Here is a 227,546-nt window from a genome sequence, read left to right on the forward strand (position 1 = left end):
CTTAATAGACAAGAGACCAAAGCCTTAGAAGGATCAGAAATAGAAATGTTTACATAACCTGCTACTTGAATCATCAGAAAGCAAATGCTATATCTTATTAGAAAAGCACAAACAAGCTTTTCTTGTCAATGGCTTTTAATTGCTTGTCCTAAACCCTTATCAATTAATAACAACAATAATTACAAACAAAAATGACAATAAAACAAAGAAAGAAATAAAACAAGTAAAAGCCAAGCTGACTGAACTAATTTGTACCATCTTGGCAAAATCTGGCAAAAGGCTGACATGTAATTTTAGTTAATGTTATAATTTAATTGAATGCCTCTAGAACTGCAGTTATATTAATTCAATTTACAGCAATTTACAAATAAATTTACAGTGTAGGCCAGGGGTCCTCAAACTTTTTAAACAGGGGGCCAGCGTGTGGATGAAGTGGCAGGCAGCCATCTGCGGCTGCTTGGTTTCCCCTCCCAAAACCCTGGCGGGGTGTGTGTGTGTGTGTGTGTGTGTCTGTAAATACTGGGGGCCGGATTGAGGACCCTGGGGGGCCGTATCTGGCCCGCGGGCCATAGTTTGAGGACCCCTGGCCCTAGTCTTTAAACTGGATGGAGGGAAACCAGTAATAGCATCACAATCCCTTGTATTTTTTGAAAAGTAAGGTATTATGTGAATTATTCAAAAAATAATATGCTGTAAATTCTCATACCAGATTGACAATTCTGAAACTTACCATCAGAGCGGATAAAAACACATGACTTCAGGAGCATGAGGATGGCCTCTTAAATACAGCAGCATGAACAATGCACTTTTAACTACTCTGCTAAAAGAAAGATACCCTATAAATATGTTCCCTGTGGTCAGATTATTATACTGTTTGGGTTGAATGAATTCAACTTTGGAAAGTCAGTTGCTGGATGAGCATAAAATGAAATATTTACTTTTTTTCCTGGGGACTGACATTTCAGGCACCCTTGGCACCTCTGCACACTTCTTCAAAGTTTCACTTGTAGTAAACAATTGCACTTTGGTCTTTCTCAGTCATGCTTGAAAGCATTAGTAAGTCCCAAACCCAACAACACATGGCTAATGTACCTGGACAGAATGCAAGAGAACTTTTACAGGTTGGAGACAAGAGAACTCTTCCAGACACGTTACTAGATAGCAGAATCATTTGGGTGGAATTCATCTAAGCCAAAGGCTGCAATGTAGATGTCATGATCTCAGCTAGCCTAAGTTCCCTTTATAGTCAGTGAGAAAAATAAGCCCTTGTGTGATTCATCTGCTTTGTTTTCAACATCCCCTTGAGAAAGCAAAGACTGATGTTCTAAAAGTGCCTGTTCCTCTTCACTAATTACCAGAGGATGGTCAGATGAATCACATCCAGGTTGGAAAGATCTAGGAATCCATATGCTTACAAACTGACCCTTGAGGTGACAGTTATGGTTGCAGACATGGTAGGAGTTCTTCATCACAAGTAACAGAGAGCTGGTATTCTCCACTCATCTGGGTCCCATGTCGTTCTGGTCAGCTTATTCACAAGTAGGGGTAAACAAGGGCTGAAACTGCACGCATGGAGTGTTTGCAGGGAACCAGCCCCATCCGGAAAATGTTATTCTGCATGGTCATTTCTGCCCAAAATTCTTCTGGCCCTGGTTTTCTTTAAAGGGGAGGGAGAAAAGTAAGTTAGCTGGACAGAACACGTCTTCAAACCTTTCCTTGTGATGTCTTTGAGAATCTTCCAGGAAGAATCCAGTGAAGCCATACTACTGGTTTTCCATCTTCGTTTCTTCTCAGACTTACCGAGATTAACTGCTATAATGGAGAGCAACATAGCTTAACAACATAGTTTAACAGTATTCTATATAAGCTTAGGGACTCCTTTTGAAGCTGTACCTTTTAGTTATATTACAGGAAACAAGGAAAATACAATGCTTTTATTAGCCTCAAGGCTACAACAACAAGGTAAATAAAAACAAGTAAAATTTTCAGCAGAGTATTTTGGGCAGGAATTAATACACTTTTATCAAGCTTTCGCTCCTTAAGGCCTTTGTTCCCACTTATATTTTCACAAACACCATAGCTCTTCTCTTCTACATTCTCAGGTAATCTCCCTTCATGTCCACATCCAGAAGCTGCTGAACCAGCCTGTCTTACTAAATGACATTCTCCAACGGCAAACTCCACACAGAACCCCATCTGAAATGGATTTTTTTTTAAAGCACTTGACAAAATTACAACAAAAAACTAAAAAAACATCCATATACACTTACAAACCAATCTGCAGGCTCTTTCCTGGACTCACTAGCAACTCCTGGATAAGAACAACTTGATCTGGGTTTCTAAATATGTGTCCAGGACTCTTGAACGTATGACCTGTTTGGAAAGACTGAAAACAACTGGCCAGGGATGAACTGATCAGCTTTGCCTGGAATGTGACTGAGCTCCCCTTTGTAAATACATGGAAATATACTCTGAGGAATTTCTAGCATTTCTGGTTATATCCTAGTTTCCACTATTTTAATTGAAGTCTGCTTGAAAAGTTGGATTTGTTTTTCGGCTTGTTCCAGCCACTGCTCTACTGCTCCAATCTGGCTGTGTATATTGTTCCGTTTAGAACAGGTTTCACATTTTCCATTTAGAACTCCAGTGATTCCTGGAATATATGTGACTTACAGGGAAGAGCCTCCACACATTATTTCAGCCTGACAAGTGTGACTGAAGAAATGGGGAAAGCAACATGGATAGAAAATCCAGTAAAGCCCGCCCTTCACAGAGGACAGACAGACACTGGGAAATGCTTGAGTTTTTTTGTCCCTTGATTAATATATGTCATAAATTTTCATTATATATTCTCTGAAATGCTACTCGAGACACATCATAAGTTCACAAACAAGCTCTTGTCTGAATTAAATAAGGTGCCAGAATGCCTATCATTGCAAATGTAAGCCTGTGCTTTAACTGCTCTTCATGATTTCCCATTGCATTCCATCAGCAAGCCGTCAGCCTATATCAGAAGGATCATATCTTAATGGGAAAAAAAGATGTTTTTCACATTGTCAACTCAAACGGTGTCATCTTTGCTAAAGTTAATGTACCTGCCAAAATGTTAATTTGGTTGTTTACCCAACCAGGGAATACACTAAAACTCAAAATGTATTCTAGGGATGCTATCAAATATAACACGTGTAACCTGAAATGTGTGTGCAAAAATTATATTGTATGTATACTGAATCATCTTGTGCCATGGTTGAATTAGTTCTCCAGAGAGGCACTACATCATCATAGTAGTACTCTACAATATTACCTTTGTATTAGACCTTTATTAGATTCTTCGGGTCAGAATCTATTAGCATGGAAATAAAAGCAATTATATACTGGTCCACACCAAGAGACAATTTGAGAAGAGTGGCTTTATCTCCTACCATGGCTAGAAGTGGATGTTTAGAGCAAACATAAAAATAGGCCAGTACGGAATGGTGCTTCCCTTAGCAGACTCTCTTGCTGTCAGTACTGAGAGGTTAAGACAGCTATAACAGATCATGTATGCACCATCCTTTTTAGCAGTTCTTCTGTTCTAATTCATGGACCATAACATTGACTGATCATATTTTAATACATGTATAATTCTGTAGGAAGTAATTTTTATTGTTAAATTATGGATTGTTTTCAGAAGTACTTCTTGCTTAATTTAAGTCTGTCATTTTATCATTTCATCAGGTGCCTTCTGGTTCTTATGTTACTTAGAAGGAATGAACAACCATGCCTGTGTTCTTACAGAAAACTCTGTGCTATACTCTGTTCTTCAGCAACACCCTAAGAGTTACAGCCCATGTAAGCCTTTTCCTACAGAAATCTCTGCATATTTCTAATCATTTACAGTGATTTTTATCTCTACCTTGAAATGCAAAGAACAAAAATGTATGCACCTGTGATTTAGTAATTTTCCCTTATATGTGATTATTAACCTCAAATTTATGCTCACCATTATATGAATGTACTAAAAAAATAGCTTTTTCACAGATAAAAGTTACTAACCACATATTTAAACTATTATTGCAGAAAAAATCAGAAAGATGGATAAGTACATGAAAGATTAATCAGCCAGCTATACTAGCCAAGGTAAACAAAAACTTTCTGTTCGTGATATTTTCTTTCATTTTAAAAGGGAGTGAAACTTAAAATACAGATCTTTTGGGGGATTCAGCAAAAGCTGTGCGTGTATTCATGCTCAGATGCTGTATACAGAGCAACAATACTTTACACTTCCTCAAATAGCGGATGTGCACCCCAAAAAATGAACAATACAAAAATAATTTCTTGGAACAGTAGGTACAAGAAGCACGCAATCATAGCTTTCTCTGTGACCACAAACATTGTGTTACTTGAATTTTTAATATTATACCTTGTGTAGACAGTGATAGATTCAAAATTAAAACGCTCACAGTACTGAGATTGTGCCCCACTTGCTTAGTGGTCTCTTTAAATTCAGACTGTCCATTTGTCATTGAATCTATTCCTTTTTCTTTACACACAAATAACAAAATCCCTTAAGACATAGAGTACATTCTAGTAAATACTTAAATATCTGTCCTAGAATAGGCAGAATTAATTTGATAGTAATTACAATGCCAGGGATTGAAATGAGTGTGCTACAGGGTGGTAATCCTGTTCATTTTAAATAACATAACTTTTATCAGTAAAGCAACAGAATTCAGAAGCAACGGTATGTGATATTTCTCATGGGTATTACAACACCTAATAGCTATACAACTCCTTTGTCTACAGTTTTGGACAAATCACCACAAAACAACCAAAAAGACAAGGGGAACTGATGAGCAAGTAACTAAGCAGATCAAGGTCATACAAGGACTTAGTGGAGGGTTATGGTACTAAACTGTCATGTCATCAGTTTCAATATCCAAATTCATAACCATCAGACAAAGCCTTCTTAACCACTAATCCATACTCTCCCTTCATCAGTACCCATTTTCAATGCATTATGAAGAATTCTAACTAGTAAATCTTCTAAATGCCTTCTTAAGAAATCAACTATTTTCTATACACTTGTTAGAAAAGATGAAGAAGCTAGTGGTTCTGTCTTGCAGAGAGATCCAGTAAGGGACACCAAAGCTGAGCAGCCCAGTGGGATGCTGAGAGGTTTATATAGACACACATGGTAAACTGTATTTTCAACAATATGCTGTGAGGAGAACCTCATTGCCTATCTGCATCTTGAACTGCTGAAACCGTGTACAGGCACTGAAAGAATACTGCTGATCTTTTCACCTTAATTTGCATAGGTGATTCTGGCAAATCTTCTAATAAATTTGGTTCTTAACAAAAGATTATTTGTTGGGAGTACTCTTTATCACAGGACCAGATCACTGCATTTATCCCAGCATCCATCATGGCCTACAGTGCATAGCTGTTAACTTAGAAAGATCCCAAAGGAGAACTGAGAGAAGAAATGTCTTCTCTGTCCATTTCAAGTGAGACTTTCTGACTACCCATAGCCTTTGCATACAAAGTCTCAATGTCACGAGCCAAATCTCCCTTCAGCACGTTTTCCTTATGTGATCTCTATGGATACAAGAGACCATGCCTGTACTGCAGAGCGATTATGCTTTCCTAAGCCTTTGCCTCCACCACCTCCGTTTGTGACTAGCAAATAATTTTCATCTTTGTCTCTGAAAAATAAACGTACTACAGCAAAGGATGTGGTTGCAATATGCATATAACTACCTTGGATCCCATTAGTTTGGACAGTAATACATGAAAAGATGACACAGCAAGCCACAGTGTGCATTGTAAAGTTTACCAGGGAGTCTGGTTGCCCAGGTTACCATATCTTTACTCTCTCACAAACAAGCTCCATAAAACACTGCTGGAGTCTTTATTTCTATGCTTAAGCAGAACTATGCAGAAAAGGCTTTGCATTATACTATCTAGTGTAATATTACACGCCACAGACTGTGGAACCGCTATTAATATAGTCTATCATCTCATGTGGTTTCTGAAAGCAGGGGCACAGAAAGTCATTCTGTTTTGTTCCTGAAGAGTTTAGAGTAATTCTGGACTACACAAGCATGTACGCAGTTGAAATACTTGCTACCAAAAAAAAGCATTGCTTACCATTTGTCAGTGTTGGGTTCCCATGTTATTCAAATACTGCTATTCATTCCTTAGGGTCTGATAAAGCCTCCTGGAGGCTCCATGTACCTTTAGTTATTTTTGAAGCTGTGTTTTAAAGTCACCTAAGCAATAGAGGATGAGCTTAAAGTTACATTACATGACAGGGTAAAAAAAATAACAAGCCTGCTCACCAGCATGTCCCTCTCAGCTATGTGTTAAGACCCTAAAAACCTAGACATTTTCCCCCCCTGTTGTACTAAGTAATTTATGCTCCAAAAATTTGGACTACAAAGAGTATTTCATTAAGAATTTCAGATGGCATTTTTGCTGTGAAACCAAGTTTCTTAAAGATTTTAGGAAGAAAAGAGAATGCTTGGTTAGCCTAGAGACAGAATTTCATCTTCAAGAAGCCTAACAGTGACTGACCAACAACATGGATTTTGGAGATTTCAACATCTTTAATACATCTCCATACACACAAATATAATTGAAAGACCCCCAAACAAATTTCAGTGCCTACACAGAGCCTTCAGTCAGACCCCACAGGATACTGCAGTCTCTCTCTTTAATACTTATTTCTGCATTAGGACCCAAATCTGTGCCTTGCTATAGGCATGCTGAGTATCAGGAGATTGAAAGCTGAAGTCAGGAAAAGATTTTCTGCTTGTTTAAAAACTCCTTATTTCCAGGTAACCCTATTTATGCTATGTGGTCAAGGTGCAATGTAGTCTTTTCAAACTTAGATTAAAATTGGGAATGCATGCAGCTGGACCTGGAGAGATGAAGCTGCAACAGCCTCACCTCTGTCAGGCTCCCAGATTTAGCAGCTGAACACAACGGACAAGGCTAATTCACAATCCAACCTCTGGCTGCTATTTCCCTACATGCTAAAAAAAGATGGACTTTAAACAAAGAGTACTGTATTATGTTCACAGTAAAAAGCTTGTAAGAGGAACTTTAAAGGATGAAAGATTGATTTGAGCATTAAGTTTCCTAAAAATCACAGTAACATTTTAAATAAAATGCTTTTATACTTATGACTTTTCGTTTCATATCTTTACAACTAATATACCTACAGAAAGACTCAGCAAATTTCTTAGACTGTGCTTCAAGCAAAAAAAGATTCTGTAGAGAAATGGAAGTAGCACGAGTTCAGCACCAATGCCACAGAAGTACCTAGGGCCAAACTGTCCACCGTAATTTACAGATAGTTTGTAGTTTTTAACCAAGAGGGTGGATGAGGAAAAAAAAGTATCTGGCATACTTTGCAATCAATTTCATTCATAGAAAATTAGATAGGTAATAGCTAATGAATATAAGCACCTAGTAACCATTACTATGAGGACATGCTCATGTAAGAACAGCCACTAACTACATTGTTAAATGCAAGGATCCAGGGCTCTTGGTATGAATTATGAGGGAACTAATTATTACCTAACAGCAACCTAGAGATCCATACATCCTCACTGTATGGCTCCAGAAACACTACTGGTAACACAAGGGAAGGGTGAACACATGCCTGGAACCAGAAAAATACAAGGCCTACCCTTTCAGCAACAGCACAGGTTTAGATCAACCTTAACTGGTCATAAGAATTCATTTCAGGCACAGTGATAAAAGCAATGTATTAACTGAAGATGAATAAGCAGTAATTTTTACTTGAATGACTGTAGCCAGATACTACAGCTGTAAAAATTAACTATTTATAATGATAGAAACTTCACTGGAGAAAACACCAACTGCAGTGTTAGAGCAGAAATTATACACATTGGGTAATTCTAGAGATCACCGACATGTAAATCCTGGGTAACAAATACACTGATGACCTTGAAAAGTCTAATCCCTTTCATAGTGTAAGTAACCTAAATCTGGGATACTTCAAAAAGATAAATATTATGAGCCAGAAACTGTGGATGAGGCATTGAGATTAAGTACAACATTTCCCTCAGGTATCAGTGTCTCTCTGTTAGACCACCACCACATTTGTAAATTACTTGTCTAACACGTGTAAACCTTAGAAACCAGATAATTCAGTTGTTAATGCTACATAATTAGCATTTCATTGACAAAATCATACTTCCAACACATCTGCATATCCCCGATCTACAAACTGTTCTAAATATTGCACTTGGCCCTGTCTGCAGTAATATGTAACAGGTCTCCTTCCCTCCCCAAACACATGTAGCCTTTCACATAATATTTAGGGGAAAACTGTTTTTTCACTTACCATGTCATCATATGGTCATACCACAGAAAAAATCCAATAATGGTTACAATACCAAATAACCAAGATACATGTTCACAGAATCTACTATCTAAATGAAAAACCAAAACAAACAAAGAAAACCCAAACAAACAGAAGAACCCCAAACACTGGCAATTCTAGCCTTGAGTCATTAAATTTTGAAAGCAGAACTCACAGAGAAAGGGCAAGATGCAAATGAGAAAGGAGAATAATTTGAAGAAATAACAACTGGCTGGAAAGATGATATAGACAGTATACAATATTGTTTTCAACCAGCATTTGACTGTGATTTTTCAATACAGCTACATTGTTCACACCAAAGACAGCGGGCTGTTCAGTATTATCTTTCTAATACACTCTACTTTCTTCCGCAGACAAAGCCAGTGAAGTGGCTGAGATCAATCGCACCCGTATAAGTAGAAACGGGCGAATGAGTCCACCCAGAGTTAATCCATGCTGCCATCTTGTGGTTCCCCACATCAGAAACACTGACTTTTGCATGCCTGCGTTTTAAATACTATCGTATAAAATTAAGAAACGTCAGGAATGTTCTTTGAATAGCTAATGACACAGACAGAAGGTGTTCCTTCTTTTACGGAATATTACTGTTGTCTTTTCAGAAATAATAAACCAAGTTGCCAGTTTCATTTTCAGATTTTCAGAGTGGTATGAGCGCAAAACTGAAGTGGTACAGTGTATGTTTATTTCATGTATAGGCTGGCAGAGCTACAAACAAACGTATTATATGCATGATATATAACATAACGTGTATGTATAGCTTTTATAATTCTTTGTAAAGGCATAAAGAACAGAATGTTCAGCTATAATTATATGAATTTTGACAAATTCATAAGCAGAAAATGGTAACAAGCATTTGTTGCTATTGTTCACTTATTTATTAAATGGAGCTGAAGTTGAAATATAAGCAAGGATGAGCTGTCTTTCCACCGAAGAGCCAATTAGGCCTAATCAGGCTTCTAATCAAAGAGCTAGTTAGGCTACTGTTAAGACTATCCTTTACACTGCAGCTTTAAAATTGCATTCAGACCTTTAACAAGGCAATCATTCCTACCGTTCCCTTTCTTTGCTACATCCGCAACAGGTCTGCCATCACTCATCCTATATTTTACCCCTCAGCCAATATTCACTATGTTCTTAAGTAATGTTAAGGATAGATAAAGACAAAATTTTGGGTACACAAGCCTTTGAAATAGAGGAGGCGATTTCCAAAGCTAAATACAAATTGAGAAAACTCCTGAGATTTTAACTTCATTGCAAAATCTGATAGGAGAATCTGAGAGAAAGGACAACTTATATTTACAGAACAGAAGCGGGTTTATCTTCTATGGGACAGGGTTCATTTGTTGTCTCTCAGCCCTGTCCTTTACAGTATTTTGTAGGACTTCTTTGCAGGTTGTTTCAAAAAAAAAACCCACTACTGGTTATGGGAAGTTAGACTGCATGTACAAGTTTACCCTGGTACTGATTTTTAGTCTCACAGTGTTTCCTACAAAGTGTCCATAGGCCAAACCACGCCAAATGGAACCAGACTGGGCACAAAGCACAACTGTAAAATTTGACAACACATCTCCACAAGGATTTTATACACAGTCAAGTCTAATCAGGTCCTGGTGAACAAGGGCTCCTAGGGGAAATTATTTACAAGCTGGATCAGTTTGCGGAAAACTTCTGGAAAGTTCTGCCCCTCACAAACAAATCACATTCCAGTATAGCCAAAGGAAACTAATGGAAGCTTGCTAGATTTGGGAGGTTTAACAAAACACAGGCGAGGGCCTAGCTCCACAGAATTTTCTAATTTTTAAGCTTTACTGCTCCTTTCTTCATGCTTTCATTCCCATTACTCCTGAAATTCTCTTTGTGCCCTTCCAAAAGACAAAACTAATCTTCCCCATTGCCTCTTTTCTCAAGTCACTGTTTGCCTTGGCCACACTGCTGAAGTACTCCCTACCACGGAAACCTAGAGCTTGTGTGGCCTTTCAAACTCTGCCTCCTTACCTAAGTCAGAACCCCAGCCTAGCACGCACAGATACTTAAGACATTCAAAATGAAAGGTGTGGGGTAGAACCTAGTTTTACTACATGAACCGGGCAAAAATACAAACTAGCTAGGTTTTGGTAGGAAACTGGCCTCTTGGAAACCTGGGGCCTAGGTCATTATTTGGCAAGTGCAAAAAGCAAAAGTTGCAGGGGAAAATCAGTGTACTTTTAATTTAAAAGTCAATTTCTTTTGCTAGAGGTAATTTAAACAGAAATCTGGAGAGCATCACGCTACATCTGTGACAGACAAAACAGGAATAATAAAACACTACAAAAAAAAATCTCTTACTTGTCATGCAAATAATGAGAAAGCGTGTAGGATAGCTACTCCAAAGCATGGACTTGATGGTTTCTAGCCCAGGAAACGCCTTGTTTTCAAGGAAGGGACTCTGGCCTCCCGGCAGATGCGAAGAGGGATGAGGCTCGGTAGCCCCCGCGGCGCCGCAGGCCGCCAACCCGGTGGCGAAAGCCGCCCTGGCCGGCCGCAGCAACCACCGCCCTCCCCCTCCCGCCTCGCCGTGATTGGCTGCGATCGGAACGAGGCCCGGCGGGGCGCTCGCTGATTGGGGTAGCTCTTCTGGCGCGCAGTGGGCGCCACGAGGCTTTCTTCGTCCTTCTTTCAAGGTGAGGGGAGTCGCGTCTTGTTCCCGGCCGTCTCGGTGTGTACCCGCTCCAGCCTCTTCACCATCGGCCTTTGTCACCTGCAGCGGCAGTGGTGCTCTGGGTGTCTGGGAGGAAAGAGCACCTCTCCCTTCGGGGGCGTGGGGAGGGGAGGGGGGCGTGGGGAGTGGGAGGGTCAAGGATGCAAATGGCCAGATAGCAGGCCTTAAGGAAAGGAGTGGGGGTCAGTATACGTGGCGGATCGTGGGCGAGGTGTGAACCTACGGTATTGAGATGCTGTAGAAACGGGAAATAATCGTCTTCTGCTGTGTCTGATAAGGTTAGGGGTGGAGTAGCTGTACAGTGCAAAGCAGGGCAGCATTTTGTTGCATTTAAAATATTTGTTTTTTAAGGAAAAAACAGGTGTATGTTTTCAATTAATTTTCTGTCTTATCTTTTTCATTTTGCTCTTTGCCCAGTGCTGCAAGTAATCTGTAGTGTTGGCTCAAGTGATAAAACGTGTATGTTGTAGAGAATTAGCCACGTTTTTACTTTAAAGTGTGAGACCATCGTATACCGTCATGAGTAGAAAGATTGAGTTCTTGGTACATAACAGTAGTGAAGAACGTGACAGTAGGGAAGAATATAGAAGACTAAAAAAATATCTATGGTACGTGAATTTTGAGATTACTGTAGTGGCTTTAGTATTTTTAAGTTCTGATGTAATTATCAGGAAATCATATTGAGGAAATTAGAAAATAATGTTTGTACTCTGCGGTGTTGCAATTGAGTCCATTTTTATGCTATTTATGTGTTAAACATGCAGTTTGTGGGAAGTTCTAATGTGTGGAGTGGGTTCAGGGGAAAAAAATGTAAATGCATCTTGGGTTGTAAAATACCTAGTTATTAGGCTATTAATATCTCATATTGATCTGAATGTGTATTCTGCAAGTAAATAAATTATTGTTGGTCTAGTCAATATATTTTCAGTTAAATTTCTAATTAATGTGATTAAAATCGATTATATAACAATTGATTAATGCTGGTTCTAGTTACCATAAATGCTGCATATCTAAAAGCTCTAGTACTCCTTTTATGATCAGTTCAGTATCATGGAGGTGAGTTGCGCCCCCTCCAGTTAGAAGAAGTAACAACATTTTTGTGTGCGTGGTGTGTATTTCATTAACTGCACCTTCTCAATAATGTCATTTGGTAAAAGTGGGCAAGCTTAGCTCTAAGAGAGCTGGTGGTCAGAATTTGTGTTTGGTTGGTAATCTCTAATTACCTTCAACCTATACTTCTACTTGTGAAGGCAATGTTTTGAGGTACTGGAAGAGATTTTTGCAGAACCAAATCAGAGAAACAGTGAATTATGTCGTATGTCAAGAGCTATGAGTGTAGAAGGTAAGGCTTTTGGATCTTGACCTTTATTTCCAGCAGTTTTGTGGTGTGCAGTATTCAGTGTTAATTTATGTTACATGGTCTGTTAAAGCCAATAGATGGACTGCCAGATTCGATTAATGCATTGTTTGTTTACTACATTTGTAGTACTTGGCAAGAATGATCAATATCTTTCTCTTCCCTTCCTGCTGTTAATTCTTGACAGTTACTGAAGAGTTTGCTTTAAAGGAAACCTCATTTTCCTAGGATTTTTTGGTTGAGTATTTTTTTTTCCCAATTGCAGAATTGTGTACTTACTGTGTTGTGTATGGATGCTCTATGAAAATTTTTTTTCCTGTACTATAGGTACATGTTTTGAATGTGTGTTTTCTTTTGCGTTTTTGGCTTCCCTTTTGTGTGTTTATCCTGTCTTGAATGTAGTAGCAATGTAATACAGCTAACTGTGCAGAAAATACCTTAATCATTAAATGCAAGTAAATTGTGTTTAAATTTTGGGGTTTTGGGGTGTGTGTGTGTTTGTATAATTCCCAATTAACTTCCATATCTATTTGTCTGGATTTCTATTTCTAGCTTTCAAATTCTGTCATTACAAGTCAGTGTCCAAATTCCTGTTTGCTTTATGAATACTATCTAGAAGACTGCTCTAGTGATCATATATTCCTGTTTGTCTAATTGATTGAGACACCTTACAGTTAACAACATTAGCAGTCAAGTGTTTTCTGTGCTTGCTTTTACAGCCTTGTGTGATGATGTGAAGGATGAGAACACTGATTTCTTTGGTTTCTCTTCTACAGAAGTAAGTTGAAGGTTTCTGTTTAGTAGTCACTGTGGTGGTCTGAAATAGTGATACTACAGGACCTTTTGCAGTTGCATTGAAAGTGATTAAAGCAAGCTTTACATCTCCTCTGGTATAATATAACCACCTGTTCTCCAGCAAGTCTTAACTACCATTTCTTGTTGTGCAGTGTAGCTATGCAGTATGCATCTGATGTCCAGAGTCGGGTTTTAGGTTTATTTTTACAGTTCTCCTTAGTGCCCCGTGTTGCCACCTCTGTTCCACCCTCTCGTCTGCACAGAATGTGCCAGAAACCAACTATGTAGGTTTTTTAAAAAAACTAAATAAAAAACCACTTTTTCCCTGTCAATTCACAAATAAAAGGACTTCAAAGATTTTTTGATACTTTTTTAAAACCATTTCAGTTTGCCTGCCAATGCGTAATTTCTGAATATATTTCTGTTTCTGTACTTAAAAAAATGCTCTGCTTGTGAATCATCTCTGTGTTCTAACCTGCTAGTGCCATTTGTTTTACAGAAATCTGTAATTTGGATAAACATTAAGTGCCTTTTTTTTTTGTTTTAATTTATGCAAAACGTAGTGTGTGGCCGTTCTGTTTTTTCTGTTATGAAATTGAGATTTAGTCTTTATTGCAAAATACAGAGAAGTCAAATCTCTGGAGTTAAGCCCTGTCATTATATTTTATTGAAAAAAAAACTTGTAATCAGGTTCAGTAATGCAATATATTAGAAGTTATGCATAGTAGTGGGAAAAGTACTAAAAGGAAACAGGAAGTTAACATTCCTTTTACTAGGAACACTTTTCACTTACCAAAAAGGTACACTGATGGCTAGAGAGCTTCAGCCTGGAAGCTGTTTTCTTATACCTTTCCTTGCACTTGCTTTAAAGCTTAGTGTCATTGAAATTTGGGTGGGGGGGTGGTATTGAAGGTGAAAACAGGCTTATAGAACATTTTTGTACTGGGGCTTGGATTTAACCCTGTATTTGAACTTACTTTACTTTTTCCCTCTGAATTTAGACCATACCTGATTTTAAACTTGGGCTGTGCAGCTACAACTCACAAAGGCTAGAAAGGTAAACCTTTAACTCAAGTGGGTTTTGTGCTTAGATGCCAGACTGGGGGAGGACTTGACTGAGCAAGCATTTCCAGCCATTTTTCTTGGGCTGATTTTTTTTTCATTTTTAATGTATTCCCATTATGAGTGTCTCTACTGTGGGGGCACAACTTGCTTGACACTTGAGTACAAAAAAAACTTTCATTGAAAGACAGTGAGAAGCAAATGGGTTTGGCTTGAAAACGTTTGGAACTGAAAGTTTGAAGTGTGGTAACACCCTGATAAAGGTTGAGAGAGAGAGAACTGCTGAAATGCCAGGCTGTGATAGGAAGGACTGTATCACTGAAGTGCCTTCTTCCCTCCCAACCCCCTGCTGCTCTCATTGCACCTTCTGCATATCTAAGTCACGCATTCGCTTGCTTATTAGTTGTCTAGCCTACGTGAACTTGAAGGAAGCCTTAAAGTGGGTGTCTTTCTCCCTGCTGCCATTACTGTGGAGATTTGTGTTGATACAAATGAGAATAGGCCCAGATAATTCTTACAGATCTGTTAGATTCATATAAAACAGTTCCTTTATTTATTTATTCTTTAAGGGAGGTATATGTTGCGAAATAGCAGTGCACATTGCACACACCAAACCTTGCCCAAAGTAAAATAGAAACTCAAGATTTCACATATGGCTGTCAGCATCTGCAGCAGTGTTCTCCAAGCCCTCTCACAACCCATCCGAAGCAACAGTCTGAGCACAGGAAAAACACTATGCTTCCCTCCTGTTGTTGGGCTGGTTTATGCAGACTGTTTTTTGAGAGCCTTGACAGATGTTTAGATCCATTTGTACTTTGCAAAAGAGCAGATATAGGTGACTGTAACAACAGAATTTAAGAGCTTTCTAAACAGGTTGTCAGTAGATCGTTTTAGTATAATCTGTCATGTATTCAAAAGATTTTAACAGCCAAATCAATATCTGATGGGATGTCTGAAGGAAAACATTTGGTCAACAAATGACAAATTAATCCTGGAATGCTAATAGTAATGCATTTTACTCTTACTGAGGATAAAAATGACTGCAACCTACTAAGATTTTGTTCAGCCTTACCAAAATTGTCAGATGAAATTCAGTTACTAATGATGAATTTTAAGATGATGCTAGTAGAAAGGAAACTTTTTGAAAAGTGAGGTATCTGTAGTATATCACAGTGAATTCTACTCTTTAAAAAGTAGGTGTGTGTATGCATTTAAAGACAGATTTTGTAATACTCAAATTGTCTCTGTTTCTGGGAAGTTTGATATTTTAGTTGAAATGTGTAGGTTTTTTCCTTAAAGTTTTGTTTTGCAGGCCCTTCAGTCACAAAACCAAAGAGGAAAATGTTCAGTACCAAGTTTCTTCAAATGGTGGGCTAAGGGAGAAAAAAAGTTTACCTCCATCAGCAGACATGGTGAGTTAATATGGAATTTCCTTATATTCTCTCTCATTACTTTCGTATGTGCGTAGTTAATACCATACTTTCTAAAACACAAAAACCTGCAACCTTAATAGTTACGTTCTATTAGTCTGTCTTAGCATAGACTTGAAGTGCAGCTACAATGTTAATAAAATAACTTGACAAAATCAATCAGCTCAAACCCAACCAGGTCATAATTGAGGACGGCTAGTTTATTCAGCTAACTGTGAAACTAAGTATTTTGAATTTCGCGTTTCTTAAAAGACACCTGAGGCTTCACAGTGTTTGGGTTTGAGGCTTTTTTATTTCTTTTGCAATTTGAGGCAGCTGCAAGGTTCATGCAACACATCCTTGAAGCAGTCATTCAGCACAACAAGGTTGTTGGGTAAATGAATCTCTTTTAGAATCAAAGAATCATTTAGGTTGGGTAGGACCTCTAAAATCGTCAAGTCCAACCAGTAACCCAGGGATGCCAAGTCCACCAATAAATCATGGTCCCTAAGCACTACATCTAAGTGTTTTTTAAACGCTTCAGGGATGCTGATTCCACCACCTTCCTGGGTAGCCTGTTCAAATGCTACCCACCTTTTCAGTCAAGAAGTTTTTCCTAATATGCAATCTGAACCTCCCCTGGCACAACTTGAGGCCATTTCCTCTTGTCCTGTCCCTTGTTACCTGGGAGAAGAGACTTGACTCCCACCTGCCTACAGCCTCCCTTCAGGGAGCTTTAGAGAGTGATAAGGTCTCCCCTCAGCCTCCTTTTCTCCAGGCTAAGCAACCCCACTTCCCTCAGATGCTCCTCATAAGACTTGTTCTCTAGACTCTTCACTAGCTTTGCTGCCCTTCGGACATGCTGCAGCACCTCTGTGTCCCTCTTGCAGTGAGGGGCCCAAAACTCAAATACTGTATTTTTGGTGCAGCCTCACCAGTGCTGAGTAAGGGGGATGATCACTGCTCTTGTCCTGCTGGCCACACTGTTTTGGATACAAGCCAGGATGCTGCTGGTGTTCTTGGCCACCTGGGCACACGGCTGGCTCATGTTCAGCCAGCTGGCAGCTGGCACCCCCAGGTGTTTTTCTGCCAGGCAGTTTTCCAGCCACTCTTCCCCAGGCCTGTAGTGCTGCGTGGGGTTGTTGTGACCCACGGACAGGACCCAGTGCTTCTCCTTGTTGAACCTCATGCTGTTGATTTTGGCCCGTTGATCCAGCCTGTCAGATCCCTCTGTAGAGCCTTCCTACCCTCGCGCAGATAATACTCCCCTGCGACTTGGTGTTGCCTGCAGACTTCTACTCTTTGCCCTGCATAACCTCATGACATCCTTCAAGTCCTTCAGAGTTGCCTGTGCCTTCTTCCAAAGGTCATAAACACTCCTTTTCTCCCCAAGTTCCAGCCAAAGCTCTCTGTTTAGGCAGGCCAGTTTTCTCCCGTGCTGGCTCATCTTTTGGTATATGGGGACAGCCTGCTTCTGTGCCTTTAAGACTTCCTTCTTGAAGAATGTCCAGCCTTCCTAGACTGCTTTGCCCTTCGAGACTACCTCCCAAGGAAATCTGTCTCCTAAACAGGCTAAAGTCTGCCCTCTGAAAGGCTAAGGTAGCAATTCTGCAGACCCCCTTCCTTCTCCCAGAATCAAAACCTCTCATCTTGTGACAGCTGTGTTGTAAGATGTCCTCCACCCACCGCATCACCCACCAGTCCTCTGTAAATAGCAGGTCCAGTGGGCTATGTCCCCTGGTTGGTTCACTGATGAGCTGTGTCCGGAAGTTATCTTCCGTGTGCTCCAGGAACCTCCTAGAGTGTGTTCTCTCACTGTTACATTTCCAGTGGACATCTGGTAAGTTGAAGTGCCCCATGAGACCAAGGGCTAGTGATTGTGAGACACCTCCTCTTGAAACATTCTATGAAGTTTTCTAACATGATCTTTCTGAATGAAGTTTATGAAGTTTTTTCCAGGCTCCTTTATTTTTTGATTGGTGATTACTAGATCTTTGGCAGTATCATTTCTTACATCACTGAATAAGTATATCCGTGTCTTTGAGTTTTAGAAGGATTTTTATTACTGTATCATTGATCATAATGGGAACCACGAAGCAGAGAGGCAGCAATGTAATTCCATGAGCTTTTTACCTATTATGTCTCCTTGTGCCTGCTCAAAATAGTGGGAACAGTTGTCACAGGGAAGTATTCCAGGTAATGTTCAAGTCATAATAGGAGAAGAGCTTTCTTCCCTTTTTCTGCTCCTAGGAAGGCGATAAAATCCGTCTGAGATGTTCAGGTACATTAATTGGAAAGATCTAGAGCTGAAGGTAACAGACACCTTTAGTAAAGTCCAAAATGATGTGTGTGATTAACAGGTCTCTCCCAGATTGCAGGTAGCACTTCCTTTCATTTATGCTGGTGTCTGATCAGAGACAGAACTCTTTCAGGTTTTTGAACTCTAAGCTTTTATTTCTCTCTAGCTTGTGTTTGTTCTGCTTAACACCAGTGAGGAACACTTTAAAAGTTGGAGATGTTTCCACACTAGTTAACTTGCCTTTTGGCAAGGTGATCTGGTTGCCTAAAAGCTTACACCATACCATCCCTGGCGTTTTGGGGCATCCCCATCTGATGATGATCTCATTTTGCTTTTAGCAAAATACCAGCACTCTAACCAGTACTCTTTAACATTAGCTTTAGTAGTGCCAGTGAGAAAATAAGACATTTCTGTATGTAAGTTTGGTTCTGTGCGGAGTCATATGCAAGTATTTTATTGTCTCTTCTTGGATCAGCATAACACTAGGAGCTTATTACCTTTTTTTTGTTGATTTCCCCCAGATGATATTCCTAAATATTTTACCTTTTTCTAGGCTGCAATGTTCCCATTCTTCAGTCTTGCATTTTTTTTTCCTCTGTATCGGTAACTGTATTTTGATTTTCCTTCATGTACTATGTTTTAATTTGGTTTTTGTGTGTGTGTGTGAATGAATTGTAGTGTATTCTGAATTTTTTTGACTGTTATAAACATACAATGTAAATGTTCTTATTGTAATTCAGGTTAGGTAAGTATTTGGGGCCTGTTTTCAGCTATAGAGCTGTGCAGAGCACAGATTCAGTCACGCACATCAAGTGCCTCTCATGTCAAAATGGCAAATGAATTTAGGCTATCTTGTCTTCTAGTCACACAGGCAACTTTATATTCATTGACAAATCTTTCCCCCAGGACATCAAAACTATGGAAGATCTTGATGAAGCTTTGTGCATAGCTACTTGTAATCTCAGCCACTTAAATGATGCAGAAAAGGTGGGTGAAAATAAGTTAAATAAATCACAAAACATAAAATCCTATCCTTGATTGAAGCATTCTTTCGGGAGTAGTCACACAGTAGCATGCTATTTAAACATGTTATCACTGCCTTCATTTTGACATCTCTTTTGTCCTTTAGCTGTTCGGGACGTTTCTGTGAATATATGGCTTTAAATGCTAGGCTGTAGTCTGAAAGGTACCGACTGCAGGATCATCTGTAAAGAAGTGTATGAGCTTATGCATAATTCATAGTTAATAGGTCAATCCATATATAGCAGAACCATATGTAAGCCAGTCTTTTAAGTACTAAACTTTTGTTTCCTTGAATCATGGTAGAATTCAACCTTTGTTTTTGCTCTGGCAACTATGCTGACTTTCTCATTTTCATGTGTCTTGTTCTGGATTTAAAGGTGGAAAAGAAATTACATGGGCAACAGAAGTAATGATTTTAACAGACACAATATGCAAAATATGTAAATCAAGTAATGCCTTTTTATGCACAGAATAAATCCTAAAATTTTATGCACAGAAAGAATCCTAAAATACTGGATAATGCTGGTAATAGGTTTTACTGAGTAACCTGTGAACTTCATTAATGATAATGACTTTATTTAAACTTTAACTCTTATTAAATACACTGTGGGAGAGTTTTCAGTTCTGTATTTGACATTTATTTACATTTTACATATATTCTAAGTTACACCCAGGCATAGAAGTGTTTAATGATCCAAAAACTTAAAGCAAATTCATTCTAGTAAGTGTGGTATGAAGCATCCCTAAAACTTGTTATCCATTCCCTTTCTAACTTGCTTTGTTATAGTGGCCAATCTGTGAGTTAAGCAAAGTTACATTGAATATGTAATTTGTATACTAAGAGCATCTTGTAAAAACCTGCCATTTCAGCAGCTCTAATACAGTAACTCATGCATACAACTGTGGTCTTCCTACAGCTTTTCAACAGACTGATTGTTGCTAAAGCAGTGTTGCGTTGCTGAGATATTTTTCCATGTCTTTTCATTAAATGTAACTATAGCGACAAAATTAATGCTTAGCCAGGGAAAGAATCTTTATTTCTTTCATTTCTGCTCAGACTGAGTTTAAAAAAACGGGAAACTTGGTGTGCTACTTAGCTGGGTATGGTGCTATATGACTATGTCAAGTAAGGAAAGTGAGGCGGTGGCACATAGATCTATATGTTTCTTGCCTCATGGATCTGAAGATTTCAGTTGACATGAGGATCACAAGCCAGTGCAAGCTGACTAGAAGCTAGAGAAAACAAAGGGATTAATGAGCTATAGCTGGTTTAAGTATTGCTCTTACATGGTTTAGTGTCACTCTTCCTGCTAAGTATTGATCATTGTCTTAATTTTCATTGCTTCTGTTCTGAATTAAAAAAGAAAGAGTTGATGTGACACTAATGAAATAATAATAATGGATAGTGAAATAATTAATGCATGTTTATTGAACACTGAATGAAATAGATGCTGGAATATTTGGAATGGAGAATGAAGCAGGAAGGAGACAAAGTTGCAGAAACTGCTGATAAAGCATTTGATGAACTTGCTACTTCTCTCCTCTCAAGGTAGTAATCTATTTTGCAGAGTGGTGGGCGTGAGTTATTTTTTCAAGAAGTTGTTTCTAATTCAGATAAAAGAATTCTATATAAAATTTCGGTCTTCCTTTCAGCAGTATTTCATAATACCTGTCTCTAATTTTTGTGCAGTATTTTTTCTCTTTTCATAGTGGCATCTTAGAGCTCGTTTTCAGGGCTGGAAAACACTAGCTTATGTTGCCTCTGCTCTTTAAAAAAAGAAAAAACTTAGTCTTAATGACACTATTTTTCTTAAATAGCTCAATTTTGACGTTTTTTTAATATTGATACTAGATGAGTTTAACATCAAGAATAACTTTTTTTAAAATTCACTTTCTGCAAATTTTCAAGCTGATAAAACCCTTCATTTCTTGATGTCTTCAAGAACTCTTCATTTCTTCATTTTCAAAAATATTTTTATCTTCAGATTTAAAGGGGGAAGGGGTGTCAAAACTTGGGATTCCAGAATAGCCTCTGCGAGGGGTATCTGATACCTTAATAGACTGAATTGTAAAATCCAACTGTTTAGTTTTCAGTTGGATGTGTATGGAAGAGTGCTTTAAACATTTAATAAAAAACTTTCTCCAAATGAAGTGGCTTTTTAGTGTGAACTCTTAACTTTTGTGGTTCCTCCAATTAAGCGGGTTTTCCATGCTTTCCACTTTTCACTGTTTGAAGAAAATGATATTTCTGTGTGATATGTATCCACTTTGTGTTGTGGTATAACTGGTAATTGTGTGTTATAGTTGAAGTTTGAATCTGTATGGCTGAGTGCTTATTAAACTCTGAAAAGTAGTATTTTTTAATACAGGAAAAAAAGATTGCATGCAGAATTAGTGAAGACCATCAGCTCCTACAGCACTGATATTGCAAAAGCTAAGGAAGTAATTGAAAAGAAGAAAAAGTGCCTGACTGGTGCGATCAGGGTTGCAAAGGAATTAGAACTTACACGTTCTGTAAGAACCTGTTATGATCTTGCACAGGTAGTTACATTCTTGCACTGTGAAATAATTCATTTTTAATGAATATATTCCAATTTGGGTTAAAAGTTTTTTGATCTGTCTTTGGGATTTTTGCAGTAATTTAGTCTTACTGTGTGTGCGCACACACACACACAGAGGCATAGTCTTGGTCATAGAAACCCACAGCGTAGCAGATAGTGTGGGTTTCTATCAGACCAAAGGTCCATCCTGTGAAGTCTCCCGTCTGACTACAGAAAGGAAAAGATGCTTGGAAGGAAGAATTGAAGAACCTGGGCATTTAGTGTGTTAGGAAGTTGAACGTTAAGGATTTTATAATCCGTGGGATACATCAGGGTCAGTACACATTACCTCATTCTATCATAAGCTTTTGAACACTTCCTTGAATGTCTTTGCAATGCTTGTGGCAGTGTGTATATGAGTGTACATATGTACATTATATGTATGTATTCATACGTAGTGGCAGTGAGTTCTCATTTTAATACTTAAAATGAGGTGTATATAAAATAGCTTCCTTTGTTCTAAATGTGCTACCCAGTTACTCAATTTGGAGCCTTTGTGGTCCTTGTGTTGAGAAAAACAATGAATACCTGGTCTTGTCATTCTTGAAAGTAGTGTAATTTTTAGACTGTCATGTTCCCTGCTTCCAGTTGTCACTTTCTGTATGAAGAAACTTGGTCTTTCTCATCTGACCCAGAAAAGAAGCCTGATCACTTGTTTTTTTCTGTCATTTGCTTCCATCTTGTCCAGTGTGGCTTTTGGGAGCTGGCACTCATCACAGTCCTCCTATAGGTTTACCTTCTTACTTAAGTCACCTTCTCGGTAGTTGTTCATATAAAAGGAAAATCTGACTCCTGCTTCTGTTTACAGGCTAACATTACAAAATCCCCAACCATTAGGTCTTCTCAATTATGTCTTCTTACATTGCTAGTTGGCTGTTGGCTGTTAATGAGTAAACTCTTGGGGGTTTTCTGTAAAATTAGAGATGTTATACTCTTGGCTTTGTCATGTTGTAGATAATAGGTATCTGTATAATCTGCTTTTTTGTATAATGGAAGCTAAGAATTTACTTCTTAATTTCAGGTTATTTGTAATTTAAAGTTGCCAGTTGAGGCTGAGCTTTCAAGAGTGAATAGTTGGAAGGAAAAAATTCCTCCAAGGTAAATGACTGGAGTGGGAGGTATATTGGGAGGTAAATGGTTGCACTGGGTATCTTAATTACAAAAACGGTTCTTACAGCAGTTAAATAGCAGAAGTTGAGCTGCTTTACTTGCATTTTAGTGAAAAACTGCTAGTTCAGATGTATGCAAACCCATCGCTAACTGCAGAGTAGCCTTCACCTGAGGAAGAAATTCTTGACAGACTTCTGCCACTTTTACTGTCCTTCCAAGTAGAAATAAATTGGGGAATAGTGGCTTAATTACTTACTAAAAAATGAACCTGTTTCTCACCTTCAGGAAAGACTTAAATGCTTTTTGGGGCAGTGATGTTTAAGAAGTAATTTGTGGAAAATCACAGTTACCATGTTGCCCTCATTGAAAGTGACAAATAAGCTTTCTGTACCAGAAATAAGCAAGAAAATATTGTGGCTGTGGTACAGCTGACCCTATATGCAGCTTGATCATAAGGCTGGTCAGCATGCTGTAATCCTAGTGTATAGAAGCCAAATTCAGGAATGGTGGAGTGACAGAACAAAGATGGTGTTAGGCTGGAACATCTTGGAGATCCCATTATATTTTAGAACACGTCACCACCCTGGGGGATAGAGTGGTTTGTGCCAGTCAGAATCTGATGACACACGAGGAATGAAGCTCAGAGTTGATTACTTCCATGCGAAGTGTGAAAAATTATCATGAAGTCATAGAATCATTTAGCTTGGAAAAGATGTGGAAGATCATGGAGCCCAACCACCAACCTAATGCTACCACGTCCACCACGAAATCGTGTCCCTAAGCACCATCTTTACAAGTCCTTTAAATTACAGAATCACAGAACTGTTTCAATTGGAAGGGATTTTTAAAGGTCATCTAGTCCAACCCTCCTGCAATAAGCAGGGACAGTTGCTACTAGATCAGGTTGCTCAGAGGCCCATGCAACCTGACCCTGAATGTTTCCAGGGATGGGACATCCACCACCTCTCTGGGCAATGTGTTCCAGTCTTTTTCCCACTCTCATCATAACTGTTTTTTTCCTTGTATTCATGTGAACCTGTCCTCTTAGTTTAAAACCATTACCCCTTGTCCTACTGCAGCAGGCCCTATTATGTCTGTTTCCATCCTGTAACACCCCCCACTTCAAGTACTAAAAGACTACAGTAAGGCCCCAACTATCTTGGCCAGATGCCTTCAGGGATGGTGATTCAATCACTTCCCTGGGCAGCCTGTTCCAATACTTGACAAAAACTACAATTCCTCCTGTCATCTGTTAGTTGAGTCATTAGAATATGGATAAAGGAATCTTTAAAATCATCATTTACAGAACTTGGTGACTAGCTAGGTAGGGCCTATTTTGAAGATAGTATAAGTAGTGAATGAACATTTCAGAGAAGCCAATTGAAATGCACAATGCCAAACTCTCCTAACCCAGAAGAAAGCTAAAACATGACAAAATCAAATTTGTTTACTTTGGGAGACCTTTTAAGAACTTGAACAAAAGATGGCAGGGGAAGGAGATCTGGTGAAGGATGAGCATAAAGGTGCTGGTACCACTCCAGAATAACAGCAAAGGTGAAAAAAAAATCCCATCTAGGAGGCGCATAGTAGTTGAGGCACATTCTGTAGATGTAAAATAGAATAGAAAGGAGAGTAGATATGTCCTTGAAGGGGCAGGGGGAAGAAGGGAAGAATGAAAGATGGGCTGTTTAATACTGCTTACACTTCAGTTTTCACAAATTGTTCATTATAACTGGCAGCAAAGCGAAGAATTTGATTGCATGAAGTTATGTTTACTGTTAAGCCTAGATGTAGAAGTACTTAAAAGATTTTGCTGGCTTTCATTGGTAAAAGAAACAGGTGCTTATTAGTGTAACAATAAGCGGAACAAAAAAAATACGCGTTTTGGACTTCAGTTAAGGTTTTCTCTTCAGGAGCGTTGGAGAATTCTTTTTCTCTGTGCAGAATAATTTAGTGAAGTAAACTGGGTATAGGTGTGAAAATTTGGTAACCGAATTTGGAGTATTTAATCCGTGCATGAGGAAGCAAAAGGCAAGAGAGTTCTTAAGTATGAGTGTGAAGATAACTGAGCAACCAAATCTGTTAACAGGAGTGGAAGACTGAAACTGGGGTAAGATAATCTCGTATTTGGCCCCTCCATGAAAACTTGTGCTGAAAAATATCATACATCGTAAACTGTCAAGAATGATTTCAGTATTTGTGTCATTTTCTGTCATGTTTTTTCATTTCTCTTGAGATTATTCCTAAACATGGATGAAATTACATCTTTACTAAAAAATTTGGGCAAGATTGAATGGGGAGCAACAGGGCAGTAAGTATATTATTTTATAAAGATAGATACGGTAAGTTACCTGTTCTTCTAATGGCTAAATATTCATTGGAGATCAAAAAACTTAAAAAAAAAACTTAAAAAAAAAACTTAATGTGCTTATAGGTTTCTAAGAGTATAGTGAAAGAAAACAAAACTTCAGATCCTGGTATTTCAGTCAGCATTCCAGTTATTCCAGTTAGTGTTTCAGTTCTAACATTTCAGTTTTAGTTGTATTTCACTGTATCACCTAAGTAATTAAGATTTTTTTATACTGTGTACTTTTCAGCTTTGACTGGCATATAATGTTATAGTCATGGAATCATAGAATTATTTAGGTTGGAAAAGGCCTTTAAGATCATCAAGTCCAACCATAAACCTAACACTGCCAAATCCACTGCTAAACTATATCCCTAAGGACCACATCTGCATATTCATAGTACACTTAATAGAGATGTTTATCATAATAGTATATGAAAATTGTATCATGTCAGTGTAAATAAATCTTTAAAATCAATAGCAAATACTGAAATTTATAGTATTTCCACTTTACAGTCGTAAGTACTGATTGCGTCAAATGCTGAAAAATTACTTAAAATTAACTTGAACCAGGAAAAAATTACTATTTTTAAAATTACAATTGCTTTTATTTTATTAGTCCCCCTTAATTATTTTTCCCTGCAGTCTTTGACAAAAACTTGAGAAAATGGAATGGAGTTGCTGTTAGCCCCTTTAAAGTTAGCACTGGTTATGTTTAAAAAGGCATATTGCATACTGTAATATTTTAAAATCCTGCAGGTTACAGGGGAGAGTAACTGTTAGTGCAAAAGCATCTGACATGCCTTTTGATTTTAACATGAACTATCTGTGGCATTATTAACAGGTTTTTTTCAAATACTTTGTATTTACCTGTGGTCTGTTTGCTCATTTAAGCAGCGGTAGCTCTTGTACCGAGTTGTGTCCAAGAATGTATGCCATGTCTATGCTAGTCTTTTTTTAGGTTTCAGAAATCATGTTAATGTTTTTGTTGTTATGGTATTCAAAAACTTAACATATTTTTTTTAACCAGCTGTTAGGAGGTGTTTTCTTTACATAGTGGTATGTTCTTAATTAAACCTGTGCTTTGAATTGTGCTTTTCTGAGAACAGACTGGATTATATTAATGTCTCCAAATAAATGTTTTCCTAAATACAGTGAAGATACTGGACAATGCACTCTTATCCTTGATGGCAAAGAAGAAATGCCAAGCTGTGATACTCAGTCATCAGTAGAGAATATGTTTCCAGCACTTAGCAGAGAAAGTAAAATAAAGTCTCTTGCATATAAACTTGATGCTCACAAAGAAATGAAAAATGTTCAAGTACAAGAAACGTGTCCTATGATAAGTCATCAGAGTATTCCTGCTCTACCCAAGTCTCCATCCAGTCCTGATGTCATAATAGAAGAAATATATGACGACGACGTGGCATGTAAGTTTCTAATATCTGATGATTTCAATGTTCCATTGTCAAGCCTGATGTTATTTGTGTTTTGTATTAATGTTGTGTGTTTGTAGTTCTGCTCAGCTCATATGACTTCTTTTTGCCTTACCTTCATTTGAGCTAGCATTGTTTCTTTTTTCCCCTCCTTCAGCTTAGCTTAGTGAAAATTTTCTCAAAAGTTCTCTCGAAGGGTCCTGAGTTCCTCTGTCTGCCTGGATGATTCTTTTTGGCTCTTAGTTATTACAGTCCCTTTCAGAGTTTCTGATATTGGCTCCTGGAGAATGCTTTTCTGGCAGTTCAGTGGGCTTCCTGAATCTGTCTCCCTACTGACAGTAGCAGTTAGCTTCCTCAGCTTTGCAGGTTTTCCCTGGATTGTATTAGTAAGAGTGTAGCTAACAGTCCAGGAAGTGATCCTTCCCCTCTGTTAGGCTCTTGTGAGACTGAAGCTGGAGTACTGCATCCAGTGTTGGACCCTGCAGTACTGAAAGTCACTACCCTACTGGAGCGAGTCCAGCAGGGCCTACCAAGCTGCTGTCCAAGAGGTGCTCAAGGACAGGGCTGAAGGCATTAGGAGCAAGTTGGAACATGGAAAATCCAGTTAGATAATAGGGGGGAAATAGACAGATGCTTCCCACAGTATAATTCAGAGTGTCTGTGTGCACAACATACCTAGAAAATGCATATGATTAGTAATGCTTGGGGAGGATGAGGGACAGAGTAGGGGGTGATATGTGAGTCTGGCTCCATCCTCTTGACACTTGCCCTTAAGATATTTGTAGACATTGATGAGATCCCCTCTCAGTCTTCTCTTCTCTAGGCTAAACAGGCCCAGCACACTCTCAGTCTTTCCTCACAAGGGAGATGCTCCAGTCCCCTCATCAGCTTTGTAGCCCTCTGCCAGACCCTCTCTGGTAGTTCCTTGTCTTTCTTGAACTGGCAAGCCCAGAATCGGACACAGCACTCTAGATGCAGCCTCACCAGGGCAGAGTAGAGGGGAGGATCACCTACCTCCGCCTGCTGGCCGCACTTCTGCTGAGGCACCCCAGGATCCCATTGGCCTTCTTGGCCACAAGGGCACACTGCTGGTTCATGGGCAGCTTACTGTCCACCAGAACTCCCTGGTCCTTTTCCACAGAGTTGCCTTCTAGCAGGTCAACCCCTTGCCTGTCCTGGTGCATGGGGTTGTTCCCCCCGAGGCACAGGACCCTACACTTGCCTTTGTTGAACTCCATGAGGTTCCTCCCCGCCCAGCTCTTCAGCCTGTCCAGGTCTCACTGAATGGCAGCGGAACCTTCTGGTGCATCAGCCACTCCTCCCAGTTTTGTATCATCAGCAACCTTGCTGAGGGTGCACTGTCCCTTCATCCAGGTCACTGACGTATAGGTTGAACAAGACTGGACCCAGTACTAACCCCTGGGGAACACCGCTGGCTACAGGCCTCCAGCGAGACTCTGTGCTGTTGTTCACAACTCTCTGAGCTCTGCCATTCAGCCAGTTCACAATCCACCTCACTGTCCACTCACCTAAGCCACACTTCCTGAGCTTACCTATGAGGATGTTACAGGAGACTTGTCAAAAGCCTTGCTGAGGTCAAGATAGGCAGTGTCCACTGCTCTTCCCTTGTGAACCCAGCCAGTCATTCCATCATAGAAGGCTACCGGGTTAGTCAGGCATGATTTTGCCTTGATGAATCCATGATGGCTACTTCTGATAACCTTTTCTGCCACATGCTTCGAGATCACCTACAGGATGAGCGGTTCCACGACCTTTCCAGAGATGGTAGCAAGTCTGACGGGCCTGTAGTTTCCTGAGTCATCCTTCTTGCCCTTTTTGAAGACTGGAGTAACTTTGGCTTTTCTCCAGACCTTGGGCACCTCTCCTGTTCTCCATGACCTTTCAAAAATGATGGAGAGTGGCTTGGCAGTAAGATCTGCCAGCCCCTCAGCACTTGGGGGGTGCATCCCATCAGGGCCCATGGATTTGTGGCTGTTAGGTTTGCTTAAGTGGTCTCTAACATGATCCTCCTTGACCTAGGGAAAGTCTTCCTTTTTCCAGATTTGCTCTCTTGCCTTCAGGGTCTGGGAAACCTGAGGGCCATCCTTGGCAGTAAAGACTGAACTATAGAAGACGTTCAGTAATTTTGCCTTCTCTGTCATTCATCACCAGGGCACCCACCTCGTTCAGCAGTGGGCCCACATTTTCTCTAGTTATCCTTTTCCTACTGGTGTACTTGAAGAAGCTCTTCTTGTTGTCCTTGACGTCCCTCACTAGGTATAATTCCAGATGGACTTCAGCCTTCCTTATTGCCTCTCTGCATGTTCTGACAACATCCCTATATTCTCCCAAGTGGTCTGGCCCTTTTTCCACATCCCATAAACTTCCTTCTTTTTGTTTTTTGCCAGAATCTCCCTGCTCATCTGTGCAGGCTTCCTGCCCCCTTTGCATGATTTCTTACTCATAGGGATGCATCTATCCTGAGCTTGGAGGAAGTGATGCTTAAGTATTAACCAGTTGTCTTGGACACCCCCCTACATTCTAGAGCCCTGACCCATGGGATTCCTCCCAAGTAGTTCTTTAAAGAGGCCAAAGTTAGCTGTCAAATCCAGGGTTACAATTCTACTTGGTGCCCTGCCTCCTCCATACAGGATCCTGAACTCCACCATCTCATCATCACTGCAGCCAAGGCTGCCCCCAGCTTTCCCTTCTCCAACCAGTCCTTCTTTGTGAGTACAAGATCTAGGAGCACAACTCACTTTGTTGGCTTCTCCACTATCTGTGTCAAAAAGTTATCATCAATGCTCTGTGGAAGCCGCCTGTCCAAGAGTGATCTTGCATTTGTTCTGGGCACTGTATTTCCTAAACTTCCAAGCGCAGTCCTGTGTGCATGCTCAGAATGTTTCAAATGCCAGATTCTTTGTACTGTCTTTTGCCTCTGGTCGGTTGTAGAGATGGACACAGAGATGGCTGTGCCTCCAGTATGCTGCCAATCTGTCAGTCTGCTGTGACCTGATCAGTCACATAGGTGGCATTGGTCTAGATGATGCTGTCCACTCCTTGCAGGGAGTTCTGTGGTATGAAATACTTGTGTAGGAATTGACTTGCTGGGCTTCTAAAACCTTCTGACCCATCCACCATCTTTGGCGAGTAGCTTCAGGAAGAGCAACTTGCATTTTGGATCCCAAATCAAGGGAGGTGCCTGCAGTACAAAGGATTTGGATGCTTAGGAAGTACTTGTCTTATAAAGGGTTATCTCTAGGCTGGCTTTAGGCTGTTCCTTGATCTTCATGCATTAACACTGAATAACTATACAAAAGTGCTTAGCATACCTGTTCTTAAAGATATAATTTGCTTTCTAGAAGCTTCCCATTTCTCTGTTAAATAGAGGGAATACAAACTGAATTACCTACTTAAATTCAGGCTACCGCTTTGTAAGCAGTGAGACAGCCTTTTATTTTGCAGGGTAGCATAAGGGAAGTAATTCAAAAGTGTGGATTTAATCAGAAAGCAAACATGGTAACTAGTTTGAACCAAGTGTGAACAGACTTGTCAGGTTAAAAGCTATCTGAGGTAACGTTATCATGATTAATGTAACACAAACGTAACTGCGTCTCTAATAGTATCTGTTGGAATCACTTGGAGAGTGTTTGATAATCTGTTTTATGTCTTACTCAGGTTCAACAGAAGCAGTGTTTGTAAGCCATGTCATAAATCCATGCCACTTCTATGTTCAGAAATACTCACAGAAGAATGAAGCAAGGATTTTGGAGAAGAAATTGAAAAGATTCTGTTGTAATAAGAGTTCCTATCTCTTGCCTTCAGACGTTTTGGAACTAGGTAAATCATTAACTTTTAAAGGTCTACATTAGCTTAAAATACTATCTTGCAATACGTCTTCCTCAATATAGTATTCTCCCCCCTGCCACACACATAATAAAACAGTCCTTTGTTCTGGAATATACAATTAATCCATTTTGGGAAACATGTACCCATTGATTAGTAAAGTAGACCTATTAAATTATAAACAGAAATAGTAAAAGTAAAAAAGACTCTGCAGTTCTCAACCTCAACAGATGGAGCACTTAGAGTAATCAACAGTTGAAACACCTGGCTGTAAATGTAATGTTTTCCAGAATTAGGTGGTCATTGTTAACTGGTAGTTTTTTCAGTATGCTGATTTTAATGACTAGCCTAGTTCATTCATTACTTCAGTAAATCAGATTTCTCTCATGCAAGAAACATTCCCTTTGAGTGGATAATTATTTTTTTAAAGTTCACTAACTGAGTAGAAACCATTCTGGGAGTAAAAATGAAATACAATAATACATTGCTAAATCATTAACATCCATTTCTAGCTCACATATCGACAATGTTACTCACTTCTAGAAGGTGTTTAGAAAACTGATAAAAAGTATGCAATAGCCCTAAACTTCAGTACATTTTTTTGGCACTTTATTAGGAGGTATAGAAAGTTTGCCAGAAATGACTTCTTAATACAAGCCAAAAACCTCTTAGCCTTACAGACGTTGTGTAAATGATTGTGGGGAGAAAACTTCTGGTGGCTGTCAAGACAAGTTCTTTAATGTCTTTGTTAATTTATTGTAATGGTAGCACTTTTACTACCTGTGTGGAAGATAGGCAACAATGGAACATTATGCAGAAATGTGATAATACTTCCAGTGTAAAATATCTACAAATACTGAATTTAGTCTTACTGGGTTTTTATTTGCTTCCGTATAGGTGCTAGAATTTTTATTAAGAGTAAGGAAACTGGAATGTGGTGTCGTGGGACTATCACAGAACTAATTCCCCAAAAAAATAAAAATCAGAGGAAGCCTTGTGGTCCAGTAAGATACAACGTTTGTGATATTGCACTGCTGGAAGTATTCCTGATTGATTTTGGGAACTCTATAGTTCTGATTTTCTCAGGGTATGTTTACGGAGAGAGGTTTCTGTCTGCAGCTGTTGTCCTTGACTGTTGCTATTCTGCTAAGAAACAAGTCCTCCATTAGCTTCACACAAGCAGACAACCAGATACCCAAATGACGCTAATAACTCAGTATGTATGTATTTCCCACAGGAAAAGTGGCAATGTATGTAAGTACACAAGTGTACAAGCCTTCACATGTTAAAATGCTTAGTTTGGATTTGCATTGCAAAAGAGAATGTGTGAGTCCACAATGTTTTGTTTTTTTTTAAAAAGAAATGCATTTCATTGAGACTTTCTAGTTTTGTTTCAGAGACATGACATTATGCCAATTATTGCAAGAATTACCTTTTTTTTAGGTCTGGGGTTTGGTTTGGGGTTTTTTTTGGTGTTGGGTTATTTTTGCCTTTCTTCTAAGCTAGTACTGCTTTTACTCCCATTGACAGCGATGTTCCTGCTGAAAGGCCTGAACCTGCTACTCTGCAAACTATTAAAACAGGTGACGTAAGTTTTTTCGTACGGAAGCTTGATCAGCATATTGAGGCAGAACTTGCAGCTGTTCCTCCTTTAGCAGTACGGTGTTCATTGAAGGATGTTGTTCCCAAAAATGCAGTAAGTAAAAGCTGTTTGTACTATTTGAGGAGATTTTTTTCTTCCTAAGACATATATTAAATAACTTAAATACATAATTTAACAATGATCTTACTCTAGTATAAACAGAAGGAAACTCGAGAGGAGTACAGGGTATATTTTATTTCTAAGAAAAAGGTAAGTCATCTCTTATAAAAAGATGGGTTGCATTGCTTTCATTGGAAAGGGGAAAAGAGCTTATAGCGTCTGTCTTAAAAAGTGGCTGCATTTACAAATACATATTTCAGGCTTAAATTTCACTACTCTTACTCTAGACATGTTCTTTGTCCAATTTAAAACCAAATTACAGGACTAATACTTCATGGCTGTCTCATAACTTTATGCAAGTAGTAACTTTCAAAAATCATCCAAACAGAGAAGAAATGGATTGAGAATTTTTAAGAGAAACTTCTCAGGGATTGTCCTTTGTTACTTAAAAAATTTCGCCATGTACTGGAAAGTGTTACTTGTTCTCTTTCTGTATGACAACAAATACCTGAATTCCCTTAGGAGGAGGACGTATATGTCAGTGTTACTTTTTTCAGTATTCACTTACTTATTCATTGGCTTGCTTTATTTTTGCCACATTCACGTGGGAATGTACTGTGTCTAATGCAGCTGTGCATTTCTGACAGTATAACTCATGGCTGGTTTGGGATTTTTTTTTTTACCAGTCTGATGTTGTCTGAAATACCTTTAAATAGGAAAGATCTGGAACAATTATTGCAGGTGTGGGTAAAATGCGTTCCTTATACATGCTTTGATTTTTTTCACACCTAAGAGGCACAGATTTGCAGTATCAAATGAGGAATGCATCAACTTGATTGAAGAGAAATAAATTCAGACAGGCTTTTTCAAGAAAGACAAAATGTCAAGAAGAATATTGTGGAGAGGAGGAATGCATAAATTGACAAAAACAAGTTGTACATTTGTATAAAGGCACAAAAAGATAAGAATAAACTTGGAAATTAATTGGAAGAGCAGAAATGTGAGTCATGAGATGAAACATCATATGACAATTTTGGTTTATCTGTCAGAACAATCAGAGGGAATGAAATCTCAAATCTTTAACAGGAACGTGGTGGGAACTGCAGCCCTTAGATCTGACTCAGTTTTATACAGTTAAAAACACTTTAAAATCCATCATAGAATACTGTTCAGAGCTGTCCTGGCTATGGACTAGACAGTCAGTGTGTTCAGTATTTCACCTGATGTGTCTGTGCTCACTTCCTTGCCTTTTTTAATTACTGTTTGTAGTTTTTGTTTTAATATTCTTTGATGTCTTCAGTAACTTTTTCTTTCTTCTTAACAGGGTGAAGGTTGGGGAGAGGAAGCAAAGGCAAAATTTTTAGGAATGGTAAATAATAAAATTGTTTTAATGACCATATTTAGAGAAGAGGATGATGTTCTCATTGTGGATTTGAAAAGAAGTCCATTTGATAAAATGGAGAGTAACATGCCAGTGTCTCTCAAGGATGCATTAGTTTCTTTAGACTTGGCAAGGTATGCGTTTTCCTTTAGTTTATGTTCTTATGCCATAAATGATAACAGCATAATACTTATAAAGTGAAGTTTAGCAAGCACGTTAGTTTTGCAGTGTTTAATACATTGTGTGGGATGTATTCATCTCCAGCAGTATCTGTTGATTCCCTTTTTTCACCTTCACTAACAAGCACTGTGGTATACCCACTTGCACTAGTCAGAGCTTTATTTAGATAATGAACTTTATTTTTATAAAATGGCAAAAATACAAATTTCTGTACAAGTTTGAATAATAAAGGGTTGAAAGTTCTTTTTGCTGCACACAGAGAAAGGTCTTTGTTTATATTTGAGTGTTAACTAGTTACGCTCAGCATCTGTACCGCTCAGGTAATTGCTTTTTCTCATAAGTGAGGAAAAGGAAGTCTAAAAGAAAGTGGTTTTGTCAATGTAGTGGATTCTAGCCTTTTTGGCTTCTTTTTAAGAATTTAAAAGTATGCTACTGCATCCCAAATAACAAAATCTTTTTAGGAGCCAGCTGCCATGTATCATAGAATCATAGAATGGTTTCTATGGGTCGGAAGGGACCTTAAAGATTATCTGGTTCCAACCCTCCTGCCATGAGCAGGGACACCTTCCACCAGACCAGGTCACTCAAAGCCACATCCTCATTCTTCATATGTTACATTTGTGGTGGGAGAAACATGAAAGAGAATTGACTGTACCAACTGCAAAAATGAAGGTTCAAGCTATTCATACAAACATAAATCAAGTTATTTTCATAAGACCATTTTGCATTTTTCATGGGAAATGACATTTGAATATAAAAGGGTTCCTTCTAAGTTAATTTTGACAGAATTTATGAAAAATTTTGTTTTATTTACTTTAGGTTTAGTTCACAGCTTCTCAGTCAGTTAGAAAATAATACCGTCTTGCAGTATAGTCCACCTAAGATTCCACAAGAAAGAGAAGTCTCTGTTGTAGTTTGTCACATTAATAGTCCAAGTGATTTCTATCTCCAGTTGGTAAGTTTAGAAATAAGGTCTATTCAAATAAAACTGAACAGACGTGTTAATGTTGAGGTACTTGTAGTCCATATTAAATAAGCTATAATTTCCATTCACTTCTGTTACTTGTTGAGATTTTTAGGATTCTTAGAATTAATAGATTAATTCCTACAGTCCTAGATTAATTCTAGGAATTCATAGAATTCCAGAAGGTTAACATTTTTTGTCCGTTTTGTTGCATGGTTAATTCCTGTGTTGAGTATGTAGTGTTTTACTGTTTAGAGTGGTGATTAAACAGGACAGTGCTCAACAGTTGTTAGGCTCTTTAATTCACTTTTATGTATTCATAACCATCGTTTAATTTTGGCGGGAAGACTAGGAAGTACAGTACTAGAAAAAATGTCTCTTAAAAGAGAAAAAATGCCATTTAAAAAAAAAAAGAACATCTGGTGGGTGTGTATGTTTTGGTTTTCTTTTTTCAGACAGAGAGTCTGGATTCTTCAGATCTTCCGAAGAAAATTCAGGAGGTATATAAATATGTCTCTGGAAAAAACTTGGAAATTGCCTACCCAGTTGAAGGCCAGGCTTGTATTGCAAAACAGGAAGATGGGAATTGGTACAGAGCACAGATTATAGGTGAAGTATCGATTCTTTCACTCTAATGATAGGTTGCAAAATCAGATGGGGCACCAGATCAGAGCCACACCCTGGATACACATAGTAACAAACAGCTGTTGTTTCTACCAGGCATTCTTATACTAACAGGTTCATGAAGTCAGTGGTACTAATTCATTTTACATTCTTTTGCTATTAATGGAGTGGTTTAGAAACAAAGGGAAGCAGTGTACTTAATTTTCTGTAAGTCACTGAAATACTATTATTTAATTATTTTAAATAATGTTTCATTTGCTATTACAGTTTGAACTACAGACTTGTCTGTTTTAGCCAACCTCAGAATATAACCAGTGTGGTTTAATAGTTCTCCATGGTAATTCTGAAGGGGATGGGGGTGTACTTGTGCTGACCTCTGTGTTACCAGTATGGGTAGTTTAGCATGCCTCTCTGCTTACACATCTACTTGGCAGGTATTTAATATGCCAGTGCCCCATAAGGTGATTAGATGGAAAGGGACCAAAATGCTAACTCCTGTCATTTCAGGAACCTGAAAGAGCTGGTTCTTAAAGAATATAGGTTTTGGATTGAGTTATAGAACATTTGAAAATGTGGCATTTTGTGATTAGACGGTATAAATGTTTATTTTGCTCTGGAATTCTGGTGCATTAACCTGTATCAGATACTCATTTTTTGTTTTAATAACTTGGGTTGTTTTTCTTGAAGGGCTGCCAAGTCGTCAGGAAGTTATGGTAAAATATGTTGACTTTGGCAATGTTGCTAACTTAACTCTTAAAGACATACGCAGAGTGAAAAAGGAGTTTCTGAGCTTTCCAGAAAAGGTAAATCAGTGCTTGCTTGGATTAAATAATCAAAATCAATAGATTGTCTGTAGGTGGAAGGGAAAAGAGAGTTGTTGATGTTCTGAAGTAAATAAAATGTTAAGCAAGTTCCTTTTCACATGCGTTTATGATGTGACTTACTCAGTATATTTTGGGTACACATTGAAAACTCTTTCAGGTTTTTTTTACATCATTCAGTTTTAAATGGAATCAAATGTTACCTTGTAGTGAGGAGGTGTATATACATTGTGGGTGTATGTGTTTAATTCAAATACCTTCTTTTACTCCTTATTAAGCTGAATTAATGTTTACATTCTTTCATTTTCAAATGATAATCTAATAATGATCTTTAAAAAAAATATTTTTTTTTTATGTTATGGTATTTAAGGTTTGCTGTTTTCCTAATTTTAGGTATGGTAGGATTTTCCCCCTTTTTACAAGAAGAAAAACTGAGTGGGAAAGGAAATGGCAAAGTATTTCTGTCAAATAAAAAACGCACAGAAGTAGAAAATAATTCTTTTTCTGAATTCAGCTGTTTATTCAATAGTTCTGGTTGCCAAACAATTATGCTAAACTTTAAAACTTCATATGTTGATAGGAGTGTTTTAACCAGTTGTAGGCACCAGAAGTAGTGATTGTTGTAACTAAGAATGGCCAGCATCTTTTACTAAAAACAGGATTTAATTGTTTATGTTTTGAGCATATATTTCTGGGGAAAGTTTCAGCCAAAATAATCAAGCCTCTTTTGACAGCAAGGGAGAAGGAGGCATTCTGAAAATGGTAAAATGTTCTTGCAGTTCAGTTCACAGTGGCTAATGAATCAGGGTGGTGGGATTCTTGATGTATTTTATCCCATCGTTCCAACTGATTGCTTGTCATTGACCAAATATAAATCCTCAGAAAAATCTATTAAGGGTTTGTCATCTCTTGAGCGCATGCTACTAGGCCCCCTCACTTCGAACATAAAGGAGGAGGGGCTAAAGAGTTACAGATGCCAGTGGGTATATGACCACTCAAGAGTGGTTTAAAAAAATGTGAACCCATAGGTTACACTCCAGTTTCCGAATTCTTATGCCATATATAGGCTACAGTGAAACACTCTGGCAAGGTGTTTGCACTTGAAGTTTCGGTATGAAATAACAAATTCCTGTTGCTGTTAGTTTTAATGCAGGTAATGAAAAGATCAACAGACTTCAGTCTGCTTATGTGTTGCTACAGTTTCAAATCTTCTCTTTTTAAAAAAAATAAGATTTAAGAATTTAAAATTCTTTGAAACGTGAATGAACACAAGATTGCAAAATCAGGTATTCAGAGGGCAAGAGTATCAGAAATTAGGTTGCTTGTGCAGCTTTCTTCTGTTGCATGAAAGCATTGATAAGTGTTCACACATCATCATGTATTGGACTGCCTCAAATGTAAGTTAGTTTTTTAAAAGATTTGAATTAGGCTGTTACAAGAGAAGTTGGACTTTTTTCATCCTGTTAATATAGTTTGCAAGCATTTCAGTGGATTTGGGTGGTGCAGAGATCTTGGCCAAGACTGGAATAAGCAGTGCTTAATGTAGTGTTGGTTTTGTCATCCACAACCCTTTCTTTTAATGGTTATGTAACCTGTCAGTCAGTCTTATTTTCATATTCCCGATGGCCTGTTTCCTAAGAATGTCTGCACAAAACATCGTTTTTTCTATTGCCTTTATTTCCTTTCTCTCCCTTTTCCCTCACCTGTGTTACTCTTTTTTTTTTTTTTTTTTTCAGTGCAATAAATGAGGGGGACATTCACAGTTGATTTAAACTTGAGCCATTAGTGTAGCCACCAAAATTTGCAATAGAGATGATAAAAATTCTTCTAATCAAAGTACTTTATCTTGTCTGATTGCCTGTGTGTGCCTCTTTTCATCTCTCCTAATTAATACATTTCAAAAATCTGGGAGGTATCGTCTGACATGGGTACTGTGGTGTCTCTGTGTTTAGCCCTTCAGACTGCTACAGTGGTATAGTCCTGTTAATCTTAGATGCTTTGAATCTGGGTTATTATATCATAAGCAAAACCGGATGAAGGCTTGCTTTCATTATCACTTCTCTGCAGGAATCTTTCCTGAACTGTGCACCAATCTTATGCCTAACCATGAAGGGAGGCAAGGAGAAGTAAGCTCTATTTTGGCAAGAATGTATCTGAATTTGAGGTTCATGTTCAGCTGCTGGGGGCAGGGATCATCTTAAATTAAATCAAATAATGGTAATGTGGAACCAGAAGCCAAGGTCATGCTGTCCTGCATGAGTGTAAAGCAAAGGCTGTGATTTGGCTGAATTAGATGGTCTTGATATGTGATGGTGGATATGTAATTTGAGTTATTGTTTAGGCCATCAGGTGCAGGCTGGCTTGCATTGAGCCTTATGAAGGGGCAAGTGAGTGGAACAGAGAAGCCAAGGAAAGATTTGAAGAAATGACTGAAGATAAACGTATGCTGTGTTCAATTGTTGGTATGTTACCAGGAGTGTATTAATGTGTATTTAAGTATTATTGACTCAAACTTAGAAGCATGCACTTTCATATTTTAAATTGTATTTCTTTGAAATGCTTCTGTTCATACTTGCCACAGGTAGCCTGGGGTGAGAATATCTAAACATGAACTAATTGGGGGAGACATAACAGATAAAACTTAGGACAGAAGCTCTGTTTATGTCTTTTCCTACAGACCACACCAGCATTAAGTGAGAAAAGTATCCTCGTTCATTCAGATGGGCTTGTTTCCAAAAGTACTAGCTATCCTTGACTCTTCCTGACTTCATTGGTAGCTGAGAGTGTGATCGCTGTTGCTCAGAAACATCACCACCCCCCAAAAAAAATAATTCATATAACACATATATGCCTTAATAGGATTTTTATCAATACCGTTTATTGTTAATATGCAGTTACTGTTCAGCATTGATGGTTGGAACCCACTAATAAATGAAATTAAATTTAGCAGTTGGTTTTTTTGTATAAAAATATTTTGTAATGATTGGTGGGTTTTAAGTTAATTTTAGAGATAAGTGCAAAGCTAAGCATCTATGTATTGTTGATGTTCAGAATTAATTGTTATATAAATCAAATTTAATTTTACCAAATTCTGTCTTTTCATATCATTTCCCGTGCCTGCAAAACCTTAAGTAGTTTTTATACTGTCACTGACTGGCACTAATTATGCTTATATTATTTATTCACAGATAATTTAGATAACATCTTATCTGTTGAGCTCTTTGACGACTGTGCTGTTCATGGAAGAAGTTTTAGTATTAACTGCCATCTAGTTGAAGAAAACCTGGCATCCTACATACCTGGGTGAATACACTGTGCATAACTTAAAGTATTTGGAAATACTGAATCTGTGTAAGAAAATTACTGGCTTTAGTGTGTCACCACCAGTGGCTGGAATTTATCACATTTGTGACAAATCATTACAAATCACATTCATAACTGACATAAGTCGCAGAGTGTAACTACACTTTGCCATAGTTGAATGATGAAAATGACTAAATCTTGAGTAACATAATGTACTGAAATTATAAGGGATTCAAAAGTTGGAGATGAAATGTTTATACCATACTTGTAGTGTGCTTAAGTGCCGAATCTTCCCAAACTGGTTATCATTCCCATTCCCTTGTCGTAAGAAAAGAAGTATCACTTCTGTTTGTTTAACCTGCATCTGAGGTAAGTCATCTCTGTGGAAGCTCTGTTACTAGAAAACAAATACTCAAATAACACAGTGTGACAGGCAGTAGAAGACTTGGGAGGCCTGCTGGGGAAAATGAGGCTGATCGGAAGGTAACACTGCTGCATTCAATTTGTTGGCTTTTTAAAAAGATAATCCATAGGCTGTATTCATTAAAATCAATAATTACTCTTGCATTAATAATTTTTACATACTGATGAGAATAAAAATGTTGTTGAATAGAAAGTTTCTATTCCAAAAGGGAATTCCTGAATTTGCTTTTTTGAGGAGGAAGCAAGCGAGTGGGTTTTCATCTATTAGCTCAGAAATATAACTAAATCCTAGTAAACCTTTGTTTGTACTGGCCACAATTTTTAGTAAGATTTTTGTGAAGTTAGGCAGCTTAATTTAAACCTGAACAACTGAATTGTTTTGTCACTGTCACTAGGGTATTTTGTTGCATTGCAGTGATACTTAGGTGCCTGCTTCTGGCCTGCAAACAAGTGGGTATATTACTTTAATAAACATTCCTACCTAACACTGATAACTTTAACTAATGGGGATTTTTTGGTAACTCTTGCTCCCCCTTCCTTAGTCAGAGTGGGGAAAACAGAAAGGGGAGCAAGAAAACTCATGGGTCAAAACAATGACAGTGAAATTGATTACAAAGTACTGTTGTGAGCAAAACAGACTTAAATTAACTTAACTTATTACTAATTAGCATAAATATTTAATTACTGATTCAGACACTGGGACACAAAAGACAAACTATAGCACCTACCCTCCCCTTTTCCCAGGCTCAGGTTTACTCCAAGCACCTCTGCTTTCCCTTGTACACTCAGATGATAGTCCTTTCAGTGAGGCAGTGAGCAGTGCAGGGGCTTTGGGTCAGGACAGAGCAATTTCTGCCTTTTGCGCCCTCTGTGCTTTTCCTGTGCTCCAGCATGGGCCCTCTACAGGCTTCAGTCCATTCAAGATCATGCCTCTTCTCCCACAAAATACCTTCCTTTCTGATCTTGATGTTCCCTGTATTATTTTTCTTCTGTTCTCTTCTCTCTCCCCCTAGCTTTTTCTGCCCTTAAATTAAAACAGAGATGCCACCAGCTTCACAGAACAGCTCAGCCATGTCCTGTGGACTATCTGTTGCAGAGATGGCTAAAAACAGGCTGTGCCTGCCAGAGGGCAACACCTGGCCTCTTAGAAGTCACCCATGCAGCCCCTCTCCCTGGCTGGCAAGACCTTGCCATTTACACCCAGTGCAACATGTCTTTTAGTTGCAATTATGTTTCCATTGCAGCGGAGGGGTAGTGAGTTGTTTTGAGAGGTCCTGGGGGGTTTGGGGCTCTCTTTGTTTCCAGTGCACATAGGTGTCTAGGTCTTCAGAGCTCGTTTGTCATGCTTTCTTGATTAATTTCCCATTTCTGAATATGGATGTCTGCAAAAGTCAAGAGACTGGTGAGTAATTTAAACCTGCTTTATGTCATTTAGAATCACATTTGAGATGTGATAACTTCTCCATGTTTAATGCTGGTGAGGGATACTAGGCCAGCCCTAAACTAATACAAGACAGTGTAAGCAGGAGAGTACAGTGGTCCATTGAAGCTGGCTTGCTGATGAGCAAACATCAGTAACCTTATTCTTGTGTTGGGACAAGAAGTAGCCCATACAGAATTCCAGGAAGAAATCTCAAAGTCTGAAGTTCATTCCAAATTGATCGTTTTTTCTGGTGGATCTGCAGTGATAATGCTATACTGGAGTTAATAGGAAGGGGGTTGTAAGTCATGTAATAGTATTTATTTCACTTGGAAAAACTCTTCATGGCAGATTGCGTCTGCATTTCATAGTTCAGACTAGTTGTATGTCTAGTAGTAGTTTCATGTCATTCAACAAGTCAGTTGTTTACCGAGCAGTTTCCAAATACCTGCATCAGGAAGGTTTGCATAAATAGTTGTGTGTCTGCATGTAGCGGATGATTCAATACTTAAACACTGTGGAATCTGCTCTCCAACAGAGCAGATTTTTCCTTCACAGGAAGGAAACAGATAGTAGATCTCTGAAAACAGAAGAGAGTTTCTTCGTGGAGGCCCAGAAATGGCCAGCAGTTAAACTGGGGCTTGCTATCTCCTTTAGTCAGTTATGTTTACAAGAAACTGGTTCTTTTGAATTGATCTGTTTTTTCAAGCTGCCATCTCTTAACATCTCTAGCTGGCATGCTTCATGCAGACTTGCACTAAGCTGGGCTGTGGCTCAAAATACATACCAGCCCACTTTTGATTGCTGTTGGGGTTTATTCTATCCAGTCCACACAATTAAAACCAGGTTTTCATCAGGGTATTGCCATGACTATACTTCATTCAGTCCTGTACGTAGGCTCCTAAGTGCCAGCAACAGTTGTGTTGCATTCATGTCCTCAGGGAATGCTAGAAAGGTAAATGTTACTTTACTTCTGAAAGGAGTATTTACACATCATAGAAACTGAATGTTGCAGCTTTTACTCTGAGGTAACATTGCTTTCCAGAAGCATGATGTTAGTAATTTGATGTCTTTTAAGCCAGATAGAGACATTAAGGTTCAGCAGCCCATATGTGTCAGGCTTGCTTTTTTCTGCTGGCAGCCTATATTGCAAAGTGCTTTCATCTGACAGTAGAATGTGCCAAGGATACCTTCTGAAGGAGGATAAAAATATTACTATTGTGACTATTTCAGAAGTAACATTTAGTTTTGTCTTTTGTTGTGGTTTTTTTCTGCTTTTCTTAGTTACTCACTCTTCTTCAGGTTGAATGGTTCCTGTCAAGGTGAACGGAGCTCTATTTCACTTTGTTTAAAATGTGTTTAAACTTTTCGTTCTAATTATGTTTTGTTCTTTACAGGTACACTGAAAGTACTGCTGTAAGGCCCATTGAAATATGGGATGTTCCTCCAGAAATTATTGAAACCTCAGAAGATGATGATCCTATAGAGATGGAACCTGTGTATGAAGGAGATTTCAGACCACTTTGTAAAAAAGAGCTACAAGTGAGAATTAGTCATGTTGTGTCTCCTAGTAAAATTTTCATACAACGGCTGTCATCGGGAAGTATACTGAAAAGGTACTAAAATTCAAAAAACTTTTCTCAAGTTAAGACATTTTTATTACCAGTTGGTGAGGTATGGTTAGAACAGTCTCTGATTAGGGTTGCATTTGGCACTGGGTACTTTTCTGAATGCTTGCTTTGTTGAGGAAAGTATAGGAACAAAAGACAGATTTGCACTGTGTTGTCATTTATTAAATATTTGTGATTCCAAGCTAAGTACATGGTCTAACTCCTATTTCAAATCAGTTTTGATGTAGTAAGTATTGGGGCCTCATAAATGCAACACTGTCCAAAAAGATTAAATCTCTCTGCTTTTTCTTTTCTCCTCCCCATTGCTTCATTAGAAATGTTGTTAAATAATGCCGGTTTTCCAAGTCATAGAACTTCAGTCAAGTTAACTTCTTTCAACAGGATTCTGATATGCTGTTAGGAAAGTTTGAAGGCAATTTCTAGACATAGTGTATCAGCCTACCTTTGGTAGATGTTTAGGTAACATTTAGGTAATAGTGCTGGCTATTTGAAGACAGTTAAATGGAAATGTCATTGCTTAGTGCAGGTTGCTTATTTTCTGCCTCTTCTTCCTTTCATCTTTTTACCTTCCTGCACCTAGCTACCTTGAGTCCTGTTGAATTAGTCATGACCCTAAATGAGTACCATGTTCTGAAGTTGTTGAGAGAAAATAGTGCATCTTTCAAGTAGTGCTATGCAAAACAGTCAGGATCACTCAGATTAATTCCTTTGTTTAAGAAAACATGGTAATTTTACAGAATTTTAATCAGATTGCATGTGTTTTGAAGCTCCATGTCAGTCATGTATTTCTAATATACAATGAAGAAAAATGACAGTGTGTGTTAAACAGTTACTACATCTTTACTGTATACTAGTTAAGCAGTGGTAAACTAAATAAGTTGTGTATTCACTGTATAAAATTTTACCACTTGGAAAGTTTTTTTGAATGTTAGTTTACAGGAGAAGATGGCTACCATCTACAAAGAATCCCAGCCACAGTCTGTGAAGTGGGAGAGTAGTATGCACTGTGCTGTTTATGTACATGATTTGAAACAGTGGCAAAGAGGTCAAATAAGCAGGATTGTCTCTGAAACAAAAGCAAAGGTAAATTGCTTATCATAACAGAGTTCATACTTCTATTTCTTAAGTCTGTAAGCATTAATTTATGAAAATAACATAAAAACTTTGCTTCTTCTGTGTTAATATTTTCTCATACAGTCTTTTGCTTTTGTTGAGAGTTTAAGTGATGTTGTACATTGCTGCAAACTACTGTCTCATCAAAGCTCAGATGCCTTTAGCAGGGAACCTGGTAGTTGAGGAAGGCTCATGAGGTTGACTTTGCATATGTTTACACAACACTGGCACAGATTCCCAAGCTATAGCCTACCAGTTTAGCTTAGATTCCAGAAGCTGTGTTGACCTGTGGGTCACATTAATTCAAACTTAACAGTCCTTGCTAAAAGATGGTGGAGCCAGTTGAACTGGCTACAACACCACCACAGGAATGCATGTAGTCATGCTGTTGCTTGAACCCTAAACTGATGATAATGCACTGTGCCATGTAGATGTAGCATTTTCCATAGTAACTTCTCACACAGTGCTGCTTTAAACCTGCGTTTTGTTACACTCATTTGTAAAGAATAAGGAGCGTCAGAAGAGGCATTTCATGAATAGATAACTACTTGCCTCAAAAGTAAGAGCGTCTTTTTAATATACAGATAATCCAGAACTGGATTACTATTGGTTCTCTCCACTGTCATCAGATTATGCCTGTGGGTCTTGTTAGTAGGAAGTAGGAGTGGAACTTCCTATACTTCTGGTTTGCATCATCTGCTTTCTAAGGCTAAGAGCCCTCAAGCAGCTATTTAACCGTGTCAGAATAGAAAGCAAGGGTTGGAGGGGGGCTCTTTCAGTGTTTCTGGTAAACACACCATCATAACTGAAGCACAGGAAAAAAAAATCTTACTCAAGTAACTGCCTCTGTAAAGCCTCTGTAAAATCCTTAAAGTTCAACCACCTTTGCACATGTTTTTGTCCTCTCACTGCACTGCGGTGGGTGTTTGCATTGTGGGGTGAAGTACTTCAGTGCAGAGGCCATTTGTTGAATCCTGGTAGTGTTTGTTTGAATTTTGTTTACCTAATCAGGCATACTTTGAATTATCATTCCTTACACATAGCACTAAGAGAGGGACTTTTTTTCTATTTCATTATGTTGCTTCTCTGTAACAGGTAATACTTTATGATTCTGGAGCTGAAAGAACAGTGGATATCAGGTGTCTAAGAAAACTTGATGAAGAGATGAAGGCAATTGGGACATTAGCAATAGAATGTTCCTTGACAGATATAAGGTAGCCTTTCCCTTATACTCAGGAGAAGTATTAGAAACTAACAATGACATAACACTGTTAGTACTGATTATCTAAGATTTGGAAGAGGGTTGCTTTTTGGATATAGAAGAAATGGGATGGCAACTGTGATTTATTTTGTAAAGGGTTTTTATTCTGAGGGTTATGCTACATACCTGTAAAGCAGAAACCGTGCTATATAAAGGAGTATTTCTAGGCTGAATTGTAAAATCTGGTGATAAAGGTTTCTCTTATTTCACTGAATGATTTTTTTCGTGGCTCAGAATTGAAGATTAATCAGATCTAGTGAAAATGTACAGGAGGTCTGTCTTCCCTAGACTAGAAAAGAGAGAAAACCAAGGTTTTCTCCCATGCATTTGTTTGTGTGCTGTCTATATTGTGAAGAAAAAAATAATCATGTTTTTAAAACCTATTCCCTGAATGAATGTAAAAAGTCTAATTTGCGGGTGAAGTATGGGTTTTCCTTCATTCTGTTAAGACAGGTGTCATACTTCTGGAACTCTTGATCCTCCTCATTTTGAAGTTTCGGGGTTGATTTTTGAATTCTTCCTGACATACAGATCCAGGCACAAATAACCATTTTTTTTTCTGTTGACTGTAAAGATTGTCTTTTTCTCTGACAGTTCTGGCAGTTTCAAAAAGAAGGTCAAAACTTCAGTTAGAGGAAGGGCTTGTGGCTAAGCTCAGGAGATGGCAACTTCTCTTGTACTAACAGAGGTTATGATTTGTTCCATGTTAGACCAACAGGTGGAAGCATGGAGTGGACAGCAACAGCCTGTGAATGTTTATCATATTACCTAACGGGGGCACAAGTAAAAATACTCATACAGGTTTGTAGACAAAACCAGCAGTATTTGTAAAATTTCTTCCACATTTTATGTTAATTTAATTTTTTTCTTAGTATTTTCACTCTTCAGAAAAGTCCTGAGTGAAGCTTGCTTGGATTGCTGTTTGCTGTAGGGGAAAAGATGCTTTTTCTCTTTTCTGCTTTGCTTTTGTTATTCACTGGAGCATTAGAGCAGTTTGGCTACCCAGTGTGGAAAGAATGCAGTCTTAGATATATTTAGTTACTGAAGAAAAATATTTACATCTTTGGGTTCACTGGATGCTGACAGCTTTTATGGACAGATGAGAAAGATGCTCATATTCTTGATGAGAATGATTTCAGCAGCTACTATGTTTTCAAGCCTAAGAAACTGAAAGAACAAGTCCGGTGTATGAACATCATTAGTAAAAAACCCATCACTGGTAAAACCCCTGGAATTATTATGAGGGTTCAATTTGGCTAGCATCTGTTGGCACCTGCCAGTGAAGTTTTACTGTGTGTCTGGAAATAAAAGCACTAATGAGCAAAATTATTGATGAGTGTATTCAAAACTCCTGCTGGAGGAAAACAAGTGGTTTAGCAGTTCATTCTGATAAAACAGCTAAGGGAAGAAGCAAGGTTTTAGTCTGTTACTTTTTATTAATGTCATGTTTAGAACAGTTAGTAAAATGATGACACGACATGGATTAAATAAATTTTGTGTCTTCTGATGTGGGCATCAGTTGTTCAACAACATCTGATTTGCAGTCAGTATCAATAAAATGAAAAATATGTCTGTAGTTTAGAGGAAGTGCGTACTGTAATATGTTGTCCACCTCTCTCATTTTTTCCAGGAAAGTGATGTGGCCTGTGCATTGCCTGTGAAAATTCTTTGCAAAGATGAAACAGGAGAATTGATTGATATTTCAGAGCACCTTGTTAAAAAGGGTTTGGCTTTTAGGAGCAAAAGGTTTGGATATTTTTCGTTTACATTCTTTCAGACTTTCATATTCACATCATGATAAGCTAATAAGTAAAACACAAATTCGGATTGTCCTCTACAGCTTATGCAGGATCAGAACTCCATCTTCAGTGACCTTACTTGAGTGTAACATTAATTGTATCCGTTGCACTTTTCAGTTCTCTTAAGTTGGTAAATTAGATGCTTGAAAGTACTTTAACAAGTATTTGCCGTGTTTATGTGTGGTTTTTTCACTTGTATTCTATTCTTCTGCACTTTTCAAGTTGTCAGTTAATATGTCGATATGATTTGATTGATTCTGCTAGAACCGATAAAGCTGATGTGGCTTGCTCAGTCTCCAAGGAACATCTTAAAGTATATTTAGAGGAAGAGGACACAAAACTGGATGGTTGTAATTCCAAAACTGCATGTGCAAGAAACAGTGCTGCTCCAGAGGAAGGCGTCGCTGTTTCAGAGAGTGAACAGAAATCACACAAAAACTTCCAATCACCGTGTCATTCAGGAATGAATGAAATATATAAACCTCCTCTTATACCTGAAGTGAAAATTTTTCGAGCTGTAGTAACTTGTGTTGGACATGATGGAACTATTTATATACTACCAAAATCATGTGGTAAGATTACATAGAGGAAAATATGTTTATGTCTGAATCTAATAGCTTTGGTATATCAGAATATACCAAATAAGTGTCCTAGTATACATGTTCTGTATCAGAACACAGTTCTGGAAGATTCCTGTCAGGAGGATTGCTGTCAGGAGGTGATGAGGCCTTTGGCAGGGAGGGTGGAGGACAAGGGGCAGGTGCCGGTGCACACCTTGCTCTGCAGCAGTGGGAGGGGGCTGGCAGCTCTCCAGCAGAGAAAGCCCACCTCCCCAGGAGGAGGCACCCTCCTGAAACCCACCAGAATCCACTCTCCTGTCCCTCCACCTCCCAAGACATCTTAACAACCCCAAGTGCTTGGATGGGCCAGTTACTTGCCTCTTCTTCTCTAGGCAGTGTTGGGTAAAGCAGCACGTGCCTTGTTTTATAACGTTGAGTTAGGTACATTTTACTAATAATGAAGGTACAGTCCTAAAGGTTCTTGGAAGTTAGCCTAGTTCTCAAATATTTCTGGATTTTTTTCCTTTGGAGTGAGCTCAGCACCCTGTTTCCTTGGGCTCTTTATTTGTACTGTCGTAGATTCTGTATCTCTTAGTATTTTATGTTTGTGCTGTTTGAAAGAGGCACATGTTCACCTGACAGATGCAGTGTCAGTCTTCAGTATCATGATAATATATTGTGCTTTAGAGAAATGTTTCCATATAAGAATATTAGTCAATTATTTTTACTCTACGAATACATTTAACTATTAGATCATATCATAAAACTTAAAAATCCAAAGTACAGTAAGGCCACTTGCCCAAGACTATATTCTTCTTGCAGTTGTTGCTGTAGACCCATAGCAGAAGAGGCACTTCTTGACACCTGTTTTGTGTTGTTTCATGGTGTCCTACCACTGTCTCTGGGAATCCGTTGTCTTGTTCATGGAGGGGCTCTTGTATTAGTGTTGCCAAGGTGTCGGTTGCAAAATTTGTAGACCCTTCTTCTCTGAGATGAGAATCCAGAGTTACTAATGGCTTCACAATTGGAAACGCAGTTTGCTTTTTCATTTAAGTAATAACTTGTTTGCGTGTACTAGACATTGAATATACATATTCTGTCAGTGTTGGAAAATACTTTTCAGAGCAGCACATGTATTTCCTGTTTGTACATGTCTTCATCTGAATCTCATAGTTTTTAGTGATTGAAATAATTTGCCCCAATACGTTATAGACTACTCTCATATTATTTCTTTTACCACCCCACCCCAGAAATGGAACTAAACAAATTGATGACTGAAATACAAAGTAGCTTCAAATGCCTTGGTCTTCCGGAACCCTACTGCTGGAAAAAGGGAGAAGCTTGTGTTGTAAGAGGATCAGATACCATGTGGTATCGAGGCAAAGTTTTAGAACTTGGTGGTACTGCTCTCCAGGTAAGTTTGATTATATGGGGAATATGTGTGTGTGTGTGTGTTTGCATGAACACATGCATATGTAAGTTTAAAAAAAAAAGGGGGGGGGGGGTTGCAGCAATTAATCTAGTCCTCTAAAATAAATTTATGATCACACCTTTTTTTCTGTTCAGCTGACCTGACTATTCAGATGCTCATTCTGCTTAAAGCGTGATAATTTTTTTGTGATTTTTACATTTATTTTAAAGATTAATTCTATCTGCCTATTTCAGTTGTCATGATTTTTCCCATAGTTTTCCTGATGATGATAAATGTTCTTAAGTAAAAAGTTACCCTTGATCACCTGTAAGTGATCTTCTAGGTTTTTTCTTCTTTTCTTGTTGCTGTTTACCATATGAGGAATGCTTTGAAAATACTTAGGCTTAGCATCACCCCACTCTGTCCCCACCCAAAAAGTAGTGGCTGGCTGTTTTGAATTCTTTCTGCTTCACAGGTATAGAGCTACTTTTTCTAATTAGCAGTTAATCTTACCTGAACACTTCAGTCTACTCATGCTTCTCAAATGTGGATTTGCAAGTCTAATACTAGTTCAGAATTTTTTTCTTTCTTTCAATTTTAAACTGCTGTAGGTTATTTATACAAAAGGTGGGATCTCTTGCAAGGCAAGTTTGGAAACGGAACTTCTAATCTGCCATGCCAGTTTTTTAATCCTTTTCTTCCTTTCTAATTAGTCACATCACCAACTTAACAGCAAACCATTATTTTTTCCTTTGGAAAAGTGGATGCTGTAAATGAACACTCTCACTTACTAAACTTGACTTAAAAAACAGGAATTATTTCAGGAAAGCTTTTCTTTTCATGTAGGTACAATATATAGACTGTGGTTTCATAGAGAGCATTCTTCAGTGTCATCTGTATCCAACTACATCGTACACTGGTATTCCTCCATTTTGCATACCATGTCAGCTCTACAAGATAGTACCGGTAAGTAATGGTAAATTTGAAGACATTTTATTAGGTGGTTGCTCAAATCGATGTACTGTTTAGTCATACAAAGGTTGAGACCAGTTGGTGGTATGTTTTTTCTTGCCTATGAGGATTCAGAGAATAGCTGATGAGGATCGTTTCAGCAAGACAGCCTTTTATCAGGAACTGCTAGATTGCATTATGAAGTGACCATGCTTCAAAAGCAGCTGCCATTGGAATTGAATCTTTGTGACACTGCTGTAGTTGGCAGGACGGTACTCTGAAGCAGTAGTTCATTATGCAGTAGCAGCAACAAGAAATAATTCTGGATTTCTTAATGTAAAATGGCCAGAAGATTGTAAATCTTGAAGTCCTGCAGAAGTGTTTCTGTCATTCTCAACTTAGCTGTGCAGGAAGCAATCTGTTATGCTAAACTAATGCAATTGAATTGTTTTAGAGGGGTTTGTTAGTAAGTGTTTGATGTGTAAATAACATCTTCACATACCGTCACATCTTACTCACATTTGAATGGTGAGTTTAGTAAATGTGAATGAATTACAGAAATTACTTGCAAACTTTTATTTAAAGAAAACCTTCTCATTGCTGTAAGCAGTTCAATTGATAGATTAAGACAGACAGGCTTACAAGGCTGTGGGTTGGGCGGCAAACAGGTACTGCAAGGAATGAAAGAAGTATTTAAAGGATCCCGTGTTTTCTATTGACTGTTAAGTCATCTTCAAGTGTAATTCTGTATCTTTTGGTTATACTTCAGGTAATTGCATACACATACATTATTATGTATATAGTAAAGGTTAGACTTGGCAAGCATCATCTCTTTCTAAGCCACTTAAAGACCTGAAAATTTCTGGTTGGCTTTGTCACATAAGAAGATTTAGTGTAACAAGTAGCAGGTAATGAAGTGTTGTAGACAAATCAAACTAATGATGTGAATTTTTCAATTAAATTTTTCAATGATAGTCACATATTCTCATTTTACTATGTTAAGAACAGTAAGAGTATTACTTGTCAGCATCTTAATGTGGGGAGGTTTCTTGCTTTTCATTAAATAGATTGGAAATTCTTGGCAGCTGGATGCCATAGATCGTCTTCAAGAACTACTTGCAAACGAAGAGGTTGAAATACATGTTCAGGTAGCTTAATTTATTCATAGATATGGAATGAGGCTTACTTTTTGTTCTGGGATTTTATTTCTTCTTTTAACTTGCATTAAGAATAATAGATAAAGGAGTATAGCAGTGAATGTATTTCTTAGACAAAACAAAATCCATACCTGAAGTTATTTCTCCTATGACTTTACATTTATTATAGTTTTCAAGCCTTAAATGTGTCCTTTAGAGGTATTAATATTTTTTGATCCTGTTTGTATTGTGTTGTCATTCTGACAAGCATAAATTCTTCTAAATTCAATTTTAAGTGATCAAAATTTGGCATAATTAAGTATGGACGTGTTTAAATGACTGTATTAACATTATAGGGAAACATAATCTGTGTTGTCTGAAAACCTGCAATTTCAGATAGTTTGATTTCTGATGATAAATTGTGAAAGAGAAAGGTTTGTTGCCGAGTGCACAAACATGGGATAACATTTCAGTGTTAGACTGAGTAGTTGGTGCTGCCGTTCCATAGATAGATGCACATTTCCATTTGTGTCGTAACTGGTGTTAATAGGCATCCTTACTGGTTTTGCATCTTTGATGAGTGAGTATGGTGCATATAGGAATCATGAGATTGAATTTCCTGGGCACTACTTATAAAACCTCAGTCACACTATTGCTGTTCTAATCTTACTTTATCTTGCGTAAGTAGGAATTGCCAGATAACCCATGGGGCAAATTGTCTGTCAACCTGTATTTTGGTGGAATGTCACTTTCTTCCTTCATGGTATACCAGCAGTACTGTGTTGCTGAAGATGGTCAGGACATACCAAAGCTGGTGAGATTTTTGTGCATGTGTGTGTGTTTTGCTGTTGTTATTCTGACATTAAAAAGATTACTCAGTTGCTTGTTGTGACCTTTGATGGTTTTTTTACTACTTTTTATATTTTTATACAGCTTTGTGGTGTAAACAGCAGTAGGACCAAGTACAGAACTCTGTAGCGTAACAGGTTTAGGTATGATGTGTTTATAAGATTGTATGGAATAGTGAATTGCCAAGAGTTTGTGCTTGGACTCCTTACTGAAAAGAGAGCTTTGTATTTCTGTTTACAGTCAGATTAGTTTTTATGCTCCTCTAAAACGTAAACCAATAGGAATAGGGTAATATTTTTATCACTTGAAAGGATTAGTTAATTATAGAAATATATCCGAGGCTGGAGATACTCAAAATGAAATCAAATCGAGTATTTCAACATAAACCTAGTGTTCTAAGAGTTACCCAGGTTCTTCATTCCAAGTATCTGAGATATCAATCTGGTGTTCTTTAGAGGAGGATTGAAATTTTCACCAAACCTCATTGTCTTAACACAAAAAAAATAGGTAAGTTATTTCTCTGGGGGTTGGGGTTTTTCCTTGAAATCTGAAGATCAAGTTTGTTTAAATTACTGTGGCTTTGTTGCTGTGTTTTTCTCTTTAATTTTGTTTAAGCCTGCATACATATTTTTCTTTCCAACATGAGTCTCTGCTTCAGAAAATAATTTTACGATACAGAGTACGCTGCTGTCACTGCTGATGTAAGTCTTGGCATGTATGTCAGTGGGCTTGTGATGCAGTTAGAACAATCTCTCAGTGTGTATTAAAACTGAGTAATCACGGAAAACCTAACTGTAAATCAGTCTCTTGTTGAATTTTCATAAAGTCAGCATGACACAAAACATTCGGCAAACTAAATATGGATCTTGAAATGAGATTTTACCCTTTAAACAAAAATTAAATGTGGAAAACAAAAACAAAGCTGTGTAAGAAGGCTGTAAGCAAGAAGCATTCAGAAAGCCTGGAATGATTTCTGCAAGGAATGTAGCATTAAGCAGATCCATTCCAGGAATAAATGCTTCAGAACAACGTGTAAGAAAATGAGTATCGGAGGTGTTCAGTTGTAGACCAGAAAAGGAGCAAGGCATCTCCAGAGTTTGAGCTGGTTCCAGGAGCGGAACCTCAGGAATAGCAGAAATGGGAAGCATGCAGCACTGAGAGCATTTAAACGTAATCAGCTCTGGGTTTAGCTGTAGACACAAAGCAGCCAACTGATAAACTGCATGGACTAAAGGATACTATTGTATGAAGTATAGCCATTATATATATTATTTTTTAGTTTTATAACTTCATTTCGTTGCTTCAAATCTGTGTTTTCAGGTAAGTAGTCTGTTAAGGACTGTATTCTGTTCTGTGAGTGTTGTAATTCTGTTAGTGGTAATAAGCTGCTTAGGCAGAGCCCACTACACCTGTGGCTTGCTGCAGAATGTCTTACTGTCTTTGGGATGCAGTTCTGTTGAGCTGCACAGGTGGGTTTAGGAGCTGGGCTGGGTTACCCTATAACAATCCTGAGTCATTAGCCAGAAAATCCTCGAATAGGCAGTATGATATTGGAGAGTGGATCAGAACCCCAAGTGCAGTGAGCTTACAGCAGTGAATATCATTCCAGGTGTGTGTATACATATATGTGTGTGTGTGCGTATAGGTACTTGCATACTTACCTATATATACAAGACCATTACACTGTGGTATTTTTTTATTTGGCTTTTTGGGAAATGGGGTTTGTTGTTTTGATTTTGTTTGTTTCTCTACCACTGTGAGTCAGAACCAAGCAGCCAAGTGTTGTCTTGTGTTCATATATTCTGGCATGGAGGACCCTTGATTCATTTGGCAGACAGGCTTTTAATGTCTTCATTCTGAGCTCAGGCTTAATTAACAATAGTTTTTAGAATTAGTTTTTCTACAGCAGTTAACTACAAACAATTTCCATGCATCTGAAACAAAGTCAGTTCAAAATTCTTTATACAGACTGTTCTTGTTTTTAACTGCATTGCATATCAGCCCCTTTACAGTGAGGTACTTGAAGTCTGCAGATTTTAAGCCCGTAGTCTGAGCAAACACTTGGACAAACTGTTCCATCTTAATCCACCCTTGGAAATGCCAATGCTGGTTTTCTTGGAAGAGTCTCACTAGTCTAGGTCAAAGGAGAGATACTATTGGCATACTAGCCATATTCATTCAGTTAGCACCTGCCTTCTGATTGATAGCAAAGATAATGCTGAACATGCAAAGCCATTTTTTATTTTACTAACTTGTAGTCATCTGAACACTGTCGGTATCACCAGGAGCTCTTCAGCCTGCCAGCAGTTCTAGACAGAGGATCGGCATCTTTTCAGGCAGAGAGGGGAATCTTAAGGCAGAAGCAGCAGCACACAAAGGACTGATTCCTCCTCTTCTGATTCTGCGTGGACTTCAGGACAGATGAGAGCAGATAACTGCAGTTGGTGTTGCAGTACTGCATGCATAATTACAAATTCTAGCACTGAGATTGCTATGTAGTTTGACACTCAACTTGCAGGAAGGCTTAATCTTTCTGTCCTTATTCCTTCCTTTTAAATAGGGAGTTAACTTCCTCTGAACCCAGTGAGCTGTGTGACTAAAAGTCCTACCAGATACCCTAAGCTGTTGTTTCCTTGTTAGGTATTTATCGGGACAAGCCTGGGATGAAGGACAGAGGTGTCAAATGGCTGTGGGCTTATGTTGAAGGCCAGCCATGTGGGTCATAAATCCCACCATCTCTTGACACCAAGAAGACCTGTTCTGTTACTGATGTTTGCAGCAAGACTAGCGGAAAAGCATTCTGCAAACATCTAGATAGGAAGCCCTTTCTGCTTTTCTTTTGCTGCAGTGAGAGTAAAGTCTAAGACACCCTGTCCGTTTCAGGGAAATAATAAATCTGAGACTTGCCAGACTGTACTTTGGTCTTCGTCATCCTAAAGATGTCTTCAGTGCCTCTCAGTACTGGGTGGGCTCATATAGGCTGTTCATAAAAAAAGCTTTGCATGTGGTAGAGAAGGAAGTACAACAGAACACACTGCACTGCCACCTACCATTTACTTAGTTTGGATTAAATTCCTCATGCTGAAAAGCACTCTTGATGCCTTATTAAGTATACAGTATTATGTGGTATGTAAATTATATATTAAAAATACATCATTTCTGCTATGGTTTTGCAGAAGTGATAGGAATGTAAGCCATTTTTAGGTTTTTCAGGAGTGGACACAAAGGCAGAAAGGATGAGGGACAACTGTCTGAAACACATAATGCCTAAAGATGTCTTGGTAGGACACCATTTTAGTATCAGCACTTACAACTGGACTGTCTGTGTGGTAGATCTAGCAGTAACCAGTCTACTGACAATTAAGAGCAGTCTGTTAACAGCAAAAATATAAATGCAGTTTTTCTTTCAAAGATACACACAAGAGCTGACAGAGGGTAGACTTCAGCCACCTGAGCTAAGTGCAGTGCTCTGTTGGGAATGAGTTGGACTTTAAGTGGAATCTTTAGAGCCAGGTGTAGTCAGGTGGCCAGTCACAGTGTTCCTGATTCTTTTGCAGAAATCGGGCATTTAGCATTTATGTATCTATGACATAGTTAGACATCCTTTCTTTACTAGAAAGAGACTTTTTTTATTCTTAGGAATACATACTTTCAATGGAAAAGCTGCGTTTTTTCCTAGTTAAGTCTGAGGAACGTAATGGGGTTTTGTACTGTATCCTATGTATAGACTATGCAGGGGGGAAGAAAGGGTCAGTTATTGTTTTATTTTACAGATAGATGGTTGCTTCCACTTTTATTCTGGGCATAATGAAAACTGTTGTCAAGTAGATGTGTAAAAATACAATGTATTTTAGAGAAATTTTATCTTTCATTATGTATCATATAAAGTACAAGAGAGTATAGGAACTGTATTCATGATGTATGATCCAGCTGAGCTATGTGCTATACATCCTTACAAAGGCATAATGTAATGCACCAAGGTTTATTTTGTCATGAAACAAATGAGTTAATGATATGTAGAACTAGGACTGTAAAATACATGGTTGTAGAAGAAGACACACTACAGCATGCTATGCTACTGAGACAATATGTGTCTGTACTTTGCAAGATCTGTTGTCTTTTTGAAGGAGTGATAATTCTGGTGGCTAAGGAGTAAAGTTATGCTTTGCCTTTCTCTTCAGGAGTGATTTACTCTGGAAGACTGCAGTAGCATTGGGCATGGCATTCAGGTTAACCTGTGCCAGTTAATTGCTATTATTTTAGGATTTTTCCCTAAATATTCTCTCTTCAAAAGTAATTCCATATTTAATGCATTTTTTAATTAACAGCAATTAAGTTAGCAAATCAGTATATTAGGACCATTTTAGAGGTACATTCTTAATATTTGGAAGTGTTCATTAACTAGTTCTGTGTGGTGATCTTTCAGCTACAACTGTTTTAAAAACCTACTAAGTATTGAAAGGAAAAGTTGATTAATATGTTTTTCATCAAGGACACACTGTTTACATTATTACATAACTCCTTTGAACCAGAAATCATACCAAAGCTAGTTTCCATATTGTTACTAAATAAGATTCTTGACTGAAGTCTGTCTTGGTCTAGGAACTACTTGAAGGAGACATTCCTGTTTTGCCTTCATACATGTCACCATCACTACCCATTCCAGGAGATACCTTTCCTGTCAGAGTTACCCATTTGGTGTCCCCTAAGGAGGTAAGTTTTGTAGACATCTCATATGTGTTGCAGTCCCATCATGCTGGTGAAAAGGAAATCATGGCTAACAATTTTAGATAATATAAAAATGTATTAGTGAGGTTGCAAAATGCTACTGGATTATTGTTGCAGATGGTTGTGCAGTGCAACTATCTGAATGAACTCTTACTTGAAATACCCTCTTAGGTGGGGGCAGAGAAATAAACTGGCCATTTCCCTAGAAAATGAATTCTCAGAATTAAAGTATGCCACTCTGGTACTTATCTTGTATAATAAGAAAATAGGTCACTGGATTTTAACTTGGCAAAACAATAATGGTTTATCTCTTCTTTAGTCTCTAAAAACTAAATTATTGGAACATTGTAATGTAAACATTTTCTGGCTGTTACAGTAGTATTTTACTATATTTGGTTGATGGCTGATTATTGATTTTTTGTGTAAACCGACACAGCTTCTAGTAGTCTCCCAGGCAGAAGGCAGAATGTAATGTTCCTTGATCAAATAAAAGGTGCTTATGTGGACTTTGAATGTTGAATGATGAAAACAGGAGAACAGGAAGCAGTGAGAAGCTGATTGTGTTACAAAATCTGACATCTTGTAAGTGGATTGATTTATGTGGAAGTGCTTGTATTTGTTGTTTTCGGTAAATCTGTAAACCAGATAACAGGTTTTATAGTATTGAAGTGATTGCTTTAAATTTAGCATAACGGTCTAATATAAATTAGCCCCACTAATTCACTTGAGTATACATATCTTAAAAAAAAATGTATAGTGTACATATCATTAGTATTTTGTATAGCGTACATTATCCATTATTGATTTTTCAGGTAGGCAACAATGAAGCTACAACAAGTCCAAGGGCAATCAGGAGAGATTTCAGGGCCTTGGGTTGACTGTTAAGGGATCAGGAGCACAAGTAGTGTTCTCCTCTATGCTTCCAGTTGCAGGGAATGATGAGGAATGAAACAGGAACAACCAGCAGATCAATATCTGGCTCTGAGCCTGGTGCCACTGGCAGAATTTTGGGGGTTTTGGTCATGGGTCAGTCTACACAACACCAGGCCTGCTGGCAACAGAAGGGTACACCTGTCTGAAAGGGGGAAAGGATCTTTGCACAAGAGTTACCAGGGCTCATGTAAAGAGTTTTAAAGTACTTTTGAAGGGAGAAAGGACTAAAACCAGGCTCATAAGGGATAAGACGGGGGCAGCATGCCAGTGTTTGAGAGATGTTACGCTAGCAAGGTCCTTCAGTCTGCTCTCTCAGTGGAGGTAGGGGATGGAGATCCATGTGGCAGCAAAGACACAAGGGTTGTTGATGTGTTAGAAACAATGAAAGCACCTGAGAACAGTCACATAGGAATTGGAGCTTCTCCCCCCAAAAAGGTCTCAGGATCAATAGCCCAACTGAAGTGCATCTACGCCAGGGGTCCTCAAACTTTTTAAACAGGGGGCCGGCACGTGGATGAAGTGGCAGGCAGTCATCTGCGGCTGCTTGGTTTTCCCCCCCAAACCCCAGCAGTGTGTGTGTGTGTGTGTCTGTAAATACCGAGGGCCAGATTGAGGACCCTGGAGGGCTGTATCCGGGCCGCAGGCCGTAGTTTGAGGACCCCTGCTCTACACCAGTGCACGCAGCACGGGCAACAAACAGGAGGAGCTGGAAGCCGTTGTGCAGCTGAAAAACTATTATATAGTTGCAATCATAGAAGCATGGTAGGATGACTTACACAACTGGAGTGCTGCGATGGCTGACTACAAGCTCTTCAGAAGGGTCTGGCAAGGAAGGAGAGAGGCGGTGGGGTAGCCCTGTATGTTAGGGAGTGTTTTGACCGTCTAGCGCTTGATGGTGAAAATAAGGTTGAGTGTTTATCGGTAAGAATCAGGGAGGGCCAACGAGGCAGATAATTATGCTGGGGAGTCTGGTATAGGCCACTCAACCAGGATGAAGAGGCAGATGAAATATTCTATAAGTAGCTGGTAGAAGGAAGTCTCAAAATTGCTAGCCCTTGCTCTCATGGGGGACTTCAACTTACCAGATGTTCACTAGAAATCAAGTACAATGGAAACAGTCTAGAAGGTTCCTGACACAGCTGGTCAGTGAGTCAACCAGGGGACATGGCCCACTGGACCTGGTGTTTACAGAGAAGGACTGGTGGGTGATGTCATGGTCAGAGGACATCTTACAACACAACTGTCACAAGATGAGAGAGTTCCTGATTCTTGGAGGAGGGGGGTCAGCAGAATTGCTACCTTAGCGTTTTGGCAGACTTTGGACTGTTTAGGAGGCTGTTCAAGATTTCTTTGGAAGGCAGTCCTGAAGGGCAAAGCAGTCCAGGAATACTGGACATTCTTCAAGAAGAAAATCTTAAGGCGCAGGAGCAGTGTCCCCCCATATGCTGAAAGACAAGCTGGCAGGGAAGATGACAGTTCTGCCTGAACAGAGAGCTTTGGCTGGAACTTAGGGAGAAAAGGAGTGTTTATGACCTTTGGAAGAAGGGGCAGGCAACTCAGGAGGACTATGAGGATGTTGTCAGGTTATGCAGGGAGAAAATGAGAAGGGCCAAAGCCCAGCTAGAACTCAGGCTGGCCACTGCCATAGAAGACAATAAAAAATGTTTCTATAAATACATTAGCAGCAAAAGGAGGGCTAAGAGTAATCCCCATCCTTTCTTTACTGGACACAGAGGGGAACATGGTGCCACAAAGGATGAGGAGAAGTCTGAGATACTTAATGCTTTTCTTGCTTCGGTGTTCAATAGCAAGACCAGTTACCCTCAGGGTACTCAGTCAGGGACAAAGAGCAGAATGAAGTCCCTGTAGTCCAGGAGGAAATGATTAGCGACCTTCTGCTCTGCTTAGACATGCAGGAGTCTATGGAGCCAGATGGGATCCACCTGGGGGTACTGAGGGACCTGGTGGAAGTGCTCACCAGCCACTTCCCATCATTTATCAGCTGTCCTGGTTAACTGGGGAGGTCCCAGAAGACTGGAGGTTGTCCAATGTGACACCCATCTACAAGAGGCCGGGAAAGAGGATCCAAAGAATTACAGACCGTCAGTCTGACCTCTGCATTTAGGAAGGTATGGAGCAGATCATCCTGAGTGCTATCACATGACATGTACAGGACAACCGGGTGATCAGGCAAATTCAGCATGGGTTTGTGAAAGGCAGGTCCTGCTTGACAAACTTGATCGCCTTCTATGACAAAGTGACCTATCTAGTGGATGAGGGAAAGGCTGTGGATGTTCTTAACCTAGACTGTAGTAAAGCCTTTGACACGGTTTCCCAGAGCAGTCTGCTGGAGAAACTGGCTGCTCATGGCTTGGACAGATGCACTCTACACTGGGTAAAAAGCTGGCTGGCAGCCAAGCCCAAAGAGTGGTGGTGAATGGAGTTACATCCAGCTGGTGGCCAGTCACAAGTGGTGTTCCCCAGGGCTCGGTATTGGGGCCAGACCTGTTCAGTATCTTTATCAATGATCTGGACGAGGCGAACTGCCCGGTGGGAAAGGGCCTGGGGGTGCTGGCTGACAGCCGGCTGGGCATGAGCCCCCCGTGTGCCCAGGTGGCCAAGGGGCCAGCAGCGTCCTGGCTGGTGTCAGAAACAGTGTGGCCAGCAGGGCCAGGGCAGTGACCGCCCCTGTACTGGGCACTGGTGGGGCCGCACCTCGAACCCTGGGGTCAGTGTCGGGCCCCTCGCTGCAGGAGGGACGTCGAGGGGCTGGAGCGTGTCCAGGGAAGGGCAGCGGGGCTGGGGAAGGGGCTGGGGCACAAGTCCTGTGAGGAGCAGCTGGGGGAGCTGGGGGTGTTCAGCCTGGAGAGGAGGAGGCTGAGGGGAGACCTTATCGCTCTCTACAGCTGCCTGAAAGGGGGGTGTACGTAGCTGGGAGCTGATCTTTTCTCCCAGATAACAAGGGACAGGACAAGAGGAAATGGCCTGAAGTTGTACCAGGGGAGGTTTGAATTGGATATAAGGAAAAATTTCTCCACCGAAAGGTTGTCAAGCGTTGGAACAGGCTGCCCAGGGAGGTGGTTGAGTCACCATCCCTGGAGGCATTTAGAAGACATGGAGATGTGGTGCTTAGGGACATGGTTTAGTGGTGAACTTGGCAGTGCTGGGTTAATGGTTGGACTTGATCTTAAAAGGTCTTTTCCAGCCTAAACAATGCTGTGATTCTGTGATCCTATAATACGCAACTGCTTTGACTAAATACAGGATGGAAGTGTTTGGGTATCTTAGATAAGGTCTTTTCCTTAACCATGTGCTCCGCTTCCTCTCTTGGAGGAGAAACATTATAATGAATATTTTTTTTTGGTTGTTTTTGTGCAAATTATTTGAACTCTTGCTTTTGATCACAGTATATAATTGTAGACACTAGGTCCTGCTCTGGACTCCTATAGATCTAAGTAGCAGCTGCATGATGGAGCTACAGCTTGATTATATTGCGTACAAATTAAAAAAGGAAAATTAATTTCTTCTCAGGCTAATGAATTATGCTGCGTTTAGAAAAAGTAGTAATCTATTTATTAATTTCTGTGGGCTGCTAGTGGAATATCATAATGTTCTGAAATGGCTGTCAGGTTTTTTTAATGAAAAAAGGCATTTCAGTTAGAAGCTGTAATGGAGATTTTAAGTTTGCCTATACATGTTGTTTCAACTTCCCTTTCCTTGACCCATAGCATTATAGTGATGACCCCAGTTATAAATTAGATTAATGGAACGTCTTTGCATAGCAAACAAAACATAATTTCGAAAGTTCTTTTGTTAATATTAATTGATCTTTGGTTTAATACTAGGAAGTGAGATTGTTTGCCAAGTAGGTGGAGGGAGGAATCCTAATAACACAGCTGTGAAATCTTATATGAGTATATTCTTTAGTATGTACATTCCTGTCATTCATTATGTTCAACATTGAAATGTGTTAATAAATCATTACTGTGTTCTGCTTTTGGAAAAAGAGTTTGTGTAAATATGAAATTACTCATAAGTTGAGGAAAGGGGGAGAAAGGATGTGCTGAACCTTTCGAAGATGGGCACAAGTAATCTTCTAATAATCCTTGATCACTGATGGATTTGAAAGTTCTAAGTCATCTGCAAAAATTGTAATGAGACCTTTTCTTTGAGCAGGTATATATTTGCCTTGATCCTTCTAAGAACCTTATAAAGCAATCTGCCACAGAGGGAGATGCCAGTTGCGACTCAGAGTTGGAAGGCCTTGATGAAGCCCTGAAGTGGTGTAATAAATGTGTGGAAAATTTTCCTCTTCTAACACACTTCCAAACAGGTATATTAGTGTGTTTATTTTCCCTGTTGTTTCATGTGAATGTGCAACAAAACTGAAATACTTTTTGAAGAATAGGAATAATTGTATTTCTGTGTATTTTTAAATCAAACTTCAGGAGAGTAAGGAGTAACACTACACTAATTATATGATACACTTCAAATCATATGTTTTTACTTCCCATGAAATTGAGTTTTCTGTGTGATTCTGTTCCCCTGGAAAATGATGGAAAGAACTCAGACTTCTGATGCCCGTTAAAGTTGATGAACTGAGTTTAGATTGCATATGGCAGTAATAAAACTTTTCCTTTAAGGGGATGTCATTGAAGCTGTAACTGAAAATCTTGCTATTAAATGTTCAAAAGACGCAAGTTTTTGTGTACAGTGTACAGAAAATCCTGTTACTAAGAGTTTGAAATGATGTAAACCCCCAAAGAGCATCAATTCTAAATTTCCATTTAGGCAAAAGATAGGCTTTAATTCTCTTGTCCAGAGCTGTTGGGCCTAAAATACTGTAAAGCATGTGGGTCTAAAACTTTGTGGAGAAACCAGTTATTGCTTGTATTTGGTTCTACCAACTAGTAAAATTCTGGTTGGGGTTTTAGGCAGCATCTGCCTTGTGTCCTCCCGACTGTTGTCTGTTCTCTTCCCAATTGATACATTTACTGAGATGTGCCAGTGAGTCAAAGTTGAAGTTTTAACATTAAACAGTTTGGATCACAATCTTTACCAAGCAATTTTCTGTTAATCACCGTGTGAAGTAGAAAAACTACTGAAATCGCGTACTATGATTGTGAATTGGCCTTCAGAGAGAACTGAAGGATGCATACAACAAAATAGTAGCATGAATTCGAGAAGGAACAAAAAACTTAATTTCACTTATAAAGTAAAATGGACTTTTAAGTTCATTTAGTTTGTACTGCACTGTGGGTCTAGTGGGTGTTTTGGGATGTTTCATAGTGGTTTGGGTTTTTTTTCTTTTTACAGAAATACCTTGCCTTGTAGAATACTGGGATGGTTTGTGGTATAGAGCAAAGCTCCTCAGTGTTGAAGAAGATGAACCTCTTACGATCCTGGTTCAGTGTGTTGACTATGGTAGTTTTGCAGTTGTCCCAAGAAGCAGGTAAATGCATAAGACAGAAAAGCATGTACATTGTCGTGTGTGTGTATGTACACACTTATATTGTAAAATATGTACTTAGAAGAAGTTGTACAGATTTTTACACTTTTATATAAACTATAGACATTTATAATAATTTAGCATGAGGCTTCAGTTGGAGAGAAAGTTGGTTGACCAGCTAAATTTCTGTCGGCAGGGTATGGGTTTGTGCACCTGCTTCTCTTTCTCAAGTTGTTCTGAGAAGTCCATTATTATAATCAGATTTCTCCATCATCTTCAGGTTATTTAATCTGTGAGGTAATAGGCTCAGGCTTGTAATCTGCTTTTGCTGCACCCAAGAAGTTTAGGCAAAATAGGGACTGAGCCCTCCAGGTGTACAAACAAACTCTCTGATCGTGTACAGCTGCAGTCTCACAGAAGACAGCTGGGGAATAAGATAAGGGAGTGTCTGAGTGGGACACACCCTGCTCTCTCTGCTTGTGTGCAGAATGGAAGTTCAAATCCCTGTTGTGCCTAGTGCTGAGCCACTCTAGGAGCTGTTCCTGTGCAGACACAGCTAAGCATCTCAAACACCCCAGGCTTTTAGGATACCTTAAGCTTGTCTGAATTTTCTTTCTTGAAATACATTCACTTTATAGCTATATACTGCTCTAATCACATTGACTTGCTCTTGAGTTTATTAGGGAATCTACAGGTCCTTGCTGAAGACAAGGTAAAATAGAGATTGGGGCAGATTTCCTGCTTCATGGACTATGAAGGTCATGGGAAAGAGTGTGTGTTATTTCAGTGTTGCACTTCCTTTTCTGCTTCCCTATTCCCTTGCCACTGGAATGGAAAGATAGAAGAATCGAGACATGATAATATAAAACTAAGGTACTGATTTCCAGTAGTATGTCTGGAGCACATCTGGGTGTAAAGCACTTCGGACCACAAAGGTGGTATCATTTTCCAGTTTTGGAGCCTGCATTGTGAAGACTTGTACTTGCCTTCCTGTACTCAGATCTGTGTTGGGCACTTGCAGCTCCTCCCCAAGCACTAATGGGGACCCAGCGTTCCTGGCAGGCTGAGGGGTCTGCATGACAGTGGCCTGCTTTTTGGTAAGTGCCATGTTGAAGTCCTTCAGAGGGCCTAGCCCTACCTGATGAATTGTTCAGTCTGATATCAGCATGTTATTGTAGAGCAGGGACCAATAGATCTACTACTACATGAACCACTAAGCTGTCCTTATGTCCATACTGACAGTTTAGCTTGATGGGTGGATTGTTGCAGGCAAACATTATTCATTTCTCTTTTAGATTGCGCCGCATACCTTATCATCTGCTGAAGTATCCTGCTCGGGCAATACAAGCTGTGCTGGCTGGATTTAAACCTGCTTCATGTGACAAAAATGCAGAAAGAATTCCTTATGCCCCAGAATGGAGCATGGCAGCATTGTGGGCTATGGTGGACTGTGTTCAAGGGAAACAGCTTTTTGCTTCCATACTTGTGAGAAACACTTTTTTTCCCTCCTGGTTCTTGCTCGGCCTAAAATTCGTAGTAGGACTCAGAGTATTCTGAGTATTTGTTTTACTGTGACACACACCCCCCACTCCACCCCCAGTTTAAAATTTAACATGAAGGAATGCTGATGAAGAGAGAAAATCATGAGGCACTTTTCTTAATCACGTAATCACAATGTTTCTGAGGATTCCTTGCATTAAAACCAGTTTCCTTTACGTAAAAACAGAAATAAGCTTTGTATATTCACTATTCCATTTAGGCAGTGAGTTTAACCAGTAAAGTAACTTTTTTCTGTTGGTTAGCTTGAGATTTAAATCTGTTACTCTGTCAACTTCTGGTTTTCAGACTCTTTCACCAGAGGTCACCATTTCTTTGTATGAAGAGGACAACAGTCTAGTTCATATGAAACTGATAGAGATGGGACTTGCAGATTTGGCTGAGTGACATGTAAGTCCAGTGAGTAGTAACTGAAGAAGATAACTTGCAGATGTGTGGCAGTGTACTCTGTCCAAACAATCAAAATTAATTGTTTTTCTTCATTTTCAGCATTTGATCTCAATATCCAGTGTCAGTGGTTCTCAGATAGATCTGTGGTAAAAATACTCCATGTTTGACTAGATGTATGGATATCCATATGTTAATGAAAAGCTTTACAGTATGTGTTGTCTACAGAGAATACTGGAGACTTGGATTTTTGAATTTGTTGGCTAACTGTTAAGTAGTCCTTTTCCTTCCCATTTATTAAGCACTTTTCTAATTGATGTTACAAGACTATAGTTTCACTATTTCAAGATTCCAGAGTGTTGGGAACATTTTCATTTATCAATCTCTTTTGCCCTTAGAGTGTTAAGTATTGTTCTGTGATATCCTCTTTCATAAAAGTAGATGGAACTAATGTATAGTGGTAAAGAAATAGATGAAAAGCTCATGCTTGGCCCATGTGTTCTAATACCTTGTTAGAAGACTTGGAGGGAAGAAGATAGTTTTATTACTATGATGTAACTCTTGTTTGTTTCAGGCATATTTGGTGACAGACTTTTCCTGTACTAGAGTTTGGGATGGGGAATGAACAATTGGGGGGGGAGTGTTACTATCTTTGTTCTGGAACATGTTTGCATTGCTGCTGTGTTTTCTGTCATGATGGCAATAGATAGGGTTTTGGGTGTCCTTGCACCTCCTTCCTACTCCTGGAGCTGCAGTGTTCATTTGAAAGTGTTGGAATAAACAGGAGCTTGTGCAGCATGCATCTGAAGTCTTGTTTTCCTTAACTGCTATAGTATGTAAGGTTTTTTTGGATGTCTCTTTATTGTACTAGTGTAGTATATCCTTTACATTTAAAGCTCAGTCACCTCTAGGTTATCAAGCAAGAAATATGGACAGGGAAGACTCCACAACCTCTCTGGGCAACCAGTTCCAGTGCTCAGTCACCCTCACAGTAAAAAAGTTTTCTTGATGTTTGGAGGAAAGCCCCTGTGTGTGTTTGTGCCCATACACACATAGCGTTAGGCATGTCTCTTCCCTTAAGATCACCTGAAAGCAGGTGTACCAGACTTACCTCAGTAGTGTTGCGCAGGCATGCTGCAAGGGTAGCTTGCCTGTCTGTACTAGTAGTGGACTTCTAGTACATACTCAGATACTAATCAGACATGTGCTTTATGCTCTCGCAAATACCCTATAGAACTGTTGTGTGCTCATCTTCAAAACATGGTTGGTTGGTTTGTTTAAGAAACAAGTTTTCTTATCAACCATCTTCAAAGGGACTTGACTCCAAATTACCCAAGAGGTGCTATTCAAGATTGCCAGAAAGACCAGGACCTGCCTATCCAGCCACCCAAGCTACTTCTCGCTGTGAGTGAGCATAGAGTAAAAAAGGGCACAGGCACAGTAACTACAGAGCTTGCTTTCACTGAGGAGAAAGGGGAGGAGTAGAGGGGACCAAGGGGAAGAATGGGACTATTTTCAGCTGCGCAAGAGAATGAAACGTTTTCCAGCATCCACTAGAACGGAGAGTTAGAGCAGACTCTCTAGCAGTACCACTTAACTTACAGGTAACTGCAGAGTTTTAAAAGACAGGTCAGCTTCAAAACGTGTTAGGTGCAAGAATTAGATGAGATGACCTGTGGTGGTTTCTGGTGTTTCTTACCACATTTCCAAGTGGAAACTTTTGATGTTCCAAGACTGTCCACCAGTCTCACCAGTCCTAGCCTTATGAATATAGAAGAGCAGTTTAGCAGGCCCCCGAAGTCTGTTCTGTAATGCTGTTGCCTCCTAATAGCAAGATGAAGGAAAAATAGCCTAAGGCTGACTGAAAAGGAATGCTGCCATTCCTTGACTCTCAAGTCAAGATAAGTAAACAGACACCCAGACTCCACAGCCGCCTGCTGCGTTTCACCACAAGAGGTGTTTTCAGCAGCACAGCTTTTTACCTTGAATTGAGGAATCTTCTCTCTGATGTCTAAAAGTACTCTGCAGCTTTTTGATGAATTTTCACTGACAGCCGATGTAAAAACCACCTTTTAATCCACACATGACAGAACACTGAATCAATAAACTACTCAAACACAGAAATAAGAGAAAAATTTTAAAAAAGTCTCTGATGCAGTAACACCCACTGAAAAATAAATTTCAAGAAAACTTATAAACAATATATACACAGCAAGCTTACAGGAATGTACATTATTTTTGCTGATGTGCTAACACTTCAACAGTTTTGACATTACCTACACCTTAGTGTCCATGATAATATTACCATCCTTGTCCTTTACTCTTATTCTGCCAGAGGTGTACTTTGTTTCTTGCTGTCCATTCATGTACACAGTCTTGACAGTACCATCTGGATACTCCCGTCTCTTGAACTGTGATGTGTGTAGTTCTCTCTGGCCATTAGTGAATTCTATCGTTTTGCTTCCATCTCTGCATTAAATAGATGTATGTAAGTATTAAAAAAAAAAAACAAACCACCAAACCAACATTGTAAGGACCATACATAGGCTTAAGCTTAATCTCAAGACATTAAATATGCAAGGATTAAATGAAGGAAGAATAAAAAAAATACACTATTTATGAAAAGGCTGTTTTGTTAAAAATCAGCCCAGCTGGCTGGTACTCAAAAACCTGTTCAAGCAAAACTGACATGACTTCTTTATACTTGAGAGACTCTACTGCACTTTCTCTGCACTGTCTATTGCTGCAACAGGCCCAAGACAAGTTTAAAACAGTGTTTTGAGCACTCCCAGTTATCAGCTGTTGGTCAGACCTGCTTGCCACACCACCTAGGTTCTCACATCTTGTCTAGAATTACATCTAAATCAGTGAAAGCTCTCAGGTTAGGGTATAAGAAAATACGGGCATTCAAGTCTTTATGTCCACAAAAAAATATATCAAAATTTCAAACAGTAAATGCACATTCACAGTACAGCACAGTCAACTGTAAACTTAGAGGAACAGACCTCTATAGTATATAGTGACCATATACTGCCTCTGTCACTGAGCGCTAACTGCTCCTTCCCCACCAACAGGCTAGGGTACCTGGAAAGCCAAGGCTTACCGCTGAATACGAACAATAGTACCATCTGGAAAGATACTTTCTTCTTGCCCATCCGTAAATAAATTTTTAATTGTTTGATCAGGGAAGGTAATTTCTTTCTTGCCATCAGGATAATGCTTCTCTGAAATGTATTTTGAGACAGCATGCTTATTACATAAATACAGGTACATACATATGGGCAGCAGTTTTGAGGGTTGGTTGGGTTGGATGATTACCTATTTGTCCATTTGAGAACTGCAAGACCTCTAACCCATCAGAGTACGTAGTATGTGTAGTCTTAGCATCAGCATAATAATAAATCTGCAGAAAAAGGTTCAGATTTAATGTAACACAAGAAATTTTATATGTGTGTGTACACGTGCATATAAATTAAGTATTTATGGGAAAATGCAAAAGATACAGGATACATACCACTGTTTGATCAGGCATAACTTGCTTCACATCCCCATTGAAGAAGGTTATAGTTACGGTCTTCCCATCAGAACCCACTTTTTTCCATGTCCCATTGGGGAAAAATATGAGGTGACAGCCATTTTTCAAAACCTTTTCAACCTAAAGAACACATTATAGAGAGGTCAGTATTAAGCCATCACACTCACATCCTCATTCATCTTTCTCAACAGCTGTCTTCTGGAACTGCAGGGTGCTGAGCTCTCATTTTACCTTTCCATCAGGATAAGCAGTTTCTCTCTGTATCTCTTCACTGTCTGTATAGGCAGGTCCAGATGGCAGTGACACACAGGCTTCGTTAGGAGAGGTGTCCTGAAATGACAGTAATCTAAGCATAAACCCAAATGAAGCTTTGTCTTTATACCTTTTTTTTTTTTTCCCCCCTTAGGCTGACAGGTATTTTAGGAAATTAAAGAGTATCAGGGAAGGAACACAAGTATAGGAAGGCACAAACACAATCTGGGGTTTATGCATCTCCTATTATAATTCAACTGGTAAGACAGACTGCAGTAATTGTTCATCTGTGGTCAGCTGCAGTCTGGACTAAAGTGGAATTCACTGATGTGTTGTGGCATAGTGCTCAACTGCCTTAAATCATCCACATCAAAGTATGAAACAGTGGATGAAGTTTCATGAAGTCTGAATGCTACCTACAGCAATTAATGTAAGAATTAATTCAGCTGTTTACAAGATTCTTGCACGGTTGCCCTACATGGAGCATATAAACATCAGTCTTCTTTTCCTCTCTCAAAAGGTAAAAACATTTTGCAAATTTCAAGGGAGCAGGAGGTTATTATTTTCTTTCCTCAGACAAAGAATGTTGCAACTACTAGACACAGGTAAAACACCCTGCACTGACTACTACTACATAGCTGTTCTCTGGTATGAAAATAAAATTGCAGTTTAAGAACATAAAGTGAGTCAACAGCTTCACCAGTCACCCCCCAGATATTAATTCAAGTACAAGTAACTATTGTCTTATTTTAGGCTTTTTCCTTCCCCTTAAAAAACAGATTGGGATACCACACTTACTACCATAAAAGTCCTAGAAGAATCCTCTACTGGTGTCGTCTCAGAGTTGCTTCTGTCACTAGCAGGTCCTGATGCAGGTGTTCTAGAAAGCTTTCCTACTCAGATACATGTAATACAGTTAATTTGGACAGTGAAACTAAAGTAGGCAGGTGTTATATATGAGGTCAAGCTGTACAGCAAAGCATCTACATCTCTTAAGTGCACTAGAAACTGAAAGCAGTACATCTGTGAAAAGCTGGCGTAAACCAGCTGCCTTAGGTATGTCATTGCTTCATGTGTCTGCAAGAAGCTACAGCTGAAGATTCATTGCAACAGGCCTAACACTTGCACTTGCTCTCCTATTTCATCTCTGGATTTACAAAGGATTCCCACAGCTCCCCTGCCCCAGGATCTAGACAGTATTATTAGTTATGCCTTATAACTAATACAACCTGTTAACAGGAACTGACTGGCAAACCTTTCACATGTCTCTCCTAGCGTGCCAGAAAGATTAGCAAACCAGCACGGGCTTCGATTCTGGAACATACTCCTCTAACAGATAACACGATGGTTGCCTGAGCTGTCAGAGGTGTCAAAAAAGTACCCTCCAGTTACTTTCCATATGTGGTTATTCATTAGAAAGAGGTACAGCTGTCAACAGGATTTGCTCCTAGCTGTGAACAAGGAATGCCTGCTCCGGCATTGCCCATAGGATTACAGATCCTGGTAACAGAAGGTTCCAAAAAGACACAGCAGTTCCAGTGCTATCAACATAGTCATCTAATCAGCGCCTGCAGCTTGGAGAGCATCAATGATGAATGCCATTGGGGATTACAGAACTCAGCTTCCGGTACACTCCCGACCACCAAACATGACTGGAAGCATTTTTGCTCTGAGAATGGTCTCATCACAGCTTTCTCCAGAATCTTAACCCTGCAAGGTATTTATCCATATGCTTAAGTCCATTACAACTATTCTCTATCCCCTTTCAAGGTGGTGATGCACTCTTTTTAATACAAGAAAAAATGCACATTAAGAATTAGCTGATTGGACAAACATACCTTTCGCCTGTGAACAGCTTTTGCCATTTATCTTGCTGCACTTCTGTACTGGAAGAAGTGGAGGTATGGTTTGACTTTTTGGACCTCTGTTTGGTAGATACTAGAAGAAAGGAAGTTATTTGTGGTTTACGGGGCATTTATTCATAACTGTTCATACAGCAGCAGCAAAATTTATAAGCCATGTGACATGAAATTTACTGGAAGCTTTCCTCACAAACTACATTTTTGAGATTTAGCAGAAGGGCCTGTGTGACATTAGCCCAAGCTGTACTTTGGAATTCTTCCCCTGTCTGCTGCCTCGCTACCAACAACTGCAGAATGTTGATTTGGTACCAGCAATCCAATATAATAGTTAACAGTTTCAAAACTAAGTATGACTGCTTTAGCCAATGATACACTGCCTGGTTTGCCTGGCTGATCCTTACGGTGCAGAGGTTCACAGGTTAAATCCCACCTATGATTTTTCTCTTACAATTGTATTATTTTGAATTTCTAAGATGATTTCCTCAACAAAATGAATGCTGCCTGTTGTGAGCACTCATAGTTGGAGGGAATGTGACATTAACACAATTCTGCATCTGTCACCACTAGTGGAAACCCAAGAGCAGCAAATTAAACATTTAAGTTGTAGCTATCTGATTCCAAGTTTATGATCCAAAACTCAAAGAGTATTCACACAGAAGAATTTAAAACACCAAGATTAATAACGTACAGATTCTGCTCTTTTTAGAGTCGGCCCAGAATTTTCTGTTTTCCTCCTGCTTCCAGCAGATTCCACTTTCTTCCAGGCTTCTAGACGAAACCTCTCCATAATTTTGATTTCCTCTTTTAAGTCCGTATTCTCATTTACTAAAGCTTCTATTCGATCTTTCAGGCGTCGATGTGTGGTTGACCATTTTACCTCTTTTTGTTTTAAATCTTCCTGTAACTCTGCAATCTGCTGTTTTAAAGCCTTAGAAAAATACACATTTATAAATTAAAGAGGTTTCATTTTTAAATATATTAAAAAACATTAATATTCTAATAGAAATACAAGTACACAAAAAAACGTACAAGAGTGGGAAAAGATCAGCTTGATGGGGCAGAGGGTCAAAGGTAAAAGTAGTTTTCTTCCCTGAAATAGATATTATTTACTTCAGACTACCAACTTTATAAGCTCAGCTTCAATCACAGGAAGTATCTTTACTGACTTCTTGACATCCTTTACACTTAATACATTGGCCAGTACAAATCCACCCGAGACAGAAACATAAATCTTTAAGGCTACCCTTGAGAGGTTCCTTCAAAATAGAAAAACTGGGAGGACACAATCACATAACACACATGTAAATCTGCCTAGCTAGTTATAGCAAATGTTCCTTCAGCCTGCTGAAAGAGGGAAAATTGTAGGGAATAGGGAGGAAAATCCATGCATGATGTTTATATGACTTGTCTGTACATCTCATATACCATACATCCCAACAATGAAGGAACAACCGGATCTTCTTTCTTACATGTCTGATAGCTAAACACCTACAAGTAATAACAAAACGTAACTCTGAAAACTAATCACTACATTTAATGTACAACAGTTATAGACAGAATAAAACACAAGTACAGTTCTACTTTGCATTTTGATCCACTATCATGAATAAAAACTTACAACTTAGTATGAATGACAGTAATTTTGTATCAAAGTTGAAGATCATTCTACCATACTCATGAGCAGTTTCTATTATAGAAACATGACAAAAGTATTTGCTCAAGGGGGTTTGCCTTAAAACCATCAAACAACATCTGGAAGACTGTAGTTCCTCCCTCCATTAGTTCCCTAGTAACAGTTCCCACCCTGAAATCACTTGCAACCCTTCAATCAAATTAGAATTCCGTTCTTGACTGCCTTTAAATGAATTTATGTGTTCCCGTGTGGACTAGAATAATATATTTTTATACCTGAATTTCATCACGTTCTTTTTTATCTGGAATTGCTCTAGCTTCTGTGGTATATTTTTCAAAAACTTTACGCTCCTTTTGCAGTTTTTTAATTTCCTTTTTTTTATATTCTTCTATTTCAGCCAGTTCTTGGGCTTTCTGCTGTTGAAAGTCCACAATTTCTTTCCTATAATTATGAAACAAAGTTGTAGTTTTAGCCCAAAATTACTTACAATCTGGATTTTAAGGAAGAAAATAAAGAGTCTGAATTTTGTGGTCATTTATTCCAAACCAGCATGTTACCCTCAAGAAGACTTAACCATAAATAGTATTAGTTATTTAAGGAGTAAGAATTGTCACACAGTTAAGTGTTTGAAGTCCAGCAATTTCCATTTTTAGATCATCTAGTCACAAAAGTTATCCTGAATTTAACAAAGCTTTTGTTAAAATCTTCCAACATTCTTCAAAGCAGTAGAACACCACTGCCCCAAAAGTACCAGGGAAAAGAATCTGCTGACAGCAGGAGACGACAAATCAAAACATCATCCAGTGACATGATGCTGTTTCCAAAAAAACCAAAACAGACTTTGGTAGCAATAGGTATGCCACATTTTAGTCACCAGAGATAATTATTCTGCTCTATATGTCACTTACAAGTCCCCCAGTTCAAATAAAAATATTCTTAGTTTGTACACACCAACATCCGATCCAAAGGAAAAGCATCAATCATGTTAGCATAAAGATCAGTTCTGAAAGACGAATTTAGGGCTGTGTTATCACTCAGAACAGAAGTATACAAATTCTCCAAGTATAGCCTTTAAGGATATCATATTAAACTAGTAGGGGTTCTTAATATTGTAATTTGTGTGTGAGTAATAATTACAGTTTAATATATACATAGAGCAACAACCAGTTCTGGACCTATGTCTCCACTGTAACCGAAATACGTCAATAATTTACCTGTGCTGTTGGTAACTGGACATTACAATAGTCTGCAACATACTATGTAAGTGAATGCACCAAAACATTTTAACTGAAAATTACCTGATACTTGCCAAGGCATGTTCTCTTTCTTCACGGAGTTTAGTTAGAGTTGCGTTTTCAGCTCTGAATCTCTCTATTTCAGTTTCCAGTTCAGTGAGTCTCTCTCTCAGTACCTGGGATGGAACAGTCTTTCCTGTCAAAGAACAGCCAGATGCAAGTTATCGTAAGTGCCATCTGTAAGACTGAAGTAAACAATTATCATGCACCAGTTAAATAAATAAATCAAGTTATACTATTTTAGATATAGCAATAGTATTGCAAAAATTTCTACTATTCAAATCACACAGAAGTGACACTGTAAAGCACTCTGCACCGTTTAGTGAAGTACCTCAAATATTGAGTACATTATCATCTTTGTAGAACTAAATATGTATTAGGAATTGGAATGTGAAGGGCTTCATGTCAAGCTAGAGAAATTAAATGAAGGTATAAGGGCCAAGCATCAAACAGGACAGTTTATGGTTCTAGGTTTTTTTAAGTTTTATTCAACACCAAAGCCTGCTCACAGCCATCACTAATCTGAAATCTATTGCAGAAGCTGATAATGGGATTCGTGGCCTTTTTTTTCCATCCGTTTCCTGTTCAGTCACTACTTAACACTCCCAGAATTTTAATAGTCTGCTTCTGAGTATGCAACAGAAGAGCCTAAATACTGATACTGCAGTGTAGGTAGTTGCCTCATTCACCCTTAAATGCTGTGAGATTCAATAAAAAACCAGCACCCTAGCCCTCTTCCTGCAAACATCATCTAGCAGGCACGTCTAGACAACCCTACAAAATCAATTCTGCACAAAACAATAAGCAGAAGTAGCTGCTTTCATGTGAACTTCTCATAAAAACCTAAGCAAAATCCTGAACATTCACTGGAGCAGAGTTTGAAACCAAGTGCTCACCACCTAAGAGAGAAAAGATTTCAGTCCTAGGCCACGCCACCATGCTCTCACTGAACAACTGCATTTTTCATGATCTCACATAAACGCATAAAAGCTTCAACAGGAGCTTTAGAGGAGTCCTTCCTGGCTATGACTACATGGTCAAAATCAGCTTGGGCAAAGCAGAAAAGTGAATTCATGTTTCCCATATTGCACATGAATTCTCTAAATACTGTACTACTGTTGGAAAATACGGACAGGGCTGCTGCCTCCTTATATTTTATAAGAGGAAGAAGCTAACCTAACAGTGCACGGCATTACCCTGCTCTGGTACAAACGTAGCGGAAAGGGAGGTACCGCTTCATTTTTGGCATGCCTTTGGTACTTCCCTTCATTTAGAAACAGTGACCCAGAAGCTCCAGATCAAGTTAGTCCAATGAGCTGGCCTGACAGAAAACTAGCCTCCAGGAAAGAAAAAAATTAGAAAAATAAAATAAATGAAACTTTCACTGATTGTACTCATCCTGCAAGCTACATAATTGTTAGATCAGACATCAGACATGCAACCAGGAGAGGAGATGAAAGGTGAGAAGAGAGCCATTTCCTGCAGCAGAAGTCTGTACTTACACCCTTTGGTGTAATGTCAGGTTGCAGCTTAGGTGTTAGAAGGAAAGACTTGTAATATGTCTTCATTTCCTACCAGTTGCTGTTCTCTCACCTCCTGGCTCCTGTTCCACATTTGATTTGATTTCACGCTCTGAATGACAGCCCGCCTTCTGTTTCGGTTTCAGTGAAAGGAACAGCTTCATCATCAAGTTTGATGCGGGAGGTCCATTTGAATCAGTGTCCACTGCAGACTCTTCGGATATTTCATCTCCTCTCTTTGAAGCAACTTTCCTCTTTATTACCTTATCTGGGACAGTTGTGTCATTCTTACTGGAAAAGTCCATCTGTAAAGGTTTTTTAGTATATTTTTCAGGTAAATCACTGTTAACATCAGTTTCATCCAGGTCACTCCATGTTCTTTCATCATCAAACTCAAACTTATTCCTACTTATACAAGACATGTTTTTCTGATGGTCTGAAGCTTTTAGAATCTTTTGCTTTAACAGTGCACTGCAATCTTTGTCTGACAAGCCAAGGTCACCATCTCCATTTTTGCTTTCTTTGCTGATGTCTGTAACAGAACCTCCATAATCAAAAAATTCTGGATCATTTTCCCTATGGCTTATAACGGATGTCCTTGCATCTTCATTTTCATGCTTTAATGTGGTCTCAAATTCACTCTCAGAATCTGTAGTAGTATCACCGCTGCCTTCACCCTTATCTTCATTTACAATCCACTGATTACTTTTTAAAGCAGGAGCTGCTGTCATAGAAGAAGCTGAAAATATTACACTGTCTGTTTTATTCAATGGATCCTTCATTCTAAAAGCTGTTCCTGAATTTGAGACTGTATGCATGACTGCTCTATCATTTATATTTCCCTGTATCATACAGTCTGCTTTTCTATTTTCCTTATTTGTAAGTTCAGCAGCCAGTGCCTTTACTTGCTGCTGTTTTACCTTGATAGGGGTAGAAGACATTCTACGGCCTTTTAAAGTCTGCTGATCTTGAGCTAAGATCCTTTGCACAAATGAAGAATTACTTGAGAAAGATATTTCATCTGCAGCTTGTTCTAGAAACAAAAATTCATCTAATTCTAGATTCTCTTTTTCTTTTTCTTTTTCCCAGTTTTCCAGCTTATTCTGAAATGAAACTTCAAAAGACAGTTCTGAATCTTTTACAGGGTTACCTACAGGACATTTAGAATTAGAAAAGGCACTGGCCAGCTCACAAGGCAGCTGAGGTTTTTCTGTGCCAGGTAATTTTTTTCCGATTTTGCTGGTGTTAAACTTAACAAATCCTACTAAGTTCTCTTTATTTTCTACTCTGTTGTTAATTTCTGATGGGAAAGAATCTTTCATCTGTCCATCATGATTTTTTCCTGGTTGCATTCTTGTTTCTATATTTTTTCCATTGTGATTCCTGAGTACCAGGGTCTTCTGAATAGGACAATGTTTTGCTTTATCAGCATGGTTATATTTTTTACACTGTGCTAAAGGGTTCTCAGGAACCAGTTCTTTGCCAGGAGGCAGGGTTTTCTTCTGTATTTGTGATCCATCTACTTTAATAACATTTCTGTCATCTGAAGCCTTTTGTTGAAGTTTTGGGGTGTTTCTTCCAGGTTTTGTAATATTAGATTTGGCATTAGTGAATCTTGTTAAGCCTTCTCCTCTTTTCAGGAAGGGTCGCTTGATCACTGGTTTTTGAACAGCTGATCCATTTGTCCTCTGAAAAGGGGTAAGGAAAAAGTCAAACATAAAATGTTACACTGTTTCAAGATTTCTTCAAATAAACCCCACATATGACTAGGAGTTTATACACTACATTTCTACTGGATTTCTAAAGACATCTTAAACAAGTGAAGTATTTGAGGCTTACTGTTTCATTTTAAGAACGTGAATATTGCATTCAGTGGTAGCTGTTGATGTTAGAATCTTCCTTGTACATTTTTAAAGCACCTATCACATCTTGGAACAACACATAAAGAACAATAAAGTTAAAAATACAAATAACCTGTAACTTCTGGGTTTGCTCCCGACGCTGCTCTTCTAGTTTTATCTGTTCTTCCAGGAATTCTTCAAATGTCTGTTTCTTTTCCTGAATCGCAGCTTTAATAGGTCTAGTATAATTTAAAAAAAAAAGGAAAAGATCAGATCTTACATTTCTATATAAAATAACTGTGTTTAACATCACTGCTATTCAAAAACCTAAGGTGCAGTTACATAGAAGATGACAAATTATGAGGTACTTCTATCATTAAGTGTCAAAGTTAATCTAATAAATGCATTGTGACACTAGCTGTTTATCCTTTGAGAAATGGTTTAATCAAATCCTTGCTATAGTTAATATACGTATCTAAAAAGATACTGTATGCAGGTTTTGGCTGTTTCTTCTTTCATTGGTTTTCTCAAGGACCCTTTCTTCTGCTCAGGTCACCAAACTTTCACTTGTATTTTAGGCAAACTGCCCATTTCTACAGCACCACCTTCCCACTCTGTAACGCTACTGAGATTGTGTTCCTTATCTCCCCTTTCACACTACTCCTCCTTTACAGGAGTACTGGGTCTGGCTGGGATGGAGTGAGCTTTCTTCAGAGCTGTTCATATGGTACTGTGTTTTGGAGATGTGACTACAATGGTGTTGATAACACACCAATGTTTTAAGCTATAGCGTCAAGCTTTCTTTGGTTTTTCATCCTACTCCCCATCCCCAGGCAGTAGCTGGGGGTGGGCAAGATGCTGAGAGGGGACACAGCCAGAACAGTTGACCTGAATTGACCAAAGGGCTATTCCATGCTGTATGACACCATGTTCAGCAGTAAAAACCAAGGACTTGGTCTTCCAAAAGTAGCTGTTGGTCAGAGACCAAGCGGGCAGCCATCTGCTTGCAGGAGGTGGATGGTGACTGCCTGTGCATCACCTGGGTTTCCCCCACCCCACCCCCTTTCCTTTACTTACTAAACTGTTTTTATCTCAACCCACACATTTTTTCAAGTTTGCTCCTCTGATACCCTCTCCCATTCCATTCTGGTGGACAGAGTGAGCAAGCAACCAGGTGGGTGCTTAGCTGCTGGCTGGGCTCAACCCACAGCCTGGAATGAGGATTTCTCAGATTTCTGATGACCTGGCAGACAAGGCAGAGCTTTAAAACAATGCCAACCACTACTAATTCTATCAACTCCATAAACAAAGCCTTTACCACACTCAAGAAAGCTTCTGCCACAAACACTATTATTACTTCTTAGCCATATACAGACATTTAAACAAACATAACTTCTGGTAGTAAAAAGTCACAGCCTTACACTCCTCCTTCACGGTACTACTTTCACCACCTAACAACGGATAAGTTGTAATAAATCAAATTGGGAACAGCAATTATAACTGCTTATATCCTAATCTATACTAAAACAGGCTTCTAAATTATCATTACCCCCAGGCTGCACACACCTTTTCAGCCAATACACATCACATCTTTCATGGCCATAAGCAATTTCAAGTCAGAGCCTCTCTTACTACAGGTCTCCATAGTACCTAGCAAAATGGAATCCTTGGTTGAGAAAGCTACACAAATTGAGAATATCAGACTCTTTCAATCAGGACTCAGAATTGAGCCAAACTTGTGTTATTTGACAAAAATTGCATAATAATGGTCTGAATTACCTTTCCTCTGTATCAGTCCACAAATGTTTTCCTCTGCTGGAATTCTCAGAGAGATCTGCATTTTTCACACATAAAGGATCAATGTGATCATCATCACTCTCCATTAATATTTCCATCTTTTGTTCTGGACACCACATGTTTTTTCCTATGAAATTAATAAAATGTTTTTTTTTCCTCCCCAACAACAAGTCAGTCTTCAGCTCATACTTCAAGCAGCATTCAGGTCCGATTAAAACAAGAAGGGAGCTTCATGGTAATGTAGTCTGGATTCCTGCATAAAATAGTCCTAGGATTTCCCCAAATTAATCCTTACTTGAATTTGAGCTTTGTTTTTAAAAGAACATCCAATTATGCATTAAAAATCTTCCACAGACCTTAAATAACTTATTCTGATTGTTCATCTTCTTTGCTACTGTTAATTTATGGCATAAAAATAAAATAAAATAACTGAACAAATTTGGGTGCCTGTTGTACTGAAGAGCTCTCCTACCAAGCTTCTGTCTCCCACACATATACATATAAATTAAGATCAATTTATCCTGTCACATTCTCTTAAACCAAACTGATTAAAAACTTTCAAGCTGGCATGAAGTATGACGAAATGCAATTTCATACCTTTTCCCTGAAACCCCTTCAGGTTAATAAGGTTTAACTTTACTAAATTGCTAGATTCAAACCAAAACCACTATTCCAGTCATAGCAGCAGAGTAGTCATGCTGGTGCCAATGGTAAAAGTGGGAAGAGGTGGAAAGATGAAGAATTTCAGTGCATTGCTTCTGATGTACAAGTAATTTTTAGTCATATGGTGCACCCTTGTCAGCCCGTCTTGATTCCTAATTCCAGGTCAGGTACTAAGCCTCACAACAGGGCTGGTCTGAAGACATTCTGTATCCCTGAACAGATTGTTATTCTCCATTTGCCATGTGAAAACGTGGCTACACCTCAGTCCAAACAATTCAGCTATCCAATACCTGTAGTTATTTGCTATTTTCCCAGTCTTCATCACATATATAAGCTTTCGCAGTCATTATATTTTTTTCCTAAAATAGACAAGCATTTCACATAAGACAGAAGAACTTGATTTGTGTCTCATGCTGCTTTTAACAGAACTCAAGTGGACATCAACAGGAACACTCTTGAGGTCTGTAAGCTGTCAGTAAACCAACCAACAAATCAAGTAAACCAACACTTGTATAAAATCTTCACAGTAAGTAGTAGAAAATTATGCTCACTAACTACAAGCGGAAAAAAACCCATCACACACCATGTTATCTAACCAGTAATGTATTTGTCACCCTTGTTTTTCAAACAATTCTACATTTTCAGAGACACACTCAGACCTTGTTTCTCACAGGCAGACATTCCTGAGAGACTGTTCTTCAAAGATGAGGTGTGTTCTTTGTTGTCTAACTTTTGTAAAAAATCACTGTCTTGTGTATGTGGAGAAACAATTGAAGTGTAAGTTCTGCCTTCAAGGACATTCTGATACCCAGATGATGGTAATCGGCGTAAAGTTGTTAAGCCCGCCGAATGCCCGGGTCTTAGCTGTTGACTTTCAGCCACTACAGTATACCCTTGAAGGAAAAGAAAAAAAAAAGGCTGTGTCATTGTGTTTGTATTACCACACCACTGTTCCACAGGAGAACAAAAATGGCACTGAAGGGCAAGACTGATCACCCAGCCTCCATCCTTATGTTACGTATCAAAAATAAGTGATTAGGCAATCTGGATTTTGTTCTCCTAAACTAAGCCCTAAATTCCTTTTCTTAGGCAGAATGAAAGAAAGATAATAATTTAAGTCAGGTTGGACTAATGCTGCCAACAGGAGAAAATACCCCTGCTCAGCTCTCAAAGCTTTTTCCAGCCCAGCACTGTCCCCTCCCTTTGCACACAGCAAACAAGACTGGAAAACTGTTACAAGCATTTGTTTTTACATACAAATCATCTCCTTAGTCCAGTTCATCACCTGAATAAATCTGCACTGCATGAGCACAAACATGGAGGGACCACTGCATTTGGATATGTGAGAAACAGCTAATCGGAAAGGAAAGCAACTGTTTGTTTTACACTGTCTTTTATATGTAAAATATGTTCTTCAAAATGAGGGTTCCCATCATGGTGCACATCAAGTTACAATTGCAGTTGTCAGTTTAGAAAAACAAGACAGTATTCCTTCTACAGCAGTACTCAATTTCCATCACTGAAGTGATGCAGCATTTTGACTAATCAAGTAGTCTTAGATGAAGAACACTGAATACACCATCAGATTTTAACTGGAAAATGAGATCAAATTCTTCAGTTTACTCAAAGCATGTCCTACGCTTTCTTTCTCAACTTACCAAGAACTGCTGTCTGGCCAGATACCATACTAAGCAGCTTCTGCTGCTCTTCCATTAGCCTCTGAAGTTGCTCCATCTGTTGTTTCTTTAACTGTTCCTGCTTCTGTTGTTGCAATTCCTTCAGCTTTCCAAACAAAAAAATACATGTATTACAGAGGCTAGGTTTACTTAGAATGTAACCACAGGATTAGTGTTGTCAAGACAAAAGGTATTTCTTATTTTAAAGATGTTCCATTGTGTAAGTGTTGCATGAAGGAAATTAAGAATTTTTCTACCTATGAATACACATGCTATTTCCAGTTTGCCCTATTAACAGTTCCACTAGTCTTTAATTATGAGGCTATCTGATAATGATAGCCTCATAAAATCTACAAACAGTAGGAATCAGAACACTCAGTTCTACTGCATGGGAAAAACACTCAAATTCTGCTCTTTTAATGTGAACTTCTATTATGCTGTGTTTTTATTAAAATGTGAAATACTTCAAATTAAAGCTTTAGAGACAGGGAGGTGGGGGAGTGTCTCTTGCTCCCAGATCTCAGTTACAGTGAACACTACTGATAAAAAGTACCAAGAAAAAAAGAGCATCAAATAATATTAAGGCTCATGAAGCTGCCTGAAAAAAAAGAAAAAAAAAAAAACTATTAAATTCAGTCACGCAGTCCTCGTTTTCTTGTGTAGCAGGAGTCCCTGGCCCTGTCTCAAGACCAGCCTCAAGGGCCATATGGAGGCAGGGCATTGCTGTGGTTTGGTTGGGTGCAGAACGGGTGGTAGGCCTCTGTGCCCATCTCTGTATCTTCAACACACACATATGTGCTAGTTCCAGCTCTTCCAAAGGAAAGACAGGAGGCCTGATTAAATCCTTCCACAGAATAACAATTGGACCACACCTGTCATCCAACAGGTAAGAAAAAAATTCTCTTGAATTTCCCTTGTAGTCCCTTAACATTCCAATGAAAACAGAAGACACTATGCAAGTAGAAGCTGTCAGCTAACGATCAAGATCCAAAGATCATCTAAAGTCTCATCTCCAAAACCCCTTCACTTATTAAAGAAATCATGCTTCTACTGGTTCTGATAATGATAGCCTCATAAAAACAAACTGAAAAAAAATCTCGTACTTCCAAAACTATGTTCACCACTACAAGCATCAGTTTTATTTTATTAGAACACATTAGACTGTCAATAACTTTTGAAGACAGGAGACAATAATCCCTCTTAAGATAGAGTTAAACCAGCTACTATCTGTAGTTTAGCCACTGTTTGATACTGCTGACAATACTGAAGGAGTGAATAAATATTTTCCTATCCTGTAAAATACAGGAAAAAACTTACAGCACCACATAAGTTGTGGAAACCTACTCAAGATTTCTCCCTCTATCCACTGGAGTGAACAGACATAAGGATAGGTGCTAGCAAAATAGACAAGGAGGTGAGCAACTTCATCCATAACAGCAAGATCTACTGAAGTGCTGCTGAACAATTCCAGCTAAGGCAATTTGTGTCTAGTAATTGGGAAGAGCTACAAGCAAAGGTATAGCCAGTTACACTGGATTAACTGACATGCATTGGGGAAAAAAACAGTAACATCACAGCATTGTAATTCCAGGCCTTTTTGTCCCACTGTCTTGGATATTTCCTCACTCACATTCAGCACTACCATCTCTCTTCATCTAAACAGAGTCAGGTATATGGGTGTACACACCTCCTTTGAGAACTAACTGAAGGTGTTACTATAGATACAAGAGCATACAACTTCACCATGTTGTGAACATCTGCGGTGGAAGTACTACCACCATAATGACTGGCACCCCATTTCTGCAGCTTCCAGTGAAGAAACAAAGCAACATTGTAAAACTGTGTGCACCTTTCCCGGTAAAAAGATTTTGAGAACAAGTACACTGCCACCAAATGCAATTTCATTTTAAACTGGAACCTGTGCCAGCTGGAAACATCAGAAGTTAGACTCAGTAACTGCACATCATGAGGAGGCCATCAACTTTTACTCACACCTAACTATGACTTAGGACTTGCTCTTTAAGCTTTCTGTGTTCTATATATTGCAAAGAGTCTGTTTCCTTCCAGGTATGACAAATCACATGCAGGAACAACAACAAAAAACCCTTAATGCATCTATGTCAACAAATTCCAAGATTTTTACCTGTTCAAGCTTTTGTAAGAGTGGATCGCTGTGAGCGGATTTATTCTGACCATCCACTTCACCATGGACAAAGTCTGTTTTAGAGGTTTCTAAGTTACATGCTGCTGCTGCTGGAAAAGATGTTTCAGTAGTACACTGCTGAAGCATGTGAGAGCTGCCAGACTCTTCACACAAGGAGTCATCGCTTACAGAACAACTGTCTGAAAGATGCAACACTTCAGCAGGGAAATCTGTGATGTTGTCAGGTCCAGATAACAAGTCTTCTGTGTTGATTTTCAAACCAGTAAAACTAGGATCTAATAAGACTCCAGCACGGGAACTATCGGACATCCAATGTGCAACGAAGTTTTGTTCACTACCCAGATCTTCAACAGCGGGCATCTTTACATTGTATTCCTTTGTTTGCTGGTGTAGCATTAACATAACAATACTGTGTTGTGTAGGGTTAGGACAGCATAACTTTCAAAGTTCCAAGTATTTTGGTATGGAATTATTACCTACTTTTAGCACCTAGAAATTAAGCAAATAAACAAAATAAGAAATCTACAAGAACAGATTTTAGTAAAAGAGTGCTCTGATAATCAACCTAGTGTATTTATAAAAAAAAGTCACAATCTACTTCTCCCTTGGCAATAGAAGCAACTTGGACAACAAATAAATGCTTTCTGTGCAGGAAATCAACATAATCCAACTTTTAATCTTAATATTTGAGTGTGGCTAATATTATCCCAAATATTATGAAGCTGTGTATAATATTCTCCTTAGGGGTACAGTGAGAGATTGAGAATTTTTGTTTTAAGTGCCTGCAACCGAAGAAGAGAGGTGATCTGAGGAGCGGAAAGAGAGATTTCCCACACAGAACCTTCATATTAATGCAAAGTTTCAAATATGTCCACCTAAATACAAACATTTTACTGCACATATTTCAATGCAGCACTTGTAATTTCCATGTCTTCCTTAGTTTCTCACGTAGCAACTCTACAACCACGCTGCCTGTTAGCTTCTTTCTCCCAACCAGCCTCTTTTAAAATCCATCCGAAGTTTTAAGACTGCAAAAGTTCCAGTGATAACCAAATTCCTACATAAGCATCACAAAACATGAATGCGTTGTGGCAGGTAGGAGACCCAAAGCAACTCCCTTACTTAGGAAGAAAAAGTGCCAGCGCTGATGATGATGGTGATGACGACGATGTGGCAGCAAGAGCCTGACCCCTCCGCCTTGCCACCTCCAACTAGTCCCAGGGCAACCAACCTCGGCCTGTGCACACGGGAATACCGAGGAAAGAAGGGGCTGGGGACGAAGGAGTGGCAGCCACAGCGGCCCAGGCTCAGCAGTCCCGTCTATCAGGAAATAACTCCTAAAAGCTTCCTCCTTCCCAGGCGGACAGCTCACGCCAGCTCTGCGTTCACTCTCCCGCTGTAAAAAGGCTTACAGTTTCAAACGCCGGTTGAAGGCGCAGCCAGGAGGAACAGCAAAATTCCCGTAGATGAATGTTCTTCACCGGCCCTCTGTTCTGAGGCGCCACTGGAAGGTCCCCAGGGCGCCACGCGCAGACCCCCGCGCCGCCCAGCCCGAGCCCCCAGGGCTCACGCGCCGTTTCCCCCGCCGCCTGCCGGGAAGCCGCGCGAGGCAGCCTGCCGGGGCGAGGCGTCCCCGACAGCCCACGGGCAGCAGCACCTCCCTCCGCGCCGACCCAAGGGGCTGTCAGGGCTGACACTGACCCGTCCCGGGAAGGCGAGGAGGGACGAAGGGATCCCCGGGAAGGTGGCCGGTGGGGCGAGGAGCACAGCCGCGCTCCTCAGGCGGGCCGAGAGGCCAAGCCCGGCGCCTGCCTCCCCCCCGCGGACGCGGACACGGACACGGACACCGGCCCAGCCGGCAGCACCGCGACGCCCTCACAGCGGCCGCCCTCACGGCCCCGCAGCACCCGCGCCGCGACCCCCCGCAGGTACCGGGGCGGCAGCACCGGCACGGCTCCTCAGGCCGCTTCCGCAGCAACGCTCCGCTCTGACCGCTACCCCTCTGCTTCTATTACAAACCTGCCGCCATCGCACAGCCTCCCGGCGCCACAGGCTGCGCCCCGCCCCGGCGCCGAGCATGCCGAGGGGTGTAGTCCCAAGCCGCCGCCTTCCTCTCCCAGTTGCGAGGCGGTTCTGCGGAGCTCGAACTACAGCTCCCAGGCGCCTCAGCGGCGAAACGGCCGTTAACGGGCACCGACAGCGCCGCGAAGAAGGGCGGCTGCAGCCACTGCTGCCCTGACTCCCGCCCGGGGCTGCCAGCGGGCGGGAAGCGGCGGCGGGGATCCCTCCGGGCAGCCGGGCTTGCCCCTCGCCCCTGAGGGCGGCCAGCAGGTGGAGGCGGCTCCCGGGTCCTCCGCACGTCGCCGCCGGTGGCCCTTTAGGGAGCCGGGTTTCTCCTGGGGCAGCGCCGTTGCCGAAGGGCCGTTCCCGCGCAGCGCGCCCCGGCGGCGGCGGCCCCAGCGCGGTGGTGAGGCGATGCCGCCCCGCTCGGCCGCGCCAGCCGCTCGCTGTGTGGCGTTCCGTGCAGGAGTGAGGCTCCGGGCTTGTGCGTTTTTTATTGCGGCTGCTTGTACCCTTTTAATCTTTAAATAGCGGCAGTAAGGGCGGAAGGGAAAGATAAATGGGCCAAACCTCCTCCCCTGGCTTTCTGGCGCTTTGTGCTGCAGGCCGCTCTGCGTTAGGGAGCGACGCTCGCGTTTCCCTCCGCCCCGGCGAGCGGCAGGGCACCGCGCCCGGGCACCGGCGGCACGCCGCGGGCCGAAAGCTGTTTCTGCAGCTCTTGGCGGCAGGTACAGACCCGAGCCTCAGCCTGTATAACCCAGGGCAGCCCCCTCAGTTGCCTACCGCTAGTTTTACTTTCTGCTGTCACTTTTTGAAGTTCCACAGGGTTCTTTCTGTTAGACGTCCCACCATCTTCCCTGTGCTCTGGTTTTGCCAGGTATGTTGTCTGTGCAGCTGTCCTCTGGCTAGATTCTTTGTTAATAGTGTTAAGCTACTGTGCTAGAAAATACAAGGGTTTGTACTCGTGCTTTATTTAAAGCGCAGCATTGCGTTCAGTCCCTTTAGTAGGACAATACAGTAGAGGTTTGTTTTCAGTTTACCTGCATGCTGAAGGCCTTGCAGGACTGCAGATTGTTCATGGTCTGTTGCTGGATGATAAAAAATTTATTTTTTGCTCTTTCTCTGTGCTAAAAATAGAATTCTTTGCTAACAACGGTGTTGAATTTGTTTAATCATGAAGTACAAGCTTGTGTGCTTGTATGGAATCCTTCTGAGGCTATTCAGGTCTTCAGGATCTCCACCAACGTAAATGGCAATTGTAAGAGTTAAACCAGTGGTAATTGTCATCAGTTCCACTTTGTATAGTTTCCTTATATGGTGCTGCAACAACACAGTATTCCACTTATAAAAGTATTTATCAGTAGTTAATTAATTCTCAACACACAGATTAAATACAATAGCTTTCTATACAGATTGTGAATTTTGGAAATCCTGCCATTCAAAAACAGTAAAGCCAAACACTGCTAAAATTCCTTGAGAGGTTTGGTTCTCTAGGGAAATGGTAGAAGGCTACTACTCAATGGTAGCATTCGTCAACAATGACAGAGAATAAAATCTTCACACAAGGGAGAGAAAAGCTGCTGGGGTCAAGACTTTGAACAGGTTTTAACTAAATTTCCTGTTCTCTGTCAAGTATCCCAAAGTTCACTTGTGCTTTAGCAGTGACAATTTCCTCCTCCTCCCAAGTGCGGCGAGGGTTACTGCCCCTTACTGTGCAGTACACTGTGCTTTGCTTGGCTTATTTGACTGGGTTGCTGTGCCTTTGGGTGCTTTACAGGGGTGTACGAGTGTGTATAGCCCTTCCTACCTATGACACCCAGGCTCTCCTGCTGTTGGGGAAGCAGGAAGATCCTTTAGGGAGGGCAGCTGCCTGAGCAGATGAGTGTAAATGATTTGGCATGCTCAAAATCTGAAGAGAGAAGTGGGACCAGGGGTCATTTATTACCTCTCGTGCTGGGAATAGAGAAGGAAGGGGTGTCTTTGCAGAGAGATTTGGAGCAAATGAATCCCTCAAGTTTACGCATTCCTTTCTGCTTACTAGCTGACCTATGGTTTATTTACAGATCAGTTCTCTCTATTCTTTTCTTGGTTCTTAGCAGCGTGACAGCCCTAAGAAAATGTAATATAAAATACTTTTGTGGAGTTTTGCACTTCATGTAGCTACCGATTTCAGTTGCTTTTGGTGTTTTCCAGATGTGATGTGGATATATAGACAGGGCCAATGCTTGCATTTTATTGTCTGTTTCATTGCCTTCTAATAAATTTTTTGTTTTGGCTGTGCAAATAGAGTTCATTATTTCCTGAGTAGACAACTTCTGGTGATGCTTTAGCAGTATCCAGAATCTGCTTTAGGGAATATATTGTGAAAACTAGTGCACACAGAGCTCTAGTGAAGAGGGAGGCAGTGTCCAGATCTATGTTACGATTGGGAAAGTGATGACAAAACAGCACAGCGACCAATTTTGTCTTCAAGCAGCAAAGGTATTTATTTCGTGCAGTGTTGGGGAGCTAGCCGATTTGCACTGGACAAAATAGCTGCAACGTTTTCAGTGAAAAGTTAGGTATTTTATACAGTTTTCATGAGAGGTTACACAACATCTTTACATAGTACTCATTTGATTTTGACACCTAATCATTCCATTCACAATAGGTGGGATCTGGGTGGAGTAGACCTTTCAATTTTCTTTGTTCAACGATTTCCTGACTTGATGGTCTCCTTATCTCCTTAAGGTGCCCACCTTATCTTTTCTAATTAGAGTACAACACAGAGCATCACCCAGAGCATTGTACCAAACTCATCCTGACTAATCTTTATTTTAAGACCTTGTTCTGTTTCAAAAGGAAGCCTTTGGCAGTGGCACATTTGTCTTTATATATGCCTCAAATTATCTTGTTTGTAACAAGATTCAAAATGAAGTTGATAAAGCAGCTTCAAGTATGACTTTATACTACAAACTAGGGCTTTTTAAAGGTACAGTTTCCCACAGAGTCAAGTTATAACAAGGCTGCGTCCTACAAGATCTTTCAATCACCTCCTAAGTATCTTGTGAAAACCTCTTAGGTAAAATATGGAGATCTGGGGGCTTTTTGTGTGAGCAGAGAGTACTTTTATGCCAAAAGCACTGCTAATGCCATAAGAAACAAAAACAAGAGCCACAAAATACAGGTATATCATGACTTCATGTGCCCTTTGATCTGCTGTCTGCCCAACCTAAAAGTATGTATTACTGTTAAGGAGTTGCCAGTTCCATCAGGTGTATAGTGCAGTAGATAATTTGAGCCCTCCCTATGGATTACCTTCCTGAGATAAAATTAAACAGACGTGTATAAAATTGTGTCTGCTAATGTTGATTTTCTAGGTTTTCAGGAAAACCCAGATTCAAATGAATTCTGTTGCTTTCTCTCCTTGACTAACAGCTGCTTATCTTTTTAGCTAATAATGTAAGTTATTCCACAGTAATTGGCCAAATGATTCCTTTTTTACTGTACCAAAGAACAACTTTACTTGCATACATTTAGCATCAAATAGGCCATGGAGTAAGAAAATAAACACATTCCTTAAAGGTATTATGGGTAACTCAAAATCTCACTCTAAAATTACCTCAGGCTAATGTGGTTTTGGTTTGGTTGTTTATCCGAAACCTTATCCTAGTCATCTTCTCTAGGCTTCAGTCATTGATATATTAATCAATAATATCGTATAAGGTTGTGAAGTGTTGTTGCCAGTGCCATTTAAACATTTCCTCTGCATTGTTACTGTCTCTTCATTTATTGTCTCTCTCCACACTACAGTGGAATCTTTCTGCAGGGTTGACATAAAGGCTTTGTTGACCTGGTAAAGGCTTTGGTGAAATTTGACCAATACTAATTTTTAAGCCAGAAAAATCTACTGGGTAATGATTTTCTTTGGTTTTTGTCCTAAGAAACTAGTAAAGAAATGGCTCTAATACAGTGTTTCTTGATTTGCACATACCTAGTGCAGAAAAATGTGAACACAAGTAGTTCAAACAGCATCTGTTTTCCTATTTGTGGTCTTTAATGTAGGCGGTGTTTCTTTATAGAAGTAGGAGGATAGAAGCTTAATCAGAATTTGCAGTCTATGTGGGAGTTCTCACTAAGTTGGAGAAAGGCCATTTTTGCTCCTAATGGCCTCCCCAAGAGCAAGGGCACTTAATATCAGACATCTTTGGCTAACACAAGAACTGCTTTCCTTTCACATTATCTTGACTTTCAAACAAGCAATTTCTTATTTGTTTTGCCTCATCTTGTGAGTCCAGGGTAAATTTGGGGAGGCCAAGTACTCTAGAGTGTCAGTTTTATTCAGTTATCTCACAAGTAAATTTATTTGGCCTTAAGTCACTGTGGAAAATTTACATCATCAAGTAGCTTTTCCAGAAATACAAATAGAGTAAAACCAAATGCTTTACCAGTGACACTGATACTAACCCTCTGGATGAGATATGGACATGGTGTACTGGGATCCAAAGAGTCATTGGTAAAAAGAATTTATGACCTGAATGTTCTGTTTTACAAGCGTATGTTCTATGCATGCTAGTTACTGTTAGCAGTGTGTCTGCATTAGCCGTTTGGCTTGGAGCAGTGATGCAATTTTAAGCCAAATCTTTTGTTTGTCAAGAGCTGCCTTTTAAGTTCTCAAAGTGGTTTTGAGGTGTACCTTCTGAATGCCTTTCAGGGAAAACTAAACTGGGCACCATGCTTGAAATAAGCTCAGTGGGGGCATTGGTTTTGGCTTCTGTCTGAACCCACCCAGCTGTAAGGCCCTCTAGCTCGCATGTAACGCTCATTTACCATTGATAGGGTTTGAAACTCTATAAAGCCCATGACATGCTGAGGAGCTCATGCTATATAAAAAGCTCAGTGCCCTGTATAATGTTCTCATTTACACTGTAATTGTCATTCTCATCAGTTTTTAAAATAACTTTACACTCATAGGCATCTAAGAAAAAAAATACACATTGATGATACATTTTAAACACTTAAACCAGATGCTGCCTGTATATTTTGTTGTTATAAATTTTACTCCTGTTTAAATAAAACTTTCCCAGCCCCTCATATCTTAGCATAGTTTGTCACAAATGACACACAGCCGATTTTAATTGAGGTTGTTTTACAGACAAGTTAGGTTGATGATGCTGAGAAAGAAGCAATCCCCCTACTTCTGTCTCTCCCTTACCTCTCCATTGCTTCCACTGCTACACTACTCCTTTTTGTAAATATTTGCCATGGGCCAGGGGGTGAAATCAATCAGAAAACAGATCTGGATTAAAATTAGCCTCTTGTATTTGGGGGTTGTGGTGGTGGTGGTGGTGCCAGGGGGGCATTGCTATGTTGGGTTTAATCTGGATCAATTTTCCAAAGTTCTTTTTAAATGTTGTGGATGGTGTTGTTTATAATCTATTTTATATATATATATATATATAAAAATCAGTGAATGGAAACATGAAAAGCAGTTTACGTTCTTGAAAGAGAGAGTTATTTTTTAATGGTATGGTGTGAAAGGGGAACTGAAAGCAAGGTTGTTCCAGTCTAAGTTAAGATAATTCCGCATTACTAGAAGTGGGTATTAGCAGCAAGAGATCAAGACAAGAGTTTGTCACTTTGTTCAAGCCATGACTTTATTGCAAACGTAGGTCACGCTAGATTTTCCACATAATTAAAACAAAACAAAACAAAACTGATTAAGAGATGTTCTGGGTGGATTTGATTACCATGCTAATAAAATGGGATTTGTTTTGGAACTTCCTAGAGTTGCAAAGAATATGTCTGATAAGAGACTACCTAGGTGGATAATGGGAATGAAAGTTTTCTCAGCCAAAATGGAAAAAAAAAAATTATTTCCCCTTTTAACAGAAGGGCAATGTCAGTCTTTGCAAACTGTGTGTACTTTAATGAAGTAAAACACCTACTGGTTCAGGAGAGGAGCAGGCTGAAAGTGTCCATAAAATAAAATGGTGGAGTAGTTAATTTTGTGCTTAATCACAAAAAATGACAAGTTCCAGATTTATTTCTGGGATCTCAGTAGGAAAATATGAAGTGGTGCAAGTGTTGTAGTGTTAATCTTGCTTCATGTAGAGAAATAAGAACTGTAGAGATTATGTCTCTGTTCAATATTTAAATGAAAATACTGGCTGTGTAGTACTGAAACATCACATAAAAATTAAGAGTAATATTCTGCCTTCACAAAAGAGCCAGGTATTTGTTTGGGTTTTTTCCTGGATAAATTGCCATGGTGTTTTTCTTATCATCAGAGAGGGGAAGCTCTGAATAAAGAGGTGCATCTTTGAACTGAGTTTTGGTTATATTATTGTTAATGCAAACATTTGATTACAGAGTGAGGAAGAGATGGTTGTAGAGTTAGAAGTCTGTGATATTGCGGTTTTTAATTTAAATACAGCTTTTTATTTTAAATATGTTGAACACGCAGCATGGATAAATCAAGGATATGCACAGCAGTGAAATCAGTGGGCTGCATCTATACTGGTACATTACATGCCTAGGAACGCTTGCAGGGATTGTGGCCAGCAGGTGTGGCTTGGCCCACAGCTGGACTAATGAATCCTCTTAAGAGATCCTCAAGACTGGGTGTTCATATCCAAACTGCCTAACGGGAATGGTCGTGGTGATGTTGTGTCTCCCAAACTGTGCCTGGAAACTGGGTGGATGCAAGCTGGCAGAAGCTTGAAGGAACATGATAATGCCTTAAAATATAAGTATTTGCATGACAGTGACAGGGAATTATGTACCATTATCTAACTTAATAGTGAAGGCATAGTACCTTATTACTTCTTCCATTTGAAAGTGACATTTATTTCCTTCTTTCCATAGCTAGCAATTACGCTGAGCTCATAAAAGTTGTCATATTAGAGTGCTTACTTCTAATCCACCCTGGGGAGAAGGTAATGCATTGTGTTATGATTTCAGGTTTTTGGTTTCTCCATATACAGTTTTTTTAGTTTTAAGGAGAGTATGTGTCATGGTTTAACCTCAGCCAGCAGCCAAGCAGCACACAGCTGCTGGTTCACTCCCCCTCAGTGGGGTGCGGGAGAGAATTGGAAGGGTAAAAGTGAGAAAACTTGGGCATTGAGATAAGGACAGTTTAATAGGTAAAGCAAAAGCCATGCACACAAGCAAAGCAAAACGGGGCAAGGAATCCATTCACCACTTCTCATTGGCAGGCAGGTGTTCAGCTGTCTCCAGGAAAGCAGGGCTCCATCACACCTAACAGTCACTTGGGAAGACAAACACCATCACTCCAAACGTCCCCCGGACTTCCTCCTTCTTTCCCCAGTTTATATACTCGGTATGACATCATATGGTGTGGAATATCCCTTTGGCTAGTTTGGGTCAGCTGTCCTGCTGTGTCCCCTCTTGTGGTGGGTTTGCATGGCAAGCTTTTGGTAGCGGGGGCTACAGGGGTGGCTTCTGTAAGAAGATGCCAGAAGCTTCCTCCATGTCCAATAGAGCCGATGCCAGCCGGCTGCAATACAGACCCACTATTGGCCAAGATCAAGCCCATCTGTAATGGTGGCAGCACTTCTGTGATAGTGTATTTAAGAGGGGGGAGGGGGGGATAATTGGCACCAGCAAGAGAGAGGAGTAAGACTGTGTGAGGGCAACAGCTCTGCAGACACCCACCCAGATCAGTGTAGAAGGAGGGGCGGGGGGGCTCCAGGTGCTGCAGCAGAGATTCCCCAGCAGCCTGCGGCTAAGACCATGGTGAGGCAGGCTGTGCCCTGCAGTCCATGGAGATTAACAGCAGAGCAGATATCCACCTGCAGCCTGTGGAGGACCCCGTGCCAAAGCAGGTGGATACCTGAAGGAGGCTGTGACCCTGGGGAAGCTTGCGCTGAAGCAGGTTTGCTGGCAGGACTTGTGGACCTCTGGAAAGAAGAGCCCAGACTGGAGAAGGTTTGCTGGCAGGACCTGTGACCCCACAGAAAATCCATGCTGAGCAGTCTGCTCCTGGAGGACTGCACCCTATGGGAAGGACCCACGCTGGGGCAGTGTATGAAGAACTGCAGCCTGTGGGGAGCACTCATGTTGGAGAAGTTCATAGAGAACTGTCTCCTGTGGGAAGCACACCGTGCTGGCGCAGGGGAAGAGTATGAGGAGGAAGGAGCAGCAGAAATAATGTATGGTGAACTGACCGTAACCCTCATTCCCTGTCCCCCTGCACCGCTTGAGGGAATGGCATAGAGAAATCGGGAACTAAGTTAACCCTGGGAAGAAGGGGTGGGGAGGAAGGTGTTTTTTTTAATTTGAGTAGTAATAAAATTATTTCCCCAAGTTGAGTCTGTTTTGCCTGTGACAGTAATTGCTGTATGATCTCCCTGTCTTTATCTTGACCCAGGAGCCTTTTGTTGTATTTTCTCTCCCCTGTCTGGTTGAGGAGGGGAGTGATGGAGTGGCTTTGGTGGGCACTGGGCATCCAGCCAGGGTCAACCTACCACACCTCTCAATTTCTTGTGCCCCTCCAGCCGCCTTGCTGGCAGGGCCTGAGAAGCTGAAAAGTCCCTGACTTAGTATAAACATTACCTAGCATCAACTGAAAACATCAGTGTGTTATCAACGTTCTTAAACTAAATCCAAAACACAGCGTTATACCAGCTACCAGGAAGAAAATTATCCCAGCTGAAACCAGGACAGTATGACTGAGCTAATTTCTCCCTCTCGCTTTTGTGTAACATTTCCTAATAGAACATTTTGTGAGTTACTTGAAATCCTCCCATTATGCATAGCTCCCACAGGTGATTGTCATTTTACAAACAGCAAATATGGTATATGTCATCCTCAAGAGTCTGTAGTTTAAATTGTGTATAACATAACATGTTGACATTGAAGGGAAAAGAAAGGAATGTGTGAAGAAAAGGAATATTGTAGGCACATAATTGTCTTGTTCAGAGCCCAGTGGTTTCCTGCTAACTCTGACAATGCACATCTGTTCAGGAGAGAAAATAAAAAATTGATGAATAACATATCGAGGTCTAGCAAGAGTGTTCCAAAGATGTGACATATTTCTTTGTGCTGTAAATTCAGGATCTTCCAAGATGCGTTGACACATAAACTGCTGATCTCCAGATGTGATTTGTGGGAAAAAATTCAAGGAAATTACCTCATTAAAAACAAGCTTCAAAAAAAGCTTTGCTAAAAAATTTAATTATTGAAAACAGCAAATGAACTAAGAGGTAATGCAGTACAATGGTATTAACTGAAATCTTTATTTTGGATCATTTTTATAAATACAGTGAGAAGAGAGAGATTTTAATACCTAAATTTTGTGAGCTTTCGGATGCTGAGAACAGCTAACAAGTGGCCAGCCTGTCCAGGGTAAATCTCACCCAAGCTTCAGAAGTTAATGTTGTGATTAAAAAGTGTCTTGTCTGTCTCTAAATGGGAACCTCAGAACAGATCGGGGCTTGGTGCTGCTGTATCAGGTAAGAGCTCTTGGTTTTAAAAGCTATACTTCTGTCATATGTGACAAAAAGTACATGCATTTATCATCTTATTTCCAAGTAAATGATATCTGATTTCATTCTGATGTAATATTTAATTTACCTGTGCCCATCAGTTCTTGCATACTTAATGTTAGCTGTTAGAGGTGCAAAATCCACTGCCTCTAACTTAATGACCATTTGATTTGAGTACTCTAAATGTCTTTATTTTGTCCTAACTATGCTGAAGGTTTCAATTTTCAGTATATATATATGATTCCAATAAAACAATGTGTGACTTTATAAGGCTACCAAAGCACATATTCTGATTACTTAGCATTCTGCCCAGCTTTTTTTTTTTTCAACACTTATACCCAAATAGCTTTGGGGTTGTACCATGTTGGCCACAACAGAACTTGGCCTGTTATTGGACCTCCTATGTGCTACTAAAAGCTCTGCAGAACATTGGGCACCTGGTCACCTTCATATCTTCATAGTTTCTGTGGAAAAGTGGACACACTCTGAAGATATCCCTGTATTAGTTGAGCTGAACTGTCACCTGAGTTCTGCTCTCTGCTGTCTATGGATGAAGTGCACAGGTCCCATGTTTCTAGATTAGATGTTTCAATTAAAATAGGGTCCAAAAAATTGTTTTAATGTTTTGTTTGGACTCTAGGATTGTACCAGTATGAATTGCAAATAAACAGGGTTTGGATTAATATTATAGTTATGTGCATAGAAACTGCAATTGTAACCTGTATTTCAGAATACATACGTTCTTGTGGGTACTGTTGATGTCCTCAGCTGTCATGATGTAAAAAATACTCAGAAGTAAAACGAGGAGTTAAGAGACATATGCATGCCTGCAGGGCTGTAATCTTACTGGCATCACAGAGACATGGTGGGATGGCTCCTGTGACTGGAGTGTTGGAATGGAAGGGTACAGGTTCTTTTGGAAGGACAGGCAGGGGGGACGAGGAAGGGGTGTCACCCTCTATGTCAGTGACCAGCTGGAGTGCAGGGAGCTCTGCCTGGGGATGGATGAGGAGCTGATGAGAGCTTATGGGTCAGGATTAAAGGGAGGGCAGGGACAGGTGACATTATAGTGGGGATCTACTAAAGGGCGCCCAAGCAGGGAGACTGAGTGGATGAGGCCCTTGATAGACAGATGTTCACAAGCTCTGAACCTCGTGGGGGGCTTCAACCACCCCAGTATCTGTGGGAGGGACCACACAGCAGGGCATAAGCAATCTAGGAGGTTTCTGGAGTGCGTGGATGATGACTTCTTTCTCCAAGCGATAGAGGAGCCAACAAGGAGAGATGCTATGCTGGGCCTTGTTCTCACCAACAAGGAGGGCCTGGTGGGGAACGTGAAGCTCAAGAGCAGCCTTGGCTGCAGTGACCATGAAACAGTGGAATTGAAGATCCTTAGGGCAGTGAGGAGGACGCACAGCAAGCTCACTACCCTGGGCTTCAGGAGAGCACACTTTGGCCTCTTCAGGGATCTGCTTGGTGAAGTACCATGGGATAAAGCCCTGTAGGTAAGAGGGGCCCAAGCAAGCTGGTTGATACTCAAGGATCACCTCCTCCAAGCTCGGGAGCGAGGCATCCCCACAAAGAGCAAGTCAGGCAAAAACACCAGGAGGCCTGCATGGATGAACTCAAACACAAAAAGGAACAGGTAGCCTGGGAGGAATACAGAGAAATTGTCTGAGCAGCCAGGGATCAGGTAAGGAAAGCTAAATCCCTGGTAGAGTTAAATCTGGCCAGGAACATCAATGGCAAGAAGAAAAGCTTCTGTAGGTACGTTGGTGGTAAAAGGATGACTACGGGAAATGCAGGCGGTCTCCAGAAGGAAATGGGAGAGCTGGGATATGGAGAGGGCTGAGGTACTTTACTGATTTTACCTTTTTCCATCCCTGTGTACACCTACAGTCCAGCTCCTTAACACATGCAAAGCTTCTACCAACTCAGCAGGCATTAGTATGGCTCAAGTTTTATGATTTTCTAGTTGGAGCTCTGTTTATCATCACAGGTTTTTTCTTTTCTTGCTTCACACGGGTTTTTGCAATCCAGTCCAATTCATTGATTTTGGAAGTGCTGAGCATCTCTTTCTCCTGTGAAAATTCTTGGGAGAGCTGAAACACCAAGGTGACTAAGACTGCTCTTGGTTGACAGGGAAGCAATATTGTTAGAACTGTTTCTAATTACTAAGTTAAAGGAACAAAAACAGCTCCAACACTCTTAAAGCTATTAAACAAATGCAGCTTTCACTTTTAGAGACTGCTGTTCAGTCATAGGGCAAGTATTTAGTTACTCTGTGGGAAGGTACTAGAAGCTACACTTGGTTTAAAAGTCCTGATGCTGAAGGGTATGACTGCACATACGTGTCTTAATGTGAAAGTCAGGAATAAGGGAGGAATTATCCAGGGAAGGAATAGACCAAGCTATTAAAAAATTAACATGCAACCAAGCAATGAAAATACATTTATTGTGTTGCTTCCATAGTTTTTCTAAAGAATGAAGTTTGAAATCCAGTCTTCAGGTTCATACTAGACATTCTGGCCTGTTAATGCAGGAGCTTGTCCGGGTGGGATTTCATTTCTCAAAAAAAAAATTGTTATTTTGCTGCTGAAAAATAGATCTATCTTCTTATATTAGTTCTTACTTTAGTATGATGTTGGACACTATTACAGTACATTTATTTACTGGGCATATGTGATTTTAATTACTCTGATTCCATTCCTGATTTTACAGTCAAAATGGTCAAGATACTAATTTTTTTCCCCTCAAGATTTTGGAGTTGCAAAATACAGTGTCCTTGAAAAACTAAGCCTTTCTGTAATGGTGAGAGAATATAGGAGGATCAGTAGATGAATAAGAGGTTTGCAGTTTTATACACATCAACAGTAACTTACATGTTATCGTGTACTGCAATGCAGAGAGGAATATTGAAAAGTACTTTAATGTTTTCTTCTTTCAATGCAGCCTAAGTCTACGCAGATAAAACTTCTCTATTATCACTGTAATTTTCTCACCGAAGTATTGCAGTAGAATAATATGTTTGCTTCTGACAGATGTATGTTGTCTGTTATGTGTTACATCTAATTTAAACCTTAAACTTTCTGATTAAAAATCTTTCAAAACACAAAAATGATGGAAATGTACAGCAATCAGTACAGTGAAGCCCTGAAAGGAGCTTCTGCTTGTTACTATGATACAAATAATGAATAATTCTGCTGCTTTTCAGTGAGTCATAGTGTATGGTTCTAAATGGGGTGAAAAACTTAAGTAGGACATGGGGAAGTACTTGGTACAATATCATGTGAATTAAGCAATAAATTGGGGATCAGAGGGCTTTATTGATCTCTCCATTTACTGTACCTCCGAGGAAAGCAAATATTTTGTACTTGCTGAATGACTATGTTCCCAAGAGCAATGAGTTTCCATTTAGATTATGTAGTTCACGCTTAAGATTTAACCAGTGTGTAACATGTAGAAGGTAGAAACGTATATAAATGTAAAAGAATCACTACTAAATCAACATCTTGCTTGCATCAAGCTACGTCGCTTCTCTTCATTCGCCGCACCTCAAGGCCACACACATTGACCTCTGTCTGCAAACTGGGAGGTGATTCCATGACTTCGTATGGTATCTTGTATTGTATGATTGCATCTATCAAATCGCTTTTTAATGTCATTACAGAAATAAACTAAACAGCAAAGACTGGAAGTTAAAGCTGAATATGTAAAAAAGATAGGCAGATTTAGCAGTCAGGCTTGGAACAGTTTGCCAGGGAAAATGATGAACTCGCCTTCTCTGAAATCAAGTTTGGTTGTCTGTTATGAAGCTTTGCTTTAAAAATAAAACAGTAGCTTAAATGAAGACATAATTGGGTAAAATATCATGTAATGTGTTATAGAGGAAATCATGTCAAATGACCTCTTGATCCCTTCTAACCTTTTAAACTATGAATATTCATAGTGAATCAGCATGGGGTATCCTAGGGATAGAAACTTGTCTAACTAGTTCAGTATCATCCACTTTCATCTAAAGAGTTCAAAAGGATGGGAAACATAGCGCCTTCTCATGTAGATGTCATAGCATGCAGATTAAACATCATCTTCCCTGGAGTGCCATTCAGGTAGGGTTTTCTTTTCTGTTTATTTAGTGGATTTTCTGTGGATATGTCTACTAAGATGCCATCAAGTATTGAATACATACATAGTTGGACACAGAAAAAAAATAAAGGTAAATTAATCTCACTGTAACTATGCCTCTGCCTTGGCAGTTCTGCTGTGTATTTAAAATGAAACTTTAATCCTAGAAAATGCTTGTGCCAGATCTGTATGGCTTTATGCATTGTTCATTCTGCAAACAGCTTTGTCCTCTGTTTTTCACAGATGAAGATTTCTGCTGTGCTTGTAACCTTTCTGGTTTAGTTGTCTTGTCTAAAATACATTCAGGGAAGTGAATGGTATTTTAAAGAATGTAACGTGTAAATAGAAACTATCCCTTATAAACTTTCTGTAACCTTTTTGGCAAAAACATTTGGGACTACCCATATTAAATCTGCTGTTGTCATTCCCTGTCCTCACAAAGTAAACAATATTAACTGTATTGTTATTAAATAATTATTTAAATGCCTATTTTCTCCCTCTTCTGGCAAACAAACTGCAAGACTAATTAAGACTGTGGAGAACAGCTCCTTAGACATTAGTGGCTGTGTTATAGGTATATGGATTTCTCAAGTCTACCTACCTCAAATTTGAGTAGAGAAGCATCCCAACAAAATGAGTGAGGTACTGCATAACTTGTACTGTTCATAAGGTAACACTGAATATGCTAAAACATAATAAACAGGAACAGTTTAGTTTTGATGGGTAAAAGATGAAGAACAGTTTCACACCATAGACAGTGATACGTTTGATCAGGTTTATTATTAAATTATTAATTTAATTATAAATTACTTTATAATTTTATATTTCTATTTTATAATTAACAAATTAATAATTTGATGATTAAATATTAAGCTGAGCGTTCTCCAGAAATTAGTTTTCTTCAGTTGCACAGAATGCTATTACTTTTGGTTTATGCTTTGCCTTCTGAGAGTGTTTCAGCAGTGTCCAGTCATTTCTGTTAAAACACTTTTTTTCTTAACTGTTGTGCTGCTGTTTGTATTTCATAGAAATGTGACTACAGTGTTTGATACAGATATTGCATTTGCAGCAATAGAAGGGAACAAAGAATTCACAGCTGAGGCTGGAACCAAGTAGCTTCAGAGTCATGCAATCACTATACTGATTAAAAATAAACAAAATTTTAAACCATTAAATTTGTAGGACTGTATTTACAACATACACACAAATATTTATAGAATCTCTTAGTGTTTTATTTGATGGTATCTGGTCTTTCTACAAGATTTTGCATTCTGTTGTTACTGCTGCAGTGATTATTCTCAAAGGCATTTAAATATTTTCTTTTTTCACTAATAAGTGAAAAAGACCTAACTAGCACTTCTAGCACTCTGGATCACCTTGAAGCAGAATCCAGCTGTGGCTGTGTCACAGAAAAGCTCATCATCACCACTGGAAAACATTAATAAAACATTAAATTGGAAAGGATCAGTTCAGCCCATTTTACTTTCACCCACAGTAACTCCTTGCCTGAGAAATACATTTAAAACTTTAAAATGTATCTTAAAATATGTGGTTCCAGGTTGTTAGGAGTTGTTTCATTCTCCTATATTTTTTCTGAAGCTCTTGGCACTTTTAGTTATTTTCAGCTCCTTTTAATATTTTTATATTTTCTTAAATAAGATAAAATGCTGCAGAGGTGAAATGTAAAGCCCTGGTGTTAACCAATCTGTCAGTCTGATGTTGAAATTGATTAAAATAAGTAAAATGACTGATAAGACTGGGTTTTTTCCAACAATTTCGTTTTTTATTTTTCATACTTTTAATCGGAGTTGCTTAGTTTAAATGTATTAGTTTAGGGATTTCTTTCTGATTGCTGCAATAATGCTGATAATTCCCCCAAGGAAAGGAGAAGGAAAGAGATTCCTATTTGAGTTTTCAAACTGCAAACCTTTCCTTCCCTATTGGAAACACATCTTCTTTGTTCCACTTTTGAAAGGCTTTGTTTTTTATAGCATCTCTGTTCATAGCAAGGACAGTATGCACTTCTGATTTATGTATTTTTTTAATTCTAGTACTTCTCACAAACTGATAGTGGCAGTGACAGTTGTAAAAGGTGATATCTGTGATTTTTTTTTTTTTTTTTTTTTTTACCTTGTAGTAGAGAATCCATCCAGTGCTGTTTTGCAGAAGAGTGAATCAGGTAAGAACATAAAACCACAATATTCCTTTCTCAGGTTTTCACGTGAGACCTGGGATATAGGTAAAGGAAATGGAAGTTGCACTTTTCAGGCATTAAGAGTAAACCACATATATTGCTTAAAACTTTAAAATACAGCTATATTCTGCTGTCATTCCATAATAAGAAAAATGAAGATACATGGGTACATTTCTAATGAAATAGCACTTGTCCACTGGGCTGATGATTTTGTTTCTCTTTCTATAGGCTTGTATGCTTGTATTCCAACCAGAGTTTGAAACGGCATTTGAAGAAGAGCATCTGTCCAGTGAAATTATTATTTTATTAGATTGCTGGAATTCTATGGCTGGTTCAGCTCTACAGCAAGCAAAGCAGATTGATTTATGTGTTTTGAAACTATGTGGTTTCAGACAAAGAGTGAATGTAGTCAAATTTGTCACACGTGAGTTTCCCTATTTCCTTTTTACTTGAGCGCCACCTTTTACCTTCTTGTCATGGCTTAATTTTATGCACATCGTTATTATCAAACCAAAACAAAAACAACTGCAACCAGGAACATGTAGTAGCATGGAATACTTCTGTGATATTCCAGTCATAAAATTTAAACTTGTGTTTCCATATTGTTGCTACATAATATTTTGATGCTTTATATATCAATCTTTTATCACAGATTTCACAGAATTTTCTTCTTTTTCAATGAACATAATAAATTTATTTGGTATCACTGAAGGAGTTTATTACACTAAGTAGATCAGTTTGGTTGTATTCTAAAAAATGCTTCTTTGTAGGGGATGCTTATCATTGCAAAACTGTTATGCTTCTCTTTTTTTTTTTTTTTAATTTCATTCCTTTAGGCCATCTTCTAGGATTTTCCTGTAATTTAGTCTATTTGAAGTCTATTCTTCCCAGTAACAAGCACAGCCACATCTGAATATTAATTCCAGTTTGGCTTTAAGCGATTGCTTAAGTTGTTATTTTGAAGCCAAGTAGCTGTCAGTGTTAGGACATTTTTCAGTATTTCTCCCTAAATTTATCTTTCAGAGTCGCATACTTCTCATTGCCTGCTCACAGCAGAAAGAGATGAAATTACTGATTTCCTTCTGGAAATGTATAATTTGTAAATGAAGGCACACTTTGCCCAAAGGACTTCCAGTGAAAAGGAAAATGCTTTTGACACCAGAAGATCAGACAGACTACTTAGGATGGCAGATTTTGGTTAGTACCGTACATTGTCAGTGCTGGAAGTAGGCTTCTTATCTGTAACTGAAGCTCCTTGATGCTAGCATACTGCATAACATGCTAATATAATGGGTGTTTTGAAAATGGGATGATAAGATGCAAATGATCAGTGCAGAGTAGCACAAAGGGAAAAACAACACTGTATACCTGTACAGTGTTGGGCTTCACCCAGAAAAAAGATGCTGGAGCCATTGTGAGTAGTCTTTTTGAAATGGTAGCCCAGTGTTCAGCAGCAGTCAAGGTAAACACTTGGGTAGCTGTATAAATCTGTATTGCTTATGGCATCTTGAATACTGTAGGCACTTATGGTCACTCCATCTCAAAGAGAAGAGCTAGAGAGACAGAAAGCGAAGATGGCCAGATATATGGAAGAACTGCTGTACAAGGAGAGGATTTGTCCTGATATATTTTTTTTTTAGCCTCTGTTGAATCCTTACACAGTAATCTCTTTTCCAGGATAAACAGAAGAACAGTGGAATACACATGGTTAGCTGCTCTTTCTCACCTCTTAAGGATAACAGTACACCCAGCAAAATAATCAGTCAGCAGATTTAAAACAAAAACCAAACAATCCTTTTCATGCATAATAAATAGTGGAACTTCTTGCTGTGCTTGATTTTGAGGCTAAACTGTAATTCAATTCAGAAAGTGGGTTAGGCAAATTAAAACGTAACTAGCTTCTAAATGTAGTAGTCTGGATGAAAACTCCAGTTCAAGATGTTCCCAAACCACTGATTACTGAAAGCTCTGAAAATTATGTTGGAGTAAAATTTACCATTTTCCTTACCTATTTTGCCTGTGCCTTTTGCCTAAGCCTGAGAAGATACAGCACTAGATGGATCTTAAGCTGTATCTTTGATAGTAATTATAGAAGAGCAAGAACCAAAATAATCTAGGAATTAACTATTTATAGTTAGAAACCAGGAGTAGTAGATAATGAAATAAAGATTAAATTATACATTATATGTTATTTTAGGAAAAAATAAATTAAATTCAAACTAAAATTGTAATACTTTTCAGTCTGCTACTGCAACATTGGGAAACATTTATGGAAGATCTTACGTTACTTAAGTCTGCTATTTCCTTCTGAAGGACAGCATAACATTCTTCCTAAATCGGATGTACACATTCAGAATGAGAGTGTGACCTTCCAGACCATGAAAGATGATGTCCAACATACAAGTTTGTTTACATGTGGTGTTGGGTAAGTACAAAGTTAGCTTGCAATTATATTTTGTTTAAAATCCATGCTAATTTATTTGAAATGAGAGGTTAATAAACGGAGAACTGTCAAGTGCCCAAGCGTACTGTCTTAAATATATATTTATGTTTAAATAAAATGTAGAAATGTTTGTGTACCTTCAATAATGGAATGGAAAATATGTAAGGAATTTCAAAGGTCAGATGCCTACAATAACATTAACTGCATGTCCAGATAATTTTACCTATTTATATCTTTCTTCATTACAACAACTTTACTATTTAAGCATATAATTGGAAAATACAATAATTAACACTTTAAAGCTTTGCATTTCATGTTTTAGTATAGTCTCATTTTATGAGTGCATTTTCAATGTATAATTTTGTTACTTAATTTAAATTTGTTTTGTAAGGTAATTACTTAAAGACAAAACAAGCACTAGACTTCTCAGCCATCAGAGGAACAGGCAAAATCTCACAGAAATTCATTGTAATGTAGTTTGACTGTTTTCAGTAACAACAAACTGGAAAGATATGTACACAACTAATGTGTTTTTTTTAATTTTATTTTTAATATATATTTTAATATATATATAATATATATTAAAAATATAATTTAAAAAAAGAACAACGGGGTTACAGTTACAAATTTCAAGTTGCAAGGCATAAATGGGAAACTGTCAGGTTCTTACCATATCCTGGGAGGGTTGGCAAGGATATGTCAAAATAAAGACCAGTGGTGAGGGCATGTTCTTCTAGGACTGTTTTTTTTAAATGACACCTTCACCATAGCTCCTTCAACATTCCCGACATCTCACGGCTGTGGGCAAGCACACCCTTCAGGCCACATACCAGACACCCCAGCGGTCTTCCAGAGTAATCATATGGCGATAATAGAATTTGCATCAACACACAGTAACGAACAGGTGGTATGTGTCCAATAGCAGCATGCAGGCACCACTTTCAACATATTTACACACCTGTTAAGTTCATGTTCAGCATATTTACATTCATTGATTATTGGCTATTGATATGATGGAACTAGGCCTGGCAATGGATTAGGTCAGTGCTGGCAGTCTGAGAGGGTATAGCTTTTAATAATGGTTCCTCTAGACCACTAATATTAATGTGCTCAACGTGCAACAATCTGCTTTCAGTAGGCAGGATCTGTATTTAATGGGTTACATTAGTAGAGTGTAGAGAGCTTTATGGCCAGTGCTGGAGGCCACGATGCCTGTGAAGGACCTTGAAGGCTAAAGAAGAGAGAAAGTAAGATCAGGTTGGCTGAACTCCTGGAGGAAAAAGGGGATATGAAGCGAGGCCGGAGTGGATGCGCGATGCCATGTCTCGGCAGCTGGCTGAGAACATGAAACTCACAGAGATAAGAAAGAAGAGAGAAAAAAAAATGCAAGAAGTTCAGTACGTTTGTAGCTTAGTAATTAACCAATTATATGTAGTCAAGAACAGTGTGAACAGTATTGATTAACCAATGATATTTTAGTATGTTGCGCATGAACAGTGAACAAGGATATGTAAGTGTGGGTTTTGGACTAATAAAAGGTCTTCTGGTCGGATTCAGAAGTCCGTGTCTTCATCTCCTCAGTAGAGTAATAATGGTGAAGAGCTCTAAAAGAGAAGTTTGCTCCAGTTCATACTCTTGTGTAGACAAAGAGAGCGTTTTCTAGAAGGCTGAATTAATAAAGAAGACTACATCCGTTTTAACTGTGATAATTCTCTGTGGGTAAATGAAAAAAAGTATTTTTAAATAGTGCAAGATTTGTACTTTACAGAGTTGTACAAGGCAGCAAAATCTATAAAAACACTTTTTAAAGAATGGTAAACTTTAAACCCAAGATGTTGTGCATTCTTAGCATAGATACAATTGTACTATTTCATTTTGCCTTGAAGGGTTTTGGTGAGGATTCACTAGGTCACTAAGCCAGTGGTATGGTCCTGTTGAGGAACCAATCTACTTTCTGTCTGCAAAGATTCAAGAAGTACTGTGCTGTTTCTCACCCAAAAGAATTCTTTTCTGCTTAATTGTTCTCCTTTAATCCTCTACAAAGCTCTCATTTGTGTATATACCTATGGAATAGCTTTAATCAGACTGTTGGTGAGCAGAGCCTGCTGTTCTAGTGTTTACTAGTTACTAGCACTGCCAGGCTAGTTAAGTGTTATACTGGTTATATCCATGTTGTTCAGATAGTAACATTCCCTAGCTGATACTGGACTTAGCTGTAAGTTAACTTTGTCCATGCTAAATAACTGCTGAGACTGAGGTTAATTAGTTCAAGATTAGGATCATTTTGATGCAGCATTATTGGTGTTTTAACCTAAGTTAATTTCTCTGCAGAGCTCTGCACTGCAGCATGTAAAAACTCATGTGCCATGTAATGTCCTCAGATGTTTTTAGGAGATATCTAATACAGCAGCACACTCATTGCATCAGTTGCTTTCAGTTGGCCTGTCCAAGGGTAGAATTTTAAAAATTCCAATTGAAAAAGCTTGCAGTACTGATTAAAACCAAAATATTTAGATTTTGAAAATTTTGGGGACAGTTTTTTTCTTCCCCATTACAAGAATGTCCTCTATTGGCATGTGTGTGCATGTTTTTCATAATCTTAACCCTGCCATTGTAGGCCATTGGTGATTTTTCTTTTCCTGAGACATATAACCTTTTAGTTTTATGAAGATCAGTATGTATTAGTCCAGTGAAAGTCCATAGCTTTTATATAGGACATGGTGGAAGATAATGACCTGTTTTACAGATAGACTTTGATCTGATGATCTATTAAAAATCAGCTCTTATCTAGTTAAAAATGTACCATATTTCCGTGTTGGTTTATTTGAGACTTTAGACTAATTCTTCTTATGAAGTACAGCTTCTTCTTACACTGGAAGGATAGAAACAAAGGAAGTCCGAAATAGAGGAAATGCATATCCCTGCCCGAAGTTGAGTGAGGGAGTAGAGAAGGTTAGAAGAGTGTAGACAGTTAGGCAGGCCAGTATATTCACATGAGCTCTTCCATTTACATGTTCCTATTTAGAGTGTGAAAGTATGTTTGTTAGGTGTATGTTCAATTTTGACAGCAATGTTTCTTTTAGCTGATCATATTTTTTCTACCTGTTTCATATGTTAATACTTAACAATCTAGATGAAGAAACAAATCTTGAAAAACATGATTATTTACCTCAGCTTGGAAAACCTAACTATAAGTCAGTTTACAGGCTTTGTTGTGGTTGAGAATAGGGTGTTTTCTATATATCTTGTTCCCACTAGTTTCTTTGTCAAAAGACTAAATTCTGTAACCTTGTACATATCAAAACCAGTCTTTAGCTGAACAATGATTATCCTTTTACAACAGAGCTAAAACTATTATTTTTGATGTTATTTTGGTTTCTGCTGCAATATAGCAAGTTATTTTCCTTTTCTTTCTCTTATATTGCTTGTCCTTACTTTACAATCAAAGTTTGTCAATCTGTATGTTCCTGTTGCGATTTGCTACAAGCGTTTGTAATTCCTGATAGTGCTGTGGGAGTCAGACAGGTCAAAGGACAAGGCCAGATGAAGAGTACTCTTCAATCCTTTGTGCATAAACCACAAAACCATTTCTTATAAAAAATAAGGATGCCAAACCATAGCAAACTGGCCACTCTAGCCATGGATTGCTGATGTCATGCATTTTATATTGGCAAAAGTCATTCTAGGGGAGTCTATGTCAGGTGGAAGTCACAAGGAAAGCAAAACTTGAAAAATCTCTCTTTAGTATTGCAGTAAACTATGGAACTTTCTAATTTGTTTTCAGTATTAGAACAGTGGTAGGAGACACAAAAGCTTTGCAGCAAATGGAAAGAAATAAATATAAATGACAACCTTGAAATTCAAAGGTCAGTAAGAAGAGTTGTCAAGTGGAAAGCTGTATCATGATAAGCAAGATTATATCAGTTGGATTAAGTATTAGATGGGGCACAGAATGGGAATTCATCTGACCAAATACATGTGTGTACATTTAGCAATAAATCAGTCACGTCTGCCTTTCTCTCACGGTGAATAAAGATATGTATAGAGCTTGATTCATCTCATCCTAAAGTTAAATACTTAAAAACAGTTCAGATTAATTTTCTTAAGAGGCCTTTTTCTCAGCACTGATCCACAGGGATCACTTCGTCCAAGCTCAAGTGCAGTCTATCCCAATGAACAGGAAGTCAGGCAAAAATGCCAGGAGGCCCAGCATGAACATGGATGAACAAGGAACTCCTGGAAAAACTCAGACATAAAAAGGAAGTATACTGACAGTAGAAGCAGGGACAGGTAACTTGGAAGGAATATAGAGACACAGTAAGGTGGATTGAAAACCAGCTAAATGGTCAGGCCCAGAGGGTGGTGATCAGTGGCAGAAAGTCTAGTTGCAGGCCAGTGACTACCATTGTATCCCAGGGGCCAACAGTGAGGCCTGTCCTGTTCAAAATCTTCATTAATGTTCTGGATGATGGGACAGACTTGCACCTTCAACAAGTTTGCTGGTGATACGAAACTGGGAAGAGTGGCTGATATATGACAGGGTCATGCTGCCATCCACAAGGACCTTGATAGGCTGGAGAAATTGGCTGAGAGAAACCTCACGAAGTTCAAAGAGCAGAACTTTTTACAGTGTCCAAAACAGTTCTATCATCGTTATAATTTATTTTATGTGGTATATTAATATAAGTAAAAGTAGGCCTGAATGAAAAATTCAGTGGAGGTTTTTTCTTTTTCTTATTTTTACTGTTTTGTCTTGATGTCTACATTATTATGAAAAAAACAATACCAGTACCTTATGTACATTATAAAAGTTAGATTTTTCTGGAAATACTGCTTTCCTGAGTAACAACTCCAACATTTGCAATTAAGGATCGAAAAACAGACATGCATTCCAAAAACCGTCTGATTAAAAAACAACTGTAAAATGCGATGCCATGAAGTTATTAGAAAATTCCTGTTTTTCGAGGCAATAGAAAAGAAGCATTGCCATGGTCAAGATGAAAGAAAAAGGCACTAAGTCAGTGTGATGTTATGGCTCCTGACGAAGGATTTACAGAGAAGTTTAAGGTTGCGGTAAGTCTTCCACCACTAGTCTTTTACATATAGGATGCTATATGTTGAAATCAAATCCAGTAAGTCTTCCAGGTGCCCCAGCTTCATATTCTTTTGTGCAGCAGAGTCCGCCTAGCATTTGCATCCTCATGACTCTTTCTTGCTATTTATTTTAAAATATTGCTTCATTCTGGGCATAATATTTTATGTATGAAGTTTGTATGTGAAAGTTGTAAAGTATAGCCAACCTCAGCATTAAGAAGAGATAAATATTTTTGCTATATTTTTGTCAGACACTTTTATCAAATTATTTCTAAACATTCAACCATTACCATACGCCACATGGATACAGTGGGAACTGGAGTAGTAAAGTTGTGATTGACTCTTGTGGGAATTAACTCCCGAAGTGCGGTTCAAGTTTTCTTCTTCTTCAGCAGAATTGCCAATTGTTGAATTTAAAAAATAAGTTTCTCAATTTTTTTATACTAATTAAACTTAATATTTGACAGATTTTGTTTTTACATAATTTAGATTATTACTATCTAAAAATTAATTTTAAATCATATATTATCTTCTAAAGTGCCTTAAACAAATGGTTATAAATTTGTGTCTACAGTGAGAGTTTTCTAAGACATAAAGCTGCAAGGATGAGTAGAATTTCAAAAGTATTTAATATGGAAGAATAAGTACTTCAATATCCTGTTGAAAGCCTGTCTGACCTGGGGTTAGTAAACCATTTGACAGATAATTTTCATCATGGGAGTTGTCTAATTTTTGGCAGGGAAAAATCAGATAAAATGGGATTGATTTTGTAAATACTGTGTTTAACAACATACATAGTAAACAATTTTGTAGAGACTTTGCATTCTTGGCAGAGGAGAGGGATCCTTTCTTTGTTTTGAGTAAGAGGAATGCTTGTTTTTAGCACCTTTAACAATAATTTTCAGAAGGAATTTTGTTGAAATAAGTTAGAAGAGGCTAGTGTTGTCATTGTGCATACTTTATACAGGAGTGATTGCAAAATGACTTTGTTCTTACTGTTTAAGGGTTTTTTACAAAGTAGGCTAACTACAACATTCCAGCGCAGTTACAGACATTTGACGGTATATCAAAGGTTGTTGAAGTTTAATATTTGAATCACCTAAATTAATTATGTGGATTTCAGGTTTTGTATTTGTGTAAGCTTTTTATAAAATAAAGTAATTCTCTTATGTTTGTTTTGTTCCTGCCAAATACATACTCAGTGTCCTGAATCTTTGGCTTATCCCTATCTTTGTTTCCATAGGATGGCTCTTGGGATCTCAGTCCACAGTTGGGAAAAATCTTGAAATTTTATGTTGATCATTTAATTAACAATCTCCTTATTAGACAAGACATTCAGTCATTTGATAAATACCCTTCTGTCATTAAAAAACAGTACATTGTGTTCTATTTCCTAACTGTCTCATTACTCTGTCTAGTGGAGCTCTCAGTAAGATACGCTTACAGTTTAGATGGATCTCTTAAAAGAAGTGCCTGATGTCAGTAATACAGTTCCTTCTCAGCTTCTCTCAATATATAGTGTCCTGATTGCTAAGTGAGCCTATGGAAATATGTGGAGGATGTGAGATGGAGCAGCAATACAGGTTCTTTTATCTCAGTTACTGTATCTGCTATATTATCACCTACTAACGAAAAAAGTGAAGAAAAGTGTCTCCTAGGAGAGAGAGAGAGATCACTTCTGCTTTTCACATTTCAAGTAATATAAATAATACAAATAGTACTTTTCTAATTCTTACACACACACAGGCATCTGCAGCATTCAGTATGCACTTTGCCTATACACCCTTTGCTGTCTGATTCTGTCAGCTGGTGCTCTTTGCTGGCAGCAGACCAGAAACCCTGGGGGGAAAAAGGCAATTCCTTCTTCCTGAATTGTTAGAGGGTGCAGTGGTTCATCAAAGGACAAAACTCTTACAAGTTTCCCATTATTGCATGGGTTAAAATCAAAGTAGATTAGAAACTCAAGCAAACACAAACTGCAGAAATCCCAACAAAGCATTACCAAGTTGAAATTTGAAATCTGGGAGCATGTTTGTCAAATCATTACTGTGAATACTCTTGATAGTAGTGATTGTATGGCGAAACAATTAAATAGCATTAGGACAATTGATACTGTGATATTAAAGTGATATGGAGTGATTTATAGAAAGTCCCTTTTCTGTTGTCAAGAAATTATTTAAATAGCAATACTGCTTCCCTTTTCTTCTTCCTTAGGCTCAAATGGAAAATAAAAGCTACTGCAGTTAATTGCTATTCTTCTGCTACAGTTCGTACGCTGCACAAAGGAATTGAAAGGGAGAGTTTTCAAAACACTGATGAAATTGCATGATTCATCTAACTCAAGGTGTGCTTTTAAATAAAATCTTATCATTTAATATAGTAATATAAATCTCAACCTACAGAAGTTCAATTTCATCCTGGAGAGTCAATGACTATACGACAGGATATGGCTGTAGAATGGAATGGAACATACTAATCATATTGGTGGCACATGGGCATGTGATTTCTTTTAAGAGGATGGATGGAGGAAGGAATACTTTGCAAAATATGATACAAAATTTGAGAAGTATAGAAAGTAGTAGAAGATATTTGTACATCTTATTGGAATCATTGAATAATTCAGGTTGGATACAACCTCTGGAAGTCATCTCTTCCTTAAAGCAAGGTCAAGTCAGATGTTAGATAAGTTGTTCAGGATCTTGCCCAGCTGAGTTCTAAACATCTTTAAGGATGGAGATTCATCAACCTCAATTTTTTTAAGGGAAACCTTTTCCAGTGTTTGATACCACTTACTTTAGAAATTAGGGAAAAAATTGTTGACCTTCATGTAACTTGTGCCTGTTGGCCTGCACCCTTTTTTAGGATTATACTTACGGCTTGGTGTTCTTCACAGGTGTACAACATAAAACATTCTGGACGAGACTTTTGAAATTATTAGAGCAGATGATTCTTCACAGCAAAACTTCTGCCCTTTGCTTTAGTTGTGGGGAATGTTGGTGCTGGCTCATTCTGAATCCCTCCCCCCTCACTTCTGTTAAGTCCCAGTGCTCTATTCTCTTCTGAATATAGGGTTCCTGCATCTGGAAATTCCCTTTATTTGGAAGTGAAGTGGACAATCATCAGCTGGCAAGGTTTTTTTGTTGTAGAGGAAGAACAAAGGTCTTAAAAAAAGCATGAAGGAATAGGCCTCTAGTGAATTTGAATTGCCCCTGACACAGCTTCCTTGTGCCAAAATGGGAAGCTTTACACACTTCATACTTTACAGGGCATGTAGGAACAAGATAAAGAAACAGTCAGGAAAGCCCTGGAAATCTTCCTCTTTAGTAACTCCTTGACAGAGGGGAAAAGTCTATGATTTTGGCTACTTTAGTCAGGAATGCAAATAAAATTGCATTGACTGCTGGATGGAAGCAATTCTAATAGACGTGAATGTGCAAAGGAGGACTCTTAAGCTTGCCTTTATGAAATGCATGGTACTCCACTGCAGTGACTGCAGTAGTGCAAATAAATGCAAGTAATGATTATAAGTCTACATACTTCCCATGTGGAAGATTCTAAAAAGATAGGGTGGCTCAGATGATGATGTTTTTAGCATCAGACAGTATTTTATACAGGCCAGATCATTGTACTATAGAAAATTTTCTCTTTCAAGTAGTTATCATTAGAATAAATTATTTTCTTCTTGTCCCTTTGGTGGATTTACAAGTTTTTATTATAATAAAACTTCATTTCTACACACAGTGGTGTTCACTGGGCTTTTGAGTTGATCAAGAAAGCAATAGAGTGAGTAAGAAGAGTTGAGAGGTGATTTCCATCCTTTTGCTATCAACTTGAACTTGGGAAAGACTGGGATTCTGCTGCCAAGAAGATATTTGGTCTCCAGTTTTATCTAATGTCCGTTCTCTTTCTACATAAAACACATAATCACAGAGTTCGTTAAGATAATAGCAGAGTTAGCTTTCCTTGCAGTTTTACATGAAATGCTTAAATTGAGAACATTTGGTCTTACATTATTACTGAATAATAATTCTCATAGTCACAGACTTAAAGGTGTGGAAATAAAGGATCTCACAGTTAGTAAGTCTTGATTTTACATATATGTAGAATTTTACTTGTAACTGCTAAAAAACACCTTAATATTTCCCTTTTTTACATTAATTTATTTGGTTCATTGCATATTACAAAGTACTTTTATAATATCTTTGGTTTGATCTCTCCTAAAATCTTATGTACTTCTTTAGTGGCACAGTAAAGAAAGTTTAATTCAGTTAAATATGGCAGATGTTTTCACAGATACAAGAATGTGATAAATAAACATCTTTATAATGTATCAGTGTTTTCAATTGGATGTTTTTGCAATTCCTACAGTGTGCCTTGAAATGCAAAAGCAGAACAGTTATTTTTCTCCTGCAATGCTTTTCTTATTTGTCATAGGTCCACTTGTGAATACATATATCAGTTCTGTTAGGAGGAAGGAGTTCTCTTTTTTTTCCCCTGCAGTTACGCTGTATTCTTACTTTATTCTGATGATAAACTAACTGATTAGTTTTATTTTATACCTGACCAAACACTGAAGCCTAGTAACAAAACCAGGCTAGAGTGATCTAACTTACTGTGCTTTTCACAAGTGTTTGAATGAACACATTCTCTCTTCTAAATGAAGGAACTGCACAGAATCACACTTGTGTACTTTGTGACCTGAGGAAACATAGTTAACAGACTTAGGACAATTGTTTCCACTGAGGCAGGATCAAGTGTGGACAGAACATCCTCTGTGTTTGTTTGTCCAACCACTGAAAATACTCCGCAGCAGGAGATTGCACAGCCACCAGAAGTAATGTGTTACACAGCCCTAGCAGAGAGTGCTCCCCAGCAGTAATAGAAAAGTGTTGTAAGAGGTTGCTAAAGAGAACTGTGGAATCCCTTTCATAGATGTTTTCATGAGAATTTAAGCAAACTGCTGAGGATGGAGTAGTGAATAGTGAATGCTGTACCGCTTATCTAAAGGATGACGCACCTATGTTTAGTTAAAAGTCGGGAAATGTCCAAGGACCCTTATTGCCACATGATGGATGTACAGACTGCTAAGTCCTTGGGTTGGTTATCTTTAGAAGGGACATTTTGTCTTAGATTCCTGTTGTACATGCAACGTGGCGAAGATGGAGACTTTAAACATGGCCGCTAAGGAATAGAGTCTGCGTTGAGACAACTCCTCAAGGACACTGCGCAGGCAAGAGATATGTAAATGAATTCTCAGAGTTGTAATGAATATGTAAACAATTTCTTGGGAAACTAGTGACTAGGTATGAGTAGCTTGTATAAAGGGGGGGACTGAAAAGTCGCCTCGGTGTGCATGACTTTGGTGGAGCGATCCCCCATGCACCCAGCGCTGCCGAATAAAGATAACCTCCGCTCGCCTGCATATTGCTGACTGATTCTTCAGATCAGTAGATACACTTGGTCCTGTAGAGGAGGTTGCTAAGAGGGATATCCTGAGGTCCTTCTGTTTCTAAGGTGCTCTGAATCCTTGTTTTGATGTAAGATAGTGGCTCTCTTTAGTAAAAATACAAAGGAAAGATTTGTACCACACTTTCTATTTGAGAGGAGCTAGGAGTTTGTTCAGAACTAGAAAGACTCTCTAGTGCAGACAACAGTAAACCAGCTTATAAATCTGCTGTGAAGTCTTTGTATGGTCAGTTGCTGCATTACTAGAGTTACCTCAGAAGGTAGGTGCTGATGTGTGGAACTGAACTCTACAACTTGAGGAGAGTTACAAAGCAGGTATGTTTATGGAGGCGCCGGGTGCAAGAGGGATTGCTCCTCCTAACTTGCACACCGTTTCAACAAGCAGTCCGATATTTATTATACAAAGTCATGCATATACATAACCAAACATTCAGAATCTCCTCCCTCTGGTGCCTCTTCAAGATGTACTTTTCATCTTCTTGGGCAGTTACCTAAAGTTCTTCTTTATCTTCCCATACATACATTACCAGTCTTTGTTATTTAGTTTCTGTTATCTTAAAACATCTGCTAGCTAATGAAGAGTCCTTCCTTATTGTCCACTCTAAACATGTCAAGCTAATACCAGGCTGTTTTTAACCTATATCAGCATGATCCCCGGGTGGGGGAATCCACCTTCTTTGGGGTGGGGGCCGTTTGTGTAGGTACGGTCCCTTCTCGAAGGGCTAAGTGCTAAGCTCCTGCCCTTGCTTCTTTCTCAGGTGTTAACGTTTCTGTTATCAATGCAGTTTCTGTCCCCAGCAGAGTTTTAGGGTTTTTTCACTATATCAGTGCTGGCAAAAATATGAATGAATCTACTATTCAAATAGGTTGGCATTTTCACTGTTGCAACAAGCACATCCCACACAGGTCTGTATGGAAAGTGTATATTCACAGTAAAGCTGGAGTTGGGTTCCAGCCATGTGTGCTCTTTTAAGGAGCCGTTGCTGCGCCACATTAGCCCAGTGGCTCTAGCAAAGGCAGCTGAGTAAGCGAACAGGGTGTGGTTTATTTGCTTTTTCTTGCAAGAGTGGCTTTTTTTCTCCCGCGCATTACATAAAAAAAGCCATGCTTGCCTACAGGCGATTATTTTTTTTTTAACAGGCAAAATACCACCACATTTAAAAGGATCCATTTTGCCGGTGAGAAGCTCCATTCCCCGGAGGTACCCGGGGGCATCTTGTGCGTTTCCCCGAAACCTGAGAGCAAACACCTTCGCTCGGGGGCCTGGGCCCGCTCGGCCTCGCTCTGTGGGTGAGCCGGACCCACCCGGGGCGCCCCGGCCCTGGCGGAAAAGTGAGCGCCGCGAAAGGCGCCTTTGGGCCCTGGGTGCCGCCGGGCTGCCGCCAGCGGCGGGACATCGTGGGGGGCCCCTCGGCCTCGCTTTCGGGAGAGGGGCCGCCGCACGCAGACAGGCAGCTCCGGCCGTCGCTCGGCCGCCGGACCCGCCGCTCCCGCCGGCAGGCAGCCCGCCCCGGCAGGCAGCCCGCCCCTGGCGAGCCCCGCCCCCGCCTGCGGGGCGCGAAAGATCCGGCGGGAGCCCGCGGTCCACGGGCGAGCGGCCGCCCCCCACGCCAGCCCCACCGGGGCCTCCCGCCGGCCCTGCCCATTGGCTGCCGCGGGCCACCGCGCTGAGGGCCCGAAGGCCTCCGGGCTCGGGGCCCCGCCCCTGTGCGTCACGGGCTGGCGGGACGCCGATTGGCCGGGCCGCCGCCTCGCTGCCTCCTCGCCCGGCGGTGGATGTCGCAGCCGCTTTTCACCGTTGTCGTTTGAAATTCGGCCCAAAATGGCGGCGGCGGCGGCCGGGAGCGGGGCTGAGGCGGCGGCGGCGGCCAGGCTGGAGGGGGCGGAGGAAGAGGAGGAGACGGCGGCCGCGGCGGGGGATGGGGAGGGAGACAGTAGCGAGGCTGGTAAGGCGGCGGGCGCGCTGGCGGCAGCCGGCGGCGAGAGCGAGGAGGAGGAGGACGAGGAGGAGGAGGACGAGGACGTGTTCGAGGTGGAGAAGATCCTTGACGTGAAGACCGAGGGGGTGAGGACGCGCTGGCAGGCGGCGGCGACCCGGGCCGCCCTCCCGGGGCGGCGGCGGGGTCCCCCGGGCGATGTGGCGGCGGCAGGGCCTGCGGGGAGGCTGCCGGCCGTGCGGCGGCGGGGCTGGCGGGCAGCCCTGCTGGGGCCGGCGGCGGCTGCCGGGGCTCGGGTTTCGCCCCGCTCGCTGCGGAGGTGCGCGGCGGGCCCGGGCCGGGCGCTGGCGGCGGGGCGGGCCCGGGCCGGGCCGTTCCCTCGCAGCCTGGGCGCGCAGGCGGCGCGGGCAGCGCGGGCAGAACCTCCTCCGCCGTCTGTCGCACCGGGGCGAGAACCCTGCGGATACAGGTCCGTTGTAACCGTAATTTAAAATACGTTGCGGGCAGCTTTGAACGGGAACTCTTGGATCTTAAGAGTTTCGACTAAAGAGACTTAATCTGGAATATCTTTGCTAAGTTGGTGTTTGGGGTTTTTTGTCTGCATTGTTAAACCACTCTGCTGTTAGGGCTGACCTGCAGTAGTGTTTTGATGTAAAGTGTTTGCAGAAATGGGCAGGATTGACTGTAATGGGGAACATGGAGGTAGTTTCAAGTGAATTATGTTTACTGGCATATAAAATGTGTGAATAAGACCTCTTAGAATAAAAGGAACTTTTTCAGTTAACATAACTAGCAGTAGTGATCTTTGTTTAGACACAAATCTCATACCTTCTTTCTTTGAAAGCAGCCTAGACTGGTTGAAGTTCTTCTAGAATTTCCTAAACCTCAAATGCAGCGCATAAGTAATGCACTGCTTTTTTTTTTTAATGATTTTGTGTCAGAAAGTTGTTTTAACTAATTTGTGGGGTTTATTTGAGGTTTCAGTGAGGTACATGATAGTGTAGAAATAGCGTAAAACATCAGAATTTTGAAACCCTTGGGTTGGACAACCTTCAGATGAAGAATTTCTTAGATATTTGTGTTACTATCATGATTAGGTTGTACCTTGGCTGAAATATCTTGATGGTTGAAGAATATTACACTTTCAAGGTAACACAGTATTTATAGCTTTACCAGTATGCGGGGTTGGTCAAAATAATAAGTGAGGCTTGAAAACAAGAGGGCTGATTTTGTCCCCTCACCCCCGTGATGGAACCTAAAATAACCTGTATAGTGGTGGAGCAGAGGGAGTCATACCATTCCACAGACTTGTAAAGAGTACCGGAATACGTCAAGTACCGTCTCTTACAAAGGTGTGTTAAGCACCCTCCTCCAAGCAGCCTGCCCTGCAGCAGTTGTGCTTGATGTTTCCAGGCTGGGTCAGTGCAGTTAGCTTCAGCGTATGCATGTGCCTTACCCGCTGTGTGTTGGTTGTAGCTTTGTAACGAGGAGTCCACTTGCACCCAGACACCTTTCCGTGGCTCTTCAGTGGGGCCATGCTCCTGTGCTTCAGAAATAGGCAAGCCAGGTACTTGCACCCAATCTTAAATTCTGAAATGGCTGGGAAAAGTGGTATGTTATATTCAGAGGAGTGTATTTTATGTAATCTGCTTCACACTAGCTGTTCCCAGCTTGCAGATTCCCAAGTCTGATACAAAGTCGAAGCAGATACATCAAGTCTGCCACTGTCCAGCTGTCTTGGTTTAACCCCAACTGGTAGCTAAGTACCACACAGCTGCTCGCTCGCTCACTCACTGAGCATGACATCCTGTGGTTGGGAATACCTCTTTGGCTAGTTAGGGTCAGTTGTCCTGGCTGTGTCCCAGTTTTTTGTGGCATTCCAGCCCTCTCCCGGCAAGGCTGGAGAAGCTGAAAGGTCCTTGACTTAGTATAAACATTACCTAGCAACAACTACAAACATCAGTGTGTTATCAACCTTGTTCTCACAAAAAAACCCCACAGTACTGCATTAGCAGCTACTGAAAAGAAAATGAACTCTATCCAGTTGACATCAGAACACCAGCACATCATAAGGCCAGTCAGTGTGTTCCTGTGTCACAGCTGCAGAAGCAGAACTGGAAAGCACCACACAGAGAAGCTCTTTTGATTTGCAGTCGTGATGTTGCTGGAGCTGCTAGTAGTGGTAGCATGAGAGACAGCATTCCTAGGATGGGATTGGGCTGGGAAGCTAAGAGCTGCTGATACATGAAACGTTAAAATGTCCTATTTAAGAGAACAAGCAATAAAAGTTTGGAAATGTTTCCTCTCAGTGTATCTAGAAAGCCTTTCATGCTGTACCACAGTTATACTACAACAGCAGGCTCCAGTGCAATCGTGACATTCCCCAGTGGAAATGAGTAACCTTAATTCTGTTCTTTAATGACATGGGCAGTGTTCTTTAATGACAAATCATTTCCACAGGAATTGGTTCTAGCCATCACTAGTTCTTGTAGAAGCTACAGCAGTATAAAAATGCTTGGAAGTTTGCTATTATTTGTAAGTGATACAGAGGAAAGAAACAACAATGTTGAGTAAAAGTGTAAGGTGTGTATTTATCTTTAGTATGGTGATCAGCCTTCACTTAAGCTGCATTTTTGTATCACTTGGCATACTGCATGTAGAATCATTCAGCAGCCAAATAGTCTTACATTTGCATACATTTTTTTATCCAGCTTTCTCAATTAATTAAAAAAGGACTTCTAATTTGGTTTGTACCTGAGTTACAAGGGTGTAACAAGTCGCTCTGCAGCTAACTGGAGTCCTGTATCTCAACTGACATAAAACTGTGCCACCAGAAAGGTGAGAGGCTCGTTGGGAGGAAGGAGTCTTGTGGGAAAGGAGCTTGGAGTCCCCACAGGCAAGCAAGTTGAACATGAGTCAGCACTTCTTACAGTAAAGAAGGCTAGCAAGCATCCACGGATGTAGCCAGCAGATAGAGGGAGATGCTTCTCCGTACTGCTGAGATGCATCTGGAGTACTGCATCAAGTTCTGAGCTCCCCAGGACAGAGGAGAAGTGGACGTACTGGAGTTCACTAGGTTATGGAAGCACTTTAAGGAGCTGGAGCACAGGAGACTGAGTGAGCTGGGTTTACTCTGCCTTAAGAAGAGAAGGATCGGGGGCGATCATAGTGGCAGCTATATCTACTTAATGGGAGGGTGTAGAGAGGACAGTCAGGTTCTTCTCAGAGGTGCACAGTGAAAGGATGAGTGAGGCAGCAGACACAAGCTGGAATGCAGGGCAGTCTGAATAGATACACTTAACTGGGCAGTAGCCCAGCACATCTAAGCAGCCTGATCTATTTGGACCTGCTTTAAGCAGGGCATTTTACCGACTAATTGCGGAGGTCCCTTACATAAATTATTCTGTGACTGTAATAGGAAAGTTACTTGTCATTTATTTAATGAGTAGTCCCGTTAGGTGAACAGAATTTTGAAAACTTAATTCCTAAATCAAGAGTGTATGGTTAAGCTAAATTATAAGAGAAGTATTATATTAATGGATCTGAATATAAGCTATTTGCTTTTATGTCTGTGAAGCAAAATATAGAAGATTGTCAGTGGAGTTGATTGCTAAAGTTTAATGGTGTATATATATATACACTTGGCCAAAGGTTAATGGTGCTCAGGCAAAAGTGTAAATTTAGAGATATAAATACATTTAATAGTAAGTGTCAAATGGCATCTGTTTTGAAGCTTTCCTTCAGGCCTGGTTAGCAGTGTAAGATGCTATTATTTTACCTCTCCAAAGGAACATGCTTTTCTTAATACATTTGCTAATACTTTTTTTTTTTTTTTTTTTTAGTAGAAGTTCAGGGATGGCTACATTGCTTCATATTCATTATTAGCTTTTTTATCTGGATAGTGGATTTTCTTAGGTTTGATGCTAACTTTTGTCATACATCTATTTAAAGACACCATGGATTTAACAGATAAAAGTAGCTGCATTGATTTCATAGGACATGTCTCTTTTTCAGTCAAGCTTGGTCCAGGAGGCCCTGAGTTGCCACTTGTCTGGCTCTAACAGCAACATGCTGCGTCCAAGCTAATAAGCCTTGCCTCTCAGCAAGAAAAGGAGTCTTATCTTGAGAAACATAAGGATTCAGAGTACTTAATTTGCTTAGGAGAAAGGCAAGAGATAATTTGGTGGAAAGGTTGTTTGTTTTGTAGTTTTAATGGTAAGAAACTAATCTAGTGAAAAAAAGCTAGAGACTAAAAGGTGTAATTTCTTCCTGTGGTGAAGTTAAATACCGTTGACATGATTGTTCTAAGGCTTTCATACATAATCTGTTAACAACATCTTTGCAACTAACTCACTGAGACACACACACTCAGATTTTATCCAGGCTTAATTTGATCCGATTGATGGTTTGGTGTTGTTTTTTTTTTTCCTAATTGTTAGTATTTCAGTTTATCAAAAATGGCCTTGATTACAAATCTAACATAAGTTTTGAATTCCAATATGAAACTAGGGGAATGGTGTTAATGCATTAAATCTTAAGGTTTTATGTGAACTTCTTCAGCAAATAGAAGCAATTCAAGCTTGACGTTTTGGTAGAGGAAATATTATAACTTTACCAAGAAAATTTTCATAACTGTCAGAAAATCCATTTCAGTAAAATGACTGAGAATTTATGATTTGTACATTGTAACTGTGGTTCTGAACAAATTTTAGATATTACAAATATTTTGGATAAAACCACTCCAACTACTGAAACATTTTACAAGCAACTTTAGTTGAGTATGTGATGCAGATGGAAATAATTGTGGGAATTCTTAGGTCAACATTGGATTGAACTCCAATTATATTCATTTATATATACACAAAAGGATATATCCACTGAGATCCCAAGAATTGAGTAGATGATGCAATACTGTGCTGTATTATGTTGAATGTTGGGTTTTTTCTTACAGGGTAAAATTCTCTACAAAGTACGGTGGAAAGGATATACCTCTGATGATGATACATGGGAACCAGAGGTTCATTTGGAAGACTGCAAAGAAGTGCTGCTCGAATTTAGAAAAAAAATAGTGGACAATAAGCCTAAACCTATTAAAAAAGACGTACAGGTGTGTTTCACTTTCCAGTGTCTGACACTGAAGACATACTCCCTGTCTAGGCTTTGCTAATGGGTGGAGGGAGAAGGGAAGACATTTTGGATATGGAATTAAGAAAACTTAAAAGAATCTCTGATCTGAAAATGTTTTTTGTTTCATAAGAAACTGAATAGTGTTGCTGCTCTCTGGTTAGGGATTTTTTTGTTAATTGACAAGTTTGCTTGTAGACTCTGAATCCATGTAAACTTTCTTTCAGCTTTTTAATGATGTTATAGACATTACATAAATTATGTGCAGTCATTTTTGCCTTTGGCAACGTAAACAACGCCCTTTCCCTGCCCACATGCATACTGTCTTGTCAGTGAAGTTGTGTACTGCTTAACTTTTCACCCTCCTGCTTTGTGTAGCAGATGAGTGAATTTTTGCATGTTAACCATTAAACATGGGAGTACAGAAAAATTAATTGCAGGAAGGCAGCATATGGCTTTTAATCTTCTTTATTAACTGCTCAGTCATTTTGAAAATGAAGCATAAGAATGTTTTTTGAAAACTGGTGCTCTGCTTCTGGGAAACCTATAGGTAAACTTTACCAAATCAGGTTAATTGTTTTTGATGTGAAATAGTGCAGATTTAGTTCTGTTCTGTAATCTGGTTGTTGGATGTCTCAGTGGTTTAAATGACTTGTCTATGTATCGATTCTCGTCCAAGCAGTTAGTAATGTAATTTAGGTAAGTGAGCTAGAATTGCATTTACAAATTGTACGATTTGGCAATGAGGAATGACGTTTGCAGTGATTAAAAGATTATGAAGTGTTTAAAAATTTACTTTTCCCAAGCACCACCACTACTGTTTTTGTATAGTTTACACCAAAGTAATACAGCGTAACGGGGAAAGATATCTTATTTTTTTTCCCCCCTGCCTTTTAGAAACTATCTCTAAATGATGATGTATTTGAAGCAGAGTCTGACAGTGACTGGCAAAGCGAAACAAAAGGTGATGTTTCACCAAAGAAGAAAAAGAAGTCAAAAGATGGAGAGGATAGAAGTCCAGATGATCTGAAGAAGAAGAAGTCTAAGTCTGCAAAACTCAAAGACAAACCCAGAACAGAATGTGAGAATTCCTCAGATACTTTGGGTTTAGATTCAAAACCAAAAAAAAGGACTTTAGAAACCAAGGAGGATTCAAAGGAGCCAAAGAAGCAAAGGAAGGAAGATACTAAAGAAATCAAGAAGAAGAAGGGAGAAGTTAAAGATTTAAAAATTAAATCTGAAGAAGATTATAAAGAAAACAAAAAATCACGGAAGGAGAAGCATGGAGATGTTCAGTTTGACTCAGAATCCAGTACTCTAGATGATGTATTTTTTCAAGGAACTGATAATGAAAGTTCAGACTTAAATTTCGAAAATAAAGATGAGAAGCAGAAGGTAGTAAGTGGAGAAGAGAGACTGGAACAAGAAATTGCTGAAAAAAATTCCATTGCTGACAGACATCTTGATGGATCAGCAAGTAATGAAGATGATAGTATTGATGCTAAGGTTAAAAGAAAAAAGAAAAAAACTGAGAAAGTTGAAGATTATAAAGAGGAAGGTAGAAAAGTGGAAACTCAAGATAACTACTTAGAGAAGAAAAGCCTGCACAAAAAGCAGAAAGGTCAAGAAAAAGTAAAAACGGTACCGGGAGAGTTGGAGAAAGTGTCACCTGCTCCTTCACCAGTACTGAAGCGTTTGAAATTGACCGCTGATGAAAGAGGGCACAAGTCTGCCGATTCAGCTGGGGAGGTGAGCAATGTTAAGGTGTTGGGGTGAGGGCTGGGGATTAAATCAAATATCTTTGAGGTACAGATATCTCAAAAGGCTACTGTTCATGATGGTAAAGAGGAAAACTCTAATTGGGAAGTAATTGAGCTGGATGAAGCTAAGGAAAGGCCCAGTGCACAATATATGGGAGAGACTGAAAATCTTCTGGATTCGGAATGCCTTAGGAGAGAAGGGTGTCTTTAAATGTGAAAGTATGGATTTCTCCTGTTTGTTATATATACTTACTTAGAATGAAATTTATTGTTCTTGTTAAGCACACTGTCATTTTTAGCTTTGTTTTTCTACCTTTAACAGTTGCCTCAATTTGACACTTTTCTAGTTGTGTAATAAGGCATTCAGTCTTGAGCAACTTTCCATCCCACACTGCACAATGAAGTGCACTTTTGAGCTAAAACACACACTTGATGTCTCAAAAGCCAGAGACTCCGTTATACCTTATGTGCATTAGCACCTACCTGAGAATTGGAATGCTGAAATGGCTTCTGAACACAAGTCTTCCAGATAACTGGGCAGCTGGCTTGTCTTGTTAGAGTTTCTGGGATGCTTACAGAAAATGCTTAGTTTTATGGACATGTTTTTATATTAATTACAGATGCTGTACATGTTCTAAGAAATGGGCTAAGCAAATACTGAAATATTTATTTTTACTTATTTAAAGTAGTAGTGTTTTAAGAAAAGCAAGATGGTAAAGGTAAAATTAAAAAAAGGCAAAATAAAACAATATTCTTGAAATGTTTCTGAGAATATAATTTCTTTCAGCTGCTTCAGACTGTTCTAATACAGTTTGCAGTTCATAAAACTTTGGCTGCTCAGAGAACCCCCTTTCTGATTTGTAACAGGATTACAGCCAAAACACCTTGATACTTACTGGATTATATCCCACTTTTTTTGAGGCTGTAAGTCCATGGTGAGAAGTTTCCTTGGTGGGTTTAAGTGGGGTCCTCTGCTTAAGATTGTTGTATATAGAGAGTATGCCAACTTAAACATAAGGAAGTTGATTTTGGGGTAGACAATTACATGGCATAATCTGAGCAGAGCTACATGAAATGGTGTTTTTGCAGGAGCTTGGTGGTGAAAACTCTAGGAAATGAGGTTAAGCAGTTACTCTGCATAGCCCAGTTTCAAAACGTTATTTAACTGAAATGATGTGGCACATTACTACTCAAGTGTTTTCTCACAGTTTGAGGCTGTAACATTCCTAAGAGAGAGACATCAGTGGTGATAATCAGATAAAATTTTTGGAATTCTGGTCTTTACCAGCAGTATAAAAATCCTGTCACCTGAAACGTGAGGAAATCAACAGCAGGTGAAAGTTGGTTTGCTTATGGCTGTTCAGCCAGCACTCTCAATAAGTTATCTGCATGCCTTTCTCATGGAAGATTGTGTGCCAAGGAAGGCATTCTGCTCTTTTGTTTTTTTAGTCTAGGAGGCTTAAACAGTGTTTTATGTAACTGGTTAGTTACTCTCTGGAGCAGCTGTGGACTTACTATATGAGTGGGCTTGGTGTGGAGAGCTCTGGAGCTTTTTTGGCTTCACTGAATTGTTGGCCCAAACAGATGTTTCTTTTCAAATAAAATCATTGTGTATGTTTCAGCTACTTATATTTCCTTGTGTAGCTCTGATTACCAAACACTGTCATGTCATTTAATGCAGTATTCTCTTTTTTTAGTCAGTTTGCATACTGAGCCATTCTTTCACAGAATCACAAGAATGGTTGGGGTTGGAAGGGATCTCTGCAGATCATCTAGTCCAGCCCCTCTGCTAAAGCAGGGTCACCTGGAGCTGGTTGCACAGTTGTGTCCAGGTGGGTTTTAGGTGTCACCAGAGAAGGAGACTCCACAAACCTGTCTGGGCATGTTCCAGTGCTTTGTCACCCTCAAGGTAAAGAAGTTCTTCCTCATATTCAGGTGGAACTTCTTGTGTTACAGTTTTGCCCATTGTCCCTTGTCCTGTCACTGGGCACTACTGAGAAGAGCCTGGTCCCATCCTCTTGACACTTGCCCTTAAGATATTTGTGTGCGTGGGTAAGATCCCCTCTCGGTCTTCCCCAGGCTAACCAGGCCCAGCTCCCTCAGCCTTTCCCCATAAGGGAGATGCTCCAGTCCCCTCATCAGCTTTGCAGCCCTCCGCTGGGCCCTCTCCAGTAGTTCCCTGTCTCCCTTGAACTGGGGAGCCCAGCACTGGACACAGCACTCCAGTACTTCATTTGATTTACCTCCAAAACCAAATGTGCAGTGTATGTTGTGCATCTGATCAGTATTCAGGAGTACTGATTTCAACAGCCTCTCTGCGTAGCAAGTTATCTGGTAATCCCTTTAGTAAGTTACAGTCTCCTCCTAAATAGTGGGCTTCTGCCAGGATTAACAGCTGTCTGTGCTACTAGTTCATCATGTCAGTGATCAAAAGCTGAGGTTTTGGCTGGAGGGAGGAGTGGGTGAGAAAGATTAAATGTTTCCACTCTGCTAACAATTGATAAACTTCAATTAAAATGGATTCATTTGGTGTTTCTGATGTCAAAAGAAACAGTAGCATTTAATGATAAATCCAGTCTGTAGTTCTTGTAGGGATTTCTTTTAGGGCAGTTTTTCAGAAAGCCAGTGTTAGTCCATGTACCAGGGTAGTGTTGGGGACTGATACAAAGCCACGCCAAGGAGCCCTGTCCCACCTAACTCTGGAGTTTTGAATTTGCAGGCTGAATGGAGAGAGGGTTACAGGAGGAGAAAGGCAACCTTTGGTGGAGGCAGCTGAATTCTATTTTGGTGAATTTGATCATGTGGCTACATCTACCATAAATTTCTTCTGTGATATTGCTAAGCTCAAGTCTTCTCTGTAGGTTTGGGTAGATTTTTCTGAGCATGTTTTTCACAAGTGACTGTTGCCATAATGTTCTGTATGTGTGAGTCAGAAAACTTGGAACTTTCTGTATACAAATGCTTAGTTTTCTCAGTTAAGGTTCAAGTCAGTGCTATAATAACTGCTTTGAATATCGTGCTACAAAGGTGTTAAATACTTTGAAATAATTACATTCTGTTCAGGTTCAATATTTGGAAGGAAGGAAAAGTTCATAATTTTGAATTTCCTTCAAAATGCTCATTTTGGCATAACTGCACCTCATAACTTAAAGCACCTTGCGTGGCTGGGATGCAGTAAAAATCTGAAGTTGTTTTATTTTGGAAAGAGTATCTCTTTTCTGTGAAGGCTTCTTCCATACTTAACTCCTGACTCACCTGTTTAATTCTTTTCTTAAGAATGTCCACAAGTTTGTTGTATACAGGTTTCAGTAGTAATGATTTTAAATACTTTTTATCGTTAGAGTGGTGAAAGGAGTTTATTTTCCGTTTTTTTTTCTGTACCACTTGAATTTGATCTTTGTTTTCAGAATCAAGAGAAAGAAGTAAAGAAAACTGAAACAAAAGAAAAATCTCAAAAAAAAGAGTCTGAAAAAGAAGAAAAGAGCAGAAAAGAACAGAAGGGCCTAAAAAGTAAGTGTTAACTCTTAAAGGAGGGAAGGGAAAGACCCTTCAGGACATTGTCCTCTTACTTCTACAAGAGCGGTGTTGTATAGTTTTGTAACACATACCAGAAACAAAAATTTTTGCTCTTTTTTACGAAGCAAAACTACTGTTTATACGGCTTTGTTAATTTATGCTTCATGACAATGCTGTAAGTAGTTTCGTGTATGAAGCATGGAAGGGATGTATCTAATGTTTTTGTAGACAAGTCAAGGTCTTGCCCTTTTTCATTTAATATTGCCAGCTATGCTTCTGTGGCATGTTTACAGTAACCTTTAGAGGAATTCATCCAACTACTGGCTATTTCCAGAAGTGTTCTGATGATACTATGAATATGTGTTTTAAAAAAAACCAGTAGAGGTTCCCATCAGACAAGCTTCTTGCTTTAGCCACGATGATGACTTATATTCTACGACCCTTAAAATACCACCAGAACTGGATGATTTGATACGTGAAGAAAATGTCTAGGTTGTATTTCTGTTTGTAATAATATAATGGAGTATTAATGTTGCCACTTTTGATCTCAGTAAAATTCCAGATGATTTTAATCAGAATAAATTCCCGCACTACTATGATGAGGATGAACTGAGGAGAACTAGGTAACTCCACCTTTGATAATCATGAACGGTTATAGGAGGAGCTGTGAAGCTTCAAACAGCTGTTGCTGGAGAAACATCTTTCGCTTAAAGTACCGTAGATACTTACAGTGCATAAGAAAATTAGTAACAGGATGCTTAATTATCCTTTACACAACATGTATCCTTTGTTCATCACAGATACTGCACCATATTTTCAAAGTAGTAATTTATGCATAATTCTGAACTGTCTTTCTTAAGAAGAAGAATGTACCGTGTTGAAGGCAGTTAGAACTCAGACTTGACAGGGTGGCTGGAGGTGAACTAACTCTCCCCGAGTTTTCACTTACGTTGTTAAGGTTGCTCCTACATGTCAGCAATGATTAACTTATGGAAAGAGAACAGACCTTTTCTGAGTGGACCCTGGTCACTCAGACTTAGTTATGTAATAGTCTTTAGTGGCTCAGGTAGTCACTCTTGATAACTGTCTTAATGTTCTAGGCTTTAAAGACATCAAAAGTGCATTTGACTTGTAACGTGGTTTCAGAAGAAAAAAGTGAATATTCTGAGAATAACTGCAGAAGAGAAGAATCTTTGCTAGAGTATAAATTCATAGAAGAATTAAAATAAAAAGACAGCAAGCTGTACAAGGGAAGGAGGAACATAAGAGGCTAAACAGGCACATGGACTTACATTGATACAGAAGGTGATCAAGAAGTAGTGAATGTGTGTCAAAGGGAGAACTCCGGTGAGCAGCGATGCAGGGGAGAGTTGAGCACTGGCAGTTAGCATTTTCTCCATTCCTGCTTGTGTCTTTTAGTGCTCCAGTTCTTGTCTCCGCAGGAGGTTGAAAATGTTTTCTTTTGAAACTGACGATTTTTCAGTGTGTTTCCAGTGTGTTTCTGCTATTACAGTAATGGAGTGTTCACCATCTCTTACCACTTCAGCCTAATTTATTACAACAAATAAGCAGTTTGTTTCAAGTAAACATTTTATGTGTGTTTGTAATGTAGCCTTCATTATTTGGAACCGTTCCACACTGGCTTCCAGAGTAATGAATGAGAAGTAGTATCTTAAGCTACTGATCATTGAAGCGATGGCAAGCAATAAATGGTTTGGGAATTTGTAACTTATTTCATGTTTTTTTTTCTTCCATGAAATCCAATACATGATAGATGGCAAGCAACAAGTCTTGAGTTTGGGTATGGACATGCAGTTAGAATGGCTGACGCTAGAGGACTTTCAGAAGCATCTTGATGGAGAAGATGAGAATCATGTGTTAACAGAACCGATATCAAGTAGTGAGTAGTTGCTGGGAGGAAGGGACATTTCTTAGCTGGTGTTTCAAAATGAAATATTCTGTAACTGCATTGAATTTATTTTCTAGCTCTCCTGAGGGATGCTGTTAAAAGTGGAGATTACATGACAGTAAAGATGGCACTTTCCTCAAAGGAGGAATATAATCTGGATCAAGAGGTAATTCTTCTGCAATAGAAGTACTGGAGGGGGGCAGGAGGGAAGAGTACAAATTTGGATTGTTAGAAAAGTTTTTCTGTCTGGCTAGTAGCAGATTTCTGTCTCGCCATGCGGAAAAAAGCACAGGGTAAGAAAAGCGAGTATAGAATTTGAGGCTTTGGTATTTGTCACCCAGTTTCTTCCAAAGGAAAAATCAAGTCTGTATGAAGCATCCCAGTAGCTGGATTTGCAACAGGTTTGCCCACTGGATTTAACTGAATATTAAATGTAGAACTTGAGGAATGATTATACCCGTCAGGCCAAGCGGCTGAACTTTGTAAAACACCTGTACATGGAAAAAAAAAAATATTTGAATGTTGTGTTTGACAGACTGGGACCATGTCTCTCTGTGATCAATATTTTCTGCCAGTTCTTCATCAGCTGTGTTCTTACTGTTTTTTCTTTCGAGGTTCTATTTTCCTGTTAAATAGTACTGTAGTTCATTTTTGAGGATTACAGTCTGATATCAGTGTTTCACTGGTTACCTTGTGTAGTTGTATTATATAGCATTTTGAGAACTATGTATTAATGCCAAGACTTCTGTAGTGTAGCAGAAAAGATGCCATATCAACTCCTGAGGCAGGCATGTGTTTTTTGAATTGTAGTGTCTGCTGGAAAACGCAGGAATGAATGAGGAGACAGACCACTCACAGAAGTCTCTTCATACTTTGATAAAACTTAAAAGCAGTGTTGTAGCAACTAATTTGAACTGTTGTGGTTTTCTTCCAGTGGCTGCTGATGTCTTTTTCCACTGCCTTGCTGTCTTCCTCATACTCAGATAGCTTGCTGCCTTTCTTTCTGGCTCATTCTGTTTTTCATGCTTCTTGTTTTGGTCCTTGGAGTGTTATAGATTTTGCAGATTATGGAGTTAGAGGGTGGGTCCTGTGGACAGAAGTGGGAGGCAATAGTTTATTGGTGTCTGGCAGCCGTATACGTGTGAATTTTGTTGGAGGGGGGGAATCTTTATGAAACCTGTAGACTCATTTGCGATTTTTGTCTTGCGGCTTTGGTTTATCTTGAAGTATTTGATTTTTTTAAAAATTATTTATTTTGATTTTTTTTTTAATAGCAATGATTCTTGTTGCAGGACTCCAGTGGCATGACCCTAGTAATGCTTGCTGCTGCCGGTGGGCATGATGACCTTCTCCGTGTCCTAATCAGGAAAGGAGCTAAAGTTAATGGTAGACAGAAAAATGGAACAACTGCATTGATACATGCAGCTGAAAAGGTTGGCTTGGTTATTGTCATGTTTGTGGTTCTTGGTTGTCTTACTCATGTTTAAGAGTGGTACACAATTTCGTTCCTTTGGATGATGCCTAAAAAGTAGTTAGCAAATTTAGCAGGGTGACCTTATCTGCCTAATGTCAGCAGCTGTGGTTACTGTGTTGTAGATAAATTCTGATCACAAACCCTGCCCTGAGTAGACAATATCATAGAGCTGCTGCCGAGAGGGAAAGTGGAGACAAAGGATGTCTCTGAATTTGTCTGTCATAGGGGCTAAGGTTTCCTGTGTTAGAATTGCTTAGGATCTCTGGCTACACAGGATGCAAACATGGGAGACTTAGAGAGCAAATCTCTGATTAAGCATGGTTTACTATTTGAGAGTTGGGAGATGGAGACGGTGCAAGCCCTTCTCAAACTAAGACCAACTAGACTAGCAAGTTAGAGGATGTTTCATGGGTGCAGTCTTCTGTTCAAGTTGGTTTATTTGTTTTCCCATGTACAGTAGATATAAGGCCAAAAGGGAGCTTGGTTCTAGTTTGTTGATTAATGCAAACATAGTTTTCTTCTTGTGGTATTCACTACTGCAAGATTTAGGAAAAAGTAAGACTTGTAAAGACTCGTGGCTATCTACTTGCCTGAGTCTGAATTGCTCTTCATGAGCCATGGGAGAGCGCAGTGTTGTGTCATGCCTCATGCTTTCGATTTTACTGATGGATTTTAAGTAAACATCACTTTAGGTTCTGAAACAAAACCAGAATATTTTCTATTTACTTGTCTTGTGGTTTTGTGTTGGTTTGATTTTTTTTTTTTTTTTTTTTTTTTTTTTTCCCCAGAACTTTCTAACAACAGTAGCTATTCTCCTGGAAGCTGGGGCGTATGTGAACATGCAGCAGAGCAGTGGTGAAACTGCTTTAATGAAGGTAAATTCAATGTTTGTCCTGACATGGTTTAATAGTGAATACTTTTGGCAAACTAGTAAAACGTAAAAGCATATTTGTAAAGTCGATTTAGGGAACATGTACTATATTTGAAATAAAAATGCTACTCTTTATTCTAGGCAGTGTTTTAATCCATTTCTTAAATGTAGTGTTATATCTAAACGATAAATGCAGAGGCATCAGCATGCAGTGCTAAATGTGGCTTATCGTTCTCTTCCATTTTTTGGCTTAAAGAAATGCAGATGTGGTCTTAAAACTGAGATAACTGGTTGTCAGCAGGAAGAGAAAAATTCCAGAAAATAGTATCTTTCACTTGGCTGATTGTCTTGCTAGATCTTCACTTGCTGTGATTGACTTCTGCTGTTTCATGGCAGGCCAGAAATTAAATAACTGGTTTGCAGTCTCCTTCCCACTGCCTGTTGTGTACTTCTTCTACCTCCCCCCACCCTCAGGTTATTTTTATATTATTATTATTAATTTTATTGTAATGGGAAAATCGTAAGACATTTAAAACCGCCTGTCCTCCTCTTTAATTTTTTTTTTTTCAGTATCAAGTAATTTCACCAAAGTTCCTCTTCCTGGTGAACTTGCTGTATTTATACATAGGCAGTTTGTTCACAGAAGAGGTTACAAAAGTTTCTGTGTCCAAGACAATGTGGTATTATTTCTCTTCTATCTTCTGGAAGGTTCAACAGATGTTGGAAATTCACATTTTCTGTAAAGAAAATGGTAACACCCTTGTGGTTTCCTCAGCCAGTTCAGTCCAAAATGTCCTCATAATTTGGCTGCCTCCATGAACCTCAGTTTTGACCTTCCATTGTTTTTAAGGCTTTTATTAGTGTTTGGTGCACAGCTGTACATACTTTCTAATTGGCAGCCTACGGTGTCTTATTCTGGGTGTTTGCTGTGTAGATACAAAGAATAGGGGCTTAATTTCCAGTAACTTACTGGAACAAGTTTGGCCATGTATGGATAAACATAAATGCGTTTATCTAGTCACTCTTACTTAACCTTAGGAGTTGGATCATGCTTTGTAAAAGAGATTTTTTTTTTTTAAAAAAGAAGTCTTTGCACTTACTCCTTTCCCTGAGGTGGTGTGTGATTTTTGTGGGGTTTTTGTTTGGGGGAAGGGCAGGTGGATTTATTTATTTATGAAAGATTATGGATTGAAAGCACAGATCAAAGTTCAGAGCTGAGATAAATTTGAGAATTTCTCTTCTGAAAGGCCTCATGAAGATGTAAATTTCTATCTCTTGGGCCTTTCCCTAATTTGTGTGAATGTAGCGTTTGAAAACATGCAACCGAGAGCCTGTGTGTGCATTCTTCAAAGTAAAGATTTTAGTCTTTGTGGTGCTTTTGCCAAGTCTTCGGCTGACATACCCTGAAATTCTTCCTGCGAGTAACATTGAACAGCCTTGTACACTTCGGCAGTTGATGTTAGTGTTAGTGATGTCTATCACTAGATGGGCAGATGATGTTAGTTACTATGTTAGTGACTGTCTGACATAGCTAAACAATAATTAGGGGCAAAATCTGTTAATTTACTACACACCTGAAGTACCATTTGAACTGAAATTCTTAGAAACAGACACTTGGTCACTGAAGTAATTCTGAATGCTTCTGCAGAAACCCATTTATTCAGGTAAACAATTGCAAGAAAGTTTACCAGTACTGAACTCCAGCGGCTTAGATGTTTTTATAGAACTTTGGGAGTTTGTTTTATCTGTTTGTTTATTTTTTTCTAATTAAGTCCACTTGGTAATCCTGAGTGAAGCTGCTTCTGTGGGGTCAGGTGTGTCGTGTTGCCTGGGTAAAGATACAATATTTATGGAGTGTTATCCTGAGTTTCTAGTTATGTTAGCATTCACAGAGCAAATACCTTGTTTTCTGAATTAGAACTATTTTTGGATTTTAATTAATTTCTATAATTCTGCTTACTCCAATGTTACGCTCTGTTCCAATGGGGGTTTTGTCATTGTTGTCCATCCTTCCATCTTCTCCCTTTCTGCACAGGCTTGTAAAAGAGGGAATTCTGATATAGTGCGGCTTATGATTGAAAGCGGAGCAGACTGTAACATTTTGTCAAAGCATCAGAACAGTGCGCTGCATTTTGCTAAACAATGTAATAATGTACTGGTGTATGAGCAGCTCAAGAGTCATTTGGAAACGTGAGTAAACTGTTCTGGTGAAGTTTGCAATACTGTGTCATAATTTTGGTTTAAGTCAAGGGGAAGAGGGGGAGATTTCGGGAAAGAAAACATCTGATTTGGGCAGAAAACTAGTAAATCCTGTAAAATTCAAATTATGTGAACTAACAGAATTAGCAGATGCTTGCTTAAACATGTGAGTAAAAAGATGGAAAGGAGGAAAGTGGAATTACTAGAAGTGAAAGATCACTTAAACTAGAAATACTGCAATCAGGACAACTAAAAAGTGTTAAGCCCTGGGCAGTTGAATGTAAACTCTTACTGGGGCATGCCAGATAAAATACCTTGCTAAAAAGCATTAAAAAATGAGAATCAAACAGAAGAACACCAAACAAAAACACCATGAAAAGTCAGTGCAGATAGTTACAGTGTTGTTGACCCTTAAATGTCAGCTGTGAGCTGAGTGCCAGGGTAAAGCTTTTATGCCAGTAAATGATGGAAATAAGTCTTCATGGTGCAACAGAATGACCGAAGAGCAGTGCAGTCTATGTGGTACATGAAGTGTTCGTGTCATACGGTCATGTAAAAGTATACTGAGCTGATGAGTATGGATGTTAAATGGAGACAAACATAAAGAGAAGGAGCAAGCTCTTTAAATACAATTTTGGAGGAATATTGATAGTTAAGATACCAGGATAGACAATTGTAACCGACAATTCAGTTACCTTGTTTCAAAAACAGATGAAGCAAAAAGAAAAAGTAAAGATGATCAGACATGGGGACTACTAGCTTCTGAGGATACACTGAGGGAGGTGATACACATCACCTTGGGACAGATTGAAAGGTCAAAAATTAAAATAAAACAACAGAAAATAATCCAAAGCCATGAGACAGGTTCTGCAGGCCATCCTGTTCAATGATTTAGTGATAGGGTTGAAATGAAGGAGTGTTTTTGCACAGAAAAACTGAATTATGGATCATGGTGCAGAATGCTGTTGACACAAATGCTTGGGATTTTAGAAAGGGCAAAGCAGATAGGAGAGGTGCGATTTGGCTGCAGCCTTTGGTTTTGGATGCCTCTAAATCAGATTGCTGGAAACTAGGGCAGTGAACCAAAAAAAGACAACTGTTTAATTTCCTGTATTTAATACCACTTTGTCTAGCATCTGGAAACAAGGCTAGATGGGCTTCCAGGGTTGCTTTGGCATGGCAATTCTCATGGGTTTTTTCTGATGAAACACTTAAGTTGTAGGTTCTGCAGATGGTAGTCTCAGCTAGCATGGAGGGATAGTGTGCTCTAACAGCTGAAAAAGCTATAAAGCTGAGAGAATTGGGCCTTTTGCCTTGCAAAAGCATTTAAAACCCGTTTGTGTCAAAACAGCTTTCTGAAGAGGATTACTTAGTAACCCACTTGTAAAGGTGCCAAATACTGTTGGTTAATGTGGTCTCTCTTTGAAGGCTGGGCTGCTTGCTTAAATTAAATCCCCACCTTCCCAACCCAGAAAACAAACAAGAAACCCCAATGGGGCTATTTAATGGTAGTGTTGATACTTCTTCACTGCATTATTAGTAGGGTTTAACTGGGAACTGCTTATTTCCAGTTGTATTACCAGTTAAATTATACAGTGACTGACTTGTTTATTTGTATGTTGTAAATCAGCCATGCTGGGGTAGGGGTTGTATGTTTCTGTTTAGCCACTAGGTACCTATTGATATTTTGGGGACATCTTTTCACATAAAGAGCCTTCAAAAATACATGGTTAGTTGAAATTTTTTTTAATCTGCTGCAGTGGCATTTATCTCAGCTTTTTAATTTTGTGGACCCGATAGATGTATTTCACAAGCAGATCGCTGATCAAATGTTTTATTAATGAAGTATTGGGACCTGGGGTTCATGTATGCATAAACGCTAGTGATGAGGGCGTTCACTCCTGAAAACTGGGAATCCAAACCATCCTTTTTTGTGTCTGCACTCACTGAGTCTGTGTCTGATGAAGTAATTTTACTGTGTGAAGCAGAGGCCTCACTTGTTTGGTCTTTTAGGCTCTCAAGGGTAGCAGAAGATACCATCAGGGATTACTTCGAAGCGCGTCTTGCTTTGCTGGAGCCAGTCTTCCCAATTGCATGTCATCGTCTCTGTGAAGGGCCAGACTTTTCTACGGATTTTAACTATAAACCTCCACAAAATGTGCCAGAAGGTAGGGGGTTTGTTGTTGTGGTGGGTTTTTGGGGGATTTTTTTTTTTTTTTAAGTAGAACAGTATATTTAGAAACTGCTTTTTAAGTATTTGCTATGCAAAATTATTTTTGTATTACTTGTTGCCATACATCACATTAAAGATGCTCCGATTATGGAGCATAGGGAAAGCAGCAGTATCGTGATGCGTTATGAATGGGGTTTGCATGTATTTATTTTTTTAAGTTTTTATTTCTATATATACCACTTCTTTCTTCTGTTTGTGGTTCCTGTTCTCAAAGTTATATGGTTATATTTGCTAATTGACAGGAATTACAGAAAAGGCGTGGTTTACCTTAGAATTATAATTTTGAAAAATATTAATCGAAGAGCATACTCTGCAAGTCTCAGTGGATCATCTTGTCTTGTAGACGGAACCCAGCACACTGGAGTGTTGGAGGATGGTCATAGCATTGTCAGGATACAAATGCAGTCTAGAAATACTGCAAAAAAGAAGCCAGCATCAGTCAGCTCTGTTTTGCCCGCACACCCTTTGACAAAGCTGGGAATCAAATTCCCAAGGTACTTAGGAATGTTTCTTTAGTACCTGGATTCCTGAAAGAATAATCTCTGATACGTGGCTGAATTGAGACGTTTTTATTCACCTTTTGAGAGTATCAGGGAAATATCTATTGACAGTGATTTTTCTCAAAGTAATAAATTAATGTGACTATGAAATACTACTTAAACTAAGATTGAAAGTGGTTGTGTCTGCCTGGTGTTCTGGTGGTTGAGATTTGTGATAGAAGTCTTCCAGTTCTTTATTATAGGTATCCTTTATAGAATTAAGAAACCTTACATAAATTTATGTATTAAACTGAGGCATTTGTGGTATTGAAGATTGTTCCGTATTGAATTTCAGTGCAGTTCATAAAGATCTCAAATTGCCCGGGCTCAGCTGTCCATACCAAGAGAACAGACAACCCAAACCACATTAAATACTGTAACTCTTTTTTAGGTAAACCTAAAACCACTGAGGTGAACTGCATCAAGAATTGCTGTAGCCATTTTGCTTTCCTTTCTAAGAGCCGCATAAAATTATTGCTGCTTCCAGAAATAATTCTGACCTTAACTTACTGACCAAGTCAGTCGTGTTCTGTGCTGGGATCTGGGAGACTGGATTTCTGCATGTTGCTTTGATACTCCATTGGGATTTAATATATACTATATACATATTTATTTGTACCTAACTGTCTTCAAAGGTTCAGTGTATGCAGTTCTAAATAATGGATCTTGTTTTAAATTCATGTGACTGAATTGCCTTCCCTTTCAGGATCTGGAATTCTTCTCTTTGTTTTCCATTCAAACTTTTTTGGTAAAGAAGTCGTTGCTCGGCTGTGTGGACCATGCAGTGTACAAGCTGTGGTTTTAAATGACAAATTCCAGCTCCCTGTATTTTTGGTAAGTCTTTTCATGTAACTGATTGACTGTAAAACTGCTTTTTAAAGTCTTTGTGGAGCAACTGGAGAAATCTTAGTGCCTTAATTTAGATGTTGAGTATTGTGATGAAGCATTTTTTTTAATCATGATAGGGTTGGGTTTTTTGAATGAAACTTAATTCTTTGTATATGGAGAGAACTACAAACCTTGCATGTACCAGACTCCATAAAAATTTAGGACTTAAAAGGCAGGGACATAGTGCTGAACAGCCTGCTTCTGGGTGGCTCTGCTTGAGCAAGGGATTGGACCAGATGACCTTGACAGGTCCCCTCCAACCTGTGACCTCAGAACTGAGGGTCTGAGCAGGCAGGTGAGAGTTCTGAATTTAAAGCTGTTTCACTACTCAAATTCACCTAGCCTCTCAAAGTTTTGGCCCAAGTAAGTTCTTAAATATTTGTTTCAACAACATACTTCATGTGTCTAATGATTAATTTCTTTTTTTAAAAGATCTGTTAAATGTGTCACCCTGCACAATTTTTTCATGTCCTTGTTTTTGCTGTGGTTGCACCAAAGGTTCTTTGCAGTGTACACAGCTTTCCTTCAAAAATGCGTAGTGAAGATGTTGCGTTCTATTAGTCCACTCGCACAGCATTTTCAGACATGCCTTCCATTAACGTTGTCCATTTTCTTTTTCCTTTTAGGATAGTCACTTTATTTATTCCTTCAGCCCTACTGCAGGCCTTAACAAGCTTTTTATACGGTTGGCAGAAGCTCCTACTGCCAAGGTACACAATGTTCTCAAAATTAAATGTGCCTGTTAATTTGTACCTGTAACTCTTCTGTGGTCTAAATGCTTCTGTTTGTATGTTGCAAATGTAACATTAAGGACTTTCCATTGTCTCCTCATTCCAGTTCCATCCTGTGACACTGCCAGAACTTTGGAATGTTTCCAGGGGTGTTAATTCTGTCATAATTAAACGGTTTTGTGCTGTAGTCAGAGTAATTAATGCACCAGGATAAAGCAGTGTTACAGCTAAACATTTTCCCCATCTATATTGTGAATTTAATGACTGATAGATGCATGGGAGCATCAGTTATTTTTGGCTTACAGATGTTTTTGCTTGTGGGTTTAGGAGAACTTGGAGGTATTTAGTAGGATATGCAGTGTTTTTTAAGTAGTATGTGTAGTCTGTTGTGTTTTCCAGGTGGTTTGGGCAGCAATCCCACTATGTGTTGCAAAATGTGTAACAGATACTGTTGTGGTAGCATTTTATCCTTGGAAGATGCACCAGTAAATTTTGTAGATCTTCAGATTTAAAACTTACACTCTTACATGTTCTGTTGTGTACATTTTTACTAAAAGTGGAAAAAATTGAACTCTTATTCAGATGGAAGTCTGTGTGTATGTCTAGTTCAGATTTGAGGCTAACTTGTTCAACCACCACCTAACGCAGCAGCATTCTGCTTGAGTGTTTTTACAAGCCATTTGTATTTCATTAGGGCTACTATGAGCTGATTTTATTAAACACAGATTGTAATTTTATTTTTTTTCTCATGCTGTTCTTATATTAGAAGAAGGGTTTAACACATTAGTTACACAATCTGTCTGTGAAACCTTTGTTTGCTTTTACAGGTAAAACTGCTAATAGGAGCATACAGAGTGCAGTTGCAGTGACCTCACAGCTGCGAGCATATCGAGCGGCCTGACACTTCTTTGGATATACTTCCGATTCCTCTTCAGAGACTGACAAAGCAGTTTGGAACTTTTTGGCACCACACTCTTAAGACTTAAGTTCCCATCTCGCTGTCACTCGTTGGCAGTCACATGGGAAGGTATGCGTTGGAGAGCAGTTGAACACACTGCACTGGTGGGACAGGGTTGTCAGCTTTTTTTTACTTTGTACAGATGTAGATGTAAGTATTTGTGCCAATACATATAATTCTGTTTTTCTTTAACATGTGAGTCCAGACTGCATATTTCAGCTTTTCCACAATGTGGAATGGTGCATATAAGAACTATTTAAGGTAACTACGTGAAATGTCTTTTTTAATAGAATGATCTTTTCCATTTGTAAACTAAAATTTTCTACTTAGACTCTAACTGTAACATTTCTATGTAAAATGCAGAAGTGTCATATTCTTGGAGCTGTGGGCAGAAATTACACTTTGAAGTCACGGCATTAGGTTTAACTGACTTACTGAGGGCTGTGTTCTGGTTTGAAACTGTTCCTGCTACCATCCATCTCCTGATGAGAAAGCAGTTGCACTTGGAGTGATTCCCTTTGGGCAAACACAGTAAGGTCTGCAGGCATGAACAAAGACATCCGATAGGCTCAATTCGCAGAGGACTACAGTCAGATTCCTAGTTTTATCGGTGTTTTAAAACTACTTTTGTATTAGAGAAGCAACTGATATTTTAAACACATCTTAATTTTTGAGTTCTTAATCAAGTGATATATGGGAAAACAAATACAAGCTGAAAATAGCAAACCAGAAAACTTGTAACTGCCTGAAATGTGCAGGCAATGCTTTTTGTAGACAAGAAGATGCATAGCAGATTTCAGGTTCTCGACCTGATGGATGAGAACACGTATTGTTCTTTAGTGGAGAAATTCAGTTCCTCAGTGGAAAGAGCTGCTATCTTTTTTTTTTATTATTATTATTATTTAAATGACCTGTTCTATCAGATGACAACAGTTCTCTAACGGTCCTGTGCTATGATATACAAATGTAATACTTCCACACAAAGTATAGAATATTTTTCTTTGTATATTAACCCATATCTTGAAAAGAAGAAAAAAAAAGGGAAAAAAAAAAAAAACCCCAACCAAACCAACCAGATTGTGCCTTTGCTGTTCTGGTTGCCATGTGTAGTTTACATGCCGCTATGTGCCTATATTATTAGCAAAACTATTGTGGATAAATTGTTAATGTATTTGAGTGCACACCATTAAAAGGGTGCAGCTGTATTAAGTATCCTTTTAAGAACCGTGACTTTTTTTAATAGAAAGTTCAATTAACCAGTGTTTAATTTTTGGTTCTTGAAAGTTTAAAACTTTCATATTTAAGAGATGCCAAATGAGTAAGCACACCATTTCAATTTTGTGGAATGTCACATTAAGCTATATAAAACTAGAACAGCAACATGACATACTCATTTCTGTTTTGATTTAGAACAGTTGCCTATTTTTTTGCAAACAGTATTGATGGGATGTTAACAAGTCTGGGTTTTGCACAGACTTGGCACCTCCACCTCTCTGAAATAAGTTAGATACCTCATTTTGCTGAGTGTGAACACCTGAAATGCATGAAAAGGACAGGCTGAGACTCAGGTATGTCAATACCAGTACTTGGGACTCATGTAGCTGTATTATTTTTTATTTTTTTTTTAGTCACTGTGCATAACCTTGAAAGATGAGTAAGGACAGGACATTGGTGTTTCCTTATGTTGGAGTGACAGTTTTCACATATGTGGCTACAGCTTCCGCAGTTTACTCCTGCACTGTACACATAACATGTGTATAGTGCATGTGTGGTACGCTCTGTACAGCATGTCAGTGGTAAATGTCCAAGCTCTTCAAGGTGGGGACAAAAGGTTTTTGAACTAAAGTCCATATCATCTAGATGCTATTTAAAAACTGTTGCACAGTCTAATTGAGAAATGTCTAGTAATGCTCCAAGAGTTGACATAGCAAGTAGTTTGTCAAAGGCTGTTGATTTTGGGGGTTTGTTTTGTTGGGGGTAGTGTGGGTTTTTTTCTTGAGGCATTTGGGAGAGAGTGAGGAGTCCTCTGGGACATGGGGATAAAATTTGTGTTCATGATGCTTTTATTAAGGGATGGATTTTGCAGCCATCTTTGTCTTCTAGTTGGTGATACAAATTCAGAACCCATACTGAAGATGAATAAAAAGCATGTGAAAATGTTTGAAGCTCATTTTTGTCTGATTTTATTATATGGTTTTTATCCAGTTGCTAAGAAAAAGGTTTTGGTGGACAAAGGATGAAGAGAAAGTAGCTACAATAAAAAGCAATTCTTTAGACACAGTGGAGAAATACCTTTGAAGTACTTGCTCGGTTTCTTCTTGCTGCTGCCAGCAAGGCTAAGCAGCTGCAGTTACTATAAACTGCAATGGCAGTAAATTGTTCCGAAGGCTTGGGTGCATTCTTTCACTGCTACATCGTCAGTATTTGCGTTCCTGGCTGCTTTCACAGGTACTGAAGGGTAGTGGGTGATGAGCTGGCTAGTGTGGGGCCTCTGTCCTTTCTGCACTGGTTTTTCAAAACTGAGGTGTTAATCAGTCTGGATGGAAGAAAGCTCCTTCTGTACGGGGAAGGGACAGCGCTGAAGTGCAGCTGCCATCTTAGCCAGCTAGGACAGCTCAGAGTGCCCGAGGACTGTCCTAAAATGTTCTGCCTGTTACCACCCTTTGCCTTCCCATATAGTGCTGGAAAAGAGCCACTGTAAAATCTTCTTCCTTTAGGTCAGTCTTCCGGAGTAGTGGCAATCCAGTCCTTGCACGATGCGTTCCTACAGCTGTGCCTTCAGTTTTGCTGGAGTCTCCCTCTCTAATGCGGGAGGTACAGTGGGAGTTTTACCTTTTGAGAATGCAAGAGATCGGTACAGGCCGTGTTTTTCTAAGCTACTGGTACAGCACAGGCATGTGCTGCAAGCCCATCACTGAATCCTGACACTTCCAACAGTCCTCGGCTTTTGTGTGTCCCACAGGAATGGGGAAAATATTTATCAGCTTCTGAACCCATCTTGAAGTGAAAGAGAGAGAGGGGAAAAAAATACTAAAAGCAGACAAAAGACAGCACAGAATACAGCAGTCAAAATTACAGTTAAGAAGGGGGGCTCTTAGATAAAATCTCCAACACCTCACATATAGCAGCCAGGAGGACAGGACCAGGCAGAAGATGTTTTTTTGATTTCAGGCAAGCTGTCATGCAGGATAGCTACCACTGATTTTTTTTTTTTTTTTCCCCCCAAGAATTTCTGCAGTACATCCTACATGACTTGAACTGTAAGGGACTCCTCTGTGGTTAGTTGCTGTTGGCACTGACTCATTACAGGAGGTGGGTCAGGCCTTACCCTTGCCGGGCTCCTCTCACGTCCGTGCTGCTCTCAGGATGATGTGCTTTTAAGACAACCAAAACCATGAGTGCAGCTGTTGCCCCTGTTGTGCCAGCAGCTCAAATGTCTTCAACCAGAGCTGGAGGACAGTATTACCCAGGTGGTGACATCTTGATCTGCATCACAGACCCACACTTTCTGACAAAAAATCTTGGTCCCTGGAGCTGTTACTTATACAGGCTTCTGTAGAGAGTATGAATTTGGGGAAGAGCAGCCCTGTTAGGCCTGCTGAAGCAGCTGCATGTCTTGTGCTGAACAGTCATCTGTATCACGAGGGAAAAGCTGCTATCCCTGCCCCAAACAGTAATAACCAGAGCCCCAGCCTGTGCTTACATGCATATTTATTACTGTTTTAAAAAGGCTTTACAAAGCTGACTAGACCTCCCACTTCTGGAAAAGTCTACAGGGAGATGCCAAGCATTTGAAACTTCCCTCGCTTTCCTGTCTCTGTCAGCAATAGTGTCTATATACTGGAACAGTTCTTATTTCTGTAGACAGCAGGATCAAGATCCCTAAAACTGCAAGTGAACATCACCCTGCAGCCAGCCCTCAGACTGGGGCCCCTGCGTCCTCCCTTCCTGGAACAAGGGAAGACCCGTTAAGATGCAACGCTTGCACTGTAAATTATATGAGACTTCCTCAGGGCTGTGCACCTCTGAGATGAGCCTGGCTTCATCTTCTCTACCCAACTCCATTACACAGCTCAAGTAGGATTTCCAACCCCCCACCTCCTGTTTTTCAGACTGAACACCCCCCACTGCCTATCTCTAACCTCCCCATCGCCTTGGTGGCTTCTGCTGGCCTTGTTCCCATATACCTCTTGGCTTCAGGAGCCCAGAATGTCGCTGGACACCTTCGTCTTCACTTGTCCCAGATGAGCTTCTTCAGAACCAGTCATTCATGTTAATTCAGTACCCGATACAGGACTTTGCATTTGCCTTTACTGAACTCTGCAAGGTTGCTGTAAGGCCCTCAATTCTTGGTTACCGTGTTGTTGATTTCAGGAAACAGAAAATAAATATCCTGTTAGTCACTGATTAATTTGGAAGAGTTTTATAGTAGATTAAGAAACCCTGAAAAAACCCTGCAGGTACATTACAGTGCAATGTTAAAAACTCATTGCTTCAAAATTATTTTTTCATTATTGATTTCATTTATGGTTTCTGTTTGTCACCTTTTTATTGGGCTACATTAAGACAGCAGGCATTTTTATCATAATTACCAACTAAAATTTACTGCGCACAGTGAAATCTTACTGCAGCTTTAATCTCCCCATTCATTAACATTTCCTTCCAATCCTTTTCAGCTGTTGCAGGCTGACACCGATAGAAGAATTATTTAAAAAATGAAAAAGTCTAAATATCTATAGTGAAAAGCAACAAAATCTGAAAAACGGATGTAGCTGATCCTTACAGTTAGCAAAACGAGGCCTTGGGGAAAAGGAATACATACCATAAATATGTCAAGGTGGGGCATAACAAGGTAAGCTCAAGGAGGACCAAATGGTTACTAAGACCAAACAGAAAATAGTTTGAACTATCCTTATTAGCATACTAGGAGTTCCACTCCCTACTAACAAAGCCCCCTCCCCACAGAACATGCAGGCTGGGAAAAAGAATGCTGTACCTGTAGATGGAGACAAGACTTGTAAGAACCCATAAAAGAAAACTAAGTGTGACTAAACACAAATGTAAACAATTGTTCAAAGTGTATAAAACATTCTACAGGGTGTTGAGAGGTGTGCTAGCTTTGCAGATTTTACCGCTTAGCACCCATCTCTGCACAGGCGTGCAATGAACCCCTACTGTGCAGATCAGCTCTTGCACACCAGGTGAAGAACCCAGGTTTGGGATAACAGTACCGTTCTCTCTATGGAACTAATACTTCTGTGCTCTTGTAAGCTCTACTGCAACTTAAATACAGTCCACGCTATTGTTTCGTTATAAACCCTACCCTTCCCTATCTTTTTGTAATATACTTCAGTGCTTGAAAATACTTTTTTTCTTACTCATTTAACTCTAAAAGCTTTTCTTTTAGTCCAGTCCATTAACCAAGAAGCAGTCTTTTAATAAATCATTTACTCTTGATTTTTGTAGCATGTACAACAAACTCCAATCCTTTTATCAACACCACTTCCTGGTACTAGTATTTCTGGAAAGAAAGTCTGCTTCTGGTACAGTCTAAGCAAAAATGGAGTCAAGAGCTCAGTTACACACCGAAGCTGGCCAACATCAGCTTGACTATGAAACGCTTAACTTTGCTTAACAATGCTCTTCTGCTGGAGGCTGAAGACAGTCACATCACGAAAGCTGTAATTCATCTCCTCATACACAAAAAGGCATCTTAAACCTTGCAAGCAGACATCAGATTCTTCCGATGTGTCTTTTCCAGTCCAGGGTGCTGGTGGGAGACACAGCACCTGCATGCTGGCCCCCTGCCCATCATTTCAAACAGCCCTATTCCCTTCAGTCTCGCAGGCCAGACCTGTCCACAAGCAGAAAGAATACAGCTTAAGTGAGAGCGATGAATTCATCCCTCCCCACTGTTCAGCTAGGTGCTACAGATTTAATTACTGTTTTATTAGAGAGCAGCATTATTCTTGTGCCCGAGGGCATAGAGAACAACAAAGAAAAAAAATGCACATAAAGCACAAAGATAATACAAAAAGACTGATAACTGAGCACTGTTAAGTGTTCTAATGAGTGACAGCATGATGATATTCTCACCCCTGACGGTCCTTGTAATTCCAGCTTGAGGAGCAGCGTTTTGCACATAATCACAGTATGGCAGAAAGCCATCTTCAATTCCGAGGGGGTACAGCCACCAGCAGGTTTCGCAGAAACCTAATGCAATGGAGAACATTTTCAGGAAGTAAGTACGATTCAGGCTAAGGAGTTAAAGGGACAATGAAGCGGTAACTTCCTTGAAAACGTACTTTTGAAGACTCAAATAGCAAACTACAGAGCAATGCATTATCAAACCGTATTTGCTAAAGAGCTGGGAAATGCTAACGCTTTCCCAGATAGGCCATCCAAGAGGTCACCTGGAACTCTCTGTTCACCACTGTTCAGGAACCCCAGCAACAGGCAGCCTCACAGAACTCTGGCCTCCCTGGAAATTGAAGTCAGAGCTGAGTGCATTTACTGGTGTAACAGAACTGTACGGCAGATGTATTTCAGAGCTGAAGAAGGGAATGCAATGACGCACCAAGGCCAGCTCTCATCTCCCCGAATACTGCTCAGCAGCAAGTTAAGGGAGACCAAGCTGAGCAGGTGTAGATTTTTTTATGTGAATGATTTGGCTCACTCTCCCAGTCTTTTGAATGCTATTGCACACTCAGCCTCAAATACAATGAGATCCACTCATGTTTTTATCTTGTCTTCCCTCAATTTTTAATGCAATTTAATTAGGCCGTTAGGCTTTGTCAGTCAGGTTCACTGCAATCTGAAGTGCACACAGACAGATGAATAACGGGGAAAGAAAAGGATTTTTATCTCCACTGAGACAAGGAGTCATTATTTAGCCAGTCAAAGAAACACTTGTATCTCCAAGGAACCTTGGCCATCCGCTCTTCCCTTCACAGGAAGGAAACTGTAAATTGAAGACTAAAAAATTCTGAGATGCCTGGGAAACATGCCAAGGGCTGGGGCTCCCAAATGGCTCTTTTGCAGGGGGTGCAGGCTGATACATAAGGACAAGCAATACTGAATTCCCAGCAGCTACATCGTCAAGACAAAATGTCAGCTGGATAGAAAATCTCTTTTGAGTCAAACTTAGAAAAAGTTGTTTTTTCTATTACTACTACTTTTTTGACAGTTTTAACTGTGTTGTCTTTTTTAGATTTTGAGAATAAATGCTTGTAGCTTGCTTATTTCCATAGCCTAGTGTATATTACACATAATTGTCTGGTTATTTTTATATTACTATTTTATTGTGTTTTTACTAGAACTAGAAAGTAACAGGGAATTCCTTAGTAAAAGGCAAAGCAAAACGGCAAAACAAGATGCGTATCAGTTTTCCCACCTCCTCAGCCCTGCACTTCTTCAATATCAAACAGGCAGGAGGGTCTGTGTTAGGCAACACCTGTGCTGGACACAGGTTACACATGTTGGGCCTGGTGGGAGGCAGCCACGGGAGCTGCTGCTGGCACCGCCAGACCGCTCTCCACTGCTGAAAGGTCACGGCAACAGGGAGAGACGTGCAAGGACTAGGGGAAAGCAAATGTCACTCCTGTCTTCAAAAAGGACAGGAAGGAAGACCGAGGGAACTACAGGCCTTGGCAAGGTGATGGACAAACTACTCCTGGAAACTGCTCCAGACCAACAGGCCAAGAACGACAAGAAAGTAACGTAGTAGTCAGCATGGATTTACAAAGGGGTCATTTGCAAATCCTTAAGGATCCTCTACGATGGGGTGACCAGTTCAGTGGATATGGGGAGAGCAGTGGATATTGTCTACCTTGACTTTGGCAAGGCTTTTGACACCGGGTGCCATAATATCTTCACTGACAAGTCGATGAGGTACAGGCTTGATAAGTGGACGATGAGGTAGACTGAAAGCTGGCTGAACAGCCAGGCCTAAAAGTTGTGATCAGTGGCACGAAGTCCAGTTGCAGACCAGTAAGTAGCAGAGTACCCCAGGAATCAGTACTGAGGCCAATCCTTTTCAACATTTTCATTTATGACCTAGTTGATGGGACAGAGCACATCCTCAGCAAGTTTGTAGGCAATACAAAGCTGAGAGGAGTGGCTGATACACCAAAGGGTCACACTGCCACCCAGAGAGACCTTGACAGGCTGGAGAGATGGGCCCACAATATCTCGTGAAGTTAAAGGGAAATAACCAGATCCTGCACCTGAGGAGGAATAATCCCAGGCACCAGGACAGAATGGAGCTGGAAAGCAGCTTTGCAGGTAAAGGACCTGGGGGGTCCCAGTGAACACCAGGTCCAAGGACCACCATGAACAAAGAATGTAACCTGGCCACAAAGGCGGCCAATGGCATGCTGCACTACATTACAAAGAAAGTTGCCAGCATAAGGAAACAGAGAGGATCCTTCCTCTCTACTCAGTACTGGTGAGACATCAGAAGCGTTCTGCCCTGTGTTGGGCTCCCCAGTAAAAAAAAACAACATGGACATACTGGATTGTGTTCACTGAATGGAAGAAAACTGAGGCACTGGAGCATCCTTCATGTTACAAAAGCTGAAAGAGCTGGGACTGCTCAGCCTGGAGAAAGTGGGGTGAAGTCTTCAGTATTTATAAACATCTGATGAGAGGGTATAAAGATGATAGGCAAGAGTCCTTCCAGTGATGCCCAGAGACAGGACCAGAGGCGAGGGGCACAAACTGGAACACGGGAGGTTCCCTGTGAACATCAGGCATCTTTTACTGTGAGGGTGACCAAGCACTGCTATGAGTTGCTCAGAGAGGTTATGGGGTCTCCATTCCTTGGAGACCAAACCCAAATGGACAGAGTTTCAGGACAACCTGCCCTACTCAACCTCCTGCTTTGAGTAGGGGGTTAGATTATACAACCTCCGCAGCACCCTTCTAACCTCAGGTATTCTAGGATTCTGTGGAGAGCCTGCTCGGATTTCAGCTGCAGAGGTGAGATGGAAGTTGGCACTGCAGCGCTCAGGGGAGAAGTCACTTCCAGTCGCAAGGGTAACTACCAGGCTGTCTGGCATGGTGTGCATTACTGGGGTGACCTGAACACAAGGGGGGGAGCAGGTCTCCAATTCTTCATCTGAAGCATGCACAGAGAAAAATTTTCTCTTTGGAAGAATGCTTTACAAAGGAGTGCTACCTAAGTAAAAGATACAATAAGGCAGAGCCAGGCAGAGGGTAAAAAGGAGAGAAAAAGGAGACTGAACTTCTGTGGAGCATAATGGGATGTTGCCTGTCTTAGGTAGACAGTTTGAACTATTTCACACCTGAGAATAAAAGATGATGACACAGGCAATTTTTCAGTATTGGTCATAACTCACAGTACATTTTGAGATAGGTTACTGCAGAAAGATTTCTTCTCTCGTGTTGTCCTTCACATGCTTTTCACAGAATGACAAAGCACCCCAACATGTTTATACTTACCATGCAACACTCCGAAGTTTTAGTGCTTATTTCTCACACTTAATTTACTAGCTGACTTGGAAAGCAGTAAAAGGACTCCTCTAATCAGCAATAAAAAGACTAATACTACAGAATCATGTAACGATTTGGTGGGAAGGGACATTTGAAAGTCATCTAGTCCAAACCCCCTGCCATGGGCAAGGACATCTTTCACATGTCATTAATAAATAGCTCAATATATCTTGTTCTTTATGTATCTAGTTATCTATTTACTGTTAAAACAACTGTAGAGACAGCTCTGAGTACATTTTACTAGGCTAAACACAAACAGAGGATAACCAACCCAAATTCCTCTTGCTTTATCAGTGGAACTTGCACATCTCAGTCAAATCTTATGAGTGTTTAAAATTATTTTTCCTATAAAAGCAACTGATTATTTTGGAATTTCAGAACCATCAGAACTACTGAACAAGCTGCATAAATCTCCCTCTAAAAACTTCATACCCATCAGTCCCACAGAGATGCTTGCAACACCCAGGGTAGATGACACTACATACCTGTGCGTACCCAAGCTGAACTCTACCCCAGGTTTTACCAAGTACACGGACACAGCCTTCCAGACCAAGGCCTACTGGATAATCCCAAGGACTGGTCAGTATCAGAAACTAGAGAGTTGATCGTACAAGCTGGATTCCAAGTGCAACGTACCAATAACATCCAGTAGCTCAGACATGGTATCGTATTAATGTGGCACTATGGTTTCTGGATTTGAGACATTATGACTGGCCAGATTTTGAGCTCTCTGCAAGATGCCGTGTACATATACTTCAAGTTCTTTAAAAACACGTTAACATATGACAGGAATTATACAAGGAATTACATTATCTGGAAGCAAGTTATTAGTTGAAGTGTAGAAGCAGAATTACGCTACATCAAATCACAAATGCAACAAAAAGTGGGCTCTTCATTTCAGTCAATTGCTGAATAAAGCCAAATATCCTAATACATACCTTGTACTAAAAATTGGTTTAGGACTCCCTTTTGTATGCATAAGATAGCAGAAGGATTCTGCACAAGCCAGTCTTCATCTGCATTTTAAGATTTCAACAGTAACCTAAAAAAATAAAGAGACAGTAAATAACTGTAACATCAAACAAATCAGAAAATACAGTAGCTTCTCTTTTTAAATATGGAGAAATAAACCATAATAAAACTTCACATTATCAGAAAAAAAAAAATCATTTATTCTTAACCCATTCTTACCACTTAATTGTTACTACACAGGTTTCAAAATTATTTTTAGTACCTCAACAGTTAAAAAACAGCTGTTCTGGAATGTTAATAAGTTCCTAAATATTCATACTTCTGCTTAGAGTTCATTAAGTGCAGATCTGCTCCGAAGAACCCCAAGTCCTTTCACTCTGGAGGGTTTTTAAAACACGTATCAAACACAACACTGTCTTCTAAGCCTGCCAATGCATGTGGCCAAAGTGATATCCTTCTCATATTATTGCCACTACAGTAATTAGGATTCCTGTACGTAACACAGTTATTAATGAAACTTGAGAACTGCTCTCACTGTAGTTGTACTGAGGGTACAGAAGCACGGTCTCCTCCCCATGCCACAGCTTGCTGTGGTACAGACACTCCGTAAGCATGGTATCAATACAACTGAACTGAACTGGAGCAAAATGTCCTGATTTATAACACCACCTCAGAACAGAACTGCATGCAAGTCTCACTAAAATACATTTTAATAAGCAAAGCATTAGAAATTGATGCAAAAGTTTAAGACTTGCAATTTTAAAACTTTTGCAATAGATCTGCTTGCATTTGCAGCAAGTGCAGCTGGAAGAACAAACAGCAAGTCAGAGTATATTTTTATTCCTATTACATTTATTAATTCATAATTAAATTTACTGTAATTATATTCAAAAAGGCCTAGATAATAACTGGAAATGTTAATAAGGGTATCCATCTTGAACTCTGTGTGTCTTCTTCCAGAGTTCACATGCAAAATAACTATCCAAAACATTTAAAATCCCAACAGCTCCCTGCCCCAGCCATTCAGGCTTCAAAACACCCATACACACTCATTCCCTCCTCCCCCACCCCAATGAAAGTCACCTCTTCTCCACAAATACCTCCAATTTAAAATAACATGTGAGGACTGCCATGTTTAATAGGTTTAATATAATCGATTACTCGGGCTGGGGAAGCAGACACAGAAACGTGTTGCAGAGCTAAGAAGCCCTAGAAATGTCTTCCTAGAGAGGAAGACTGCCTGGAAAGCCCCCAGTTACAGCAGCACAACGGGATGAAGAACTCTGTATGCTCTCAGTTCAAGATCTTGGTAAATTGTTTTAAGTCTTTAGGTACTGTCTGATGATCAGAAACTTTAGCACACCCTGTGAAGTGTGTGTGTTACAGAATTACTTTGGAAAGCCACGTACAGGTTGTGCCTTTCAGGCTAGCTTTGCTTCAGGAACAGCCCCAGAAAACAACTCAGAAGTGACATACACGCAAATTGCAATACACAATCACGAACATTTACAACAAAGGTAACATTTACCTTAGTAGATACAACTGAAAAAAAGCTGAGGCTAGCAGCTCAAAATAAGTACAACTTCAAAGTTGGCACAATTTATGTTTGAGTCCTATTAAAAGTGCTGTTAATTCATCAATTCTCCCACTTGCTTCCTTTTCATCTTTCCCCACCCCATGGTGCAGCTTGCTAAATATCATATTTCAGAAATTCTGTTACCTATTCCATAACACAGATGTCCAGCAAGATGGATACTTTCTTCCTAAAGCAGATACGACAGAGCACAGCCCACTAACCCTTTATAACTAGAGCTATGATTTTGCAAGCACTAGTATTAAAACAATTTAACAGGTCAAATGCAGTAATGGCCGTTAGCAATGTCTGTCATCACAGGGACCTGACTGGAGTTGTCATCTGGACAAACATTAGTGTCCTGGGATATTACCACCACATGGTGAAACTAATCCAGCTACTGGTAAGTATGTACCCATCTTAAAGGGAAGCTACAATTACAAACTGCACATCTTTCAGTTTGTATTTTAGATTATGGAAAAAACATAATAATTAGGCTTTTCTTCTTTTCTTCCCCTAGCTACAAACAGCAAGGCTAAGACCTCCAGAGGCTTAACACAGTCTCTCAAGTTTCCACAACAGCCAGTGTATACTGACTTCCACATGGCCACCCAGATTTACTGAAACCAAAGTGGTGAGCCAGATTCTTAGCAACCAGTAGGGAATTAGTGACAAAATTGTAGCCAAATAAATCTATTACGTTTTTGAAAATAACCCCTAAAACCAGCTAGTAAGACCATATGTCAGTGTTACAAATTATAATCATTTACCATAACTCAAATACTTATTGTGTGTGGTTGTGGTTTTGGCTTTTTGTTTTTTTTAACAGTAGGTCTCTCCCGCTGTACTGTTTCTTCATGTTTCATCCCCTATGAGAAATTAAGATCATTACAACCTCCCTACCCTAACAAAAACCTACATAAACCCTACTGTTTATGATTAACGGTAATTACTTTGTTAGATCTGAATATATCCTAGCAGATATTGCTGAAAAAAGGGATTTGCAAGAGTAAGCAGGAACACAGCAAATAGTTATTTTCAAAGTAATAGACTCTGAATCACTTTCATTCCTATGATAAAGCTTTTCTTTAAATTAAAGCTCAGAGTGGGTATGGTGCCAAGCAAAATCCATCTGAAACATTCTAAAAGGCTAACAGCATGATAAACATGCCTATACTGAAGAGAACAGATGCATCACACACAAACTGAGTGATGCTGTGCATATATTGTGCCATTATCAAGGAAAATTGAAAACCAGCTCCTCAGTACAACCCATTTCAAGTAACACACACTCAGGCTTCAGAGCACTCTCCACTAGTGTCTTTCCAATACAGAACTGCATGTGAAACAAGCTACCACGCAGAAACAGCTATGACGATCTACAGCACTGAAGGACGCTTTACATTTACCTCGCACACCAATGCTATGCAGCTTCACTGGCTTGACTAACAGAACAGACTGGGGTGTGGGGTGCGTTGGTTTTTTTTTTTGATTAACAGGATTTTTGGTGACTACTGTAACAAAGAGCTTCCCCCCTATATTTCCCTCCACTTCCCCCTTTATTTTATGTCTACTTTAAAAATTACCTAGCAACACAGAACAGCAGCATGGGTAAATTTTGACTTCCACTGAAGTGGGCCATACGACAGTTTGCACCAGCAGAGATAGGTATCATTCTGAGTGTAGCAGAGCCACTATCCATCACACAGAAAGGATGAACTCCAGTGCAGAGCTGTTCTCAGGAAAACACACAATCCCTTGTGGCCATTTATTTGGGGTTTCCAAAGGGAACCCGAGGTGATCCGCAGAGCTGTGTTCATGTTTGCATTTGTTCAGGTTTACCTATCAAAAGGTAACAGATAAGAATGTTGGCTGCTGACATACTAACAGAAGATACAGTGCTAGACACTTCTAAATGGTCAAGCAACATTTTCCTCCCCATTCTTCTCTTACCAAGTCTGGCCAAACCTGCTCACCTTAATCATGAGTAGCCCCTGCTGCGGGCAAAAGCACATATTTGATGCAATAAAACCATCAGAGAGTAAATCCATTGTCACCTGGGCATCACTGCATGGCTGCCAGTAATTACAGGAGACAAACTGCAAGATAACCCTTCCCAATCACGTTCCCTAAATTCTCTCAAGAGCATATACTTGTAGACAGCTAGAAGCAAATAAGCATTTAAGAGGGAAAAAAATTAGCATTACCAAAATAAGGCTCAAAAGGAAAAATAAGTTCCCAGAAACATAAGGGCAAACACTACTTGAACTGTGCCAGCAAGGCATTCGATTTCCTTGACAAGACTATTAAAAATATTTTTCATCTATTTCACAATTTACAGTTTATAAGGTAGAAAGTACCTGAAGTTAGTTAGCATCTTACACAGAATGAGGAATGTGAAGGTTAGTAATATTCCTCTTCTGGAATCAGATTTCAAAAAAGAAAAAAGTGGTGGCAGTAATAAACCCATACCAGTGACAATATTATGATCAAGGAACTTTTTTTTTTTTTCCCTGTTTTGCCTGGACTGCAAAACTTCACTCACAGAAGTTATAACTATTTCTTCAGTATTTGGAGAATAATGAGCATGTCTGAAAATATTTAAACAGAAAGGACAAAGATTTCATCTGTGCAGCTTAAGCAAGGTCTGAATTTAAAGATGCTAAAATTTATAAGTACTTCATAAATTTAATAAAAACTGCTCCTTTGTGAGTCACTAGGTTCCCAGATGTAAGGCTATGCATTTAATACAGAAGGAGGGTCCATTTTTTAAAATAAAAAATAAAAAAATCCCTGACATTTCAAAGAAGTTTCAGTTTAATCAGCAGAAGGGAATGAAGTCTTAACATCACCCAGGCTTCTACTCCACAGTATAAGTGAAGCATTAGACTTACATATATTTTGTATGTAAATATATACCTTGTATTTTTGCCAATTTTTGTGAACTGTGAGGCTGTAGTCATACAGTCATTAAAATAATCCTATATGAAACAGCAACTGAATCACGTGTTTTTGAATACGGCCCCCTCCCCCATATTGCTCACTAACATTCCCATGTCGAGGAATCTGCAGCACCAGAATAGCTGGGTAATCAAGACAGTGATTTTTCACGATTATCCATTCTACATATGTTGTCATTAATGCAGCAGAAACACCTTCAGATACTCAGATTTCTACTTTCAATGACTGTTCATGCTGAGCAGCTTAGAAAAACATCCAAGTAACAGTACCATTTTCTCCATTCAGAACGCACATGCCCTGTTACATGAATGCAAAGTTCCTGAGCATTTTGTGATACTTTACCTTATCACGAACAGCTAAGTAGTACAAAACTGTTGAAGGAGCTGCTGAATGTATGTTGTAAGCTGTACAAAACTGTTGAATAACCTTTAACCCTCATCATCTCTTTCACCTAGAAATAATGACGTATATATGTGACTTCACCAATTAACAAAGAAAACTTATGAAATTTGACAGATCAAAAGCATCTGAAACGGTTGCATCAGCACTGGAAGTTAACAGTTAAGATATCACAAGCTGCTTCTGTCAGTTTCTAGAAATTCTGAGTGAGTTCATCTATCACAGAAACTTACGGCTTGTTTATACACACAGTTTGAAACAAATTTAGAAGTCTGCTGTAAATGAGATAAACTTAAACCAGCACAGCCAGCAGAGCTTAGTACTATCACTATTGCTCTACTACTTTAACAGAAGTCAGGATAACATTGAGCTACACACTGTGCAACCAAGTTTACAATTATGCTATCTGAGATGAGAGAACCACCAAGAAAAAATTCAGAGACATTTAAACAGGCATAGTTTTATTAGTATCAGTGGTTTAATTTCAAAATAATCTTTCAAATTATTTTCAAGTAGCAAAAATCTGTATAAGCAAAACCTAAGAGATAGTTTTCTCATAATTTATATGTTTTAGAACTACAGAAAATCAGCATAAGCTTTGTATTATAGAAAAATACTTATATATAGTTGTGATGATCTCATCATTTTGGTATTTTGGATCTTCCAAAAACTAGGGGGGAATCTAGTTTCATGGGAAACTTCCTAGATTATGCATAATCTAACCTTCTGTAATTTAAAAAAAGAACATTCCTAAGGAATTGTCAAATTCACCGATACACAGCACATTTACTTCTGAAGTGTCAGCAATGCACCTTTACACAACTTCACACGACACTCCCCATTCCCTCCTGTAGGATTCCTTACCTGTCATCTTTGCAGCAGGTGCCAAGTTAGGCCAGTGTCCTAACCTCCTCTTCCAAAATACTGACAGCAGAACTGATTATCTTTGTGGGGCTAAAACCTCTGAAGCCATAACACTGTGCTGGGGGAAAGGGCAGGGCAAGCTGTGGTCACACAGTCCTTATTATAAAGAGCAACAACTCAAGATTCACTCCAAAGAGTTTTCATCTTTGAAGTGCTTCATTTGGAAATGTAGAATACAACAACACTAAGAAATACAGACATCTATACTGAAACGAAACCTAGTAAGGAAGCATTCAAATACCTAAGCATGCGATAGGGTTTTAATGTTAATTCATATCAAGTTCAATGAAGTAAAAACTTTAGATGAGAAAAATCACAGAAGGGTCAATGTTGGAAGGGACCTCTAGAGATCATCTGTTCCAACCCCCTGCTCAAGCAGGCCCACCTAGAGCTGATGCCCATGGAGACTCCACAACCTCCCTGGGCAATCTGTGCCAGTGCTCAGTCACCCTCACATTAAAATCTGTTTCCTGAGGTTCAGACAGAGGCTCCTGTGTTTCAGTTTCTGCCCACTGCCTCTGGTCCCATCAAAAAAACTGGTAATTCATTGTGCAATTAGGTAGTTTCCTTCTGCGCTAACTCTGCTGGATTACTTCATGACAAATACAGAACACCAGCTTCTTACTTCCACCATAATAAATACATATTTGGTAGAAAAGAGAAAACCTTACATTAGATTTGAAATACACAGGAGATGGAATCTGTATTTCAAGACAAAGACAACAGAACAGCATTAACAAACTACAAGGTATGCTGCAAAAGCTCTATCACATATTCGTCCACTGACATGAAGACTTACCTGTTTACGAAAAAACCCACAAAGCAACGTTGAATAAAGGTATCATTTCTCACGAAAACTTGTGTTTTGTAGAGATGAAGGCATTTAGAGATCTGTTTCAACATGACATAACTAGTCCTTGCAACAAATCAAGTCTTCCTTTACTTGCCCAGTCTAAGCAGACTACTATTCAGACCTGGGCTAGAAGCTGTGCATTACACCACCAAGGAACCTGTGCAAATTTTTACGGCAGAGTATGTACTGAAGTCAACTACATAAAAGTGAAGAGACTCTTTACTTGCTACTGTTGTACAAGCTTCATCATCTGGCAAGCTGGGACTCAAACTTGGCTTTCTGTGCTTTACTTGCACGGTTGGGCATATTGCTGATGCTGCACAATGTAGGATTTATCTCAACTTTCTAGTACCATTTTACTTTGCTTATTTAAGTAGAAGTGGCTGCTACCTGTAAGATAGTTATCGTTCCTTCCCAAAGTGAAACAGCTTTCTAAGTGAGTATCAAACATGAAAAAAAAAGCATTAAGTCTCAGATCTCATACATACAGCTAAGGAAGCACCTGCTAAAGGGTAATTAAAAGGACTGAAAAGCACAGTATTAGGAATAAATTCAATATTTGAATAACAGGTTTAACTATCAGGCATCTCAGTGTTACAAATACTAGTAAAATTAACCCTTCCACCATCTACCCCCATTAAAAGACACTCCAGTTGGCTACAACCTTCATCACTCGAGAACAAAGGCCATAATGATGAAACCACATCTGCACAGGACCAAGACCACATGGGTAAGAAAAACAGAACTTCCTTTTGTTATCATCTTTACATACAAAGGCAGTCAGCTGGCATATTCCAGACTAAAGTATTTTGAATCGGAGACTGACCGCTGGCACTACGTTTCGTCATGGTTCATTCAGATTTCAAGATGTAAGCTCATACTATAATTCTTGTATTAAAAATATGCACTTAAATATGTTATCAAAATTATGTCAGGTGACAAATTTCTAAATGTTAACACATTAATGAGAAAATGGTCATGAACAGAATGAAACATAAGTTTGTTACTTCAGTTACCTGTTTGTGACTTTTGATGTACACAAGGAAATAACATCCATTCTAACACACTACAAACATTATTTGCCAAGTCTTAAAAAGAAACTCCACATAAACAAGCAGCAGCTTCTCCAACGAAGTCCGCATTTCAAACCGAGGTTCTGTCCACTGATGCATTGATTTCTTTGAAAGGTTAACAGTGTTTACCTGCTATGAGATTCTTCCACTACTTTTTTGCAGACCATCTTCAAAGAGCTCACAGTTGGCTCTCCTATTCTGCTCAACCTTGTTCTTGCCTTCTCGTAACTTTATTTCCATCTTATTTAAAAGCTTTCAGTCAACTTACTTTCATTCTGAGCTCTGCAAAACCTTGCATCTGATCAGCATCCGGTTACTGAGTATGCTCCGACAGGGTATATTTGTGCATAACTTTTGAGTGATTCCAGTTTACACTACACTGTGTAAACTAAAATGCAGATCTCCAAATAGCTTAAATATGAACCTCAGCACCTGGAAGCAGAACCAGGTCTCTCCATCCTTATTACAAAATTAGGGAATCAAACTGAAATAATCATCCAACAGATACATTTTCCATAACACACCCTGAATTATCAAATGAATTTGTGTCATTGACAGTACAAATGTAACTGGTTTGTATTTTTGTAAAACTGTACATAATATTTCCTAAGTCTCTACTCAAGCTTGCTCAGATCAATACTTCATCGAGTATACTACATTTGTAATTTGCAAAAGGTAACATCTGGAAGCACACTGCAATGACTGAAAAGGTATAAACTGAGGCGACCGTAGCTGGCAAGAGCAAAGGCTGATTTAAGGACTCTGTGACTACACATAGCACCCTCAACCCCAGATACAGTAGGTGCCACCGTGCAACTGAAATTTGCTAAGCAAAAGAGATGAAGACTTTGAAAAGCATCCTTGTAGCCTTAAAAGAACTCTGTTAACTGAGGCAAGTGAAGCAAATGCTGGAACAACCAAAGGCACTACTGTATTCAAAGTCCTGGGAAGGCTATGGCAGTCATGTAGCTGTACAAGTATCCATCAGCAGACAAGCCACCTCAGATGCTGACTGTTCAACTACTCAGATTTGTAACTGTGGCAAGATCATTATATTCTTCACAAACTTAAATCCTGACAGTCCTATTCTTGTTTTGTCACGATCGAGACAAAGTAACGTTTTTCTGCAATAGTAGCAGGACCAGGCTGTTTATAAGCAGAGCTCTCTAAACTCATGACAAAAATCCTCTACGGAAGCATCAGTATATGAAGTTATACATACTTTAACTTCAGTCCTTTCCCAGCACAATTCTGTCTTGTATATTCAGCCTTTCCCTGCATGTTATTAATAAAGTTCCACCTCTGCTCCTTTTAGGTTATGTAGACAAAACCTAAAAAGACGAGAAAAAAAATCGCCAACTCCTCAACATTACTCTTCTCTGTATCTTAACGAAACACAGGCTTTCAGGCTTCTTTTTTCCATTAAAGCTTGTATTTTATTTCCATGTTTACATTAAACTATTTTCATTTGTAGCAGAACTCTGAAACAACATTAAGAATTTTAAAGTAAGTTTATCATGTCATATTTGGCGTTTTTAATTCTGTGGTAGGTTCCAAATTTTTAGAAGAAACAAACTGAAAGGTGAGGTCAAACCACATATTCATGCTTTTCCATACTGCTATCTCCCCCATCTGTAAGACCATGAAGAGCACTTATCTACTTTTACTTTTCCATATTAATATTTCCACACACCTGAGTCAAGAAAAGGTACCTATCTTACCTATCTTCTTTTTTTTAAGTTCTCGCGTAATCTGTCAATTATTGTATATTGATTTACATGAGAAAAACTTTAGAATTAAATTAATTAAAAATAAGTCTCCCCCCCCCCCGAAGGGCCATAAATCCTTTTTAATGACACAACAGTTAAGAATACATACATGATAATCATATACTAACAAAACACATATGGAGAGGTATGTAATGACTTGCCAAATCATATGAAGAACTGGTTTTGCTGTTCATCTGACATCTGATCCTTTCCTTAACCCACTTCCATCAAATTTAGTATTAGAAACCCCAAATAAAGTTCTACACAACTAGTCTTCCACATCATCAGGAAAAGCTAAAGCCTTTTACAATAAGATAAAACCTGAAATACAGGATAGGAAACAAAGTCCTAAACAGAATGGATAAGGATACCCAAAGTAGGCCAGTGACAATCTTCAAAGATGAATGATTTGCCCAATCCTACAGTCAGTATGGCCATTTCGTCCTCACAGCACTTCTAAAGCTTTGCAGAAGCTTGCAGAATTTTCACCATACTACTAATAGAAGGTTAGTCGAGTCAGAATGTCCTCAATTGTCAGACCAGTGAAAAATTTAGAGCTCAGTCAAATACTTCATAAATTTGTGAGACCTCTGGTAAAATAAAATTTCCAACCTTCTTTGAAAATACACCATTCAGCTTCCTAGACACTTGGTAGTTTAGAAGAGATCAGATTTTTAAGCATTTTTTTTTCTTTTTTCTTTTTTTTTTTTACAATAATATGGAAAGTTTCTATATTACCAGCTTTCCCACCTGCAGCCCCAAGAATTAAGTGATGTACAATACTGCAAAAAAAATCTAGATGAACACTTTTAGATGTGCAAGTAATTCTGTGACTACTACAACAATAAAGCAGAAATGCAAATGTAGTATCAAGGGTCTGGGCGCTGAGTTTTAAAATCAGTATTTAATTCCCAAAACTATCAGCCACCTGGAAAATTCAAGTTTATGCTTAACTGGAAGAAGAAAAAGATGAAAGAGTTCATTTCAAAGGTAGTAATAACAATGCTCAAGATCAGCTTTTATCCAACTAGGCTTAAAGGCACAACATATTATCAGTCTTTGGTAATTACCATCATTTGAATTATACTATTTCTGATATTCATACTACATGCTACCATCTCCAGTAAAATACATGTGCCTAATCTAACCCAATTCTATTTTTAAGATGCTAATAATAAATTAATACTTATAACTGTGTAAAATAAGACAAATTATATGTCTGGTTAAGTCTTTATAACAGTTTCACACAATGGTCCCGATTTAAAGAATAAAAAAAGCATGCCCAGTAACATAACATGACTCAAAACAAGAGCATGGGTTCTCCACAGTTCATACCTTCTGCCGTCCAAAGTGGCCTGGGCTTACTCTCACTCAATACAATTTTTAAAGTTTCACTTTAAAAATGATGAAAGTCAAACCAATTATATTTTTATGTTTAATACAACTTGGGGAGTTACAGTATTATTCAGAGCAAACATCAAGTCACTTGCAATTATTTACCATCTTATACACATGCTTCTGATTAAAACCGGATTTTTTATGGAAACTACTCAGAAATTTTTTTAACATTAATACTGAAGTGGGCTGTAAGCAGGAAAAAATGTAGATGTAATCATGCATGAAAGTTAACCAAGTGATTTTATTGACCTGAACCAGCTGTCATTTTAGCAGCAGTAAGAGGCATCCAGGACTTCCCTTTACTTTCCTAATAAACACATTTCCATGGTTTGCTGCTTTTTCTCCATATGCAATAGAAAAAGCACATTTTGCACAAAACATGCAGAGTGAACACAAAACAGAAAGCAAGCTTAGCAATGAAAAGCCCTCCTAAACAAGTTACATTACACTAGACAAATGCTCTAGTACCCCCTTCTACAGACACTTGCATTCATCAGTGTGAATAAAATATGAAACTGTACATAACTGTGATGCAAGAACGATGCTGAACATGCATTAAGTGATATTACAAAAACTACACAAAGAATAACATAGCAACAATGAATGGCACATAAACCGAAATGGTTCTAAAAGCATAGCCATCCCAACTGCCAAGTTGACATAATTTTCACTTTTAAACCAGTAATATATGACATTTATTTCATACATTTTCTTTCAAAACTCTGAACATTCCATTTTTAAAATGTAGTAACTGCATTCTTCACACACTAAGGCAGAAATTTTATTTTATTATTCAGCATAGATCTGGTTCTGAAAGTGTCAGATGTGGAACTGCCACTGATACAATACTGAAGTTCTAGAAGCACAATGTTCCACACTGGAACGAAACTGAAGATGAACTACTGTTTCATTATTAAAGTTCTCCTTTTGCGCCTTCTGGAAAAGGCTTTTGATTTTCAGTTGATTAAAACTGGAGCTGCAGCTTACCTTTCACTTGCTCTGTCCCCTAAAAGCGAAACGTAATATACAGAACAATCCAGTGCTATTGTATCAAAGAATGAAGAATGTTAGCATTTTGAAGACAGTATTTCCCATCTTTATAATTGCATTTTACATATTTTTCTCCCAAGAAAAAATACATGTGAATAGCCTTGCTTCTCTAAAGCAACTGTGTGTATCATCTTTACTGGAGAAATCATGAAGAATGCTATTTTCCGTATTTTACTGGCTTGCATGTAACCATCTTGGCAACTGCAGAAAGTGAACAGACAGATCAAGCTCACATATAATTTGGCTCAACATTTTAGTGTACATTTTTTTTCTTCATTAATTCCAATACTTGTTTTCTTGGGCCAACTACCACTAAGAATGTAAAACATAACCACGCTATTCAGACATCTAACTAAAGCCCTCAACAGTATTACCTATTTGTTCTAAACTATCTATTTCTTAGAAGTACTAAAAAGTCATCCAAACTCATGTAATGAGAACATACATAAAACTACATCCTCTATGTGGCACATAGATGTAGCATGAAGTAACCAGTGTCCGTACAGTTATGAGAAGTCTTGCTCTACCGCCCACTCCTTGCTGTTCTTTCCTTCCACAGTGAAATGAGCAGAATCAGTAATTTTCACTGGGCTTCTTTTACCCTGCTCACTGCATGGGCATGGAGATGCAAGGGTGGCACAAAGCAGGCAGGAAGCAGAACAAAGCAGCAAGGAGGGCAAAGAGCTATTCATATCTGCAGCAGTGCCTGTGTCGAATTATTATTTTAAATATGCACACGAAGATTTCCAATTTCCCAGTAGCGTACAAATATTTAAAACATTTGTAAGCAGCTTGAGAGACCACTTCCAGCTGGCAGTTCAAAAGATTGCATTCTACAGTACTGTGATAGCTGGTTTATGCTGGGGCTTTTTCCTGCAATTTTACACTAGATAAAAATATTTAAAGCTCAGTAACAGCACTGCAGAATAAATCCTTTTGCAGTCAATAATGAACAGTAATGGAGCTTGTAGAAAAAGAAACACATTAAAATGCCCAGAACACCAAGAGCAAACAGCTGCAAGAAGCATTACAATAAACTCTGTGATTTTTACATCTTTTTAGATTTATTACATTTCCTCTTCCAACTTGCTTAAGCATATACAGTTTTCCACCTTGCTTAAGTATATGTGATTATTTAAAGAGGGAGCACCTGTTGGGGGGGGTGCTAGGCACTGGGGGTTTGGGGGGTGCTTTTTGGAGAGGTGTTTCGTTTCGGTGAGGTATTTATTTCAAATAAACACCGAGAGTAAAATTGCTTTCCCTTTCACATATATAAAAAATTATTACAGTGACATTAAGGCAAAAACCCTAATGAAAATACCTTAATCCTATCCCACAAATAACTAATAAATACTTACTATTTTACTTCCCTTTACACCATCTTGTTTGGTGCTTCTCTGGCTATGACACACAGGTGTAAGACTGGATTTCACTGGTTTGATGAGAGGCTAGCAATTTTAAAATCAGCTGCTTCATACCAATGACAACATGAGGTGTGTACACTGTATACAGTTGCTGTATTCAGCCACAAAAATCAAGCCCTACAGAAAATTTTGCAACACAGAGGAAACATATCCTACTGCAGTGACTGCACCCTACATCCTATGAATATTAAACAATTTTTAGAACACTAATTTCAGTTTTTCTGATATTCCTTGGCAATCTGCACAACACAAAGTTTTTTAAAAATCCAATACATTTATGTAACCAATATCTCTGTATTTTTCCATTAAAAGTTAAGTGGTTGTCATGTATAACAAGCTTTAAAATAATTTTTGTGAATTTGCTGTAGATATAAAATTAAACCACATTTCTCCCGTTTTTATTTTATTCCACTTCCCCAATCTTTTTTCAGTTTATATACAGAACCTTTCACACTTAATTCCTTGTTCAAGGTTCTCTGCAATTTTTTTTACTGATAAATTAAGGGCAAGAACAGTATCTTTATTCTTACCGCACTTCTTTCAAGCCAAGCCCTTAATATCCTGGATACAGTTAGCATGTAAATCCAATCAAATTACACAGCTATGGTTTAGTCTACAGAAATTAAGATATAAAACACTAGCAAAACTAGGAAAAAATCAAAGCTCTAGACAAACCATTTACCAAAACAAATGGAAAAAACCTTACCAACAAGGGTACGCAGTAACACAGTGGAGTTCCTTTTGAGTCCCACAACTATTATAAGCATTTTGTCCTCTATTTGAGGGACTACACATAAATCACTAAGTTTTTACTCACACAGATATTTTTTTTCTTTTAATGTGATTTGGGTATAAAATAATCATTATGATCGCAAGGTTTTTGAATGGTTTTACCTATACTATGCTTATCTCTGAGCTTAAAACTTTTCTGAATAGTTCCTTCAATTAGGAAAAAAATGGCTGCTATTCTGAACTCCTTTTCTGAAGAAACCCATCTCTTCCTGCTTCCAAAAGTCAGGCTGAGGTTATTAATATGAATACCTGCAAATTTCAATTAAATTCATTTTCATAGCTTAAGGAAGTTCAAGATTGAAAAGACCTATTAAATCTATCCCATTTAAAACACACTGAGGGCTTGTTTCCATAAATTTAAAATCATCAAAAGTAATCTTTTTATGAAAATTTAACGTTCGGTTTATCTATTCTACAACTTACATTTTAGACATAGATAATTTAATTCCTATAAACTTCATATTTCATGGATTACTGTGAAAACAAACCTGAAATGCCTACAGCTACATTTTTAAAAGTATTTTAGGGGGGAAACCCCAAAACTTAAAAGAACAGATTTCTTCATAACAGCAAAATACCGATTTGGTGAGACCACCTACTAAGATTAAGTATATTTTACAGTACATCTCAAAAGGCAACAAAAAGCCAATCCAATGTGAAAAATTATACCTGACATTAAGTAATGCAAGTTTTAAATCAATCCTCCTATTATGCCCTCACATTTCATTAAACAGATTTTTTTAGAAAGCAAAAGTTTTTGGAATAACACACTCCTATGTTTGCCACTAAGCTAGCACTGAACAGCCACTGATCTAAAGGAGTACTGTCCAGCCTCAGTATTTTCCATAGGCCACACTCAGTCCCTCCTCATTATTCAAGAATCGGGGAAGTTTGGACTGATAAACCCTCATGCTAGAAGTGAGCCAAGAGCCCAATGGAAGCACCAAGTCCCAAGACAGTTCTGCATCTTAATGACAGCACAGTGCCCAAATAAATTCAGGGCTCCTAAAGAGACAATTAAATTGCACTTGAATGAAATATGTGCTCTCTCAAGTTCCCCACTCTTGGCCCCAAGCACAAGCTAACAAGACATGCTGAATGCAGACTCTTTAAAACCACCTACGATTATGCACCCCTTCAAGTCTCAGGAATGGGATTAAGCATCCCTTCACGTTTGCACCCAATGTAAATAAACTGACCCCATCAGTTGCTACCCAGGCCTTCCCTGCCATTTCACTAGTTCAATTACAGTTTCTTTTTACTTGTCTTCACTAAGAGAAGAATTATGATTAATTTCTTATAGAAAATGTAAAAAAAAAAGTTTCCACAAAATGCTTCAGTAAAAAGAGCTTCATGCTATCAGAGCACACCACTCATTTGCTGAACATCTCACCCCGAAGAATATTCTCTCTTCAGAAGGCCAAAGGGGGGTTGTTTTTCACTTGAGGATCTTTCTTTACATTGCTTATTTTGGCATTTTTGAGCCAAATTATTTCAAGGCAGATCACAACCATTTAACAATCAGTACCTCAAAAAAGTCAATGCATTTGTATTTAGTAGCTTTCAGAAGACTTTGTAATTATAGATTTATTTTTCAAGTTAAAATCTGAAATCAAAAGTGGAAAAGGGAAAAAACTGTGGTATAACATTTTAAAATATGACAGTATACTTTAGATCAGAATGCTTCTCAAAGAATGCATACCATAAAATCCTACTGGATACTGGTTAAAACTAAACTGATGTAACACTTAGTTCATACTGTCTTCTTGCCATCTATTTTAACCTTTTGTTCTAGTAAGAGTCTCCAGTTCATTGTATCTTTGTCCAATTAGATAAAATAGATGTAGACACTAAATAAAACAACTTAAGGTCAGAACTTTTCTTTCCGGATAATCAACAGTAATCTGTATTTTTCGTAGGAAATAAATACAGTTAAGTATATTTGATTGGCCACCAAGTTTCCCAAGACATTAATGTGCTTTATCTAATGAGTACACTGCATAAAACAAAGAAATTAACTCACAACCAAAATTAATTTTATTTAAGTGCCCAATAGCTCCCCTTCAGATGACTGAGGTGACAAATGCAAATGCAGTTACACAAGCTGGATTCTGATGGTGTTGTTTTCTTTTACTTAAATGGAATAGTACAGCTTCACTATCTTAAAGTATTAAAATTGTATCTCACATGAAAATTAAGCAGTTTAGACTGAAGTGTCAGGAATAAGGTAAAACCTCGGTAAGTACAACCAAAAGTAAGCGCATTGTAGTTGCCAATTCCATATTCTTTCCAAGCATATTTGTTTTACCACAGCATACAGCAGTCAGGACTTCACTGTGTCTTCTTGTCAAACAGACCAAAGACAGTTTAAAAACTTAAAGTATATGTGTACACAGAAAAAATGATCAACTGATCAGCCAAATGAGGAACAAGAAAAATTAATCACTTCCAGCACATGGGCAGTACCTTCAAGCAAAAATGCTGCGTGGCCACATCTACAACCATTTTTAGGAAACAAACTGGGACCATTCCTTTAACAAAATTACACATTTATCATATAGCTAGAGTTTGTTACTACACCAAAGATGGCAAAATCAAAATTTATACAGTTGAACTGTATACAATCAACAAGGCCAGGCAGCCCTAATAAAGTTTCTATTATGAGCAGAATTTGGCAGCCTGTCATCAACTACAAAACGCATTCTTCGTGAAATCTTTAAAGTGTGCCCAAATTCAACATTTCAGTATTTTTTAAGACTTAAAGACTTGGTTCATGGATATTTAAAAAGATGTTAGATGATTTTCTGCAATAAGGACAGCAGACACATCCACTGCTGCTATACAAGCAGAGCCATCCAAGTCAGAGTTTTACAGGAAGGGTAGCTCACAACTGTGAAATGAAAATCACTAATTAAAATCTACAGGAACTTCCGAATACATACATACCTCTGCTTGCTAGCAAAAATGTGGTGCAACAAACATGCACTTAAAATAGCATGAGGCTGGCAAGCAACAAATAAACCACTTTTTGCAGATTTGGTATGTTTAATGTACTTCCAAAACATACTCTAATACTACAAGGGTGATGGTGTATATATCTAAACAAATATACAGGAGTACATTTGGCCAAAAGGCCTGAATGACACAGCCTTTTCCTTTGAAAAACCGAACAGACTTCTTAAATCTAGTTAAAGTTATATTTAAAACAGGTTCCCCTTAAAGCTTTACAGTTCAGAATTACCAGCTTACACCAGTGCCTTCTCAATCCCCATAAAAATGCCATGCACAAGGGCAGAAAAGAGACAAAAATAATCTAGTATTTAGACACCTTACTAGACACTGTGTCTAGTGTCACAACTTAACGCAGTACACCAAAGCAGAGAGCTTAAGTAGTTGCTATATGCAAACACCCAGTTTACACCTACTGAAAATAAGTTTTCCCAAATACTGAGTTTTAGGAATATGGGCTAAGTAAAACCAGTTGCAGGATTTTTTTTTTAATAACGAATGCCATAACATGATACATATATCAAGCAGGTGAAAGAATATTTCAGACTTCAGATGTAACTTGCTACTGCGATACAAACTGAAGTGTGGCACGTATCCTCAAGTCAAGCAAAAAAGGCCAACATTAAAGGCAAACTAGAGGAAAATGCTTAGTGGTTATAGACGCCACAAGTGAGGACCTACATGTGGTAACTCCTAAACTGTATGAAAACAATCTCTACCTTAAGCCATGTAACACTGGCAATATAAATAACACTGTACTTCCAAAATGGCAGCAATGCCACAATTTTCCTGTTACCCATTTGCTCACAATGCAATTCGCCAAGACCATCACTGCTACATTAAGTAACACATACATGCTCTCTCTGCTGCTTGCATCCCATGGTTTGAGCTAAGTCCATAGCATTTTGGTTGGGGGCCATTAATTAGGGCACCAGGTAATCTCAAATTAGGTTTTCATCAATTTAGTATTACTACTATTCATGCAGACAGTAGTAATTTTAGTAATTTATTTTTCTGAAAACATGAACTGGTAAGACAGAACACTAATATTTGACAACTATTTTGCACAGGAAAAAAGCAACAGTAACCAAAATTTTTCCTACTTTCTTGCCATTACAGGAATAGAACCAATAGGTCTTTTCCATCACCTTCCATGACTGACAAAATCTGAATCATAATAAGCTTCCTAATAGCTTTATCATCAGTTTTATCTTAAGACTCAATCAGAAAATCCAGCCTGAGTTGTGTTGCAAATGGGTATTTTTAAAATTCATCATTCTGTAAAATATTTATCAAGAATACTCACATGCAATACTTCTAAATGCATATTACTCTAAGAGAACAATTACTTTAACTGGAAAACATGTATTTGCCTCCTAATGAAACAGTTAATCATTAGTAACAGACTTGTTTCTGTTCAACCACTGGGAGAAATGCATACTTATGATGATGCACTACACACTGGAAGGCTTACCAGCTTGCACAACTGTCTGCTTCCTTGCAATGGCAAGATACTTTAACGATCAGTAGAACACACAGATGTCACAACTTTTCTTCTGTAGAAGTATGGTTTAGGTAAATTCATTCATACTGTTATGAATAAAGCATACATACAGATTCTTTTTCCAATGTTGGTCCCTGTCCGTCCCATTCCCATCCCCCCCCTTAAATTTTCCAATAATTTAAGTAACAGATATACTCTACTGATAAGCCTACTGTGACTAAGTTGCAAAGGAAGACTGAGATGCAAGGACACAGTATCCTTGAGAACACTTCGTAGAAAATCTGATGCTCTTGAGAAGTATAAACAAATTAAAGCAGTTGTGTTATAAACTGTTTATAGTATGTACTGCAACATGCAGTTTAGCTAAACAGATTCACTATTAAGAATGGAACTTTCTTGACACACAGTAGAAACTACACACGAATGAAAATTACGCCACTTATAATTAAGCATAAAATTATTCTCACCCAGTATCAGTAATAACATTCCCAAAATCCTTTCAAGTTATTTTTATATTTTATTGTAATCAGATAACCGCACGTTTTACAGCATGATCACACATTGTATTTTGCCAGTCACAAACACATTGCCTTACATAATTATCCGCATCATTTCTGCTCTATACTACAAAGCCTAAACTACTGGATACAAAAAAAGTTTTACAAAAGAAACTGTTTTAAAGACTACAATAACAATAAAACCATTTCCAGGTAACAGCAAAAATTATAAAGGCATATCACTGTATAGTTTTACTGGAATTTCTAAACAGTAAGGAATGAAGTAAGTTTTAGTATCTGCGACGCTTGTTAGGTCCTTCAAAGTTGCCCCCTGGGTTTCCTCTACCAAAGCCACCAGGTCCACCACTCACGGCACCTACACCACTCATTGGCGGCTGAGGAGTTTCAGAGCCCGTCCTACTAACCAGAGGTGAACCCATCTGTGATGGACCTCCTTGAGGGAATCTCTCATTATGCTAACACAAGTCCATTTGGAACGTGCCAAATGTGAGTTACAATAAAAACCACAAGTGATGTTGTCATGGAGTTCAGCAGATAGTCCAGCAGAATCAGGATCACACATAGAGGGAAGAAAGGAGCAATTCAATTAGTTACTATGGAAAAAGAGCTGGAAATTAAGAGTGCTAATGTTATGCTCCAACTTTGTAAATTAAAAACTTGAGCATTAAGACCAATTCTGGTGATTAATATAACTTCATCCATTCAAGCACATCCGAAGCAATACATATTCTCTATGTAACAGAAGAGACAGCAAACAATAATCTTATGCCTGAACTCTGTTCTGCCTTAAATACCAACTCGTGCTCCTCCCTTAAATAAATTAGATACAGAAACATTGTCAAACTACGTGGGAGGAAATCAGCCTTTGTATTTCTACAGACTGCAGACTTCTTGAAGAATTATATACCCACATATCTGTGGGTATTTCAGTCCATACTACCTGGAGTCAGCCTTTTGTACGACACTTTAGTAATCTTTGGTTAGACTTATAAAATCCAGTCCAAATAAACTGACAAAACTAGTGACAAAATGCATAACTGGACTATGCTTAGTTTAAAACACACTTGATGTATATCTAAAGCTTAATCTGAAATATTAATATAAGAAGAAAATCCAACTTATGTTCCACATTTATTTTCCTTAGCTCTTCTGTGCCTAATAAAAAAAGGTGTATGTGCTTACACAGATTTATTTGGCTATAGCAATTAAAACCTAAACCAGAAAACATGCATCTGAGCACTTACAGTTCAGTATTTATGCAAGAGTTTAAAAATAGAACCCCACATAATTAAATTTAAAACATCAATCCAGCATAACATGAACCATTAAAAGCACAGATTATATGGTACAATCAGATCTTGAAATAACTCATCATTCACCTGTTGAGGATAGTTATGTTTTCAGAAGAAATTCCTTCTGTACAGACACGTACGTTAACTGCCCAGGTACTCAAGAGTTCCACAAGAACATTCAAGACTAGCTTTTTATTTATAAGCCCGAATCAGAGAATTATTCTGAAAGTTTAACTCCACTAACAGCAGTAGAGCTCAACAGTTCTAAAGTTTGCTAATTAATATATATATATATATGATATTAAAACAGCATTATATCTATATGGATCAAAACATATGCAATTTAGATCATGGTTGTATATATGGAAATTTTAAACAAAATCTGACATTGAGTAAGAAAAAAGTTACTTCAACAACTGCATGAAGATCTACTACTGCCCCAAAGTACCTTAAAAGCTGCAGCACTGGTTAAAAAAAATAATAACTCATGCCAGCTTGCTAGCAACGGATGTAAGTTTCAACAAATAGCTTATCACATATTCCTGGTAATTTTTAACATTTGACTTTTCCACAAAAAGTCAAATCATCTTTCCAATAAGGACCCCTCTCTTCAGCTAACAAAAAACTGCAGTAATTAACTACCTACAATAAGGGCGGGGACACACACACACAACTATTTTTAAAATGTTCTGTTCAAAGGTAATCTATGTTTCAAAAGACTGCAGTAGAACAAAAAGATGGCTCCAACTTTCTCCCTAAAAGACTTCAGAAAAACATCCAATTAAAAAAATTAAAACCAAATTTCAGGTCTATAAATCATATTCTCTATTTCCCTCAGTGAAAACTGAAATTAACTGTTAGAGTGTTTTAGCAGATAGCCGTGCAGGAAAAATACAGTTAGGCTATGCCTTTATGTAGGGGCCTGCTCCCCAAATTAAAAACCTTCAAAGTCCAAAAGGGGAGAAAATCGTAATAATTAAAAGAGCATCTAATTTGTCCTTCCATAGCATGCAGAACAAAATGGAAAGTAAAAAAGGTATTATTTTTTTTTTATAAAACATGCATTGAAAGTGTCAGTATATTCCCTACATTTCCATACCTGGAATGACTTTTTGTAGAAAAACAACAGCTGGAGATAAGACACCGTGATTTACGATAGTATGTTCCTTTCCTTACACCTCTTTCACAGTGTTTATATAATCACAACAGAATGTTCCAGAGGTGACTAGTAACACAGAGGGGTCTCCAGAAAAAGCATCTCTAAAACTGGTATTTTGCAAAAAGCATCCCCGTCCCCATCCCCCCACTTTGTGACCAATGACACAACTGATAAAATGAGCTGGTTCCTGTAATGTGAATTGAGACCCTCTCCTTTAACTGGTAAAGACCTGACTCACTATGTATTTTGTGCTCAATGAAAATCTCATTATCCTCTAAGGAACAAAGGATTTTGTCCAAACTTCATTATACAGATTGCTCAGTTGCAGATGGATACTTTTGAGGAGGCATATATGAAAAAATACAGCTACCATATGCTTCTGTGTTCCAATAAAACTATAATGGCATCACTGCTTATATTAAATACTCCTTTATATCACACCACCACTAGAATATCCAAAATATATATTTACATAATAATACTGGAAGATATGTAAAAATCAGATTTAAAAATATAGTTGTTTCTCTACATAAGACATTACAGCTAGGAAAAGTAACCAGCTATGACAACAGAGCAAAAATGGCTAGTGCTTTAACTGCATCCCAATGGCTTATCTGCTCTTGATAAAAAATTCCAGATGTATAGAAGACATTCCCTACCACCCTTGGCAGCTGGGCAATATTATTTTTCTGGTATTGGTATGACCATTACCTCTAACAGCTGTTGGCATACTTATTTTCTAAGTGGTGTCATTACTGTCATAATCTCATGCTTTCAACAGTGTTAGAAAGGAAATACAAAAAACACTAAAGTCACTTTGAAAAATTAAATAGTTTACACAAAGATATCTTCACACTACATAGCTTCCAATATTTAACTTCATCAAAAACCCTAACAAGCTAATACATAGAATTTAGTTTCACAGAAGAAAAAACAGCAAGTGCCTAAATTGACAGATTACTTTGGTATGTTGTTTCTTCCTCCATTTCACAGAAGTGGTTTCTTACAATCTGTGAGTTTTTCATGACAGGTCATACATGCAAGCTTTGCCACAAGTGCTGTACATTCTAATCTCAATTCAAAGTCTGGTTACTGATCAAAGAACTCATACCATTCCTAAGGGAAGTAGGATTTTCATAGTAACATCAAAAAGACTTCCCTTCTCTGTTGTAAATTATTTGCATTAACAAGTTCTATCAACTACTTTTAACAGATTCAAAAAACATATCACATTCTTACACAGTGTGAAAATATCTTTGGTAACATTAATGGGCCATGAGACATGACGGCTATTCAAAGTAATTAAATTTGTGATACATTACCACTGTTCCATTATCTGGCATCATTGGTGTTCCCATATTTGCAGCTCCTTCTGGTCCCATGGAAGGACCAGGACCCATTGCAGGGCCAGGTAAAGTTCCTCTGTTGTTCATATTCATACCCATCATTGGAGGAGGGCCTTGGTTACCAGCAGGTGCTGGGCTAAACGCATCTATGCAAAACAATCTATACTTAGAGCTGTCCTATCTGAATTTTACAAGAATAAACAAACAATTTACAATATTTAAATAGCCAAATGTACAAGACTTCCAATACTTGAAACAAAAAAAAAATATTCTTTGAGACTGTACATTTATCTCAATCATCTGCTTTTAAACAGATTTTCATTAACCCCTATTATTTTGCATTAAATAATCTGCCTTGTGTATTTGTAAATCTTGAACTTTACAGCTAAATATAGCTGTATGGTTTCTGTGCAGGAACTGAAGTGTTCATATAGCATATATATATAGTATGCACACCACAAATTAGCAAAAATCAAATTATTTTGCAGTAACTGGCAGCTACAAGGCAACTTGACTCTTCAGGGATCATATCATACATTCGCAAGAACTGTTCTACCAGTATTATGTTAAGTGTATATACTGTAACAATATTAGTCTTAACATCTAAAAACAATACCAAAAATGGTACTCAAGTTTACAATAAATAATTTGTAATATGGCGTAAATCTTGCATGTAAATGTCGTTTATTGCAGTAAAAGTACCAGAAAACTAAGTGAAGTTTTACTAGAATTGCAAGCACAGGAAAGTCTCCTCCAAAATTCTGATTCACCGTAAAAGGTAGAAAAGCTTAAAAACATCTTTTTGAGGAGATCATTTAGCTGGTAAATTGCACTTGGAAACACCCCTCTGCCAGTACCCAATAACATACTCAACAGGCAGGTAAAATTGCCTTTGTTACATTTTCTCAAGTTGTTAGAAAGAAAAAATTCTGATTATGTATCATTTACATCTGCTATTATGAAATGTCATCAACTTTAACATGTTCCTTGCCTCCAACAACAATCCGCCCTTCTCAGCCAAAAGTGTGCATCCAAGATCTAGTAACGCAAGACGACACACCTTTGGAATCTAGCCCATGCTTTAAGTCATAACAACATATAATATCAAGAAATCCAACACGTTGCTAGACTAATCAACTTATTTTTATTAAAAATCAACCTCTAACCTCTCATAACAACTGTAACATCTTATCGTAATGAATATATAAATGTACATCATGGTAAACAGGCCATTTAGCACAGATACAGTACTGTGACTATCTGCAGAACTGCATCTTTTTTACCTGCCCTGAGCGCATATCACAGCAGTGAGTGAACCCACTGCATCTGACATATCACTGCTAAAACTGCAGACCTAGGTTTGATCATACACGTTATGTCAACTGCAAGCTGCTTCACAAAAACAATCCATACAATGCAGTAGCACATGGTAAAGTACTAAACAAGTTTATTAGAAGTGACAGAGAAAAACCCTGTCATTTTGAAAGACAGAACTCATTTGAGCACAGTAATAAGAAACTCCAAGACTTCTCCCTACGACACTACGGCAAACCAAAGGTATGTGCAAGTCAATGCTTCTCACCTACCCAGAGGCATGACCAGTTCATGTAGCAGGTGAAGACTGTGCCACCATTCAACAGAATCAGTTGAATATGCCCTAAACCTGTTTTTTAGTATCATCCATTTAGTGACTAAATATGGAAGGAAAAGGAGAAGTCTACACTGTCAACATAAGGAGAAACCTTTATTTTCAGAGGCTAGAGGTACTCTGCAGGACTATCATGATAGCAGCACTTAGTGGCTGGTACTAGTTCCATTAACTAAAAGCAGTCAGTGCTGTTACCTGTTACTGACTTGTTTACCAGCCTAACTAAATTTAGCCACCTGGCCACACACAGGTAGTGTTTGCTTATCCTTCAACTGCAACAAAGTTCTTACCCTCTGTATCATACAAATACACCCATATTGCTTCTAGGGTGATGTACAGCAACTTGTAGTATCAAACCTTTATAGTATTAAACTGATTTCAGGCAGAGTCAGCACTGCCAGGACAACTGGGGAGTGTAATGCAAGGAGAAAGCGGTGTCCTGCACAGTTTCAGTAAGAGGCCACTATGGCATTTTAGCTATCCCTCAGAGATTCTCTCCTAGCTCCAAAACAGACTCTAAAACCTAACCACTTGATTGCCTGTTCTTTTTGATGGTACACTGAAGTTAGCTGTTATTTCAATAGAGCAGGTTCAGCAACAAATAGAAAGCAGTCACCCCGTGTTCATGCCACAGGTCACAAGACACTTAAGCAAAAAAAAAGGTATTTTTCTGCAATCTGGAGGGCTGAAAAAAGCACACTCGGTTTTTCCAAACTCCACAGGCCAAGGTCTGGCACAGCTGGCAATAAGCCATAGTCAATAACCCTCATCAATGCAGAGATCATTCCAAAAAAAGCCGTTTTGTTTTTTTTATATATATATATATATATCTCGAAAAGTGTTATCAGCTGCACTTAGCATTATGGCTCCAGTTAAGTGTTACGATGAGGCATACAGAGCCTCTCAGAACCTGTTTGCTGCAGAAAACTATGTAAACATGAGAGGTCCCACACAAGTCAGCCCAACACTAATTAAGTCTGTCACAGAGGTACCTTGCTTTCTAATAACACTATATCATGCAGGTATTTCCATTACTGAAGGTACTCCAACTCCCCACTGTCCCACATGATAAGAAGTCACAAATGGCACAGGTAAAGGTCAGTTACAATTCCCACAGAAAGGCTGGGAAAGGATGCTAAGATCACAATTAAAGGTCTACTGCAGGTTTCTGGGGTCAGGTTTTTTTTTGTTGTAGTGGTGGGGTTGTTAATGGGCTGGAGAAAACAAAATCTCTAGTGAGCTAACCTAAAATCTAGATACCATGGGAACAAACTCTATCTATACCTATTTGCTATGAATATTTTTCCCTTTAAAAAATAGTAGCTGTTATAACTTATTTCTAAAAGCATTTTTATCAAGTTTGAAATCAAGGCATAGCACAAAGCTTACAAAGCAAGACTATGAACATCATTGCTAAGCATTAAAACCTGACAAGAAAAGGGTTGTGAACACACTGCTATAAATTACACGTTCAAAATATGTGCATAAAAAGTGTATCTTGTGGTCTGGACAACTGGCACAATATCAGTATTTACACAGTCTCCTGATTAAATGAAGTTTTCAGGTAGACTGCAATAATACACAAAAGAAAAACTATAAAAAATTAGTCACCATTTATGCTTCAGCTTATTATTTGCAGATAATTTTACAATTATTTTTTAATTTCTTCATCTTCACTGAAAGAAAAAGCCCACTTCTATTTTACAGCTATAAATGTGTCAATAAACACAAGGAAATGATGAATGTTGTAGTTTAAAAACTGGACCAAGCAGATTCATTAGTTTATAAATTCACATTACTCAAAGGTCAAGCGACAATGTTCACTAAGATTTGTATGTACTTGCAAATTTAAAATACACAGAATTAATATTAATATTTCTCTAAATTATCATCTTATTTTAAATTAACATCAGGAAATTTCCATGAGATATATATATTGACAGTTAATAGTTTAGTAAGATTTGGGTTTTTTAAAGAAACATTCTAGTTTCAGTCTTGTTTAAAAGCAGATATTCTGAAGTAGTAACATTCCAAACACCTTCAGTCTGCAAACTGAAGTAGTGCAAACACTAATTATTAAGAATTTACTTTTCTAGACTTGCCAATAAGTCTTTAGCAGTATTTTAACAATATTTTAAGTTACAAAAGTGAACTGAGAATATTTGTAAATACAGACTTGCAATAAATTAGTAGAACATCAACCACATTACTCATTAATCTTTTGCCAGGTACATCAACAAGAACTTACCAATTTTAAGCTCTACATCATTTCACTGCATGCAATTACAGTTCCAACTTCTCTGAATAGGCAGTCCCTCCAAAAGAACACCAAATACTTTCTGAACAGAAAATTCCTGTTTTGTATCAGGTAATTTCTAGAGCATCACCTTTCCCTGCCTTTTTGTTGCTCTTCACTTGCACATCGTATTTTTCTCCCACAGGTAGTCAAAACAGTAAAGATACACCCGGAGGAAAAAAACAGCTGTTTGGAAGCAAAAACCATGAGGTTTTTTTATTTCCTAATACTGTTTACTCCTTTTTTCCAGTAGTTGTCACTAATTAATAGTGCTTGAGTAACATGTACAGTCCCAAAGAAAAAGAAATTTTACATTACAGAAGCCTTTTTCCTTCAGATCCCTACCTCCCATGTTTATTGCTCCACGAGGACCCATATCACCCATTCTCATTTCCTGTTCTCTCTGAAAGTAAACATAGTTTTCATGGTCAACCTATCATTCTTAGAACTTAAAACATACCCATATACTCCATGAAAATAAAAGTTTTCAATTTCAAAAGTTTCCAGTGATTACAAAAATGAACAAAGAATAAAAGTTTACTATAATCCCCTGTTTTTATAAAATCAAATGGAATAAGAAGTTCAATATAGCAATGCTGTACATTTTTGCATAATGGTAAAGGTTAAATATCACAAGTTTCATTTATCAGATGGAGCAGTCTAAAGCTCCCAAATAGTTATGTGATCAAATGCAAATGAATCAATCTTCACACAGTATTTTTCATTATTACGAAGTATATTTACATTTTAACTGTTAATTAAAAAGTGGTCTTATTACAGTATTGCCTAAAGGCCGTGGTTCAACAATAGTCCATCTGGCTTCATGACTCAAAAATGCTTCTGTTGATTGGAAAACAAGCTCTGATGGTATACAAACCCAACCTGCCAGTTCATCTTTCTTCAAATAGTTCTGACTTAACTTGGTGGTGGTGCGTTTTTTAATAAATTATATCACACTATTGATATGTTAGTTCAGATACTGACCATGGTTTTCAAACCAGAATAAAAATGTAGCATCAGCTATATAACTTGCATTTATGCCAAATAGACAAATTGATCCATATTCAATTGATGCTCAGTCATCCAACAGCAAAAGAGTTCTGATATTACTGATCATGAACCACGGCCTGCTGTGAAACAATACTCAAACGATAGCACCCAGAGTGGCAAAAATCATCCCTTAGGTGAAAACAAAGCGAGCTACCACAAATAATTCCAATGGATTTTAGTATTATTGCTTATATCAAAAGGATGAGATAGAAACAAATTCACAGTTCAAAAATAAAACTAATGAAACTTACACCAAAAATTGTTCTCTCATAAATTTTCTGCAAGGTTAACATAACTGATTTGAGTGAACACACATGTGCTGAGAATAAGCATACGCAAAACTATACCCGATTCTGAAAGTCATACCACTTAAGAACAAAAGTTCAGATGCACTTTGAAAACAATTCCATATACTAAGCAACTCAATCAGTCTTGCTATAAGCAACCTTTAAATGGAAACATCAATCAAATCAAAATATATTCATAGTATTTTTACAGTTTCACAAAACTCCTTTTCATTCAATTATATCTGGGAAGCCACATGAGTCTTCTATCTTCACACACTTAAAGCAGCAGACACCAATATTTGACAGAACAGAGTCAATGGTTTTGTAAAAATATCCTGGTATGGGAAACTGTCATAAGATACATGACAAAAGGCTCACAGGTCAGTAACTTTGTTTCTAGTAACTCAACATACAAAACCTATTTAATGTAAGAAGTATGTATACTATTTTCAAAAGAACATGGCTTAATGTGGAGAAGAAAAGTAATGCCTCATAACTAAAAGACACAGGCAGATTTTAAGGTCCAGCTATGAAAGGCCGCTGATGAACACCCAAGGACCTCCTCTTCTGACCCTAGAACCCACATTAAAACATGCAACTACTTTGTCAGACCTTTCACAGTAAGTTAAGGAAGGATCCTTGACACGTTAAGGAAGATCAGCAGCCCTGTTAGGATCAATCATACCCAAAACTGATAGAAATGAGTTAGTCACAAAACTGGCATACAACCTTGTTGACATCAGTCTCTCCTTTTATACCTCAGCCCTGACATGAAGAGGAAAACTGGAATATCACCCCTAATGTCAATCCCTAGCCCAACATTGTAGAAAAAACACCATGGCTATCAGCTTACATTAATCAGACTGTGTGTGCACATGTGCATGCATATGGTGTGTGTGTGAAACAGGACATGCCAAACACAGCTGTGAGACTCTAGCTACAAGGGAAAGAACCTGATTTTGAATTACTGCGCATAACTTATTTAATACATCTCAGGCTCAACTACAAGCTGGTGTGGTGGTTTTTTTGTTTGTTGTTTTTTTTTTAGATGTGAAATGCGTCATATAAGGTAGGTCCAAGTACAATACCAGCTAGACAAGGATATTAAGTAAAGAGTTATAAAGCTGTACTAGTTACTAGAACTTAACTTGTTTTCTTTGCAAAGGATTGAAGCCTTGGCAAGCTGCAACATATACTTCTTTTAAAAAAAGCACGCTACGCTTCCTCCTAGCAATAAACCAGGTTTTTGTCAGTTTGAAATGCCACCAGTCTTCAGCTAACAGCAAGTACAACAAAAGAGAGGGGTAGAATCTGTAATTTTCACTTTAAGTCATCTAACCTTTGTAACAAAAACCATGAAGCAATTACTTGCCATTTCATAGCTTTAACTCTGGTGTTGAATTACTACCATATAAAAAACATTTCAGCTATAGACTCAAGATCCATAAATGTGCCTTATGATCTCTGCTGCCTGTTGATATATCAATGTGCCTACTGGAATTATTATTCTTCCTACTGTACTTGTTCATAACTTTTTTCAGCACAGTGAAATTCTTCTGTACTGTTAACACAGGATTAGCTAATTTAAGATAAATCCCGTCAGAGAAAATACTGAATTTCAAATGCTAACAGACAGCATATATCACTAATGTAATGAAATGCTTGACATATTAACTGTAAAAATATGTACTTGGATCATTTGCCAAAGCCTGTACTTGCAGGAGTCCAGATGGTACCAAAATTCAGTCCTATCCCACACAAATCATGTTCTAGACAGCTATTTACTATGTGAGCATAAACAAGTTATTGCAGGTAAGTTAGGTCATCTATACCATGGGCTTTGCCTAAAATATGAAAGAGTAGTTGAACCAGTGCTGGCTGATATTCCAGCCCACCCAAGAGCTTTGTTCTTGTATATTCAAGCCCTTGCAGAACCTAACAATGATAGCATTATCTTCTCAGAGCCTCTTTTCCCCACTACGCAACTGCTCATTTCTGAGTAGCAGCCTGCTTCAGCCCCTTCCCTGAAGCCACCCATAACTACCCATTAACAGGGAGTTAAAACTAAGCAGCAAGAGGAGGGCTAAACTTTTGTTGAAGAAATCTGTGGGGAAGCCACTAAGAACCTCTGAAGTTACCCAGTACTTTGGCAAACAAACTAGAAGAGAACTAGAAAAATGGATATGCAGTTAGAGGGAGAAAAAAATAAAGCCTTAAGAAAAAGAATGTGTGGTGACGTGTAACTTAACCTTTGGAAAGATTTAAAAAAAGCCCAAACCAAAAAACTAAGTGAAGAAAACAAAGAATAATATCCTGTTGTGAAAGGGTAATTGTTTACACACCTCAAAGGAAAGCTTTCCAAATTACTTCTGTTGCAAAATCCTTGTAAAATAATTCAGAACTCACCAATATAAACAACCCTCAAGACCCTAAAGAAGGTCTGATTCATCGGAGCAATTTGCTTTTAGAGAAACTGCTATGATGGCACTATAGCATTATACTTGCTAATTACTTTAGATACAAGCATTAGAAATGAAATGTCCTCACAATTCCAACTCATTTTGATGTCAACTGTAAAAAATAGATCTGCACAAAAATACTGAACACATACAGTTTTCAAATTACATATATACTGTACAGTTCATATAATATGGATTCTCCCCTTTTACAAGTATTAGAAATAAGATTTCTTGAGCATTTGAGGTATATCGTGCAACATTCTTACACGTCAATCACCATTGATACCAGTAACCTAAGCACACAGAGAACTGCCAAGATTATTATTTTTTTTCTGTTTTTTAAAAATGTATTAGGATATTTTTAAATTCACTCTATAAAACTGTTTTGAAAAGACACATAAGAATTGATACAGGAGAACGTATCAGATGCAATTCCCTTTTCAAGCTGAAAATAAAAATACAAGTAGTCATGAAACTTTTTTAACTGTCAAACCAATATTACTTCTGGCCCTGCATTTGCAGCAGCCCAATGAAAATTAAAAATCTTGTCTCCAAATGACGCAATACTCATGGTAACAACACTATCAAAAAAGTTATGGTATGGAATAAATATGGCACAGAAGATATTAGATATTTGCAAAAAGCAAAATATCAACAGAAATACTAAAACAACAGCTCATCCAATTTTCTTCAACTGTTTGTGGCCAGGAGATGCACTTCCCAATTAACACAGGACTATTCACTCACCTTTCAGCTAAGGCATGGTAATCAAATTAATGCTAAGATACAACCTCAAGAAAATGCCTTATAAAAAAAGCACACTTACCACATAAACTTAAAACTTGCACATTAACATTGGTAACTTAATTAGCACTTTATCTAGGTTGTATGTGTAGAGCAAGATGTAATTCACAGGGCTGTTGATTCTCACTTGTTTTCATTAAAATGGAAACTGAACTCTATTCTCTAGTAACTTTGTCAAAACAGGTATAACACTTCTGTACCTCTTACTAGAATTCACTAATCCCTTCTAGAGTGGTTTGTTTCATTAAAATCTTTCTAGAAAAGAAACATTATTTCCAAAGGCTTCTCTAGGAGGCCTAAGACCCTTAAAACCTTACACAAAACTGTAATTTAAAGACAACTGTATTTTAAATACATAAATCATACAAATGGTTAAAATTGCTAGTTTGGTAGTCAAAAACAGAATTTGGAGAATACCTTTGCTAGTGCAGCATTTCTCTTTCCCTCCGAATATTCCACTACTTCGCTCCAATGACTAGCTTACTAGAAGTTAGGCTGCCAGCAAGGAGTTGAAGTAACAAAAGCCTTCTCTTCCACCAACTCCTCATTACCTTTCCCTCTTTGGTTTATCCATCAATTAAGATTAATACGTAACATCCGGAATTTATACAATATCCTAAAATAGCTCATTTTATTCCATCACATGCAATAACAGTAAATCATTTTAATAGAAAAAGACTGATCTTTCAAAATCCAAGAGTTCTGTGTTTCTGAGCAGTGCTACCTAAATCCAGAGCTAATCACTCCTCTGAGCTGGGTGTCTTCCAGCCTGAACTACTTAAGAATTCTATGAACTGAACAATTGCTCCCACCCCTAAGTTTAAAACAGAAACAAGCTCACTTACATCACACAAAATTACACAAGCAAATACATTAAACTAGATAACAACTAAAGGAAATGTAGCTATAGAACACGTAGCATACAGGAAACTACACAGCCCTATTTTTTAAGTAGGGCATCTAATGAAAAGAATTTTCATTATGTTTAATAGCTGTCAATAGGACTGTCAGAGAAAAGCAGATAGATAAAGCCAATTTCCTCCATGGTGACTCAAGTCATGAACAGAGGTGGTGGAGATGACTCATTAAGTTACAGCATTTTAAAAACCTAAACATTTAAAAAACCCCTTATCATTAAAAACCAGGCATACACAGTGCATGAAATACATGCAGATGCATATATTCCAGTAAATGCTACAAATTGGAAAAACACTCCCAGTGGTAGTAACAATGATAATTACAGCTACTGACAAAAACACTTCTGATTTCCCTTATGGAAAAAAAGACTTATTATTAGACCAGTGCATTTCTTAAATATTTCAATAAGATTGTAAAGGAAATATCAATGTTATTAAAATCGGGGAATTTATTTTAAAACTAATTAACAGCAAAAGTATAGGAATGTATTCGGGAAAAACCTCCACACACTACATCCTTGTCCTCTGCTTTTTGTTTTGAGAACAAACAAGAAAGGTCTTCAACTTTTGTGGGGCCTTCCCTCATTTCCCTTCTACATCTCTAGGAGAGCACTCAGTTGCTGAGGGTAGTCCTCAGCATCTAAACCTCACAGAAAGAGAAACAACTGCAGTTAAGACTAGCCAAAACTATTTAGTATTCTAAGCTGAAGTTATTCTTTAAAAATACAAAAAAATTTACCTCTAGCAATGTTTTAATATCACAGTTGTAATAAAAATAACAGAAAATTAATATTAATGTAGACAGATACCAAAGCGTATTAAAAACATCACTCTTATTATACCTTGTAGCATATACTGGTATGTTTTACATGGAATTAATAAAGAATTGGGTAGGATAGTACTCCATTATAAAAATTCTTTAACTAAGAATTGAAAAGCCTCTCAGTGCATCAGGTAACACACATTAACACCAGAAAAGATAGAAATGGATTTCCATTTTGAGTGTGTGAAAAAGTACACACACTCAACACTTCTTGCAGATTCAGAAGAAACTTTTCAAAAAGAAAGTTACATATTCCCTCAAATGCATCTATATTTTAATACCAGCCATTTTTGAACTTTACAAGATGGAAGAGTTTAAGATCTGCCTTTGTTTAGGTAAAACTAGCTTCTACTTTCCAAATCATGCAAGTTGTTGGGTTTTTTTCTGGGAGAGTACAATGTTAAATAACTGTGATCCTTCTGGTATGCTTTCTTTTTTTTGTCACCTTCCTACAACTCGATGCAAAACCCAATCTAAAGAAAAGCTGACTTCCTTTGAATACATCAGTCCTCCCATGACGTTTAGGTGAGGTCTCTATATTGACAGTTTTGGAAAAGAAAGCAGTTTAATTGCATTAATATTACTCACATTACAAAGACATTCAGGGGACACCTCACTAACCAGCAATATTTAATAATGCCCTGTAAGAAAATACTATTTAATACAGAAGAGACAGCTGCTAGGCTAATCTAAAAGAGATAAGCCCACAGACCACTTGGAGGCCCCTCAAACTTGTGAGCATCAAGGAGACTGAAAGATCCCAGAGATGCAATACATTTTACTGAACACTACATTGTAAATATTGTATGCACTCAAACTGTCACCTATAGCAGCTGCAAAGCCCTATTAATGCAATCTGATTACAACTATTGAAAATCTTCAAGAATGAACAATCATTACATTACTGTAATTCTCAAAAGATATAGCTGCAAGTGTCCTTTCCTTTGTAATGTAGAAGAATCATCCTATCTACCAGATTTTGCTTACATTTCAGGTGTCCTTTCCTCTTTTATTTTTTTCCCCACCCAAAATGTTCTAGTTAATTCTGCCTCTAAGAAAGCAAACCTGTAACATCCTGTAAAAGATGAGTATATACTTACACAACCAAAAAGTAAAACTGGAGCAAAAAACGTATTTTCTTTTTAAAAAAATGTGGACCAAAATACCACCAGGAAAGTAAGATTTTTTTTTTCACAGCACAAAAGACTTCCAAACACTCCTGGCATTCATCACCTCCATACGGTACACTGGGCTTGTTCCGGCCTGGAAATATGTTCCAGATACTACTACAAAATTAGCAAAGGGAAAACTAAAAAATCTTGTGTAAAAATAGTCATGCAAGGTGACAAGTTAACAGCTGGTTAAAGTTCTTTCAAGAAAAAGCCAACTGAAAAAGGCTAATACCTTAGAGTGAAACCTGTCTGCAGTAGCAAGTCACGCTCAGTAAACTGTTCAAATCCTGTCAAAACCAGATTCTTTTCGAAATTTAAGTTTGGGGTAGAAAGCAAACTAGATTAGGAAAACAGTCCAAAATACTTGCAACTGTTGCACGGTTGAGATGTTTTTTCACTCCTTTGCCATGAGAAGCAGAAAATAACTAGTGCTCAGAACTATAGGAGTAAGGCAAATGAACTAGAAAAGACAAATGAAATCCAAAGTAATGGGGGGGGGGGGGGGGGGGAGAAATGTGAATAATCATTACTGTTTTTCAGTGCAGAACAAGTGAACAAAAGAATACTTACTGTCTGAACCAGAAAAGGTAGTAGTATAAACACTTTCTCAGTCACCAGTTTGGAGGCAGAGATATTCACCCATCTTCAATGTTAACAACTGGCTACCACCACTATCACAGAAGTTGTCTACATGCCTACAGAGATTTTTCTGGATGTCTTCATCTAGTGACCTTAGACACTAAACTTGAGAATTGCAAGCTTTTACAGAACACATTCCAAAAGTCAGAACTTGAATAAAAGCACAAATAAATATCTTTTTATAATAAAGGTTATGTGCTTTTTAAAGACTTTTTATCACAGAAGCTACTGCAGGTTTTTTGGTTGGGGTTTTTTTGTGTTTTTTGTTTTTTTTTTTTTTTTTAAACACAGAACCCATACTTTCAGAATATTACATTACAGGCTAAAAATTCAAACTACAATCTAACTTGTTAACAAAAAAGGTAACAGTCTAAAATAACCCAATATTTACTACAGAACCTACTCTGTTGATAACAGAATTTTGCACCATATTGAGATTTATGTCTTTTCACTTTATTATTTTGACTTGTAGTTACTTGCTGCTTCTCTGAATTTTAATACGGCATTTAAAACAGTGCATTAATATATCATTATTGCTGTGGGTTTTTTCCTGCCTATCCCACTTCTATTTGTTATAACACAGTAAAATACCGTATATGCAGCATTTACAGAATACAACTGACTAAAAAGGTTCCTCATTTTCTCAAACCTGTGGAAAATGTTATCTACCAGTCAAAAAATTAATGCATACAGAAGACAAAATCTGGCCCCGAACTGCATATAACAGTAGCAAGGAACAAAATCCAAAGGTTTTAATTCCATGCCCATGCCTCTATTAAATCATCTTTATGTCATCTCTTCTGGTAAAGGAAAAAAATTCCATGTCTCTTCATTATCTACGGCTACCCACATGAAGCACTCTCTGAGGGTGTAACTTTTTTTCAAATGCCACCACTGCTGACCATTTCAGAACAAACAGGAACAGAGGTCTTCTTTCTATCAAAATTTCCCCTTGATTTAATAATGAACAGTCACAAGGAAGGTAAAATTCTGCTTCTCAAATACTTTAAGGTAAAATTCAGAAATACTTTTTTTACAAGACAAAGGTTCTTAGAGAAGGTAACCACTTTAAAAATCAGGAAATCCTTTTTTTTAAAAAAAGGAAGATTATCTGTATTTCAACTCTCTGAATATCAGCTTCCTCTTTACAACATTCTGTCAATTAACTTGGTTCTGCAACCTTAAATCCATAGAACTAATAAATGAAAACACTTCTCCCAGTTCTATTAGCTTAATATCTTGAATGAGTAATAAAATTTAAAAATTTTATACAGTTCAACAGCTGAACAGAATGAATTTTTTTTTTAATTTGTAGTCAATTTAAGGCACTAAACTGTTTACTTACCTGTAAAACTACTTTCGAAAAGCAATATCCACCACACCACCGAATTCACAACTGAAACATGTAATTACATTATATTCACATCTTCAGAGGCTTTATCAGAGAAATTTATGGTGCAGCTTAGAATTATTCTGGTTTTCTTTTAGCTAAAGAAATGGCATGAGAGTAGGTAAGTATCAAAACAGACATCCATGGGAGCAGGGAGGATACCATACTTTCACAGAACAAGCTGCAAAGAATTTAAGATGCACTCCACAAGTCACGCCAGTGGGCGTGGTGTTGAAAGGCTATTTAACTGGTAACGAGGTCCGAGCTAACTGTACCATCATGCAGAAATACATAAAAATATTTAACTGAAAACTGAGTGTCATAAAACAATGCTGTATTTTAGATTTCCCAAGTGTTAAGTTTTCCTTGCACGAGAAACAAATCTAGGCAAATACTGTAACAGCAAACATTTGACTGATTCAAAACAACCTTTCGCAACTGCAAGACTCAAGGATGAGATGAAGTAAAAGCCATCTAGGTTTCCTTAGAAGAAAAATTAACCAGCCAAGAATATCCTTTATCAAGAAGTGTTTATGTAAAAATCTAACAACTTCTTAATTGGAATATCAAATATAACATTGCAAAATCAACTTTAAACACTTTAAAAACAACACTAGTTATAGCCACAGTGTACTAAATATGACACTTTGCCAGACTTTTGTATTAACAGTTTTTCTCACCAAGCAGATATAATACATGATGACTAAATTTTAACACAAAAAAAGAGACTAGTTGTAGCTGCTATCACATAACTGATCTGAGTTACCAAGTAATTAGAATATGCAAGTATTTGTCAAAAGGAAGCTGAAAGCCAAAGTTTTTCATTGCTACAAAAAGGTCCTATAAGAGAAACTTCTAACAAACATATATAGCTTTCTATAAGTTATGACTGCTGCTTACAATCAGAATAGTTCGATGTTTTAAGACTTCCCCAACAAAGCTCTGGCCAAAGTTCCCACATACAGCACATAAACAAATAAAACATGAACAAAGAAGCATCAATGGACTTTCTGGCATGAAACCACGCTCCACAGTTTTCCAGCTCTCCATAGTTTTCCAGCTAGTACTTTTATACAACCTGGAGGCCGTTTACTGTAAAACAGGAGCAAGACGAGGTAGACTTGAATGAAGACAGACACTTATTTGAATAATTAAGAGTTCTGAGAAAAACAATATACATTGGACCAGGCAATTCTAGCATTTCAATCAAAAGTTTGAGAAACTAGTCATCTCAACAAATCCAAACTGGTTAAGAAAACCTGCCTTTTAGTTGATCCCCTGACCCAAATTCATACACAGTAATTCTTAAGCTACAGTGGCTGCTTTCATCAAAAGATATCCAATTCATTTATTATAGACCCAAAACTCAGAATCATGTTAGGGACACCATGGGCATCACAACAGGGACAAACAAGAAGAGCTGGTCATTACCTAAAGAACATACAAGTTCCCCTACAGAGAAACAAATATTTAGTTATTCAGAAAAGGCAGAGGAGAACAAACACATACTCCATAAGTAAATAAAATTTTAAGACTTCCAAAAACCAGCATTACATACAGAAGAAAAACAAAGCCTGAAGAACCTAGTTTTGACATTACATTGTCTTTTTCTGATCTTTTGTATTAATATGTTCAGAAGAGACACCAGCTAAACTGCCACAAGTGTATCAACAAAACTGCATTCAGCAACACCAGTAAAAGCAATGTGCTTCATGTTACATACAAAATAAAACTAATACAAATACTTCTTCATCCTACACCATTAGCCACTGTAGGAAACCATAATGGGGACACACACCTTAGCAGAGCCTGTTGTGACAGGACACGGGGTAATGGTGTTAAACTAAAAGAGCAGATTTAGACTAGATATAAATAAAGAAATTTTTTACAACAAGGATGGTGAACTACTAGAACAGGTTGCCCAGAGAGCTGGCAGATGCCCCATCCCTGGAAACATTCAGGGTCAGGTTGGATGTGGATCTTTGCAACCTGATCTAGTTGGAGATGTCCCAGTTCATTGCAGGGGGGGTGGACTAGATGACCTTTAAAGGTCCCTTCCAATCCAAAACACTATGATTCTGTGATGGTGTTTGGGAAAACCACCTTTAAATGGCTGTCCTGGTTTCAGCTGGGATATAGTTAATTTTCTTAGTAGCTGGTGCAGTGATGTGTTTTGGATTTGGTGTGTGAACAAAGCTGACAGTGCACTGACATTTTTGGTTGTACCTAGGTAATATTTATTCCAAATCAAGGACTTTTCAGTTTCTCGGGCCCTGCCAGCTAGAGGGCTGGAGGGGCACAAGGAATTGGGAGGGAAAACAACCAGGACAGCTAGCTTGTACTGGCCAATGGGATATTTCATACCATAGAATGCCAAGTATATACAAGCTGGGGGAAGAAGGAAGGGGGCAGGGGGGAATTCAGCATTATGTCATTTGTCTTTCCAAGTAACCACGATGCATGATGGAGCCCTGCTTTCCTGGAGATGGCTGAACATCTGCCTGCTGGTGGAAAGCAGTAAATTAATTCCTTACTTTGCTTTGCTTGCGTGCATAGTTTTTGCTTTACCTATTAAACTGGTTTTATCTCAACCACAAGTTTTCTCACTCTTAACTCTTCCGATCCTCTCCCCCATCCTGCTGTGGGGGGAGCGTGCAAGTGGCTCTGTGGTGCTTGGTTGCCAGCCAGCGTTAAACCACGACAATGGTAAACCTTAAATATATTTAATTGACTCCTTAAATGTTGGATTAACCAAGATACTAAGCTCCCCACCTGAACAGTTACAAAACAGCTCTACAGAAAGTCACATCTTTTTTCCAAAAAACACTACCTACTAAAAATGATAATTCAACTAACAGTAACACTGAATCTCTGGGAAATTAAAGTGAAACCTAAAGAAAGACTTGATTGAAGACATAAATATCTGACTTAAATTCCATAGTCCTCATGGAAGATTTAATAATCCAAAATAAGCACTAGCTCTGGTAAGGAGATAAACCTACTTCATGCCTACACTACAGAAAGGAGGCTTGTGAAATATTAATGAGAAAACCCCTGAACATTTTAATTAACAAACAGCATTTAGGCTGGTATCAAAAGACAGGCAATCTCACTAAGACAAGTTAATTTCTATGTCTCAGTTTACTGCATTACCACATTAAAATTTTCCACTCCAGGAGAGCTACTGAATCCAAACGTTACAGCCTAAGCAAAAGGTGAGAGGCTTACTGCTCACACTAAGGAAAAAACTACTCAGAAGGCATTGCCCTCTTGAGAAACCAGGTCTATAAATAAGTTTTCCTCACACTAAGCAACAGATCCATTAACAGGTCTCCTGACGACAAAAACCACTATTTCTACAGAAATTACACTTACTGCTTCTTGGGTGTTTTACTATTTAAAGACAGATCGTTTGAATAAAGACAAACTTTTCTTAGCAGAAGAACTTATTTTGGCTGCAAGTCTCAATGCCACCAAGTAAGATCTCAGGATTTAGACAGGTGGATGAGTCCAAAATAGGTATCAAGTAGACAACTGAAACTGAAAGTTAGTTTCTTCTTAGTCTGGGTAAATATGTGTATAAACTCCAAGTCAAACTTAACTCCAGTAGCTGAGGAAGAAAAAATGAAAATTATTAAGGCACACATTAATTTTAGCTTCTTCAAAATATGTAGGGCATTTATCAAACACATTAACAAAGGATTTTTCTGAATTATTTATAAAACCCTTAATCTTACTTGACAGAAGATGAAAAACTGAAGGACTCAGTACTTGAGGAACTTCAGTTAGGTAAGTGGATTTATTTTTTTCTGTAACTTGTGAGCTGTATTTTCAGAAATCATATTAAAAATATGGAACAGACTTACTAAATCTGCTTTTTAATAATTTTTTCCATTTTTATCTGTAAAACCCATGAAACAGGAGAAGCTAAGTATGCAAACAGAGTATCCTATAAACAAGTACACCAGATGCATTTGAAGACTTTCCATTAATAACTGTACAAAAATGGCACCTGCTAAATCTGAGGCCTCATGAAACACTAAGACTGACAAAGACTGGTGTCATTTAGGCACTGCATACGAAGCGTCTGAAAAGTGTTTTTAGTTTCTTGATCCATCGGTTTTACTAAAAAAAAATGAAGTTATAAACAGATAATCTAAAGAACACACATAAAAAAATTCCTTGTCCATTACTGTAGAAGAGAACAAACCTGGGAGTGCTTATATGCAGTACCGCAACACCTAAATTCATACTGGAGACGTGATCGCACGTTAAGGGACAAAAATTACTTATGAATGGTCACGTGCTCTGTTTACAAGCTCACATGAAGTAAATATGTTCTAAAGCACTTTGTGCAAACACGAGAAGATGATGGCAGAATAAAAGGGTTTACTCTCCTAAATCTCTGTAACATAACACAAGAAAAATGCATCACATTACCCTAAATATTCGCAGTTCACACACACTAAAATAAGAAATTACTGAAATAAAATGTAACATTGTAATGATTCTTCGCTCCATTACTGAAAAATTACCTTAAGTAGCATCCTTGATACACATAAAAACATAATCTAGAAAGTAAATTATGAACCATCCTAAAATGGCCATGAAATACTTATAACCAAAAAATATCTTATTTCACAAATAGCTTCAGTTTATGTATACAAACACATAACATGCTACAAAAAAGATGGCTGAAGTGCTGCATTGATTTTTATGCAATGTCTTTTCATATTAAGAGCAGATACAACAATAGTTTTTATATCTGTCAATGTAATTAAAGGCTGAAAATAATACAATGTGAATATTTTACGGCCTGTTACAGAATTATCCTTCTTGCCTAGAGCACTGAATTTGGTATCTAAAAAACTGAGGAACATAAGAAATGCAAGATTTAAGTATCCATCTACTGATATGTATCACTGCAATCCTGCAAAACTAAAAAAAAAAATAGTGCTAGTGCCAAAACTAAGACCACCCACAAAAATACAAATAGCATGTTCATAAATAGCTTGCTCAAAGGCCTAACTTATGTTGCTTTATACACAGGAAGAACAAACTTGATCACTAAAGTAAAACCACTGCCAAGAAAGCAGGAATGTTTTGTCAGGTTGTGGGTTTTTTTCAGTTCTACATTTAATGCTCTGCCTTTCTCCAAGCTAGTTTTACCTTAAAAGGCTTTTAAGGTGTCAAACATGAACTACTTCTTCCACAAGAATGTATGCTGGATTGCAATAAGGAGGTAATTCCTCTTTCCCAACCAAGCTGTACAAAAGAGCTTTTATAAAGCAGCTTAGATTTATAGAAGTTTGTTAAGAAACAAGAGACTATATTCATAAAACCTCACAAAACTTCACCACCATCAGCTTCAAGTACACTAGGCTGTCAAGAGAAAATAACCAAATTTAGTAGTAGTAGCAATAGTAGAAAACAAATCAAATTTGAAAAGATCCTTGGAAATTTTTATTCATGTATTATTGGAAATCTGCCTTTGCTTGGTTTAGTTTTGAATAAGGTAGGAAAAAATTCTGCGTTGAGTGAAAATTAAAACTTTTACATAACTGGGGCTTTTGAGCATGATGGAATCAGAATATGGGGGGGGGGGGGAAGGGGAAGCAGCTCTATTCAGTTAAGAGCCAAGAAGTACAAAAAAGTATTCCCAAATTACAGAAGTTCAAGCAAATCTGACAGACTTGTTTCAAAAACGTACTACTTATCTTGAAAGTGAACGTAGAAGTAAGCGATAAAGATATACCTCATTAGGCTCTAAATAATAAAGAAATGGGAAGCTACATTTATGAACTGCTCTCCAAAGGACCAAACTCTTAAAACAAAGACTAAGCATGAGGTTGGGGTTTTTTCAATCAAGTTTCTGGCATTCCTGAAGCTATGAACTTTGCCTCAACAGCAGAAGTTGTAGTGGACTTGGATGAAAAGCTGTAAGACAGATGAGAGCAAAGGAGTAGTAAAAAAGCACATCCCAAACCAGCAGCAATCTCCATTGCTTTAGCAGCTGCCGCTTTATGTTGATACTTAAACAACACACTTGAGCAGCAATGCTTCTGTGTAAGAAAATTTAAAAGGAAAGCAAAACAACATCTCAAAGTAATTTTTGAAGAAGACTAGACATAAAAAAAAGTAACTATTTCGTATACAAATTTTTACATGAAAGGACAGCTAGCATTCAGAAGTTGAAGCTGAACTCAAAAGAAACAGTTCCTTACTGTTCTGTTTTCAAGTTGCACTTGAAAAAGGAAGAATTTCTTTGGAGGGAAGCAGGCAAGGACATTCAAAAATACCATCTCCCTCTTTAAACCATCAGTAAGAGCAGCTGTAAACCAGTATCACAGCTATTATTTCATTAAGTACAATACCTACCTGACACTATTTTGCAGTGTTACTGCAGAATTAAATCTGTGCACCATAAAACTAAGACTACAACTCCTACATATTTTGGTCTCTTCTGTAGACTCATGAAAACTATTTTAATATACTAAATCCAAATCACTCTCTTTTCACTCTTCAAAGTTGGTGACATGAATAGAAGCAGCTCCCAAAACTGAAATTTAGTAAAAAGGCTCTGAGATTTAACAATGTAAATATATGTAAGCCATTTACATTTGGATAGTAACCATTGCACAGTTTGAATAATTAATAAGCTACTAGCACTCAGAAGCACTTTATTTTTTAAAAAATATTTGTGCTGCTGAAAAATTGCTTTCAATCACCATCAGCAAGTTCCTCTTCCAGCAAGAAATATGTATGCAAAATAAAAATTATTAGAGGAAAACAAGCTTCCTGATTAAGCTATTGTGAAATTAGGTGCATACATATTGAGCTGTAACAGCAGATTTCAACTAAGTAACTTATACAAAGCAAGGGAAAAATCCTAACCAATACTGAAGTGTTTATCAATAAGTTATCTACTAAAGAACACACAACTAGATTAATATGTTGTTTAGGCACCACTAGGCTGCCCATTAGATCAATAATAAACACAATCAAAATTTTAATGTACATCACCATGAACAAGAATGCTTCAGGAAGAGAAATCTGCGCAGAAAATATTTTTACCATCTGTAACTAAACCGAGTTAACTGGTAACTGCATTAAACTTAAGACATTTTTCAAAAGTAGTTACACTGAAAAATCAAAAGGTTAACAAGTTAGGGAAAAGATACAGAAAGAAACTTTGAACAGGAAAGCCTAATACTGCAGCCTTACATGAGAGCTTCCAATTCTGGTTGTCGTTGCACTTACCATTTATGTCCTTCGTTTAGATTGAACAGTAAAAAGGGATAGGATATAAGTGAAGAAAGCTTACTTTTCAAAGCTTTTAAGAAACAAAAACAAGGATTAGAAACAATTATTATTTTTCTTCTAAATACATTGTTGGCAGAAGACTTTAATATGTTGTAAGGATTATGCCAAAAGAGTTTATCAAGACCTGATAGGGTAAAAACTATCCACCAGTATCATAAAATGCAATTTTCATCAAGAGGCAACTTTTAAACTTTTACAATGGAAAATAACTTTTTTCAGTGTGTGTACAATGATAATCTGAGACTGTAAGTAATTACCAGATGAAGTCTGTTCACAGTAAACAAGTATTAGTAAGAATAAACTTAAAATAATTTAGTCGTATAAGAAACTCTACTTAATTGACAAAAGACTTGGTGTATCATTTTGCAATCTCCAGAAATGCTTTAAAATTCTTCTCTGCCGAAAAAAGCAAAGGCTTTTTCAATTCCCATTCACACTATACAACTTAAGTACAGTTATCTACAGACATGCTATAATGGATGCCTGTAAAACGAGAGGCCATGCTTGGAGTTACAGAGCTGCCTTACTAGAAACAATTGCTAAAGAAAGTAAATATATCACTGGCATTTTTGTTTCAATTCTTCCTCTTTCACAGTTCAAAGGACATTAGAAATAAAACATGTCAACACATGACCAGAATACTAGTCTGAAGACTGGAGAAAAAGATTTTAAATTATATATACCACTTCAACTAACATTAAAAAACCAACACCTGTACTATATATTCTTTTACATAGCTTCTAGTAGGCTTGTCACTGCACAACTACATCTATATATTCTTGCAGTGTATTATTAGTTCCAGATAAACACACAATTCCAGTAATGCAACTCAGTGGGAAAGCTACAAACTTCCAAATTATTCTTCCACACCTTTACCTTTCTGCCAAAAAAGATTAATCACATACACATCACAAAAATTATGCATAGTGATTGAAGTGCTTTCCATTTGAACCATTCCTCTTCCCTTACACTACATTTTTCCCATGTCCAGCACACAAACTTCAACAGTTTCTATTCACACAGAGTTCGGAATTTAAAGATGCAGATAAACGCGAGGATGGCCAAACTGTGACAAGCAATTCAAGCACAAAGACTAAGTAACATTATCTCAAGACAGATGCAAGAAGAACACCAGTAGAGGTTGCTGGGGCCAACATTATCTGGTTTTCCCCAGCACCCCACGCTGCAGAATAAAGGCCATGACTTCTGCACAGCAATGGAATTCGAGGGAGCTACAGCCATCCCAAGCCTGTGGGTTGGCTCCCCAGCTTCCCCTTCCCGCAGCACTCTGCAGCTTTCAGATCCGCCACAGGATTTCAACAGGTAGCTTATAGGTTCAGAAAGTCAGGCTACCCCAAAAGATGCTATGTGAAGATACTAAGGTGAGGTGAAATTTCGTATCTGGCACTACAGAAGTCACAAACATTAAGTGCTATTTCTAAATTACATCAGACTACTGTTATATGCTATTTCACAAAATATGTTTAATAGTATATGGGAACACACTAAAGGACATTGTGAGTTTTGAATTCTTGACCTTCATCACCGCAAAGAAAAGACATGCTGAAAGCATGAAAGTGCAAACATATGGAAATAAATGATTGACTTTTTTCTGCTCCAAGTGTCTCAAAGCACAATCAGCAAAATTAACTGACAGCTGTTAGTAAGATCAAAGGAAAAATTTCCCTTCCTCCCCATCTTTACTATAAACTCTAGGGGGCAGAGGGTGAGGAAAAAAGTGTTCCACAGAGACCAAGAAATCTTTTGTTTTCTAACTTCTCTTAGGATGTTTCAGAACATACATAATATATTCTTCCCAACTCTACAAAAAATGTTATGGTATAAAACGTAAAATAGGTATTTCTTCCACAAAACACAAAATTAGAATGTAGCTGAGAAACCAGCAGTTTATTTTTGATTTAGGTATCAAGTTGTACCTGTAAAGGGGAGAAAAATTCCCTCCTGCAGACTACAGTTGTTTTAATAATGTAAAAGAGTACTATGCGGATCACTTATTTGATGCTTCCTCACTAAGAACAGTAAAAGGTACCCTCACATGAAACTAAAGCATTCATAATACAGGCTGCATTCATTTAACTGCTTTGGTTAGTAGAAACAAAAAATCATACCCTTGACCAAAATAGATTATCATGAAAAATTAGAAGCTGACTCCTCTGAGACCACCATTTTGATAGTCCTGCAGGATGAGTCTTCAGAGGCAGAACATGCCTAAATTACTAATATAAATAACATAGAAATTATAGCAGAGGACAATTTTATTTCCCACTTTTAATCTTTTGGTCTCCTTTTAGCAAAGATTTTGAGGTTCTCCTCATCTAGTTTTACACTAGGGTCCAAGAGGAAGAGTGATTTTATGCTCCATATGAAGTTAACCCTGCCCATTTTGTTTCTGAAGTATATAGTCTTAACAAGTTAAACATAAAAGTGAGCAAGCAAATCAAACAAGCTTAACAGCCTGGTTTAAAATTTAAGCCTTCACACTAGGGCACCTGCTCACGGAAAGATCATTTATTCCCATGACCTCCCACTCAGAAAAATTTAATTATTTTATTGGGAAAATTTATTTCCCAAATAAAAGAGGCAAAATATCTTAACACCTTCACTTAACTGAAGTGTTATATCATCAGCTTGTAGGAAAAACAACATTGATGCCATCATACAAAGAAAGAAACAACTACACTACTAAATTTGTACCACTCACAAGAACATTGAAATACTAAATGAAAAACAGTAAACAAGAAGGCGGCAGCTCAACAGCTAGTATAGTATATAAGAGTATCACAATTAAAAAGATTTCACAATTTGGACCTTTATCATAGAATTTTACTTACATTATCCATGAAATTTGGCTTAAAACCTCCCTCCTGCTGTCGTCGTAATTCCTCCTGTTCCCTTTGGCGTAACATCTCTTCTTCACGACGTCGATGTTCTTCTTCATGTCTAGAATTTTTTCAAAAACTGTATCAACTTAGACTCCTGACCTGTTCAGTCTTGTACTCAGTCTCAGGAGATAAGATCAAGCATATAAACAAAGCCAGTCATTACTTATTATTTTATGTAGCATAACACACTAATCTACGTGATGGGTTTGAATATTATTGAAGGATTTATTATTGTTAATTAGAATACAGGTAATTACAATACCTGCACATTCTATACTTGTTCTTCTGGCTACATATTGGTAAGCAGGTTACAATACTCCAGGTTTTAACAAGTCCCTGTGGATTAAAACATTTCAATACTACCAAAAAGACACATTTTTAACTCTGAGAGGAGTTAATATTTTGTTCTTTTTTCTCATCTACATTTCTCATTATATTTAATGTGAAAAGCATAACCTCAATCAACATGATGCTACTATGCTCATTATCGTAAATTTTAGCAGGCATGAAAACAAATATTTGTATGAATCAGATCCTAAAGGAAAAATTGTCTACAGCATAACAGAATATCAAGCGAAAATATCCCCAAAATCTCATGTCAGACTATAAATTTGCAATGCTACTATTTCATATGCAGTTCATCTGCCTGTAAGTCTTAGAAGCATGTCCAAATCTATTACAGCTATGCTTCAGTTACAAGGTTGAAATAAATAATATGAAACAAAAAAAAATTTAAGACATTTCAAAACTATAAATTTAACAGTACTAGTAAAGCTGAAATGATTTTTTTTCAAAACCAAGAAATATTTTAAAGCATTCTTTTATATTAGCGTAAGTGATCATTTCTGTTCAAGAAACATGTTATGCTTTTTAAAAGTAACTTCTTAGCAGCAGAAACATTTGCTATCAAAAGCATGCCCTACAAGCTAGAGTATTTACACAGGCCTACAGCAGATGCACACCACGCCTTTGCACAGTAGAAGAAATACCTCAATTGTATCTGCTTGCGTTTTTGAAGTTCTTGATTTCTAAGTTCTTCCAAACGCCTCAATTCTTCTTGACGTCGCATGAGATCTAACAAGATTAAAAATGTAAAAGTTAAAAGCTGCCAATCAACAATGTGGCAACACAAAAAAATTGCTATTACTGTCAGATTACAGTTCTAACATTCAATTTTTAAAGAAATTTCTCAATGCATTTAACTAGTTTCTTCCCATAAAGCTAAGTCTAGTATATAAAAAAAACCACTGGATCCACGGCTCACAAACACAGAAAGATACAGGACTAGAAAAGACTCCAAAGCAGGCTATGGAAACAGAAATCTGAAGTCCTCCAACAAAAGGAGGAAAAAACCTCTCAATCTCTTAAATCACATCCTGGTTCTACATCTAGGGCAACGCATTAATATTCTCACAACAGTGCATATTGCTAAAAGTATTGTGTACTAGCAAGAAAACCAGTACAATATATATAGGCTTATACCATCCACCACCTATTGCAGGCCACTACACAGCACACATCAGAAAAAAGTGATATGAACTTCAGGTGCATGTAATCTGAGCCTCCATAAAGATTTATCATATGACTCTGCCTATAGCAACTTACAAACAACTAATCTTTCAACACTACCAGAGAGGAACAGCCATGTATCCTCTTAAAAGCACTTAAAATGCTCGTAAAAAGCAAGGCACAACTAACACTAGTTTTGCTGTACTAGTTTCTGACCAGTAACATTATTGATTTCTCCCTGGAAATTTATGCTTTCTTCAATTAATATTAATTCTACCTTTTGTTAGAAAGCAGTTGTTTGCCTTTTCTATCTTCATAGGACATTGGCTACATGACATTATTTATAGACACCATGAGCAACATTCCACTATACCACCTACTATACGCCTTTTAAGCTTTAGTTCAACTACTCCACACGTTTCTCTATGCATTTCTTCACTAAACTAATTAAAGCATCTTTTTAGCCATGCAAATCACTTCCCTCAAACTTGCATGAGCATGCATTATTATAACTTAACCTTTTACTTTAATATCCAAAACCGACCACAATGACCAGTACTTTTCACCAAAATATCATGGAGGGCTTTTTCTAACTAAGAAGATTATCAGATTTTTATTCTCACAGCATCCTTACTGATATTAGAAGTCCTTTCTCAAGCACATTTTGCAGGCTTGCTTTTCCAATCTCTTCTGCAAAATTAACACATTTCACATTTCAATAGAATATGATTGTATTAAAGATTCACTCAAATAACAAAGCCTGAAGGCTGCTTCTTTCCAACCCAACTGTGGTTGCTACAGAAGGCTTGGCCACTATTATCCTGATACATGGAGAGTGCCACAAGCACTTTTTTTTTTAATAACCTTTAGATTATTTCAGAGTAAAATGGACTTTTTTTCTTTTCAAAATCAACCTTTACGTTGTTTCATGGTATTACTGAGATCAAGAACTGACCCATTATTTGCTCAATATTGTCCACAGTGGGAAAAGAAGCTTCCTTTTCAGTTCTTTGTTCCTTCATATTTATGTAGCATTCCCTTTTTCTTGTGTTAATACACTGCACAGAGGATTTCCTGCTTTCTCTCTACCACTAATTGCTACAAATTTATCATATACTCCCCTTTATTTTTAAGGTGTAGTATCCTACTTTTTCCCAGTGTCCTCTTAATTTTTTCCCACAGCATAGTTCTGATTATTGCCTTTCCCAAAGTTTATAGTATTTAAAGTTCAACATATCAACTTATAATCCAGTACCATTTGACAACGGTAGAATCTTGGCACAAAGCCTTACAAGCCAGATGAAAATATGGATCTATAGCTTCAGGCTGTGGACAGAGCCATTTATATTAAAAGATATGCAATGCTGCTAATTCTGGACTGACATGTTGGACACAGGCCCTTTCTCTTGAATAGAAAAAACCCACACTAAAGCAGCTGTGGAAAAAAAACCCAAAGAGCATTATTATTAGCTTCTGCACCTTCTCATGCTTAAAAAAGGACAAGGTCTTCATTTTATGCTTAATCTTCTGCAGAGCAGAGGACAGAAGGTGAAAGCGTATTCTCACCTCTGAAGTTAATCCTACAAGCAGACAAGCAGTGATACAAAATCCGAAAAGATTTTTAAGTTGGTTCAGCTGCTGATTTTTCAGGTTCTAAAAGTTGAAAGCAAATGCCCAACTTCCATATAACTGATAAAGGATGAAGCTTCTGATTAAATTCAGTCACGTTTTCCAGTATTTTCATAAACTATTTAACACCATTATGAGACAATATTTACAAAAGTCTGAAGCACATTACCAATATGTAGATCAGAAACATCATGACAATTTACTTACACATGGAAACATGTTACTCTGCTTTACAAATTACTTCTGACTCAATCATGTATTCTGCTTTACAAATTACTTCTGACTCAATCTGTCAAAACATGACACTTAGAAGTGAAAAATTACACGTCATAAGAATAAAGTCTACCTTCAGTATTAATATCACACCACAAAAACCTGCGTACTTAAGCCAACACGTTCCAGTTCAAGTCCTACTAGCTCTCATGAAGCAATTTCTACAAAACCTTCACCTGCAGGATTGCATTCCGTATTTCAGAATAACTACTTCTGTACTTCAAACATGTCGTTTGTGCATTAGGCATACAGAAGTATTAATTCTAGGTTCTGACACCTCAAAAGTTGCATCTTTCTTAAACACCCTACAATCCAATCTCATTAATATAATATTCTTGACATTGTATGAACCCAGAGACACCATTCAGTCCAGTAAGATATAGAAGCAACTAATATCCGAAAATAAAAATAAGAGGAAAAAAAAAAGCTTATTTTCATACATACTAAAGCTAAAGAGTTGACAAGATTGAAATAGGAAGAATCTCTACTAACCCCTAGGAGCCTGGCAAATTAAATACCTTCAGGTGAATAAGCAGAAATCTAATTATCTAAACAAAATTCCAAGTTATTTGGTACTGAAGTAGTCCGTTAACTGAACAGGAAAGGAAAAAACCCTCCTCCCACAGTAACGAAAAGCTTGTTTCCTCACTGGAATATTAGCACCAAAACCATTCATGTTTCTAGTGGGTCTTTAACAGGAGTAATTCTCTTCCATATAGAGGTGGAGTTTTTAATAGATATTAATAAAAGAGGCTACTTTTCCCCTCACATTCTTCTTGAAAGAAACCCTCATACCCACAAAACATAAACTGTTCTCCCATGTTTTACCATCAAGACCTTTTCTATCTTAATGAACAGCCACTGTCATCTTGTCTCAGTTTAAAACATGATTAAGGCATGATAATTTAAGAAAAAGTAATGCCTAACCTTGCTGCCAAGTACAGGCAACAGGTGGATAAATTCTAAAAAAATTCCAGAGTCTAAGTTCCAGAGCAGGTTCATTAGTATTGTGAAATGTTAACAATTAGTTAAGTCAATGGCAATTTATCTAACCTGTATTTTCAGCACTGAACCATCTTTACCAGTGTCAGTCACACATATACACCACATTAAAAATGTCTAACTGAAAAGGGGAGCTTGTCCTATGTATTATAGGCATTGTTGTTATATCACATTAACATTCACATTCCTCACCTATAAGATATACCTATGCTTACACACAAACCAAATGCCTTAAAACTTTTTGCTTGAAAATTACACCAAGAAATAACTTGACATTTGTCATTTCAGGTGCTGCAATAAATAACTGGCATTTCAAAACAGGTTTTGATTTTATTATGCTCTGTATTTTACTTCTGTATTTAAGATCTTATGTAAACAGTATGGTTTCACACTAAAAGCAAACATGTCTATTTAGAAAAAACAGGCTAAGTAAACTTTTTCCTAATGACAACTTTCAGTTGCAGTAGATTTAAGGATACTATACTAAAAAAAAATAAATATCCTCCTTTTAATCTCTTTTCCAGTCATGAAATGTTTTAAAACATATTTTAAAAGACTATGTGTTTACCGTTAATATATCCAAGCATTCAGGTGCTCTAATTCCACCAACCTACTGAATACTTTAATTCCAGTCATACAGAGATTTTCAACGTCATACAAGTCAGCAGAAACAAGATAAACCAGCCTCACACAGGTAAGTGGTACTATCAACAAAAATGCCTTCTTAAGAGTAAGCATTAAGTAAAGCCAAATAATTGCAGCAGACAGCTTGCATGAGTTACCTGGGTTTCAGTTTTGAAATGCATCAGTAATTTCAAGAAGTTCAAATCCCTTTAAAAAGACATGGCACTCTTATTCAGTCTATCAAGCTAGTTATTGTACTGTCTTATGATCTAACACACTCATGGATAAGAATTTTTTTAGGTAGCCATGATCTCCCTTAAATTAAGATTTTTAAAAAAACAAAGAAAACCCCAAAATACTTCAGCGTTCCATTCATGCAACAAACCTTGAGATCCTCTCCAACAGATCGGAAATACATCTAAACTTTATCCACTAGTGTTGCAATTTAGCAGTCAATACAGAGGGAACTAAAGTAAGTAGTAGCTCAATGGTTCTGAACTGGAAAGCAGTGATTGCATGTGCACCACATTTTGGAAAAATGTGTTTTGGGGAGAAGCAGAAGGCATCAGATACTTACCTTGCTACCACCCTCTCTGCCCAAGAAACACAAGCTCCACCCAGCTTTGTTCTTAAACATAGAGCATGAAAGCAATTTCTAAGGTGACTTTTTTTCCCCCTCAACACTAGCAGATGATGTCCAAATTAAAAAGAGGGATACATAATCTCAAAATTTCAAGAATGACTGAAATTCATGGCAACTGTGAGTTATTTTGAGTTGTTACATAAATGCTATGCACATGCACACATCAGACTTCTCAGCCAGGTTTCAAAAGGGAAAAGAAGTAACATCATCTACAGGAACATTTAAAAACTTAGCAGAGGTGCACAGAACAGCCAAAAGAAGTACAAGCTATCTATCATTTTATTTTTCCTGCACATGGCCCACATACAGTACTTAGTCCTATCTAGTACCATAAGCAAGACCAAAAATGGAAAATAATTCTACTGATGAGTGTGAATCTACCAATTAAATTTCTTTACATTAATTAATTACACTAGACATATTTCAGAAGTGAAGAAAACAGACACAGACCCCTTTGTCAGTTTCTTAATCCATCTCTGAAAATCATTAAGGAATATGTGTAAGGAGAAATATTACTTCCTTTTTCTCAGTTTAATGTATTTAATTAAAGTGTCTGAAAAAATCTCCAAGTTTAATATACAGCCCAGTATGCTACACAAAGAAAACCTGTGACAAAAGAAATTTAATACTAGTAGATTATCTAATTTTACCTTGCCTCATCAGCATTAGCTGATGCTCATGTCTAGCTGCTTCCATTTCTGCCTCTAGTTTCTCTTTGGCTTCTCTAATGTTCCTGTCAACCTGTTCACGCTGTTGCTTTTCCATCTCATCAAGAGCCTTCCACCGTGAAGCATACTCAAACTCAAATGTTCCAGGCTGAGCAAAACGTGGAGGCTGTTCTCTTTCCCTAATAAAAATTTTGCAGTTAAAATGTACAGAAGGATACATTTACATCAACAGCTGTAACAGCCAAAGAATTTATAAACAATCAGTTCAAGTGTAAATCTGACTTCAAATCAACCTGTCAGGTGACCACATTCTAAACCAGTCAACGCCTCATTCAGCTGTTAAGGCAAGTAATGTGATCACAGAAATTAAAATAGAAATTCATATTTACAGTGGTACAAAATACTAAGCTGCAACACTAGACTGTGTTCAGCCTTCTAAAGCAAGCAGTCAATTAAAAAAAAAGCTAAATAAATATCAAAGCTTACTAGACAGCTCAGAATATTAGCCAGAATCTCTAAACATTAAAAGGTGCAAACATTTTTTTTTTCACATTGTAACACTAATATGTAATTAAGTGACATTTGTTAAAAGTGGCATTCTACAGCCTTACCAGAACAGGCATTTTAACTTCAAGCAACATGATTTCTAATTAGCAATCAAATTTCAATACTAAAAATTAATATTATCAGACTAGGTGACTTCCCTTCCACCTCATGATCAAGACTGTTTCTCATGTCAGGCTCAAAGCTTTATCAGAACCATGCAAGCCACAAAGATTTACACTCCACTGACTTCACAGTTAAGGGGCTATTCAGAGAACAAAAAAAATCTGTGGGTATACAAATCTCTGCAGGATTAGACCACACCCCTAATCCATAAAAGATTATAGTTTGGCTGGCAACAAGCTCCAACTAATTGCAGTGTAGGCCAGGAATCTACTTTAGTAAATGCACAGAATGTTAAACCAACAAGTCAAGCCTGAATTTTACTACGATTAGGAAATCTTGGCACTGTCCTATTTAATCCTTTCACACAAAACAGAACAACAGACAAACACTACTTACTGTTACACAAACTTAAAAATAAAAATTAGCATATATTTACCAACCTAAGTACATAAATCATGTTTTATAAAATAAAGCTAAACACAACTTACTTGTGATACTGTTGTGTTTTTTGCATTAGCTTTTCTGGCAGTCCATCTTCATCATCAAATTGCTCCATTGGTTCTACAACAACAGGTCGAGGTGTTCTAGAATACAGTTTCAATTTAATAATTAAATCATAAATGAAGCAGTTAAAGTTATTTTAATATTTTGAGGAAACATTCCAGAAAGCTTATATGTCAACTATAATTCCTGTGCCTTGCAAATTCTCCTTAAACCACAGAATCCCAATGAATCCTGATTTTAAATTATGTTTGAAAATAATTGTTTCTATACCCAAAACCAGCTGTTCTGCTTAGAAACTACAATTTCCTTGATGCAGTTCTGTTTGTTATGAAGTATTCAGACTTCTTTAAAAAAACCTCACACCCATCTACAAACAATTACAAGATATTTAGGAAGGAACTACCTTTTTGTTTTCATCAGTCAACACAGGGGCCATGATTGTACTGGGAACAAAACCAAAACAGAGCAACACAACCTATTCATATTTCTACACTGTATTAAAAGTTACTCTACAACTGAAAACAGACTGATAATTTGGCATTACTAGTCCAGTGGTAATTGCAAAAACATTTCTGCTTAAGTTATTTAAAGCCCATTATTTGAACAACCACAGTCTCACAATTCCGAATACTAATTTATCTTGGAAAATATTCTCCTTGAATTCTCATTATCTGTGGTAATTAGAGGCAAGTATTAGCCAGTACTGCCAAGGAAGGCAGTAAAAGAATCCCGAACTATATAAAAAGCTGCCTGCATCTGTCTTGGGAGCACAGCCTATAATACAAACCTTAGAGGGATACAAAAAGAGCTAGAGACACTATTTTCAAAACACCAGCGCTTATTTGTTGTGTTCCACATCTTTAATTTACTTTGCAGGTATTTTCATGGGGAAAAAAAATAATTGTATTTTAACAACATCAACAACTGAAAAAAAAAAACTTCAGGCATTCAGTGCAGATTAAAATGATGAAGTCTGGAATCACGGAACACAACTCAGCAACTGCTTCTCCTGATGTTATGTGCATGGCAATTGCTGGCAGTTCTGTCATTTAAATGCAACTGAACTGTGGTGTTAACAAGTTATTATTTAAAACAATTTTAAATCTCTAAGTTAACATTTCAAATGCCTAGTTTTGCTATATTTAGCCCATTAATTTCAAATTTTCTTCTGAACAGGCAAAGTTTTCAGCTAAAAATGTAAAATTTTAGATTGTGAAGCAAATGGCAGCAGATTCGTGCTAATTATCTTTGCAACTGCGCATTAGGGAACATGTCAGCCTCCTAAGCCAGGCAAAAATCAAGTGGTTTTTATTTACTCAGGCCACAGTTAGATGGTCATTTCAATCCAACAAATTTATCCAGCTGGTAAAACAAGAATACCCTCCCTCAAATCCTAGCTTCTTTTTCCCTGCCGCATCTCTTATGCCAAGAATAGCATTCATGTAACACTGAACTAGATTAGTTCCCTTGTTTGGCTCACTGCGCTTCCATTCAAATACTAATGCCAAGAAAACCCAGGGTCTAAGAACAAATTGCTGGCACCTACTGATAACAGTAAAGACGCATTCAGATTGCATTTACTATGCCGCCACCAGGTCGGTTCAGTGGCACACAAGATTTATGAGATTATCACCAGAAAAAGGAGTTCCAGACCCTTCCTCCCAGCCTGCAATCTCCTCCTGGTAACATCATCTCCTGCCTTATCCTCTGCTGGACCTGATATTCAGCAAGTACTGACCCATGTCAGCAAGTACTTTTATGTACTTAAAACAGTCAAAAATGAACCCAACAGAAACGGCCGAATAATTTTCTGTTGTTTTAGCAAGCACAAGTGGCTTATGGAAGTATCAGAAAGTTCTCAATCAGATAAAAGATCAACAGCACTGCCAAGGCAAGAAGACAAGAACTACCAAGTTCCCTAATTTTATAGCAGCAAGCTTCCTTGCTGTGGAACCACAGCCTTATTTTCCCAAATAAGAATCAGAAAAAATGAAAAAAATCCAGAATATGTATCCATTCACACAGTCTTTAAGAAAGCATTTGTTAACTAGTGAATGTGTTAAAGCACAGCAGTTAACAACTCTCTTCAGCAAGTGCAAAAATAAGTGATGCAAGAGAAAAGTGCTGGGATTTGCAAGGTTGCTTGCCCTTGAAATAGAAAGTTTCCCAGAAATCACTGCCATAAACTTCTGCAGAACCTATCTTCATTTTTTTAAAAAAAAGGTACTTTTGGCCTTCCAAGCCACAAATAAAACTTCTGAGATAGAAATAAATGCAGCAACACTTTCCTGAGTTTACAAAGTATCAGCAGTGTAGTGTAGTGCACTGTTCTGTAAGAAACAGCAGTATTATTTTGTCATATTTTTAGTGGGATCAGGAAGAGTGCAAGCAACGAAAATAAAGTCTCACTAGAAGCAGCTCTACCACATAAAGACTGAAAAGAAAAATGGTGCTATCAGACTCTCATATGGTAATTACAAGTCATCTTATTAACAGTAAGCAGAAAAAGACTGGTTTCCTCACAAAAAGAAAAATCAGGAATATTCGGGGTATTCATGTAAAACACCTTAATTTCTCACTTCAGGGTTTTCAAAAATTGAAATAAGAACTAGGGAACACCCAGGAATGCAGTTTTCTTTCACATCAGAAATACATACACAATTCAAACAAAAGCCTGTGAACTTACGTTGTTAGCAAGAATGCCCCATCACTGCATCTTTCTAGAGCTTTCCGTGCTGGAGGTTTTGCTGCAAACTCTACGAAACCTTTTCCTGTAGCTCTGCCACGATCATCTACTACAACAACAGCTCTTTCCACTGGACCAAACTGAGAGAATGCTTGTTCCAGCAGCTCATTAGAAACCACAGGTGAAAGATTCTTGACCGTTAGGGCAGCTCCATGTGTAGCAAATCGAATTCGAAGTGGTCTGCTCTTCAAAATAGTACCATCAAGTTCTGCCTTTGCTATTTCAGCCAGTGTCCTAGATTCCTTTTTCAAGATATAAAATATTTTTTTATATTTTATTTTCAAAGACAACAGATACCAGATTGTGTTCCTTCCCCCCCCTAAGAAGTACCAAAGTTTTTTGCCTTAACTTGAACACATTAGCATCAGGGTCATTCAACTTCCCACCCCACACCCCACCCCCCCACCCCCCAAAAAAAACCCCAACGTTCCTGCCTACTGATTAAAAGAATATGCATCTGTCATTCCCTACATTTTTTCTAAAAAAACTACATAGGTGCAAATTTTTGCTGCACATTAGAAGACTTTAAAAATTCTCATTATGATGGATACATTTGTGCTGCTCTGTAAAGGCTTTCAGTAGAGATAAGTTGCTGATGGTTTTCATATTCACCTACTCAAATGTTTTTATTCTGCATCCCTAGCTCCATATACTAGGAAACAGTATTTTCAAAGATTACACTACAGGATCTAAGGTGTTTAGTTTTTTTAAGTAAAAATATCACACTTGCTCATTACCACTGTTGGATGAACTCTCAGTGGATGTCCAATTCGAATTTCATCAACAAATGATGAAATCACCTTTTTTGCTGTTGTATTCATACTTCTCACATTTATGGGCTTTATAAACCCACATCCATGAGACAGTCTGCATCATTAACTGCCTTTTTCCTCATTTCAGAGATTTTTTTGGAGTCTGATACCTGCAATCTCTTAAAGAAAATACTCTTCAGATCATAGCCATTTTCTTCACCGTTCAACTGACTACTTAATTGTTACAAAATAACACATTCCCTAAACACAACGGAAAAGGGAAATTCAGATAAAAGCTATATGTAATCTATATTACATACAAAACTGAGTAATGACATGTAAACGTATCACATTTCCTCCAGAAATTTGCTATTTCAGGCTGGAGGATTCTCAAGGTAAAAGATGAATGGCAGAATGCCACAAACACTTATCTTTAAGATGATAAAAAGAAAAACGTCCTAACCAGTAAAATATATGGAAAAAAATCGTAACTATGGAAAATGGAAAAAACAGAGACACTCAAAGCACGCTAAAGCTATTCCCAGAATGATATACATCAGTGCATTGTAGACATGGCAGCCATGAAAACTAATCCTGCACGTTAACTTAGTATTTAAATATCACATCGTGAACTTTTCAGAATATTCCTTTTTGGCACGCTCGACCCGAGCATATTCGATCGAATACTGTATTACCCCTACAAATCTAGCCTTATCCGGACATCAGTAATTTAAAACAACCCCAAAGTCCCATTTCTTTTCAATTTTGAGATTACATACTCTCTTTTCATGATATGTGAGCAGTGGTATTTCGAAACAATTCTGTCGAGTCTTTAATTAAACTGTTTTCATGGACGAAACGTACAATGAACAGAAATATGCCTCTGCACAAGGAAGCCTTTTTTTTCTAATCCTAAAGTACGATAAATTATCCCATTTAAATAAGGAAAGTCTTTATACAAGTACTACACGAACAAAGCTGGTCGCACAACCACATCTTCCATTCACTAAAGAATAACAAGGCTGCAGGAGTACCCGTGGCAGCAGCACGTCACCGGTAACTGGTGGAGGGGCCCTGAAAGCAGCAGAGTACCGCATAGCGAGATGGAACCCTAAACGCGAGGCGCTGGGAAGGCTGCTCACAATGCAGGCCTCTGGCTCGGATGTACGGAGGCAAATAGGGGAGGGGGGAGAAGAAAGAGGAAACGGAAGGAACAGCGCTAGCAGCAATGAGAGAGAATGAGGGCCTGCTACTGTCTTTTTTTACACCCGCCCGACAAGGAAAGGCGAGGGGGTGGGCAAAGGACAGAAATCTCCCGCTTGCAAAGGCAGCCCCTGGGTTACAGAGGCTCGCACGAATCCTCACCAGGCGAATGAAGCCAAAGCCACGATCCCGATTGATGAAGACCTCGCTAGGCTCCCCGTAGCGCTCGAAGAGGCGCTTGAAATCTTCCTCGGTGATATCAGTAGGCAGATTCCCCACGAACAGCCGGCAGCGCTGCGTGTAGCTCTTCTCACCAGGTTTCAGAAAGCTTTTGATATCAATGGTGAAGCCAACCTCCTGCTCTTCATCTCCACCTTCCTTGCTCGGCACTAGCGCCATGGCCGCCGCTGCCTCGCTCTCCGTCTCTAGGCCCCGCAATCCCTTCAGGTTGCCGCCACCACCCCCCACCATACCCAGCGGCGCCGCTGGGGAGCTATTCTCGATCCGCACTTGCTTCAAGTTCCTATTCGCTGCCATATTCGGACCTCGTTCCTTTCTCGCTGGTTTTCTCGGGGGACGTGGAGCCCAGCTCAGCAACCACCTCCTCCGACCCTCAGCCAATTCAAAATGGCGCCGCCGACAACCTCAACGAGTTGTAACGTCCCTGAGGAAAGCCCCGCCCACCGCCGCCCGCGCTGCCTTCCCTGCCGCTGCTGCTGCCGCTGCTGCTGCCGCTCGCCGCCGGGCGGCGGGAGGGCTTCGCGCCTGCGCTGCCCTGCGCGTCTGTGGGGGAACGGCGTCTGCCTGTGGTGTCGCGCCTGTGTCAGCCACTGTTGTTCGCTCTCCTCCGGCGTACAGGCGATCTTGCCTCACACCGGGAGAGATCGGTCTTCGCATCTGCGGGGACAGATGCGTACCAGCCGGCTGCTCTGGCTGAGAGAACAACCCGCCCAGAAGATTCCCTGCTGCTCCCTGTTAGCTCGGCTGCCTTGATAACTGCCCCCCCCGCACGGAGAGCAGCCGCAAACGCATCGACGGATTAGAGTAGCGGTCTCGGAAGTGTACAGGTCCTGCAGGCTCTGCGGCAGTCCGTCCCCAGGCAGAGGCAGAGCCCCTTGCTGGGGTCTCCCCTGAGGGAAGGACAGGCGGGCCCGGGGGGTGCCTGGTCGCGGCGGGAGAGGGGGGGAGGCGTCACGCGGGCGGTGCTGAGGCGGCTGCGGGGGAGCAGCCCGGGGGACGGAGCGCCGGAGCAGTGTGCAGTGGCACTGGGACCGGGGGCAGGGCCTGCAGGCAGCGCAGGGATGGAAAGCCTTCGCCGAGTTAGATGTGAGAGACAAATGTGAGTGGAGAAAGGCTTTGTTACATCTGCTCAGAAAATTTCTTACGCGGCAACATCTTTCATTATAAAGGTGATTACTTTCTTCCAAGAGGTGCAATGATTCCTTCCTTGGGCACTCCTTCTAGCAAAGGCTGCGTGTCTCTTCCCCAGCACAAGACTACCGTTGTCTCTCCTTGCCAGCTAGACGCCCACTTACTGCTAGGTTTGATCCGTGTGCTTCAACCACTAATTCAAGTGGTGCATGATTTCTCAAACAAAGAGCTCATCAGCCTGCCTGAGGCCTCGTATAAAGCCTGATAATCAGTTCTCAGCTCTTACTACCATCGTAGCCCGAGTGCTTCAGGCACCCTTGTAGCTTTGCATCACACGGGGGAACTCCTAGACAACAGAGCAAAACTTCAGGAGAAAATTACTGTAATACCTGTTTTATGGCTACAACTATAGCACTGAAAAAGTCCAGACAAGCTCATGGTTAATAGTTACCAGCTAGTGCATGGCATGTACTGTTCTTTCGAAAAAGCAACATCAGAAATATTAATCAAATAATATTAAGGAAAAAGTTAATTCTACAACACACATGAATCCATTACTTGGGGATTTCCTTGTCCATTGGGGAATATTTGAAGTGCCCCTGTCTTTTTTTTCCATTTGAGGCACAAGAAAGATTTCAGTCCTTTTCCTCCTGTCTCTGACCTTGAATCAGGATCTGGACAAAACATGAATTCCCAGACAACATGAGTTACTTTATCAGCCCACCTGTTTCTGAAGCAGACTCATGGGTCTAAACCCAGATTTAAACCTTTGAAAATCAGAAAACACAGACGGTAGAGGAAGGGTATCTATTTACAGGAAAGGCATGAAGTCAGGCAGTGTAGGAACATGAGGTAGGTATTAGAATAGCAGTGTGGGATCCCTAAAACTTAATCACAGTGACTGTCCAAAGAGCTATGGTTTGTAGTATATTTAGGATTCAATAACAAGTGTTAAGACCAAAAAGGAACCAACTTACATCAAGCCAACAGCATTTTAAAAACTGCTAAGCATGTAAAGGGAGCGAAATGTATGTTAGGAATCACATGATTGCATCGTAGAGAGTAGAAGTTCAGTAGCTGGAGAAAGGGAGACGCGTAGCAGTCTGCTTGTTAAGTTATTGCCAGTGCTCTGTAGTAAAATAGCTATGGTTTTCAGACACAGCTTTCCAAATCAGGTTAGTAATAAAAGCCATAACCATTTCAATACACAACCATGATTTTCTGTGTCCTATAAAAAAGCCAATAGGAAGAGCGAGGAGTGTTTACAGATTCCATAATGTTCTTACCTTTCCTTAGCTGTAGCAGCATCTCAATCGTAAATGATAGTCCAGTAAAAAGGATCAATACAATTTCAACTTCCAGAAGCAAGAAAATTGTTAATATATCTGAAAAAAAGATAAATTGGTATTTAATACGCTCATGCAGCCATACCTTACCTTCATTAGTCAGACTCACAGTATAACCATAATGTACATACTTGCACCAGGTTTAAACTTTGTTGAGCAGAAGCTATTTGCATGTGCCCGGTAGTCAAACATTTTCAGGGTGACGTACAAAAAGAATGTGAGAGTCCGCTGTGCTTAATCACTGCCTCACTTTCAGTTGCAATATATCATTTCACATGTTACTTATCCACCAGAACAACCCTGGACAGTTTATCTCCTACCTAACTGCTCTGAGTCTGCGTGGCTCAGTGAAGTGAATAACCTTGCCACTGACACCAGTTAACAAGTGTTTTGAAAGGAAACAAAATGTGTCCGTTTAAGTTCTTGTTCCAACGCTTTCCTTCTGTTATAAACATCCACTAAGATTTTTATGACTTACTAATTGCAACTCACATCATGGGAAGAGTTCTGCTAGACTGTTCCAGCCACTCCATAAATTTGGTATTATTATATTAAATACTGTGAATGCAACTGAACTACATGAGAGTAATTTCAGAAGAGTGGGGGAATAATAGTTTCAGATAGTAATTTGTTTTCACTCTGTAATTCTTGAAGGGTTTTTTTGGAAGTCTGAATATTATTATTATGAATAATAATTCAGAATTATTATTTTGAATGTGGGCATTCAAATGCCTAATTTTATACTAACAAAGTTTTTTTTGGCCTAGAGTTTATTGTAAGGCCTTAAAAAGTTCACAACTCCTTGTATTAGTAATATGCTGCCTTTACACGTGCTACCAGACTCCCTTTTCTGACACATGTATAGCTTTGGATTATTATCTTGCAATTGCTTGTGTATTTAGATTTATTAACATACATACAATATTTTGCATATGCACGACTGTCTGTAGTACAATGACTATTCCCCTAAGGACAAGAACATTTTAGTGTCAGAAAACAGGAGCAGAATCATGAAAATCACCAGTATTTATCATTTTGTCTGCTACAGAGAAAGGTTCTGTGTGGTGTACGTGAAAGTGTTAATGCTATCAATAGATTCAGGTGTATTTCCAAAACACCGTCCAGCCATGTGCCAGTGAGACTCAGTCAGAAGCAACTGGTTTATCTTTTGCTTTTCTGTATCACAACATTACTTCCCTACCAAATACCAGGATCCTGCTGAAAATCAGGGAGGCATCAGACCTCTAAGTCATGAGAGCTTTGTATACTGAAAACATGTAAATGCTACACACCTTGATCTGCAAATAAAATTTCCAAATTATTTGTATTTACCCTTGAACAACTTCAAAGTGATTGCTCAGATAACAGCACTCCAGTGGTGACAGCTGTATTAGTGCTAAAGTTGACTTCTCAACAGAGGCAATTGTAGCTTACTGCCCAACAATCTCTGGACTCCCAGGTTTCTTTCTTTTTACTTCCTAGACTCTGCAATGACTCACAGTTAGAACTGGTACTTTTATCTTGAGCTACAGTGGTAGATCATGACAGAATATATCAGGAAGCCCTAGAACTGAGAGCTAAATTAGGGCATGGAGGGGGATGTTCCATTTGGTAGGAGGAGAGAAACAAGGGAAAACATGAAATTCTGCACTGAAAAAGTAGGGAATGCAGTAGGCAGTGGTTGGTGGCCTGAGGATGGGATCCTATTCAGAAGTGAAAGGCCAGGGAACTGAGGCATACCTCTATGCATGACCTGACATAGGTGGGAGCTGCTGCTCCTCTCCATCTCTTGCCGTTAAAGACAGCGTTTGCCTGCAATATTACTCAGGGCAATATCTGGACAAATGAAGCTTAGGGTAGGTTTTGGTCTCCACTACTGAGCTTTTTTTTTTCCAAAGGTAAATTGGCTAAGAATATTAAAAACACTGACTGCAATAGCTATGCCGGCAAGCCTCATGGTAGGAACATAACGGTGCAGAGAAAGAAGCACTTAATGCAATCTGAAAATGTGATGAACACTTCGTAATTATGCTACTACTTGAGCGTCAAGAGTGATTACAAGATCATGTCGTTGCAGTGCCATCTGGTGACAAATACTGGAATTATCACTAGAACTTTAATAGAATAAATCAAGTGAAAATAAAGATGGAAAACCTACAATAAAATAATCCCTCTGGTCCCAGATGGACAGCATGACTTGGATTTTCTATTTTTAAACCTGGTGGGCAAGCCTCCTTTCTCTGTTGTCCTCAATATTAGCATAATTCGACAAGATACATTCATTATTTTTACTTGAAGAGAAATGTATATGAATCACATTTATAAAATAATCTGTACAACCTAACCTAATATGGTTAGTAGTCACCTATATCCATGCCATATTAATAGATTTTTTAAATGTGAATGAAAACCAGTATTTCAGAATTATCTGAGTGTGAGAAGTCAGTATTCTTTAAAACAACACTGGTCTGAAGGAAACAAGGACTGAAAATATATGAAAATAGATTTGTCTGTGAAAGTGTACTTGTCAGGTGGACATTTATTTAGGCTCGACAAAAGTTACCTAGCTTTGCCAAAACAACTTTCTGCACTAATTTAACCAATACATACAATGCATTTCATTTTTTTAAATATTTTTCAGCAAAGTGTCTTTGCCTATTCTGTATAAGAGTGAGTTAACTACTAAGACAAGCAGGAGTTAAAGTCTTAAGGAAGCATTCCCCAAATGTATTCAGCTTTTAATTTATCGCTGAATAATCATTCGGTGTGCTATCAGCACATCAGGCAGTAGAGCTTCCTGGCAGACAGTCAGTGGGTTGAGGTTAGGAAGAAGCAGCAGTTTGTGTGGAACAGCTGAAGTGACTGGGAGAGACCCAGCAGGGCAGAGCTCCTTGCCCTGTGTCCTGATTTCAGCTGGGATAGAGTTCATTTTCTTCTTAGTGGCTGGTGCAGTGGTGTGTTTTGGATTTGGTGTAACAAAACTGATGTTTTCAGTTGTTGCTAAGTAGTTTTTACACTGAGTCAAGGGCGTTGTAGTTTCTCAGGCCCTGCCAGGGAGAAGGCCAGAGAGGCACAAGAAATTGGGAGGGGACACAGCCAGGAGAGCTGACCCAAACTGGCCAAAGGAATATTCCATACCATGGAACATCATACTGAGTATGTACAAGCTGCGGGAAGACGAAGGAAAGGGTTGGGGGGTGCGTTCAGAGTGATGGTGTTTGTCTTCCCAAGTAACTCTTACGCGTGATGGAGCCCTGCTTTCCTGGGGATGGCTGAGCACCGGCCTGCTGATGGGAAGTGGTGAATGGATTCCTCATTCTGCTTTGCTTGCACACATGGCTTTTGCTTTACCTATGAAACTGTCTTTATCTCAGCCCATGAGTTTTCTCACTTTTACCCTTCTAATTCTCTCTCCCATCCCAACACAGAGGAGAGTGACTGAGCAGCTGTGTGGGGCTTAGTTGCTGGCTGCGTTAAGCCATGACACTCTGAAAGAAAGCAGTGCCACAAATGTGTTTTATTCAAGCCATTTTCTTCCAAGCAGTTTAACACAAACTCAGGCAGTTGCAATTTGCCACTAAACTGGGCAATTAGCCCAATGGAGGCCCCAGAGGCCTTCCTGTTTGCACTTCCCACTGGTAAGGTTTGTCTTTCTCTGGCCCCATGAAGCCTGTCTCTTCCTCTGAAGTCCTACTGTGACACATGGGTGGAGACAAACTTTAACCTGTCTCTGACACTTTAACCCTGATATGAGCTGATGAAAATTGCACTACTAAATTACAGAACTGCCTGCTATTCTTCATCCCATACTTTGTGCACCATGAAAATGATCCACCACCAGTCTGTCTGTGGTTATGGCCTCTGCACAGCAGCTACCATCCAAATAACCACACACCGAGATCATGGAAACAATCTTTGCAGTGCAATCACTCAAAATTGAGTCATGCCATTGATACACTACTAGGTCCTTAAAAATACTAAACCACACACTCATCGGGTATTTTCTTCCTCAGTACTTGTGACACCATTTATGATACAGGAAGAATTTGTTGTTGAGATCACATGAGTAAGGTAAGAGCACTGGGTTGAAGATGAGTAGGCTACAAGCTGTTGAGGATCAATCAAGTCAAAAAACAGATCCTGATGCAGAGCTAACACCTCTCCTCTGCTCCGTGATTAATTTATGTACAGGTAGTGTGGAAATGTTGGCTCACCACCACCACATCTGGAGCATAGGTTCACAGACTAGGAGAAGGCTGTGGCATCGCACTGTGATGTGATAAACAGCCATTGGTCCAAAAGACAATTATGAGAGTATCACAGTAAAGGTGTGAAACTCAGAATAGCTGGAAACATGGGATGGGCTGAATTCTCAAGTGCTAGATAAGCAGGAGACATGCCTGGCAGTTAGATCATTGATATGGAGGTAATGGAGTTCGAACTCCTGTCTATCTCAGTTTCTTTTTGTGGAGGCTTTTGGGGGGAGTGAGCAGTTATTTTCAGTGCTTCTCTATTGCCCTGATGATTTTGAGCAAGAAATTTCACTGCATTAGCAGTCAATAAAGAAGCTGGAGTTTGAATGAGCTACTTATAAACTGTTTCCCTTATTATAGTGATGGATTCATACTCTGCACATACGATGTACAAGCAACTAAGCTAATCTAATACACCATTGTCACCAAAGTAGGGGAGTAAACACTCCCTTCTGTCTATTGCTTCTCTCTTCCTTACTTTCCTCTCACTTTTGGCCATAGAGTGTCCTCCTCCTTGTGGTGCCTTGCATGTTCCACAGACCTTTCCATGATCCAGATAGCTCACTAACCAACAAAGAACATTACACTTTTCTACTGAATTAGTTTTCTGCTGGGTTAGTGAATTGAATCTGCTCAGAGAGGGGCCTGACAAGCACCTGACCCAGCACAAAGGTGAGCAGCATGTAAGTGGCCAACAGCAGGAAAAGATGGAATGACAAAAGACTTGATGTGTTTCAGTTTCAACCATTACAGAACTTTACTTTTTGTCATTTTTGGTTTAGAATGAGCACTGGAGGCCGAAGCCTGGGTGGCCTGGGTATGGGGGAAGGATCATATCCTCCCAGAGCAGGGGACAAGTATGCTTTGCCATCACCTGGAAACCAGAGCAGTGCCATCAGGTGAAGAAACAGCTCTGGAAAAGTTCCCTTTTAAACATAGCTAGGAGTTTCTTTGTTTATGACTACTTCATAGTGATACTTTTTGAATTATAATATAGGATAATGAAGAAAATATATTTTTTGTATGAAAATCATTTCACAGCAATGCTGCATTTTATAATCATTATTTATGTATAAAAGAATCGCTGAGTTCCAGACCTATGTAAAAGGTAAAAAATTGTCTCTAGTTTGTGTAACTCCAGACTAAACTTCTCCAGTTTACCTCTCCCTGGTAGAGCCTTGACCTCTGAAGGTTCATTGATAGGAAATACTGTTCACACAATCTCCCAAAAACTTTAATATCTAGAATGTTTGAGATTATGATACTGACATCTTGAAAATTGTAAGAGAATCTAGAGAGAATCCTTGAAAAATAAATCTGTATAAGTAATTGCACATGGCTTTGAATACTTATTACATATGTCATTGCTTCCTACAGGGTTGCATAACTAAGAACTGCTTAAGAGTTTGGTTGCCTGAACATGCACTCGTTAGAAGTAAAGTTGTTACTGAAAATCGTAACCAGGAAAACTCTTCAAACCAAATGGTAGTTTAGAAAGCCGATGCTGGTTTATTATAGCACTGGATGCATGGGGGATCTTTCCTCCTAACATGCACACAACATACTCCAGGATACACATTGTATACAGCAGAGTCCTTGCATAGCACATAACATACTAATTTCATTCACGCACAGGATTGCTTACAAGTTTCTTGCTTCTAGTACAAATTGGTGATTGCAACACCTTATTAGCTTGTGACTTCTTGCTGCATAATTTACATAACGGCATGAGATGGTGGGCACTTGAGCATTAACGACTTGAGCGGGTGGGCCAGCCCGACCCAAACCCCCTGCACAGTCTTGTTTAGTTAGATCAGTTTGGTAACTGAGGAGTTTAGGCAACAAAGTGACCTATAAAGTTTTGGTAGCTATACATTTTTCATGCAAACCTATTAGTATGACAAAATTCAGAAGAGCACATATTTAACCCTGTCTCTAAAGCAAGTATTTTCACTGGGAAATACGTACCTGGAAGAGTTGGTGTTAAATCAGATATTCTCTGCTAAGCATCTTACTGAAACAAGTGCAGTGAAATACTGGCTTTAACTCATAAAACCTGTAGTGAAATGTACAGATACTTATAAAATAGCTTCTCAATATTCAACCATTGTGGAAGAGATGAAAGAATTTACCTATTCCATAAAAGGCTTCTAACAGGATAATTTAAAAGTCTGAAGAGCCAATGACATTACAGAGAGAACTATGTGGCTTTAAAAGGCTTCGAGGGATGATCCACTTAACGTCCAGCAGGATGTGGTAGATGGCCAGTGGTTGGTTGTCTTTTACTCCGCATCACCTCTCTTACAATCTGTAGAAAAATATTTCTTGCATTTGATTATTTGTATGTTCTCTGTTTAAACTAATGTCTTCTGTAAATTTTCTTACATGATTCATTTTTGTACAGTAATTTCTTCTTTTGATTTTTCTTTCCAATTGGGGCATAAGGCTATTTCCTTATGAATTGACTTACTCTTCCACAATATCACTGGTGCTGGAAATTTTCTGTAATATGAACAATTTAAGAACTTTTGCAATAGCCAGTGACTCTGATCTGGAAAAGTAAAAGACATATCTCTGTGGTCTTTATTTTTGCTTTCCAGGTCTAGGAATGGGTTTTGTGTTTGGAAAGGGAAGGAGTTTAAACTTAATTAGGAATGCGTTAGCTCAATTTTCAGTAGTTTATCTAATACTTCTACCTAAACCTCTTTGATTTCACTCATATCTGTCAATCACTCTTCCAGCTAGACAAGAAATAGTATTTATAATTTTTGAGCATTTTCTACAGGTCAAAATATTTTACCCGGCTGAAAACTGAATAATTTAAATTTTTTGTCTAATCAAAATTATGAAATAATGAACAAATCAGGTGAATTGAAACATTGTTTTGACAATTTTTAATATTTAATTTCACAATTTTTTATTTAATTATTTTTAAGGTAGGATGTGGTTTGTCTGTAGTGTAGCACACAGGAAATCAGGAACTGCCATAATAGAGAAACCTCAAAGCCCATCTAGTTCATACTACCTTTGACAGGTAGTTAATATCATTGTTGAAGACAAAAGTGCTGACCTGTCTAGGCAGTAGATGTAAGTAGGAGATGTACAGTTTTACTGTAAAAAAAATCAATAAAAATAATACGAGATGTGTAATCTCAAAGCTGTTAAATTAAAATTGATACCAGAAAACTAAGTATCATTTCATATTATGTAATGTGGCATTAAGCTGTTTGCAACTTGCTGTACCTGGTATTCAATATTTAGTAATTCAGGTGTATGTCTAAAATTAAACCGCACATAGATCAGTTTTAAACATTTTATATATTTTTATTATTTTTGCAAAACACTGAGAACCTAAATCTTGTGAGCGTGGCTACGCCCGGCAGCACCACTTACCCTGGTCTGCAGAGCCTCTGCTCCATTCTTTCCCCTGACATTTCTTACTGTCCCTGTCTTATTTCTTGCTGCAGGTTTTTTAGGGTTTTTTTACCACATTACTCAGCTGCTTCTACAGTCACATGTGAATGGGATGGGGGAACTAATCCAACTAAAAGAATACAGGGAGAAGGAGAAGAGGAGCAAGTGAAGGGTTGTTTAAGCAAGTGTTGACTGCTAATAAATGTGGTATCACTTTCCATTCTAGTCTCAAACAGCATCTGTTAGAGACTTCATCTTCCCTGAGGGAAGAAATACTCCTTATAGTACTGCCTCCTTCTGTATCCATCTGTGTAAGCATGACAAAGAGTCTGTCCCAGTAACAACCACACCTAAGGAATTTGAGGAGGAAGCCTAGCAGATCCTGCTGCAGTTTAAATTTTTTCTGTCCCTGAGTCAGCCATCTCTCTTCTAAGTCTTGCCAGCTTTCTGGTACACTGCTCATAAAAGTGGACTTGAGCTAAAATAGTAGGCTGAACTGGAGTAAATGAGACATGAGCACATGTTTCTTGCTCCCAGCTCTTCTTGGGATTAAGGTAAAGTTATCTTGGCAAGGAGGTAGCTCTACCAGGCAGGCAGCTGAGAAATGTAACACACTGAATCGTGACAGTAAAATTAACCATAAACTTTTAGCCTAACAAAAACATTAAATGTAGATTGATCTTTTTTCCCAAAGCTACGGTCCATGTAATAATCCCCTATTGTCCATTTTACCTCTTCTCAGACTAGAATAAAGAAGGCCACAGGCTCCCCAGTTAATCTCTCAAGCAAGCTTTAATCCCCAAATAGATGGAAGGGTAGTTTAGCTCGGTCAACAAATAGAACAAACTGCTTTACATGACCAAGGCCAAGCAGCCTTGCAGTGATAACCTGGTCTTAAAAGAAAACCTCTTGCACTTAAAGACAACCCTCCTGTACCCAGCCAGCTCCTACTTCTGTTGGGATCCCATTTAAGCCTAGTAGCAGGCAGCTGTTGCCCTAAGCACTTCCCTGCACCAGTGACTGATGAGTTATAGGGCAGAATAAGCTGCTCTCACAGGTCCTCATGGTGCTACTTACACTGTATGACAGTTACTGCAGTTCACTGGTTAAATCTGTATGTAGCATGGCAAGATTGCTTCATTGCCCAGCAATGAATAAATCTGTTGGGAATTGTACTGTCTCATATGGAATTTAAGACATAACATTGCATCTTGCCAGCTTCTAGGTAAGACTACATATACAAGTTCCTTTTTTTGTTTGTGGTTTTTTTCCTGGTATGTTTTTCCCTATTATTAAAGACTGTAAAGGGAAATAAAGTAGGGTTTCTCTTTGAATGTCAGACCATGCAAAGGCAGATGCATCCTGTGAACACATTGCCCTGTGACCCAAGGCATTCATTTAAGTCAGTATTTTCAAAAGCAGGTGACAAAAGCTAGAGGCTAAAATCAATGGAAGCCATAAGTAACTACTTACTACTTTCAAAAATAAGGCCATTTTTATTTAGGTGTCTATGGGACATACAGTCTACAAAGTCTTGATCTTCTTATTATCTCAGTTTCTGCACTGGGGGAAATGTTTACTTGCTTCACAAGGGTAATGTAATGTAATATGAATTAACTTTTAAGCACTCCGAATCCTCAAATGAACGGAACTCTTCAAGTATAAATTCCCAAGATTAATAGTGTATTATCACACACAGATTCCCAGTTATCCTATGGCAGAAATGTGAGCAGGACAAATCCCCAAAGCAAGTGATGTTCATTAGGTGTTCCAATTCTGAGAAAAATTGGGACACTGTGGTCATTTTTTTTTATCAGGCAAAGGACTGAATGTACTGCTTGTAGAACAGGGCTGGAAAGAATGAAAAAAATGTAAAAGCTTACCCTAAGATACCTCTACTACAATTCTGCAAATCAGCTCATGTGATCACCTGATGCCTCACAAAGAAGCATCCTCCATGCAACCTACTTCGCCATGTATAAAGCAGCCCACATGCGAAACCAACAATCCGCAGCATTTGCACAGTGGGACACACATGTGCCTGAGCTTAGCTAAGGATGTGTGCCTACTGGTTAGGGTTGAATGCCTTGGTTAGTGTGTGTGTGAAATAGCATGAGGTTTAAAAGACATGTGATGATGCAGAAGCACCTGGAGCCCAGTGACATACCAGGGTCCCGGAATGTCCAAAGTCCTGTGTCCAATTCCTGTGTCCAGTTTGGACATAGTCAAACCCAACTGAAATGACAAAGTCACAAAAAATCACTAATTCATCTTTTTGCAGATTAACTTATTTGGTGGATACTCAAGGGAGAACTGTGACCAGAATACTGGAAGTACTTTCCCTCATACTAGCTATGGTGGGTGTGACGGGATGCAGAATGCGGTGAGGAGAGCCTCCTCAGACACACACTTTCTAAGAGATGTCAGACTTCAGTGAAGCCCTAAAATGGAGAGGCCAGCTGGGTGGGAAGGAAGAATAGACTGGCTGGGATCCAAGTGTGAAGGGATACTGCTATCTCCAAGTCTGTGTATGGAAAATAGGTCTGGTGAGAGAAGGTTGCTTTATTTGGCTGCCAATAACTTGATGACTTTTGCCTGAGCTCTCTGTGGCAAACCCTTTTTTTTCTCAGTATTTGTCATGGCCCAAAAGAAATTAAGAAATAATAATTTGCTTGTGTTTATTTTTACTTTTGCTTTCTCACATGACCAGATGGAATCTTTCTGTGATGTGGTCCTGGACTAGGTCACCTACCTAAACCTGGCTGGTGGCCACACTCAGGCAAGATACTACTATGCATTGCAGCAGAATGTAAATGGTTTTGCACTGAACAGAATTTGAGCACAAGCAGAATTCACCATAAAGACAGCTGCACAACTGAATGTCAAAAGCTAAGTGGAGAACTGGAATGGTGTTAGGCAATTTTGAACCACCAGGATGCATCCTTTCAGGGACTAAACATTAGGTTTGATTTGGTAATCAGTGGACTGACTATGGAATGGATTCTCTACTTTCAATAAGAACAGTAACAGAACCAGGAAGAGTATGCTTGAATTAAGAGAAGGCAAAGGAGACTCTCTGCTCTTATCAGAGACAAAGAGCTGATGTTATTACACACAGTTAAGCATTTGGTGAGTCCAGCCATCACTTTGTTACATTGAAGAGTGGCAAAAGGCATCTTTCCAAGCTGCATTGTCATGCGATTCATAGGAGGAAGTGATAGATACAGGTAAATAAGAGGGCCAAAATTGAAAATAACTGTATAATAGTGGTATCCAGCCCACCTATAAGACAGGTAAGGCCAAGTGTAGAACATGGATCTGGGAACCAAATGCAAGACAATCTGCCCCAATGTGCAAGGAAAGAAGAAAGAAGGTACATGACCAATGCAGGGAACCAGCATGTGCCAACCTGCAAAGCAAGTGCACTGAAGGGATGAAAGCCTTCATCTATCAGCATGGCAACATCACTCTCGCTTCTTTGTATTTCTGCTGTTAGCAGGAGACAAGAGAGACCAAGACAGAGTGCTTGGCAGATGGGGAGGCAGTTGGTCAAAACACCAGAATACATTGAGGGATGAAGCTACTATTTCTGTCATGGGCTGTACACTAGTACCCTCCACCCTAGGAAGCAGTGAAGGTTCCCATAAAAGATACAAGGATTAGAATCATAGAATCACAGAATCATTTAGGTTGGAAAAGACCTTTGAGATCATCAAGTCCAACCATTAATCCAGGAGACTGCCAAGTCCATCACTAAACCCTGTCCCTAAGCACCACATCTATGTGTTTTTTAAACACCTCCAGGGATGATGATGCCACCACCTTCCTGGGCAGCCTGTTCTAACGCTTCACCACCCGTTCCATGAAGAAATGTTTCCTAATACCCAATCTAAACCTGCCCTGGTGCAACTTGAGGCTGTTTCCTTTTGTCCTGTCCCTTGTTATCTGGGAGAACAGACTGATCCCCACCTGCCTACAGCCTCTTTTCAAGTAGCTGTAGAGAGCGGTAAGGTCCCCTCGAGCCCCCTTTTCTCCAGGCTGAACACCCCCAGTTCTCTCAGCTGCTCCTTATCAGATGGTGTTAAAAGGCAAAGAGGCTGCAACCACCACAAAAATGGGAGGCATTGGTGCGGGCGGCAGGGTGAGCTTGGCGAATGAGCTGGGCTATGCAAACTGAGGTAGAACTAGCTGCACTTGAAGTTAAGTGGCTGGTTTGGGTTTTGACATGTAAATTACTTTGTTGCAGTTACGCTGTTTATGCTACAAAACACACACATTTTTTGTTACGTATATGGTAATTCTCTCCTTTATTATACATCCATATAGCTTTGCACAGCATCGCACATTTCTTATTCTAGTATCTGAGCATCTTTTTGGTAAATGTGCTACCACAGGTTGTCTTTTAAAATACGTATTTAGCACTGATGGTCAAATTCCTTTTTTAATGGCTACTTTTTTCCCCTATAACTGGAGGCTTAGCTGTCAGCAGAGGCTGGCACATAAAGTCGCCTGTGAGGAACCTCATGAATAATTGATCCCTTCCACAATGCCAGCGCCTCCCGCTCTTCCCAATGAAGCTGAGATCACGGGCTGATGTGCTTTTTTCTGCCATTTTTTATCCCCGCGCCATTGTTCCTGATGGGCCGAGCTCACCGCCCACCGGCCCCGGCTGCGGCCGCCCCGGGAGGCTGGGCCCACCCGCTGGCCACAAAGCCGCCACCGCTCTCAAAATGGAGGCCTGGGGGCGATGGCGGCTTCACTCCCGTTGAGAACTATGGGGATTGGCCGCCATTTGTAAAGAGAGCGCTTGGTGCGGCATGCCCTGTGGCCTCGGCCTCGGCGGGGGGTGGGCCTGCGCCTTAGGGAACACCGGAGGCAGATGGTCATCAGCTAAGAGCGGCCCCGGGGGTAGCACCGAAGGGATGCGGTGCCTGACGGCCTAGTGGTTTTCAACAGTGTAGGAATCTGAAAAATCCACCTTTTTTTCCATGTTAGAACAAAATTTAGCCTATACACAGTATAGAAAACTTCGGATGCCATAGAAGTTAACTTCTAGGCAGAGTAATTGATTTACACAGTCTTATAACTGACTTTGTACTCACAAAGAGAGCACTGAAATCTTCAGAAGTATATTCTTTTCTTTTTTTATATATAGTAAAAAAGTTGACTTTACACTGATAAATGCCTGCCTGGAAACGTCAGGGCCAGGAGCTGTCTCCCACGGCGGGATCCTCCCTGCCCACGGGACTGAGCGTCACTTACCTTGATGGTGGCTTGGCCAGGATTCCCCAACGTGTCTTTTACTCTTAGAAGCTGCTTCTCCAACTGGCAATACATTTGAAAGATGATAGTGTCATTTTTCTGTTTTCTTTTCCAATTTCACCTTTCTGACAGGGAACATCCACCATATATCCTCAGGCAGGGTGTTGCAGTCACCCTTGCCCATCCATCGTTGCCTTGTTGTACCTGGCATCTCAGTGGCTGTGCGTGTGTTGCTCTGAAAAAGAGGTGGTGGGCATGGCTGTTGGGTGAGCCGGTGGTCCTGCTGGCAGCAACCCCCGGGGCAGCCAGCTCAGCTGCACCTGGTGGGTCTGGGGTGGACGGCAAAAATGCTCCAGGCACAGCTTCAAACACAGCATCATCCCCACGAGGGAACGGGGATTTTGGCAGAGAGTTGTGGTCTAGCTTTCACAGTGCAGTTGGAGGTGTAATCAATGCATCTTCCAAGTCAGATGTAGAAGGATGAAAGGAGTAATTTGGTTTTATACATTTAATAATACCTCTTGGAAGTACACTGGTTTTTTAAAGTGCAACTCACCAGAACAACTTTTAAAGATAAGCGTATTATTAAGCTTTAATAAATAAAGGCACTTGCAATCTGGAGTTGCAACTGCTACAGTTTTTAGGTTCTGCTGACTGGTCTGACCCAACAGAAGGGCTTGTATTTGTAGTCTTACTTGTAAAAATACTTGCATAAATTTTATATTGATTTTAAAAGTAGAGTATAATAAAATCTACCCAAAATTCTAAAGTTTTAAAGAGAATATAAATTCTAATGTGCTAGATGTTTACTATTTAATTAGTTTTTAGCTAATGCGATTGTTTGGGGTGATGTTTTGAAGTGAGAGATAGATTAAAAAAATATTAGCCATCTTTGAAAAATTCTTACAGAACACATGGATTTTTAAAAAGTCTGAAAAAGAAATATTTTAAATGTTCCTTAGAAATATTTGTCCAAATAGCTAATGGGAACTTCATGCTAGTCGTTTTTTTTAAGATTGCCTCGAGCTAATTCAGAGAGTGGAGGAGAAAAGCAATGTGTATGTTGGGGAAGCTAAATGGAATATTTAGAGTAGAGCTATATATGTCCTCAACTAATTGATTCTTTCTGAAGTATGAGTCAGATATTATGTGAATACACACACTTTCTTTTATCCAGTTTCTATAATTTAATTTCATTTAAAACTGTAATTGCAGTATATTTCACAGCAAATATTGATTGAGCTCATGGAACTTATTTTAAGCCCAATATTAATTAGTACATTAAGACTGTATAAAGTTAAATGGAACATACTTCAAATGTAAATACTCTGGAACAGGTATTAAGATGTTTACAAGGTCATTAACACAATGGGACTAAGTGATAGTCTTAAATGATACTGCAGTGTAAAACATGGAGTAAATCATTGTATCATTGGGATTATCAGTTACAAACACAAGTACAGAAGATTGCGTTATAAGGTCTTATAACTTATTAAAGTAAATTTTGTATTAATAAATGCAAAAGGATGAGCATTCAGTCACACACACCCCTTACACTGCTACATGTAATACTGGCTAGAATTTGCTACTTTTTAGTACGACAGCAGTTGCCAGAATGTAGGCTGGAAAATGCTGGGTTTAATTTAAAATTTTATTGCCAGATTTCACACTTTGTACTTAGCAAGAACTGTTTCTTGCCAAGTGAACTTTCAGAAGACCATACTGTGCAAAATGGGTGATGCTGTATTTGAAAAATACACATAAATCTGTGAACACAGACTGCAGTCCATCCAGACAGTGTGAATGTTTAACCTAGAGAAGAGCTGCCTGTGAGAAGCACTGTACTTACTGTTATAAAACATTCTTGGTGTATTTCAAAATCACTTCAGGGAAGCCTATCCCAGCATCCTCAGATGCAATTTGTTTTGAGAGTGTGATAGAAGTTTTGGTTAATCAAGAATTAAAAAAATATATTCCATACTCTGGTATGAATCTCTTACTTCTCCCAACAGAAACATCTGAGGATCAGAGGAGCAAACAGTAAAAGAAGAAAAACCAAGCACATTGTAGAAATGTGAAAAAGGCTTACATTATACAAAGGAGTGCAGTAAAACCATAAAAGGCACATAGCATTCTTTTTCTAAACTTATGGGAAAAGGCAGAACCATAAAACTTGCTCTCCAGGTAGTTTAAATGAATGGATGAACAGCACAGAGAAAGCAAGCTTGAGTGAAGTCTCAGTGAAGAAACACCTTCACAGATTACATAGGTCCTCTTGATACGCAAAGTTATTTGATGTAGAATGACAGGAATTACAGTGAAAAGTGGTTCAGAGAGCATCACTACACAGTCAGCTAGTTGTGCTACACAGTGAAATAAAGATGATGGAAAAACATCCATCAGCTCACTTAGCTGCAGCTTTTGGAGGCTTGAGCTGCTGCCAGTTGACTTTCTTACAGGAACGTGTTCTGCCTTTGTATTCATCTCCATTCTGCAGGTTTAAAGATCTATGTGGATCTGTTTGGGAACTGGTCACAAAATATCTACCTACAAAGACACTCTGGTATTAGGGACTTGGTATCCCAAATATCAGGTGTTCCAGATGATGTGGGTTTTAAAGTTACACATTTCCTCTTAGTTACAGTTACAAATCCCTTTCTACTCACCTCCCAGAGACTAACTGGAAGTAACAGTAAAGTAAAAAAGCAACTGTGGTTACTTAGGTGGCATAATATTAAATCTCCGTTTACTCAGCTGAAGGTGGGACATGTCTTCCAATTTCCCGATCGTTTCACTAGACTACATTGGGTTTTACTGTAGTTAAATATGCAACACAGTTAGTTCAATCTTACCTATAGAAACTGTACTGCTATAGTTGTAGAACTGTTGTCAGCACAATTAAGTTTCCATCTAAATTCTGTCTTTAGACCTGCATTGTTTTATTTTAGTAAATTTGTTTGACTTGATAAGTTGGACAGGCTAATTCTGAATTGCAGATGACGGAGGAAAAAGTCCTGGTGCTGTGCAACATTGACATGTGTTTTAAAATTGCTTCAACCCAAAATATTCAAGTTACGTGGAACTATACCTACTGTATACCAAACTATATATATACCAAAATATACTACTGTATGCCAAAACGGCACAGAGTAACTGCTCAGAGACCAATTTTGTCTTTAAGCAGGAAAGGTGTTTATTTCTTACTTTGTTGGGGAGCTAGACAGTTCGCACTGGACAAACTATCTCCCAAGTTTTCAGTGAAAAGTCAGGTAATTTATACAGTTTTCATGAGAGGTTACAACATCTTTACATACATATTCATTTGATTTCAACATCTAATCATCATATTCATAATAGGCAGGGTCTAGATGGAGTAAACCTTTCAATTTTCTTTGTTCAACCATCTCCTGACTCATGGTCTCCTCATCTCCTTCAGGTTCCCACCTTATCTTTTCTAATTATTCAGAGTACATTCCTTTACTTCAACATTGTCAGTGGAACCGGTGCTGTCTCTTGTCGCGACGGAGGGAAGACACAGTCACTCAATATGAGTGATCAGCAGACTTCGTTTATTGTCTCTTACAGTCGCCTTTTATGCCTTGTTATAATTAGCTCATACGTATTACAAAAGTTAAGCTCATTATTGGTTAGTTGCCTAAATACCAAGCCCGCCCCTAGTTTCTCTTCTGTAGTTATCTGTTCCCACCTGCAACATTCTTTTCCCACTGCAATCTTCCTGTTATATTTTTGCTTTACTTCAGATAAGCTGAGAGCGATGTGCATTTTTGTCCAGCCAGCTGGACTATGTCTATGTGACCCTTTTCAGCTAGCCAGTTATCCACAATTCCCCCGTTTTTATTTTGGGCGACATAGGCTTGGTTGACCATTTTCAATAACAGCATTTTAACACAGGAAAATACACAGCCAACTTATAAAATCTCAATTCAGAAGTATAATTCCTGAAATACTTGAAAAATAAAGTTAGCTTGAAGCTTTAATTTAGATGCTCTTTCTGTTCCAGTGATATAAAAAGTTTAAAAAATTCAAAGGCAATTTTAAAGTTCTGAACACGGACTAATGCAAGCTCAAAACCCAAAAAGAAACCAACCTGATGTTTGACTAGGAATATTTGCAAATATTTTAGTGGAAAATCCCTGACCATTAACAGTTTTCTGTCCAAATAACAACTGCCCTTATGCAACCAACCAGTCCATACATTTTCTGAAG

The 227,546-nt window shown here is 38.7% G+C and overlaps 5 protein-coding genes across 24 annotated transcripts; 3 read left to right on the forward strand and 2 right to left on the reverse strand.

Annotated features, from left to right (window-relative positions):
* Positions 1–9,556: 9,556 nt before the first annotated feature.
* RNF17 (ring finger protein 17) lies at positions 9,557–66,725 on the forward strand. The gene is made up of 37 exons (XM_080376082.1): positions 9,557–11,704; positions 12,347–12,438; positions 13,173–13,231; positions 14,250–14,305; positions 15,623–15,722; positions 18,925–19,005; positions 20,490–20,590; positions 21,411–21,582; positions 22,663–22,739; positions 24,988–25,062; positions 26,254–26,528; positions 30,213–30,374; positions 31,278–31,467; positions 31,911–32,076; positions 33,407–33,597; positions 34,463–34,673; positions 35,015–35,216; positions 35,919–36,034; positions 38,394–38,514; positions 39,241–39,355; positions 42,596–42,814; positions 43,762–43,912; positions 45,038–45,156; positions 45,914–46,004; positions 46,834–46,998; positions 47,142–47,574; positions 48,813–48,976; positions 49,820–49,939; positions 50,992–51,072; positions 51,749–51,874; positions 56,512–56,685; positions 59,379–59,519; positions 60,182–60,298; positions 61,747–61,903; positions 62,887–63,022; positions 64,315–64,504; positions 64,865–66,725. The coding sequence occupies exons 1-37, from the start codon at positions 11,616–11,618 to the stop codon at positions 64,961–64,963; spliced, it is 5,334 nt and encodes a 1,777-aa protein (XP_080232208.1). The 5' UTR covers positions 9,557–11,615; the 3' UTR covers positions 64,964–66,725.
* A 297-nt stretch (positions 66,726–67,022) lies between these two features.
* On the reverse strand, positions 67,023–98,874 carry CPAP (centrosome assembly and centriole elongation protein). Of its 4 annotated transcripts, none has more exons than XM_080377210.1 (17): positions 85,221–98,874; positions 83,181–83,690; positions 81,020–81,143; positions 80,021–80,254; positions 78,681–78,825; positions 77,035–77,140; positions 75,134–76,748; positions 73,544–73,676; positions 72,521–72,686; positions 71,301–71,540; positions 70,589–70,688; positions 69,549–69,643; positions 68,730–68,828; positions 68,478–68,618; positions 68,282–68,366; positions 68,067–68,187; positions 67,023–67,432 (listed from the first exon to the last, which is right to left on the reverse strand). In XM_080377210.1, exons 2-17 carry the CDS (start codon positions 83,601–83,603, stop codon positions 67,240–67,242), a joined length of 4,020 nt encoding a protein of 1,339 aa, XP_080233336.1. In that variant the 5' UTR covers positions 83,604–83,690; positions 85,221–98,874; the 3' UTR covers positions 67,023–67,239. The 4 variants fall into 4 exon arrangements, with proteins under 4 accessions (XP_080233336.1, XP_080233338.1, XP_080233337.1 ...); XM_080377212.1 differs by lacking the exon at positions 85,221–98,874 and adding an exon at positions 85,134–85,196; XM_080377211.1 differs by lacking the exon at positions 85,221–98,874 and adding an exon at positions 84,324–85,116.
* PARP4 (poly(ADP-ribose) polymerase family member 4) lies at positions 95,863–110,965 on the forward strand (the record flags this gene model as incomplete). The annotated part of the gene is given in 7 exon segments (XM_080376085.1): positions 95,863–96,150; positions 98,864–98,982; positions 99,367–99,484; positions 99,488–99,517; positions 101,298–101,519; positions 103,304–103,494; positions 110,821–110,965. Coding segments are annotated over 7 exon segments (1,083 nt in total). The 3' UTR covers positions 110,936–110,965.
* A 4,803-nt stretch (positions 110,966–115,768) lies between these two features.
* On the forward strand, positions 115,769–140,376 carry MPHOSPH8 (M-phase phosphoprotein 8). Of its 2 annotated transcripts, XM_080377214.1 has the most exons (13): positions 115,769–116,137; positions 120,961–121,116; positions 122,031–122,882; positions 126,301–126,403; positions 128,184–128,309; positions 128,396–128,484; positions 129,611–129,751; positions 130,581–130,667; positions 132,699–132,853; positions 134,876–135,030; positions 136,341–136,468; positions 137,149–137,232; positions 138,081–140,376. In XM_080377214.1, exons 1-13 carry the CDS (start codon positions 115,895–115,897, stop codon positions 138,120–138,122), a joined length of 2,361 nt encoding a protein of 786 aa, XP_080233340.1. In that variant the 5' UTR covers positions 115,769–115,894; the 3' UTR covers positions 138,123–140,376. The 2 variants fall into 2 exon arrangements, with proteins under 2 accessions (XP_080233340.1, XP_080233341.1); XM_080377215.1 differs by lacking the exons at positions 136,341–136,468; positions 137,149–137,232; positions 138,081–140,376 and adding an exon at positions 135,439–136,334.
* Positions 140,371–214,586, reverse strand: PSPC1 (paraspeckle component 1). Of its 16 annotated transcripts, none has more exons than XR_013926335.1 (12): positions 207,836–214,585; positions 205,659–205,960; positions 202,957–203,052; positions 201,782–201,978; positions 196,441–196,525; positions 195,401–195,509; positions 176,030–176,087; positions 171,717–171,886; positions 148,663–148,766; positions 144,308–144,468; positions 142,399–144,065; positions 140,371–141,011 (listed from the first exon to the last, which is right to left on the reverse strand). XR_013926335.1 is itself a non-coding variant. In XM_080377217.1 (9 exons), exons 1-9 carry the CDS (start codon positions 208,208–208,210, stop codon positions 168,213–168,215), a joined length of 1,578 nt encoding a protein of 525 aa, XP_080233343.1. In that variant the 5' UTR covers positions 208,211–208,845; the 3' UTR covers positions 158,206–168,212. The 16 variants fall into 16 exon arrangements, 3 of the variants coding, with proteins under 3 accessions (XP_080233345.1, XP_080233344.1, XP_080233343.1); XR_013926336.1 differs by having other exon boundaries at positions 140,371–141,043; XR_013926337.1 differs by having other exon boundaries at positions 140,371–141,208.
* Between the last annotated feature and the right edge of the window lie 12,960 nt (positions 214,587–227,546).

The sequence above is a fragment of the Falco punctatus genome (assembly GCF_963210335.1).
Source record: "Falco punctatus genome assembly, chromosome: 2".
NCBI classification, from domain to species: Eukaryota; Metazoa; Chordata; class Aves; order Falconiformes; family Falconidae; genus Falco; species Falco punctatus.

Bases quoted from the DNA above. Each gene is read 5' to 3' on its own strand.
- RNF17 (XM_080376082.1), top strand. From the start codon at position 11,616: ATGAGTAGAAAGATTGAGTTCTTGGTACATAACAGTAGTGAAGAACGT. The intron at 11,705-12,346 runs GTACGTGAATTT...CTACTTGTGAAG, and splicing joins AGACTAAAAAAATATCTATG to GCAATGTTTTGAGGTACTGG. The intron at 30,375-31,277 runs GTAAATCATTAA...GCTTCCGTATAG, and splicing joins TTCAGACGTTTTGGAACTAG to GTGCTAGAATTTTTATTAAG.
- CPAP (XM_080377210.1), bottom strand. From the start codon at position 83,603: ATGTTAATGCTACACCAGCAAACAAAGGAATACAATGTAAAGATGCCC. The intron at 72,687-73,543 runs GTAATTTTCAGT...TCATAATTATAG, and splicing joins CATGCCTTGGCAAGTATCAG to GAAAGAAATTGTGGACTTTC. The intron at 68,188-68,281 runs GTAATCATCCAA...AATACATTTCAG, and splicing joins GTTCTCAAATGGACAAATAG to AGAAGCATTATCCTGATGGC.
- MPHOSPH8 (XM_080377214.1), top strand. From the start codon at position 115,895: ATGGCGGCGGCGGCGGCCGGGAGCGGGGCTGAGGCGGCGGCGGCGGCC. The intron at 116,138-120,960 runs GTGAGGACGCGC...TTTTTCTTACAG, and splicing joins TTGACGTGAAGACCGAGGGG to GGTAAAATTCTCTACAAAGT. The intron at 137,233-138,080 runs GTACACAATGTT...TTGCTTTTACAG, and splicing joins CAGAAGCTCCTACTGCCAAG to GTAAAACTGCTAATAGGAGC.
- PSPC1 (XM_080377217.1), bottom strand. From the start codon at position 208,210: ATGGCAGCGAATAGGAACTTGAAGCAAGTGCGGATCGAGAATAGCTCC. The intron at 196,526-201,781 runs GTAAAATTAGAT...TAATCTTGTTAG, and splicing joins GCTAATGCTGATGAGGCAAG to ATCTCATGCGACGTCAAGAA. The intron at 195,510-196,440 runs GTATTTCTTCTA...AAAAAATTCTAG, and splicing joins CGCAAGCAGATACAATTGAG to ACATGAAGAAGAACATCGAC.